Raw genomic sequence first — 288358 nt, 5'->3', positions numbered from 1 at the left:
ACCTTGTATAATCTAAACTAAAGCATTCAAAACAAACCTAGAAATAATCATCCTTAAGATTTTTTAAATGTGCATTTTAGGACCAGCCTGGTTGCCTAGTGGTTAAGTTCAGTGCCCTCTGCTTTGGTGGCCTGGGTTTGATTCCCACGCATGGACCTACACCACTGGTCTGTCAATGGCCATGCTGTGGTAGTGGCTCACATACAAAAAGGGGAATATTGGCAGCAGATGTTAGTTCCAAGTGAATCTTCCTCACCAAAAAAAGAAAAGTGCATTTTAGTCTCAATAATGCAGTCGTTTTCTTTCCTGGAGATGGTTTCACTGCAGAATATGAAGAGAATCAATATAAACATCTTCCCTTATGCAGGGTATGTTGAAAAGGAGTGCATGACTACTACACAACTTACATCATTTCTTGGAAAGAAAAAAAATAAATCATGGAGAAGAAGAAATTGCAAAGAATGACATAAATCTTTGATCTTGGTAAAGAAAAGCAAATGGTTGCTAATGTCCAAGAAAATTATTTAATTTTACTGGTGAATCTTGTGTACTCATAAATGATTTTTCTATGGGATCCTGGAAAGGTACCAAATACTGAAGCATTTTTACATACCTCCCCTTAATGAAAGAACAAGGCAATTTTCCCAAGGGACAGAAATCACCCCACTAAAAAAGAAGCATCTCCAAATTTTGATGCAGTATAGGCTATTGGCCACCTGTTAATAATAGAACGATTTTGAACAAAGAGCAAAGAGTCTATGATACTCCAAAAAAGCAGTGAAATTGTTCAGACATGACATTTGCTCCCTTTTTCTGTTTAATTGCCTCACTTAGAAAGAAAGCCACAGCATTTGAGAATGGCAGTCTCTCCCTATTTGGACAGAGTGAATCTTTGTACTAGGGAGTGTATAAGAGAATGGACTGTGAAGCTATCTTTTCATGGCCCAGTTAGAATAGATGTCAGGTGCCATTGCTGTAAATTAATGACTAGCGTGCTCTTTACTGAAAGAGATCTTTTCTTTCCCTGATGAGACAGCTGGGGAAATACAGAATAAACAGAGAACAAGGCCAAACTCACAGTAGTTCTTAGAGGGTTGTGTTTCTAAAAGAAGGAAAATTCAGCTCAGAGTCCCTTAGACTTTATTAAGTATTTCTTTTAGTAATTGCAAAGGCAAATGGTCTTTAATGAAGAAATTGGAAATATAAGCAAGGTATCATTTTCCTCAATCCTAATTTGACTTTTTGAGTACCCTGTAATAATTGGCTCAGCATATTTAATAAAATAATTATTATAACATGAGTTCTGAGATAATACCTAAAGGGCAAAAATGATGTTTTTATATGAGTTCAATTTATTTTTACACAAGCAAAATAATCATAGTTTTCTCATTATAATGTAAAGCCTATTCAATAATGAATACTTTATTTAGGTCAAGAATGCTGACTAGAGATTTCAGTAACTGACTCTGGCAGTTCCTATACAATTTCCATTGGATACAGTGAGGCATTTCCCAGGTAAAGCTCTGCACTTACTTTCGCAACTTAAGCAATTTATAGGCAAAGCGACTTTTCTGTTTATATACTGATATACCATTTTTTCCCCCTTTAGGTCATGGTTTTCCACTTTTCTGTGACTAGTTAGCTAAGGACTCAGTCTTATAAGTCAGTGTTTCTCAAACTACAGACAAGCATCAGAATCACCTGGGTGCTTTTAAAGTGCAGACTTCTAAGCTCAAGACAGACAAGTCATTCAGATGCACAGACCACATTTAACAGCCACTACTATTTTTCTTTGGAAATATTTCCCCAGTATTTTGCAGCCATTTCACTTGGCTGCCTCATTTAAAAAGCAAAAATGAGAATTTGGAAGATGGCAGCATAGGAGGATCCTGAACTCACCTCCTCCCCAAAACTACAACCACATGTGGAGCACTTTCCTCTGAGAAAGATCTGGAAACGAGATGAAAAGAACCTCCACAACAGGGGACAATACAGACAAGGGTGGAAGAGGTAGAGATACAGCCCCTAGCCATGGCACTTCATAGTCAGGAGCAATCTCAAAGGTACAGAGCTTTTCCAGGAGGAGTGAGGGATTTGAGCTCCATGTTAGGCACCCCAGCCCTTAGACCCAGCACAAGAGAAATAAGATCCCATAACATTTGGTGGTTCTGGCTTTGAAAACCAAAGAGGCATATGCCCAGGAAAACTATAGAGCTTCAGGGAAAGAAAAACCTGCTCTTAAAAGTCCCACAAACAGACTCACTTAACCTGGAGACCAGCACAAAAACACCAGGTAGAAATGTGCATAGTCCCTTAGTAAAGGAGACTCACTAATCTCAGAATGCATCCCAGAGAGGCAGGAGAAGGCTGGACCCACTGACGAGAGACTGAGACATTGGTGGCAGCCATTATTGTGAACTAGTTTGGTCATGCTGACACAGAGGCAGGCTGGCACCATTGAAATTCTCCCTCTAGTCTGTTAGGGCAAGAGTCTCCCCTTCCCACTAGATCACCTGAGGCAATTGAGCACAGTCAGACAGCAGGCAGGCCACCCTAGGGGCCAGCACTGCTCACCAGCGAGCCTGTGGAGGACTTGGGGGCTCATGGTGGACTTAGGGGCCCCCAGTGTTACTTGTGTTACTGGCCATCACAAACAGCCATGCCAAGGAACTGCCCTGCCTTATAACACCTGAAACAATTGTGTGCTGCCACACCTAGGGTTTGCCTGCCCATCAGCACAGCATAGCCAGTTCTTGCCAGAGGCCTGCCCCAACCAAAATTGAGCTGACAACAACCATGTGCTGCACAGTTAGCCTCACCTGTAGCTTGCCACATCCACCAATGCATAGGCAGCAGAGCACTGAAGGGATCCATACTAGGGGCCTAGAGCAATTGTGTGTCCCTGGGCGTAGCAACCAGCTACACTGATGGCCTGACTCACTTACCAGCAAAACTACAGTAGTTGTATGCTACCAACCTCATAGCCAGCCATTCCAGGGGCTTGTCCTACCAAATAAAGTGCCCATAGAAACTGTACAAAGAAAAGGCTCACAACCAGCCTGCCCATGGCCAGCTTCACCTACGCGAGAACCTGCAGCAATAGCAACCATGACACAACAGAAGAGCATATGCAGCCCACACAAGGGACACGCCTGGAGCATTTGGCATGGGTGATTGACGCTGAACCTCTCAATCTCAAGTTCGTATGGTCAATGTGAAATAAGCCAATCACTGTAACACTGATGCTTGGAGATGGAGAAGGGTTTATTTGAACTGGCCAAACTGAGAAGGTGGGAGGATAGGTTATCTCAAATATACCTTCATGAAAGAAGAAAGCAGGTGTCTTTATAGAGTTGAGGGGCTTGAGAAGAGGGGTTTCAGGGAAACAAAGGGGAAATCCATGTTTCTTTCACTCCAAATAAACCACTGGGCAATCTGACCTCTGGGCAGCAACAGCAGTTGGGGGCCGGTTATCTGGTGATTGTAACTTCCTTAAAGGCATTCTTTTTCTTCTGCTAAACAAGCTCATAAATCTTTGTGACCCTTGAGTCACTCTTCAGTTAAACAAGGAAACAGAAAATTAACAAGATTAACTTCTTTTCATCTATGTTAGGAACAAGGTCAAAGGGTAATCATGTTCTCATGGAATATTTACAGTAACCTGCTGGTACTCAGCTTCATGATGTGAGGGGTGCATGCTACTGGGCACCATAAGGCATCTCTTACATAAGGCCACATTTGCAGATTTAAGAGATGTAGCTGATCTACCTAGTACATAGAAATAAGTACAGAGAGGTAGGCAAAATGAAGAAACAAAACAATATGTTCCAAATAAAGGAACAGGACAAATACTCAGAAAAAGAACTAAGTGAAACATAGATAAATAATCGACCAAAGAAAGAGTACAATCTAATAGTCATAAGGATGCTCACTGATCTGTGGAGAAGACTAGGTGAACACAATGAGGATTTCAAAAGAATTAGAAAATATAAAAAAGAACAAATCAGAGTTGAAGAATACAATAATAGAAATGAAAAATTCACTAAAGAAAATCAACAGCATAGTAGATGATGCAAAAGAATGACCAGTGATCCGGATGAAGAGTAGAAGAATTCACCTACATTGAACAGAGAAAAGGAAAACAAATTAGAAAGAATGAGGACTGTGTAAGGGACCTCGGGGCAACATCAAGCATACTAATGTCCACATTATAGGTGTTCCAGAAGGTGAAGAGAGAGACAAACAGGTAAATAACTTATTTGAAGGAATAATAGCCAAAAATTTCCTAACCTGAGAAAGTAAAGAGACATCCAGGTACAGGAAGCAGAGAAAATACCAAACATGATGAACCCAAAGAGGCCCACACCAAGACACATCATAATTAAAATGTCAAGAATTAAAGATAAGAGAGAATCCTCAAAACTGCAGGAAAAAAGCAACAAGTTACATACAAGGAAACTCCCATAAGGCTATCAGCTGACTTCTCAGCAGAAACCTGACAGGCTAAAAGGGAGTGTCACAATATATTCAAAGTGCTGAAAGTGAAAAACTTCCAATCAAGAATGCTCTCCCTGGAAAGGTTATCTTTCAGAATGCAAGAAGAGATAAAGGGCTTTCCAAACAAGAAAAAATTGAAGGAGTTCATCACCACTAAACTGACCTTATAAGAAAAGTTAAAGGAATTTATTTAAGTTGAAAATAAAGGCCACAAATAGGAATAAGAAAATGATGAAAGAAAAAATATCACTGGTAAAGGCAAATATATAGGACAGGTAGTGGATCAACTACCTATAAAGCTAGTATGAATGTCAAAAGACAAAAGAACTAAAATTATCTATATCTATGGTAAGAGGTTATGGGATACATAAAAATGAAAGACGTAAAATATGATACCCAAAACATATACCATGGAGGGGCACGTAAAAGTGTAGAGATTCTAGTAAGAGGTCAAGCTTAAGAGACCAGCAACTTAGTATAGATTGCTATTTTCATAAGTTATTATATAAGAACTTCATGGTAACCATAAACCAACAACCTATAATAAATACACAATAAACAAAGAAAAAGGAAACCAAACATAACATTAAAGAAAGCCATCAAACCTCAAGGGAAGAGAGAAAGAGAAGAAGAAAGCAATAGAGAAGAAGTACAAAAACATCCAGAAAAAAAGTAGCCAAATGACAATGAATACATACTTATCAATAGTTACTTTAAATGTAAATAGACTAAATACTCCAATCAAAAGATATAAAATGGCTAAATAGATAAAAAAAAAAAGACCTATATATATGCTTCATACAACACACAATTCAGACCTAAAGACACTCACAAAACTGAAAGTGAAGGGATGGAAAAAGATATTCCATGAAAATGGAAATGAAAAGAAAGCTGAGGTTGCAATACTTATATCAGAAAAATAGACTTTAAAATAACAACTAGCAAGAGAAAAAGGACATTACATAAAGATAAATGCAACACTCCAAAAGAGGAATTAATATTTATAAATATCTATGTGCCCAACATAGAAACACTCAAATACATAGAGCAAAAATTAACAAACATAAAAGGATAAACTGAAAGTAATACAACAAAATAGTATAGGAGTTAACATACCATTTACATCAATGGAGAGATCATCCAAACAGAAGATAAATACAGAAACATTGGCCTTAAATGACACATTAGACCAGGTGGATTTTGTAGTTTTATACAGAAAATTCCATGCAAAAACTGAAGAATACACATTCTTTTCAAATGCACATGGAACATTCTCCAAGATAGATCACATATTAGGCCACAGAAGAAGTCTCAATAAATTTGAAAAGATTGAAATATTATCAATCATCTTTTTCAACCACAGCAATACAAAAGTAGAAATCAGGTACCAGAACAAAACTAGAGAAGTCACAAATATGTGGAGATTAAACAAAATGCTACTAAATGACTATTGGGTGAAGGGAGAAATGGAAGGAGAAATCAAGAAATACCTGGAGACAAATGAAAATGAAAATATGAAATACCAAAATCTATGTGATACAGCAAAAGTTGTACTAAGAATGGATTAAAGACTTTAACATAAGACCTGATACCATAAATCTTCTAGAAGAAAACATGGGCAGTATACTCTTTGACATCTACCTTAGCAGTATCCTTTTGAATATTATGTCTCCTCAAACAAGGAAAACAAAAGAAAAAATAAACAAATGGGACTACATCAAACTAAAAAGCTTCTTCACAGCAAAGGAAACCACTTAGAAAATCAAATGACAACTTTACAATTGGGAGAAGATATTGGAAAATCATATATCCACCAATGGGTTAATCTCCAAAATATATAAAAACTCATACAACTCAACAACTAAAAACAAACATTCCAATTAAACAATGGGCAGAGGATATGGACAGTTTTCTAAAGAAGAACTAAAGATGGCCAATAAGCACAAGAAAATTATGTCATCTGTTGCCAATCTTGTTTTTTTCATTCTCCCCAAAACCCCCCACTACATAGTTGTGTATTCTAGTTGTATGTCCTTCTAGTTCTACTATGTGGGATGCTGCCTCAGCATGGCTTGATGATCAGTGCTAGGATCCTCACCTAGTATCCGAACAAGCAAAACCCTGGACCACCAAAGTGGAGCATGCAAACTTAACCACTCAGCCACAGGGCTGGCCCCAATTATTATTTTTTTGAAGATGTACTTTTTGTTGAGGAAGACTGGCCCTGAGCTAACATCTGTTGCCAATCTTCCTCTTTTTCTTTTTCTCCCCAAGGCCCCAGTATGTAGTTTTATATCCTAGTTGTAAGTCTTAGTTCTTCTATGTGGGATGCCACCACAGCATGGCTTGATGAGAGGTCTGTACGTCCTAGCCCAGGATCCAAACTTATGAACCCTGGACTGCCAAAGCAGAGCATGTGAACTTAACCACTCCACACAGGGCTGGCCCCAAGAGAATGGCCATTATTAAAAAGACAAGAAATAATGAGCTGTTGGAGAGGATGTGGAGAAAAGGGAATTCTCATACACTGCTGACAGGAATGTAAACTGATGCAGCCACTATGGAAAACAGTATGGAGATTCCTTAAAAATTAGAAATAGGGCCGACCCTATGGCACAGTGGTTAAGTGCACACATTCTGCTTCATCGGCCCTGGGTTCACCAGTTCAGATCCCGGGTGCAGGCACCAAGTGGCAAGCCATGCTGTGGGAAGCATACCACATATAAAGTAGGGGAAGATGGGTACAAATGTTAGCTCAGGGCCAGTCTTCCTCAGGAAAAAGAGGAGAATTGGCAGATGTTAGCTCAGGGCAATTCTTCCTTGGGAAAAAAAAACTAGAAATAGAGCTACAATATGATCCAGCTATTCCACTTCTGTTTATTTATCTAAAGAACACGAAAACAGGAATGTGAAAAGATACATGCACTCCTGTGTTCATCACAGCATTATTCACAATAACCAAGACTTGGAAACAATTGAAGTGCCCATCAACAGATGAAGGGATATAGAAGATGTCACGTACACGGAGGCACACACACACACACACACACATATATATACACAATGGAATACTCAGCCATAAAAAAGATAAAATACTGCCATTTGCTACAACATGGATGGACCTTGATGACGTTAGGCTAAGCAAAATAAGTCAGATGGAGAAAGCCGAATACTGTATGACTTTACTGATATGTGGAAGATAAAACAACAATGAAAACAACAGACACATAGACACAGAGAATAGATTGGTGGTTATCAAAGGGGAAGGGGGAGTGGGAGGGCAAAAGGATTAAAAGGGCACATGTGTATGGTGATGTATGGCAATTAGACACTGGGTGGTGAACATGATGTAGTCTACACAGAAATCAAAATATAATGATGTACCCCTGAAACTTATATAATGTTATAAACCAATGTTACCTCAATAAAAAATAAAATAAAAATAAAAAAATGAGCTGTCTCTTAGTGTAGTAGTTAAGTGGACAGCTCATGGGTGTTGATAAAGTGGATACATTCATGCTCTTGATCAAAAAACCCTTGATTTATATCCCATTTGAGTGTCTTGCACATAGAAATATTTTCAAATAAAAGAAAGAAATAGAAAAACAAATAACACCTTTGGACCTTGTCTACACTGGTAAAACTGAAATGAAGACCCATTGTTAAGTGCTAAGGGAAAGGAAAGAAATTTGTAGGGTAGGGTGCATAGATCACAGTGAAAACAGATAGCAAGCCATGAAGGAAGAAGAAGACTTTTTAATCTGAGTGTGAAAGTTAGACTCCTGAAAGTCTACAGAGCATTCCCAGGGACAAAAATTGAGAAGAGAATGCAGCAGAGCTCCCTGGCATAGGTGATCTTAGCAGTTACATTTCAGAAAATAAAGCTCAGGCCCATCTACTTAATCTGACCCTATGCTGCCATTCATGAGACCTTGGGTTTAGAAGTTCGTGAGCTGAGGTCTAAATACTCCTAAGGGGCCCACGAATGGCTTTTGAGTGAGTTAGAAATGTCCTGAAACTATGCAAAGATTTGTGTGCATGTGTGTTTTTTCTGTCTTGGGGATGGAGGGGAAGGTTGTCTATAATTTTAATCAGTTTCTCAGAGATGTCTGTGACCTCACAACAGGTAAAAAACCACAAGCAGTCTTCTTTGGCATGCCTAAGTCCCCTTAATTCTATACACTTATTGAAGTGAAGCTAGAGATTTAGGCAAGGTGACCATCTGAAAAGCTGGGGAGGAAGGGAAGACTGCTTCCACTCAGAGTTAAATGACTTGGGACGGCCAAACCATTACTTCATTACTTGGGCCCTGGCACAATATGCCATTTTATCCACCCCCTCTGTTCCTCCCCCAACATACACACATAGCACAAACACTAACCTGCGGAGAGTGCAGAGTTTGTCCTTGGCAAAGCAATGTCAAGATAAAGCAAAACAAGAAGTATAAGCGGAGCAAGCAGTTCTTAATTCTAATTTTGAGCCTCATCTCTTCTCCAGTCCAACTTCCTTCTGTTTCTTTCATACACCGAGATTGTTCTCACATTCTGAACTCTCGCTTTTCACTCTAGCTGGAACAACTTGCCCCTAGATCCTGAAAGTTTGGTGCTAAAACAACAGGAGAATGCCCTTCATTCCTTTTCATTAAAGCAAGCATTCTCTATCTCTAAGTTCATCAGGTACTTGAATCATCCTCATATATCCAAGGTCACTGTAACCAAGGTGACTTCATCCAGATCCTATACCAGGAAGGCTTATGGTCAATGGGACATGATTTTGATTGTGGAGAGATAAAGGCTAGGCAGTGAAAGATAGAATGGATTCTATGTGAGGAAGCTGAAATTGTGCTGAAGCTGTTACAAGACACAGTTTATAATCTGGATAATTAGAAAACATTCTACGCAATAGTCATCTACTTACGGAGAAGTAGATCAAGTGCAGGTAATGGTATATAGGTACAACTAGTCCTCCTATGAAGCAATACTCCCAGGAAGAACTCTTTGCCTGCCACTTATAGGTCTCTTTGACTCAGGTTAACTTAAAATCCAACTTGATCTTGAAGTTGAATCATCTAACTCTTGAAGGGAATCATCTCAATTAGCGCCGTTCAAGGTAAAGGTCAGTAATTAGCTGGTGTAAAATTCATAGTTGGTAAGAAAACATGCTTATAATTATTCACTAGTTCATTTAATAATCATTTACTGTTATCTGGTATAAATTACCAGTGAAGTGTTGTTTCAGTTCAAGTCAGTTAAACAATTATGAAAATGCCATTTACAGATGGTCATTGCCTATTATGAGGTACCAAAAGCAATATTTCTATTCAATTTCTGTATTATCAATAGTTGTAACACGTGTCCACTCTCTATGTTTGAGTTTAACTTTGGGAGCATGTTTAAAACAAACCCCATTACAAATGAGAGTCAAGAGTATGATACCACGCTAGACTGATAAGGTTGTACTTTCAGAAACTAGTAAAGAAGGTCCACCAAATTGGAATAATCAGGAGTGAGAAAGAGGATATTTAAATAAATTAAGAGATTAAAGAGATTCGAGAAAAAGATTTTCTACTTTATCTCAGATTTCCAGATTTGAGCCCTTGATATACTATTTCCTTTACCTTCTTAAAGCTATATTTTCTTTTTTTCTTCTTTCTTTTTTTTATTGCAGTAACATTGGATTATAACATTATATAGCTTTCAGATGTACATTGTAATATATTTCTAACTCTGTCTAGATTACATCATGTTTACCACCCAAAAACTAATTGTAGTCCATCACCACATATGTGAGCCTAATCCCCCCTTTTGCCCTCCCCCTCCCCACTTCCCCTGTGGTAATCACCAATCCAATCTCTGTTGCTATGTGTTTGTTTGTCATTGTTTTTATCTCCTACTTATGAATGAGATCGTACGGTATTTGACTTTCTCCCTCTGACTTATTTCACTTAGCATAATACCCTCAAGGTCCATCCATGTTGTCACAAGTGGCTGGATTTCACCATTTCCTATGGCTGAGTAGTATTCTATTATGTATATCTTAAAGCTATATTTTCAAAAACATATCTTTGTGCAATCAGATCTAGGAAAGCCTCATCAATCTAACTAAAATATGAAATTAGGAACATTAAACACATTGGAAACCTGCCCTCAGAGAATTTAAATGACCCTCTTCACATAGCATCCTAGTTAGCTTCCTGCCTGGGATTACTGATATTTAAAAAAAAAAAAATCCTTTGATTATTTCTGGTGGTTAGCAAGAAAATCAAATGCTAACCTTAGACTACAAGGATTCTCCTTTTCTGCCTCTTCTTCCACTCCACTACCCCACACCCATGGCTTACTTGAATTTTCTATATGACACATTCTAATCATATACTCTGAAACTCGGTAATGTGTAAGAATGTTGTGCATTAAAATTTAATTTGAAGTCCTGGTTTAGAAATCATATATATATAGAAAGATGAATTTTGGTATAACATACCTTCCAATTGTACTATCTCACTCTAAATGTCACTTTAATAATATTGATACAATTTTATCACATTAGTGTAAAATATATATAATATTTTGCTCAAATCACAGAGCTATTTTTGTTTTTTGGAAGAAGAGAAAGGCTTTTGAAAGTTCCCTTTCACCTACTAAAGAAGTTTTGTTCAGCATCATCTGGTTACCCTTCTTGCTCTTGCTCACAGCTGCTATCAGCCTTCCTTCTGTTTCTCTGACACACCAAGCTTGCTCTCACCTTCTGAACTCTTGCTTTTCACTCTGCTTGGAACAATTTTTCCCTAGATCTGAAAGCTTGGTTTTAAACCAACAGGGAAATGCCTTCTAATTCCTTTCTATTAAAGCAGGAAATCTCCAGCCCTGAGCAACTTTGACAACACCCACTGCTAGTGACCAGATGACCCTGTGTCCACTTTCTGGTTATTCTTCTTGTCCTCCCCAGCTCTATTGGGAAGCAAGATGGTGGAAGCTATTGGATTGCTTTTCTCCTGGGAGCTGCCATTTTTAAAAGTACCTCTAGTCAGTACACTGGAGAAGCAGTTTCTAAGCAAGCTACAGGATTGAGCCATTCTGAAGGGATATTAAAAAGCAGGTTGGGCACAGAGTGGGGAGGAGTCAGGACATTATCTGGAGTCTAAATAACAATCTGATGGTACTCTCACCTCCTCACATACCTTTCTTATCTGCTTATATCTAAAATACTTACCCAAAAGGGCTTTCTAAAGGAGATATTAGAGCTGGATGTTGAAAGATGAGTAAGAGTGCACAATGTAAAGACAGTGATTTCACACAGGAAAGATCTGATCTTCTTTATTTCTTCCCTTCGCTATCACCAAGGGAATGACTGCCCCACTCTGAGCCACCAAGGGTTTTAGACCAAACTCCAGCACACAAGGCTCTTTCCTTTCTCTCACTTTTCTACTACCTGTGCTCCATCCCCAACATAAGACTCCTGTATCTGCTGTGGCAATGAGAATGTATGCACTAGTGTGCTGGGCTTGTACCCGTTTGTTCACCAGTATATCCTCAGTGCCCAGATCAGTTTCCTAATAAATATTGTACAAAAAGTTCTTGAATGAATGAATGAATACACACAGCCTTTTAATTACAGCTTTTACCTTGTACACAAAAACATTCTTTTAGTCCTCTCACTTGAAATTAATGATTTATTCTGTTTACAATACGACTATGATTCAAGAATGTGTCTACTGCCTTTGTTTCATGAAGAAAGAAAGATGACAGAAGGGTAATCAACCGTATTATTGGCAAGCTCAGCCTGTGCTTTAAAAAAATAAATAAATAATGACTTTGAACGATTGGAATGAATGTCCAAAAGCTGGAACTTGATATCCAAACTTCTCAGGGGCACAGTGAAGGTCAGCATGACTGAGGATGAGACCTATAGTATCACAAATAATGTGCTGGATGAATCAGCAGCACTCTGTGGGCTGCCATTCATCATTGTTATAACATTTGAGAGGCATAAATGTGATTAATTTTTTTCTACTATTTTAGCTATTTCAAGTCATATATCATATTTTGTTGATCAGACAACTCGTTTTTGAGGAATGTTTATAGCAAAAGAAGAAAAAACAAAAACAAAACCACACAACAAAAACCTCTCTGATATGCTCTAGGTCCTTATTTGCTTTCTTAAAAGATAACTCAATGTTAAGTACTATTTTTTCTGATAGCCAATGTTCCTATGATCTTAAATTTATGTCACCAATGCTTTCACATAGCTGATTATTTAAATATTAATTTTATTCAGACATACAGTTAAGGTACACATTAGGTATCCTTTTAATGACTGATATTTTAGCTTTCATTTAATAAGAATTGAGAAATCAGGGGCTGGCCCTGTGGCCGAGTGGTTAAGTTCGTGCGCTCCACTGCAGGCGTCCCAGTGTTTAGTCAGTTCGAATCCTGGGCGTGGACATGGCACTGCTCGTCAGGCCATGCTGAGGCAGCGTCCCACATGCCACAACTAGAAGGACCCACAACTAAGAATATGCAACTATGTACTAGGGGACTTTGGGGAGAAAAAGGAAAAAAATTAAATCTTTAAAAAAAAAGAATTGAGAAATCACATTTCTTTATTTATCACACAATAATTCTGTTTTGGGAATCAAATCTTCCAGCTATCATGTGATGGGTCAAAGATAGTGAACGTGGAAATGAAGCTTTGATTCTATAGTGTATTTTGCTTTCTCAGTATCCTATGACATCGCTAGTGTCATAAATGTCTTCATCTGCAAAATGAGAGATTTGGGTTAGATAATTTCTAAATTCCATTATAACATTGATATTCTATAGCCTAAGGTTTACTCTGAAACATCTTTTGCTTCTTTTAACTCCACTTCTCATTAGTTCCATTCTGAAAATTTCACTTTAACTTACATCATTTTGCCCATTCAAAGTTCAAATTATATACTTTTGGATTAGAAAGCATGGTGACTTTTATCTGGAAAAGAGCGTAAAAATCACTTTCAAAAATTACATACCCATTAGAGGAAAAAAGATGCACTAGTGAAAACATGTTCAATATCACTCTTCCCAAAACAAAACAAAACGGGGAAGAATTTTCTGTCTGGAAAGTCCAATATTGAATATCATGCATTTAGAAATAGGATTGTATTAGGTAACTAAATATCACTTTATATGATGCTCAGCTACCACCTCTTGAAGTTAAAAGAGACTTTTGTGTAATAGTGAAAGGGAATTCTTGCTCCTTTCCCTACAAGATCCGATAATAAAGCCAGATTTATGATATTTACTGCTAAACAATTACTCAACTACCCCAGAAGCAACACACTCAGCCCCACTCCCACTGTTGCTACTGTTGAACAGCTTTTCCCTCAGCTTTTCTACATATAAAAGCCAATAGATACTCCTGCCTAAAGCCAGGTCTATTGTTTATCAAACATTATATTTAAATTCACAAAGAGAAGATAAAAAGAGCCTCTTGATGTTGTGCCACGTGCAGGTATCGAGAAAGAGGGAGTGAGAGAGAAAGGGAGAGAAGGAGGAATAGAGGGAGAAATTTGTACGTGGATTTTTCTATTTCCTTTGTGAGGTAATAGGAGCAACCATTTGGCAAATATAACAGGGGAGATGGAAGACTTACTGGATTTAGGGAAAGTGGTAAAGGATTAAAGTGACTTCATAGAGGATTAGGTGAGGAGTTGACTAGGAACTTGATGGTCCAGTCCTTAGGCCCACTTGCAATATACAGAATTAAAATTCAGAGTCCTTGCCCCAAAAAAGTGTAGATTTTAAAAGAGGGAGTCAAGGTAGAAAGATATGAAAGAATCAAATAAATACAGGCAGTATGGCATTGAGCTCTGCAAGTTCTGGTCCATGATTAAATTTTTCCAATAGTCCAAATAAATTATCTAATTCTGGTTTGAAAATCTACTTTGAAATATGGATTAGTTTAAATCAACTTTGTGCCCTTTCATTCACCCACAGACTTAATAATATATCTGTTTTTTCCTCCATATTGAATAGCTGCTAGCAATAGAATCTCTTCCGTGACACTTTGTGTCATCACTTCAAAATAAACAACAAAAAAGGGAAGCAGTCCTTAATAGCACAGCAAGGGTTGTTATGGAGTTTTCTGTTCTGAGACTAAGATTCTGATTTTCATGTTATTTTATACCCCATGTTCCTGAACCAAGCCTACAGTTCCCATTAACTTCAAAAAGAGCCCATATTCAAATCAACTCATCAGGAGTGTAGACCAAGAAAAGAAAAGAGATCTTACACAAAGAGGGATTCATTTTGTTTTACGGATTCTCTGTTCCTGTTGTTGGTCTCAGAGAACACTGAAGTTACTATTTAGTGCTGCACTTGTACATTTTGATCTATGTGACAGAAACAGTAAAGAGTAGATAGGGGATAGGATAGGAACACATTAGCATAGGTGTCAGTACAGATGTCTGATAAAATTATGGAAACTTAATGGCCCCTGTCGGCAAATAGGTTTATGACAGTGGCAATGGATCAATTGTAATCAGGTTCTTCTGGGAGGCTAAGCACCTTTGAACAACAAATTTGTCATCTTCTTTCACATTTGAAAAAGTTGAGCTCTGCTCATAGATAGCTTCATACTGGAATGGAAACCACATATTGAAATAATCCAGGGAAAACAAAGGACTACTTATATCATTGAAAAAGTTTTGGCCTCAAAGCTAGTCTACATTAACACTGAGCACAGAATCAGGTAACATGTTTGCTATCTCTCACCCTACCTTTTCGATCCACCTTACGTGAATCGCCTTCCACCAAACACAGGTGGAAGAAATAACTAGAATATAGGAATCATTCTGTAAGAATCAACTGTAGAGGAATAAGGCTACCCCTGTAGTTAAGTGATAGATAATGATGGCTACAATTAGGGTGGTACAGGGAGATGTAGAGAATTGGATGGGTAAGGAAAAGATTTGGGAATTTGAACTGACGTAATTTGATGAAGAATGAAATGTGAGTTAAGGGGGAATAAAAGGAAAGGATGACTCCTATAGTCTCATAAGGTTATTTAAGCATTAAATAAAATAACTTATGTAAAGTGCCTGGTAGAAAGAAAATACTTAATAAAATTAGCTATTATTGTTAAAACATCAGAGGGGAGCTTTCCACAGTTACTGTGGCATTGGTCATGAAGAAAATAGATTTTTTTTCCTGTTCTCATGAGGATGTTACTATCCTATTGGCAGTTTCTCTTCGAATGTGTAACAATATCCAGGGAGTAGCACTATAAATTGTACAATTACGTTACCACTTCCTTGCAGTGATGTATTTACAGGCAAACTAGCCAAGACAAGTAGACTTCAAAAACAGAGTACGTGGAATAAATTCATCCCATATAAAGGTGACCTAACATTTTCCAATGTACATAAGTTTTCAAAACGTTTCTGCTAAAATCTCTCATGGGAGATAATTAAGGAAATTTGTAAATGGAATTGGTTAAGCAAAGAAGCTAAATGCACAGTCTACACTGTGGTAGGATTACTACTGTCTTTATATTGTTTTTTATTACCCTAGCGACTTAATGATAAGTAGCTATATTCCCATTGTGCAGTAGACTCTTTTTTACTGCCATATAATACTATAGGAAATATAACTTTCCCATGAACATTAGCAGTCTATCTTGAATATTTCATTGACAAGATATTGTCAATTTGAGTATATAGAGGAATTACAAAAATGCACACAGCCAGGAGAAACTGTACCACCCTCCCCTAATAGTCTTCAAGGATGATCCTTTAGAGCTGACATACTTATCCCAGTCTTTACAAGTCAGTGAGAACTTGAAAGTAAACATGATAAAAAATAGTTTTGGAGGCCAAGGTCAAACAAGCTTTTGGGCTGGAATTTATTATTCATCACAAAACAAAATTTCATAATGGAAGATTTTGATCACCTTTCTTAGTCGCTTATTTTGTTTATTTAAAAACACACACACTGAAACAATAGTAGCAATAATAACATCATTAAATCATTAACAGTGACAATAGTTAACTCTCACTGATGGATATTTATATACTAGACATTGTTCTAAGATATTTTCCTGTATTATATCATGTAATCCTTTCAATAACACTGACCTAGTTTCTATTGTCATCTCCATTTTACACATGAGAAAATTGAAGCATAGGAGGCTTTAATAACTTGACCAAAGTCACACTATATATAACTAGTGGAGCCAGGATTTGCAATCATAAAATATGCTTCGAGAGGCCATACTTTTAATTAGTATGTTATACTTCCTTCCTGGAGTGGGGTGGTACAGTGTCAAACACTAGTGTCACCATCATTTTCCAGGAGCATATAAACCTAAAGAACAATCACATCTTTGCATAGCAATCACAGTGTCACTTGTTTCTCAGTCCCCAGTCAGTTGCATTCCTGGGATGGCAAAACTCTCAGAATTCTGTCTTTTATAGTCTGGTAGTTTTGGATGTTTCCACTATCACTTCTATTGCCATCACTACCCACGCTTATAGTCAGTCCTTCGTGCCTCCTCATTACTCTAATTGCTGCTACAGGAGAAGATAACTATATATTGCCTATGTCTTATTCTCCTATTCTCTTGCCATTACCTGAGTCCATCTTCAAATTGTCAGTTGAGATTTTCCCTAACTGTGTGGTACCCATGTTACCAATTATTCCTTAAAAAGGGTGTCAGTATCAAATATAATTTGTAAACACTGAGTTAAATAGAATTTTTTTATTATGGTAATTATTGGGTCATTTAACAAAATTATTATGTATTCTGAATCTGTAAGATTGGGAGGGCCATATTCACTTTTTGTCTAATTGCTTTTTAATAATGGGGTCATTTGTTTTTCTCAGAAAAACTATTAACCTGTCATGAGAAACAAGTTCTACAGAACACAGTTTTGGAAATATTCCTGTTTCTTTATAGCTCTTAGCCTTACATTTAGCTGATATTTTTAACCATTTATGTGGGCTGAAAAGGGCACATTTGAAAGCCAGATGTGCTCCACGGGCCATCTGTCAGCAACTCCTGCTTTAGATTATTAGATTATAGACTCTCATAATCACTCCACTTCTCATTGTTCCCTGAATGATGATTTGGCCACCAGGAATGCAGCTTTTTTAGGTCTTCTCCCACCTGTGGTTATCAAGCAAAGGAATTTGGGACCAGTTTCCTAAGGGCTAGGCCAGAGGACATTTGGGAAACATCCAGTGATGTTCTGAAATGTTTTACTCGCTGGAATCTATGCTTTAAATCTGGGAATGTGAATTTTTGTTTCCTCCTGCTTAAGAGTGAGTTCCCTGCTTCCCTGGGGACCCAGGATATAGAGCTCCATGTATTTCTTTATATACTAGATTTCCCAAGGTGGATATGGAGGTTAAGTACCTATAGTAACCTATGCTCAGTTAGTCTCTGAAAGGATATAATAATATAATTGTCTTTTATTCCACCTATCTCACACCTTGATTGAATGATGGAAGTAAATGACATGAAAGGAAAACAATAACATTTATTGAACACCTGCCATGACCTACGCCCTTTCACAGGCATTATCACATTTAATACAAAACCATTTGTGAAGTGATCAAATTGTACAGATAAGAAAACTGAAGCTTAAAGAATTTAGGTTTATTGTCCAGTGTTGCATAGCTACTATGTGGCACAAGTAATTTGTGCTTATTCTATAATTACATTGTGTTTAATCAGCATATTCACAATTGCCCTAATACAGAGTGCTTATTTTTTCTTATTTCTATTGTCTTAGAATTTACATTAGAACAAAATCTTTCCTGGATTTAATTGCATAGTGTTGGAATCAAAAGAAAACTTGAAAGGCTGAAATTGTGGAAGAAACTCTGTTAATGAAAAGCAAGTGAAGTGCAAATAATTTAAAGAAAATTTCTATTTGATTTTAGCATGTAGTTTCTGTCCTTGCATTATAATAGACTAAATTTCTAATAATTAATTTCAAATCTGCTGCTGAAATAACATTGTGAAAGCTTGTTTTAGAGTTCTGAGAAACAGTTTATCCAATTTCCCTATCCAAATTCTCCGTATGATATTACCTACAAGATATTTCAAGATGGAAATAGAGTGCTTTTATTTCAGATTCATGTTAAGTACAATTCGAAACATAGAGGTACATTCTCTGAAATCATCCCTGACATCAGGGAAGTGTTAATGTGTACACTGCAAAAGATTTCCCTTTTAGGCTCCATGAAAGCTTTCAAATTTTGAGGATGTTAACAAAACAGGCAATTCCAAAGGGCGGATGCTGACCTCAAACAATCTGAGAAGATTTATCACAGGCACAGCTCAATACATATAATGGAGACTTATCTGGAATACTGCCCCTAAAATACAGCTTGACCTAATTCTCAAGTCCAAAACGTCTTTTGACTAGTATTGTTTCTACATCTAAATGGATAGTATGAGACTATTGAGTTCCGTATTAAGGAACCTCTCTGGTTTTCTGTCGGGTAAGGCCCAAGGAGTTTCTATGTCTCATTTCTTTGTTTCTATAGGCTTAAAGCAACCAATTTACCTCAACAACAAAAAAGTCTGGTAAAAGGTTTTGAATTCAAGCCTCTTGAATCCTGTCTCTGCCTTTATCAACTATGTGTTTTTAGGCAAGTCCCATAACCTCTGCCGACTTAGTTTCCCTGAATGTAAAACAAATATAACGTTTCCTATGCTGTTACAATAACTAAATAAAATAATGTTTGTAAATACTTAGCACAGTACCTGATACATGGATGATATACAATCAATATTAGGTCGACACTTCTTAAAGCTGCAACTATCTACTCTTTTTCTTAAGTTTCTTCACTTTCTCCTAGACTCCCCTCTGACTTCTGACATGGAAAGTTCTATTACCAAACTTGTTTTACAAAACTTCTGTGTGCTACCAGAGACTCCTCTCCTGTGATTCAAATATCCTATCCTAAATAGTTTTTGTCACCTTTATATTTTCTAGAAACCTTTTATATCTTGGCTCTGAAAGGTCTGCCCTCTCCTCCAGTCCACTTATTCATGTACTCAGTTGATGGCTGGCAGCTTATTTAGCAGGTTATTTCTACCCATGAGTGAATCTCAACTTTGTATTGTTATAAATTTAAGTCTGAGCTTAAGCTCTTTGGAAGTCACATGGCTCTAACAGCTAGCACATCTTTCATCTTTCCTTGAAGCCAGTTGGCCAAATCACATTTCCTTTACATGGCCTATTCAAATGTCCTTTTCTGGTTCAAATAACCACAGCGTTATTTCTAAAGTGAAGACCAATGCTGGTTTATAGCCCATTTGCAAAGACTAAATGGTTGACATACTTTGAGACAAATGAGTGAGCTAACCTCTATGAATTTGTGTTATTATTACCCAATCTGTCAGGGCCCCTTGAATAACTCATTGAAATATTCTATATCCCTCAGGCAAATGGACTTTTAAAGTTATAATTTTGCAACCAAAAATAGCTTGAGCATAATGAAACATCAATGCACATGATATCCATCAAGGTAAAAAAAGATTATTTTGTCACTACCTGTAGATAAGAGTAACAATGCACAAACATATTAGTTTAAACTAAAGTAGACATCTCCATCTCTCCTATTTTTTGAAGAAAAATAAATAGATTACCTTAAATTATTGACAGTAGCTGCTTTTAGAATTGAATATTTACATTTAAATAATTTTAGAGAATTAAGGAATTGAGTTCTACAAAGTTATGATATTGTGTGCTACCACATGCTGAAATTTTCTCACTTGCAAATAAATGCTCAAAGATATTAAGTAGATAAATATTTGAACTACAGAATGTGTTAGTTAGTAATGCTCTTAACAATCACCCTGCTGTGCTAGGTGATCAATAATTTTTAATCAAACTGAATTTAATGAAAATTGATTGATTTTTCAAGATGATTCACACAAGTTACATAGCCACTAATAAAGTTATGACTCAAACCCATAGGTCTTTATTTTAGTCCAGAACTTTTTCTAATATACCACACTGCAGGTCTGTAGAACTTTAATAAATGAAGGCAACAGTTAGTTACAGATAGGGCTACTCACTTTGACATCAGTACCAAATGTGATCTGTTGACAAGCCCAAAAATAATAATAATATACTAAACAACTCTTGAAGAAACTGTTGTACAAATCTCTATCTCAATAGATACGTTAAATATGGTTGCAATACATATGTGAGACTTTGAAAGATAGTAGTCAGTGGACTGATGCACTTTAAATGTACATGCTCTTTATTGAAAGCATAGCTTAAATAAATAACATATTGGGGAATTTTCTCTTGTAGTCTATCTGTTCTTCTCCATATATTTAAAATTTTATCCTTGGAGTAAACTAATGCATAAGAAGACTATAAAGCAAGGTTATATAGTCTGACTCCCCTCCCAGTCACCACCATTTACTTTTATTGAGTTGTAATGTTATATTAAGCTCCTGAAATTTCTCAAAGTTTTCTAAAAGAAATAGGTATATGAAATATTTTAATGCATTTTTTTAAAGATTTTTTTCCTTTTTCTCCCCAAAGCCCCCCAGTACATAGATGTACATTCTTCGTTATGGGTCCTTCTGGTTGTGGCATGTGGGATGCCGCCTCAGAGTGGTTTGATGAGCAGTGCAATGTCCGCACTCAGGATTTGAACCAACCAAACACTGGGCCGCCTGCAGTGGAGCGCGTGAACTTAACCACTAGCCACAGGGCTGGCCCCTTAATGCATTTTTTATAATAGACAAGTTCTCTTTATAATGTCTATAATGTCTATTATAATCAACACTCCTGTAACAAATTAATTAAGGGGTTTTGCCTCTTGTATTAGGGAAAGCTGTGCTTCTCCAGAGGTGCAGATCGAATAGCCCTATAAAGAGACTTGCAACCAATCTATTTTCAGCATGTACCCACTCCCACTTTCCATGATATCTGTTGCTACCAAGGATTGGGACTCTGAAGTGTTCTACTGAGCAAATTGTCATGTTCCTTGCCAGTGTCCCTTTCTGCAGGAACTTGAGTCTTTTCCTCTGATAAACCAGTTGCCACTGTTTCAATCACGTCTTCTATAAGTTTGATGAAATCTCTTGCCCATTGTTCTCTGTCTTCCATACTCATTTTCCTTGTAGACAAATAAATTTTTATCCATTTTTCTATGTTTAGCTAGGTTTTGCAAAGAAAAAAAGAAAGATGTGTGATCTTTCTATGTTCAACAGAAAGTCTAATCTAGACTTTCCATCTCATTCTTCACATTTAAATGATCATGGTTCTTTACTTTTATTGATAAAATAATGTAATTGTATTATACATGTTCTTAATTTAAGTCATTTGCAATCATTTTTGGAATAAAGTCAGTAATAAATACATGCTTTTGAAATAAATTGTTCCACCGTCTTCATACTCTTACTTTAGCAGTAGGTAAATGATAAAAGTTTTCCTCAGCTGTCAATGATAAAACCCTGCATTCTGGTCTTAAATTTTGGACTAATGTCCAAAAGCCCAAAAATCTGTAAGTCCAAAAGACTAATGTCATATCTCATTAGTCAGGAAAGTCATTAGTATTTGTATGACCTTGAGTTCTTGTTTAATCTCTCTGATCCTAAGTTTCCTCCATCTGTACAATTAGGATCACAATTATAGCATTGCTGACCTGACAGTGTTGCTATAATGATGTGTACATTTACGTAAAGTACTTAAAACATGGCCTTTCATAAAAATTGGTTAATGTTGACCATTATTAACATAAAACTAAGTTGCAAAATATGATGTATAGTATGATCTTTGAATGCTATGGAAGTCTCCAGTTCAGATCTCCCTTCAAGAGAACTTGCTGTTGTAAGGACAGTTGACCTATAGTTTTCAGTTGTCAAACTTTTGGATTCACTGTGGTGCTCATGCTGAGGCTTCACTTTCCGTAGGATGCTCCCAGGCGATGACTGACTGTGTTGGGAGGCTGCTGGATTTGGGCCATTAATAACCTGGGGCTCCTTTAAAAGGTAAATTTTTCTAGATAAATTCCCATCAGTCTAACCAAGAAATTTTCAGAATTGCGTTCTGTGGTTTGAGACTCTTCCTTCTCAATCTTTCTCCCTTCTTTCTCATATTTTACAAGTGTCAGTGCCACATTTCAAGCTATAGGCTCTCCTTGCCTACTCTTCCTTCCTCTCCCTTCATACTTCATAGGTGTTTCCTCCAATAAATCTCTTTCACATGTAGTACTATCTTTGCATCTGTTTCTCACAAGACCCAAACTGATACAGATCTGCTATGTATCAGGAAAATGAAAGGATATATGTTTGGAAAAACGCTGGGAAGATAAACAAGAAACTGATCAATTGCCTCTAGGGAGCAGTGTGTGTTGGAGGATTTGGGATTTTCTAATTTTGGGTTTATATCCTATTTGAAGTTTGTTTGAATTTTTAATCATAAGCATGTATTATTTTACACTTAAAATAAATAGGTAAAGAACTAAATGCAATCAAAAGCAGCATGATAATGAAAAGAATACTGAATGTGGATTTGAAAACTCTGTATTTGGATATTTGCTCTTAAACGTTTCAACTGAACAAAGTATTTTAATTATAAGCCTTACTGTCTTGATATGGAAAAATAGAGATAATGATCACTACTTGACACTGTGTCTAACATAAAACGCAATAGTTATTCACATCAATTACATCCATTGTCAAAATGTCCACTTCTCATTATTTTGCCCCAAGATCAACCTTGTAGAGAGACAGAATAAATGAATGCCTATATATCTAAATGTGTTGAAGGGCCTTATCTACCCAATAATATTGCCTCCATCTGTTTTCTGTGATTTGAAGTGCTGGGGAGTTGAGGGAATCTTGAATCCCGCTATTATAGCCACATTATATGGTGTTCAATGCTGTGTTAAGTGCTTTCCCATTTTAAATTAGCCAGAAAATTAGCACTTGAATGACCAAAGTTCACCATGAGCTTGGTTGATGGTAGTCAGAAGTAGAAAAGCTCATTCCCAAAGATTGATAGTAGCTGCATTCACAGAAGCCTATGATTTCCTTATACCAGAAAGCTTTCGTAACTTTGTAATTTCTCTTATTAACTCTTAGCTAATAGTAAACTAATTATCTCAAATTATCCAGGCATCACAGGTGCATACTCAACTAGAGGCTTCATTTGTATGGGTTTTACTAAGTATCTCATGGAATAAAGTAAAAAAAGAAGTTGGACAAATAAATGCTAATTCTTAAGGTTGAATCATTACTTTTAAATTCAACAATTAGACTACTTAACTTACATTCTGGAGGGAAACTGTTTCTAAAACACATTCCAACTTTAATCACATATGCAGTTAAAGGTAGACTTCGACTTATGAACTATCTATATATACCAACCGTTGACCCTCAGATCCTCATCTCTAACAACCCTACTGCTATGGAAAATGAAGCTATTCCCAAAATCCCTTCATAAAATATGTAAGTTCAAAAATTATGTAGTAAAGAAAAGGGATAAATCCTTTGCCTCCACATATGATCATCTTTTCTTTCATATTAAGAATACAACATAAAAATTAAAAGTTTAAAAAACAATAAAGTTAGGTTGGCCTGGTGGCGCAGTGGTTCAGTTCAGACATTCCACTTTGGTGGCCCGGGATTCGCTGGCTTGGATCCCAGGTGTGGACATGGCACAACTTGGGAAGCCATGCTGTGGCAGGCACCCCACATATAAAGTAGAGGAAGATGGGCATGGATGTTAGCTCAGGGACAGTCTTCCTCAGCAAAAAAAGGAGAATTGGCAGCAGATGCTGGCTCAGGGCCAATCTTCCTCAAAAAAAAAAAAAAAGGAAAAAAACAATGAAAACAATAAAGCATTCTTTGATATCACAGCCAAAATTCTAAGATATAATTAAGTTTTCTCTTCTTCCTACTTCCCATTTATTTCTCAATCCACTGCAATCTTGCTTCATCCCTCTGGGTTTCACATTTCAGTGAATGATACTATCATCCACCCAATTATGAAAACCAAAAATGTTGATCTGTTATTTTACCCTTTTACTCCAATATCCATCCAGCCACTAGAATTTCTAGCAGACATGTCAAACTTTGAATATATCAAAAGTGAATCTTCTATCACCAACCTCATATCCTGATTTACTCACTATTTTCTCCATCTCAGTTAATGGCAACTCCATTCTTGAAGCTACTCGGGCCAAAAGAGTCAGGCTTATTGTTGACTCCTCTTTTTATCTTTCTGATGTTATGCATCAGGAAATCCTGTGTATCTATCTTCATAATAGATTCAGAATCTGATGACTTGCATAGCCATTCCTTACCTGAATTATTGCTATAGCTTCATAACTGGCCTCTCTGCTCCCACCTTTGCTTCTCTACAGTTTATTTTCAACTAATGGCCAGAGTGATCCTTTTGAAACATAAAGCAGATATTTCTCTGCTCCTCAACTCAACCAGAATAAAAACTAAAAATTATTATTATGATCTACCAAGGCCCTACAGAATTTGACCCCAACTACCTCTCTACCCTGATCTCCGGCTTCTCCATTCTTCTCTCAGTTCATTCCAGCCAAATTTGCCTTCTTGTTCCTTGAACATGCCAGGCAGGCTTTACCTCAGGATGTTTACACTGTCACCTGTGCCTGCAAAGTTCTTCCCGCAGATATTTACTTTCTTCACTCTTTCTCTTGCATCTCTCAGTGAGGCCTATCCCGGACCAGCTCCTCTACTACCCTTGTCACTCTCATTCCTTTAGTTTTCTCTGTTTTTTCTTTTATAGAACATATCATCTTCTAGTATACTATAAAATCTCTGACACTGTAATAGAATGTTTACTTCTTGCAAGGATTAAACTGATAATGGCACCTAAGAGACACCAACAACTAAGATATGAGATTAACTGTGTCATTCTGAGGCAGTTTTATGACATGTTGGTTTGCTCTCAGTAAGATCTTAAGAATGGGGCCCTCCAACAGAAACTTGGATCTCAGGAGGAAGACAGATGTTTATTTCAGAAGAAGCTAAGAACCAAACATCAAGGGGCCCTTAAGGAATGGAACACAAGCTTCAATTAAGCAGAATGTTTTGGAATTAATGCTACTTTCCAGACAATGCTAGTTCCCATGGACAGACTCAAATTTAGACAGTGGGAGGATAAAAGATAGAAGAGTATTCATTAGTCCGATAAGTAATGAGACCAAAACAGAATTCCAACCACTAGATTTGGTAACAAAATCAAGAGAGGAATTAAACCAAAGTATGCTTCTGAACGGCAACCTAGAACATTGGTTCTCTTGTCTTCCTAAGTATCATTATCACCTGAGGAGCATTATTTAAAAACACAGAATCCTGGGATGATTGAGAATAAAATGTTCAATGTGCACGGCCCTCAGAATCCATATTTTAAAAGGCTCCATGAGATGATTCTAAGGAGTCAGTCCTCTGAACTGTTACTCACTTAATTTTGGCTGACCACTACAAAATTTGTCTAAAATTTTGGGGGAATTTCTGAGCCTGAAAACAAGAGTCAAATAGTTTCTTTAATAGAGAGACATGGAATTTGAACAGTAGATCAACACATTGTTAAAAAAGGAAAGGGCTCAACATTTTCATCCCCCTTACATTGTAAGCACCGGGAGGGAAAGTTTTAGCTGTTTCTCTGCCATCCTCTATCCAGTGTCAATCACAGTGTCTGCCATATGGTAGGGGCTCCATAAATATTTATGGAATTAATTACATAAGATTAAAGCCCAGGCGATAATTGGGTTCTTGTTTGTTTGTTTATTTTTAGCCCTCTAAGTATTTCGAAACTCATTTATTTTTCACTTGCTCTGTAATAGAAGCAGTCTAAGACAACATCTATTCTTTATTAACTCTTTAAACATAGTCATTAACATCCACTGATAAAATTCAAAGAAGTTTATCCTACCTATGAACAAGGCCCAGTACTGGCAATCAGAACTGTGTATCTTACCGATTTCCATAGAGAACAATTTGTTGTCCTTTATCTTGATGATGAAAAGATCACTGTCTGTTTAGATGATGTCAGTGTTCAGCTCTTCCATTAGTAAAGAAATTTATACTCTTGCATCTCTTGTAGTTACTGCAGGATGCTTCTATTCTCCATTCTTTGTTCTTTTTGAATGGGAAATGTTTAAACCATCTAATTTTCAAGTAGGTCTCTAAACTGGAAAAGTAATGATGCATACAAATACATTATATGTTAATAACAAAATGCATTTAGCTGATGATTAGGCCATTGATATTCTTATCTGGCAGCTAGATGCTTCTGTGAGCTCTGTAATTGCTGCCTCTCCAACAGTCTTAACTATATCACCTTAAGGGCAATGTAGTTCACACCAAGGGAAAGTTATACAGACCACTGCAACCTGTAACTTTTGCAGATTTCCTTCTATTGTTGGAATAGGATGAAGTGCCTTAATACAGTGTATCCTATGCTTTCTGGACCCCACAAGCATTGGAGTGAATGAGTGTGACAATCATCACCACAAATTTCTGTTCATCTAAATTTACCTTTATGTATTTTTTGAAAACTTCAGCCTCCCTCAAATTCCTCCCTGAGTTCTGACAGTCCCCTAGATGTGTCACCCGTGTGCTAACTCAAATAGTCCTTCTGGTTAATATGTAGTGGCTGTAGATTTCCTTCTCTCTAGCATTGCTACGATGTTTCAGTGACTCTTGTTGCTACTAGTGTCAAAAGTGGAATCTATTTTACTAATGCCAATTTCCACTAAAGGTGCAATTGCTGCTGCAGCTGCTATTGCCTGCTATGATGTCTATACAAAGGGTTCAGATACTTAACCTCATGACAGTGATATTACTGTTATGGGCACCAACTTCCATCATAGCTAAAGCTACTTCCAGAATCAAGTCTTCTCATTTTTCCTGCATTCTTTCCACCCAGGGAGATCCTCATGGGACACCAAACAGCCATAACAGGAGCCATATTAGTCCCAGGGAATCCAATGATGAATGAACCCAAACCCAATGAGAATTCAAGCAAGCATACCTAATAAGCACATTGTTGTGCCTATTCACATTAGATAATATGAGGGACACTAATTGTAGTGGCAACATAGGTTATTAAAATCTATATATAGTACATTGTTTCTAAAGATGGCCCAAGAATACTTCCCATCCCACATGCCTTTTTGCAATATCACTTTTCCAGCTCTTCCATAAAGAGGTAGAGTCTGTTTGTCCTCCCCTGGAATCTCACTGGTTCCGTGATTTGCTTAGCTCAATAGAATATGGCAGAAGTGATGCTTTGTGACTTCCAAGCCTAGGCCTTACTATGTCTAGCAGCTTTTGTTTTTACCCTTTTGGAAGCCAGCTGCCAAGTAAAAATGGTTGGGCTAGTCCACTAAATGATTAGAGGCCACATAGAGAAAAAGAGGTTGCAGGGAGAACTGAAGTGCCCCAGATGACAGCCAGCACCAAGATTCTAGACATGTGAGACTAGCTTAGGTCTTTCAGTTCTCAGTTAAGCATGTTGCCCCTCAGCTGATACCATGTAGTATAACAAGACAAGTGTCCGTTCAAAATCCTGCCAAAATTTCTCACTCACAGAATTGTGACCAAAAAATGATTGTCATTTTAAGCCACTAAGTTGGGGGTAACTTGTTATGCAGCATGGGTAACTGAGACATCCCCTTTCTCTGGAAAGTCTTCAATATTCAGAGAAGTCTTCAGGGGCCATGTGCATGTGACATTTCTTTGACCATGCTCTATAATTGACTGATTCCATGGTAGAACTCTGACTCAGGGTAGGCCAGTCAGAGTATCAGTCCCAAAAAATCCAAGGAATGAAGAGACACAGAGATTGGAAGCCTTTGGAGCCTCATAACATTAGCAAGTTCCCCAGACAGAAAATTCTATTGCTCATTTCCAAAGAACTATTCTGGTTCTTGCTCTTCCCGAGCCTTGGTTATTTGGCAATTTCTTTAATTTTGTGAGTTAGCTGAATATTATCCCAATGCATTCTCATACCTCTTTTTTTCTTGCATAAGCCAATGGAGTGTAGGAAAAATTTACATATAGCAATTCAAATGTACCAAAAGAGTACCTTTTTATTCTCTCTAAATTTGATTTCAACTTTGCTCTGAAGTCCCATTTGAACTAAAGGACTCAACACATTCTTATTTCAGCTAAATTCAAGTTCATTCTAATTAGTGCCCAATTCATTTAAGTTATTTGGAGACAAAACAAGTTTTGGGGGCTTCTACTCCTCCAACTTCCCCTTCTCTTCACGTTACCTCTCCCTAGGTGACAAGCTATATGCAGAGGGATTTGTATGTTATATTATGGTAACAGAGAGAGGGCCTCTAGTCTGAGTCTGTCCTTCAGATTTTCACCTACCTCCACTAGCTCACCCATACTTGTATACATTGGTTTCATTTCTGGCACCAGAAGAACTTTATAATTTTTATTAGGTTGGCATCTTTCTTACATAAGGTCTTCCTCCTCTCTTACTCTATGATTCACAGGAAAAATTCTATGACCTGAGTCAGGCAAGCACGGCTCTTGATATGTAAAAGCCAAGCTGTGGATGAAATAGAATTTCTTTTATTCTTTCAACAAATCCTGGCTCCTAGAAAAATCAAAAATGCTTTTATTTAATCTTTCTTGCTAAATACTTTTTTAAAAAACTCTATTTTGAGACTCAAAGGCAAAAAAACACTCCTTTGTTGTCAAATACATTCTGATATTGATTCATTGGGTATGGGTTCCACAGAACAACCAGGGAATAGGAGTTACTGAAGATAAAAAATGCTTTCATTAAATATCTTAAACATACTATACTCATCTGTTGTTTGATGTCCAAAAAACCTTGATTATTACTGATGGCATAAACTAGTCAAAATGCATGAGCCTCACTCTGCGTATTCCATTTCTAATTAACTGGAAACAGCAAGTCTCCATTGGCTCCAAAGAATTCCAAATATGAATTTAACTTCAGACTGAATTAGACATGAGTCAAAATGAGCCTTCAGAAAAACAAGGCTGTCAGGTTATAAGTAGAATTTTAGTTTTTGAAGTGAATATGAGTGGGAAGGATTCTGATTTAGGCAAAGAGTCTAGTTAGATGTTCCAGGAACAGCACCTGAAAGAGTGTGACAATTCTAATTTCAGAAGACTGGTACCAAAATATCTAATCAAAAGAATGAGAAAAAAAGGGAAACTTCAGTCAGACAATCTGGAACAAGGCAGGAAGGTTATCACTAGGGAGCAGTTTACCATATGTATCCAAATCCTGACTAATGTACTAGGCATAAGAGGACGGAATCAGGAAAAAATCTAAATGAGATACAGTAGCCAGTCCTAAAATTTTTAGAAAGCCTTAATATTAGGAAGAATTGCCGACTGATTGGACCTAAGGTGGGAGAGTCAGACAGCTCAGTATTAAAACTCTGACCAACATGAGCCTTGGATAGGAAGGAAGAAGATAGACAATAAAGAATACTCAACCTCGTGGCTAAGTGAGTGCCTAGGGTTCACCTATAGCATGCTGAATATCCTAGTGAGGGAAGCAGAAGATGATGTATGAAATGTACAAAGAAGAGAAGGGAGATAATCAGAACAGTGGTTTAAGAATGTTCATCTGGTATATACTATAATAATCAGAATAGATTAGATATATTAGAGAATGGAGGTTTAGGGACCAGTTGAAAGATCTTTATCCTAAACATTCTGCAATACTTACATTGTAAGATATTGTTATATTTGTATTTATGCCTTTGTTACAATTCCTTTATCAAGCCAAGTTTGAAGTACAATTGCAAGCACTTCTTAAATAGGAATCCCATATAATTATTATACATCTTTATAACATCATTTACCCATTATTTATTCTTTTTGGTGAAATGCACAGCAGCCAAGGTGGCAGTGTTCATTTGTGTTCATCCTTTGCTCTAGTTGTGGACACAAATTTCCAGTCAGATTTCCTGGTAGATATGCAGTAATTATTACTTAAGATCACCTTATCTGGAGTAATCATAACAAGCTATTTATTTCTGTGTTGGTTTGCTAGGGCTGTCATAACAAAGTACCACAGACAGGTGACTTAAACAGCAGAAATTTACTTTTTCACAGTTCAGGAGACTAGAATTCCAAAATCAAGGTGTTGGCAGGTTTGGTTCCTTTTGAAATCTGTGATTGAAGAATCTATTCCAGGCCTCTCTCCTTGATTTATGGATGGCCATTTCCCTGTGTCTTCACATCCTCTTCCCTCTCTACCTGTCCATGCCAAAATTTCCTCTTCTTAAAAGAGCTCCAGTCTTATTGGATTATAGCCCAACCTATTGACCCCATTTTAACTTACTTCTTTAAATACAGTCACATTCTGAGGTACTGGGAGTCAGGACTTCAATATATGAATTTTGGGTGAGACACCATTCAGTCCATAAAAATTCCCACCAAACAACTTTCTTTACTTCAGGCAGAAAGTAAATGGAGTTTTATAATCTACGTTAAGGCGAAATTGGTAGCTACCGTGTGTTTCTTTGTCTTTCTATCTTTAAATTTTGTTTTGGTTTCTTTACCTGTTTCTGATGACTTATGGTAGCTTTTTCTAAGATCTTGTGGGGTAAACCCATGATTATTTTATTCCTCATATACGTTGTAATATGATGCAAAGCATGAACACAAATGAATATGACAATACTTCCTGGTTCTTTCCAAGCTTATAAGGAAGCCCTAAATGGATAGTGTGTATTAATTCCAATTTTTTTCTAATTATTATACATTAATTTAATTTAAAACCCTCTTTAAATAGCCATTTAACTGGTCCGCTCATCTCTAGTTGTTTCTTCTACCAATATATCTTCCACACTGCCGCCAAAGAAGACATCAACTTGCTACTCTCCTTAGCAAATATCTGCAATGATATACCTCATTATACGCAAAATGAAATCCAAATTTTCCAGCTAGACATTCATCTTCTGGCATCAGCTTGTCTATCTAAGTCATGTCTTCTCACTACACATCAATACTTCAACCACGCTCTATCACATACACGTTCTCTGCTTCTGCATCTATGCTTTTATTCATGTTAGTTTCTTTTCCTTCCTTCCAATTTCCACATGATAAAATTTTATGTATACTCCAAAGAGCTGTTCAAACACCATCTTCTCCATGAGGCCTTTCTACATCCTTATTGTACATCTCCCTCCAAGTTCACTTGCTGCATTTTGCTTAAAACTACATTATAACGTTTAGCAGACTCTGCCTTGTATTAGCTACTTATGTACTCATCTGCCTATTCCATTTATATGGAAGATCCACGGATGAGGGGAGGGCAAGCTGACATCTTATTCATCTTTAAATCCCCCTTTGAGAAAAACTGGCATATTATAGGCATTTTATAAATATTAGTTAAATTCAATTGAAGAATATGAATTACAAAATTTCACATGACTAGATTAAAATTAATTATGTCAGTTTGTGAGAGTCTTGGATTAGCTGGGTTTGATGATAAATTCGATATTGAGTTTAATTATATCTTTAGAACTTTTATAAATGGAGTCATATTTTCTGTTTTTCATGTAAACTAGGAATCTCACGTAATTACTCTTATTTCTTATGACAACTGCCCAATTTCATCCTCAAATATAAAACAAACAGATTTCCAATAGGAGTTGCATTGTGAGGAGATATTCACAGCTACAGAAGCTGGGTAAGACAAAAAGAAAGGCACTTTGGTAAATGGGGCCCTCAAAGGCCTATCAGAGCAATTAGTATCTGTATTAACATTAGCCCTGGCAGAGAGAGTTTCAAAATGATTTCTCATCTACTTTAATGAGCTTTCATTATAGAAACCTTGAGGTATTTTATATCTCACATGAAAGAGTATAATTAGACACAAATTGATGGGCCTGTGCCTGTTGTGAAACTAGAATTTGTAATAGATGATTCTGAACCTGTTCTCTGCCTGGTATTATACCTCAAAAGCATCTGCAAATGCTGTAACTAATCTTCTAAAATAATCAGTAACCAATCTGCACACCATTTCCCATTTCCTGATATATAAACCATTATGAGACCAGCCAGGTGCAATTCTTTTACTGCTCTTCCCAAACACTATTGAGCATCTAATGACCTTGACAAAATTATCTTCATTAGAGTCTTGAACGCTAATTCACTTTGTCTTGGTAAGGGTATTATTTAGTAAAATGAATTTTTGGTGATCTGCAGCCTGAAAAAATCTTTGTTTTAGGTACATTGCCCTCTAAATATTTTCTCTTATAACTCTTCAATTTCTCTGTGGTTCAGTAATTTTATTGATACAATATATGATTAGTCATCTTGGTATAATATTTTATTTCAATTTATCTTGGAGAATTAAAACTATTATAAAAATTACAGATTGATGTCTGTTTCTAAAGGCTGTGTCAAGGTGTGGAAATAATAACATGAAGTATGTTCTTCAGTATAAAAACATCTTTTATCTACTCCAGCCAAACATCCTTACTTACCCTCCTAATGGCCTAATTTGAAGATAACTTGAAAATTCAGTGCATTCCCAATATGAAGCATGTCATTAATAAGCAGAAAAACAAAATTTTGAAAGAGCTAAATAAACAAAAACGCAAAACATAGTTTCTTAAAAACCAGATATGCTTCTTAATCAGAAGCTACTGGAATCCCTGGAAGAAATGTCCACATCCAGGTTTGGATAATTGGGAGAATATTAGATGGTATGATTCCACTGACCATTGACAATATTTTCTTTAAGGATGCATAACTATTAGTGACATCTAACTTTTAATTGTAACAGCGAGCAGAGGCATGGAACTGCACATTCCATGATTCACCACTACATACGCTGGCTATTTGAAGAGTATCACATGATGAAAGAAAATCAGAGACTTGGGGCTTGTAGCTGAGAATGCTCCCCAGAGAACCTTATGACTGACTCCTAGAACACACAAATTCTTCCAACCTAGCATAGTACCCTTCACGAAATATGCTGAGGTAAATGGGAACTCAGTTGCCTCCGTTGCTTCAGCTCTGGGGATTTTTGCCTCATTCCTTACTATCTTGGTGATTGAACTTACAACTTTGCCTGCATATTAAAATCCTTTCATGCTCTTTACTTGTTTTTTTCACTTGCCTCCTCAATTTTTTTAAATTTCTGGAAAGTTCTACAATCAAAATATCGACTTGTTTAATGTGACTTCTGTGAGAGTTTGTCCCAGAAGGCCAAAATTTTCAGAAAGCACTACCTAAAGAATTCAGCTATGCATGTTTTATGATTAAAATGTTCAAGTAACTTATTTTTGAAGAATAATACGGCATTAACTTTAATATTACTCACAAGGCAGATTTATTCTTATCAAATAGTACTATGTGAAATGACATTCTTCAGAAATCATTTGGTCCAAATCCAACCATTTTTAAATCAGAAAATTGAGACCCTAGAAGGAAAAACAAAACAAAACAGGACAAAAAACAAAAACAAATAACATGCTAGAGCTAGAGCTGGAACTAAACAAAAAAGCTCCACACTCTAAATCTAGTGCTCACCTTAGTGTGCCATGCTCTACCCTTTATCACAAAACCTCTATGCAATTTCGGTAGGTCTTCTGCCTACAAATCAAACTATTTGCACTCAAATTTTATTGCATGCAGATATACAACATAGCAAAGTAAATAACACATGAAGTTGATGCACCGAGAGGTTTCTTAATTTGGCCTCACAATTTAAGAGTCATTATTTCAGTCAGGTAGCTGCAGAAAAAAATGTATGTCATACAATGATAATTCTTGTATTGCTGATAATGCATATTCCATAATAAAACTAAGAATGTTATTTGGAACAATATACTTCAGTGTTCTGAACTTTAGTTTTGTCATCTGTAAAATGGTAATATGAAAATAGATAAGAACAGCTAATAATTCTCATCGTACATAAACATGTATCACTATCCCAATGTGCACTATCTTTGTGAGGGAGTTTCATATTTAAGACACCTTTTCATTACAAATATGAATAGCCCTAAGTTGTACAAATAAATGGGAAGTAATTTTAAAGTTTATTCCTATCTCAGTAAAATACAATTCTTCTTCTTTATGAACTTATAATGATACATTAAGATAGGATGAATAGTTAAAAAGACATGACTTACACATCAATTTCTACCTTGTCTATAACTTGACTTTTAACCAATCAGAGTTAGCTTTATTGACAGTCTTCCTCTACCATATCACCTGAAGGAATAGTCATATCTACAGATGGGATAAGGGAAACACGGGAAAAGAATGAGATATCACCAATAATTTGTAAAGCCTGCATAATAATCCCACAGTGAAAGGATTTTTGATGTCATCAATAGCCGTGTGGATTAACTGTTCAGGTATTCCAGATACTGGATCCTGATATTGTTCTGACTTCTTTCAGCCAAAATTCATCAAAATAGACATGAACAAACTGAAGCTCCAAGAAGTTTTAAGCAGTGATTTACTCAAAATGCAAGAGATAAATTCCTATTATTTGCACATGTTTGTGATGCATGTGTATTGAAGAGTGTTGGAAAGAAAAAGAGAATCTGCTTTTCCTTCCCTAGTCTAATTACCCTGTCTCCCTGAATCTGCAGGACATACAAAAGCAGTGCCTAACTTCCCTGAATGTTGTGTCCTTCAAGATGACATTTTCCTCTTTCCCTAATGTTCCACTTCTGTTCTTCTGTTGGTACTTCTCTCTGAAAAATTTTCTCCCTCCTTAAATCTTCAGAACACACTATCTTCCTAAAGTATCATCTGTACCAAGATTCCTCTGTTTTCTAGTAATCCTCAAAGCCCTAGTCATCCACAAAATGTAAAGAGCATTTCTCATCTCAGATTTTCACCTGGCCAATAAAAAAGTGGCCTAACTGCTGGGCTTAAGGCCTAGTAATTTGGGGTGAAGCCAGATTTAGACTAGGGGTGGCACAGATAAGTTTTGATTGTAGTCTGAATGATCCACTTTGTGTGAGACTTGAAGCTTATACGGCATGAGGAGCCCGCTAAAAAATAAACCCAAAATTATAAATACAAAATTAGGTATGAAAGTGAATACTTATGTAGAACGAGAAAATAGTGAACAAACTTTTGAAAAGCTAACAAATACCTCAAACATCAAAAAAATCCAGAAACAGAGTCATGTCAGCAAGATGACGGAATAGGAAGTCCCAGCCCTCATCATCCCCCAGCAACACTGACTTAACAGTGATATGTAGATCACAGTACATTTATGAGAGGTCCAGATTGCAGTTAAGAAGTTGCAGTATCCGAGATGAGCAAAAAACCAAGAACATCCATATAGAAACGGGTAAGAATAAAAATAAAGAAAAAAATCAATGAAACTACAAGTTGGTTTTTTGAAAAGACAAGTGAAATTTACAAACCTTTAGCTAGACTAAGAAAAAAACAGAGAAAGCTCAAGTAAATAAAATAAAAAATAAAAGAGTAGACATTACAGCTCATGCCACAGAAATAAAAAGAACCATACGGAAGTACTAAGAATAATTATACAGCAACCAATAGGACAACCTAAAAGAACTGGATAAATTTCTAGCAACATACAAGCTACCAAGACTGAATCACAAAGAAATGGAAACTCTGAACGGATAGATAATATCTAAGGAAGTAGAATCCGTAATCAAAAACCTCCCAACTAACAAAAGCCCAGGACCAAACAGCTTCATCATGATTGAATTTTACCAAACTTTTAAAGAAGAATTTAGACCAATGCTTCTCAAACTTTTCCAAACAATTGAAGAGGAAGGACTATTTCCAAACTTTTTCTATAAGACCAACATTGCCTTGACACCAATACCAGACAAAGACATCACAAGAAAAGAAAACTACGGGCTAATATCCCTGATGAACATGGATACAAAAATTGTCAACAAAAAACTAGCAAACAGAACTTGAAAGCAAATTAAAAGGTCAGACACTATGATCAAGTGTGATTTACCTCTGGGATGTTAGGATGGTTCAACATACACAAATCAATTAACATGATATACCACATTAACCAAATGAAGGATGAAAATCACACGATCATCTCAATAGATGCAAAAAGGATTTGAAAAATTCAATATGATTTTATGATAAAAGCTGTCAACAAACTAAGTATAAAATGAATGTGACTCAACATAATAAAAACCATATAAGTCAAGCCCATAGTCAACACCATACTCAATGGTGAAAAACTGAAAGCATTCCCTCTAAGATCATGAACAAGACAAGGAGGCCTATTGTTTCTACTTCTATTAAACAGAATACTGGAAGTCCTAACGAGAGCGTCTTGGAAGAAAAAATTAAATGTGTGCACTGTAACAAATACCTCAACATCTCTCCCTTCTCCCAGCCCCTGGCAAATGCAATTCTACTCTCTGATTCTCTGAGTTTGGCTATTTTAGATTCAACACATACGTGGTACCATGCAGTATTTTTCCTCCTATGATTGGCTTATTTTACTTAGTATAGTATCTTCCATGTTCATCCATGTTGTCACTGATGGTAAGATTTCCTTCTTTTTTATGAATGAATAATATTCCATTGTATACATATAAAATACGTTTTCTTTGTCCATTCATCCATTCATGGACATTTAGATTGCTTTAATATCTTGGCTATTGTGAAGAATACTGCAATGAACATGGGAGTGTGGATGTCATTTCAAGATCCTGATTTCAATTATTTTGGATATATACACAGAAGTAGGACTGCTGGATCATATGGTAGGTCTAATTTTAATTTTTTAAGAACTTCCATACTGTTTTCCATAGAGACTACACCAAATAACATACCAACTAACAGTGTACAAGGGTTCTGATTTCTCTACATAGTTTCCAACTTTTAATACATTTTCTTTTTTTGATAATATCCATCCTAAGAGTATGAAGTGATATCTCATTGTGGTTTCAAATTTCATTTCCCTGATGATGATTAATTTTGAGCACCTCTGCAAATAACTGTTGGCCATTTGTATCCCTGCTTTGGAGAAATGTCTATCCAGCTTCTTTGTCTAATAGGAATATTTGTTTCTGTGCTATTGAGATGGATCAGTTCTTTATATATTTTGAATATTATCCCTTTATCAGATATATGATTTGCAAATATTTTCTCCCATTCTGTAGGTTATCTTTTCATTTTGTTGATTGTTTCCTTTGATGTGAAGAATATTTTTATTTTGATGTAATCCCTCTGGTCTATTTTACTTTTATTGCCTGTGCTTTTGCTGTCATATCCAAGAAATCATTGGTAAGGCTAACGTCAGGAAGATTTTCCCCTATATTTTCTTCTAGAAGTTTTATAGTTTCAGGTCTTACTTCAAGTTTTTAATCTATTTTGAGTTGATTTTTGTGTATGGTATAAGATAAAGGTTGAATTCCAGTCTTTTGCAAGTGGACATCCCGTTTTCCCAGCACTATTTATCAAGGTGACTATCCTTTCCCTATTGTGCATTATTGGAACATTTATCAAAGATCAGTTGACTATACGTGAAACTTTATTTCTGGGCCTTCTATTCTGTTCCATTGGTCTATTAATGTTTTTATTCCAGTATTATATTATATCAATTACTGAAGATTTATAATATGGTTTGAAATCAGAAAGTGTGACACCTCCAACTTTGTTCTTCGTGCTCGAAATTTCTTTGGCTGTTTGGGATCTTTTCTGTTTCCATGTAAATTTTAGGATTTTTAAAAATATTTCTATAACAATGACATTGGAATTTAGATAAAATTGCATTGAATCTATAGATAGCTTTGAGTAGTATGAATATTTTCAAAATAGTAGTTTTCCCAATTTATGAACATAAGATCTTTCCATTTATTTGTGTTTAATTTCTTTCATCAAGATTTTGTAGTTTTCAGTGCACAAATATTTCACCTCCTTAGGTAAGCATTTTATTCTTTTTGATGCTTTTGTAGATGAGATTGTTTTCCTAATTTCCTTTCCAAAATTTTCAATGCTAATGTATAGATATATAACTGATTTTTGCATGTTGATTTTGTGTCCTGTAATTTTACTGTTTGTTTGTTATTTCCAACAATTTTTTGTGGAATCTTTAGGGTTTTATACATATAAGATCAAGTCATCTACAAGTAGAAATGATTTTACTTTTTTCTTTGTAATTGTGATGCCTTTTATTTATTTTGCTTGCCTTGTTGCTCTGGCTAGGATTTCAAATACCATGTTAAATAGAAGTGATGAGAGAGGGCATTTTTGCCTTGTTCCAGATCTTTGAAGTTAAACTTTGAATTTTTCACCATTGAGTATGATGGTAGCTGTGGGCTTGATTTATATAACCTTTGTTATGTAGAGACACAATCCTTTTTTACCTAGTGTGTTGAGAGTTTTATTCATGAAAATATGTTGAATATTGTCAAATGATTTTTCTACATCTATTGAGACGATCATGTGATTTTCATACTTCATTCTGTTAACGTGGTGTATCACACTGATAGATTGGCTTATGTTGAACAATCCTTGCATCCCATGGTCATGACAGTTGGCCATGATGTATGATCCTTATAATGTCCTGTTGAATTCAGGTTGCTAATATTTTGTTGAGGATTTTTGCATCCATGTTCATTATTGTTATTGGCCTGTAGTTTTGATTTCTTGTGATTTCTTTCTCAGACTTTAGTACCAGGGAAATGCTGGCCCCCCAAAAAGAGTTTGTAAGTGTTTCCCTCTCCTTATTATTTTGGAAGTTCTTAAGAAAATTTGGTATTAATTCTTCTTTAAATGTTCAGTAGAATTTACCTGCGAAGCCATCTGGTCCTGGGCTTTTCTTTGTTGGGAGATTTTTGATTACTAATTCAATCTCATTATTTATTTTTTGACTTTTTGGGCTTTCTATTTCATTATGATTCAGTCTTACTATGTTGTACGTATCTAGGAACTTATTCAGTTCTTCTAGGTTGTTCTATTTGTTAGCACATAATTATTCATAATAGTTATAGTATCACAGTATCATCCTCTTTATTTTTGTGACATCAGTTGTATTGTCTCCTCTTCCATTTCTGATTTACTAATTTGAACTTTCCCTCTTTTTTTCTTAGTTATTCTAGTTAAGGGTTTTTCAATTGTGTTTATTTTTTCAAAAAATCATCTCTTTGTTTTGACAATTTTTTTCTGTTATTTTTCTATTCTTTATTCTTGCTCTTATCTTTACTAGTTTTTCCTCCTGTCAATTTAGGTTATAGTTTTATCTACTTTGTTTCTTGAGGTATTAAGCTTGGTTGTTTGTTCAAGATCTTTCATCTTCTTAATGTAAGCATTTATCACTATAAACTTCTCTCTTTATACAACTTTTGTTTTTTATGATAAGTTTTGGTATGTTGTGCTTTTACTTTCATTTGTTTTGATATTTCCTAATTTCCTTATTGTTTTCTTCTTTAACCCAATGGTTGCTCAAGGGTATGTTGTTTAATTTGCACATATTTGTGAATTTTTCAGTTTGCCTTCTGCTATTGATTTCTAATTTTGTTTCATTGTTCTCAGAAAAGATTCCTGGTATGATTGCTATTTTCTTAAACTTCAAATTTGTTTTCTGAATAATGTGATATATCTTGGAGCATATTTCATGCTTGCTTGAGAATAGTATGTATTCTGCTTCTTGAGTGGAATATTCTGTGTATATGAGTTGATCCGTTTGTTCTATATTGCTGTACAAGTCATATCATATTACCTTATTGCATATTAACATTGCTTTTTTAAAAATTTCAGCTATGTTGAGGCATAATTAACAAAAAAATTATAAGATATGAAAATGTATGTTGTGGGGATTTCATACATTTATACATTGTGAGAGGATTCCCGCCATCAAGTTACCTAACACATCCATCACCTCTTATATTTATTTGTTGGGTTTTTTTGGTGAAAACATTTGGTAAAACATCTACTCTTTTACCATATTTCAATTATACAACACAATGTTATCAACTATACTCACCATGTTTTACATTAGATCCTCAGACCTTATTCATCTTATAGCTGAAAGCTTGTACTCTTTTACCAACCTCTCTCTATTTTCCCCACCCCTCAGTCCCTTGCAACTACTTTTCTACTGTTTGCTTCTATGAGTTCGAGGGGTTTTTTTCAATTGAGGTAAACTTGGTTTATAACATATAAATTTCAGGTGTACATTATTATATTTTGACTTCTGTACAGATTACCTCATGTTCACCACCCAATGTCTAATTGCCATCCATCACTATACACATGTACCCTATCACCCCTTTCTCTTTTCTCCCTCCTTCCCCTCTGATAACCACCAATCTGATCTCTGTATCTTTGTGTTTGTTTGTCGCTGCTGTTGTTTTTATCTTCTAATTCTGAGTGAAATCACATGGTATTTGACTTTCCCTGTCAGACTTATTTTGCTTAGTATAACACTCTCAAGATCCATTCATGCTGTCACAAATGGCAAGGTTTCATCTTTCTCATGACTGAGTAGTAATCCATTGTGTACATATTCTACAACTGTATCCATTAATCCATTGACGGGCTTTTAGGTTGTTTCCAAGTCTTCGCTACTGTGAATAATGCTGCAATGAATATAGAGGTGCATATACCTCTATGCATTTGTGTTTTCATGTTCTTTGGATAAATACCCAGTAGTGGAATAGCCGGATCATATGGTAGTTCTATTCTTAATTTTGGGAGGAATCTCCATATTGTTTTTAATAGTGGCCACATCAGTTTGCATTCCCACCAGCAGTGTATGAGTGTCCCTTTTCTCCACATCCTTTCCAACACTTGTTATTTCCTGCCTTGTTACTTATAGCCCATTCACTGGCATGAGGTGATATCTCATTGTTGTTTTGATTTGCACTTCCCTCATAATTAGTGATGTTGAACATGTTTTCATGTGCCTGTTGGAAAAATTTTCAGATTTTCTGTCTATTTTTTAATAGGGTTGTTAGTTTTTTTGTTGTTGAGACGTATGTGTTCTTTATATATTTTGGATATTAACCCCTTTTCAGATATATGGTTTGCAAATATCTTCTCCCAATTGTTAGGTTGTCTTTTTGTTTTGTTAATGGTTTCCTTTGCTATACAGAAGATTTTTAGTTTGATGTAGACCCATTTGTTTATTTTTTCTTTTGTTTCCTTTGCCTGGGAGACATAGTATTTAAAAAGATACTGCTAAGACTGATGTCAAAGAGCATACTGCCTATAATTTTTTCTAGGAATTTTATGGTTTCAGGTCTTCTGTTCAAATCTTTAACCCATTTTGGGTTAATATTTCTGTACAGTGTAAGATAATGGTCTACATTCATTCTTTTACTTGTGGCTATCCAGTTTTCCCATCAGAATTTATTGAAGAGACTTTCCTTTCTCTATTGTTCTTGGCTCCCTTGTCGAAAATTAGCTGCCCATAGATATCTGGGTTTATTTCTGGGATCTCAATTCTGTTCCATTGATCTGTGAGTGTTTTTGTGCCAGTACCATGCTGTTTTGATTACTATAGCTTTGTAGTATATTTTGAAATGAGGGAGTGTGATCTCTCCAGCTTTGTTCCTTTTATCAGGGTTCTTTTGGTTATTCACGGTCTTTTGTTGTTCCATATAAATTTTAGGATTCTTTGTTGTATTTCTGTGAAAAATGTCATTGAAATTTTGATAGGGAATACATGGACTCTGTAGACTGCTTTAGGTAATACGGACATTTTAACTATGTTAATTCTTCCATTCCGTGTGCACAGAGTACATTTCTGTTACTTTGTGTCTTTTTCAATTTTTTTCAACCATGTTTTATGGTTTTCCTTGTACACATCTTTCATCTCTTTGGTTAAACTTTTTACTAGGTATTTTATTCTTTTTGTTCTGATTTTAAATGAGATTATATTCTTGATTTCTCTTCCTGCTATTTCATTGTTAGTGCACGGAAACAACTGATTTTCCTATGTTGATTTTGTGTTTTGCAACTTTACTGTATTTGTTTATTATTTCTAAGATTTTTGGTGGATTCTTTAGGGTTTTATATACATGAAATCATGTTGTCTACTAATAGAGACAGTTTTACTTCTTCCTTTCCAGTTTGGATCCCTTTTTATTTCTTCTTCTTGACTAATTGCTCTGGCTATGACTTCCAATACTATGTTAAACAAGAGAGGTGAAAGTGGGCATCCTTTTTTCCTCCAGTTCTTAAAGCAGTAGCTTTCAGTTTTTCACCATTGAGTTGAATGTTAGCTGTGGGTTGGTCATATATCACCTCTATTATTTTGAGGTACTTCTATACCCGTTTTATTCAGAGTTTTTATCATAAGTGGATGCTATATCTTGTCAAGTGCTTTCTCTGCTTCTATTGAGAAGATCACGTGATTTTTATTCTTAATTTTATTAATGTGGTGTATCACAATGATTGACTTTTAGATGTTGAACTATCTCTGCATTTCTGGAATAAATCTCACTTGCCCATGGTGAATGATCTTTTTAATGTATTGTTTTATTCAATTTACTAGTATTTTGTTGAGGATGTTTACATCTATTTTTCATCAGTCATATTGACCTCTAGTTTTCTTTCTACATGTTGTCCTTTTCTGGTTTTGGCATCAGGGTAATGTCCTCATAGAATGAGTTAGGAAGGATCCCATCCTCTTCAATGTTTTTTTTTGAGGAAGATTAGCCCTGAGCTAACTGCTGCCAATCCTTTTTGTTGAGGAAGACTGGCCCTGAGCTAACATCCATACCCATCTTCCTCCACTTTATACGTGGGATGCCTACCACAGCATGGATTTTTTGCCAAGCCGTGCCCTGTCCACACCCAGGATCCAAACCAGCAAACTCTGGGCTGCTGAGAAGCGGAACGTGTGAACTTAACCACTGCAGCACCGGGCCAGCCCCATCCTCTTCAATTTTTTGGAAGCATTTGAGAAGGATAGGTATTGTCTTTTTTGAATGTTTGGTAAAATTCACCATGGAAGATTGGTCCCAGACTTTTGTGTTTTGGGAGGTTTTTGATAGGTCTATTCATATTCTCTATTTCTTCTTGATTCAGTTTTGGAAAGTTTTATAATTCTGAGAATTTATCTATTTCTTCTAGATTATCCAATTTGGTGGCATATAGCTTTTTTTGGTAGTCTCTTGTAACCCTTTGTATTTCTGTGGTGTTCACTGTAATTTCTCCTCTTTCGTTTCTGATTTTATTTATTTGAGCCTACTCTCTTTTCTTCTTGCTGAGTCTAGCTAAAGTATTGTCAGTTTTGTTTATCTTTTCAAGGAAACTACTTTTAGTTTCACTGATCCTTTCTACTGTTTTTATTTTTTTTTTAGTCTCTATTTCATTTATTTCTGCACTGAGTTTTATTATTTCCTCCCTGCTACTGATTTGGGGCTTTGTTTGTTCTTTTTCTGGTTTCTTTAGGTGTACTGTTAGATGGTTTATTTGAGCTATTTCTTGTTTCTTGAGGTGGGCCTGTGTTGCCATAAGCTTCCCTCTTAGTATCACTTTTGCTGTCTCTCATAGATTTTGGCATGTTGCATTTTCATTTTCATTTGTCTCCAGGTATTTTTTATATTTTTCTTTGAGCTCTTCTTTGACTAAATAGTTGTTCAGTAGCATTTGTTTAATATCCACATATTTGTGGCTTTTCCAGTTTTCTTCTTGTAGTTGTTTCTAGTTTCATACTATGTGGTCAGAAAAGAGGCTTGATGTTATTTCCATCTTCTTAAACTTATTGAGACTTGTTCTGTGGTCTAATATGTGATATCTTGGTGAATGTTCCATGTGCATTTGAAAAGAATGAGTATTCTCTGGTTCATGGATAGAGTGTTCTGTATAAATCTATTAAGGCCACCTGGTCCAACATGTTATTTAAGGCTAATGTTTCCTTATTGACCTTCTTTTTAGATGATCTCTCTACTGATGTAAGTGGAGTATTAAAATCCCCTTAAATTATTGTATTACTGTCAAATTATCCTTTTATTTATTTTAATAATTGCTTTATATATTTAGGTGCTCCTATGTTGGGTGCATAGATAATTTACAAGTGTTATGTTCTCTTGTTGGATTGTTCCTTTTATTATTATGTAGTGCCCTTCTTATTACAATTTTTATTGGCTCTTATTTTAGTGGCTCAATTTTAGTGGCTCAATTTTAGGGGCTCTTATTACAATTTTTATTTTAAAGTCTATTTTGTCTGATATAAGAATTGTTACCACGGCTTTGTTTTCATCGCCATTTTCATGGAGTGTCTTTTTCTATCTCTTCACTTTCAGTTTGTGAGTGTCTTTAGGTATGAAGTGTGTCCTGTGTGTCTTTTGTATGCTGCATATATATGGGTCTTGATTTTTTGTCCATTCAGCCACACTATGTCTTTTGATAGGAGCATTTAATCCATTGGTATTTAAAGTAGCTAGTGATAAGTATGTACTTATTGTCATTTTGTTACTTTTTTCTGGGTGTTTGAGTAATTCTTTTCTGTTCCTTTCTTCTTCTCTTGCTATCTTCCCTTGTGATTTGATTTCTTTCTGTAGTAATATGTTTGATTTCCTTTCTCTTTATTTTTTGTGTTTTTATTAGAGGTTTCTGGTTTGTGATTACCATGAGGTTCATATATAATAACCAATGTAAATAGCAATCTATATTAAGTTGAGGATGCTTAAGTTTGACCTACTTCTAAAAGCCCTACACTTTTACTCCCCTCCTCCCATATTTTATGATTTTAGTATCATATTTAACCTCTTTTTAGTGTGTGTATTCCTTAATCTCATATCATGGAAATGTATATTTTTAGTACTTTTGTATTTTGACATTCATACTAGCTTTATAGTTGGTTAATTTGCTACGTTTACTGTACTTTTGCCTTTACCAGTGATTTTTTTCTCTGATAATATTCATGTTTCCATTTGTGTCCTTTTCTTTTCCACTTAAATAAGTCCCTTTAACATTTCTTGTAAAGCCAGTTTAGTGGTGATGACCTCCTATAGTTTTTGCTTATCTAAGAAACTATCTCTCCTTCCATTCAGAATGGTAACATTTTCAGGTAGAGTATTCTTGGCTGTAGGTTTTTTCCTTTCAGCTCTTTGAATATATCATACCACTCCCTTCTAGCCTGAAAGGCATCTGCTGAGAAATCAGCTGATAGCCTTATGGGGTTTCCTTTGTATGTAACTTGTTCCCTTTCTCTTGCAGATTTTAGGATTTTCCCTTTATCTTTAATTCTTCACATTTTTATTATAACGTGTCTTAGTGTAGGCCTCTTTGGGTTCATCTTGTTTGGTGCTCTCTGTGCTTCCTTTACCTGGATATCTGTTTCTTTACTTAGGTTAGGAAAGTTTTCATCTATTATACCTATAATATGGATGTAGCATGCTTGATGTTGTCCCAGAGGTCCCTCAGACTCTCCTCATACTTTTAAGCCTTTTTTCTTTTTCATGTTCTGCATGGGTGATTTCCTCTAGTTTTTTGTCCAGCTTACTGATCCATTCTTCTGTATCATCTTCTTCACTATTCATTCCACCTAGTGAATTTTTCATTTCCGTTATTATATTCTTCATTTCTGATCAGCTCTTCTTTATATTTTCTAATTCTTTGTTGAGGTTCAAACTGCATTCATCTATTCTCACAAGATCAGTGAGCATCCTTATGGCTATCAATTTGTACACTTTATCAGGTAGATTGTTTATTTCTGTTTTGTTTCATTTTTGTCCTGAGGATTAGTCCCATTCTCTCATTTGAAACATATTCCTTTGTCTCCCTTTTTTGCTTCTTTCTCTGTGCTTATGTCTATGTATTAGGTAGACTAGCTACATCATCCTAACTTGGAGAAGTGGCTTTATGTAAGAGATTCCTTGTAAGGTTCAGCAATATACTTCCCCCTTATCAGTAATTCCAAATCTCCCAGGAGTGTCCCCTGTGTGGGCTACATGTGACCTTCTGCTGTGGTGGGATTCCTCTTGTTGCAGGTGTACAGGTAGGCTAGGCCAGCCCCTGGGTCAACTGGTTGTAAGACTCAGGCATGTGGGGCTGCTACAGTCACTTTTGTCACTTTATTGAGCAGAAAAAGCACCTGCATGTCTGCCAGCAAGTTCTAATAGCACACACCTGCTACTATTTTGCTCTTAAGTGGGTCAGATCCTCAGCATGGCTGGTTGCTAGGCTCAGGGGCTCACAATTGCTGTAGTGCTCCAGTGAGGCTCTCCACCATGCAAGGCTGTTATCAGGTCTCTCAGGAGCATAGATGGGTGGGGTGAGCCCCAGTACACAGCAGCAAACAATCTTTTAGGTGTTGGAAGGTGGGTCCAATCCCTGTGTGGCTGTTTGAGATGGCAAGTGGCACAAGTCTGCTGCAGCCATCACACCCCACCACCATTGGGCCCTCACACTCTGCCAATGCAGGCCAGCTCCATGTACACATCCAACCCCACCCTACCTCACCAAGGTGGACCCACTCACCTTCCTTCAGAAGTCCCACACACCCTACCTCTGTGAGTCCACCAGTTTTCCATGGGCTTGCTGGTGGGTGGGGCAAGTCCCTAAGGTGGGCTCCCTGCCTAGTTCAGCTGGATTAAAGTGGTGCTGTAGTGAGCAGGGCACACCCCTGTGCTAACAGGCCAGAGGAAGAAGTCCAATAGCATCTGCCAGCATCCATGTCACCATGACCACACTAGGTCACAACAATGGCTACCACCAATGTCTCAGTCCCTGGAGAGTTGGGCCCAGCCACCTCTTGCCTCCTTGAGATGCTCTCAGACCTTAACAAGTGAGTGTTTTTTTACCAAAGGCCTATACTCCTTTCTTTCTGGTGCTTTTGTGTTAGTTTCTGGAGTGGGTGAATCTGTTCATTGGCCCTTTAAGAGCAGGCATTTCTTTCTATGAAGTCAATAGTTTTACTGAGGTTATTCCCCATTGGTTTTGAAAGCCAGCAAAGTGTTGTATTAATGGGAACTTCTCTAGATTGTGCTGAATTAAAAGGCTGGGATGCTTGTTGTATCATAAATCTCCTGCTCACGTACCCCTACTCCTCCAGGGAAAGATTTGTACCTTAAGATTGCTCCTGGTTGTGAAACGCCATCACTAGAATGTGTTATTTTCTTCAGCAGAGATGTATTTCTGCTTCTTCCACACCTGTCCATGTTGTCCCTTGTTGTGGGAGTTCTTTTGATCCAGTTTCCAGTTGTCTCTCAGAGGTAGTTGTTCCAACAGGTAGTTGTAGATTTATTGTGTCCATGGGAAGAGGTGAATTCAGAGTCCTCCCATGCCACTGTCTTCCCAATCTTCCTCCACTCTTTCCTTATTGATTTTCTGTCTGTACATTCTAACAATTGTTGAAAATTTGGTGTTGAAGAATCTTACTATTATTGTATTCTTGCCTATTTCTTCCTTCAGTGCTCTCAATGTTTGCTTTACGTATTTAGTACTCTGCTATTTGGTGCATATGTATTTATAATTTTATACTTTCCTGTTATATTGATATTTTCAATATTATGTAATGACCTTGTCTGTCTCTTTGACAGTTTTTTACTCAAAGTTTAGTTTTTCTGATATAAGTATAACTACCCTTGCTTTCTTTTGGTTACTGTTTGCATGGAATGTCTTTTCCATCCCTTTACCTTCAGCCTAAATGTGTCCTTAAATCAAAAGTAGCCTCTTATAGACAGCATATACTTGGATCTTTTTTTTCCATTATGCTACACTACGTCTTTGTATGGGAAGTTTAATACATTCAGATTTAAAGTAATTATCAATAAGGAAAAATTTACTATCGCCATTTTTTAATTGTTTTCTGTTCTGTATTTCTTTTCTCTCTCTCTTCCTGTTTTTCTTCATGATTTGATGATTTTTGTAGTGATATAATTTGATTATTTTCCTGTATCTTCTATAGTTCTTTTTTTTGTGGTTATCACGAGGCTTGCATAGAATTTCTTATAGTTATTACAGTCTATTTAAGCTGACAACTTCAGTTGCATACAAAAACGCTACTCTTTAACACTCATACCCACTTAATAATATTGTTGATGTCAGAATTTACTTTTTATGTTATGTTTCAATTATCATACTTTTGTGTTTATAGTTATCTTTAATACTTTTTTCATTCAAATTTTATATTAGAGTTAAAAACGATTTACCTAATACCATTACAGCATTACATTATTCTGTATTTGTCAATTTATTTACCTTTACCAGTGAAATTTGTATGTATGCACTCATGTTACAATTGAATGTTCTTTTGTTTCCACTTGAACTGCCTTTAGAACTTCTTGTAAGGTAAGTTTGGTTTTGATGAGCTCCCTCAAGTGTTGTTTGTCTGAAAAAGGCTTTGTCTCTCCTTAATTTTTAAGGCAAAGTTTTCCTGGGTATAGTATTCTTACTTGGCTGGGGTTTTTTCCCTGCACTTTAAATATATCTTCCCATTCTTTCTGGTTCTGGAAGGTTTCTGCTGAGAAATATGCAGATATTCTTACAGGGGCTCTTCTGTATGTGATGAGTTGCTTTTATCTTGCTGTTTTCAAAACCTCTTTTTGTCTTTGACTTCTGACAATTTGATTATAATCAGTCTTGGCATCAACTTCTTTGGATTTCCTAATTGGGGTCTTTTGGGCTTCATGAATCTGGATATCCATTTCCCTCCTCAGATTTATGAACTTTTCTGCCATTATTTCTTTAAATAAAGTTTGTGTCCCTTTCTCTTTCTTTTATCTTTCTTTGTCTTTCATAATGTATATATTGGTTCACTTGGTGTTATATAAGTCCCTTAAGCTTTCTTTACTCATTTTCATTCCTTTTTCTTTTTGTTCTTCTTACTATAATTTCAAATGATCTGTGTTTTATTTCATTGATTCTTTCGTCTGCTTGACCAAATGTGTTGTTGAAACTTTCTGTTGAATTTTTCAGTTCAGTCATTGTATAATTCAGCTCCAGAATTCCTGTTTGGATCTTTTTATGGTTTCTGTTTCTTTGTTGTTACATTCATTTTGTTCATGTATTGTTTTCTTAATTTTGTTTAACTGTCTATCTGCATCCCCTTGTAGCTCACTGATATTTAACACAATTAGTTTGAATTTTTCTTCAGGCAGCTAATAGATCTCCACTTCTTTATGGTCAGTTGCTGGAGCTTTATTTTGTTCCTGTTTGGGTTACATGTTTCTCTATTTGTGGTCCATCTAGCCTTGCATTTGTCTCTGCACATTTGAAGAAGTCACTTCTTTTCTTTACAGACTGGCTTCAGCAAGGAAAGACCTTCACCAGTCAGCCCAGCCATAGATCCTGAGCAGGCCACTTGGCAGGTTCATAGATGGGCCTGCTACTGTGGTCAGACCCATTACCAAGGCCTGCTTCTGTAGTCAGACGAATTACCATGGCCCGTGGACAAGTTGTTTAGATCATTGCACTGATTGTTGAGAGCCCCTGCTCCTCTTTTGTTCTTAGCTACCCCTAAGTAATCTAGCCATGCTTATTTCCTCAGTGTTCTGTGTGAAGTGTGACAAAAGCAGACTGTCAGGTAGCACCCTGAAAAGTGGTGAAGTCAAATACTCACTTTGCTCTCTCTTTTCCCCATGAGAGAATGTGCAGACCACAAGGATGTCTCTTGGTGCACTGCTGTGCTGGCTTAGGGGAAGTGTGATGCAGATAAAGCAAAACTTTTCTCCTTACCCTTTTTAATGCATCTTTACTCATTTCTGTGTTTCACTGGGGTTCTGTAACCTCTCATCTGGATTCTCATTAAGTGATTTTTGTCCCTGAATGGTTATTAAATTGGTGTTTCTCTGGGAGAACAAGGGCATGGAATCTCCCAATCCATCATCTTCTTGATGTCACTCCTTACGTAACCGTTAGTACTATGCTTAACCAAGGAGGTGAAAGACTTGTACATTGAAAGCTACAAAGCATTGCTGAAATAAATTAAAGGAGATGCAAACAAATAGAAAGACATCCTATGTTCATGGACTGCCATACTTAGTTTTGTTAAAATGTTCATGCTACACAAAGAATCAATGCTATCTCCACCAAAATACCAATGGCATTTTTAGAGACATAGAAAAACAATGCTAAAATTCATATGTAGCCACAAAAAAAAGCACAAAAAGTCTAAACAATCTTGAGAAATAAAATAAGTTTGGAGTATCACACTTTACACTTTTTTTAATTTTAAAATATGTTACAAAGCTATAGCAATCAGAACAGTATAGTACTGCCATAATGATAGATGTATAGACAAGTGGTACAGAATAGAAATCCCAGAAATAAAGTCAAGTATGTGCAGTCAATTAATCTTCAACAAAGGAGCCAAAAAAATGCAGTAGGGAAAAGAAAGTTTCTCAACAAATGGCACTGGGAAAACTGGATATCCACATGAAAAAGAATGAGATTGGACCTTTATCTTATACCATAAACAATCAACTCAAATGGATTGAAGACTTAAATGTAAGATCTGAAACTATAAAAAGAATGACTGTAGAAAAAAATAGGAGAAACACTTCTCAACATGGGCCTTGGCAAACATTTCTTGGATATAACATCAAAAGCACAGGCAATAAAAGCAAAAGTATACAATTGGGACTACATCAAACTAAAAATTTTCTGCACAGCAAAAGCAACAATCGAGAAAATAAAAAGACAACCTATGGAATGGGAGAAAATATTTAAAACCATATATCTGATAAGGAATTAATATTTAAAATATATAAGGAACTCTTAAAAGTCAGTGTCAAGATAAATAAATAACCCTATTAAAAAAAGGAGAGAAACCGAATAGATATTTCTCCAAAGAAGACATACAAATGGCCAACAGGTATATTCAAAGGTGTTCAATATCAATAATCATCAGGAAAGTACAAATAAAAACCACAATGAGATATCCTCTCACACCTCTTAGGATGGCTATTATTAAAAAAAAAAAAACACAAAAGATATCAAGTGTAGATTAGTATGTGGAGAAATTACAACCCTTGTACACTGTTGGCAGGGATATAAAATGTTGAAGCTGCTGTAGACAACAGCATAGAAATTCTTCAAAAAATAGAACTGTCATATGACCCAGCAATCCCACTTCTGTGTATGTATCCAAAACAATTGAAATTTCAATCTTAAAGAGATATCTTTACTCTCATCTTTAATGTAGCATTATTCACAGCAGTCAAGATATAGAAACAACCTAAATGTTTATCCTTGGATGAATGGATAAAGAAAATGTGGTATATACATAGAATGGAATGTTATTCAGCGTTTAAACAGAGGAAAATTCTGCCATTCGCTATAACATGGATGAACATAGGCATTGTGCTAAGTAAGATAAGCCAATCATAGAAGGGTAAATGCTGCAAGATTCCACTTATATGAGACATTTATAATATTCAAAGAGTGTTCTATGTCTACAATAGTCAAAAGCATAAGCAAAAAGTTGAATCGTGGTTTCCAGGTGCGGAGGGGAGTGGGAAATACAGTTATCATTCAATAGGTATAAAGTTTCAATTATGCAAGATAAACAAGTTCTAGAGGTCTGCTTCTCAACATAGTACCTATAGTTAATAATACTGTATTGTACACTTAAAATTTCGTTAATAGGGTGGATCTTACATTAAATGTTCTTACCATAATAACAACAACAACAAGGAAATGCAAAGATAAACAACAGACTGGTAGAAAATATTTACAAAACATACATCTGATAAAGCACTTGTGTACAGAATTATAAGAAGAAAACAATTCAATAAAAATTAAGCAAATAAACTAAATAGATTTTTCGCCAAAGATGATATATAAATAAAAAGATGCTCAACATCATTAGTCATTAAGGAAATGTGAATGAAAATGATGAGATACCATTTCACCTCACTTGAATGGTTATAAAAAATAATGTAGACTATAACAATCTTGGTAAGGATGTGGAGAAATGGAGACCCTTATACATTGCTGGTGAAAATGTAAAATGGTGCAGACACATGGAAAAACATCTTGTCAGTTTCTTAAAAGATTAAAAGTAAAATTACCATATGACCCAGAAGTTCTTCTCCTACATATCTACCCAAGAGCAAGGAAAACATGCACAAGGGCTTGCATGTGACTGTTCATTATAGCATTATTTATAATTTTTAAAAATTAAAGACAACCTAAGTTTCCATCAACTGGTGAATAGATGTACTAAATGTGGAATATCCATACAATGAAATACTATTCAGCAGTAAAAAGGAATGAACTATTGATGCATGTTATGACGTGTGAACATCAATAACAGTATGCCAAATGAAAGAAGCCAGACACAAGAGACTATATATTGTATGATTCCTTTTATAGTAAATGTCCATAAAGGGAAAATTTATGGAGACAGAAAGTAGGCTAGTGATTGTGTGGGGCTAGGAATAGGAAAGAAAATTAACTATAAATGGACATAAGGGATGAAAATGTTCTAAAACTAAGTTAGGCTGATCGTTGCACTACTTTATAAATTTACTAACCATCATTGTATTATTTTTAAAAACCTAGAAACATAACATAGTTTTTATAACTATCTTCCTGATATCTTTATAATTATTTTTTCTCTTCATTTTTCACTACATAATCTTTTATTGCTTCTTTGTATGACAGTCATTTTTTTAATGTCATTTTCTATACAGATATTAGAAAGGTAAGAGTCTTTTCTTTCAGGTAAGATATTCCTAATATATATTCACGTCTAGGGACAGTCTCTCTCCTTTATTAACTGTCAATTTTGAATAATTGGATTCACAAGAATTTGCAAAGATAGTACAGAGAGTTCACATGTAAACTTCATCTAATTTCCCCCAATGATAACACCTTACATAGCCATAGTACTATATCAAAACAAGGAAATCAGCATTGGTACAATGTGTGTGTACCATTCTATGCTAATTTATTACATGTGTAAATTCATGTAGCATCCACCAAAATCAAGATACAGAACTATTCGCTTTTATAGCTGCATCCACATCTCTCTCCAACCTAACCCTGGCAACCTCTAATCCCTTCTCCATATCTATAATTTTGTCATTTTGAGAATGTTATTTAAAGGGAGTCCTAGAGTATGCTACACTTAGAGAATGACTTTTTTCACCATACATAGTGCCCTTAAGATCTATCCAAATTTTTGCATGTATCAACAGTTTCTTTTTATTGCTGAGTAATATTTTGTGATATCAATGTGTGGATGCATATGGATTTGTTTCACCATTCACACATCATAGGACACTTTAGTTGCTTCTGGTTTGGTCCAATACAAATAAAGCTATGATGAACAATAGTATACAGGTTTCTGTGTGAACATACGTTTTCATTTATCTACAATAAATTCCCAGAAAAGCAATTTTGGGGTCATATGGTAAGTGCATATTTAGGTTTTTTAAGAAATTGGCAAGCCATTTTCAAGAGTAGTTGTACCATTTTACATTCCCATCAATAATTTGTGAGAGATCCAGATGCTGCTTCCTCATCAGTATTTGGTATTGCCATTATTTTTCTTTTAGCTGTTCTAATTGGTGTGTAGTGGTATTTCATTGTGGCTTTAATCTGCATTTCTCTGGTGGCTAGTGAAATTAAACGTTTCATTTGCTTATTTTCTATGTGCATATCCTCTCCAGTGAAATGTCTCATTCCTTTGGCTCACTTTCTAACTGGATTATTTTTCTTTTACTGTTGAGTTTTCAGAGTTCTTTATAAATTTTAGATATGAGTCCATTATCAGAAATACAGTTTGCAAACATTTTTTCCCAGTCTGTAGCTTTTCTTTTCATCCTCTTAACAGGGTCTTTCTGAGAGCAAAAGTTTTAAATTTTGATGAAGTCCAATTTATCAATTTTTTTCTTTTACGGATCATTCTCTTTTTTTGGTGAGGAAGACTCGCCCTGAGCTAACATCCATTGCCAATCTTCCTCTTTTATTCTGTTTTTTTTTTTTTCTTTTGGCTTGAGGAAGATTAGCCCTGAGCTAACATCTGTGCCATTCTTCCTCTACTTTGCATGTGGGATGCCTCCACAGCATGGTTGATGTGTGTAGCATGTCTGTGCCTGGGATCTGAATCCACAAACTTGAGCCACCTAAGTGGAGTGCACAGAACTTTAACCACTCGGCCACGAACTGGCCCCTATGGATCATTTTTTTGATGTCGTATGTAAATACTTTTTGCCTAGCCCTAGGTCCCGAAGATTTTCTCCTGTGTTTACTTTTAATAGTTATATAGTTTTAAATTTTATATTTAAGTCCATGATCCATTTTGAGTTAATTTTTTTATAAGATGAGAGATTTAGCTCAAGGTTCTTTTTAGCCTACCTGTATCCAAATGCTTCATCACCATTTGCTAAAAGGTTTATTCTTCCTCCATTGAATCACTTATCTACATAAAAAATTAAATGACCATATATATTTAGTTCTATTTCTGTTCTATTTGGTGTCATTAATATATGTGTGTATCTATCCAACAATAACACACGGTCTTGATTATTGTAGCTATAAAAATCTTGTAATTAGGTAGAGTGATTCCTTCCACTTTATTCTTCTTTTTCATGACAGTTTCAGCTATTCTGGTTCCTTTTCCTTTCTGTATGACCCTTAGAATAATCTTGTCTATACCTATAAAGTATCTTACTGTGGTATCAATAGTATTATGTTAAACTTGTTTATCAATTTAGTGATAATTTACATCTTTACTATGTTGTTTTCCAATATACAAATATGGTATATATTTGCATTTATTTATACTTTCTTTGATTTATTTCATCAGTGCTTTGTAGTTTTTGACATACAATTCCTTTACATATTTTGTTAGATTTATACCTAATCTGCCCCCCTTTTTTTAAGTTGTAAATAGTATTGTATTTTTAGCTTTGATTTCCTCATGTTCATTGCTAGTGTATAAAAATATAATTCATTTTCCATATTAATCCTATATCTTGTGGAACTTCTTCCTTTGAATCATATTTGACTCTGCATTCTCAAAGTCCATACTTTATCACATAGCATTATTCTCTGTGACATCAAGAATGTGGTTAATGCAGCATTTTAATGTTACCTAATTATCTCCAGGATTTCATCTAAGACTTTGACAACTATTCTGCAAATTTTAATGCTGGTGCTATCTTGATCTAACCAGAGAGTTTAAACAGAAGTTTTTCACTTAACAATCAATTCACATATTCCTACCTGAAATATTCCCTACATGTTTTGGTGACTGAAATGTTGAGGAGTTCAAGTTGTTCAATCAGCCAATGAGAATACGAACGAAGTCATTACACTTCAGCAAGCTTACTCTTTACTGTTAAGATCATGTCTACAAATGCATTAAGAAGTAACATTCTTGGTGACTTAGCAAGTGATTCTTGACTTCTATTCCAGGTGATTTCTTGCTTGTTTCCTCTGTCTCTCTCTTTCTCTAAGTCCACAGGAATCTTTTTCTCATCTGAATCAAAACTGTCTCCCTTTCTATTTCTTTGAAAAGCTCTACTCTGCTTGTGAATTACCTTACTTTTATGGATGAGGCCTTTGTCAAACGATATACATAATTCAGTTTAATTTAGTGCAACACAAAGAACTATGACCCCGTTCACACATATAGACAATAAGGCAATGGGGCAATAACCAATCACATCACAACTGCCTCCTGATCCTTCAATTATAAGATGACTTCTGATTTCAGAGATGTTAAAATGTGACTGATGTGTATCTTACAATCTGTGAAATGTCTTGGAAGAAGCAGCTTTTTCCAAAAATTTCCCCATTAGAATTTAAGCTCGAAGAAGTGAATGTTTCATGATCATTTTTATCACTATATCCCCAGTACCTAAAACAATGCCTGGCATATAGTAAATACCCAATAAATATGTTGATGCATTAATTGGAATCAGGATTTCAAATATTCAGGTTATTCAACTTCTTCCAAGTCAACAACTATCAATCTTTTTCCTACTGAGAAATAATTTTCAACTCATATTTTAGTGTTCACTCACAAATCAAGGCAGCACTTACATCTCCTTCTATTTTGAGTAAAATATCACTTATAATTACTCATTTTAATCTTTGATTTCAATTCTGATGCTCTATAGTAAATTAATGTTATCATCAGAATGGAAGTGCAGTTAAGACTGGTCTGATAATTTGGCCCTAATACGTCATGCAAAATAATTTAACATAAGGACATAAAGAAGAAAAAAACAGCAAATTTTATATTTCTTCCAGATCATGTTTTTGACACTTTTTGCTTTTGCTTTGCAACTTAGATCATTGCCAATACACAAACACTAAATCATTCAATTGCTTTAATTTCTTTAATTAAAATTATTTAATTGCTTTAATATGATGACTACATAATCAATCATCTCACATGTGTAGTTGATCTGGTACTGTCATGAATTCAGTCAACATTCAGAAATGATCCTGATTTTGATGATCCATCTTTTTAATCATTCTTGTGATTTTTATTCTTCATTTTTTTAATGTGTTGCATAACATTGATTGATTTGTGAATATTGAACCATCTTTACATCCCAGGAATAAAACTCACTTGATCGTGATGTATGATCCTTTTAATGTATTGTTCTATTTCATTTGCTAATTTTTTTTTTTAAAGATTTTATTTTTTTCCTTTTTCTCCCCAAAGCCCCCCAGTACACAGTTGTATATTCTTCGTTGTGGGTCCCTCTAGCTGTGGCATGTGGGACGCCGCCTCAGCGTGGTTTGATGAGCAGTGCCATGTCCGCGCCCAGGATTCAAACCAACGAAACACTGGGCCGCCTGCAGCGGAGCGCGCGAACCCAACCACTCGGCCACGGGGCCAGCCCCACTTTTGCTAATATTTTGTTGAGGATTTTTGCATCTCTGTTCATCAGTGATAATCACCTGTAATTTTCTTTTTTGTGTGTATTGTCCTTGTCTGGTTTTAGTATCAGGGTAATGTTGGCCTCATAGAATGAGTTCGGAAATGTCCCCTCCTCTTCAACTTTTTGGAAGAGTTTGTGAGGAGCGGGATTTAAGTCTTCTTTGAATGTTTGGTAGAATTCACCAGAGAAGCCATCTGGTACTAGTCGTCTGTTTTTTGTGAGGATTTTGATTACTGTTTCAATCTTTTTACTAGTGATAGCTCTATTCAGATTCTCTATTTCTTCTTGATTCTGGTGTGGAAAATTGTATAATTCTAAGAATTTATCCATTTCTTCTAGATTATCCAATTCGATGATGTATAACTTTGCACAGTATTCTCTTTTAATCCTTTGTATTTCTTTGTTGTCTCTTGCAATTTCTCCTCTTTCATTTCAGGTTTTATTGATTTGAGTCTTCTCTTTTTTTTCTTGGTGAGTCTAGCCAAAGGTTTTTCAATTTTGTTCATCTTTTCAATGAATCAGCTTTTAGTTTCATTGATCTTTTCTATTTTCTTTTCAGTCTATAATTCATTTATTTATGCTCTGAATTTTATTGTTTCCTTCTTTTCCACTTAAATAACTCCCTTTTACATTGCCTGTAAGGCTGGTTTATTGGTGTTAAACTCCTTTAGTTTTTGCTTGTCTGGAAAACTCTTTCTCTCTCCTACCATTCTGAATGATATCCTTGCTGGTAGAGTATTCTTGACTATAGGTCTTTTCCTTGCAGAACTTTGAATATATTGTGCCACTCCCTTCTAGCCTGTAAGGTTTCTGTTGACAAGTCAGTTGAAAAGCCCTTCTGGGGCTTCCTTTATACACAACTTGTTGCTTTTCTCTTGCAGCTGTAGGACTCTCTAATTCTTGACATTTTAATTATTATTAGTCTTGATGTGTGCCTCTTTGGGTTCATCTTGTTTGGTATTTTCTGTGTTTCCTGTACCTGGATGGCTGTTTCCTTCCTCAGGTTAGGAAAGTTTTCAGCTATTATTTCTTCAGACAATTTCTCTGCCTCTTTGTCTCTCTCTTCTCTTTCTTTAATGCAAATGTTGGTCTACCTGATGTTGTCTCAGTGGTCCCTTAGACCGTCCTCTTAATTCTTAATTCCTCTTAATTCTTTTTTTTTTTTCTATTCGGCTTGGGTAATTTCCTCTACTCTGTCATCCAGGTCACTTTATCCATGTGTCACTTATCCACTTATGTGTCCTCTACTCTGCTCTTGACCTCCTTTACTGAATTTTTCATTTCCATTATTGTATTCTTCAGTTCTGATTGGGTGTTCTTTTACATTTTCTAATTTTTTGTTGAAATTCTCACCATGTTCATCTGTTCTTCTTCCCAGTTTGGTAAGCATCTTTGTGACTATTAGTTTGTACTCTTCATCAGGTAGATTGTTTATCTGTTTCATTTTTTTCTAAGCGTTTGTCTTTTTCTTTTCTTTGGAATATATTTCTTTGTCTTCTCATTTTGCCTACTTCTCTGTGCTTATTTCTATGTATTAGGTGGATCAGCTATGTCTCCTGATCTTGAAAATGTGGTCTTATGTAGGACATGTCTTATGGGGCCTAGCAGTGTACTCCACTCTCATCACCCATGGCAAATGCTCCAGAGGTGTCCTCTGCGTGGGTTCCATGTGCCATTCTGTTGTGTCAGCATTTCTATTGTTGTGGGCATGCAGCTACCTGGCTCAGCTGGCCCCCAGACCAGCTGGTTGTGAGGCCCGGCCATGGGTGTCTGCGATGGGCATGTTTTTGGCTAGGACAAGCTCTCAGCCTGCCTGTCTGTGTGATTTGGTAGCACAAAGCTACTGTGGTTTTGCTAGTCAGTGAGTCAGGCCCCCAGTGTGGCTGATTGTTAGGCCCAGGGGCACATGACTGCTACAGGCCCCCACTGTGGCTTACTGCATGGCCCTGCAGCACTTGGCTGCCTCAGATGTACTAGTGGGTGGGACAGGCTTCTGGTAAGGCTAGCTGTGTGCCATGAGGCTGTTGCCAACTTGCTCTTGGGTGGAGCAGGCCCCTGGCAGAAACTGGTTACATGACCCCGGAGTGCACAGGTGCCTCAGGTGCTGATTGGTAGAGTAAGCCCCAGGTGTGGCAGCACACAACACTTTCAGGCGTTGGTAGGCAGGGCAGATCCCCTGTGTGTATGTTTGTGAAGGCCAGTGGAACAAGTATGCTGCAGGCTCGCTGGTGGGTGAGGCAAGTCTCTTGGGCTGGCTGCCTCTGCTTCTGACTGTTCACCATTATCTCAGGTTCTGTAATAGGCAGGGCAAACCCCTGTGCTAAAAGGCTAAAGGATGGATTCCAATGGTTCCTGCTAGTGCCTGTGTCAGCATGGCTGAACTAGATCACAGTAAAGGCTGCCACCAGTGTCTAAGTCCCTGGCGATTGGGCTCAGCCAACTCCAGCCTCTCCAGGATACTCTCTGAGCTTAGTAAGTGAGTCTCTTTTACCAGTGGACTATGAACTTTGCTATCTGGTGATTTTGTGTTGATTTATGCATCAAGTGTGTCTGTATCTGGGCCCTTTAAGAGCAGGATTTCCTTTCCCCAAAGTTCTATAGTTTTCCTGAGTATATTCCTCATTGGTTTTCAAACTCAGGCATTTGAGGATCTTGTCTCTCTTGTGCTGGATCTAAGGTTGAGGTGCCTAATGTGGAGCTCAAATTCCCTGCTCCTCTGGGAAAAGCTCCACACCTTTAAGATCACTCCTAACTGTGAAGCACCATGGCTAGAATGTGGTTTTTCCCTCAGCAGGACTTTATCTCTGCCTCTTCCAGCCCTCTCTGTTGTCCCTTGTTGTGCAGGTTCTTTTTATCTAGTTTTCTGATCTCTCTCAGAGGAAATTGTTCCATGGGTAGTTATAGGTTTGTTGTACCTGTGGGAGGAGGCAAGTTTAGGATCGTCTTAAGCTGCCATCTTCTGAACTTCCCTCTGACTTTTATATTTTTTTTAAAAACATAAATGAGAAGTTTCATTTGATGGTGCATATTATTGGTGTTTAACTGACTATGGCTATCTGCTTTTATGATTTATGAAAATTAATGCAAAAATAAGCATATGACAAATATCTTTGACAAATGGCAAAGCTTATAAATATGATAATCAGAGTTCGTCATGAGCAAAATTATGAAGTTTGTTGATCATCTCTCTACCCTTTTACCCCCAGATGCTCAGTGCCTGAACAACCCTCTATATACCTGACTATATTGTCGTCATGATATATCACCTTTCTTCTGCCCTCGTTCCATCAGGGCCTTAGTCTCTGTCTTGAGGCAGTTTAGGTATAATGGGCAGGAACTTTGAAGCCAACCATCCAGGTTTGAATTGAAGCTCCTCTACTCACTAGCTAGGTGACTTTGAAAAAGAATTGTTTAACATTTCTATGCCTGGGTTTTGACAACTCTAAAATAACCATAATTGTGCTCACCTTAGAAGCTTGCTATAAGGATTAAGTGTGGTAAATTTAGTAAAGCACTTAGAAAGTGGCTGGTACAAAATAAGCAATCTGTAAATGTCATCACCAGTAAGTGGAAATGAGTTATTGAGGATAATGACTCATGCTACACTGGCAGCTGACTAAAAAGCAATGTCTTTCAGATAACCTAAGTGATTGATATCTGCTCTGTTCTGCATGTTGGTGTCCCCCATGAATTCATATGTTAAATTTCCAACACCCAATGTGATGATATTATTATGTGGGGCCTCTGGGAGGTACATAGGTCATGAGGGTGGAGCCCTTATGAATGGGAGTAGTATTCTTACAAAAGAGATCCCCCAAAGATCCTTTGTCCCCTTCTGCCATGTGATAATACAGTGCGAAGTCTGCAGTTCTGAAAAGGGTCCTCATACAACCTTGCTGGCACCCTTGGTCTCAGACTTTCAGCCTCCAGAACAGTGAGAAATAAATTTCTGCCATTTATAAGCCACTCGGTCTATGGTATTTTCTTATAGCAACCTGAACAGACTAAGATACCATCTTTACCAAGATGTTAAACCCCCCATCCTACTTTCTCCTGCATTTCTACTTTCTCGCATCTCCCATGTCAATGCAGCATAATTTGTAATTCAACCAATACTAAGAAGTTCAAGTGCAAAGAGAAGACAAAGGAACAGATAGTTTGGGTCACAACAATTTTTTGGCAGACAGGACACTACATGCTATTCTATCTCCATATAGATACCACTTTAAATTCTTTCATCCAGGAAGCAACAAGGCAAGTGATTTTCTATGCACAGACTTGATGCATATAGCTTTTACCAGGAATAACCCATTCTGATAGGGACTATTTTATTGACATACTTTTGGTGAAAGGAAACAGACCTTATTAAAGAGGGTTCTAAACAGCAGATATTTAGTTCTACTTGTTTTAAGTTATCAATAGACAACTCTAGTAACTCCTCAATAATTTGAATTTCTAGCATGGAATTTGTGATAATTTAAACAGTTTGTGTGAATATTCACTTATGAATTGTGTAAGTGGGAAAACTTTAATTAATTAATTATGAATTGTTTATGGAGCATATTAATTATTTAAGCAATTAATAATTAATCACTTGCAGAGCAAACATATTTTCAAATGTTTAAGCCTTTATAATTCTAAAATTAACAATGATTCACCATAAGTTCATTATATATTAATTAAAGTATGTCTACTTGATGCCCATTCTTAGTAATTTTTTATTCATGTGATTTTGTTATAGAATACCTATTATATGTTAGACACTATGCACAATGGTAGGTATACAATATTGAGCAAAAATAGCATAGTACCTGCCCTCAGAGATATTGCAAGTATGTTAAAAAGTATTCTTATTTTAAAATTTTCTACACATTTTATTTTTCAGTAATTTGACTGATTTGTCTTTCTTTCCTCTCCCATTATCTAAATTAATGAGATTAGAGTATTTTGATCCAGACTCCCTCTCTCTCTGTGTCCCACCTCTACTGAAGGGGATTTTGAAAAATATTAAAAAAAAAAAAAGGCTATAAACCATGCATTAATAAAATCATTTAACTATAGAATCTTCAGGTAAAATTAACAAAAATTGGTTCCCTCAGTCAGGCTTCCCTCACTTGAAGTATTATAGGTTTTCATATAGCATCTGAGAGAGCAGCACATTCACTGCCTTAACAGAAAGCCAAAGCATCATCACAAAACTGTTTAGTGATCATGGAATCGGAGCAAGAGTTTGAATGTGATCACTGAAGATGTTTGGTGGTATCAAATTCAGATAGCCTGAAGGAACCATTCTCTAGAGTGAAATAAAAACACTTGGTGAAGAGATTGTGAAGACTGTATATGTTAAGACCTTGGACCAGGACAGTCTTGGTTCCTTGGTAGTGCTTGAGGACATGGACAAATTTTGCCACTGAAGGTCTTCTTCTGTCCAACGTGAGATAAGTGTCATCTTGTTTGAGAGTGATTCGCTGCAGGTCGGCCATTCAGAAAAGAAGTTGGCTTCATGTCAAGTCTTGGATAATTGCAAGGCTTGGAACCTACCTAGCATGACATCAAAGGCAGAGCTCATGCTGTCTTCTATCAGAATAGGGGAGAAGCCACGCTCTGCCGCTTTGCATGGTTATTGAATATCAACCCCTGATTGCACTAGAGGCTGGTGTTTCTTTCATTGCTCAGCTTAAGAGTCCCATAGTCTAGGAGTCAGAGTCACTCTCCCGGAATCTGACATCCAACTCAGCTAGATTTCTATGTATTATTCCTTCTGGAATGCAAGCTGACTGGCCATCTGCCTTTGTTTCACCATATTTTATGACTGACTATTTTCTTCATGCTCCCTACCGTAATGTCTGCCTTCAGATATGTTAATAACACCAATTTGACTGTTCTGAAAGTCATTCTATTCCTGAAAAGTTATTTTGCACAGCTTTGTTTTCATCCATTATAGGTTCAGTTGGACACTATGAGGCAGTTTTTTTCCCTTATTTTCAAGTTTTTGAGGAATATCACGCTGTCTTTCACTTGCATAAAACTACATGTACCATTAAATGAACAATATGCTCATATAAGAGGTTAGGTTGGGTAAGGTATTAGAAGATTCATTTTGTACTAAAGCATTTAGTTCAATCTGTCCAGATACCTGTAGGTTTTATGGCCATTTGTAGGTAATTTTAATGTAATTTTTCTATTACTTCTTAAGATATCTGTTAACTTCTGACTTCAAAAAAATGGATCTTTGCTAGGTTTCTTGACTCTGGACTATTAAGTTTTTCTGGAAAATTAAGAAACTTAAGGTGTTTATAACTTCATTACTTTATAATAAGATAAAAACTGATTTTAATAATATAGCTAAAGTCACTACACTGATTTGTTTATTCATTTTTATAAAATTAATATTTTTCAAGGAATTTATTAATATATGTTGGGACCTAAGGATATAATAATTAATAATAAATACTGACCATTTATTGAGTATATACTATACATCAGACACTATATTTAGCATCTTATACATATTTTCTCATTTAATCTTCACAACTACTGTATAAATAGGTATCATTAATGCTATTTTTTTCAGATAAAGCAAATAGAAGCTTGATAAAATTGTTTATGGTCATGTAATAAGATTGAAAGCCAAGAATAAAATCTAGATCTATATGCCTTGATAAAATAAGTGGGAAAAAGGATCAAAAGATCTTGCTTCTCAAAGGAATGTTTTTTGGGTAAAAAACTTTATCACTTATGACCAGATATGTAGGCCAAGAATATTATTGTGGGGGGAACAGACAAAATATGAAATGAAGAAGGACAACACCCAGATGATTAACAAAAAACAACATTGTAGAAAAAATGACAGTACTGAATGCCTATGACTTATAACAAACTATACCCTTATCCCAATGTCTAAAGGGATATTGGCATCATTCAGGATCCAGTATACTCTGTAGTTAGTTTTTGAGACTGTAGACCTCTCTTATGGTGACTTTGCAGTACTCCAGCCTCTCTTGTAGCTAGGGGTGGTCACAAGACCAGATTGCATCCATTGTGCTCTAAAGTGAAGTCAGTTTGTGAGATTGATTCTGCCAGTATGTGTCTTTTTTTCTCTCTGTTCTTATTTTTTGGAACATGGCCATATGCTGGAGGTAGTTCAGCCCTCTAGTGAGCACACAAAGAAAAGAATCTTTAAGGGTGGGCAAACAGCAAGACAGAAGGTACCAGGATCCCTGATGAAATTGTGGAGTTACTATGGAGTTACTGGAGGTAAGCCAGGGTTGCTTATCTCCAGACATCACGTTATAAAGAGCAGTGTATCATAATGGTTTTGAGCACAGACCCTGAAGTCAGGCTGCCTGGCTTTGAAGGCTGGCTCTGCTGTTTATTAGCTACAGGACCTTTGGCAATTTACTAAAACTCTCTGTTCCTTAGTTTCCCGTATAAAATTGGAGAGAAACAACACACCTACCTCAGCATTATTGAGGCTATTTGCTAAGTTAATTAACATAAAGAACATATAACAGTTTCTGGCACATAGGAAGTACTTTCCATTAGCTGCTTTTCTCATTACATGGCAGACATAAAGCCGCTAATTTCTTTAACTCCTTATTTTCATTATATCTGTTATTTGTAAGCAAATGCCATTTTTAAACGATATACTCACCATCAAGTCTTTCTTCATCTGCTCTAAACCTAGAAAAATCTGCATTAGTGTAATTAATATCTTTAAATTGCTGATTTCTTTCTACCCTTCCTCTAAGGTAGTATGTTGTACAATACTTCCCAAAGTGTGCTGTGCAAAATGCTGGGCCTTGAATAAAGATGATAATGATAATAACAAGAACTAACATTTCTTTAACTCTCACTATGAGCCACTGAGCTTTGTATATATCAACTCAACTGTTCCTCCAAACAACCTCATGTGGTAGATATTTTTTATTATGCCCATTTAGAATGATGAGTGTTTAAGGAACAGAAATTGCACTTGTCTGCTTGAGCTGCTATAAAAGAAATACCACAGACTGGGTGGCTTAAACAACAGAAATTTATTTTCTCACAGTTCTGGAGGCTAAAAAGTCCAAGATTAAAGTTCTGGCAAATTTGATTTCTGCTGAGAGCTCTCTTCCTAGCTTGCAGAAGTCTGCCTTCTCACTGTGTCCTCACATGTACTTTTTTTGTTGCATGCACATGGAGAAAGTGAGAGCAAGAATGCTCTCTGCTCTCTCTTCTTATAAGGACACTAATCCTATGGGATCACAGCCCCACCCTATGACCTCATTTAATCTCAATTGCTTACTTAAAGTTCCCATCTCCAATTACAGCCATACTTGGTGTTAGGACTTCAACATAAGAATTTGGGAGGGGACACAAACATTTAGTCTATAGAAGAAACATTAAATATCTTGTTCAAGGTTACTCTAATAGTAAATGGTGGAGCCAAGACTCAAAGACATGTCTGTCCACTCCTAAAAACATGTACTTACACAATAAATACTATAGCCCTCTCCTTAAAGTTCACAATGTCTATGAATATATTAAAGGCTCTGAAAGTCTTTCTAAAAAGTCTCTAGAAAATGTCTAAAATAGTGTTGTACACACTTACATAATCATAGGGGAAGGGAGCTTCATTCATTCAAAAGATATGGAGTAGCCATGCTGTGACACGCAGTATTCTAGGCATTGGTGATATTGTGGTGACAAAGACAAACACTATCTCTGCATCTCTACGTTTATAGAGTTGCTTTCACCCGACTAGAGGGAAACAGGAAAAAAACAAGTAAATGTACAAAGAGTTTGAAAAAATTAAAACAGGGTAAAGGAATAGTGAGTACTTAGAGAAAGGTGATCTACTTTATATTAAAAGATCAGACAAAGCCTCTGCAAAGGCAGTATTTGAGGCAAGAACTGAGTGATGTGAAGGAGCCAGACATCAGCCACAAGAAGATCTGGGGGAAGACTGTTCCAAAAAGAGAGAAGATTAAAGCTAAAATAACACCTGAAGCTATACTGAAGCTGACTCACTAGAGGAAAAGAAAGAAGGTCAGTATAGCTGGAAAACAAATGAGGATGAGCCAATTTATGCATTCTATAAATATTTAATGGACCTCAATTATGTGCAAGATCCTGTTTTAAGAACTGGTAAATGTCAGGGATCAAAAGAGACGAGCATAGGTCTACTCCAGTGGCCTAGTTGTTAAGTTCATCATTCTCTGCTTTAGCGGCCTGGGTTTGGTTTCCAGGCACAGACCTACACCACTCACCAGGCGCCATGCTGTGGTGGCAGCTCATACACACACAGAAAAGGAAGATTGGCAACAGATGTTAGCTCAGGGTGACTCTGCCTCAGCAAAAAAAAAAAAAAAAAAAAAAAGAGCGAGAGAGACAAACGTTGTTTGAAGAGATAGTCTATGAGAATTTTTCACAATTGAATAAATATTTTATTTCTTTTTTATTGAGGTAGCATTGGTTTATAACATTATATAAATTTCAAGTGTACACCATTATATTTTGGTTTCTGTGTAGACTACATCATGTTCACGATCCAAAGTCTAATTATCTTACCTAATTACCATCTATCACCATATTGAATAAAGATTTGATTCTCAGATAAGAATAAAAGACATGGGTTTTCAGCTCCAGAATTCGGAGTAAAATAAATAAATAAAATAAAATAAATAAAACCAAATATTACACCAGAGAAAACAATATATTGGCAGTTAAAAAATAGAAACCCCAAAAATATAACTAATGGATTAAAGAGAAAAATCACAATGGAAGTTGAAGTATATTTAGAATTAAGCAATAACACATGTACTGGTATCAAAATTTGTCAGATGCATTAAAGTGATACTTAAAGGAAAATTTTATATGAATCCTTTTGAAAAATAGGAAGAACTATTCTTACCTCAAATAGTTGTTTTAATAATTAAATAAGATAGTTATTGAGTTTTCCAGAATGATAACTCCCAAATATAATCTAAGCTTCAGATTTCCCTACGTAACAATGTATATAACCTTGTTGATCTATTTTTTCCACATCTAAATTGGTATTTTATGCTTCTGTATGCCATTATTCACATCTCAATGGAAGTACATATCAGGGAATCCCGCAATTTATATGGCATTCTTATCCATATGACTCACAGCTGATTTTCCCAAATATAATATGTGATCCTTTAAGTCAAAGATGATCTTGTCAATTTTGCATCCCTATACAGTCTGGCACTGTGTAGATTAAATCAAATTGTGTGTGTGTGCGTGCATGTGTGTGATTAATGCCTTCATTAAGAGCAATGTTCTAGTTCAAGTTCTTTTATTAACTATCTGTATAATGCAAGACAAGACAGTTCATTTCTCAAAACTTAGTTTCTTGATATGTTTTTAAAAAGAATAGTTCCTTTGATTTTTAAAATCTTGATGTTTATGTTTGCACATCTAAATTATTCTCCTAGATTTTCAATAATTAAGAGCTGTTGTTTGGAACATCAGTGAAAACGAAGTAGGAAATTCTGAAAGTATGATCCTCCATAAAAGCAATTTCAAAACTACCAAAACCATCAGAATCAACTGTTTCAAAACTCGAAACTAACCAAAAGCTTGGAGCAGCTCAGGGAGTAGTCATTCAAGAAAAACAGCTGCATCTCATTAAGAATATCTAATTTTCTGGTGTTATAAAGTGTGCTAGTCCCACCCACTGTTCCTCAGCTCAATGGTTGCCTTAAAAATAACAGCCCAGGGGCCGGCCCAGTGGTGCAGTGGTTAAGTTCAGGTGCTCCACTTTGGTGGCACAGGGTGTGGCAGTTCTGATCCCGGAAGTGGACTTACTCACTGCTTATCAAGCCACGATGTGGCAGGCGTCCCACATATAAAGTAGAGGAAGATGGGCACGGATGTCAGCTCAAGGTCAATCTCCCTCAGCAAAAAAAGGAGGATTGGCAGCAGATGGTAGCTCAGGGCTAATCTTCCTCAAAAATTAAATAAATAAATAAAATAACAGCCCACTTTTCTGGTACTAGTATCTAGAGGGATCAGAAAGAACGTCATTTACCAAGACTTATCCTTTGTTATTCTGTCTAGAGAGTTCACAGAAGTCCTGTTCTAAAGGTTTGTTTTATCTCACCTGACTCAGAACTTGACCATGCCTACAGCTGTTACCAAAAGAGTGTTTGTTGAAAGTCTTTACAGGAAAATAGTTTGATCTTTGCTGCCTGAGACAATAGACAATAGTTGTTGCAGACAATAGACTAACCAAGTTAGCTTATAAGTAAAGATTGAATGCTATTCTACTGAGATCAGGAAGAAGATAAAAATGTCCACTCTCCACACCTCTATTCAACATTGTACTGGAGGTCCTGTCCAGGATAATTAGATAAGAAAAAAGAAAAATGTATCCAGATTGAAAACAAAGAAGTAAAACTAACTCAATTTTCAGATGACATAATCTTATATGTAGAAAATCCTAAGGAATCCAGTAAAAAACTATTCAAACTCTTAAATGAGTTCATTAAGGTTGGAGGATACAATATTTATATAAAAATTCAATTGTATTCTATATAATAGCAATGAACAATCTGAAAATTAAATTAAGAAAAATATTTTTATTTTTAACAGCATTAAAAATGTAAAATACTTAGGAATAAATATAGCCAAGGAAAAACAAGATTGTACATCAAAAACTACAAAACAACAATGAAAGAACTTAAGGATCTAAATAAATGAAAAGAGATCCATGTTTGTAGATTAAAAATATTTAATATTATTAAGATGTTAATACTCCTTAAATTGATCAAGCTATTCAATGCAATCTCTATCAAAATGCCAATTGTCTTGTTTTTTTTTGTTTTTTTTTTGCAGGGATGGACAAGCTGATCCTAAAATTCCTATGGAAATAGGCCACAAGAAGAGCCAAGAAATCACAAAAAAGAAAGATAAGCTTCAAAGACTTACACTTCCCCATTTCAAAATTTACCACAAAGAATAATCAGAGTAATGTGGTACTACCATAAGGATATTTATTTATTTATGTATTTGTTTGTTTGTTTAATGGAATAGAATTGAGAGACCAGAATAAACCCATACATCTATGGCCAATTTATTTCAACAGGGTCTCAAGACCATTCAATGAGGAAAGAATAGTGTCTGCAACAAATGATCCTAGGAGAATTGGATACTCACATACAAAGAATGACTTTGGACCACAACCTCACAACATATATAAAAATTAACCCAAATGGATAAAAGACCTAAATGTAAGATCTAAAACTATAAAACTCTTGAAAGGAAATATAGGCATAAATCTTCGTTACCTTGGATTATGTAACTGAAATATGATGTCAAAAGCATAAGCAAAAGAGAAAAGGTACAAAAGTTGCACTTTATCAAAATTAAGAACTTTTGTGCAGTTAAGAGCACTATTCAAAAAGTGAAAAGACAACCCACAGAATTGGAAGAAATATTTTTCAAATCATGTATCTAAAATGAGTTTAACATACAAAATATGCAAAGAACTCCTACAGCTCAACAATATAAAGGCAAATGACCCAACTAAAAAATGGGAAAGAATTTGAATATACACTTTTCAAAGGAGACACACAAGTGGTCAACAAGCATATGCAAAGTTGATCAATATTGTTAGTCATTTGTGAAATACAATCAAACCAAAATTAGATAACATTTCGCACACAGTAGGGTGACTATAATTAAAAAATTGGAAAATAATTGTTTGAAATGATGTAGAGAAGTTGGAACTCTCATGCATTGCTGATGGAAACGTAAAATTATATATCCACTATGGAAAAGTTTGTCAGTTCTTCAAAAGTTAAAGATAGACTTACCATATGATCCAGTATTTCCACTTCTAAGTATATAAGTGAGATAAATGAAAGCATATGTTCACACAAACACTTGTACACGAATGTTCATAGCAACATTACTCATTACAACCAAAAAGTGGTAACAACCCAAATGTCTAGTAATTGATGAATGGATACATAAAATGTGGTATATACATACAATGGAATATTATTCAGAGTATTAGGGTTTTGCAGAGAAAAAGAACAAATTATTTTATATATTTATATATATATAAAATGATGAATTAGCTCACATGATTAGGGAGGGTGAGAAGTCCCATGTTCGGCTGTCTGCAAGCTGGAGACCTACGAAAGCCCCTGGTATAATTCAGTCTAAGTTGGAAGGCCTGAGAACCAGGAGAGCTAATGGTTTAAATCCAAGTCTGAGGGCCAGAGAAGATAAGATGAGATGTCCCAGCATGAGGAATGAGCCAGGAAAAAGGAGATGAATTCCAGCTTCCTCTATCTTTTGTTCTTTTCACACCTTCCATGTATTGGATGATGTTGACCCATGTTGACGATGGTAATTCACTTTACTGAGTCCACTGATTCAAACGCTAATCTCCTCTTGGAACCTTCTTACAGACACATCACCCCATGGCCAGTCAATTTGACCCATGAAATTAGCCATGGCATTCAACTTCATTAGTTATCAGATCAGAAAAATGCAAAAGAAAAAGCTACCATGAGATACCACTAAACACCAAAAAGAGTGGCTGTTTTTTAATGATAATAGCAAGTGTTGGTGAGGTAATGAAACAACTGGAACTCAAATCCTCATATACACTGGTAGTAGAAGTATAAATAAATGCAATCTCTTTGGGAAACTATTTTATATGCCAATTGAGCTAGGCCATAGTACCCAGATATTTGGTCAAATGTTATTCTAGATGTTTCTATGAAGATTTTTTGTTGTTGCTCAGATGAGTTTAACATTTAATTTAGCAGACTTTGAGTAAAACAAATTACCCTCCATAATATGGGTGGTCTTCACCCAATCAGTTGGAGGCCTTAACAGAAAAAGACCAAACTTCCCCAAAGAAGAGAGAATCTGCAGCAGATTTCCTTTGGACTAGAACTGCAACGTCAACTCTTCCCTGGTCACCAGACAGATTTTAGAGCTGACAGTGTACACAATTCTGTTTTTATGGAGAACCCTGACTAATACAATCAGATTGTCCATTTCTTAAAAAAATGTCACTGGGACTTTAATAGAAATTATATTGAATCTATATATAACTTTGGGAATTATTGTCATCTTAATATAAAGTCTTCAAATCCATGAGCATTGGATTACATTCCAATTATTTAGTCTTTAATTTCTTTTAGCAATGCTTTATTGCTTTCACTGTAGAGGACTTGTATCTCCTTTATTAAATTTGCTCCTAACTATATTCTTCTTTTGATACTATTGTGAATGGAATTGTTCCTTAATTTCCTTATTTGAATCATTCATTGCTAGTGTGTAGAAATACAACTGTTTTTTGAGTGTTGATTTTGTATCCTGAAACTTAGTCGATATTGTTTATTAGCACTAACAGTACTTTTGCAAAGTCTTTTGGGTTTTCTATATATAAACTTATATTATCTGTGAATAGAGATAGTTTTACTTCTTTTCCAATCTGAATAGCTTTTATTTACTTTTCTCACCTAAATTATCTGGCTGAGACTCCTGGTACTATTTTGAATAGAAGTGATGAAAGCAGGCATCCTTGTCTTGTTTCTGATCTTCAAGGAAAATATTTCAGTTTTTTACTATTGAGTATAATTTAGCTTTGTGGTTTTCATATATTACCTTTATTATATTAGAGAAATTCCCTTTTACAACTAGTATATTGAATGTTATTATTAAAGGGTGTTGGATTTTGTCAGATGCTTTTTTTGCATCCAGATGATCATTCACTTGCTTTTTGCTTCATTTTATTAATGTGATCCATTTCATTGATTGATTTTCATATGTTGAAATAACCTTGCATTCCTGGAATTAATCTCAATTGGTCATGTTGTATAATTATTTTACTATGCTGTTGAATTCAGTTTTCTATTGAGGATTTTTGCATCAATATTCATAATAGATAGTACTTTATAGCTTTATTTTCTTGTAGTATCTTTTGCTTTGAAATCAGGGTAAGTCTGGCTTCATAGAATGAGTTAGGAAGTGTTCCCTTCTCTTCTATTTTTGGAAAAGTTTGAGGGGTATTGGTATCAATTCTTCTTTAAACATTTGGTAGAATTCACTAGTAAAGCTATCTGGTCCTGACATTTCCATATTGGGAGGTTCTTAATTACTGGTTCAATCTCTTTACCTGTTATAAATCTAATTATATTTCTATCTCACCTTAAATCAGTTTACTTGATTTGTATATTTGGAGGATTTTTTTCTATTTCATCTAGGTTATCCAATTGGTTGACATAGTTGTTCATAGTATTCTCTTATAATCCTTTTTTATTACTCTAAGTTGGTGGTAATGTTCCCTCTTTTGCTTCTGGTTTTAGTACTTTGATTCTCTTTTTCTTACTCTTGTTAATTTTGATCTTTTCAAAAAACCAACTTTTGATTTTGTTGATTTGCTGTATTATTTTTGTGATCTCTATTTTATCTCCTAATTCTTATTATTCCCTCTTTCCGCTAGCTTTTCATTTAGTTTGTTCTTTTTTCCTAGTATCCTAAGGTGTATAGATAGGTTATTATTTTGAGAACTGTTCCTTTTTTTAAACTGTAGGCATTTACAACTATACATTTCCCTCAGACCTTTTCTTTACTGCATCAATAAATCATGTATATTATATTTTCATTTTCATTCACCTCTAGGTATTTTTTAATTTCCCCTGTCTTCTTTTTTGACTCATTGGTTGTTTAAAAGTGTACTATTTGATTTCTACTAATTTGTGAGTATTACAGTTTTTCTTCGTTTGTGATTTCAATCTCATTCCGTTGTGATAAAAAATAATATTTGTATGATTTTAATCTTTTTAAATTCATTAAGGCTTGCTTTCTGGGCTGCCCTGTGGCCGAGTGATTAAGTTCGCATGCTCCACTTTGGTGGCCCACGGTTTCATGGGTTCAGATCCTGGGCATGGACCAGCACCATTCAGGCCATGCTGAGGCAGCATCCCACATGGCAGGGCTGGAAGGACCTACAACTAGAATATACAAGTATGTACTGGGGGCCTTTTGGGAGAAGAAGAAAGAAAGAAAAATAGATTGGCAATAGATGTTAGCTCAGGGCAAATTTCTTTTTAAAAAGAGACATTTTCTGGTGTAATACATAGTATACCCTAGAGAAAGTTCCATGTGTACTAGAGAAGAATGTGCATTCTGCTGTTGTTGGGTAGAATGTTCTAAAGATGTCTGCTAGGTCTAGCTGGGTTATAGCGTTGTTCAAGTTCAAATTTTCTTCTTTTCTTTTTTTCTTTCTATTTCTTCTGTCTGGTTGTCTATCCATTATAAAAAGTGGAGTATTGATATCTCTGACTACTATTGTAGAACTGTCTATTTCTCCCTTTAATTCTGTCAATTAGTGTTTCCTATATTTTGGAGATCTATTGTTAGGTACACATATATTTACAATGTCAATATCTTCTTGATGGATTAATACTTTTGTAAATATGTAATTTCATCCTTTGCTCCTGTAATATTTTCTACTTAAAATCCATTTTTATGATAATAACATAGCCACCCTAGGTCTCTTCTGTTTACTATCTGCATGGAATATCTTTTTTCATCCTTTTACTTTCAATCTCTTTTTGTCTTTGTAATTAAAATGAAAAATGCTCTTGTAGACAGCATATAAATGGATCACGTTTCTTATCTATTATGACAATTCTTTTTGTAATTGGAAAGTTTAATCCATTTACAATTAAATAATTACAGATAAGTAATGGCTTACTTTGCCACTTTGTTATTTCTTATATGAATTTTGTTCCTCACTTCCTCCATTAGTGCTTCTTTTAGTATTTAATTGATTTTTAGTGTACCACTTTAATTCCTTTCTTCTTTTCTTTACTGTATATTTTCAGTTATTTTCTTAAAGATTGCCTTGAGGATTATATTTAACATATTAAATTTATAACAGTCTAGTTTGAGTAATACCAATTTAGTTTCAATAATATGCACTCTGCTCCTAAACACTCACGCCACCATTTATATTGTCACAGATTATTTCTTTATATATTGTTTACTCATTAACATAGATTTATAGTTATTGTTTTATGCATTTGTCATTTCAATCATAAGGGAAAAAAGAGGACTTACAAACCAAAAGTACAATAATACTGGCTTTATACTTAGCTATGTCTTACATTTGCTTGCGTTCTTTATTTCATCATGTGGCTTCAAGTTACTCTACTGTCCTTGCTTTAAAGCCTGAAGAATTTCTGTTACTATTTCTTGTAGGGCAAATCTACTAGTTACAAACTCCCTTAGCTTTTGTTTATCTGGAAATGTCTTTATTTCTCCTTCATTCTTGAAGAATAGTTTTTTCAGATACAGAATTCTTGGAAGATATTTTTTTTCTTTCAGCCCTTTAAATATGTCATATTACTCCCTACTGGACTCTGGTTTCTGATGAGAAGTCAACTGTTCATCTGATTGACAATTAATTGTACTTGATGAGTCACTTTTCTCTTGCTGCTTTGAAGAATCTCTTTTTATTGTCTTTTGACAATATGTCTATACTGTGTCTTGATGTGAATCTCTTTGAATTTATGCTGTTTGGAATTAGGTGAGTTTCTTGGATGTGTAGATTCATTTGTTTCATTAAATTTGCAGCATTTTTACCCATTGTTACTTCAAATATTCCTTATATGAAAAGAAAATTTTTCTTTCTAGTTTTTAATTTTGATAAACTTAACGTATCTAGTTTTCCTCTGTTGCATGTGCTTTTGGTGTCATATTTAATAAACCATGGCCACTTTAAAGATCAAGAATAGTCACCCCTAAAGATTTATAGTTTTCAATCTTAAATTTGGGTTTTTGATGCATTTAGAGTTAATTTTTGTATATCATTTAGAAAAAATATTGATGACCTTAAAGACATAGTCAATAGAAACTATCCAAGATGAAACATAGAAAGAACAAAGATCAATAGCAACAAAAAATGAACCAAGTTTCAGTGACTTGTTGAATGGCATGATTGTTTATTTAGGAAAGCCAAAAGAATGTCCAAAGAAACTACCAAAATTACTGAGTGAATTTAGCAAGGAAAAAGAATGAAAAGTCAATATACAAAAATCTATTGCATTTCTAATACTATCAACAAACAATTGAAAAGTGAAATAAGCTATCATTTACAAAAGCATCAAAAATACAAAATACTAATTTTAACAAAATACATAACAGGACTTGTATATTAAAACTAAATAAACTTGCTGCAAGTAATAAGTCAGACAAAAAGAAATAAGTATATATTCCATGTTCATGGAGTGGAAGACTCAATATTGTAAAAAATGTCCCTTATCCCTAAGTTGATGCAGATATTCAACTCAACCCCAATCAAAATCCCATTAGGAATTTTTACGCAAATAGACAATCTGATTTTTAAATTTGTATGGAAATACAAATGACTTAGAATGACCAAAATAATTTTTTAAAAGAGGAAAAAAGTCATATAATTCATGCTACTTATTTTCAAGACTTCTTATAAAGCTACAATAAACAAGACAGGACCATTGGCATAAAGATAGAGATATAGATCAAAAGAACAGGATAGGCATACATGAGTAATTGATTTTTGACAAAAGTCTCAAGTATATTCAATGGGCACAGAAATTTTTTAATACATCATTCTGGAGAATTGGATATCCATTTAAAAAACAATCTCAATAATTATCCTATATCATATACAAACATTATCTCAAAATGGGTCTAAATTTCAGAACTAAAATTTTTAAACTTGAGAAAACATAATAGGTATTTTTTTTTGACCTTGGGCTAGGCAAATGTCTTTTAGATAGGGCGCCAAAAGCATAATCTGTTAGACAATATAATGATAAACTGTATTTCATTATAATTAATAACGTTTGCTCTATAAAGTGATGATAAAGAAATGAAAAGGCAAACTCAAGACCAGAGAAAATATTTGCAATGACTTATATCCAGAATGTGTAAAAAATCTTTTAACTATTATAATTTGTACTTAGTTTTATCTTTTGTTTTCATGTATGTAAACAAAGGAAACTTTTATTTTTCATGCCATGACATTTTTTAAGATAAAAATGTCCACATTTATATTTAGCTTCAGTCACCTTGAAATTAAATACCTATATGGTCCCTACAATATATCTACAAACCTTATTCACAATTTTTTGTGACTTGTAATATATTACTCTTTTATTTCATTATTGTTTTTACTACAAAAATAACACATTGATATGTTCTTTGCAAAATTATTTTAAAAGTACATATTTGTCAAAAGCAAAGTATAGCAATCCCCCTCATCACCATCCTCTAATCTCATTCCCACTTCCAAAGGGAACCACTATCAATATTTTGTTGAGCATTCTTCCAATTTCTTTTTTATGCATTTTTATGTTATTTCAGTTAGGATTAAGTTTGGTTGTATATAAGAGAAAACCTCAAATAATAGTGGTTAAACATGATTGAAGTTTATTTTTCTACCCTGTAAAATAAATCTAGAGGTATAATTTTCAGAGTATTTATGACAGCTGTACAATCCCAAGGAACTCAAGATCCTTCTGCCCCACTATCCAACCATTGTTTCCAATATCAAGGTCTTCTCATGTTCTATCATGGCTCTTGGTGCCCCAATTATTACATGTACAGTACAAGTTAAAAGAAAAATGGTGGGAGAAGAAAAAAAATAAAGAGGCTTCCACAAATATCTCTTTTTCTTTTAAGAAGGATCCCAACCATCTCCTTTAAAAATTCTGCTCACATTATTTTTTATGAAAATGTCATTTCATGGCGAATTCTTGACTGCAAACAAAACCAGAAAATGTATTTTGGCTGGATAGATCTCTGCTCATTATTATAGAGGTTCTGTTAGAGAAAAGGAAGAACTACATATGATATAGGCAAAGAGAAGTATCTGCTCACACACATAAAGGGAAATATATACAGGTATATCTTTCTTAAAGAGGATTATACTCTATTTGTTGAGAGTTTTTATCATGAATGGATGTGGAATTTTGTTAAATGCTTTTTCCACATCTATTGAAATGGTCATATAATTTTTATCATTCATTCTATTAAAGTGATGTATCACATTTATTGATTTCCATATTGCTTCATAACTTACATTTTTTTATTTGGTGAAATGTTTTAGAAATCTTTTCATGTCTATACATAAAAGTCTATGTCTTTTACCTATTCATAAATACTTGTGAGCCAATGCTTATGTGACAGACACTGACCAATTTATTTATGGTATTTTTTCCTGTTACAAACAATTGTGCATATATTTAAATATATTTTAAGTGTCAAAAATATCACCAGGGCCGGCCCCATGGCCAAGTGGTTGGGTTCACATGCTCCACTTCAGCTGCCTGGGGTTTCACTGGTTTGGATCTTGGGTGCAGATCCTGGAGACGGACATGGCATCACTCATCAGGCCACATTGGGGTGGCATCCCACATGCCACAAATAGAAGGATTTGCAACTAAGATATACAACTATGTACCAGGGGGATTTGAGGAGATAAAGCAAGGAAAAAAATATTGCCAAATTGGGGCCAGCCTGCTGGCATGGTGGTTAAATTTGCACACTCCAGCAGCCTGGGGTTTACAAGTTCAGATCCAAGGTGTGGATCTAACACAGCTCATAAAGCCATGCTGTGGCATCATCCCACATAATATAGAGGAAGATTGGCACAGATGTTAGCTGAGTGACAATCTTCTTCACAAAAAAAAATATATTGCCCAATTGCTTTCCAAAGGAACATTTTACTTCAACCAATGGTGAAGCTCATTACTTTAGAAAAGCAATCATTTTTGAGGTGACATCAACATCATGGCAGAGTGAGCTCTCCCCTTAAACTCTCCCCTCTAAGATATAATGAAAAGAACAATCATATGCCAATAGAGGACATCCATACAATGCATAAGATGTCTGAGAGATGCACACAGCCATAAGCTTGAATGTGGACGTGCTAAAGCCCCCACTGAGGAAGTGGAATGGGGTAACAGAAATCTTCTCTTCTTCCTGAAGGGCGTGACCCAGGGACTGCACGTGGCTCTGAGAGGAATGAGGGGGCAGCCCTCTGTGAGAACATCATTGCTCTCTGAGGTCCCTCACAGGCCAGGGAAAACCCCACACAGAGGTGACTAGTTACCTTGGGGAAGTCTTCATCAAGCCAACACCTCAGTAGAGCAGATAGAAAGGACAGACTGAGAAGCCCCCGAGATCAGGCACAAGAAAGAAAGCATGCCTCACCCCAACCTGGTGCCCCAGTTCAGCAGGTACAGAAAAGAAGTGGCTGGGTGCTGAGCCATGGATAATGGTGGGATCAGAATATGCAGCTCTTGACTCTCACCCAGTGGTGGCAGGTGGAAGCAGCAATCAAATACTACCACTATGCAGAAGCACAAATCCACGTCATGTAGCAGGATGAAAAAATATATTGAATCTCCAGAAGGAAAATGACAAGTACCCAGAAATAAATCCTGAAGGCATAGAAATCTATAATTTAGATGACAAATAATGCAAAGTAGCTATCATAAAAAAACCTCAATGAGTTACAAGAAAATGCAATAGACAGTTCAATGAATTCAGGAACTTCTTCACAAAAGACATGGAAACTATAAAGAAGTACCCATCAGAAATATTGGAGATGAAAAACAAAATAGATTAGACAAAGAGGAATATGAATTCCCTGAACAATAGAGCTGATATTATTGAGGAATGAATCAGCAATATTGAGGACAGAAATATAGAAATGCTTCAGATAGAAGAGAAGGGAGAACTAACACTAAAAAGAAATGAAGAAGTTCTCCAAGAACTATCCGACTCCATTAGGAAATGCAACATAAGGATTATAGGTAATCCAGAGGGAGAAGAAAAGGAGAATGGCACAGAAAACTTGCTCAAAGAAACAATAGTGGAGAACATCCCAAACGTGGAGTAGGAGTTGGAAATGCAAGTGAAAGAATCCAATAGATCTCCAAACTATATCAATGTAAAATGACCTGCTGCAAGGCATATAGTAGTGAAGCTGGCAAAAATAAATGACAAAGAAAAAATATTAAGGGCAGTAAGGCTGAAGAAAATAACTTACAAAAGAATCTCTATGAGGCTTTCAGCAGATTACTCATAAGAATCCTTACAGGTTAGAAGAGAGTGGAATGATATATTCAAAACTCTGAAAGACAAAAACTTTCAGCCAGGAATACTCTATCCAGATATCCTTCAGATATCGTGGAGAAATAAAAACTGTCTTAAATAAACAAAAGCTAAGGGAGTCCATTGCCACAAGACTCTCCCTACAAGAAACCTTCAAGAAGGCCCTCATACTTGAAAAAAAAAGAAAGGGGTTACAGAGTCCTGAGTAAGAAGAGAAATAGGTAGAGAAAGTCAGAAAGTTGTAGCTATCCATCAGAACAGGTTAGCAAACACTCAAGTATAACACTAAAGATAAAAGGAAGGAAAACACCAAAAATAAATACAATCTTATCATTTTAACCATAAACTCACAACGCGAGATAGAATAAGATATGACAAAAAGAACATAGGAGATGAAGAGGAAAGGGATGCAATTGGTGTAGTCTAAGGAAATAAGAAGTTATCAGAAAATGGACTATCTCATCTATGAAATTTTTTATACAAACCTCATGATAACCACTAAACAAATAAGTAGAACAGAGACACAAATAATAAATAAGGAGAAAACTAAGAAAAAAGAATAGAAAACTACTTGACTGAATTGGTAGTCCAAAATACATGGGATGAGAAACAAAGGAAATGCAGAAGAACTGGAAAATTGGAGATAAAATGGCAGCATTAAGCCCTCATCTATCAATAATCACTCTAAAAGTAAATTTATTGAATTCTCCAATCAAAAGACACAAAGTGGTGGGATGGATTAAAAAACAGGACCCAAAAATATGCTGCCTCTGGGAAACACTTCCCAGACAAACACAGGCTAGAGTGAAGGGATTGAAGACAATACTCCAAGCTAGTGACAAACAAAAGAAAGCAGGGGTTGCCAGACTTATATCAGACAAAGTAGACTTAAAGATAAAACAGATAAAAAGAAACAAAGAGGGGCAGTATATAATGATAAAAGGGGACACTCCACTAAGAAGACATAATACATATAAATATCTATGCATCCAACACAGGAGCATCAAAGTAAGTAAAGTAACTATTGACAAACCTAAAAGGAGATGTTAACAATAACACAATAATAACAGGGGATCACAACACTCGAGTTACATCAATGGATAGATCATGCAGACATAAAGTCAACAAGGAAACAGTGGAATAAAATGAAAAACTAGACCAGCTGGACTTAATACACATGTATAAAACACTCCATCCCAAAACAGCAAAATGCACATTCTTCTCAAGTGTCCATGGAACATTCTCAAGGATAGACCATATGTCAATAAACAAAGCAAGCCACAATAAATTTAAGAATATTTAAATAATATCAAGCATCCTTTCTGGACATGATGCTATGAAACAGGAAGTTACCTACAAGAAAAAAGCTGAGAGAGGACAAAGATGTGGAGGCTAAACAATATGCTACTGAACAACAAATGGATCACTGAAGAAATTAGAGGAGAAATCAAAAAATATTGGGAGGCAAATTAAAATGAAAATATACCATATAAACTCATGGGATGCAGCAAAAGCAGTCCTAAGAGGGAAATTCATCACAATACTGGTTCACCTTAACAAACAAGAAAAATCTCAAATAAGCAATCTCAAACTACACCTAACAGAATTAGAAAAAGAAGAACAAACACAAAGCCCAAAGTCAGCAGGAGGAAGGAAATAATAAAAATCAGAACAGAAATAAATGAAAATGAATGAAAAGAAAGACAGTAGAAAGGATCAATGAAACAAAGAGCTGGTTCTTTGAGAAGATTAACAGAATTGACAAACCCTTAGCCAGACTCACTAAGAAAAAAAAATAGAAAGCTCAAGTAAATAAAATTAGAAATGAAAGAAGAGAAATTACAATGGATACCACAGAAATATAAAAGATTTTAAGAGAATACTGTGGAAAACTATAGTCCAACAAATTGGACAATCTAGAAAAAATGGATAAATTCTTAGACTTTTACAACCTCCCAAAGCTGAATCAAGGAGAAAGAGATAATCTGTAGACCAATCACACGTAAAGAGATTGAAACAGTAATCAAAAACCTCCCTAAAAATACAAGTCTAGGACCAGACTGCTTCTCTGGAGAATTCTATCAAACATTCAAAGAAGATTTAATATCTGTCCTTCTCAAACTATTCCAAAAAACTGGGGAAGACAGAACACTTCGTAACACATTCTCTGAGGCCAACATCACCCTGTTACCAAAACTAGACAAGGACCACACAGAGAAGGAAATTTTCAGGCCAATATCACTGATAAACATAGATGCAAAAATCCTCAACAAGATATTGACAACCTGAATACAGCAATACATCAAAAAGATCATACACCACGATCAAGTGTGATTTATACCAGGGACACAGGTATGGTTCAACATCTGCGAATCAATGTGGTACACAACATTAACAAAATGAGGAATAAAAAACACACGACCATCTCAATAGACACAGAGAAAGCATTTGACAAGAGCCAACGTGAATTTATGATAAAAACTCTTAATAAACTGAGAATAGAAGGAAAATACCTCAACATAATACAGGCCATATATGACAAACCCACAGTCAACATCATACTTAATGGTGAAAAACTGAAAGCCATCCTTCGGAGAACAGGAACAAGACAAGGGTGCCCACACTCACCACCCTTGTTCAACATCATACTGGAGGTTTTAGCCAGAGCAATCAGGCAAGAGAAAGGAATAAAAGGAATCCAAATAGGAAAGCAAGAATTGAAACTCTCGTTGTTTGCAGATGACATGTGTTTTATATATAGAAAACCCTAAAGAATCCTTTGGAAATCTATTAGAAAGTCAACAACTACAGTAAAGTTGCAGGATACAAGGTCAGCTTACAAAAATCAGTTGTATTTCTATACTCTAATAATGAACTAACAGAAAGAGAACTCAAAAATACTATCCTATTTACAATTGCAACAAAAAGATCAAAATATCTAGGAATAAATTTAACTAAGGAGGTGAAAGATCTATACAAGGAAAACTATAAGACATTACTGAAAGAAATTGATGATGACATAAATAAATGGAAACATATCCCATGCACATGGATTGGAAGAGTGAATATATTTAAAATGTCCATACTACTAAAGCAGTCTACAGATTCAATGCAATCCCAATTAGAATCCCAATGACATTCTTTACAGAAATAGAAGAATACTAAAATTAATATGGGGCAACAAAAGACCCTGAATAGCTAAAGCAATGCTGAGAAAAAAGAACAAAGGTGGAGGCATCATAATCTCTGATTTCAAAATATACTACAAAGCTATAGTAATCAAAACAGCATGGTACTTGGACAAAAACAGACACACAGATCAATGGAACAGGATTGAAACCCCAGAAATAAAGCCACACATCTTCAACAAAGGTGCTAAGAAGATACAATGGAGAAGGGAAAGTCTCTTCAATAAATGGAGTGGGGAAAACTGGACAAGACCATTCTCTTTCACCATACACAAAAATAAATATAGTTAGTACCCTCTTTGAAACTGGTCTTAAAAGGATCTTTTCAAGTACTATGTCTACTTAGACAAGGGAAACAAAAGAAAAAATAAACATTTGGCATTTCATTAAAATAAAGAGATTCTGCAAGGCAAAGGAAACCAGGATCAAAACGAAAAGACAATCCACCAATTGGGAGAAAATATTTGAAGATTATTTATCTAACAAGGGGATAATCTCCATAATATATAAAGAACTCACACAATTGAACAACAAAAAACAAACAACTTGATAAAAAAATGAGCAGAGGATATGAAAAGACATTTCTCCATAAAAGATATACAGATAGCCAATAGGAACATGAAAAGATATTCAACATCACTAATAATCATGGAAATGCAAATCAAAACTACACTAAGATATCCCTTTACACCCATTAGAATGGCTATAATCACCAAGACAGAAAATAACAAATGTTGGAGAAGTTGTGGAGAAAAGGGAACACTCATACACTGCTGGTGAGAATGCAAACTGGTTCAGCCACTATGGAAAACAGTATGAAGAGTTCTCAAAACATTAAAAATAGAAATATCATATGATCCAGCTATTCCATTACTGGATATTTATCCAAAGAGCTTGAAATCAATAATTCAAAGAGACCTATGCACCCCTATGTTCATTGCAGCATTATTCACAGTAGCCAAGATGTGGAAGCAAACCAAGTGTCCATTGACTGATGAGTGGATAAAGAAGATGTGGTGTATATATACAATGGAATACTATTCAGCCATAAAAAAGACAGGATTGTCCCATTTGCAACAATATGGATGGACTTGAGAGTATTATGTTAAGTGAAATAAGCCAGACAGATAAAGACAAACACTGTATGTTTTCACTCATATGTGTAAGATAAACAAAGACGCAGACAAAGAGAACAGTTCAGTGGTTACCAGGGGAAAGGGGCACACTTATATGATGATTGATAAATAATAATCTACAACTGAAATTTCACAATGTTGTAAACTATTATGAACTCAATAAAAAACGGGAAAAAAGCAACCATTTTCATTTAAAAAGCAATTTATATAAATGGCCAAATCTCAAACAGAACAAAAGGATTTACCACGATAAGTTAAATCTTCATCCTTCCCAAGATACCTAGGTCCCCAGTCCTCCTCTCCAGAGGTAACCACAGTTACTAGTTTCTCTTATATCATTCCAGATCTCTTTGTGCATTAAAAAATATGTGGGTGAATTTTATATTCGAATCTTTAACTCAAGTAAACACATACAACACTGTTTTCCTTTTGTTTTTCTCCTCTTTGGCACTGTCATTTACTAATGTATCTTAAAAATAATCCATTAAAACCACATACTTATTTATATCATTCTTTTTATTTTTGCAGTTGTATAATGTACCAATGCATGGATGAAACACAATTTATTTAAAGAGTCCTTTCTGGTGTATATTTAGATTGTTTTGATATGTTTACAATGTTTCAATGAACATCTTGTGTGTTTGTGTACGTATCTATGTGTATATGTGTGTGTGTGTCGTGTGTGTATTTATGTGCCTGTGAACATTTTGTATAAGTAGAGTTGCTGAGTTAAGTAAGATGTTCATTTTAAATTTTTATATATATTGCAAAATTGCCTTATAAAGAGGTTGTGCAATTTAAATTCCCATTAACATTGCCTAAGAGTGTCTGTTCTTTCACTCCCTCACCAAAAAAGTGATTGTATTCAAATCTTTTGCGTTCTACCAATATGATATGTGAAAAATGCTTATTGCTAGTGTTTTAATACGCATTAGGAGTCATGTTGAACATAATTTTTTGTATCTATAAATCCTTTCTATTACTTTTTCTGTGATCTACCTGTACATATAGCTGTTTTCTACCATGTTAAGTATATTTCTAAAGACATTTCAAAGAGAGTGATACATTTAGAGTAGTAAGTTACCTCTTTTTGCGAATTCAGTTGTGAACAAACCAAATCCAGGGAGACGTAAGTTTTATTGGATATCTTAGACATGGCGGTAGACTCCAATTTTCCCTTCCTACCTCCCCAACACCTTCTTCCATTCACTTTGTTTAGGAGTACCTTCCAGACAGTTTGACCTGTACACTGTTATGTTTTGAGACTCAAGTAGCTAGAACTATACAAGTACTGAAGATTCCCTCTGGTGACAAAAGGGAGAATAGAGCATGGATTTTGTTCCCATTGATCTAAACCAAGTATCAAAAATTCAAATATCTATAGGGGCCAAAATACAGCAAACTGTCATGAAGTAAGAGGAAGGGTGAAGAATATGGCAAATTAGAGACTACAGCTAGAGCACTACTTAACTTTAATTCTTACCATGAAAGAATATGGACCCATATTACCAAATCTTCCTGTTTTTTCATGAGAATCCAGAAATCAGGATTTTTATGTAACATTTCTTATTTTTTTAATGTTGTCTCAATTTTTGCAAAATATTACATTAACTAAATAAACACATGCATAGGCAAGATCTAATCCAGAGGTTGTGACATTCCACCCTCTAAACTATCCTTAGCACTTACTTTAACCCATTTTAATCTATATAGAAATTGAATGATTACGTAGTTATGACAATAATAATAATAACTCATTGCCAAAATAGAGGACTCACAATTTGCCAGGCACTGTACCAAGCATTTTACATACTTTATCTCATTTAATGCTTCCAACAAAATCTTTGATGTGTTGTTATTATTATTCCCATTTTACAGGTGAATGAAGTAAGGATTAAGAAGATCAAATGACTTGTTAGTAAGAGCAAAATTACTATTTATACCCATAGCTGTCTAAAATCAAGGTTTTGGTTCTTAACCATTTATCATGTATGAAGTTTGACAGTGTGCTTTCATTTATGTACTGTGTGATGACCCTGACTGCTGAACTTGTGATCAGTATCATAATGTCTAAGGACATGGAAGAAATTAAATATAGGAGGAAAAATGTAGAGATAAATTACTATATTTTTAAACATAATTTTGACATAATTTGTATGTCTTTTATCTTCTTGGAGTAAGTGTGAAAAATTCATAAGATTGATTTGAGAACTTAAAAAATAATGAACGTAAAGCTCTATGCATCATGACTGACTGAGTAACTGCTCAATAAATTATTATGTATCTTTTTGTGAAATAGGTTCTTTTTTGCTGTATTTGTCTATTTTTGAAAGAGGAGTTTTACAATTTCCTCTATAGGGGAAATTATTTTGTTTATTAAACATAAAACAAATTGTCTAAGAATGAAATAAATGTTAACAATAGTCATTCATGTTATTTGCCATGTCAACTATTTTGGCAATTTTCTTCTACTTATAAAAAAATTTATGACAACCAGTATAAAGGAAAAGCAAGAAACAAAAACCAAAACTATATATACTGTCAAGAGCTTGTACTATATAAAAAATGAGGATTGTACAATGTAACACCAAACAATTTTTCTTCCTCCTTTCTGTTGTCTAAATTTAGCAAGTTCCCTGACAGTGGTTATTGGATTCATTGGGATTTACTGAAAGACAATGAAAGACTTGATTGTGCCTTGCATGTAAAACTTCCTAATCTAAAGACAGCACATATCATTGGCTCATATAGATAAGATTTCTTTTCTTTTCTTTTCTTTTTTTGAGGAAGATTAGCCCTGAGGTAACTGATGCCAATCCTCCCCTTTTTGCTAAGAAAGACTGGCCCTGAGTTAACATCCGTGCCCATGTTCCTCTACTTTATATGTGGGACGCCTACCACAGCATGGCTTTTGCCAAGCGCTGCAGTGTCTACACCCGGAATCCCAACTGGCAAATGCCAGGCCACCGGGAAGTGGAGTGTGCAAACTTAACCGCTGCACCACGGGGCCGGCCCCAAGATTTATTCTCTGATGAAAAAATTTTGCTTTGCCAAAACTAACTCAAAAATCCTCCAGAGCCACGTATTTACTACGATTGACATTGGTAAGAAAAAAATCTTTCTCGTTCATCTTACTAACTTCGGGATTCATCCGAAGTAAGTGCAGAGGCATAAGTTAGTCACAACATCCAGGGTTTTGGCCTTCTGTTGTAGGTTACCTTAACTATCAGTTGAGTGGCTTTTTCCATCTTCTTAAAATCCGCATTGCAAAGGTAAGATTTACATTTACCTCAGCTCTCAGAGATTCAAACCATTCATTGTATCATTTTTTTCTGAAAAATATTATCATCAAAATAACTCATATTTCATAACATACAATCATAGACTTACAGAGTATTTTGCAACCAGTATAAAGCTAAAGCATTTTTTATATTTGGAGAGAAGCATCAAATGCTAAACATTGATAGCAAGCTTCTCTGAAGGTGGATTATATACGATTTCATGTGCTCAAAATTCAAATGATAGTTTCCTTGTTCACAAAGAAATATCATAAAATATTTTAAAACAACAATCTACCAAGATCTTTGCTTTACTCTCCTTCCACTTTTTTATTTTACTAATAATAGAAATGTGCTTAATTTACGAGCAAGTAAAGGAAGTAATTATAGACTTGCAGTCTTTAGAAAATCAGGTATAATTTTTTTTAATTCAAGAAGGTTAAATTTGTAACATTATAATATGTACTTAAAACTACCTTAAATATGATTCTTGACCAGAAAATATAACTCCTATGGAGCTATAATTAAGATTCCATTCCTGTTAATGGCCATCCATCTATTGAGCCATTCATTAAATGCCTGTTTCATCCTAAGCACTGTGTTAGACATTGAGAGACACTTAAAGAGACTAGTATAACATAGTTTTGCTTCCCAAAAGGTCACAGTCTACTATGGAAACAGACATATAAAGATGCATAATAAAACTCATAGTCACTCAGGTAGAAGAAAGCAAAAAGTATAGTTTTGAGGTGGAGAAGGGATCAAAAAGTCTTCAAAGTGATTAAACTTCAGCAGAGTCTTGAAAGTTGAAAATTTTCCCATTGCATTCAGGGGATTCATCCGAAGTAAACGCAGAGGCATAAGGAGATGAACCTGACTTGCTCAAAAACTGAGTTCTGAATGTCTAGAACTTTAGATACACTGGGAGAATCAAGGCCAGATCTTGGAAAACACCACACATCATAGAAAGGAGTTTGATATTTATGCTATGTGTAATTTGTTTTAAGGAGAGGACAGATTTGTGTTCTATAAAAAAACATTCTGGTAAAGTTTGAATTCAAGACAGTCAGCTTTGTTATCTGGGAAACATTATTTGATCTTTCTATTCTCAGTTTCCTCAGGAGTAAAATGAAAATTGTAATAATAAAAGCTAACCATCATTAGCTGATTACTATGTTCCAGGTACTATGGGCCTTCATTTGAATGATGCCTACCTCATAGATTGAGACTATTAAAAACAAATATGCAAATACAGTATTGTAACACACTGATTGGCACCAAGTAAGAACCTCATAATAGTGCTACCATTCCACTCATTTAAAAGATTACATTTTTAATGGCAACACAATAAAAGAGATGCAACCTTAAATTATTTTAAACTTTTTCTTCAACTTAGTTGAATAAATTTGGCAACTAGGATGCTCAATTTAATAAAAAATGCAGCTGGAAATTTGAATGTTTCTCAGAAAAATCTCCTAACACCCTGAGCCAATTGCATGATAATGAGAACAGCAGAAAAATTGAGGCTTGACAATAAGCATGAGTCAAGTGTCACATCTTTGGAAATAGCCACTAGCCTGGAGTCAATCAAAATTTCTCTGCATGAAAGGAAAAGAACGCTGATTTTATTCATTTTATTGCCTATCCACTTCTCACTATACCCAGGGGGTCGCTGATCATTTTTTGCCACTCTGCCAAGGGGGTTCTAACACTAATAATGAGCTTTGGTATTGAATACAGCTTCTGAGTTCCTGAAAGCACATAAATTTAACACTTTAGTAAAATAATCCCTGACAATTACTAGATTTCATTTTCCTACTATTGCTTCTAAAGGATCATGAAAACTGGTTCCATCAGGAAAGATATCCTGCTTCCCCTTAAAAGAGAAGCAATTAAGGTAGTCTAGAGCCACCTAATCTTCCTCTAGAAATAAGTACCTGGGTGGGCTGAGGGAGAGTTACATTGTATTGAACATGAAGAAAATAGGTAAAAGTTCAATATCTGTAAAACTCAACTATGTGATCCAAAATTATCTTTTCCCTTTGAATAATAAATGCAAAAATCTATCACCTAAATATTCAACTCAAATGGCTAACAATATGCCTCCTATGTTCTCTTGAACCTGAAAATTAAAATATGAGTGTATTTCAAGTTTCTTAATCCAAGCCATTTTTTATACTAACAAATTAACACATAGCCTCTTGTCTTTACTTTTTTTATAGAATTTTTTTATTTGAGGAATTTAAAATTAGTATCTGAGGGCGGATCCCATGGCCAAGTGGTAAAGTTTGCCCACTCCAGTTCAGTGGCCCAGGGTTTCACTAGTTCAGATCCTGGGCATGGACATGGCACCACTCACCAGGCCACGCTGAGGTGGCATCCCACATAGCGCAACCTGAGGGACGTACAACTAGAATATACAACTATGTACTGGGAGGCTTTGGGGAGAAGAAGAAAAAAAAGAAGAAGATTGGCAATAGATGTTGGCTCAGGTGCCAATCTTCAAAAAATAAAATTAGCGCCAGGAGCTGATATGTCTGTGTTTTTCTCTTCATCGCTTCCACTAAGCCGGTGGAAGGTAGAAGCCAATTGATTTTGTCAATTTTTAGGATATTAGATTATTATATAATAGGTAATATGAGGGTGTGAGCTACAGTGAGGAAGGGCAAATGCTGTAATAGGACCTCCTAAGATCAAGGTATAGCGCATATACCTTTATTGAAAAATACCCCTAGAAGTTGCTGAGGGAACTTAGGAAGTACAAGTATAGTTGCCAAAAGACAGTGGTATGATTGATATAAAGAGACCAACAGATACAGCAAAAGAACAAATTGTGTGTGCATGCTTGAGCTAAAGTCAATACTTTATTTAGATTCCCTAAGTTTCACCTTAATGTACTTATTTTATTCCAGCATCCAATCAAGGATACTACATTACATTTAGTCGCCATGTATTTTTAGGCTCATTGTGGCTGTTGTGACTTCTCAGACTTTCCATCTTGTTGATGACCTTGGCAATTTTTATGAGTACTCTCAAGTATTTTGTAGACTTTCCCACAACTAGGCTGTATTTAATGTTTGTTGTAGCTGAAGGTAACAGATGTTTTAAAGTCTTCTAATGTACTTATGGTTTTTTTCTCCCTTGTTGCTTTTGTCCTTCCTTAAAAACTACTTTTTAATTAGAGCCTTTGTTTTGTAGGCTTTTCAGCTGTAATCCACTGTTATTATATTGGAGGTTTGTTAGTGTGATTGTACGATGTGGGAGAGGGAAGCATTCTACCTTATACTTGACTATCGTACTTCCTTATATCAAAAATTTAAGGTTAGCTTTTTTAGCAGGTAGAGAGGGCAGAGAAATAGTGACATGTTAATTTAAAGACGTATCTTGAGAAGAATGCTGGGAAGATGGTGGCATAAGAGGACTCTGAACTCCCTTCTCCCACGGACACAACAAATGTACAACTACTCTTAGAACAATTATCCACACAAAAAGGGACAGTGCTGACTGATGTGGAAGAGGCATAAATCCTTTTCTTAAGAAGAAAAAGCCACATTTTAGCCATGGCACTTTGGTCAGGAGCAATCTTAAGGTACAAAGCTTTTCATGAAGGAGTGGGGGATCTGAGCAGGAGAATTTTGCCACAATAAGCAGGTTTTGGACTCAGCACAACCAAGACAAGTGTCATAATATCTGGCTTTGTAGCCTATTAACAACAATGAGGAATAACCCCAGAAAAGCTATCAGACATAAGGCAAAAGAAAAGCCTGCTCTTAAAAGGCCCAGACACAAATTCACCCACTTCAGAAAGCAACCTAAAATCACCAGAAAGAGATCTGTACAGTCCTTTAGTGAAATAAAAGACTCACTTGATAGGCTCTAGGCATATCTCAGTGAGAGGTAAGACCAACTCAGGCTGGGACCACATCCCCAGGAACTGAGACATTGGTGGCAGCTGTTGTTATGACCTACTAAAGGTGTTCAGACACAGGTGTTGGCAGACACCATTGGAGTTCTTCCCCCGACATGTTAGTGCAAGGGTCTGCCCCACTCATCAGACCAGTGATTTAATCCACCTTAGCTAGGACAAGCAGCACCCTTAGGGACTGACCCTAACCAGTAACAAGCCCTCAGGCAACTTGCAGCCCTTCATAGGCAGGTTGTGTGAGACCTCTGCATCTGAATGAATGGATCTGACTCTGTGGGGTAAGATGTACATGAAGAGCCAGCCTGTGTTGACAGAGTGTATGGGGCCTCTGCAGCAGGGTGAGTGGATCCACTTCACTGGGTTGGGGTGGGCACACCAGGCAAGACAGTGTTGACAGGGTGTGGGTCCTATTGGCGGAAGGCTTGTCAGCTGCAGCAGATTTGGGCTTCTCAAACAGCCACATAGGGGATCAGTCCCACCTTCCAATGCCAGAAACAATTGTGTGCTACCATACCTGGGGCCAGACCCACTCTGCTGCACTCCTGAAAGAGCTGACAACAGCAACTGTAGGTCCCTGAGCCTAGCAAATAGCCACACTGGAAGCCTATTCACTTAACAGAAAAGCTACATCAGGAATGTGCTATTAGTCCTTGTGCTGGGGCTCCACACACAAGATAAAGTGATTTAAGAGACAATTGCAGCTGCATGAAGCTGAAAATAATGACCAGCAAGCCAGGGGGTACAGCCTAGTCTCCACAGGCACCTACAGCAAGAGCAACTCTACAACAACAGAAGGACACATGTAGCCCACTCCTGGAACATTTGGAACTGGTGATGAGAGGGAGGCACACTGTTGGGCCTCATAACCCATCTCTTACATAAGGCCACCTCTCCAAAACAGAGAGTCATAGTTGATCTACCCAATACATAGATACAAGCACAGAGAAAGAGGCAAAATGAGGAGACAAATGAAAATATTTCAAGTAAGGGAAGAGGACAGAACCCCAGAAAAGGAACTAAGTGAAAGAAAGAAACAATCTACCTGACAAAGAGTTCAAACAAAAAGTCATAAGGAAGACCATTGATCATGGGAGAAAAATGGATGAACTCAGTGAGAACTTCAGCAAAGAATTTGAAAATATAAAAAAGAAACAGTCAGAACTAAAGAATACAATAATGGAACTGAAAAATTCACTAGAGGGACTCAATAGCAGAGTAGATGATGCAGAAGAACAGATCAGTGAGCTGGATGAAAGACTAGAGGAAATCACCCAAGCTGAACAGATGAGAGAAAAAAGAACCAAAAAGTATGAGGACAGTCTAAGGGACCTCTGGGAAAACACAAAGTGCCCAAAATCTGTATTATAGGTGTCCCAGAAGGAGAAAAAGAGAGACAAAGAGGCAGAGAATCTATTTGAAGAAATAATAGCTGAAAACTTTCCTAACATAAGGAAGGAAACGGACATCCAGGTCCAGCCAGCACAGAGAGCACCAAACAAGAACCCAAAAAGGCCCATCCAAGACACATTATAATTGAAATGTCAAGAGTTAAGGATAAAGAGGGAATCCGAAAAGTTGCAAGAGAAAGGCACCAAGGTACATACAAATTAAACCCCATAAGGCTATCAACTGACTTCTTAGTTGAAGCCTTGCAGGTTACAAGGGAATGGCATGAAATATTTAAAGTGCTGGCAAAATCTACATCCAAGAATACTCTACCCAGTAGGGTTATCATTCAGAAGAGAAGGAGAGATAAAGAGACTTTCAGATGAGGAAAAAATAAGGGAGTTTATCACCAATAAACAAGACTTACAAGAAACGCTACAAGGCCTTAATTAAGTGGAAAAGAAAAGACCACAAATGGGAATAAAGAAATTATCAAAAATAAAACAAAACAGTACAATACAATCACTGGTAAAGGCAAAAAGACAGTAAAGGTAGCAGATCAACAGCGTATGAAGCTAATATGAAGGTCAAAAGACAAAAGTGCTAAAATTATCTACTTCCATGATAAGAGGGTAATGGATACACATGGCTAAGACATAGGTTAAATTTGATAACAAAAACAAAATGTGGGAGGAAAGGAATAAAAGAATAAAGTTTTTACCAAGAGGTCAAACTTAAAAGACAATCAACTTAATATAGAATACTATATACATAGGCTATTATATATGAACCTTGTGGTAATCAGAAACCTATAATAAATAAAAAAAGAGAAAGAGACCTAAATGAAATATTAAAGAAAGCCTTCAAAACACAAGGTAAGAGAGCAAGAGAAGAAGAAAGGAACAGAGAAGAACTGCTAAAACACCCAGAAGAAAAGTAGCAAAATGGTGATAAGTACATACTTATCAATAGGTACTTTATATGTCAACAGACTAAACGCTCCAACCAAAAGACATAGGGTGGCTGATTGGATAAAAAAAAACAAGACCCATATATATGCTACATACAAGAGACACGCTTCAGAACTAAAGAAACTCATGAACTGAAAGTGAAGGGATGGAAAAACATACTCCATGCAAATTGAAATGAAAAGAAAGCTGGGGAGGCAATATTTATATCAGACAAAATAAACTTTAAAACAAAAACTATAACAAGAGACAAAGAAGGGCACTACATCATGATAAAAACAACAACTCAAGAAGAGGACACAACACTTGTAAATATCTATGCATCCAACATAGCAGCACCTAAAGATATAAAGCAATTATTAACAGACATAGAAGGTGAAATAGACAGTAACACAATAACATTAGGGGACTTTAACACTCCACTTACACCAAGGGATAGATCATCCAAATGGAAAATCAACAAGGAAACATTGGCCTCAAATGACACGTTTGACCAGAGGTACTTAGCAGATATATACAGAACATTCCTTCAAAAAACTGCAGAATACACATTCTTTTTAAATGTACATGGAACATTCTCTAGGATAGATCACATATTAGGCTACAAAACAAGTCTCAATAAACTTAAGAAGACTGAAATATTACCAAGCATCTTTTCTAACCACAATGCTATGAAGCGAGAAATCAACAACAGAAAGAAAACAGGAAAAGCCCAAATATGTGGAGGTTAAACAAAATGATACTGAACAATGATTGCATCAAAGGAGAAATAAATGATGCCTGGAGACAAATGAAAATGAAAATAAGACATACCAAAATTTATGGGATACAGCGAAAGTGGTTGTAAGACAGAAGTTTAGTTCAATACAGGCCTACCTCAACAAACAAGAAAAATCTCAAATAAACAATCTAACAGTGTACCAAAGGAGCTAGAAAAAGAAGAATGAACAAAGCCCAAAATCAGTAGAAGGAAAGAAATAATAAAAATCAGAGCAGGAATACATGAAATAGAAACTAAAAAAACAATAGAAAAATCAAGGAAACAAAGAAATGGCTCTTTGACAAGATAAACAAAGTTGACAAACCTTTAGCTAGACTCAACAAGAAAAGAAGAGAGAAGCTTCAAATAAATAAAATAAAAATGAAAGAGGAGAAATTACAAGACAGCTCAGAAATGCAAAGGATTATAAGAGAATACTATAGAAAGCTATACACCAACAAACTGGACAATCTAAAAAAGATGGATAAATTCTTAGAATCATACAACCTTCCAAAACTAAATAAAGAAGAAATAGAGAATTTGAATACTTTAATCACCAGTAAGGAGATCAAAACAGTAATCAAAACTCTCCCAAAGAATAAAAGTCCAGGCCCAGATGACTTCCCTGGTGAATTCTACCAAATATTCAAATATGACTTAACCTATCCTTCTCAAATTCTTCCAGAAAATTGAAGAGGAGGGGGAGCTACCTAACTCATTCTACAAGGCCAGCATTACTTTTTTTTTTTTTTAAAGATTTTATTTTTTCCTTTTTCTCCCCAAAGCCCCCCGGTACATAGCTGTGTATTCTTCGTTGTGGGTTCTTCCAGTTGTGGCACGTGGGACGCCGCCCCAGCGTGGTCCGACGAGCAGTGCCATGTCCGCGCCCAGGATCCGAACCAATGAAACACTGGGCCGCCTGCAGCGGAGCGCGCGAACCCAACCACTCGGCCACGGGGCCAGCCCCAAGGCCAGCATTACTTTGATACCAAAATCAGACAAGGAAAACAACAACAAAAATTACAGGCCAATATCACTGGTAAACATTGATGCAAAAATCCTCAATGTAATTCTAGCAAATAGAATACAACAACACATTAAAAAGATCATACACCATGATCAAGTGGGATTTATTCCAGGGATGCAGGGATGGTTCAACATCTGCAAATCAATCAACGTGAAACACCACATGAACAAAATGAAGAATAAAATATCATCATCTCAACACATGCAGAGAAAGCACTTGACAAGATCCATCACCTGCTTGAGATAAAAGACCTGAACAAAATGGGTAGAGAAGGAAACTACCTCAACATAATAAAGGCCGTATATGACAAACCCACAGCTAATAGCATACTCAACAGAGAAAAACTGGAAGCTATCTCTCTAAGAACAGGAACCAGACAAGGATGCCCACTTTCACCACTCTTATTTAACACAGTATTGGAAGTTCAAGCCAGAACAATCAAGCAAGAAAAAGAAATAAAAGGGATCCAAATTGGAAAGGAAGAGCTGAAACTGTCACTATTTGTAGATGACATGGTTTTATATACAGAAAATCCTATGGAATCCATCAAAAAACTTTCACAAATAATAAGTGAATATGGTAAAGTTACAGGGTACAACATCAACATACAAAAATCAGTTGCACTTCTGTACACTAACAAAGAAGTAGCAGAAAAAGAATCTAAGAATACTATCCCATTTACAATTGCAAACAAAATAATAAAATACCCAGGAATATATTTAACCAAAGAGGTGAAAGTTCTGTACCGTGAAAACTATAAAACATTGTTGAAAGAAATTGCAAAGGACACAAAAAAAATGGAAAGATATTCTGTGCTCTTGGAATAGAAGAATTAACATAGTTAAAATCTCTATAATTCCTAAAGCAACCTACAGATTCAATGCAAGCCCTATTAAATTTCCAACGACACTTTTTCACAGAAATAGAAGAAAGAATCTTAAAATTTATATGGAACAACAAAAGACATTGAATAGCCAAAGGAATCTTGAGAAAAAAGAGCAAAGCTGGAGGTATTACACTCCCTGAAATAAAAGATACGACAAGGCTAAAGTAATCAAAACATCATGGTAAAGGCACAAAAACAGACACACAGATCAAGGGAACAAAATCAAGAGCCCAGAAATAAAACCACACATCTACAAACAGATGCTTCTCAACACGGGAGCCAGGAACATACAATGGAGAAAGGAAAGTGTCTTCAATAAATGGTGTTGGGTAAACTGGACAGCCACATGCAAAAGAATGAAATTAGACCATTATCTTTCACGATACACAAGAATTAACTCAAAATGGATTAATGATTTTAATGTAAGACCTGAAACCATATAACTTCTAGAAGAACCCACGGGCAGTATACTCTTTGAAATTGGTTTTAGCAGCATATTTTCAAATTCATATCTGACAAGACAAGGGAAACAATAGAAAAACAATGGGACTACATCAAACTAAAAAGCTGCTGCACAGCAAAGGAAAGCATCAACAAAACAAGAAGACAACTTAAAAATTAGGAGAAGAGGGGCTGGCCTGGTGGTGCATTGGTTAAGTGTGCACGTTTCACTTCAGAGGCCCAGGGTTTGCCGGTTTGGATCCTGGGTGCGGACATGGCACCGCTTGGCAAGCCATGCTGTGGTAGGCATCCTACATATAAAGTGGAGGAAGATGGGCATGGATGTTTAGCTCAGCTCAGTCTTCTGCAGCATAAAGGTGGGGATTGGCAGCAGTTAGCTCAGGGCTAATCTTTTTCAAAAAAAAATTGGGGGACGATATTTGCAAACCATATATCTGACAATGCATTAATATCCAAAAATATATAAAGAAATCATACAACTCAACAGCAAAAAACAAACAACCCAATTAAAAACTGGAGAAAGCATCTGAATAGATATTTTTCCCAAGAAGATATACAGATAGCCAAAAGGCACACTATAAGATGTTCAACATCACTAAGTATTAGGGAAATGCAAATCAAAACTACAGTGAGACATCACCTCACACCCATCAGAATAGCTATAATTAAAAAGACAAGAAATAACAGGTGTTGAAGAGGATGTTGAGAAAAGAGAACTCTCATACGCTGCTGGTGGGAATGTAAACTGGTGCAGCCATTATGGAAAACAGTACGGAGATTCCTCAAAAAATTAAGAATAGAACTACCATATGATCCAGCTATTCCACTTCCGGGTATTTATCCAAATAACATGAAAACATGAATGCATAAAGATACATGCACCCCTATGTTTGTTGCAGCATTATTCACAATAGCCAAGACTTGGAAGCAACCTAGAGACAAATGGATATTGAAGATGTGGTATATATACACAACAGAATACTACTCAGCCATAAAAAAGATGAAATCTTGCCATTTGTGACAACATGGATGGACCTTGAGGGTATTATGCTAAGTGAAATAAGTCAGAGGGAGAAACTCAAATACCATATGATCTCATTCGTAAGTGGAAGATAAAAACAACAAACAGACACATAAAGACAGAGATTGGATCGGTGGTTACCAGAGGGGAAGGAGGGAAGGATGAGGGCGAAAGGAGTGATTCACAAATGTGAAGGGTGATGAATGGTAATTAGTCTTTGGGTGGCGAACATGATGTAATCTACACAGAAATAAAAATATAGTGATATACACCTGAAATTTATGTAATGTTATAAGTCAGAGGGAGAAACTCAAATACCATATGATCTCATTCGTAAGTGGAAGAAAATAAAAACATAAATCAAATATAAAATAAAATAAAGACGTGTCTTGATTTGCGAAACTTTAAAATGGCAAAATAGCACATTTTATTACTTAAGGAACTACGGTAATTAATAGATGTGTTAAAATACCCAGCAGGTTAGAAAAAAATTTTGTTTCAGAGACTCACCTCACCAAACTCCGTGCTCGCAAAATTTCATGTTCTCATCTGGGAATTTTTATTGTCGTTTTGGTGTCCCTACTCTGTCATTGTATATTGGGTGGATATTGGGTCAGATAATCTAACTTTTTAATCCACAGGCACTAGACCACGAGAACAACAGGGAGCACTGCTTACTTCCAAAACTGGATTAGAGCTAGATGAAGTAACTGAATGGAACTTTGAATTGACTCCATTGGGGAAGGAAGGAAGTAGATGACATCAGTCTTCTGAGTGGTTCACAGTTGAAAATCTTAACCACATAGTAACTATTTTTGAGCATAATTCTACAGCCAAAGTTAGGAGAAAAACAGAAGATTGGATAAAAAGTGATGTGTATAGTCAGTAATAGGTAGAGGAAAGATGTTACCAGTGAGGGGAATACGTAAGTCCTCAGGATGTAAGAATTGGCTAAAATCTTAAGGAATATGCATTTTTGTAACATCTATTTCTTTAGCTCAAAATAATCCATTTTTTTCTAACACAAGAGATTACAAGAAGAGATGATCCAGTTAAGAGGGAAGGATGAAAATCGACATAGACATTGAGGGTTTGTAGTGATCTTGCCGGCTCCAGTGGGTTACTGGGTGGTATTGTGTGAATTGGGAAGGAAGAACTGTGTTGTCATAGAGGTCTTCCTTGAGATTTTGTATGTACTTTGATACAGACCATGTCTCGGAAGACACACAACAAAGTAGCTGAAAGCATTATGTGACTGATTCAGTGTAGTTAATTCCAACGACATAACAACAAGGTTGAGAAGCTTGATTGACAGCCAAAATACAGTTAGGGACAAGGAATTTATGCAAAAGTGACAAAAAGGGGAAACTCTGGTAATGATATATGTATATATACATTAACTATATAAAGGAGGATAGCTACACCCACTGAGGAAGATATTCATGTTCCTATGGTAAAGGAATTAGCAAAAACTTTATTGAGCATGTACAAATGTGAGACCTACTAAGCTCCCCATATTTAATGCATGCATTTCCATCAGAGGGAGTGAATATTTAGGTAAAGAGGAGGAGTTAGTTGTGAGATGGCAATGGGATAGGCTCAGAACTTCCTGCCTCAGTATGGGGTTGAGTAAATTTTCATAGGATAATTGCCTGCTGATTGGGCTTTATTGCTTAATTTACATTGAAATATTTATAGATATGGAAAAAACAACAAAGTCAACATCTCTTGAGAGTCTGTTAAGTTGGCTTCATATATTCCTAACTAATCTGTAAGTCAGGATATGATAGGTGATGTTACAGTTTCAAATGACCCCAACATTTTAGTGGTTTATAACAATAATTATGTATTGCCAAAGATTAACTGAGCACTCTGTTTCACATTTTAGAGGCTGACAAACCAATCACTTTCTTGACTTCTTGAATATTGATGGTTGCCATACCACAGGGAAAGAGAACTTGGAAGGGTCTCAACCTTCTATGAAATGCTCTGGTCTGAAAATGACACATGTTACACTTCCACAGCAACTCGTTGGCCAAGACCAGTCACAAGGTCCCACTCAATCATAAGAATAGCAGGAATTACAATTCTACCATATGTCTCTAGTCAGAGAACTGGAAATATTTAGTGAACAACAATAACGAGTTGTATAATTTTACTGGATTTTTTAATGAAAATCCTTTAAAACACATTTATGTTAAAGTCAATTATTTTGGATTTTAAAGTCATGGGAGAAGAAAAATTGTCTGTAAATACTTAAGAAAATTTCTAACAGAGAAGCATATACTTTTACAGATTCTCTTCTCCCTTTTCCATCAGAGAATAGCCTCTCTCTGCCCTCCTCCTCATACTCAGCCTTCCAAGCTAATTGGATGGCCTCCTTCTGGCTACCTTCTGTAGGACTACTCCCACTCACTGTAGGACAATTTATTCTTACCTCCAGGACTCAAGAAAATGCACATTTTTAGTTTTGTAAGAACTTGAAAAGGAGCCCTCCAGAGTGTTTCATTATCACCTGTCAGTAGAAAGGGATTATAAGTGCTTCCACACAGAGGATGTTTGCCTTTGTAGCTTGGCAGTATCTCCTACCATCATGGGAAGCTTGGAAATTGAATGAGGTCCCTGTTTTGCTGGTAACTGAAGCTATCAGGTCAGCTTTAAATTAAACTGAATCTCTAGCACTGATATTCTCCTCAAATTTAAGAAACCAAAGTGACATTAAAGATTATTGATTCTGAACTTATTTCAGAAGAAGCCTCCTACCACTCACAACGATATTATAATTAAAGAACCATGTGCTTCTTAAGCTGAAAGCTTCTTTAAAGGTTATCTATACCAATCCACTCATTTTATAAACAAGAAAACTGAGACCCAATTTCAGAAAGTTAGAGAAAATGCTGACTATAGAATCCCAAACAGCTACATATTCCGTTTTTGGAATGCTAGGAGAGAGTTGACTTTTATTTCATGAAGACTTTCATATCTGAGGAGATTGCATATTTATCTAAAATATGTTATAAGGTTGGGACACTGGATACCAATATTCCTGTGTGTGGGTCTTTTGAATTCTAACAGTTGTAAACTGCCTTGATTTAGGATAACATTAGCCCAGAATAGTTTGCAATCAATAAAACACTGTAAAGGTGTATGGTAATCATCTCTGTATCATTCTAATTTTAGAGAATATGTTCCTAGAGAGGGCTGTTTATCTATTTTCAAGGCTCTACAACACAACATTTGGCTGACTTAGAATTTGGACCATTATTAACTGTAAAATTTTGTGTGCCACGGATATTTTTTCCAGTATCGTGAAGACTATGGATCCATGTTAAGAATGATATTTTTAAATGCATAAAACAAAACACATAAGATTACAAAATGAGCCAATTATATTGAAATATGGTTATAAAATATTTCAAAGTGCACAACAAAGTAATACATGTGCTTACTTAGTAAAATTTAGTATCAACTGCTATTTCTACAATAGTTTTAAGGTAGTGACTAATATAAATGTATTGTGAAATAAATGCAGCAACTGAACTATGATTTAAAAATATCTGTCATTTCAAATGATGACACAGATGCTAATACTACTGTATCTTGTTGCCTACATTTGTAGTTTAAAGAAATGTTAAATTTTCTGTTAGCGCTTAATGAAAATAAAGAGTAATTATTTCCCAATCCAAGTGCATGAACAGACTAAATTATATCCATAGACATGTGCACTCCAGGTTAAGAATTATTATTTAAACTGATGTAATAGCAAGGGCAAAGAAAGTTTAAGGAATCTGTATTTCAAAAGTAATTTAGCATACAATGCTTAGATTGTTTTATTCCATTTTATTTGTATAAAGTAAGTACATTCATTCTACTTATTATTAATATTATTTCAAAATGTATACATATATTTACTTTATCATACCATAAAACCTTCTATTCAAATCTGTAATCTCCTTTCTATAATCTCTGAACTTAAATATAACTAGATGTTTAAATATAACTGATGTTTTAAATAATGGAGAAAACAATACACTCATTTTAGAGGATTAAAACACATTACATCAATGTGATATTAAAGGCTTTTTTCTCCAAGCAAATATCTATGAATTAGGTGTCATAGACCCGCTCACCAGTATCATTAATATACTGATTTATGAACAACTAATGCTGAAATGACAGTTCAAAAAAATCTCACATCCTTGCTTAGAAGATTAAAGTATGCTAATCTGTACTATATACATGCTTAAATAAATACACTTTAACAATTTACGACATGTACAATAATTATTGTTGTGTTCCAAATAATTCATTTTTTCCTTCTCCATGTAATACTTAGCAAAAGCATTATCTCAAGTTTCAGATTTCAAGTAATGAGCTGTTCATGTTCAGTATAAAGCCTTCACTAAATTCTATTTGGAAAACTGTTCTCCTGGGTACAGCAGTATCCTGAACTCCAGGAAATGATGGAGATCAGTTCTAGGAAATATCAAGGTGTCAAGTGATTTCCTTGTTTCACTTCTTCCCAGAAATAGCAGGTAAAGTCATCACTATTTTCTACAATTCAACTAATGTGGCCTAAAATGAAACAAAAGAGAGGAAGGAAGGAAGGTAGGAAGAAAGGGGACGAGAGGGAGGGAGGGAGGAAGAGAAAAATCATAAAAGGAAAGAGCACTTTAAAATAAAGGAAATGAAGGCTCATGGATGGAAAAAGGGCACAATGATCATGAATCTTAAATTATATTTTCACATTTAAAATAATTTTTAGCTTTCTGATACTGACAACTACGATCTATAGCAGGAGTCAGCACACCACAGCCCACAGGCCAAATCCAGCCGGCTACAAATTTTTGTACAATCTGTGAGCTAAGGATGGTTTTCATATTTTTAAATGACTGAAAAAAATCAAAAGAGGATTTTACTATATATGAAATTAAATTCCAATTTCAGACCACATAAAGAAAATTTTATTTATGCACATTCATTTGTTTCTGTATTGTCTATAGTCGCTATTACATTACAGAGGCAGAGATGAGTAGATGTGATGAAGACCCTATAGCAGGCAAAGCTGAAAATATTTACTAACTCTTTATAGAAAAAAATGCCAACCTCTGCTCTATATGATGCAAAATCCATTTCTTAAAAATATTTTCTATTAAATATTTATCATTTAAATCTAAAAAGTGTTTCTATTAAGAAGTAATCTTTTTAATACTGAATTCATTCAGCCTGACTTGTAGATATCCATACCAGCTTTAGCTGAAATGCCTCATCTACATGTGAAAATGCAACTGTTTATCAATTCATATTGTTTGGAAAATTAGGAGGTCATAAAAAGTCGTTACAAGTAATATTATCTCAGGTTCAGCCCATATGCATAGGTTGTAGGACTGCAGCCCCAATATTTTCATTCTGATAAGAATGTCTCAAATGAGCTGGTGATTATGGTTGTTTTTTTCATAGGGCAGCAACTTCCTCTGTTACTCTCAATGTTGACCACATAGGTCTCAGAGAATCTATTCCACAAATAATTATTGAGTGGTGCCTACCAAATGCCAACTATTGTGCTAGATGATGGGGATAGAGCGGACAGGAAAATAACATGTATATGCCTCAAGTTCACTGTGGTCCTAGAATGCTCCTGATTTGTTTTACTCTTGCTCAGGTTTCTTTGGTTTACCCATTACATATGCTATTGATCGCTTGGATTCCTTTTAGATTACTAAGCTAAAATATAATATTTCCCTACAGATTTAATATGCATCTCTTCTTGCATTCTTTTCTTCCCACGGCTCTTTCACATTGTCTGTGGAAGGATGGAAACAAAGACAAAAGACAAACTGATAAACGCAATTCTTCTGCTTTGACTAAAACTCACTTTACTTGGATAAAGTTTATCTGTCCAGAGTCTCTCTAACCTTTGGGTAAGTATCTTTAGACAAGGCACCTGCCTTTGATGCAAATAGACATGTATTACTTCCACCCTTTAAATATTGATATGCATTTCTGAATTCAAGGAGTGCCCAGAGTTAAGCCTATGAAGTACTGTTACATTAAAACATTATGTCTGTTGAAAATTTCAGAATGCTATTTACACAAAGGTTTGTTGCTGTAATGAATAGTTTACTAATAAACAACACTTCCTTGTTACATTAACATGAAAATTATATCTAATAGGGTATATTAAAGTCATATACAAATGCTAATGTCTAATAATCACACACTGTCACATTTCGTCACTCATTCATTTAACAAATATCTGTTGAACAGTACCATAAATGAAGCTATGCCCTCCCATTCTATACCAAACCTCACTAAGATATCAAGCTTAATCTAGACTTTGCTAGACAGTCTATCACCTGACTATGCCCTGCCTTGTACTATACCCTATTTAGGTCTATGAATTTTTCTTGTCCCCCTAAATGTATTTTAAACCCCATGCACTTAGAAATCATATCTTTTATTTTTCTATATCTACTGAAATATATAATATCATTGCTAGGTATTCTGAAGGTATTCAATAAATATATATTATTTGATATTCTCAATTAGAATTAAATATATTTTATTTTACAAGTCTGTGCCATAATATATATATTTTTTAATGTGAAAGGATGGCTGGTTAAAAGTGTCCATACAAATATGTTTATCTTAAAATATCGTCTGGTACCTATTAGATTATCTATAAACATTTAATGGACACTTGCTGAATACTTGAATTTTTACTCAAACAAGTTTAAATTTCTGTTAGGTGATGATGCATTTATATTTCTCTTAGGGTTATAAAGACAATTCATGATTTTAGAAAAGACTTCTCTGTATCAAAATTATATAAACACTAGCAAGCTAAGTAACTCATTTTGTGTGACTATTAATTGGCAGGTGTTTATCAACGTGTGTTTGATAAATGGGGTTTATTTGTATCATGATTAAACACATTAAGACTGCCAATTCATATGAAGCCAACCAATGAGGAACCAGGTTAATCTAGATTTTTTAAATATTGTTTTGCTTTTCTATAGTTCTTTTTTTTTATTGAGGTAACATTGGTTTATAACATTATATAAATTTCAGGTGTATGGCATTGTATTTCAATTTCTGTCTAGATTACATGATGTTCACCACTCAAAGACTAATTACCACCCATCACCATACACACGTGCCCAGTCACCCCTTCCACCCCAATCTCTGTCTCTATGTGTTTGTTTGTTATTTTTGTTGTTTTTACCTTCTATTTATGACTGGGGTCATGGGTATTTGACTTTCTCCCTCTGACTGAGTTCACTTAGCATAATACCCTCAAAAGCCATCCATGTTGTCACAAATGGCAAGATTTCATCTTTCTTGTGGCTGAGTAGTAATCCATTTTGTATATATACCAAATCTTCTTTATCCATTCGTCCCTTGATGGGCATCCGTGTTGTTTCCAAGTCTTAGCTATTGTGAATAATGCTGCAATGAACATAGAGGTGCGTGTGTCTTTATGCATTTGTGTTTTCTTGTTCTTTGGATGAATACCCAGCAGTGGAATAAATAGTTGGATCATATGGTAGATCTATTCTGAACTTTTTGAGGAATCTCCATACTGTTTTCTATACTGGCTACAGCAGTTTGCATTCCCACTAGCAGTGTATGAGAGTTCCCTTTTCTCCACATCCTCTCCAACACTTGTTATTTCTTGTCTTTTTAATTATAGCCATTCTGATGGGCATGAGGTGATATCTCATTGTAGTTTTGATTTGTATGTCCCTAATAATTAGTGATGTTGAACATCTTTTCATGTGCCTGATAGCAATCTATACATGTTCTTTGGAAAAATGTCTATTCGGGTCCTTTGAACAGTTTTTAATTGCATTGTTTGGTATTTTTTTGTTGTTGTGGAGATGTATGAGTTCTTTATATATTTTGGATATTAACCCCTTACCAGATATATGGTTTGCAAATATCTTCTCCCAATTGTTAGGTTGTCTTTTCCTTTTGTTGATGGCTTCCTTTGCTGTACAGAAGCATTTTAGTTTGATGTAGCTTCATTCATTAATTTTTTCTATTGTTTCCCTTGCCCAGTCAGACATGGTACTTGAAAATATCCTGCTAAGATCAATGTTGAAGAATGTACTGCCTATGTTTTCTTCTAGAAATTTTATGGTTTCAAGTCTTACATTCAAGTCTTTAATTCACTTTGAGTTAATTTTTGTGTATGCTGAAAGATAATGGTCTACTTTCATTCTTTTGCATGTGGATGTCCAGTTTTCCCAACACCATCTATTGAAGAGACTTTCCTTTCTCCATTGTATGTTCTTGGCTCTTTTGTTGAAAACTAGCTGTCCATAGATGTGTAGGTTTATTTCTGGGATCTCGATTCCATTGATCCCTCTGTCTGTTTTTGTGCCAGTACCATGATGTTTTGATTACTTTAACTTTGTAGTATCTTTGGAAATCGGGGAGTGTGATCCCTCCAGCTTTGTTCATTTTTCTCAGGATTCCTTTGGCTATTCGTGGTCTTCTGTTCTTTCATATAAATTTAAGAATTCTTTGTTCTATTTCTGTGAAAAATATCATTGGAACTTTGATAGGGATTTCAATGAATCTGTGGATTGTTTTAGGAAGTAATAAGATTTTAGCTATGTTAATTCTTCTAATCTAAGAGCATGGAATATCTTTCTATTTCTTTGTGTCTTTTTTGATTTCTTTATACTTTATAGTTTTCAGTGTACAGGGCTTTCACCTTTTTGGTTAAATTTACTCCTAAGAATTTTATTATTTTGCTTGAAATTGTAAATAGGATTCTATCCTTAGTTTCTCCTTCTGCTACTTTTTTGTTAGTGTATAAAAATGCAACTGATTTTTGTATGTTGATGTTGTATCCCGCAACTTTACTGTATTCATTTGTTATTTCTAAAGGTTTTTGGTGGATTCTTTAGAGTTTTCTATATAAAATAATGTAATCTGTGAATAGCGACAATTTCACTTCTTCTTTTAAAATTTGGATCCCTTTTATTTCTTTTTCTTGCCTGATTGATCTTTCTAGAACTTCAAATACTATGTTAAATAAGAGCAGTGAAAGTGGGCATCCTTGTCTATTCCTGTACTTAGAGGGAAAACTTTCAGTTTTTCTCTGTTGAGTATCATATTAGTTGTAGGTTTGTCATATACGACCTTTATTACGTTGAGATAGTTTCCTTCTGTACCCATTTTATTCAGGGTTTTTAAAATCATAAATGGATGCTGTATCTTGTCAAATGCTTTCTCTGCATCTCTTGAGATGATATGTGGTCCTTATTCTTCATTTTGTTAATGTGGTGTATCATGTTGATTGATTTGTGGATGTTGAGCCGTCCTTGCATCCTTGGCATAAATCCCATTTGATCATGGTGATTGATCTTTTTAATGTATTGTATTCGATTTGGTAGCATTTTGTTGAGATTTTTGGATCACTGTTCACCAGTGATATTGGCTTGTAATTTTTTTTTCTGTTGTGCTTGTCTGGTTTTGGTATCAGGATAATATCAGCCTTGTAGAATGAGTTAGGAAGCTTCCCCTCCTCTTCAGTTTTTGAAAGAGTTTGAGGAGGACAGGTATTATGTCTGTTTTGAATGTTTGGTAGAATTCATCAGGGAAGCCATCTGGTCCTGGAGTTTTACATTTTGAGGGGTTTTTGATTACTGTTTTGATCTCCTTACTAGTGATTGGTCTATTCAAATTCTCTATTTCTTCTTGATTCAGTTTTAGAAGGTTGTATGATTCTAAGAATTTATACATTTCTTTTAGAAGATCCAATTTGTTTGCGTATAGCATTTCATAGTATTCTCTTATAATCTCTTGTATCTCCCAGGTGTCCATTGTAATTTCTCCTCTTTCATTTGTGATTTGATTTACTTGAGCCTTCCACTTTTTTTCTTGGTGCGTCTGGCTAAAGGTTTGTCAATTTTGTTTACCTTTCAAAGGACCAGTTTTCAGTTTTATTGTTTTTTTTATGTTGCTTTTTTAGTCTCTAATTCATTTATTTCTGCTGTAATTTTTATTATCTCCTTCCTTTTACTGATTTGCAGCTTTGTTTATTCTTCTTCCTACAGTTCCTTTAGGTGCACTCATACAACATTTATTTGAGATTTTTCTTATTTGTTGAGGTACACCTGTATTGCTATAATCTTCCCTCTTAGAACTGCTTTTGCTGTATCACATAAATTTGGGCATGTTTTATTTTCATTTTTATTTGTCTCCAGGTACTTTTTGATTTCTCCCTTGATTTCGCCATTGACCCAATAGTTGTTAAGTTGCATTTTGTTTAATCTCCACATGTTCGTGGCTTTTCCAATATTCTTCCTGTATTTGATTTCTAGTATCATACTGTTCTGGTCAGAAAAGACGCCTGGTATTATTTCCATCTTCTTAAATTTGTTGAGATTTGTTTTGTGGCCTAATATGTGATCAATCCTAGGGAATGTTCCATGTGCATTTTAAAAGAACTTGTATTCTGCAGTTTTTGGATGGAATGTTCTATATATATCTACTAGGTTCATCTGGTCTAATGCGTCATTTCAAGCCAATGTTTCCTTGTTGATCTTCTGTTTGGATGATCTATTGGTGTAAATAGGTTGTTAAAATCCCCTAGTATTATTGTGTTACCGTCTATGTCTTCTTGTATGTCTATTAATAATTGCCTTATATATTTAGGTGCTCCTGTGTTGGGTGCATAGGTATTCACAAGTGTTATGTCCTCTTGTTGGATTGTCCCCTTTGTCATTATGTGGTGCCCTTCTTTGTCTCTTGTTACAGTTTCAAAGCCTGTTTCATCTGGTCTAAGTATTGCTACCCCAGCTTTCTTTTCATTGTCATTTTCATGGAGTACCTTCTTCTCTCTCTTCATTTTCAGTTTGTGAGCATCTTCAGATCTGAAGTGTGTCTCTTGTATTCAGCATATATGGGTCTTGTTTTTTTAATCCAATCTGAGAGCCTATGTCTCTTGATTGGAGCATTTAGTCTAGTGACATTTAAAGTAGCTATTAATAAGTGTGTACTTATTGCTACTTTTTTCCTGGGTGCTTTAGTAGTTTTCTGTTCCTTTCTCCTTCTGTTTTTCTCTTCTCTTGTGTTATGATGGCTTTCTTTAGTGTTATATTTTGGTTCCTTTCTCTTAACATTTTGTGTATTTCTTACAGGTTTCTGGGTTGTGATTACATGAGGCTCACACATGGTAACCAGTGCTCATAGCAATCTATATTAAGTTGGTGATCTCTTATGTTTGACCTCTTGCTAAAAGCTCTACTCTTTTACTCCACTCCTCCCACATTTTCTCTTTTTGTCTTCATATTTAACCTCATTTTTGTGCATGTGCTTCCATTACCCTCTTATTCTGGAAATAGATAACCTTAGTCCTTTGTCTTTCAATCTTCATATTAGTTTCTTAGGTGGTTGATCTGCTACCTTTACTGCATATTTACCTTTTCCAGTGATTTTATGGTTTTGGGTTTTTTAAAATAATTTGCTTATTCCTATTTGTGGTCTTTTCTTTTCCACTTAAATAAGCCTTTTATCATTTTTTGTAAGGCTTGTTTATTAGTGATAAAGTCCTCTAGTATTTTCTTGTCAGGAAAAATCTTTACCTCTCCTTCCATTCTGAAGGATAACCCTGCCAGGTAGAGTATTCTTGGCTGTATGTTTTTTCCTTTAAGCACTTTAAATATATCATGCCACTCCCTTCAAGCCTGTAAAGCTTAAACTGAGAAGTCAACTGATAGCCTTATGGCGTTTCCTTTTTATGTAACTTGTTGCCTTTCTCTTGCATCTTTTAGGATTCTCTCTTTATCTTTAACTCTTGATGTTTTAATTATAATGTGTCTTGAGTGGGCCTCTTTGGGTTTTTCTTGTTTGGTGCTCTCTTGTACTTCTTGTGCCTGAGTGTCTGTTTCCTTCCTTAGGTTAGGAAAGTTTTCAGCTATTATTTCTTCAAATAAATTCTCTGCCTCTTTGTCTCTCTTGTCTCTTTCTGGGACACCTATAATACAGATGTTAGTGCCCTTGATGTTGTCCCAGACGTCCTGTAGACTATCCTCACTCTTTTTAATTGTTTTTCTTTCTTCTGTTCAGCTTGGGTGATTTCCTCTAGTCTTTCATCCAGCTCACTGATCTGTTCTTCTGCATCATCTACTCTGCTATTGAGTCTCTGTAGTGAATTTTTCAGTTCCATTATTGTATTCTTCAGTTCTGATTCATTCTTTTTTATATTTTCCAATTCTTTATTGAAATTCTCACTGTGTTCATCTATTCTTCTCCCAAGATCAGTGACCATCCTTATGACTAATAGTTTTTACTCTTTATTGGGTAGATTGTGTATCTGTTTCATTTAGTTCTTTTTCTAAGATTTTGTCCTGCTCTCTTATTTAGAACATATTCATTTGTCTCCTCATTTTGCCTCTTTCTCTGTGCTTGTATCTATGTATTAGGTAGATCAGCTGTGTCTCCTGATCTTGGAGAGGTGACCTTAAGCGAGAGAGGCCTCATGAGGCCCAGCAGTGTGCTTCCCTCTCATCACCAGTTCCAAGCGTTCCAGGAGGTCCCCTGTGTGGGCAACGTCTATCCTTCTGTTGTGACAGTGTTGCTCTTGTTGCAGATCCCCACGCAGGCTAGGCTGTCCATCTGGCTGGCTGGTTGTAATTCTCAGCTGTGTGTGGCTGCTATGGACACTTCAGTCACTTTATCAGGCAAAGGAAGCCCCAGCACAGTAGGCTGCAAAGTCTAATAGCACATTCCTGTTGCAGTTTTTCTGTTAAGTGAGTAGGCCCCCAGCATGGCTTTTTGCTATGCTCAGGGGATTACAATTGCTGTAGGCCTCCAGTCTGCAAGGCTGTTCTTAGCTATCTCAGTAGTGCAGCTGGGTGGTGTCAGCCCTAGGCATGGTAGCTCACCATTGTTACAGGCTTTGGAAAGTGGGGCCAATCCCCTATGTGGCTGTTTGAGAAGCACAAGTCTACTGCAGCTGACAAACCCCACTGCTCACAGGCCCCCACACCTTGTCAACACATTCCTGCCCCATGCACACATCCCGCCCACTGAAGTGGACTCACTCACCTCACTGCAGAGGTCCCACACACCCCAACTGGGCAGTCCTACAAATTACCTAAAGCCTTGCTAGTGTGTGACGCTATTCCCTAGTGTGGGCTGCCTGCCCTGGCTCTTCTAGATTAAATCATTTCTCTAGTGGGTGGGGCAGACCCTGCACTAACAGGCCAGGAGAAAAACTCCAAAGGCATCTGCCAGCATCTGTGTCAGCCCGTCTGCATTAGGTCATGTTAATGGCTGCTGCTAGTGCCTCAGTCCCTGGGGGCAGGGGTGATCCCAGCTGCCCTTTGCCTCACTGTGGTGCACCCAGAGCCTACCAAGGGAGTCTTTCTTCACTGAAGGACTATTCACCTTTCTTTCTGGTGATTTTTGATTAATTTCCCAAATGGGTGAATTTGTGCTTGGGCCCTTTAAGAGCAGGCTTTTCTTTTTCTTATGTTCAGTAGATTTCTTGGGGTATTTCCTGTTGTGTTTAATAGCCAGCAAAGCCAGATATTATGACACTTGTCTTGATTGTACTGAGTTCAAAAGCTGCTTATTATAACAAAGCTCTCCCTCCCAGATCCTCTGCTTTTCCAGGGAGAGCTTCATACCCTAAGCTTGCTCCTGGCCTTGAAGCACCACAGCTAGAATGTGGTTTTTTCCTCTCTAGACAGGAATTTCTGCCTCTTCCACGTCAGTCAGCACTGTCCCTTGTTGTGGGGGTTCCTTTTATCCAGTTTCTTATTCTCTCTCAGGAATAATTTTTTCAAGGGTAGTTGTAAGTTTGTTGTGTCCATGGGAGGAGGTGAGTTCAGAGTCCTCTTATGTTGCCATCTTCCCAGCAGTCTTAGATATTTTTATTTTGCTTATTCCTGTATATTTTACTCTAGTTATTTTCAGTGATAAAATGCCTTTCAGCCTTAATTTCTTAGCTACTTACCTAACAAAAAATGTATATGTTTTTATCTAATCAGTGTTTATGTGGTTATAAGAATTGGTTTCCATGTGTTGACATTTAATGTATTCTAAATTATTCTAAACATTGACACTGAACTTTACAACTTTACCAGAAATAAAATTAGGCATTTGCATTTTTTATTAGAATAATTTAACTTGACATGTATAGACAAAGTAATCTGCATTAGTACATATGAAAAGAGAAGAAAGCAAGATCAGGGAAGCCACAGCCAAAACAAGATGACCTGAAATGAGAAGCATCCTAATTTTTTTCCATTCTCTACCTTACTAATGTGGAATCAATTCCAAAAACAAATTAACAGAAAGAATAAAAGTTCCAAGGAATTCCCAAATCTTTGCTAACAACAAGCTACTTTTAGAAAAAGATATTTTAGAACTCTCCTAAAAGCAATTGGATAACAACAGCCTCAGTGACAAACACTGATATTCATAATAACTATGAAAAGTTGGAATTGCTCTGAAAAGCAATGGATGTAATTGAATAAAAGTCTCAGTAGCTTTTACTTCATTTCCTATGTTAAAATTCCTAGAGTTTTCTCTCCTGGGACTAAAGGTAAGTTTCTTAAGAAGGTTGTGGGTTCAGGCAAAAATACCTAAGTGTAGGTATAAATGCAAGTACTTCTTTGTCTGGAGCACACTTGAATGTTATAAAGAAGTAATGGAAGAAGAAATTGTATTAAATTTGCATTTGTTAATTAGGACCCCAGGGTTTCCTATGGTGAGCCAAGATTCAACAAAAGACTATAAGGGAATTGAAATAGGGAAGATTATTCTTCCCGCGTCCTGAAGAAAGTACACAGCATGTCTCCAGTGTCAACCTTGGAGGGGAAGTCAAGTCAGGGTGTAGGCAGAAAGAGTGACAGGACCTGGAGCACATGACTTTGTTAGGGTCAATGGTGGAGTGCTTTGGAGTTTCCAGGCTGGGGCTGGATTCGTCAATTCCAACCAAAAAGAGTGGGATTTTAGTAAGCTCGATGGGGGTCTCATCTAAAGGGCACACAAGAGGAAAGCAAAGGAGACTGTTTATCACTGGGATATTGGGTAAGTCAGATCAGGAACTTACATTTACTTGTGACTCTGTGGGCTGTTATCTAAGGCATGTGCTTGAATGAGGGGCTAGTGTCAGTTTAAGGTCCCCAGAGGTCACTTAGCCAAACAAAATGGATGTTCAGGAAGTAGTACCATGGAGTAGCTTAGTTAAACTTCCCATCCATCCTGTGATGCCTCAACATGAGGAATAACAGTCACTTGTGTAGCAGATATGTTAAAGGACATAGGTATTGTTTTCTGAAGCCATTGTAAAGTACATTTAACTGAGGAAATAATGATGAAGTCTATGATGAATAGACTTGCTACTGTTGAAATCCAGTTCTTAGTCATTACCCCCAGATAGATGGCAAGAACCATGAGAGCAAATCAGAGACCTCAGGGAGTGTGGGAATTTGTTGAAATATTTTAACTATATTATGCATAACCCATATATCTTGAGATAGCTTTTGGATGTTGGCATGTACTTGTCCTGAGCTGCTAATGCGCATGCAGCAAAAAGTGCTTTGTAAAAAGCAGATTCCACCTTATTCAGCCAATAGGGAATCTAATGCCAGTCAATTATCCATCATCATATGTGCTAGTGAGTCATGCTTTTACTGCATCAGACTCATAGTGTAGTATCTTCTTGTGGTTGGTTAGATTGGCTGACAGTTGTTGGGTGGCTTTTAATATTTGATCTTGTTGGGCAAAGGTGGTAGCACCTGTCCCTGTGCCTGCCAGTCCAGTGGTCATAGCTAGTCACAACAGGATAGGGATAAGAATGGCTCTCTTCCTATGCAAGTAAGATATCTCTAGCAGAGAGGTGCCAGGAGGGTAGAGGGTGACTGGAATATTAAAAGTAACAATGATACAACAATAAAGGTCACATCCATGGATTATTTGTGAATGGGTCAGGGTCAAGTGAACTTGTTCCTGGCCCCTTGAGATAAGTCCACAGTAGAATTTGAATGAAACATTATTTGTCATTAAAAAGTAGTGAATATACAGGTTGAGGTCCAGCCTTTGTGTTCAAGTGTAGTCGGTAGCCTTTAGAAAGTACTGTCTTGGGGTGTTAATTATTTTGATGGTTACCCACAGAGTGCCCTGTTTAGGGTCTAGACTATGAGTATGATTTAGCTTAAATGAAATGCATGGTGTTTTGGAGGGAATTAGCACAAGGGGCTGATCACCAGGAAGAGCTGTGGGATAGTGACATGGGGCTGTAGGTCTGGCTCTGCAAGTTGACAGATAAATATTGTTTTACTTGCAATACATGCTGTTATCTGGGAGGTTTGTATAAATATATTCATCACATCAGATCTGGTCCATTTGGTTGTGGTGTGTGGCAGAGTCCAACGTACAGTAGGGAGAGGCTTATGGATAAGATATGGGAAGGAGTGGAGGTGGCAACTTCAGGTATGGAGGAGGTGCCAGCAGCAGCGGTGGGAATAATAATGGGAGTAGAGTCTGTCATGCATGTGTTAGGTGGAAAGCAAAAGTTTTAATCTAGTACATTGAACAGTGAACACAGCAGCAAAAGATCCGTAGCCATGGAGTATAAGCAGGTCAAACCAGAGGTGTTGTGAAAAAGTGCCTTACTGTGGCTAGTGTGGTTTAGAATACATTGTTTGGCTTGCTGTAAAGGTTAACATGAAGTCTAGTGTTGCAAAGCATTCAGCAAGGGTTATGCAAGCTTTTTTATTGAGGCAAGATTTGTGAGGTAAACAGTAATTTCAGAAAAATAGTATTCTATAGGGCCCTCAGGGTCAATCAATTAGAGACGTTTTTACAACTTGTCCTCCAGGTTGATAGTCACCACAGTCAATTCCCTCCTGGTGCTGAGGCCATCTCAGGCAGAGGGTGGGGAATGAATCTCAATGTCCACCAAGGTTGGAGTGCATTATCTGCTTTCTTGTTATCTTAGGTTATGTATCACATTCTGAGGCACAGTCATCTCCAATAGTGAGCTCTTGGACTCATCATTGGTGTACTTGAGGGTGGCAGAGGCCAGTCCTAGGGAGGGCGACCTTCCCAGGTAGGAGTGGCTGGCTGGTGCTAAATTCTAAATATATATGCTAGAGATGTGGCTTGGGATGAAACTACAAGTATGGGCTCTACTGCTAGTCAGGTAGATCTCAGTGGGCTCCACTGGATCTTCAGGGGTGCACCTTGCAAAGGAGAGTACAATGTCCAGGATCAAGCTTTGTGGAGGCTCCATTCACAATGCATATAGATTCTAGGCACATTGGTTGGCTAATGTATGGAAATTTTATGAATGGCACCTTTATGATCCAGAGATTGCCCCATTAAAGCTATAGTAAGATCATTAGAGTACAAACCTCTCAGTCAAATGGGTCTTATTTGGTTAAATTGGAAAGACTATTCTGCCTGGGATATAATTTGAGATGAGGTATAAGAAGGGAGCAACTCATTACTCATCACTTCCATTGGTACCATTTAATGTACACTGAGGTGAGCTTTCAGTCAGAGTCCATGGCTGGTGGCACGCTGGCCAAAGACCTCCTAACAGAGCCTGCCAGCATCTGGCACTCAGCCCTGCTGTGGTGCATTTGTCCAACTGGCTGGTTTTGTTCTAGCACTTCTGAGGATCGGTCTGAGGGATCCGCTAGCAATCTTATTACCCAGACTGTATGTAATAAGAATAATATGGCTACAACAGAGATCATTTGCATTTGACTAGCTTGCAAGGTCCTCCTTCAGGGACAGCAATGGGTATAATGACCAAATGTGGAATGTAGTTGCTTTGGAGCAAGAGGTCTAAGGTGGGGTAGGGACCTGGCCTGTATCTTGCTGATAGTGAGTGCTGGATTCCAGTTTCTTTCGGTATTTCATTTCCTAAAGTGACTGGCATCTGCTAGGCAGAGGGCTTCTTTTCCTCTCTCTGAGATCCACACAATTCCACTAGTTAGTCCTGGAGATATAATTTCAGTCTCCTGCAAATTTTTTGATGAGTTTGGTTTAATTAACCAGTGTTTATAACACAAATAGTGAGGCATAGATGGTGGCTCTAGCTTCGCAGCTGGTACTGGGCCATTGTCTGGGCCAATGAAATCTGTATAATCATGATCTCTAAGCAACTTGGTAGATGTTTGTCCCCTTGGGCTCTCTATTATAAGAGGGTGATATTGCCTAATCTGTCCTTAATTGGGTCGCCAGCATGTGGAAGATGGTGAGTAATTGAAAAATCAGAATGGTAAGGGGACGGGCCAGCCCAGTGGTGTAGTGGTTAAGTTCACACATTCCACTTCAGTGGCCCAGGGTTCACAGGTTTGGATCCTGGGCATGTACCTACACAAAGCTCATCAAGCCATGTTGTGGTAGCGTCCCACATATAAAATAGAGAAAGATTAGCACAGATGTGCGCTCAGGGGAAATCTTCCTCAAGGAAAAAGAAGAAGATTGGCAACAGATGTTAGCTCAGGGCCAATATTCCTCACCAAAAAAAAAAAAAAAAGTAAGTGGAACATTCATCTGGTGAGTGAATGTGAATATGGTCTCGCTAATATCAAAGGAGTAGGGGTTCCCTGTAAGTATTAGCAGGCGAGTCTTTGGAAAACACAGCTAGTTGATAGGGGGAGGTTTGAGATCTGAGGGCCAGGAATTAAGCAGTATTAGAGCTTGGGAGTAAAATTTCTATCCATTTGGAGGACCACCTATTATTTAAAAGCTTGGGGAACATGTCTTTGAGTAGGCCATTGTGCCTCTCTATAAGACTGGCCACTTGGGGCCAGTAAGCTAGGTGAAATTCCACAAGATTCCATGTCCTGGAGCCCATGACTAAACAATGTGGAAGGTGAAATGGGTACCTTTATCTGAATCTAGAGTGTCTGGTGGGCCAAAGGGGATGGGTACATACTTGGTTAAGGAGGAGATTACATAAGAGGAAGTAGCATTTCTGGAAGGTGTGGCCAGCAGTCCAGTAAAAATATCGATGGTAGTAGTTGCTTATGAATTCCAGCAAAAGGTGGCAGAGGTCCAATAAAATCAATTTTCCATCATAAGAAGGGTCTGTCACCCTAGGGCACATGTCGCCACCTGGAAGCATTACAGAGGTTTTTTGGGGAACAAAGAGGACAATTATCTACCATCGTTTCAGCTAGAGCCAAGGTGAGGGGGAAGCCACACCTCTATGCCCAATCAGTGAGTGTTGTCACTCCCCTATGGCCTGTTGCAGTATGAGCCCACTCTTCTAGTGGATATGGCATCTCTGAAAGAATAATTGTGTCCAGGGCTGTGTGTGGTAATCTGGGAGGTGGCTCATGCAGGGCCTTGGAGCAGATATATAATTCAGATTAGGAGTCTCCAATGTTATAATTTGCTTCTGGTGTTTGTTGGTGCATGTGTACACAGACATGAGTGACCATAATTGGCATATATGAGTTAGCTATCTCTTTCCAAATAGAGTCACCCCAGACAGGTTTTCCCTGAATCATGAAATTAGCCTTTTACCATTGTCCAGACGAGACTGTGAGCCCATTGGCCACCACCTAGGAGTTACGAAAAATAGGTGCCCTTGGCAGTCTCATTTTTATGGTCTGTTGTAGATCCAGGAGCACTGCCACCGGTTCTGTCAGTTGGGCTGAGCCAAGGGCAGTCTTCCTTGGCTAGGGATATGCCACTAGCAGAATGATATGTTGCAAACTTCCAGCAGGCTGTATTGCACACAGTGGTGAGGCTGCCATTGGTAAAGAACATCAACTCCATTTCCATGTCAGACAGTCCCTAAAACTCCCCGAACTACTAGAGGGGCCAGCAGTGTGATTGCCACTAGTTGTACCTCAATGTCATTTGGCAAGGGGCTGAACATTGGGGAAGCCACATCCTCCTGAAATTTAGAAAGACCCTTGACATCAGGTTTAGCCCTTTCCTGAAGATATCATTTCCATTTTAACCATGAGACTTCAGTGGCTGTGCCAAACCTCTGCTGTGTTGAGTCCCTAAACCAAGGCATGGTAGGGACTTGTGTGTGAAACAGTACAGGCTGCAAGCCCATTAATGCTTCTGTCTCTAAAATGGCCCAGTAGGCTGCCAAGATTTGGTGCTCGAGTGGCATGTGCAGGCTGCCACTCAGAACCTCATGGACAGCCAGGTACAGACGTTCTTAGTCTAGAGACTCCACAAGGCATAATTAGGCGTTGTCAGTGATTCAACTCAGAAATTTGAACATGAAAGGACTAAGAGCAGGGCTGTTGTATGGCTTGTTAGGCCACCCATAAGGCAGTTTGTTGAGGTTCTCTCAAATGGAAAGAAGCCAATTTGCATGTAACAGCATAAGTAGGCTTAAATAGAATGGATAAGCGTGAAATATGTTGCCTCCAAAAGGTAAAGAGACCTAATATGTGTTGTGGCTGCTGTCATTGCAGTGGAAGCCCTGATGATGAGAAGTTGATGTTTTACAGTGAGAGGAATTTTGCAGCCCTCTGCTGACCATATTATGCCAAGAAACTTGACAGAAGTGGCCTATCTTTGAATCTTAGGCAGGACAATAGCCCATCCTCTCTACTGTAAATGTTGCATTACTAGGTATAAATCTTCCCTGATGTCATTCTCAGAGGGCCCCCACAGAAGAATGTTATCTACATAATGCCAAAGGTGGTGGTAGGTTAGTTTTAGTGAATTTAGATCTTATTTGCATAGGTTATGTGTGATGGCAGGGATATTGAGACAACCCATTGTCAGCTGAGTAAAAGTATACTGGGTGCCTGTGAAACTGAAAACAAATTGGAGTTGCCAGCCTTTAGCTATTGTGGCAAAGCAAAACATGTCAGCTAGATATAGGAAAGCAAAGTGGGGGCCCTGAGCTAGTTGTATATCATCATCTCTATAATATTGGGAATGGGAAACTTTATGGAGGGAACCTGTACATTTAAGTTTTGATAGTCAATTGTTAATCTTCATTCCTTGATGGCCAGTTTTAACACTGGCCAGATAGGGCCAGTAAAGGGTAAAATGGTTGGCCTATCGACCCTAGTGTCAAGCATACCTCATGATGGGCTGAAAGCCCTCTGTACCTTGCTTCAGTGGGTACTGTGGTGCATTTACTATTTCACTGGAGAAGGCAGTTATATGGGTTCTCATTTGGCAACTCTCATGAGAAAGACCAGGAATTGAGGTTTATTCCACCTGATGTGTTTCTGAGTGAAGGTGTCCCTACCCACAACAGGAAAAGAGAGAACCATGGGTGCTATGACCACTGTCAACTGTTTTGGTACCAAAAGACACATCAGCTTAATTTATACACCCTTTATAGTTTTATCTGCTATGACTTATGGGCTGTGTGAAGTTCCCTTAGAGAATTTAGAAGAGTTACTAGGAATTACTGTGGCTTGGACTCTTGTGCCAATAATGTGTGGTTATTGTCTTGTCTCAGTGGACCACCAGGATTTTAGGTGGGTGATTGTCCTTGGGAGGTGGAATAAGCTCTAGGGAGCCACAGAGTCCCTAGGGTAATGCTCTGGAGGGTTACCAAACTCACATGTCAGAGAAGTTTTTTGGGGGTAGAGGGAGCCTCAGGATCCTTTGAAGGCCTCTGACAGTTAGGTAATAGCTGTTTTAAAGAAAGGAGCTTGCACCAAGGCTGTCCAGATATAAGATCACTGGGAACCCTCAATTGGAAGAGCTGTCAAGATAAGGCACTCCGCTGTTTAGAATCTTTCCAGTCATTGCTTGGGATTGTCATGTGGGCACCAGCACTAAGAGGTAGAAAGGGTGCTCTGTGAGGTGGGTCGTGGGGCCCCAGAACTTAGTCCTTTTTTCTAGATCTTTGTGACGCATATTTTCTATCCCTATCTTCTCTAGAACCTCAGAGCCATTCTTTAAAATGCAAATATTTCTCATCAGAAGGAAAGAAAAAAAAGAGAGGTGGTATTTAGAAATTGAGCAAATAAAAAATCTTGTGTCTTCTCCAGAAATATAATAACTATAAATTCTCTGGGTCTGTCTGTGTGTCTGTCTGTATGTCTCTATCTCTACATATATTGTAAATGTGAGATATTTTTCTACCTCTGGATGGTATTATCAAACTTACTTTGTAAAAGAGCTCTATTTAATTGGGTTAAGAGTCAAGTGCTTATAAGGATTGGGCATTTTAAAGTTCTCAGAACTGTAACAGAAACTAAGCCAAATACTTTTCAAGTTTACATGATCTGAGATAATCTTTGGTAAATAAAAGCTAGCTTAAGTTTGTTGGTTTAATTAAAACAGACATATCTTCAAAGCTAACAACATTGAATATAATGCAAATAAACAACGTTTATTCTACCCAAGTTTACTAATCAAATTCATGTTGTCTCTGTTGTAAAATTTGTCAGCAAAAAATAACTTAGAAGTGGAGCATGCTGAACTTAACGACTAGGACGCCACGGTTGGCCCAACCATTTTATTCTTTTGATTCACATTTATTTAAGTATTTATTTATTTATTTTTTAATTTTTATTTTTTTCGGATGTACATCATATTTCAAATTCTGGATACATTACATCATGTTCACCACCCGAGCACTAATTATAGTGCATCCCCTCACATGTGACCCTAATCACCCCTTTTGCCCTCCCCACTCCTCCCTTCCCCAATGGTAACCACTAGTCCAATCTCCAATGCTATGTGGGGTTTTTTTGTCGTTTTTATCTTCTACTTATGAGTGAGATCATATGGTATTTGACTTTCTCCCTCTGACTTATTTGACTCAGCATAATACCCTCAAGGTCCATCCACGTTGTCACAAATGGCTGGATTTCGTCATTTCTTATGGCTGAGTAGTAGTCCGTGTATAAATACCACATCTTCTTTATCCATTCGTCCCTTGATGGGCACCTAGGTTGCTTCCAAGTCTTGGCTATTGTGTATAATGCCACAATGAACATAGGGGTGCAAGTATCTTTATGCCTTTGTATTTTCAAGTTCTTTGGATAAATACCCAGCAGTGGAATAGCTGGATCATATGGTAGATCTATCCCTAATTTTCTGAGGATACTCCAAACTGCTTTCCATAGTGGCTGCACCAGTTTGCACTGCCACCGGCAGTGAACAAGGGTTCCCTTCTCTCCACACCCTCTCCAACATTTGTTGTTTCCTGTCTTGTTAATTATAGCCATTCTGACTGGAGTGAGGTGATACCTCATTGTAGTTTTGATTTGCATTTCCCTGATAGCTAATGATGTTGAGCACCTTTTCATATGCCTGTTGGCCATCTGTATATCTTCTTTGGAGAAATCTCTGTTCAGATCTTTTGCCCATTTTCTAATTGGATTGTTGGTTTTTTTGTTGTTGAGCTATATGAGTTCTTTGTATATTTTGGATATTAACCCCTTATCTGATATGTGGTTTGCAAATATCTTCTCCCAATTGTTAGGTTGTCTTTTCATTTAAAGTAATTACTGATGTCGAAGGACTTATTATTGCCATTTTGTTAATTGTTTTCTGTATGTCCTGGAGCTTTTTGTCTTTCCTTTCCTCTCTTATTGCCTTCCTTTGTGTTTCATTTGTCTTTTTATAGTGCTATGCTTTGATTCCCTTCTCATTTACTTTTGTGCATATTACATGGATATTTTCTTTGTGTTACCATTGCAATGTCTAAAACACCTTGAAGATATAACACTCTATGTTAAACTGATAATTTCAATCACATACAAACTCTACACTTAGACAGCTCCATCCCCCAGACTTTATGTTATTAATATCACAAACTACATCTTCATATATTGTATATCAATTAAAATAGATTTATAGTAATTTTTTGTTCTTTAGATTTTATGAAAGAATTAAAAGTGAATTTATACACCATAGTTACATAAGTTACCATATTTGTCCATATATTTGCATTTACCAGAGAACTTTATATTTTCATGTGGTTGCATGCTACAGTCTAGTGACATTTTCTTTTACCTTGAAAGACTCCCTTTATCATTTCTTGCAGAGTAATTCTAGTGGTAATTAGCTCATTTAACTTTTGTTTATTTGGGAAATTCTTAATTTCTCCTTAAATCATTTAAAGGCAGTTTTGATGAATGCAGTATTCTTGGTTGATAGTTTTTTTTAACACTTTGAATAGATCACCACACTCCCTTCCAGCCTGTGAGGTTTCTGTTGAGAAATCTACTGATAATCTTACATAAGATCCCTTGTAGGTGATGAGTTGCTTTTCTTCTCCTGCTTTCAGGATTCTTTCTTTGTCTTTGACTTTTGGCAGTTTGATTATGATGTATCTCAGTGTAGGTCTCTTTGAATTTATTCTGGTGACCCAGGTTTGGTTCCCAGGTGTGGACCTACACTGGTCTGTTAGCAGCCATGCTGTGCTGGTGGCCCACATACTGAAAAGTAGAGGAAGATTGGCACAGATGTTAGCTCAGGGTGAATCTTGCTCAGCAAAAAAAAAAAAAAAGAATAAAATGGTTAATTCACCAAAAAGATATAACAATATTAAATATATATGCACCAAACATCAGAGTTCCCAATACATGAGGGAAATTTTGACAGAATTGAAGTAGGAAATAGATAACAACACAATAATATTTGGATACTCAAAATCCCACTTGTCAATAATGGATAAAATGACCAGACAGAAGACTGATAAGGAAATAGAGGACTTGAACAACATTATAGAGCAATTGGACTTAACAGACATATACAGAATACTTCATCTAACAGCACCAAAATATACATTCTTCTCAAGTGCACATGGAACTTTCTCCAGGATAAACCATATGCTAGTCCAAAAAACAAATCTCAAACAAATTGAAAAAGACTGAAATTATACAAAGTCTTCTTTCCAATCACAATGGATGCAACTAGAAATCAATAGCAGAAAAATACTGGAACATCCACAATTACATGGAATTAAATGACACACACCCATGGATGAGAGAAGTCACAAGGGAAATTTGAAAATACATCGAGACAAATGAAAACAAAAATATAACATACCAAATTTATGGGATGCAGTGGAAGCAGTGCTAAGAGGAAAGTTTCCTTTGTTTGTGCAGACTGCTATAACACAATATCATAGACTTTGTGGCTTAAACAACAGAAATTTATTTCTTACACTCATGGAGGCTGGGAAGTCTGAGATCACAGTGCAAGCTTGGCCAGATTCTGGTGAGTGCCCTCTTTCTATTTTGTACATGGCTGTCTCCTTGCTGTGCCCTCACATAAAGGAGAAAGAGAGATTTATCATTTCTCTCATGTTTCATCTTATAAGGAAACTAAGCTTATTCATGACAGCTCCACATTCACGACCTAATTACTTACCAGAAGCCTCACCTCTAAATACCATCACATTGAGGTTTAGAGATTTAACATATGAATGTAAAGGAGCACAAACATTCAGTTAATAGCAGAAGTTTACCTATAAATGTGCATGTTAAGAAATAAGCACAGCTTCAAATTCACAGTATACATTTAGACCTCAAGGAACAAGAAAAATAAGAACAAATTAAACCTAAAGCAGAAGGAAGGAAATAATAAAGATTAGAACAGAGATTAATGAAATAGAGAAAGAAAAAATCAACAAAACTGAGAGGTGTTTTTTTCTTGAAAAGATGAACAAACTTTACAAAACCTTAGCTAGATTAACCAAGAAAAAAGAAATAAAACTCAAACAACTATAATCAGAAATGAAAGAGGGGACGTTATAACCAATGCCACCAAAATTTAAAAAATTATAAAAGAATATTATGACTATTGTATGCCAACAATTTGGATGACCTAGAAGAAATGGATAAATTCTTAGAAACACATAACCTACCAAAACTGAATTATGAAGAAATAGAAAATTTCAATAGAGCAACAACTAGTAAGGAGATTGAATCAGTAATCAAAAACCTCCTAACAAAAGCTGAAAAATATATGGCTTTATTGGAGATTTATAACAAACGTTTAAAGAATAAACATAACAAACCTTCTCAAATTTTTCCAAAACTTTAAATAAGAGTGAATACTTAAAGTCTCATTCTACAAAGCCAACACTACCTGATACCAAAGCCAGAAAAACATACTACAAAAAAATAAAACTATACACCAGTAGCTCTTATGAATATTGATGCAAAAGTCCTCAAGAAGATACTAGCAAACCAAATTTACATTAAAAGATTAAATTAAAGGTATCACATTAAAAACACCACATTAAGAAGATCATACACTGTGACCAAGTGGAATTTATCTCTGGGCTGCAAGGACGGTTCAACATATGAAAATTGATCAGTGTAATATATCACATTAACAGAATGAAAGACAAAACCACATGATCATCCCAATTAATGCAGAAAAAGCATTCGAAAACATTCACCAAACTTTCACGATAAAACAAAGTAAGAGTAGGAGAAAACTACCTCAAAATAATAAAGGTCACATATGAAAATTGCATAGCTAATAAAAGACTCAGTGATGGACTGAAAGGTCTTCCTCCAAGATCAGGAACAAGACAAGAATGCCTGCTCTCATTGCTTCTATTCAACATAGTATTGGCAGCCCTAGCTAAAGCAGTTTGGAGAAGAAATAAAATACAAATAAATAAAAGGCAAAGAAACAAGAAAAAGAGAAGTAAATGTATCTCTGTTTGCAGATGATACGATCTTATATAGAGAAAACTCTCAAGATTCCAAAAACCCCATGATAAATAATGTCAATTCAACAAAATATCAGGATATAAATCAAAGGAAAAAATAATATACACTATACAATAATAAACAATCAGAAAAGGAAACTAAGAAAATAATATCATATATAATAATATCAAAAAGAATAGAATACTTGGAAATAAATCTAACCAAAGAGGTGAAAGACTTGCACACTGAAGACACTGTTGAAAAAAATTAAAGACACAAATAATTGGAAAGACATTCCATGTTCATGGATTGGAAGACTTATATTGTTAAACAATCAATACCAACCAAAGCAATCTACAGATTCAAAACAATCCCTATCAAAATTCCAGTTTTGCTTTTTGAAAAAATAGAAAAGTCATCCTAAAATTCATGTGGAATCTCAAGGATACTGAATACTGTAAATAATTTTTAAAATGAAGAACAAAATTGGAGGACTCATACAACTAATTTTAAGACATATTACAAAACTAAAGTAATCAAAACAGTGTGGTACTGGCATAAACACAAGCATATAGGCCAATGGAACAGGATAGAAAGCCCAGAAATAAACGCTTTCATATATAGTCAAATGATCTTTGACAAGGGTGCAAAGACCACTTAATAGGGAAAGGATAGTTTCCTCAACAAATAGTGTTAGGAAATCTCAGTATCCACATGCAAAAGAAGGAAGTTGCACATTTACCTTACACTATACAAAAAATTACCTCAAAATAGAATAAAGGTCTAAATGTAAGACCCCTAACTATAAAAATCCTAAAAGAAATCATAGGAGAGAAGCTTTATGACGTTGAATTTGGCAATGATTTCTTGGATATAATCAAAATAGCACAGGTGACAAAAGCAAAAAAAACCAAAAAAGAAAAATGGGATGAAACCAAATTTAAAAACTTCTGTTCATCAAAAGACACAACAGAGTGAAAATGCAAACTAAGGAATGGAGAATGTATTGCAAACTATAAATCTAATAGGTGTTTAATATTCAGAATACAAAAAGAACCCTACTACTCAACAACAACAAACCTGGCTTAAAAAATGAGCAAAGAATCAAATAGACATTTCTCCAAAGGTGATATACAAACGGCAAAAAAAAAAAAAAAAAAAAAAATATTAAAAGACACTCAATATCACTCCTCATCAAAGAAATGCAAATTAAAGCCACAATGAGATATCACCTCACACTCATTAATATGGCTACTATCAAGAAAAAATGAAACAAATGAAATGTTGGCTGGGATGTGGAAAAGTTGGAACCCTTGTGCACTGCTGCTGGGATTGTAAAATGGTGTAATCACTATAGAAACAGCAGGGTAGTGCTTCAGAAAATTTAGAAGAGAACTACCATATGATCCAGCAATTCTACCTCTGGGTATATATCCAAAAGAATTGAAAGCTGAGTATCAAAGATATATTTGCCCACCCATGTTCATAGCAGCACTATTCACAATTCTCAAGAAGTGGAAGTAGCCCAAATGCCTATCAAAGAATATATGGATAAACAAAATGTGTTAGATACATATAATGGTATACCTTGCAGCCTTATAAAGAAAATAGCCTATCACATGCTACAACATGGATGAACATTGAAGATATTTTGCTAAATGAAATAAACCAGTCACAAAAAGACAAATACTGCATAATTCCACTTTTAGGACAGATTTAAATAGTCAAATTCATAGACATAGAAATTAGAATGGTGGTTACTGAGGGGTTGGGGGAGAAAGCAAAGGGAAGTTGTTGTTAAATAGGTATAAATGTCCAGTTCTGCAAGATAAAAAGTTTCCGGAGATGTGTTTCACAGCAATGTATAAACGCTTAATACTACTGAACTGTTCACCGAAAAATGGCTAAGATGGTAAATTTTACGCTATGTGTTTTTTACCACAACAATAAACCCTCAGACACTGCTTGTTGGAATGCAAACTGGTGTAGCCGCTATGGAAGACAGCATGGAGATTTCCCAAAAAATTAAAAATAGAAATACCATATGATCCAGCTATCTCACTACTGGGTATTTAGCCAAAGAACATGAAATCAATCATTCAAAAACATGCATGCACCTATATTCATAGCAGCATCATTCACAATAGCCAAGACATGGAATCAACCCAAGTGCCCATCAACAGATGAAGGGATACAGAAGATGTGGTATACATATATATATACACACACACACAAAGGAATACTACTCAGCCATAAAAAAGACAAATTGTGCAATTTATGAAGGCTTGAATGGACCTTCAGGGTACTATGCTAAGCAAAATAAGTCAGACAGAGAAAGAAAAATACCAAGTGATTTCACTCATATGCAGAAGATAAACAAACACATGGATAAGAGGAACAGATTGGTGGTTACCAGAGAAGAAGGGAGCAGAGGGAGGGTGAAATGAGTAAAGGGGCACATATATATGGTAACAGATATAAACTAGACTACTGGTGGTGAACTCAATGTAGTCTACACAGAAACTGAAATATAATATACACCTGAAATTTACACAATGTTATAAGCCAATATGCCCTCAATAAAATAACTTTTTAAAAAAGAAAGAAATTGACTCGTGATTGTGAGGACTGGCAAGTATGAAATCTGAGCAGCAGGCCAGCAGGCTGGAAATACTGGTAAGAATAAATGCTGTAGTCAAGTACTAAGGCTGGAAACTTGGACAGAATTTCTATACTGCAGTCTGAAGGCAGAAATCCTTTCTCTTTGGGAGACCTCAGTATTTTCTGTTGAGGCCTTCACCTAATTGGATGGGTATAATCTGATTTACTCAAAATCTACTGACTTAAATGATAACCCCATCTAAATAACATCTTCACTGCAATATCTAGAGTGGTGTTTCACCAAACTACTGAACATCACAGCCTAGCTAAACTGAAAAATAAAATTAATCATCCCAGTCTAACTCTTGTTAACTCAGCACCCACACACATTTATTTAAATGATACTGAACCTCCAAATACAGACAGTAACAAGAACATATTTCCACTTAACATGATGCAACTATCCCGTGTACAATGAAAAACACACTAACCCTTTTCCAGAATTGGAGCAAGAGAAGAAGTGGTATAAAGCTAAAACCCTACACATAGATGCACCTATATTCATAGCAGCATCATTCACAATAGCCAAGTGCCCATCAACAGATGAAGGGAGGTCCAAATACCATACTGTCTTCCATAGCGGCTACACCAGTTTGCATTCCAACAAGCAATGTCTGAGGGTTTATTGTGGCCTTTTCCACTAAAAATTTGAACATTTCTTGTGAGGCCAGTTTCGTGGTGATGAACTCCTTTAGTTTTTGCTTCTCTGGAAAACTTTTTCTCTCTCCTTCCATTCTGATAGCTTTACCAGGTAGAATATTCTTGGGTGTAGCTTTTTCCATTTCAACACTTTGAGTATACCATGCCACTCCCTTTTAGCCTGTAATATTTCTACTGAAAAGTCAGCTGATAGCCTTATCGACTTTCTTGTGTATGTAACTTGTTTTTTTCTTGCAGCTTTTAGAATTGCTCTTTAACTCTAATTCTTGACATTTTAATTATGCTGTGTCTTGTTGTGGGTCTCTCTGAGTTCACCTTGTTTGGCGCTCTCTGTGCTTCCTGTGGCTGGATTTCTATTTTCTGCCCCAGGTTAGGGAAGTTTTCAGCTATTATTTCTTCATATAAGTTTTCTGCCCCTTTGTATCTCTCTTCACCTTCTGGGAAACCTATAATGTGAATGTTAGTAAGCTTGATATAGTCCCAGAGGTCCCTTAGACTGTACTCATTCTCTTTAATTCTTCTTTCCTTTTCCTGTTCAGCTTTAGTGATTTCCTCCATTCTGTCATCCAGATCACTGATCTGTTCTTCTATGTCATCTACTTTGCTGTTGATTCCCTTTAGTGAACTTTTAATTTCCATTCTTCAGCTATGATTGGGTTTTTAAAAAATATTTTCTAATTCTTTGTTGATGTTCTCACTGTGTTCATCTATTTTTCTCCTGAGTTCAATGAGCATCCTTATGACCATTAGATTGTACTCTTTATCAGGTAGATTGTTTTTCTCTGTTTTGTTTAGTTGTTTTTCTGAGAATTTGTTCTATTCTTTTATTGAAATATATTTCTTTGTCTGCTCATTTTGCCTACTTCTCCATATTTATTTCTATATATTAGGTAGATCATTTATGTTTCCCAGTATTGGAAATGTGGCCTTATGTAGGAGATGTCTTATGGGGCCCTCCACCATGTTACCCTCTTTTCACTCATGCCAAATGCTCCAGTGGAGTCCACTGTATGGGGTGCTTGTGCCCTTCTGTTGTGGCAGAGTTGTTATTGCTGTAGGAATGTGAATATACTGTGCCTGTCCCTGGGTTGGTTGGTTGTGAGGCCAAGCCATGTCTGGCTGCTACAGATACATTATTGGTCAGGACAAGCCCCCACGTGGCTAGCTGCAAGGTCTAGTAGTGCACAACTACAGCCAGTTTGCTGTTGAGCAAATCAGGACCCCAGTGTGTCTGTTTTCTAGGCCTGAGGGTACACAATTGCTGAAGGTTGCTGGTGTGGCTGGCTTCGCAGTCCAGCAGAACTCAGCTGCCTTGGGTGCACTGGTGGGTGGGACAGTTCCCTGGTATGGCAGCATTTAATCATTTCATGTCCATTGGTGGGCAGGGAAGATCCCTTGTGTGACTATTTGTGAATCCCAATAGCATAAGTTTGCTTCCAGCTCACTTGTGAATTGGGCTGGTCTCTGGGGCAGACTGCCCATGCAGATTGGCTGGGCTCAATTTTCTTGGGTCAAGCCCTTGTGCTAACAGGCTACAGAAAGGATTCCAATGGTGCCTGCCAGTGTCTGTGACTGTACTGCTGAAATAGGTCACCATAATGGCTGCCACCACTGTCTCAGTCATTGGAGCAGCAGAGCCCAGCCACCTCCTGCCTCTCTGGGATGTGTTCTGAGCTTAGTAAGTGAGGTTTTTTACCAATGGACTATGCAATTTTCTATCTGGTCTTTTTGTGTTGTTTTCCAGGTCAAGTGAGTCTGTGGATGGACCCTTTTAGGACAGGTTTTCTTTTCCTTGAAGTTCTATAGTTTTCCTGGGCGTATTCCTCATTGGTTTTCAAAGTCAGGTGTTTTGGGGTCTCATTTCTCTAGTGCTAGATCTAAGGGCTGGAGTGTCTAATGTGGAGCTCAAATGCTCCACTCCTCCAGAAAAACCTCTGTACCTTTGAGATCACTACCAATAGTAAAGTGCCATGGATAGAGTGTGGTTCTTCCCTCAGCAAGACTATATCTCTGCCTCTTCCACCCCTCTCTGTGTTATCCCTTGTTATGGAGATTCTTTACATCCAGTTTTGAGATCTCTCTCAGAGGAAATTTTTCCACAGGTAGTTGTAGCTTTGCGAGAGGTGTCTGTGAGAGGAAGTGAGCTCAGGATCCTTATATGCTGCCATCTTTCAAACTTTCCATTGACTTTAATCACAGAGCATAGTAGTACTAAGAGATACCCTAAGGTTTCTTTTGTATTTCAGACATACTCTTCTTTACCTCCCTTATGTAGTAGCATCCAGTTTCCACTTAGTAATCAGATCCAATCATCCCAGCTAGTATAGTAACTTCCTTCTTTGAGTGTTGATTCAGAGATATTAGAAGCCCAAAGTAGCTTCAGGACAATCTTAATTTCCCATTTGGTGGAATCATTGTTGTGTCTCCTCATGGAAGTATTTCTTCCCTTAGAATTAAGACCTCTAGGCAAGCAGAGCATGTTATTCTTATTTTGGAAATAAGAACCAAAAATTTTGCTAGTGAGTCTCTAGGGGTAATAGTGAGTGATAACACTCCCATTTCCTCCCTTTGACTCCTGGACCCATGAATTCTAGCTATGGGAGAAACAGTACCATGTATTTGACTCTGATTCAGAGCATATATAGCCTTCTGGAGAACCTTTCACAAACCCTGCAAGATATTGCCACCTAGCTGATGCTGTAACTGAGTCTTCAAAAAGCCATTCAACTGTTCTAGTGTTTCTTCAAGATGGTGGGGAACATGGTAAGGTTAGTGAATTCCATCAGTGCAGGCCCACTGCTGCATCTCTTTTGCTCTGAAGTGAGTTGCTTGATCAGAGGAAATGCTGCGTGGCGTGCTGTGATGGTGAATAAAGGATTATGTATGTCCATGGATGGTACTTTCAGCAGAAGAATGACATGCCTGGAAGGCAAATTTATATCTAAAGTAATTGTCCATTCCAGTGTAAACAACATATTACCTGTTCCATGATGGAAAATGTCCAATGTAATCAGCGCAGTTACCTGGTCTGACCACCCCAGGGAATAGTGCCATATCACAGACATAGTGTTGGTCTCTGCTGCTGGAAGATTGAGCACTCAGCAGTGGCTGTGGCTATGTAGGCTGTGAGTAGAAGTTCATATTGCTGAGCCCATGCATAACCTTCATCCAAGCCACTATGACCACTTTATTCATGAGCCCACTGGGCGATGACAGGGGTGGCTGGGAAATGAGACTGACAGATATCTACAAAATGGGTCACTCTAGACACTTGAGTATTAAGGTATTCCTCTTCTGAGGTCAACAGTTGATAAGCTTTCATATGGGACACAAATATTTTAGTATTCACCCATTCAGAAAGAGCTATCCACATACTTCTTCCCCAGACCTGTTGTCAGCAATTTTCCAATATGTTCCTTTTAAGTCCCTGATGATCCAGTGACACTATTGACTTTAGACTATGAATCAGCATATAATCACATCTTACCATTTCTCCTTCCAAGAAAAATAAACAGCCAAGTTCACTGCTGGAAGTTCTGCCCACCAGGTAGATTTTCATTTACCACTGTCCTTCAAGGGTACCCCAGGAAGGGATTGTATTGCTGTAGTTGTCCACTTTCAGGTGGTACCTTCATGTTGTGTAGAACCATCTGTAAACCAGAACTAAGACTTGTTTTCCTCTGTAAACTGATCATAGGGAACTCCCCATGAGGCCATAGATGCTGGCAGGGAGAAAGAAGGTAATGTAGCAAGACGGAGGACCATAGGCATTTGGTCTTCATGTAACTTGCTTGTGCCTTCAGGGCCAACTCCATCCCAATTTCATATATATCACTTCCATTTTAAGACAGAGTTTTGCTGTACCTGCCCAACTTTATGGTTCGGTGGGTCAGACAACACTCAGCTCATGATGGGCAGCTAGGTCACTTGGTTACTTGTTGGCCCATGGTTAAACATTTAGTCTCTACTAAGACCCAGTAGCAAGCCAAAAGCTGTTTCTCTAAAGGAGAGTAGATATACACAGAGGATGGCAGGGATTTGGCCCAAATTTCCAAGGTTCTGAGCTTTGATTCACCTATAGGAGCTTGTCAAATGTCCAAAAATTATCCCTATTTGCCACTGACATTTCAAGCACCATTGGATCTGCTGAATAAGTAGCCCAAGTGGCACAGCAGCTTGTATAACAGCCTGGAGCTGTTACAGAGCCTTCTCTTACTCTGGGTCCCACTCAAAACTAGCAACTTTTGGCATCACATGGTTAATGGACCAATACAATATACTCAAATGAGAACCATTGGCCTCCTAAATACAAGTAGGCCCACTAGACATTATGCCCTTTTTTTGTTGTAGGAAGGGCTAAATGCAACAACTTATCCTACACTTTAGAAGAAATATCTTGATATGTCCCACATCATTGAACTCTTGGATATTTCACTGAGGTATAAGGCCCCTGAATTTTTGTTATATTTATTTATCACCCTCTGACACATATGTGTCTTACCTGTAAGTCTAGTGTAGCTATTTCCTGCCCACTTGGTTCAGTCAATACAGCGCCGTCAATGTAATAGACCACTGAGATATCTTGTGGAAGGAAAAAGCAATCAAGGTCTCTGAAAACTAAATTATTACATAAGTTTGGACAGTTGATATGCCCCTGAAGTAGGACAAAAGTGGCATATTGCTGGTCTGTCAAACTGCTTCTGGTGGTCTTTACTAAAACATATAGAGACAAAAGCATTTGCCAGATCGATAGCTGCATACCATGTACCAGGAGATGTGTTAATTTGCTCAAGCAAGGAAACCACATCTAGTATAGCAGCTGCCATTGAAGTCACAACCTGGTTAAGCTTATGATAATCTACTGTCATTCTCCAAGATCCATCTGTTTCCTGCACAGGCCACATAAATGAGTTGAATGGAGATGTGTTGGGAATCACCATCCCTGCATCCTTCAAGTCCTTGATGGTGCCAACATTCTCTGCAATTCCTCTAGGAATGCTGTATTGCTTTTGGTTTAAAATTTTCCTAGGTAGAGGCAGGTCTAGAAGCTTCCACTTGGCTTTTTCCTTTATAAAAGCCTTCATTCCACATTTCAGGGAACAAGGGTAGGAATCTGCCAGCTCCCCTGTATAGAACTAGGGAAAAACCACAGAATGAGTTCAGGGACCCATTGGACCCACTGTGTGATGGACTTGAGCTAAAACACCATTGATCATCTGACCTCCATAAGGCACTACTCTGGTTGGTGGACCAGTGACATTTTGTGTCTTTTGTAATTATAGTGTAATTTCAGAGCCAGAGTCTAATAATCCCCCAAATCTGATTATTTCTTTTTCAGCAATGCACAGTCAACTTGATAAGAGGCCATAGATCCTATTGAGGAAGTCTGGGAGATTAACAGCATAAATTTTTGGCAGTCTACAGGGGTCCTTCCTCAAAGGGACCCTGATTGCCCTTCATTTGAGAGATTTAGGGTATGTAAACTGGCTCAAATCTGGGAATTTATTGAGGGGTTGTGACTCCCTTTGTTTTTTTTTTTTCTTTGAGGGAGATTGACCCTGAGATAACTACTGCCAATCCTCTTTTTGCTGAGGAAGACTGGCCCTGAGTTAACATCCATGCCCATCTTCTTCTACTTTATACGTGGGATGCCTCCCATGGCATGGCTTTTGCCAACTGGTGCCACGTCCATACCCAGGATCTGAACCAGTGAACCCCGGCCCACCGAGAAGCAGAACGTGTAAACTTAACCACTGTGCCACCTGGCTGGTCCCATGACTCTCTGTTTTTGATGTTAGACTTTTGTTCACTTAATTTGGAACACTTCTGCTTATACAATCAAGTAAGAATTTAGTAGGCTGCCCATCTACTTCACTTCTAGGGACACAATGATCAACTAGTCAACGTCATGTCTCTGTGAGTCAGACTAATCTGATTACTCCTTTGACTCTGCTGTCCATTATGGTAAACATGTACACCTTTCCTTTGACATTTAAGTGCCAGAACTTGGCCTCTGCCACCTCAGGATCCAATTATCCTCGTTGCATTTATGTTTTCCAATTCAGCGGCAACAGTTCCCGCTATAATTTGTGACTTGGGGAGGAGAGCAACCACAGAGTCCATCCATTAGAATGCTAGAGCTTCCCTCACAAATTTATTTCTCACAGTTGCAGTAAAAGGTGTGTACTCTGAATACACATGGGGTAAATCAACAGCTCTTAAATGATAAATCTACTCTAACATTCCCAAATTCCCTGAACTTTGGATACCTTCCTATACAGTATACCAAGGCAGTTCTGCGCATTCAACTTCACCTAGTGTAGGCTATCTTTTGGTCCATCTTTTAGCCAACCAACCAAAGAAACTCTTTCAACTTTTTCTAACCCTCAAAACTGCAAAATTAAATCCAGAATCTCTGCTTAGTGGGCCCATGTCAATGAATTCAGCCTGATCCAACTTGATGTTCCTTCCACCAATATATCACACCCTTAATATCCATACTCAAATGTATTCATATGATTTCTGTTGAAATTGTGTATTAGAATTTTATATAATTCTGTATAAATTGGAAACAATCATTTGGTTCTTTTCGAGCTTAGCACACTTACTAATGGGTCACACTTTGTACTTTACCTTTAGGAGTCTGATGAGACTTAAGTCTAATTATAGGTCCAGAAGCAAAGAAGGATGGTGTGGGTAGGTGGGTCCTGAAGATAATCATGAGTGTCTTGATGGGCAAATACCTAAAGGGAGGCCATTATAGTTTCCTCAAGTAAGGCAGAGTCCATTTCCTCCAAGGGGGAGGAACATATGCTTCCACTGACAAAGAAGACTCAGCAGAATTTAGGAGTTCAATGGCCCCAGTTTAATCAGCATCATCCTAGATGCCCTTAAATTAACAGCAGACATCCTTCAAGGTTGAAAATTCAATTTGTGTTGTAATTCAGAATGAAACTCTGGGCTTGGGTTTTAGTAACTGCAGCTCTATGACTACAGGAAATAGGTATTTTTTCTGAGCAGATATAGAAAATTTCAGGTCATTTATGTGGCACCTGAGATGGGAATTTGAGTCCCTGAATTTATCCTTTTCTTTTCTCAGTTTGTCCATCTCAATTAGGAGTGAGCAGTCAATCTCATTATATTGTTAGTATACAGTATTGTTATACAGTATCAAATACATAATCGCCCAGAACCTTGCCTCTTGTATTTCATTAGGAGTGTCCAATGGTGACATTTTGTGTTATCTCTATTGCCATATCACAGCATGGACTGTCAGTGCTTTCTTTACTATTGGAAATAGAGTTATCTGTGCCTGTAAACTGAATCAGATTAGAGAATCAATTCCAGAAACTCCAGAACAAATTCATAAAATTCACCCTTAAGATTCTGTTACTCCATAACCACTCTGTATCAAAATACATATTAATCATGTTTCTCCAGAGAAACAGAACCAATAGGATGTATATAAGAGAGAGAGAGAGAGAGAGAGTTATTTTAAGGAATTTGCTCTTGTGATTGTGGAGACTGGCAAGTCCAAAATCTGAATGGCAGGCCAGCAGGCTGGAAATTTTGACAATAGTTGATGGTGTATTCTTGAGTTACATGCTGGAACCTTGGGAAGAATTCCTATATTGCAATCTGGGGGAAGAACTACTCCTTCAGTCTTTTATTGAGTGAGGCTCACCAACATTATCAAAGTAATTTGCTTTAGTCAAACTCTACTGATTTAAATGTTAATAACATCCAAAATAATACCTTCACAGAAACATCTAGACTTATGTTTGTCCAAACAATTGGGTACCATAACCTAGCCAAGTTGACACACAAAATTCATCATCACAGTGGTATTCACCTTATTATCTTGTGTGGCAATTCTGAGGATCTATGGAGTTATTTGACAAGAGAACTATTCTGTGGGAAACTGGATTAGCATTTTGGAACATGCTTGTGCTCTGGAGTCAGACAAACTGGAATGATAATCTACTTCCTAGATGTGCAGGCTTTAGCAAGTTCCTTATCCTTACTCAATCTCATTTTTCTCATTTGAAAAATAAGATATAGTAATAGTATCAACCACATAGGATTGTTATAAGGATATAATGAAATAGTGCATGGCACATAGCAAGTGCTTTATGAGTTCAAATATTATTCCTTTTGTGGCAGATAATGGTAGCTTATCACCAATATCCATTCTTCTCTAGGAAGCCAGTTTTCCTCTCAAAAGAACTGCATGTGCAGGCATCTTCTAGCCCCTTTTCTGTCACCCTATAGAATTTGGGACTAAGGAAACCAGTGAAAAAATGTTAGTACTTTGCCTACTACTATTGTGAGTAACAATCTCTCTTTCTTCTCTGACCCAGGAGTCTAGTGTCTTCTACCAGTATCCATAAACTGTAGCAGGCTAATTTATTAGCTTCCAAGTCCAGTAAAATCTCAGACCCTTCACAGTTCTTTATATTTAGGAAATGACCACAGACAGAAGATGGAAGGAACATTGCTCTCTGAATCAACATATATAGGAGATATCTCTGACAACCGGGAAAACCCATATTAGAATCTTCTGTGAGAAATACATTTATACTGTTTTGAGCCATGATGAATTTGGTATCTATTTGGTACAGTACTTAGCCTCTCCTAACTAATATATCATTTAATTTTTTTTAAATTCCAGACATTCCCTCCTATCCTGTGCCCTTTCAAGCATACTAGTCCTTAGTTTCATTATTTGAAGCCCACACATAACTTATTTTATCACCCTTATCTGATAATAAGGCTATCGAGGAAAACTTCCAACAATGTGTATGAGTGAGGAGAAAAAATGCTATAAAAATATTGAGGCTTTGTTTTCTCTTTTGGAAGAAAATAATTAATCATCTCTTGGCGTTGAAAAGCAGAATCACTTGCGTAGATTGAGTTAGGTTTTAAAAAAAATTATAGCTAAAAAAGGCCTTAGAGACTAACTGGTGGGAATTACTAGTTTTACAAAGGTAGAGGCAGTGTTTTTAACAAAAAAAGATACTAGTAGTTTGTATATTTAAGATTATAATTCATAACTACTAAGTCTTATTTCAGTGTCCTTTCTAGCATACTCTTCAGCACTAGTGAACCATGGGATGAGATTTTGGAATTACTAACCAAGTGGAGTCATTTGTAAAGTTTTCTCTCTCACTAATCTAAAATTCCCATGCCTGAAATATGACAGTAAAATATTATTCATAATTTAATAAATATCTGCTTTGATATTTATGATACTCAGACTTAGGTGTTGAAAACTCTTCAGCTTATGAATAGGCACAGAAATATAACACGGACTCTGACCTTAAGGATCTTATTTTCTGGCTGGGTAGACAAGATACATACATCAAACAAAGTCGAATGATACTAGAGAGTATATGGTAAAGTACTAAATTATATATAAATGATTTATAGATGATTGGAATGGTCAAGTTAGTCTTCATTGAAGGGTGGAAACTGGACTTGCCTTTAAAGGATAGGAATTCTTTCATATGAGGATAGTAATGGTAAAGTATTTTCAACGAGAAATAATATGAATAATGATAGCAAAATCATGGAGGAAAAAGCACAGAATGTCCTTGGGGCAATGGAAAAAATGGGTCTATGTTAGAAAGATTTTGCTTTGCTGAAGTAGTGGAATATGTGGTTCACTATCTACAATGAGACAAGAAGGTACAGTTATTCTATATAATATTGATACTGTCTATCCCTCATTATTTCTCTCTCTTTTTCTCCCTCTCTCTAGTTCAGCATTCCTATATCTATTTCACATTGATTTTGTAATTTCTCCAATCTTAAAATAAATAAAAAATAGGGGCTAGCTCAGTGGCGCAGCAGTTAAGTTTGCACATTCCACTTCGGTGGTCCGGGGTTTGCTGGTTCAGATCCCGGGTGTGGACATATGCACCATTTGGCAAGCCATGCTGTGTCAGGCATCCCACATATAAAGTCGAGGAAGATGGGCACTGATGTTAGCTCAGGGCCAGTCTTCCTCAGCAGAAAGAGGAAGATTGGTGGCAGATGTTAGCTCAGGGTTAATCTTCCTTAAAAAAAAAAAATAAATAATCCTCTCTTGATTTCACTTCCTCCTGTAGCTACTGCTTCATATCTGTTTTCCCCTTTACAATATAACATTTCCAAAGAGGAATCTGATCTTCCCTTCAAATCCTGTCCTTCCATTATCTCTTGAACACACTTCATAGATTTTATCCTCACAAGTCTGCTGAAAAATCTTTTGTCAAACTCACTAATAACCTCCAAATTGCAAAATTCAGTGGTCAATTCTCAGTCTTCCTCTTGATGAATCAAGCAGCATATGACCAAACATAAGACTTTCTGCACATTGAAACACTTTATTTGACTTCAAGGACATTATTCTCTTGGTTTCTCTCCTACCTCACTGGTAGCTTTTCAGTTAGCTATTGCTAGTATTTCTTCACCTTCCCTACCTCTGGATACTGAAGGCCTGGAAAGTCCAATGCTTCAATTTACTTTTTTTCTATCTCTTCTCACTCCCTTGAAGATTTCATCAAGCTTAATGGCTTTATGCACCATCAACATTTTGATAAATCCAAAATGTGTATTTCTTGCCCATATTTGTCTCCCAAACTTCAGACTAATATACCCAGTTGCCTACTCCACTTGGACGTCCATTAGGCATCTCCAACTTAACATGTCTGAAACTGATCACCTGATTTTTTCCTTAAACCTGTCCAAAGTTGTTCCCATTTAATTAAACAGGAATTCTGTTGTTCCAGTTGCTCATCTCTAACTCTTCTCTTTCTCTCATGTCCTACATCCAATCAATTAGAAAAATGATTTGTAATTAAAAATTCATCCAGAAACTCACAACTTTTCTGCAATTCCACTACTAAAACCCTAGTCCAAGTCACCATTCTTTCTCACCTAGATTATCTCAACAGTCCCTTAACTGGTCTCTCTGTGTCTGTGCTTGCCTTATTAGTCTATATGCAAATCAGTAGCCAATGATTCTGTTAAAATTCACATCAGGTCATGTTACTTTTCTTCTCAAAATTCTCTCTTGGTTTCACATCTCACTCAGTGGCCTACAAAGCCCTACATGATCTGTTCACCATCACCTTTCTAATTTAGTTTCCTAATTCTTCCCCCAACCAAGTTGCTCTCTCAGCTCCAGCCACACTGACCACTTGCTGCTTTTTCAAACATAGAAATAATATTTATGCCTCAAGGCCTTTGAAGTTGTTGTTCCTCTGCCTTGAATGTTCTTCCTTTACATGTCCATATGGGTTGTGACCTCTTTGCCTTCAGTTCTTTGGTCAAATGCTGCTTTCTTAGTGAAGCATTCCTTGACAATGACCCTATTTAAAACAGCAAATCCCTTTCAATTTTTCCTGTTAAGTCGCAATATTAAAAGAGATTGAAGAAGCAATCCTAGGAAATAATTTAGTTTTAAACATTTTTTTATTGAGATAACATTGGGTTGTAACATTATATAAATTTCAGGTATGCATCATTACATTTTGATTTCTGTTAGACTACATCATGTTTACCACCCAAAGACTATTATCCACCATCATACACATGTGCCTTATTACCCTTTTCACCCTCACCCTCCCCCCTTCGCCAACAGTAATCACCAATCTAATCTCTGTATTTAAGTGTTTGTTTGTTTTTGTTGTTATCGTCCACTTATGAGTGAAATCATACAGTGCTTGACTTTCTCCACCTGACATTTCACTTAGCATAATACCCTCAAGGTCCCTCTATGTTGTCACAAATGGCAAGATTTCATCTTTTTTATGGCTGAGTGGTATTACATTGTGTATATATACCACATCTTCTTTATCCATTCATCCATTGATGGGCACTTAGGTTGTTTTCCAAGTCTTGAATAATTCTGGAATGAACATAGGGGTGCATATATCTTTTTGGATTAGTGTTTTTGTTTTCTTTGGATAAATACCCAGAAGTGGAGTAGCTGGGTCATATGGTAGTTCAATTCTTTATTTTTTTAGGAATATCCATACTGTTTTCCACAGTGGATGCAGCAGTTTACATTCCCACCAGCAGTGTATGAGAGTTCTCTTTTTCTCCACATCCTCTACAACCCTTTTTATTTCTTGTCTTTTTAATTATAGCCATTCTGATGGGCATGAAGTGATATCTCATTGATTTGCATTTCCCTGATAATTAGTGATTTTAGGTATCATTTCATGTGTCTGAGGGCCATCTGTACATCTTCCTCGGAAAAAAGTCTGTTCATATCTTCTGCCCATTTTTTGATTGAGTTGTTTGGTTTTTTGTTGTTGAGTTGTATGAGCTCTTTATATACTTTGGCTATCAACCCTCTATCAGATATATGATTTGAAAATATTCTTTCCCAATTGTTAAGTTGTCTTTTCATCTCATTGATGGTTTCCTTTGCTGTGCAAAAGCTTTTCAGTTTGATGTAGCCCCCCAGTACATAGTTGTATATTCTAGCTGTAGGTCCTTCTGTCTCTGCTATGTGCGATGCCACCTCAGCATGGCTTGATGAGCAGTGCCATGTCCCTGGACCACTGAAGTGGAGCACATGAACTTAAGCAGCCACAGGGCTGGCCCATTAAACCTATTTTGGGTTAATTTTTGTATATGGTATAAGATAATGGTCTACTTTCATTCTTTTGTATCTGGCTGTCCTGTATTCCCAACACCATTTACTGAAGAGACTTGCTTTTTCCATTGTATATTCTTGGCTCTTTTGTTGAAAATTAGCTGTCCATGAATGTGCAGGTTTAGTTCTGGGCTCTCAGTTCTGTTCCATGGATCTGTATGTCTATTTTTGTGCCAATACCATGGTGTTTTGGTTACTATAGCTTTGTAGTATATTTTGAAATCCAGGAATGTGATAACTCTAACTTTGTTTTTTTTTCTCAAGATTCCTTTGGCTATTCGGGATCTTTTGTCATTCCATATAAATTTTAGGATTCTTTGTTCTATTTCCGTGATAAACATTGTTGGGATTTTGATAGATTGCATTGAGTCTGTAGATTTCTTTGGGAATTATGGCTATTTTAACTATGTTAATTCTTTCAATCCATGAGCATGGAATATCTTTCCATTTCTTTGTGTCTTCTTCAATTTCTTTCAACAACATTTTATAGTTTTCAGTGTACAAATCTTTCACCTCTTTGGTTAAATTTATTCCCAAATTTTTTGTTGTTGTTGTTGTCATTGTAAATTGATTGAATTCTTATTTTCTCTTTCTGCTATTCCTTTGTTAGTGTATAGAAATGCAACTTTTCATCTTGTTCCTCTTTAGGGCCTCTTTAGGTATTCCCTATTGGCTTTTGAAGCCAGCAAAGCTAAGTATTATGGGATCTCACCTCAATTGTGCTGAGTCTAAAGGCTGGGATGCCTATTGTGGCATAGATCCCCCACTCAGATCCCTCTGCTCCTCTGGGAAAAGCTTCATACCCTTAAGATTGCTCACAGCCATGAAGCACCATGGCTAGGATGTGTGTTTTTTCCTCAGCAGAGATATATTTTTGCCTCTTCCACCCCTGTTAGTGTTGTCCTTGTTGTGAGGGTTCTTTTTACCCAGGATCCAGATCTCTTTCAGAGGAAATTGTTCCACAGGTTGTTGTAGATTTGTTGTTTCCATGAGAGGAGGTGAGTTCAGAGTCCTCTTATGCCATCATTTTCCTACCCTTGTAAACCTAAGATTGCCTTTCTTAATACATGGAGGTAACATAGATATCCAGTCATTGCGATTATTATATCAAAAATAATCATTACAAAAATATTAATTGAGCTTTTACTACTTTGCAAGCACTGTGATTTACAAAGTATACTTTACAAATACTATTACAATTAATACTACATTTTACAAGTGTAAGAACTGAAGGTGAAGAGGTTAAATTTCCCAAGTTCATCGCCAGCCAAGTCTGATTCCAAAGATTAAATGAGTAGCAATTGCACTGTATCTGCTTAATAACGATAAGAAGAAAAGTGTCCTCTTTTTCACCCTTTTTGGAAAAGTATTATAATAAATTTGAATATTATTTAGTTGACGAAATCTATAATTTTGCTGGTGTCATATTCCTTTGTTTTGATACTTTGCCCCTAATTAATAGACTTTACTTATAGAGGGTAATTACTTTTCCGTGTATCCCGGAGTTATTTTCTCTGAGCTGTTTGTTTTAATGGACCTTGTGTTGCTTTTTATTGAATATTTATTCATTTTCCACATTAAAGTGAAAATCATTATTATGTGCATATTCAAAAGCCCACTAATGAGTAAATCAGACAGTCTTATTAATGATATTCAACTACAGATAATCCCTGTTATAAGGCAGCATAATTGCATCACAAAACTGACTTCAAAACATTACTAGAGCATATATTGGAATGAGTCTTTTGTTCTTTTTGTCTGTTGTTTAAACATGATGCCTATATGATTTAATCACCCAAATGGCCAGACTTACAGTTGTAAATAAACTAGAAATTGTCTTAGTAAATTGTTTTACAAATAAGGATAGTCTAATATTCCTGTACCTCTCACAAATAATTTTAAGCATAGGTGTTGGAAAATTGTAATTCACCCTAAAATCTTGATTTCAAAAATTCTGTGCTTGTATGACATGAACAAGCATGCCAAGACATGGCATAAATTGTAGATGAAATATTTCTTTTAACTTTGAGTATTTAATGTTTAGAGGGTCAGAAGTAATTTTGCTGAAATTTCTTCATGTTCACTAGAAATATTTGAAAAGATGGCAACAGGAATGTAAGCACATATTAATTTTGATATTTTAGTTAAGTATCTGTTAGTGAATGACAAAAAAATTAATTGCTCACTCCAACAAACATATGAAAGCTACACATTTTAGAGACTAATATGTTATTAATTGCATTATTTGGAAGAGAGATGTTTCATAGGATATAAACAACAAAGATTTTCATCTATAAAGAATGCAATAGGCTGTCTCTAAACTGATTTACTTAATTGATAAAAAAAAAAAGCTTTGTTCATGACAAGCAAGAGGACAAATAAATCTTCATTTAAAGCTCTGAGCATACATAAACTCAATATATTGTCAAGGAAGCAATTCCTAAATGAAGAACAAACAAAGAAAAACTCTTTTATGACTTAGATATCTTTAGCACAGAGTAACAACAGAATTTAAATTAGGTTGTGGGTTATTTTGTAATTGTGATCAGAAAAAGTACAGGCTTGTGAGAAAAGAAGCAAACAAGAAAGCCATCCTCAGTGTTGAATTACTTTCCTTTAAAATGCAAGTACATATCACCAATTAGCAGCTTGGTTGCAGAACTGACTACACAGGCTACATAATAAGAAAATAGGATTTACCTGGTGATAATTTTCTTCCTTTTAATCCCTGTTAATTTCTAGTTGAGGTATTTTCAAGATCTTCTTCCAACAGAGACAGCCTCTTAGGTGACACTTTTGACTGAGACAAACTTAGGTCAAACTCACAGTTGCAACACTTACTAGCAACTTTGATGAGTGATTCAAATTTTCCGAGTCTACATCTTCATCTGTGAAGTACCGATAATAATGGTAACTACTTTACTAAGCTATTATAGGGATTGACTGAGATAATTTATGCACTGTACTTGACTTCATAATAGGTGCACAGTAAATGTTGGTGTCCTTCTTTTAGTCCACGTAGAGGGATGGCAGAGCTGAGCGGATCCAGAAGACTTTGAATGTGAATGGAAAGTTGTGTTAATTACCCGCTGTGTTGTAGTTATTACCTCCTAGTACATTATGTATTGATCAAGAATAGTCAGCTGGTTAACAAGATTTAGTAGACCAATTCAAGAAATGCTTCTCTGAAACAAATTAGTGGAAGGTTCTGTTTCAGGGAATAATGCTAAATCCCTCCACACTGGCATGTGGCTCCCTGCTGTTGAGGGATGTCTTCCTGAAACCAAGCCATAGATCCTCATTTCTAGGAGCAGGTTTCAAGTAGAGGAGAGTGGATAGAACTTCTTTAGTCAGGAAAATTTCCCTTCTCTTCCCTCTTCAGATATAATGCTCTCCCATATGCATTATCTTGGCTTATAGTAACAATAATGTGTCATCATGAAGAATGATTTTCTGTCTTGATCCAAATACACACAAAAAAGAAATGACAGTGTGTCTGGCCCTGTGGCACAGTGGTTAGGTTCACAAGCTCCACTTTGGCAGCCCAAGTTTCACCAGTTTGGATCCTGGGTATGGACCTACACACTGCTTATCAAGCCACACTGTGGTAGGCATCCCACATATAAAGTAGAGGAAGATGTGCACAAATGTTACCTCAGGGCCAATCTTCCTCAGCAAAAACAGGAGGATTGGTGGCAGATGTTAGCTCAGGGCTAATCTTCCTCAAAAAAAATAAAAATAAAAATAAATTACAAAAAGAAATGACAGTGTTTTCCTAACCTTAGCAGAATTATTGATTAAACAGATGGGACAATTTTCTTCTTATTTAATTCACTCACTTGTCAGTTCTAGACCTGAATTTCCTTTGCGGCAAAATGTGGGGCTTGAATAGACCGTTTCTATGGTTCTGACTGACTCTATTTTTCTACTAAGCTTTCCACTAAGAAATAAAAAATGATGTTTTACATTTAGGATCACTGGGTGCTTGACCTCTTCAAGAGAAGGCACATTGTGTGGCTGTCAGGTTAGTGAGGTGATTAAGAACTCAGGCACTAGAGGTAGACCTCGGTTTGAACCCCAGTTTTGCCACTTGCTAGCCACATAATCTTGGGTTAGTCTTTTAATTTTTCTGATTCTGTTTCATCATCTGTGAAATATGGTTAATAATAACATCCAACTCTTAAAAGTCTTGAGGGAATTAAATGGGATATATTTAAAGCATTTTACATGGTGCTTGATGAATAACAAGCAGTAAAATTGTTCGCTATGATGTAAGTACTATTAGAGAAGAAGAGAGTCAGGCACATAAATTTCATCAATATCATAGTCCTGGCAATAAAGACAGGGGGAAAGTTTGAATAGAGCAGGTGTATGTCATTTATATAATTTCTTATCCAGCTCCCCCAAGCACATAGAGATGGGACAAAGTAAAAATTGAAAGAAGTATTTACACATATATATCCACAAGCAAAAGGTAGTGTCACATTGGGACTAGAATGTGATAAAGAAAGGACAGAAAAGAAGAATTCTCTCCTTTTTATCATAGAACATAGCATGGCATCAGTGACCTGAGGGGTCTTGGGTGTCTGTAGCATCGGCAGCATCAGTGGCTTAGGGACCTCCTCTGGTGGTAAAAACAACAACACACTTTCTTGGTGGCTTCATGAATTTAAGCAGTCCTGGCAACAGACATTAACTTTATTCCAGGTCCTGAAAAAAAAACACCATTAAATCTTCATTTTTTAAAATGCTATTTGCATAAAAGGCTCAGTTAAGTTATGTCTGACTCTCGAACTCAACCTTGATGTAGATGTGCCAAGTGTCCTCATCATCAACTAATCAAATCAAAGCATCTGCTGCCTCAAGGCGGGAAAATGGTAAAATCCAGATGGCAGCTGAGAGGGCTGCTCATTTACTAATGTGGACTCTCCTTGGGGAGTCCCAAAAATTGTTGTGGGGAGGATACTTGAAGGGACACTGGAAGTTCTGAGTTGACATAACAGCACAGTCAGAAGCGGGGAAGGGTTTCACTGTTACTGTGACTTTAGCTCATTAGTTAGGTAGTTTGTTGTTTTTTAACCTTCAGGCAGGAATGGCCTATCAAAGGTTGATTATTTGTTGTAAGCATGGTAGTGCATTAGAAACTATCAGCACTTTGTATATCTGTAGCTTTAACTAGAGTTCAATATCCCCTGTAAATCTCAGCAGAGACCTTCTATTTCACAGACAGTTCACATTATTCAGGACTAGTAAAGGTGGTTGTTCATTTGAAAGTTATATCAAACTCTATCCCCACTGAACTCCTATAGTCTCCTCCATCTTGTGGAAACTCATTGATAATCAGTATATTGCTGAATGTTGACAATAGAAAATTAAAAATATCCTTAAATGTAGCAATTAAATAAACTCTTATCTGTTTAGTCATCTTGAGAACACATATATAACACCTAGGGGGAAAAAGTTATCACGCAAACGAAAGCTCTAAATGGTTGATATAATTACAAGTACTGAACTTGGTGTGTGGATGCATATCATTAATTTTATTGGCATGGGACCCTTCCTTCAAAGGGTATATATTGCACAGTGTTTAAAATGTGTGATGTGGACATTTTTCATATCTATGCAATATAAATCATAAATAAAAAGAGAGCGCATTTCTATTTGCAATGCAAAAACCCAGCAATTTGCCAGATTGATTTACTGCTCTCTGGTTTTCTCCTCTTTTTGTTTAAGGATATTTTGAAATAGCAATAATGCCATCTGCTGGTCAGTTCAGTGAAATCTGGAAATAAGCATAGAAAATCTGTCTACGGAGAAGTGCCAGAAACAAAAAACTAGTAGTTGGAAATGTTTTATATTTGTTAGATTTTGTGAAATCTAAAATTCACAGTCACTAAGATTTTAGGCTTAAACAACATATTCGGCATGCAGTACAATTCTTAGGTAAATTAACTTTCTACAATCCTAGTGTTTTTAATACAATGAACAGTTTTGGATTTGTTTGCAGTCTGTGAACTATTGACAAGCAATGTCTTTCTGTGACTAATTCCTTTTGTGCCTGAAAAGGTTCGTGCTACTCCAGTGGCTTAATGCATAGACATATCACACGGAGGAAATGTGCTAGCTTAAACTCCTTTTATTTTTTTTTAAATAGTATCAATTCAAAGGATGCTAATACATTTAAAAATGGAGCCATCCTAAGGGAATTCCTCTGATTACTGGTAAGGACATTTCTATCTGTGAATCACAATCCATATAAGTAGAGATTACATCCCACAATTACTTTATGCATTGATTTGGTTATGCTTTTCTTTCACAATGTTTTTTTTTGTTTGTTTTAAGTGACCATTAAGGTGAATAAAATAAAAGCAAGTCAGAATGCTGATGATGTTTGAATTTTTCAAATGCTAAAATTTCTTCTGTTTTCCAAGATATACTTTCTTATGTGTCTTGGGTATTAAATATGCAAGACCGTCATGATGCTATAATATTTGTAGAGTAGTAGAAAGTATCTCTGAAATGAATGTAATCTGGACTCAGTTCGATTTTAAGACTTTCTCATTTCCAGTACTCAAAAATATATCCCCCAATAGAATATTCTTGGGGGGGGGGCGTATAGCTCTAGTTCAAATAGATTTCCTGATCTGATGTAAAAATAAGGTAATTTTCTAAAAAAAGAAATCCTCACAGAGGGAGTAAGTCAGGACACAAAGACTCCATTGCCACTCTAATAGAAGGACAAAGAATATTAGAACTCCTCATGGGATTTTCTATTCTCTGGATCTTTAAAAATAAACAAGAGCACAAGATCCTTGGAAGTCATTCCTGCACACTCTGCACATTAAATAAAGCTTAGTATAATACGCCTCAAAGTGTGTTCCACAGTCCACAAGGATCAGAATCATCTGCAAGACATGTAAAAAAAATGTAGATTCACGGACCTCCCCCCACCACCCTACCCCATAACACTGCTACACTGTATGCTGAGACTACAGAGTGAAGAAAAAAGACAAATGTCCCTGCCCTCATGAAACTTACAGTCCAGTACTTCTTAATCAGGTAACTAGAAACTGCATTGGTACAGAAGAGGCAGATGACAAAGCCATAGCTGAGACGACTCAGGCAAAGAAGAGATTGAAAGCGATGTTTTACCAGAGGAAAAATGGTCAGATAGTCTAGAATTGACTAGGAAGGAGAAACTGATGACAAGTCTCTTTACTTAGGATTTCTGTCAAGAAAAAGAGATAACAGGGAAAATTAAAAAGAGAACAAAGAACTGTAAAAAATGAAAAAAGAGAAAGAAGAATCGGAAGAAAGGGAGGAAATAAATGAAAACGAATGGATCAAGTGTGTGTGTGAGAGAGAGAAAGGATGTTGAAGAAGAAACAAAATAGGCGATGCTGATTAGAAACTCAAATTTGGGTAGACATAATCAAAAGTGAAAAGGAGAATTAGAGGAAGTCGCAATAGAAACAAAGAAAAGAGAATTAGGAAGCATACATAGGGAGAATTACTCTCCATACCTGAGAAGGAAGGAATACAGGAGGAAATGTGAATCTTACGACGGGAAGGAGAGAGTAGAAGGCACAGAAAATAGGCTGCTGAGTGAGACAGACACTAGTCCAAAAAGTGAGAGTGCAAATAGATGAAAAAAGAAATAGTCACAATTGATAAGTGGAAAAATTTTTCCCATTTCATATTTTTCTAAGAAGTATCCTCTTTACCTTTTCATCATACTGTTATTTTTCTTGTATTATGTCCAACAATAATAAATAGAAGTTGTAAACATTCTTCAGAAGAGGAAAAGTATACTTGAAACCAAGCCAGCTGAGTTACCATTGTGTCTTTATTTCTGTTCTCTACTGTGAACACTTCTTCAAAATGTGAATGAGCTTTATGTGGACAGCAGATCCTATAATGCTCCAAAGTTGTCAAGGGGTTAGTGTTTACACAGAGAATGTTAGCTTGTTTAGTACTCCATCTCCACCCTTTCTATCAACAATTCTGTTTTATTATGGTGATACATTTCCCTTGAATAAGCTTCCTAGAAACTCTCTAAAGTCCCTTTCAACTCCAAGAGTCTAGAATTTTAATAAACCTTTTGGCAAAATATTTTTGTACTTTAGAAGATCCATACCATTAATTCTTAAAAGAAAAATCTTTCCAAATTTTAAAGTCAGTTCAGAAATACAGAAAAATTCAGAGAATAATATAAGAAACACAAGTACCTATGATCCAGAATTAACATAAGTTAACATTTGATTATTTTGCTTCCAATGTTTATGCTCACATGTATGTATTAAAAAAACCCAGAACAATCAAAATTAACCTGGAATCCTCTTTTTCCTTTCCTTGGCCCTATTCCCAATTATCCCACCCCCATCACCCCTACCTTACAGCAATCAATGAAATGAATTTTTCCTGTCTTTGTAGTCCATTTTAGTCTTTTTAAGAATTTACTTTGTGTGTACACCCACACACATCAATGAACATTATACAGCATTACTTTGTGTGTTTTTAAAATCTACATAAATGCTGTCACATCATTTGCACTTTTCTGCAGCTTGCTTTTTCCAGTTATCATTATGTTTTCCAGGTCTATTCATATTGATATAACATATCCAGTTCATCAATTCTGCTATTTAGTAACACAATATATTTTGTTTTTATTTTCTGGTGGACATCTATTGCTTTTCATTTCTGCTAATATAAACAAGGATGAACATATGGCTACATATGTCCTGGGATGTATGTGTGAGATGTTCTCTAGAGTGTACACCTTGAAGCTGGGTTGGTGGATAAGAGAGTATGTGCACCTTATGCTTTTCTAGATATTTCCAAATTAATTCAAATAAATTGCGCTGTTTTTCACTCTCACCAGGATTTCTTGTTGCTAATCCTCGCTAATACTTAGCATTGTAAGATCTTTTAAAAAAGTGCTTGCCAGTTCGATTGTATCATATTACTATTTTAGGTTACATTTCTCTGATTACTACTATAACTCACACTCTTACTCCTTATGCTACATCACTGGCTAACGGTTTTTAATCTTTACTCTGCACTAAGCACTATTCTAAGAACTTTTATGCATTAACTAATTTAAATCTTGCAATTATTTTGAGTTATTTTTGATTTTTATCCTCATTGAATAGACAAGGAAAGCAAGACACAGAAAAGTTAAATAACTTGTCCAAAGTCCTACATCTTGCAAGTGAGATTAAGCATCATCATGTGTCTTTACCCGTTGTCATATTTTCTTTTGTGAATTTAACATTACTATAATTTGTCACTTTTTCTGTCAAGTTGCTTGGCTTATTCTTATGGATTTGTAGGAGTTCTTTACATATTCTGGGGCTACCATTCTCTATGTGCACTAGTTATGTTGCTCAATAAACTTCTGAGAAAATTTATTAAAATCTGTCATAATTGATGATTTGTCCAATTTTTATAATTCTGACAACTTTGTCTCCTGTATTTCTAAGCTAGATGTTAAGAGTTTCAAGGTCCTTATTGTTATACAATCTATGCTCCTTCTTCCATTCATCATTATGTAGCATCTTCACATATTTTCACTACTTTTTCTCCTTTTTTTAAACTAGTTGTTGCCTGATAAATTATTGTCATCTTGAATTTTGCTTTTATATCACTATCCCTCCTATTAGGCAATATACATCCCTGCCTTGTTGATGTCAGGCTTGGCCATCTGACTGACGTTGGCCAAACAATGTAAAGATAAGTGATATGTGCCACTTTCAAGCAGGGGCTTTAAGAGCCTTCATGTTGTTCTTCTATTTTCTTTTTCCTTTTGATGTGAGACTATGAATAACACAGATAGAGGCTATGCCATTGCCTGATTCCTGGATGGGAAACAAAAGTAGTAATGCAGGAGCAAATTCCCAATAGACTCGTAACATGAGTGAGAAATAAATCTTTGTCACTGGAAGCTGCTAAGATTTTTGTAGTCATGTTTTTTAAAATTCCAGATTAATGCAGCTTAATCTGATTTATAGAAGGCCTATATCTGAACCAAATTCCTTCACAAGCCCCTCAATTCCAGGTCCTATTAACCACTATGACTTTTATTTCTGTCTTTATTTATGGCACAAGGGGATTTCTCTTTCCTGATTTCAAGTTCAGGGACACATTCAAATGTGTTGGGGGTAATATTTTACTAGTATTTCTATGTACTTAAAGTAGAAGAGTTCCCTCATTAGCTCAGATTACCATATCTATCCAGGAATCCTTGACAGTATTTACAACTGTTGACCTTTGAAGTAAAAGACTACTACTTGATTGCTTAAGATTATTTTTGGAGGTTTTGATTCTATGAGACGTTATCAATAACATCATAGGAGTATCAGTGCTTAAATAGTGAATTTCAATCTGCATTACATATCTTTTCTCTCCAGGTTCTCATTTGTTTCATGAAACAGTATAGAACTAGCAGTTGATCCTAAGTACAAAGAGGTTATTTGAATATTTCTCAGTTTGTAAGATTAAATATAATATCATCTTTCGAAAGATTATGTTTCTAACTTTAACCAGAAACTATGATAATCGTCCTAATTTTAAGTAGGTTCGCTTTTCTCCAGTAAAATATGGCAACATTTGCAGAAAATTTCACCAACTAAGCGGAAGTTGTTCTTAGTTCCTTTCTTACGTTCATGGGCTTAAGGAGGTTTTCTTGAAACGTGAACAGAGTGCAGCAGAGGACAAAGTGAGCAGAAATAATTTGCTACTTGAGGCAGACAGCAGGAGGTTGAACTCTTACGGCATATGAGAGAGGCAATTTCAGGGTAAAGCTATGCATTTATCAAAAAAAAATGTGTGTGTGTGTGTGTATACACACACACCTAGGAGAGTCCGTATGCAGGTATTTGGGTAGGGTGTGAGTAAACATATATAATAAAAGATTTCTAAGGCTTCAGTTTAAAAACTGCAAATTAATTTTACCATTAGAAATCGTAATAAATCAAGTCAAACCCAAACACACTTATTTGTCATGAGAATGAGAATCAAAGTTTTAATATTATCTTTAATTTGTCCTAATGGATTAATCCAAATTATAAATAAAAGTGATAGACTGACTTTTAATTCAGAAACTACGAAAATGAAAACACTACTATTATTCCTTATTAAATAATACACTTCAACTTCTTCACTGGGTGTAGACTCATATATTTAACATGGGAATGTCTGGACAAACTAAACTTGTTTAAATGCAACGATTTCTGGTTATACCACAAAAGAATTCCAAATAGTCGTTAAAAGAAGAAAAATGACCATCCTTATTTTTAGAGTACATATAAAACTTCACATACTACTTGGTCCTGTACATAGAGATGTAAACACTTCAGAAATGAATTTAATATTTCCTTGCTCTTTGGAGAAACTGTGGGTCCAAAGATAACACACCTCTCCAATATAATATTATTAAGATTTTGGTTTGAAGTTAATACCCTTTAAAAAGGAAGGAATACGCAACTAACATAATTAATACATTTTATCTTTGTAAAATACCAAGGAAACATCTAAATGTCTTACCTTGCTATTCTCAGTTAGTCTGAAAAATTGGTTGTCAGAGCAATTTTATTTTAATTGAGCATACATAAAATCAATTGGGTGAAAAATTGCAAATATTGTTGAAGCAACTAGAAAGATTGGCTTATTACATTCTGAGAGAATAAAAGCACACCAATTTCAAGGTTTCACACATAGTTCAAAGACCATGAAGTTCAGAATTCGTGTCTGAATGTGCCTGCCTTGAAGGGGAAAGGACATGGAGAGGTGAGGACAATATACTGCTGCGGTCATTTTTATTTGTACCCCCTTGGCACTTACAGCTGTAAGAAAACCTAATAATTGAGAATGTCTTATGAAACAAGAAATGGGATAAGTATTTAGGAAGGATGTCATAGAAATGGTTTGTTTGTTTTTATCAAGATAGACTACTTTTTGTCATGCAAAGCATCACTTAAATGTTTGTCTAAAATAAGCAAATAGCAGACAGGTTTCTATTATTTATGATTATTGGTTGTGAATCAATAGTATCCCCCAAGTTAGCAATGATTGTGAGAATCAACACACATCCTACTGTACAACAGTCTCCCAATAATATCATGGCCATGTCTCACAAACATTTGATTCTACTATTTGGGGTAGCAATTACTCCCATACTGTGGGATTAAGCAGTTTTTGTTTAAACCACATATATGAGGAGTTAGAATGTGAGAGAGGATGCAATTCCTTTCTAATATCTAAGGTTTACTCATCCTATATTTGTGTAAATAAAAGAAATACTCAAGCAACTCTTCTCAAGATAAAGAAAATCGGCCTCATTTGATTTGATTTCCAAAACCACAACCACTCTTTACCACTCAGAAAACATATAATATCATGCCTCTAGAACCAGTCTATTCTTTAAAAATCATCACTTGGCTTTGCCTCTAAGTTTAGTATTTCTGATTCCATCTAAAATTATTCTAAAGACTATAAGATCAAAAGCTTGGAGTAAATGTGAGGTGGGGAGGGCATAAAAGTTCATAGGTAATGTCTAGATATGCTAATAGGAGAAAAGATAACTGTTGGGTACTTGAGAAAATTATCAAAAATATATACGAGTATGTGACAGATAGTCTTAACTGTAGCCTTCATCATTCCTACTTCCTGATATTTACACCTGTTATAATTCCCTCCACTGCAGTGTGGGACTAGTCTGTGACTGTTTTTAAATAATAGATATGACAAAGGTGATAGAATGTATTCAATTACATGTTCATTATTGTTTTATATAAGATATTAGTGCCCATCTTGCTGAAATCTCTCATTACCTTGTTAACTTTGAAGAAGAAAGCCACCATGTTGTGAGTTGCCCTGTGCAGTGGATCACATGGCAAGGAGCTATAGGTGATCTATGGCTGGCAGCCAACGAGAAACTGAGTCTATCATTCTGGCAGCCTTCAAGGAACTGAATGCAACCAAAACTGTGTGAGCTTGGAAACAGATCCTTTCCCTGTCTAGCCTCTGATCAGAACCCAGTCCTGGCAAACACCTTGATTTTAGCCTTGCTGAGGACGGAATTATGTCATGCTGAGAATCCTGACTCATAGAAACTATAAAATAATGAATGTGTGTTGTTTATACTACTAAATTTGTGGTAATATTGTTACATAGCAATGGGAAACTAATACAGGAGCAACATTGGCAGAAGCATAACATCCTAAAGCAGGGTTTTTTTCTCTGTCCAAAACCAGGAAAGAACTAGGAGACCTTTAAAATGTATACCATCTTTCTAGTTGTAGAAAGAATGGTGGTATGTTCTCATAATAAATATAATGATAACTTTAAAATACCTATAATGCCTGATACATAATGACTACTTAGTAAATGTTACTTACTGACAGTGATAGTTAATAGTAGGAAGAGGTTTGGTTGCTACTTAATAACAATGACCCTTTGAAAACTACCATTTTTCATGCCATCCAGCAATACCAAAACTCATTTTCCCATCAATGACTCTGCATTTATATGTTCTAAATACCTTTGTGAGCCTACTCAATTATAAGAAAAATAGATTGTTGAAAAATGACTTATAGATTAATGAAATTCTAAAATATAGCCCAGATCTAGGAAAGCTTTTCTTTTGTGACTGAACATTCTGACAGTGACAGCTAGCTCCAGAGTTTCCATGTTGTGTGTGGATGTCCCTCTGGAGACAAACTGTTTGCTTTTAGATTCCTGTTTTATAACTTCCTCAGTATGAGCCATGCAGAAGTTTCTTATCTCTGATACTCAGTTTCCTTATCTATAAAATGAGGACAATAGTATTATATACTTCATAGAGTTGGTAATGAGGAATGAGTTCACTCATTTAAAGAAAAGTGAACAATGTCTAATACATATATATTGTTCAAAAAATGTTAGCTATTATTATAAAAACTAAAATTCTTCTTTTAAAATGAAGTGTAAAAAACAAAGTCTGTGTATAAGAATCACAATTGAAAAAGGACCAGATTAAGCAGTGAAAAATACATCCCCTTGTCCTAGTCACCCTATTCATTCCTCAGAGAGAATTGCTTTTAGCATCTTCATGTGTTCTGCCAGGATAATCTGGGCACATCCGTACACATTTCTAGATAGCAGAAAACCTCACTTGTTGTTTTATCCATTGTCCTGGACAATCAATGCACTCCTTCCATTTGGAAACTCGTTCTTCAGTTCTGGAAAATTTCTTAAATTATTTTATTAATTTTTCCAAAACCCCAGTTTTCTCTTTCCAGAACTCTTTTACAAATGGTGAAGCCCCTGGACTGTACTTGAATTAAAAAAAAATCCAGAGGAGGGGGACAGAGCAAAATGGCAGGGTGAGCCAACCTGGGATTCTCTCCCCTCTAAAATACAACAAAGGATTGGAAAAACGGAATTTCAGAGAAGAAATCTGATGCCAACACGTTAGAGACCTACAATACCAAGAAGGCAGAGATCATAAACCTTGCTGACGGCCTCAGAGGTGCTGGAACGGGTAGGAGAGAATGTCGCTCCCTCCGCTAGAGTCTGTGATTGCTGCTGCGTGGGTCTGGGAAAGAGCGGGGGAGGGGCCACGCCACCAGGGGATCATCCAGGCCTCCTGCCGCTGGTTCAGTGGAAACCCGCTGACGGGGGAAAGCTTCCGTGCTCGGGGACCCCATAAACCCAGGGCCTCGGGAGACCAGAGAACAGAACGGATCTGAATCCAGATTGGCACGTGAGAATAGCAGCCCCTCCCTCCCGGCAAAGCCACTGGGCGCCACCATCTTTCCCGAAGGCGGAGAGCTCAGAACACGCAGCTCTCAACCCCCATCGAGTGGCAACAGGCTGTAAATGCAACCAAATTCTACCACCATATGAAAAAACCGCTCCTCTACCATCCAGCAATTCATAAAAGCCCCAGACCAGAAGGAAAACAATAAAAGCACAGAATTAAGTCCTGAGGACTTGGAATTAGGTAAACTAAGTGATAATGAGTTCAGATCAGCTATAATCAAAAAACTCAATGAGGTAGAGAGAAAGATAGAGAAACAAGCCAATGAGTTCTGGAGTTACTTCACAAAAGAGATTGAAATCATAAAGAAGAATCAAACAGAATTACTTGAGATGAAAAACACAATGGACCAGATAAAACAGAATACGGATTCCCTGAATGCCCATGTGGACACCATAGAAGAGCAAATTAACATAATTGAAGATAGACAGGCTGAATGACTCCAGATAGAGGAAGAAAGACAACTAAGAATTTAAAAAAATGAGGAAAATCTCCAAGAGATAGTGGATTCAATGAGGAGTAAGAACTTAAGGATCATAGGAATTCCCGAGAACGTGGAAAAGGAAAATGGAGCAGAAAGTGTGCTTAATGAAATTATTGAAGAGAACTTCCCAAATCTAGGGATTGACAGAGAAATGTGTGTAGAGGAAGCTTTCAGATCTCCTAGATTTGTCAATGTAAAAAGACCTACTGCAAGGCACATAGTAGTACAATTGGCAAGAAGGAAAGATAAAGAAAGAATACTCAGGCAAGTAAGAAAAAAGAAGAGAATAACCTATAAAGGAGCCCCTTTCAGACTTTCAGTGGATTTCTCTACAGAAACTTTACAAGCTAGGAGAGAATGGAGTGACATATTCAAAGCTTTAAAAGATAAAAATCTTCAGCCAAGAATACTCTATCCAGCAAGAATTTCCTTCAGATATGAGGGAGAAATTAAATCTTTTCCAGACAAACAAAAGTTAAGGGAATTTGTAACTAAAAGCCCTCCACTACAAGAAATCCTCAAGACGGCTCTCATAGCTGAAAAAAGAAAAAAGGGAGAAAGGGGTCACAATCCACAGACTACGGAGACCAATGGATAGAACCAGAACAGGATAGCAAATATTCCACTATAGCATTAGGGTAAAGGTACGGAAACTACCAAAGCAAGGACGATCTTATCACTATAACTACAAATTCATAACAGAAGTTGAAATAAGAAATGAAAATAATTATTTAAGAGGGGAAGAACAAAGGGTCTAAATCAGCATTGGCCAAGTGAGTAAGAGACCACCAGAGAATCGACTATATTATACATGAGATTCTAAATACAAACTTCAGGGTAGACACTAAAATAAAACACAGAACAGAGTCACAAATCATAAATAAGGAAAAATCTACGAAACCCAGCATAAGAAATTGCAGTATTAAATGGGTAGGCTAAAGCACACAGGAAAAGAAATGCAGGAAAACAAGATAATGAGCAACAGATTAAGAGCATTAAGTCCACATGCATCAATAATCACTCTCAATGTAAACTGATTGAACTCTCCAATAAAAAGACACAGAGTGGCAAAATGGATTAAAGAACAAGATCCAACAATTTGTTGCCTCCAAGAAACACACCTCAGCTCCAAGGACAAACAGAGGCTCAGGGTGAAGGGGTGAAGGACAATACTTCAAGTTAATAGCAAGAAATAAAGGCAGGTGTTGCAATTCTTATATCAGACCAAGTGGATTTCAAAATAAGACAGGTAAAGAGAGACACAGAGGGACAATATATAATGATCAAAGGGACACTTCATCAAGAAGAAATAACGCTTATAAATATCTATGCACCCAACACAGGAACACCAAGATTCATAAAGCAACTATTAACAGACCTAAAGGAAGATGTTAAAAACAACACAATAATAGTAGAGGACCTCAATACCCCACTCACATCAATGGACAGATCATCCAGACAGAAAATCAACAAGGAAATAGTGGAGCTAAATTAAAAGCTAAAACAATTGAACTTAATAGATATATATGGATCACTTCACCCTAAAAGAGCTGAATACACATTCTTCTCAAGTGCACATGGAACATTCTCAAGGATGGACCATATGTTGGGAAACAAGGCAAGCCTCTACAAATTAAAAGAAATTGAAATAATAACAAGCATCTTCTCCGATCATAATGCTATAAGGCTAGAAATTAATTACAAGAAAAAAGATGAGAAAGGCACAAAGATGTGGAGACTAAACAACACACTACTGAACAAGCAATGGATCATTGAAGAAATTAAAGAAGAAATCAAAAAATACCTGGAAACAAATGAAAATGATAGCATGCCATACCAACTCATATGGGATACAGCAAAAGCTGTATTAAGAGGAAAATTCATCGCAATACAGGCACATCTTAACAAACAAGAAAAATCCCAAAGAAGCAATCTTAAACTACACCTAACTGAACTAGAGAAAAAAGAACAAATAAAGCCCAAAGTCAGCAGGAGAGAAATAATAAAAATCAGAGCAGAAATAAATACTATTGAAACGATAAAGGCAGTAGAAAGGATCAATGAAACAAAGAGCTGGTTTTTTGAGAAGATAAAATTGACAAACCTCTGGCCAGACTTACAAAGAAAAAAAGGGAGAAAGCTCAAATAAACAAAATCAGAAATGAAAGAGGAGAAATAACAACAGACTCTGCAGAAATACAACGGATTAAAACAGAATACTACGAAAAACTATATGCCAACAGAATGGATACCCTAGAGGAAGTGGATAAATTCTTGGAGTCCTACAATCTCCCAAAGCTCACTCAAGAAGAGGCAGACAATTTGAACAGGCCAATCACAAGGAAAGAGATTGAAACAACAATCAAAAACATCCCAAGGAATAAAACCCCAGGACCAGATGGCTTTCCTGGGGAATTCTACCAAACTTTCAGAGAGGATTTAATACCTATCCTTTTCAAGCTATTCCAAAAAATTAGGGAAGATGGAACACTTCCTAACACATTCTATGAGGCCAACATCACGCTGATACCAAAACCTGACAAGGACACCACGAAAAAAGAGAACTACAGGCCAATATCACTGATGAACATAAATGCAAAAATTCTAAACAAAATTTTGGCAACCAGAATTCAGCAATTCATCAAAAGAATCATACATCAGGATCAGGTGGGATTCATACCCGGGACACAGGGATGGTTCAACATCCGCAAATCAATCAACGTGATACACCACATCAACAAACTGAGGAATAAAAACCACATGATCATCTCAATAGATGCAGAGAAGGCATTTGACAAGATCCAACAGCCATTTATGATAAAAACTCTGAAGAAAATGGGCATAGAAGGAAACTACCTCAACATAATAAAGGCCATATATGACAAACCCATAGCCAACATCATACTCAATGGGCAAAAACTGAACCCCATCCCCCTGAAAACAGGAACAAGACAAGGATGCCCTCTATCACCACTCTTATTTGACATAGTACTAGAGGTCCTGGCCAGAGCAATCAGGCAAGAAAAAGGAATAAAAAGAATCCAAATAGGGAAGGAAGAAGTGAAACTCTCGCTGTTTGCAGACGACATGATCTTATATATAGAAAACCCCAAAGAATCCATTGGAAAACTCTTAGAAGTAATCAACAACTACAGCAAAGTTGCAGGGTATAAAATCAATTTGCATAAATCAGTAGCATTTCTATACTCCAGTAATGAACCAACAGAAAAAGAACTCAAGAACACAGTACCATTCACAATCGCAACAAAAAGAATAAAATACCTTGGGGTAAATTTAACTAAGGAAGTGAAGGACTTATATAATGAAAATTACAAGGCCTTTCTGAGAGAATTGGATGACGACATAAGGAGATGGAAAGACATTCCATGTACATGGATTGGAAGAATAAACATAGGTAAAATGTCTATTCTACCTAAAGCAATCTACAGATTCAACGCCATCCCAATCAGAATCCCAATGACATTCTTTACAGAATTAGAACAAAGAATCCTAAAATTCATATGGGGCAACAAAAGACCCCGAATTGCTAAAGCAATCCTGAAAAAAAGAACAAAACGGGAGGCATCACAATCCCTGACTTCAAAACATACTACAAAGCTACAGTAATCAAAACAGCAAGGTACTGGTACAAAAACAGGTGCACAGATCAATGGAACAAAATTGAAAGCCCAGAAATAAACACACATCTGTGGAAGGCTTATCTTCGACAAAGGAGCTGAGGGCATACAATGGAGAAAAGAAAGTCTTTTCAACAATTGGTGCTGGGAAAACTGGAAAGCCACATGTAAAAGAATGAAAATTGACCATTCTTTTTCACCATTCACCAAAATAAACTCAAAATGGATTAAAGACCTAAAGGTGAGACCTGAAACCATAAGGCTTCTGGAAGAAAACGTAGGCAGTACATTCTTTGACATCAGTATTAAAAGGATCTTTTTGGACACCATGCCTTCTCAGAGAAGGGAAACAATAGAAAGAATAAACAAATGGGACTTCATCAGATTAAAGAGCTTCTTCAAGGCAAATGAAAACAGGATTGAAACAAAAAAACAACCCACTAACTGGGAAAAAATATTTGCAAGTCATATATCTGACAAAGGCTTAATATCCTTAATATATAAAGAACTCTCACAATTCAACCACAAAACATCAAAGAACCCAATCAAAAAATGGGCTGGAGACATGAACAGACATTTCTCCAAAGAAGATATACTGATGGCCAATAGGCACATGAAAAGATGCTCATCATCACTGATCATCAGGGAAATGCAAATCAAAACTACACTAAGATATCACCTTACACCCGTTAGAATGACAAAAATATCTAAAACTAATAGCAACAAATGTTGGAGAGGTTGCAGAGGAAAAGGAACCCTCATACACTGCTGGTGGGAATGCAACCTGGTGCAGCCACTATGGAAAACAGTATGGAGCTTCCTCAAAAAACTAAAAATAGAACTACCATAGGATCCAGCCATCCCACTACTGGGTATTTATCCAAAGAGCCTGAAGTCAGCAATCCCAAAAGTCCTGTGCACCCCAATGTTTATTGCAGCACTGTTTACAATAGCCAAGACGTGGAAGCAACCTAAGTGCCCATCAACAGACGAATGGATAAAGAAGATGTGGTACATATATACAATGGAATACTACTCAGCTGCAAAACAGAACAAAACCATTCCATTTTCAATAACATGGATGGACCTTGAGAGAATTATGTTAAGTGAAATAAGCCAGCAAGAGAAAGATAATCTGTGTATGACTCCACTCATATGAGGAATTTAAAACTATGGACCAAGAACAGTTTAGTGGATACCAGGGGAAAGGTGGGCACAAAGGGTGAAGTGGTGCACCTACAACATGACTGACAAACATTAATGTACAATTGAAATTTCACAAGATTGTAACCTATCAATAACTCAATAAAAAAAATTATTGACTAAGAAAAAAAAAATGGGCATAGAAGGAAACTACCTCAACATAATAAAGGCCATATATGACAAACCCATAGCCAACATCATACTCAATGGGCAAAAACTGAACGCCATCCCCCTGAAAACAAGAACGAGACAAGGATGCCCTCTATCACGACTCTTATTCAACATAGTACTGGAGGTGTTGGCCAGAGCAATCAGGCAAGAAAAAGGAATAAAAGGAATCCAAATAGGGAGGGAAGAAGTGAAACTCTCGCTGTTTGCAGACAACATGATCTTATACATAGAAAACCCCACAGAATCCATTGGAAAACTCTTAGAAGTAATCAACAACTACAGCAAAGTTGCAGGGTACAAAATCAATTTGCATAAATCAGTAGCATTTCTATACTCCAATAATGAACTAACAGAAAAAGAACTCAAGAACACAGTACCATTCACAATCGCAACAAAAAGAATAAAATACCTTTGGGTAAATTTAACTAAGGAAGTGAAGGACCTATATAATGAAAATTGCAAGGCCTTTCTGAGAGAATTGGATGACGACATAAGGAGATGGAGAGACATTCCATGTACATGGATTGGAAGAATAAAAATAGTTAAAATGTCCATTCTACCTAAAGCAATCTACAGATTCAATGCCATCCCAATCAGAATCCCAATGACATTCTTTACAGAATTAGAGCAAAGAATCCTAAAATTCATATGGAGAAACCAAAGACCCCAAATTTCTAAAGCAATCCTGAGAAAAAAGAACAAAATGGGAGGCATCACAATCCCTGACTTCAAAACATACTACAAAGCTACAGTAATCAAACCAGCATGGTACTGGTACAAAAATAGGTGCACAGATCAATGGAACAAAATTGAAAGCCCAGAAATAATACCACACATCTGTGGAAGGCTTATCTTCGACAAAGGAGCTGAGGGCATGCAATGGAGAAAAGAAAGTCTTTTCAACAAATGGTGCTGGGAAAACTGGAAAGCCACATGTAAAAGAATCAAAATTGACCATTCTTTTTCACCATTCACCAAAATAAACTCACAATGGATCAAAGACCTAAAGGTGAGACCTGAAACCATAAGGCTTCTAGAAGAAAACGTAGGCAGTACATTCTTTGACATCAGTATTAAAAGGATCTTTTCGGACACCATGCCTTCTCAGAGAAGGGAAACAATAGAAAGAATAAACAAATGGGACTTCATCAGATTAAAGAGCTTCTTCAAGGCAAATGAAAACAGGATTGAAACAAAAAACAACCCACTAACTGGGAAAAAATATTTGCAAGTCATATATCTGACAAAGGCTTAATATCCATAATATATAAAGAACTCTCACAATTCAACAACAAAAAATCAAACAACCCAATCAAAAAATGGGCTGGAGACATGAACAGACATTTCTCCAAAGAAGATATACGGATGGCCAATAGGCACATGAAAAGATGCTCATCATCACTGATCATCAGGGAAATGCAAATCAAAACTACACTAAGATATCACCTTACACCCATAAGAATGACAAAAATATCTAAAACTAATAGTAACAAATTTTGGAGAGGTTGTGGAGAAAAAGGAACCCTCATACACTACTGATGGGAATACAAACTTGTTCCACCACTATGGAAAACAGTATGGAGATTCCTCAAAAAATTAAAAATAGAACTACCATACGATCCAGCCATCCCACTACTTGGTATTTATCCAAAGAGCTTGAAGTCAGCAATCCCAAAAGTCCTATGTACCCCAATGTTCATTGCAGCATTGTTTACAATAGCCAAGACGTGGAAGCAACCTAAGTGCCCATCAACAGACGAATGGATAAAGAAGATGTGGTACATATATACAATGGAATACTACTCAGCTGCAAAACAGAACAAAATCATTCCATTTGCAATAACATGGATGGACCTTGAGGGAATTATGTGAAGTGAAATAAGCCAGCTAGAGAAGGATAATCTGTGTATGACTCCACTCATATGAGGAATTTAAAAATGTGGACTAAGAACAGTTTAGTGGATACCAAGGGAAAGGTGGAGTGGGGGGCGGGCACAAAGGGTGAAGTGGTGCACCTGCAACACGAACGACAAACATTAATGTACAACTGAAATTTCACAAGATTGTAACCTATCATTAACTCAATAAAAAAAAAAATCCAGAGCCGGTCCAGTGGTGTAGTGGTTAAGTTCGCGTGCTCCACTTAGGTGGCCTGGTGTTTGTGGGTTCGGATCCCAGGTTCAGACCTACACAACACTCATCAAGCCATGCTGAGAAGGCATCCCACAGACAAAATAGAGGAAACAAAAAACCTTTCCTCTAGTGTTTTCTCTTTATCTCTTTCTCTGTTTGATCAAATTTCTGGAAGATTTTACTTGGAATATTTTGATATTCCAAGTAGTCTATTGATTTTTTCAAATTTTTGTTATAAAGATTTTAATTTCCATTAACACGTTTTCATTTTCAAAATGTTCCTTTATGATATCCTCCTATTTTTTGTTTACAGTTTTCAACTAGATTAATACTTGATCTCTATGAAGCATTTGACTTTGCTGATCACATTCTACTTCTTGAGGAAAAAGTCTCTTTACTCTGATTTCAAACTTTCCTTCTTTTATACCTCTGTCACTGTTCTTCCTTGCTCTCCTCTGACATATTTTCATTATCTGACCTCTAAATAATGGAGCTTCTCAGGAATGAATCCTAGGCATTTTTTTTTCCTCATCTGTAATCCCTTTCCTGAAATGAGAAGTTTCTGAAAATGAGGTCCTCTGACTATCTGCAGTAGAAGTAAAAGTGATAAAATGCATATCACGTAGACCTAATAAATAAGTCTCTCCAAGTGTCATATGGGAATATGCATTTGTAATGATCTGCCCCCACAGTTCTTTCATATAATAAAATTTAAGACAAACTTCCAGAGAAAATCTCATCCGTTACTGTAATAGTTATAATTTTTTGCATACCAGACTAGCCCAAAATTTAGGGCTTAAAAGAACATTAAATATTTAGTGTCTCTCAGAACCTAAGAGCAGTTTGGTTAGGTGGGTCTGTCTTGGTTATTCTCATGAAATTGTGTTGGGAAACAACCTTCTATATGTCTTTCATATTTCCACAAATCTTGCAAATAAAGCATTAACTGTTTCTTATATTTCCAACCATCCTTCCAACAATGTTAGTATAGTGAACAGGCTTGGAAAGTCAAGATAGTGACTATCTCCAGAACTAAGGGCAAATGTGCTTACAGTCCAGCATAATAAAGACAATATGTCTCTCCAGAGCAAAGGGAATATTTGTTTACAGGTCATTATAAAATATTTGGGTTTCCTCAAGCTTGGGTTTCTTTAGCTGTGATGCCTATAACATCAGTCTTGTGGGATTTAGGGAGTAAGATACAACTATGAGTCTCATGCTGCCTGGTATGATATGAGTAATAAAGTTCTTTGTCTCTCATCCTAGAGTCATGTATGGTCTAACAGCATCTGTGAAACTGTGGCAGACTGACTTGATATGTGATGAGTAGGGTAAAATCTCAGACACCTCATAGTTCTTGAAAGGATACAGTCAGATACAAGGAGGGCTATACTAATCTGCAGGCTTGACTGGGGCTGGAACATTAACTTCCAGGAGGGCTCGCCTGCATGTCTGGCATGTTAGCAATGTCTGTTGATGTCTAAGTTCTCCGTGATGGCCTTTCCAAAGGCTAATGGAGTGTCCTCATGATATGGTGGCTAATTTCTCCCATGGAGCAAGATGGAAGCAACAATTCCCTTTATGACCTACCCTAGGAAGTCACACATGACCATCTCCTTTGTATTCTATCAGGCACCCAAATAAGACCTGATTTGGTGTGGAAGGAGACTACACAAGGGAGTGAAATTTAGGAGATGGGAATCATTGGAGGCCATATTGGAGGCTGGATACCACAATGACAATGTCTTTAATTACCATTTATACAAGGTTGCCTTACAAAGTTACAGCTCCATCCCAGAGTTTTCTGAAGTCCAGCTCCACATAATCAATGATTTGCTTAACCTCTCCATTTGGATATTTCCTTTTTTTATATTTATTCATTTTATTTTATTTTATTTTATTTTTTACTGTGGCAACATTGGTTTATAACAATATATAAATTTCAGGTGTACATGACTATATTTTTATTTCTGTGCAGATTGCATCATGTTGACCATCCAGGGACTAATTACAATACATCACCATACACATGTGGCTAATAACCCCTTTCATCCTCCTCGCTCCCACCTTCCCCTCTGGTAACCACCAATCCCATCTCTGTCTCTATGTGATTGTTTGTTGTTCTTTTTACCTTCTATTTATGAGTGAGATCATCAGTATTTGACTTTCTCCCTCTGACTTATTTTGCTTTGCATAATACCTTCAAGGTCCATACATTGCCAGATTTCATAATTTTTTATGGCTGAGTAGTATCCATTGTGTATATATACCACATCTTCTTTATCCATTTGTCCCATGACGGGCATCTAGGTTGTTTCCAAGTCTTGGCTATTGTGAATAATGCTGCAGTGAACATAGGGGTGCATGTGTCTTTATGTGTTTGTGTTTTCATGTTCTTTGGATGAATACACAGCAGTGGAATAAACAGTTGGATCATATGGTAGATCTATTCTGAACTTTTTGAGGAATCACCACACTGTTTTCCATAGTGGTTACAGGACTTTGCACTCCCACCAGCAGTATATGAAGGTTCCCTTCTCTCCACATCCTCTCCAACACTTGTTATTTCCTGTCTTGTTAATTATAGCCATTCTGACGGGAGTGAGGTGATATCTCATTGCAGTTTTGATTTTCATGTGCCTGATAGTTAGTGATGTGAACATCTTTTCATGCGTCTGTTGGCTGTCTGTATGTCATCTTTGGAGAAATGTCTGTTCAGATCTTTTGCCCATTTTTTTAATTGGGTTGTTAGTTTTTATGTTGTTGAGATGTATGAGTTCTTTGTATATTTTGGATATTAACTCCTTACCAGGTACATGGTTTGCAAATATCTTCTCCCAATTGTTAGGTTGTCTTTTCATTTTGCTGATGGTTTCCGTTATTGTGCAGAAGCTTTTGAGTTTTATCTAGTCCTATTTGTTTGTTTTTTCTATTGTTTCTCTTGCCTGGTCAGACATGGTACTTGAAAATACGCTTCTAAGACTGATATAGAAGAGTGTACTGCCTGTTTTCTTCTAGAAGTTTCATGGTTTCAGGTCTTACATTCAAGTCTTTTATCCATTTTGAGTTAATTTTTGTAAATTATGAAAGATTGTCGTCTACTTTCATTCTTTTGCATGTGGCTATCCAGTTTTTCCAACACCATTTATTGTGAAGAGACTTCCCGCTCTCCATTGTATGTTCTTGACTCCTTTGCTGAAAATTAGCTGTCCATGGGTGTGTGGGTGTATTTATGGACATTGATTCTGTTCCCTTCATCTGTGTCCGTTTTTGTGCCAGTACCATGCTGTTTTGGTTACTATAGCTTTGTGGTATATTTTGAAGTCAAGGAGTGTGATAACTCTAGCTTTGTTCTTTTTTCTCAGGGCTGATTTCACTATTCAGGATTTTTTGTTGTTACATATAAATTTTAGTATTCTTTCTTCTATTTCTACGAAAAATGTTGTTGGAAATTTGATAGGGGTTGCATTGAATCTGGAGATTGCATTAGGAAGTATGGACATTTTAACTGTGTTAATTCTTCCTATCCAAGAGCATGGAATATCTTTCCATTTCTTTGTGTCTTCTTCAAATTCTTTCAACAATGTTTTATAGTTTTCAGTGTACAGATCATTCACCTCTTTGGTAAAGTTTGTGCCTAACTATGTTATTCTTTTGGTTGTGATTGTAAATGGGATTGTATTCTTGATTTCTTTTTCTGCTACTTCCTTGTTAGTGTATAGAAAGACAACTTATTTTTCTATATTGATTTTGTATCCTGATACTTTACTACTCAATAATTTTTTATAAAACTTTTTTGGTGGATTGTTTAGGGTTTTCTACATATAAAATCATGTCATCTGCGAAGAGCAACAGTTTCACATCTTCCTTTCCAATTTGGATACATTTTATTTCATTTTCTTGCCTGATTGCTCTTTCTAGGACTTCCAATATTGTGTTATATAAGAGTGGTGAAAGTGGGCATCCTTGTCTGGTTCCTGTTCTTAGAGAGATAGATTTCAGTTTTTCTGCACTGACAATGATATTATCTGTGGGTGTGTTATATATGGCCCTTATTATGTTGAGATACTTTCCTTCTATACCCATTTTATTCAGAGTTTTTATCTTAAATGATTGTTGTATCTTGTCAAGTGCTTTCTCTGCATCTGTTGAGATGATCATGTGATTTTTATTCTTTGTTTGTTCATGTGGTGTATCATATTGATTGATTTGCTGATGTTGAACCATCCCTGTATCCCTGGAATAAATTCCACTTGATCATGGTGTATGATCTTTTTAATATATTGTTGTATTTCATTTGCTAGTATTTTATTGAGGATTTTTGCATCGATGTTCATCAGTGATATTGGCCTGTGATTGTTTTTTGTGTTGTCCTTGTCTAGTTGGGTATCAGGGTAATGTTGGCTTCATAGAATGATTTTGGAAGCTTCCCCTCTTCTTCAATTTTTTGGAAGAGTTTGAGAAGGATAGGTATTAAGTCCTCTTTGAACGTTTGGTACAATTCACCAGGTAAGCCTTCTGGTGCTGGACTTTTATTTTTTGGGAGGTTTTCGATTACTGTTTCAACCTCCTTACTGGTGATTGGTCTGTTCAAATTCTCTATTTATTCTTGATTCAGTTTTGGAAGGTTGTATGATTCTAAGAATTTATCCATATCTTTTAGATTATCCAACTTGTCAGCATACAGCTTTTCATAGTATTCTCTTATAAAATTTTGTATCTCTGAGTTGTCCATCATAATTTCTCGTCTTTCATTTCTGATTTTATTTATTTGAGCCTCTCTCTTTTTTTCTTCATGAGGCTAGCTAAAGGTTTGTCAATTTTGCTTTTCTTTTTAAAGAACCAGCTCTTAGTTTCATTGATTTTTTTCTATTGTGTTTTTAGACTCTATTTCATTTATTTCTGCTTTGATTTTTGTTATTTCCTTACTTCTACTGATTTGGGGCTGTGGTTATTCTTCTTTTTCCAGTTCTATTAGATGCACTGTTAGAAGGTTTACTCAAGATGTTTTCTTGTTCGTTGATGTAGGCCTGGATTGCTTAAAACTTTCATCTTAGAACTGCTTTCGCTGTATCCCATAAATTTTGGCATGTCATATTTTCATTTTCATTTGTCTTCAGGTATTTTTTTATTTCTCCTTTGATTTCTTCATTGACCCAATCATTGTTCAACAGCATTTTGTTTAATGTCCACATATTTGTGTCTTTTCTGATTTTCTTCCTGTAGTTTATTTCTGGCTTCATAATATTGAGTTCAGAAAAGATGCTGAGTATTAATTCAGTCTTCTTAACTTTATTGAGACTTCTTTCATGGCCTAATATGTGATCAATCCTGGAGAATGTTCCATGTGAATTCGAAAAGAATGTGTATTCTGAGGTTTTGGTATGCAATGTTCTGTATATATCTACTAACTCCATCTCATCTAATGTGTCATTTCAGGCCAATATTTCCTTGTTCATCTTCTGTTTGGATGATCTGTCCATTGCTGTAAGTGAAGTGTTAAAGTCCCCTCCTATTATTGTGTTACTGTCTATTTCTCCTTTTATGTCTGTTAATAATTGCTTTATATAGTTAGGTGCTCCAATGTTGGGTGCATAGATATTTACAAGTGTATATCCTCCTGTTGGACTGTTCCTTTTATCATTATGTAGTGCCCTTCTTTATCTTTGGTTATAGTTTTGGCTTTAAAGTCTATTTTGTCTGATACAAATATTGCTACCTCTACCTTCTTTTCTTTGCCATTTCCATGGAGTATCTTTTTCTATCCTTTCACTTTCAGTTTGTGCGTGTCTATAGGTCTGAAGTGTGTCTCTTGTATTCAGCATATATATGGTTTTTGGTTTGTTATCCAATCAGATATTCTATGCCTTTTGGTTGGAGCATTTAGTCCATTGACATTTAAAGTAGCTTTTGATAAGTATGTACTTATTGTCATTTTGTCACTTATTGTCTGGGTCTTTTAGTAGTTTTTCTTTGTTCCTTTCTTCTTCCCTTGTTCTCTTCCCTTGTTGTTGGCTGGCTTTCTTTAGTATTATATTTGGGTTCCATTCTCTTAATTTTTTGTGTATTTATTATAGCTTTCTGTTTTCTGATTACCATGAGGTTCATGTATAATAACCTATGTATATATCAATCTATATTAAGTTGGTGGTCTCTTTAATTTGACCTCTTGCTAAAAGCTGTACTCCTTTACTCCCGTCCTCACAAATTTTATGATTTTGATATCATATCAAACCTCGTTTTTTGTGTTTGTTTATCCATTAACTTCTTTTCATGGAAATAGGTAATTTTAGTACTTTTGTCCTGTGACCTTCATATTTTCTTCATAGGTGGTTGATCAGCTACCTTTACTGTATGTTTGCCTTTACCAGTGATTTTATTGCTTTCTTTTTTGATAATTTTCTTATTCTTGTTTGTAGTCTTCTCTTTCTAACTTAAATATGTCCCTTTAGTATTTCTTGTAAGGCTGGTTTCTTGGTGATAAACTCCTTTAGTTTTTGCTTCTCTTGGAAACTATTTATCTCTTCTTCAATTCTGAATGATAACCTTGATAGGTACAGTGTTCTGGGCTGTAGTTTTTTTTTTTCCTTTTCAGTACTTTAAATATACTGTGCCACTCTCTTCTAGCCTGTAAGGTTTCTGCTGAAAAGTCAGCTGATAGCCTTATGGGATTTCCTTTGTATGTAACTTGTTGCCTTTCTCTTGTGGTTTTCAGGATTCTCTCTTTATCTTTAATTTTTGACATTTTAATTATAATGTGTCTTGGTGTGGGCCTCTTTGGGTCTATCTTCTTTGGTGCTCTTGGTGCTTCCTGTACCTAGATGTCTATTTCCATCTTTAGGTTAGGAAATTTTTCAGCTAGTATTTCTCCAAATAGATTCTCTGCCCCTTTGCTTCTCTCTTTCTCCTTCTGGGACACCTATAATATGGATATATTGAGCTTGATGTTGTCCCAGAGGTCCCTTAGAGTATCCCCATTCTTTTAAATTCCTTTTTCTCTCATCTGTTCAGCTTGAGTGATTTCCTCTAGTCTTTTGTCCAGGTCACTGATTCATTCTTCTGTATCATCTTCTCTGCTATTGAGTCCCTCTAGTGAATTTTTTATTTCCATTATTGCTTTCTGCATTTCTGATTGGTTCTTTTTTCATATTTCCCAGTTCTTTGTTGAAGTTCTCACTGAATTCACCCATTCTTTTTGTTTGAAGTCTTTGTCAGGTAGATTTCTTATTTGTTTCATTTAGTCCTTTTTCTGGGGTTCTGTTCTGTTTTGTTCCCTTACTTGAAATGTATTCCTTTGTCTCCTCATTTTGCCTCTTTCTATGTGCTTGTATCTATGTATTAGGTAGATTATCTATGTCTCCTGATCTTGGAGATGTGGTCTTATGTAACAGATGCCTTATGAATCCTAGCAGTGTGCTTCTCTCTCCTTGCCAGTTCCAAATGTTCCAGGAGTGTCCCTGTGTGGGCTATACGTGTCCTTCTGTTGTGGCTCTGTTGCTCTTACTGCAGGAGCCCAAGGAGGCTAGGCTGTCCCCCTGGTCAGCTAGTTGGAATGCTCAGCTATGTGTGGCTTTTGTGGGTCCTTCAGTCACTTTATCAGGTGTGGAGAACACCAGCACAGCTGGCTACAAGGTCTAATAGCACATTCCTGTTGTAGTTTTTCTCTTTGGTGTGTAGGCCCCAGAGTAGCTAGTTGCCAGGCTCAGGGTCTTACAATTGCTGGAGGCCTCCAGCCTGCAAGGCTGTTGTCAGCTCTCTCAGGATTGCAATTGATTGGGGCTGACCCCAGGCTTGGAAGTACCCAATTGTTTCATGCTTTGGAAAGTGGAGCCAATTCCCTATGTGGCTATTTGAGAAGTAGAAGTCTGCTGCAGCTGACAAGCCCCACAATCCACAAGGCCACACATCCCATCAACACAGTCCTGCCCCATGCGTCTGCCCTGACCCACTGAAGTGGACCCAGTCACCCCACTGCAGAAGCCCCACACACTCCACCAATGCCCCCACACACTCCCCCCACTCCTCATGTATGCCCTGCCCTGCATAGTTGTACCCACTCACTCAGCTGCAGAGATTCCAGGCACCCTGCCTATGTGGGCCCACAAGGTACCTGAGGGCTTGTTGTTGGGTAAGACCAGTCCCTAGGGCCAGATGCCCCTCCCCCCCGGCTGAGCTGGGTTAAATTGGTGCTCTAGTGGGTGGGTCAGACCCCTGGTCTAACAGGCCAGGGGAAGTACTCCAATGGCATCTGCCAGTGTCTGTGTCAGTATGCCTATACTAGGTCACAATAATGGCTGAAATCAATGTCTCAGTCCCTGGAGAAGTCTCACATCTCACCAAGATGCACCCAGAGCCTATCAAGTGAGTCTCTTTTTCCCAAAGGACTGCACATTTCTCTCTGTTGATTTTAGCTTACTTTCCAAAATGGGTGAATTTGTACATGAGCCCTTGAAGACCAGGCTTTTTTCCCCTTATGTTTTACAGCTTTTCTGAGAATGTTCATTCTTGTGGTTAATAGCCAACAAAGCCAGATGTTATGACACTTGTCTGAGCTGTACTGAGTCCAAAAGCTGCTTATAGCAGTAATGCTCCCCCATTCCTCCAAGGAAGGCTTTGTACCTCAACATTACTCCTTGCTGGCCATGAAGCTCTACAGCTCATGAAGGTGGCTTTTTCTTTCCAGAAAGGAATTTCTGCCTCTTCCATCCCAGTCAGGACTGTTGCTTGTTGCGGGGGTTCTTTTTATCCAGTTTTCAGTTCTCTCTCAGGGGTAATTGTTCCAGGAGTAGTTGCAAATTTGTTATGTCCAGAGGAGGCTGTGAGTTCAGAGTCTGCTTACACCACCATCTTGACACCATCTTCTCTGGATGTTTCAAAAGTTACTCAAATCCAACATGAATAAGCTGAACTCTTGATTCCCTTATCTCTCACAAACCTGCTTGATTCTTTTCCTGGATTAAATATTAGTGAATATTAACACCACCAATTTAGTTGCAGAAACCTCAAAGCCAGGAATCATCACTGACATATTCCTCTACCTCATATACAATCTTCCACCAATCCTTCACTTCCTAAATATTTCCCGAATGTTCATCTGCTTCTTTCTATCTCCACCACTACTACAGTAGCCCAAGCTACTAGCATCTCTCATATGGACTGCTACAATAGCTTCCTAACTGGTTCCTCACCCCAGCATCAAATTCTTACTCCACACCATAAGAGGATTATCTCTTTTACAATGTAAATCAGATCATCTCACTCTCCTGCTCAAACCCCTTCAAAATCTTGAAAGTCATTGGAGGCCATCCTGAAGGCCTTGAGAATAAAATATGAGCTGATTATTATGGAAGGTCTTGACATCGACTAGTTCCTGCCTCTCTAGCTCCTTTCTGCTTTTCACTAACTACGCTAATACCACATGAGTCTTCTATTCAGCCTCTCAAAGGTACAGTACTTCTTTATAGTTTATGAGTATCTAACATACCATAGGATGCTTGCTTTTTTCCTGTCTCTTACTTATTTCTACTAATCTTTCATATGTTAACTCAAATACTACTTCCACAGGATAGTAGGACCAATCCTAGACTATACCGAGTTTTTGTCTAAATTGAAGGCACCCTGTGTGCAATAACACAGCCCCACTAACACAACATTTGGAAAGGAAGGCACCTTTGGGAAAAGAAAACAGCTCCCTTTCCTCTGGGCACATGCGGCCAACATGTTGTTTAGTGCAATAAATGCATAACCCTATGAGTAACACCACAGAGAAGCCTTCCCTAACCTGCACCTTCCAGATTACATCAGGACCTTTTATTTGTAGCTCTCATCACTCACTAGACTTGTCTTTCATAGCACTCAACACAATTTATATTGATATATGGAACTGTGTGATCATATCCTTAATGTCTAGCTCTTCCACTAGAGTGTAAGCACTAAAAGCAAATAAACTTTGTCTCTTTGGGTCAGTAATGCATCCATAGTGCCTAACAAAATGCTGACACATGGAAGGTGCTTAATAAATACACATTTACTAAATGTGAATGTACACACATACACACATATGAATGTATGTATGCCTTAATGGACATTGATAATTTCATAAATATTGCTGTTTCAAAGTTCCCTGGTTTAAAAAAAATTGCCACCAGATAAACTAGTTCCAGAAAATAGTAGGTCTGACAGAATAGACTGGAGACCTGACTAATTGGAATAGAATAGATTCCTTGAATGAATTCAAATCAATGATAGCTTATTGTTAGTTTCTGAATGAAAGTATAACAGTTTCTGACACCTAAACTGTATTTAAAGATAAGACTAATAGAATACATAAACTGATAACTGAACTTGGATAAGGAGAAACATGCAGAGACCATTTTAATGTAGATTGAAATTTTACTAGGATGATAGTAAAAAATTTATCTAAAATACTCTTCCTTCCATGTTTCAGTTTTATCAAATTATTTAAGAATTACTCTGAAACTTACCAATCCACACTTATCAGGGATTGTACAGGAATCTAAGGGCCATTTGTACTTTTAAAATTTTCTCTAGTGTTAGCTATTCTCTAACATTCTTGTCATTGCCTTCTCAGCCCCTTTCACTTTTCATATATTTCTTGACTCCTCATCCTCTATGATGACCTTATTTCTTTAACTATGCAGAAACAGCTCTCAGTGTTAAATTTAATAGCAATTAGCTATATAGCATTGAGTAAGTCATTTCATATTTCTTCTCAGCTTATCTGGTAAATTACAAAATTGAATTCAAAGATGTCTAAGACTCATTCAAGTTCTATAATTCTATAACTGATCATGATTTCATTACAAGGACACAACACAAAACATAAAATATTTATTACCACTAAAAGTATTATGAACATTTTTAAAAAGGGTGCTATGCTGAGATCATGAAGCTGGAAATGATAGACATAAGAATCTCCAGGAGCTAGAGAGCACTATGGACCAAAGTAGTGAGAAATGTTTTCCTGGAAGAGGAGTGATATGGTCTGAATGTTTGTGTCCTCCCTAAATCCATATTTTGAATTCTTAATGCCCAATGTGATGGTATTAGGAGGCAGTACCTTTGGGAGGTGATTAGGTGATGAGGTTGGAGCCCTCGTGAATGATATTAGCACCCTTATAAAAGAGGCCCAAGAGAGCATCCTTCCCCATCATGCCATGTGAGGATACAAGGAGAAGTATGTCACCCAAAAAAGGGTCCTCATCCAACCATTCTGTCACAGTGATCTTGGATTTCTAGCCTTCAGAACTGTGAGAAATAAATTTATTCTGTATATAAGGTACCCAGTCTGTGATATTTTGTTATAGCAGCCCAGATGGTCTAAGGAGAGGAGGGCCTTAAGTTGTGCTGGATGCTGAAGGAGTATTATAACTTAAATAAGTTTACCTTAAAACTTTGGATGGCATTTTGAGGTTGGAAAACAAAGGTGAAAGCAAATCCCACAATGAAGAATTTTTGCATTCAAAGTAGTGAGATTAAGAATGGGAAAATGAGGAATCATCTTGAAGTGGAGTCAGGTTAGAGAAGGCCTTGCTAACTTGCCAAATTTTGGACATTGCCAAGTATAAACTAGGAAACTGTTGAGTTTCTATTTAAGTGCATAATTGGTGGTAATATGATGATGTTTTAGAAAAATAAATCTAGAAATGGTACATAGGACAGACCAAAGTAGAGGGACATTGCAAGCTATGGAAACATAACTCATATGTGTTATAAAAATGTACTGACAAATAGGGCAGTCGTTTTTTTGTAAAAATCAATCTAGTCCAAATATAAAAATTAAATACCATTTAAGGCATTTTGGAAATGTTTTATAAGAGAACATAGATGTGAAGTTTCTTGTAATTATGAAATCACAGTAAAGAGAAAAAAAGGAAGCCATTATGAGGTACATGCAGAACATTCCGATTTCAAGAACTTGGCTTTATGGATTGCAAAGATAGCACAATGTGCTTCTAATTTGGTAAGAATTTCTTTATCTTGGTGTATGGCCAGAATCAATAGTACTAATGGTTTTAAGTGGCCTGGAGTTAGCCTGAAGACCTGAACATTTCAATTCTAAGTCCAAATAATCAGAATTTGTCTATGTATTTACTCTTTATTTTAACACTTATATGGTCAGTGTCTGCTTATGTGCTTTAATGAAAGTCAAAATGTTGAATAATCAAAATGTGTTCATGTTTATTTATGACCATGGCTACAAAACCCAAAATCTGGACATATAATCTTACAAAAAACTTTTTTATGAATTACAAAGCACAAAGTGAAGAAATTGATTTTAGTTCTACATATAATAAACTTCTTTGTCGGAAATGATAAAATTTTGTGAAACTATGACTGTCTCAGAAACCTTAAAATATGTGTCTAGTGATCTGGTGATTTTTAAAATAAGGAATCTGCTCTACGAAAACAGATAATCATTGGGAGAAAGAAAAATAATAAGAGAGACAAATAAACCTAAGAAGACCACATTTATTTGAGCTGAACCTTAAAGAATCCATTCATTAGTTCAAAAAACAGTTATTGAAGGGCTTCTGTGGACCAGGCACCATGCTGGAGTTATAACAGTAGGCAGACATACGTGGGTTTTACCCTCATAGAGCTTACAGTTTTGTGGGAAAATATGTTTTAAAGTCAATAAAATAATAAAGGTAAAATTAGGGATTATGATAAATTCTATGTATAAAAGCATGTATTGTTATATATGACAATGAAGATAAGGAACTGTATTAGTCACTTTTGCTTTGGCAATAAACAACCCAAAAATCTCAATGGCTTATAATAACTTTCATTTTTTTGTCATGTTAAATGGCAGTTACAGATAACCTGTTGGGCTCAACATGGCTCAGTTCCATATGTCTTCTCATTTGAGGAACTACTTTGAAGGAGTAACCACTACCTGGGCATGCTGGGGGTTTTGTCACAGGAAACAGGCTTAAAGAGGGCAGAGCCAAACCATGAAAACTTATTTAAAGTTTCTGGTTGGTTATAATGTGTTGCATTCCCTTGGCCAAATTAAATCACGTGGTCAAGCCCAAAGACAATAGAGTGGAGAAGTATACGCCACCAAAATGAAATCATGGTAAGGGTAGAGAGGTAAGTAATTAAGACCAAGTAATACAATTTGCCACATTAGCCTACTTGAGATAGAGTGGTCAGGAAAGTCATCTCTTAGGAGATAGCTTTTGATTTGAGACCTGAAAAGTAAGAAGAATTTAGCCATGTTGAGGTAGGAGGAATCATTTCAGACTGAAGGAATTGCAAGTGTATAGTTTATATGGTGAGAAATTGCTTGGAGTATTCCAAGAAATATTAGAAGCCAGTGGGGTTGTAGTATAGAGAGCAAGGTTTAGAGTAGAAAGAGATGAAGATTGAAATGGAGAAAGATTCCATTCACAAAGACATTGTAAGATGTGATAAGAAGATTGATGTCTACAATTGATGTCTAGTAAATGAATAGAACTTCAAAAAGAAGTAAAAACGTGAAAAGATACAAAAGTCTAATAATTGTGTGGTATATTCTGAGATACGACAAAAAGTGTGGTGTCACTACAAGATAGCATTCAGGTGCATGAAGAGACTTAGAGTGAAGGACAGTAGGAATAGAAAATCAGTTTAAAGATAAAATATGATTCTGCAGTAAATGCAAGATTTTGCAAATTGATTGAAGGTTCCTGTTGGGAGTAATAAATAGTGACCACAAAAGTTTCAAGTTTGGAGATTGTATCAGTTAGCTTTTCCTCCAGAACAAAGGAAATATACCAGCATGTATGATAACCATTTATTTACCTCACAATTTTGTGTGTTAAGTTGAACTTGGTTCAGTGGCAGGCTTTTCTGGTCTCATTTAGGCTCTCTCATGTGCCTGCAATCAGTTGCTAATCATCCAAGTGGCTCTGACTTTGAAGACTAGAAATTTTGGCTACAGCAACAGGCACAATTTGGCCCATGTCTCTTATCATCCAACATGCTAATTGGGATTTGTTCACATGGTGCCTCACGAGAGTTCAAAGAGAAGGAGTGAAAATATGTGCATGACTTCCTGAGACTTGGGCTCAGAACCAACATAACGTTTAAACCGCCATACTGTTTTTCATAGTGGCTGCACCATTTTACATTCACACTAGCAGTGTATAAGAGCTTGAATTTCTTCACATCCTCACCAACACTTGTTATATAATTTTTATAATAGCCATTCTAACATGTGTGAGGTGGTGGTTTTGATTTGCATTTCCCTGATGATTATTGAAGTTGAGCACCTTTTCATATACCTGTTAGCCATTTAGGTGTCTTCATTGTAGAAGTGTTTATTCAAGTACTTTGCCAATTTCTAACGGGGTTATTTGATTTTTTACTAGTAAAAATTATCATATGTTCCCACAAGCCCACTTCTGGGTACATATCCAAAAGAATTGAAATCAGGATCTTGAAGAGAAGTATGCACTCCTCTGTTCATTGCAGCATTATTCACAGTAGCCAAGATATGGAGACAACCTATATGTCTATCAACAGATGACTGGATAAAGAAAAGGTGGTGTGTATATATATATATATATATATATATATATTGGAGTATTATTCAGCCTTAAAACAGAAGGAAATCCTGCCGTATGCATCAACATGAATGAACTTGGAGTACATTAGGCTAAGTGAAATAAGCCAGTCATAGAAGGTCAGATACTACATGATTTAACTTATATGAGTATCAAAATAGTCAAATTCATAGAAAGAGAGAGTAGAATGAATGTTGATAGGGGCTAGGGAGAGGAGAATACAGGGAGTTGCTGTTGAAAGGGTATAACGTTTTAGTTACACAAAATGAATAAGTTCTAGAGATCTGCTGTACAACAATACTGTATTGTGTGCTTAAAGATCTGTTAAGAGGGGAGATGTCGTGTTATGTGTTCTTACCACACACACACAAAAGAACCAACACCATGTCCTCTTTGCCACATTCTATTGGACAAAACAAATCATGAAACAAGCACGTTTTCAAGCAATGGAGAAACAGATGTCACCTCTTGATGAGAGGATCTACAAACAAATTGGAAAGAGGCATATATACAGAGAATGATAAAGAATTATGAAAATTTATTTTTACAATCTATAACAGATTCCTTACCAAAATAGGTAAGGCAGATCAGAAACAATGTTTAAGACATAAGACGATGCATTTAGTTTGAGATGTTTGTACAATTCCTGGGTAGCTGGAAATGTTTCTTACAGAGTTGGGCATAATGTTTTAAAGCTCAGAGAGTCACAAGCTAGAGATATAGATTTTAGAGCCATTAGTTTACAAATGAAAGTTCAGATCATAAGAGTGGAAGTTATCCTCCAGAAAAATGATGTGATATGAAAATATAAGAGAACTGAACAAAACTTGGAAAACAGAAAATTTAAAGTATAGCCATAATAATAAAAATGAATGAGTGATTAGTTAAGGAGATAGGAGAAGAGAAGAAAGAAAAGAGACAAAGTCCAAGAAAATGAAGAGTTTTAAAAAGGATGGATCAGAGAGACTGGTGATTTCCTCTTCCAGTCATGGTAGACTAGCTTATTGTAGACTAATCTCCCCATCAATAGCAGCCATAAAATCTGAATAAGATAGTTTTAAAAATTTAGTTTGAAAGCATCATAGGCTCTAAGGCAGCAAAGATTTCATTAGGAGCTAAGATCCTAGAGAGAAGGGAACCACAGAGAGATAGACTTGATGGGCTTGAAAAAAGTGAGTGTCAAGGAGTGGTGAAGCTGAGCAGAGCTTATTATGGCAGGCCTACAGAATTTGGAAGACAAAAAAAAATGGTGTTCAGGGACTAACAAGGAGGAAGGATCCTGTTAAACATCCAAGAGCTTTCACTGAATTCCTTGAGACCTCATTCCACAGGAGTAGGATTGAATCATTAATGAGCTAAATCTTGTAAAGACTTCCAGTCAATTCAATGCATGTTTGAATTAAAGTGATATGTCCATACTGTAAACTCCTGCCAGTAGCAAAAGCATATCCTCTTTGGAGAAACATAACATTAATAAGTCAAATTATCCCCTCAATATTTCATACACACTGTCTCACATCAGTCAAAAATTGACAGACATGGGCCAGCCCTGGTGGCCTAGTGGTTAAGCTTGACACACTATGCTTTGGCAGCCTGGGTTTGGATCCTGAGTGCAGACCTACACCACTCATCTGTTAGGGGCCATGCTATGACAGTGGCTTACATAAAAAGAAAAAAAAGAGGAATGTTAGCTTAGGGAAAATCCTCCTCAGCAACAAAAAAAAACAAGACTGACATTAGAGACTGGACCAAAAGTCTAAAAACCAAGTAAAAAGAGTGGAAACATAACTATAGGAGATTCAGATTTTGGAGTTATTAGACATCAACTCTAAAATTACTGTGATTAATGGGTTTAAGGAATTAGATTATGAAATCCAAAATTTAACAGCAAACTGGAAAGTATAAAAAGTATACAGAAGTCAAAATATAATGATGTATACTTGAAATTTATATAACATTATAAACCAATGTTACCTCAATAAAAAAAGAATCAACTCTGATTCATTGCTTATGGAAAAGCAAAGTGGTATAGCCACTTTAGAAGACAGTTTACAGGTTTCTTACAAAACCAAACCTACTCTTACCATACAATCCAGCAATCACACTCCTTGGTATTTACCCACCAGAGTTGAAAACTTATGTATACATAAAAACCTACACATAGATGTTTATAGCAGCTTTATTCATAATTTCTAAAACTCAGAAGCAAACAAGAAGTCCTTCAGGAAGTGAATGGATAAACTATGGTACATCCAGACATTGTGATATTATTCAGAACTAAAAAAAAAAAAACGAGTTATCAATCAGGAAAAGACATGGAGGAACATTAAATGCATATTATTAAGTGATGGAAGAAAATCTGAAAAGGCTACATACTATATGATTCCAACCATATAACATTCTGGAAGATGCAAAACTATGGAGACAGTAAAAATATCGGTGATGGCCAGGGGTTAGGGGAGAGTGACAGAGTAGGCCTAGAACAGAGGATTTTTAGGGCAGTGAAACTATTCTCTATGATATTATAAAGGTGGATACATGTCATTATACATTAGTCTGAACCTATAGAATGTACAACACCAAGAGTGAACTCCTGTAAACTATGGACTTTGGGTCATAACGATGTGTTAATGTAGGTTTATCAATTTTAACAAACGTAGCAATCTGGTGGAGGATGTTGATAGTGGGAGAGGTTGCGCATGTGTGAGGGCAGAGGATATATGGGAACTCTCTGCACTTTTCATTCAATTTTGCTGTGGACCCAAAACTACTATAAAACTAAAAAATGCTATAAAAAATAAAGTCTATTAGAAACTTTTAAAATAATAAATAAAAAAGAATCAAATGGAAATTTCACAAAAGAAATGCAAAAAGAGTCAAAACTAGCCAAAATAATCTTGAAAAATAAAAACATAGTTGGATAATTTATACTCTCAATTATCAAATTCATTTTAAAGCTACAATGTTTAAAAGTTTGGTACTGACACAAGGATAGACAAATAGACATATGGAATAATATCAAGAGTCAAGAGACAGAGTAAGACCTATATGAGCACTTGATTATGACAAAAGTACCACAAGAGATCAGTGGTAAAAGAATGTTATTTTTAATAAATGATGCTGGCTCAATAGGATACCCATATGTGAAAAAAGGAACCTTCACCCATATCTCACATGATCCACAAAAATTAATTCCAGATGATTTAGATATGATTTAGATATAAATGTATAAGGTAAAAAAAATAAAGTTTCTAGATAACAGAGGAGAATATTTTCATGACCCTAGGGTAGGCAAATATTTTTTAACAGGAACTCACCTTGAAGTATATGTTGGACTTCATCACAATGAAGACTTCTGTTCATCAGAAGACACCTTTAAGAGAATGAAAGGACAAGCCCTATAACTGGGAAAGATATTTGCTATAAATATAATCAGTCAAAGACTCACATCCAGAACATATAAAGAACTTCTACAAGTCAGTTTAGAAAATTAGACAGCCTAATAGAAAACTGAACAAATGACATAGATACTTTTAAAAAAGCATATCTTAATGCCCTATCAAAGCATATGAAAAGGTGCTCAGTCTAATTACAAATTATGGAAATTTAATTTAAAACCATATGAGATAATACTCAATTACCTCACCCAAGTGTATTTTCTGTTGGTGGGATGCACAATTTGTGTAACTGTTCTGGAAAACTGTTTCATACTAGCTATTAAAGCTTAACATACTCATATCACTCCTAGTAATTCTACTCTTTGGTATATACTCAAATGGAAATGCATCCACATGTTCACCAAAAGACAAGTACATAAATATTTTTGGCAGAAGTATTCATATTAGCCTAAAACTGGAAACAATCCAAATGAATAGATACATAGATCTCAATAGAATAAATACATTGCAGTATATGCGTAAAGTAAACAAATACAGATAAATATACTGTTGTCACTGAAAAAACATAGATCAATCTCAAAATCATAATATAAGCAAAGGAACGCAGACACAAAATAGTTCATATTGTAGGCTTCCATCTATATAAAGTTTAACAGCAGATAAAATTAATCTACTGTCATTGAACTCAGAATAGTAATTTTAGGGTAGAGAATGAGAAGGACATAGTGGTGGTTACATGAGTGTGTAATTCTTCAAGACTTTTACTTAGAATTTGTAAAATTTTCTGTATGTAATTTATACTTTAGTGAAAAAGTTTCTTTAAAAAATAATAATATGGTTTCTAATGGATTAAGGAGTGAATTGAAGGCAAAAAAAAGGAGGCAAGATAAAGTAACCTTCATTTAAGAGATCTGACTGTAAAAGTAAAGATAGAATGGGAGGTGAGTTCTAGGGAAATGAGGATAGTGTATATTAGTGCACAGTATTTGCAAACTAAGCACTAGATTGGGAGAACTTAAAAATGTGTTTCATAGTAAGAAGTCCTGTGGTTGAGAATATAGCTTGAATTAATTTTTCATAGGTTTTATTTTGGGGTAAAATTATCAGAAGATAGTTGTGGAATTCATCAGATCAAGACTGATCTGCCCTTGATTGTCTAATTCTTCAAAATTTCGTTTGCATAATCCCTAAAAAATGTTTGAAAAATGTTTGCCTTGTGGCATATTTAAAGTTGGCACCCAAAAATTGTTTTATCTTAAGATTAAATAGATACAAAAGTACTTTCCTGTTATCTTATATTATATACATGCTTGAAGTATATTTTCTTGTAAAACCTTGAAGCTGCAGTTCAAACTTCAGTATTTTGTACATGTTTGTCATACAAGTTAATTGACGGATCTAGTTCTTAAGAGTCAAAATAATCAGCTAATTCAGATTTACTTTGTCAGAAAAAGTCTGAAATATTTTTTAATTCAAATAAATGTACTCATGCATGTTCATGTGACAGCCTTCTAATTTATGAATTACAGTTCTTGGCTTGAGTTTGTCCCTTGAATCAGTGTGTTGCTCAGCCTCTGCACTATTGTCATTTTCAGCCAAATAATTCTTTTTTGTGGTGCACTGGCCTGTGTATTGTATAATTTTTAGCAACATGCCTGGCCTCTATCCACTAAATGCCAGCAGCAACTTTCCTCCCACTTGCAGCAACCCAAAAGGTCTCCAGACATTTCCGACTGTCTTCTGGGGGGCAAAATCACCCCTAGATGAGAACGACTGCCTTGGATGAATCAAGACATAATTCCCTTCAACATTTCCCCCTCTAAGTTTAGCTTGGATCTTAGGAGATTCTTCCTTTAGAGCTAGCTCTTTTTGTGTTGTCTAGATTTTTTACACCCTGGGGAAACCACCTTAGTAAGATTTGAATGGGTAAGAGGTATTCTTTTCTTTTATAGAACTATAGTGAAATGAGAGCTTAAGAAGAAAGAACCAGTTCTTAGGTACCTTCTCAGGCAGATCCATCTTAGAAAAAGAGTGCATATGGAAGTTGAGGATCTGGAACTTCTTTCACCCCATAATTTATTTCCCAGTATATCACTACCCCATTGTTTCACTTCCTTCCATATGCAGTACAGACTCCATGGTACATCATGACAACTCCTGTTTTGCCAGCACCCTCAATGCCCTCAGCCCTTCATCCTACTAACAACATGCCCCAAACATTGAAGCAATTTAAACAATCATTTCTTCCATTGGTACACTAGGGCTGCTAAACACTGCAAAAAAAATAAAAAGTGTGCTTTTATGTAACCAGACACTTGTAGTCTCACCTCATCTGAGATTTCAGCATTACTCAGGAATTCTCACATGATAAGCTTTTTTGAATCTGCAATGTCTGTTCCAAATTTTTACTTTTCACTTCAAACCCACAATCCCATATCATATCTCTCTCAATAAATTAAGCTTCCCTCTAATTTACAGAGAAAACTGAGTCCATACAGTATGAACAACCTCAGTCTCCTGCATCTGCACCAACAATTTATGTATATCTCTTGCCTACCTGCACTTCTTCTCCAGTTTGAGAAGAGATCTTTTATTTTCCACAGTAAAGCATTTCACCTGTGTTCCTAATATCATCCCTTCCAGTCTCATTTAACTCTAGATTACACTATCAGTTATCTCCTTTTCTGGCATAATCAACTTTTCCCTCTTAACTCGTTTATTCCTCAGAGAGGTAAATATGTTCCCATAAAAATAAATCTTTCTCTAAAATGTAGTCATCAATAGTCTCTTCATCTGCCAGCCACTCTTCAAAATATCTAAGTCAAGCTTCCACCACTACTTTTCTGAAGATCCACTGGTAAAAGCCAACAGTGACCTCATAAGGAACTCTTAGTCCTCTTCTTATTTGGTATAACTATTCATGTCTTTAAAGTCCCTCCTCCATGGACTACTCTAACATAGTTCTATTGGTCTTCCTCACACTTCTCTGACCATTTTTCTTTTCCATTGCCTCTCCCTTTCAAAATCAGAAAACATTAGTGTCATCCAGGGTGATATTATCAGTTTTCTTTCCATTCATGTGGTCTCCCTAGACAATTTAATCTCTTCCCATGGCTACAACTCCCACGGATAACCAACTAACTCTCAAATATTTGTCTCTGCGTAAGCCGTCTATCCTAAGTCCCTAACTCTTATTTACAACTTCTTGTTGGATGTTTCCATCTGGATGTCATACTGATACCCACAAATTCTACCTCCTCTGTGCCACAACCAGTCAAGAAACCTTTTACATTTTACATCCTAAAGATCTCTCAAAATTTTACCTCTCAAATTCTTCTGTGATGGCCTTAGTTTAGAGACTTATTATATTTTACTTGAACTTTCAAAAAAGCTTCCTAACTGGTCTCCCTGAAGCAAGTCTTGGTCAATTGAATCTATTCTTCATTATCATCAGATTTGACCTTTCCAAAATGCGAATCCGGCCATTATTCCTTTCCTTAAAGAGCTTTCACTGGTTCCTATTTTCCATAGGACAAAATCCAAATTCCTTAACAGGACATGCAAGAATATTCATTGATGTTTTGTCTCCTTCCTATCCCTCCAGACATAACTTTAGGACTTGTGTTCTCCAAAATTTTGCTCATTGAATCACTTACATTCAGGTTACATTAGATTACAATGCAGTAACAACCAACCTCAAAATCTTAGTGTCTCATAATAACAAAGTTTACCTTTTGCTTATGCAATATGTCAATGGCAGGTTAGTTAGGAACTCTGCTTCATGTCCCCTCACTGTGAAACCACAATGCAGAGGATTTCTGATCACCATGGCAGAGGTAAAAACAACATTGAAAATCACAAACTGACTCTTAAGATTTCACCTGGAAGTCACACCTATCACTTCATTTTATGAGATATTTTCCAAAGTAAGTTACATTGCCATATTGAATATCAATAAAAGTGAGGAAGTGAATCCCTGCCATGGGTCCTTATGGAGGAATCTGGAATATATGAGAGCAGTCTCAATGAAAATTGTACTCACACACCGATTTCTCAACCTGTAATGTTCTTCTGCACCTTCTGTAAGGTGCAGACACACAGTCGGCTTTGAAGAATCATCTCATGGGCCACCTACTCCACCGTTTTTTCTCACCAGTTCGTTCTTATGTTGCCCACTTATACAGCGGCATTCAGAGTAATTCAATGCATTTCATAGATTGCATTTGTGTCTCCTCCCTCAGAACCATGAGCTTCTTGAGGAGAAGTTCCAGGCATTCTTCAATTTGATGTCTCTAACATTAAGTGCTGTGCCTGATACATAGTAGATGACAACTAAATTGTTTGATAAATAATGTATCCTAAGACACTATTTTGAAATATTAATCAGTTTGTTCCCACCTCATTCATTAAATGCAGATATTTGATCATGTAGTTCAAATACCACTTGTTAGTGGGTCAAAGAAAAAAAATTTGAATACATATTTGTCATATGTATATTATATATGCACCTTGCATACAATGCAAGTTTTCTCATATTCAGACCAGATGAAAGATGCCAGAAGCTATAAAAAGGGAAAGTGGAGAAAGCACTACATAGAAAATAGAGGGAAAACTTCAGACACCATTAGTTTTCATAGACTAAAGCATCTCCCACTCATGTCGGGGAGTGATGTGAAAGCCAATGCCCAGTTGACCTTCTGTTTGCCATCTGGTGAAGACCATCATTCTATGCTAGCCAGAATGTCATCTATCAATCAACAAACTGAGATGACACTTACTCATGACTTTACTCAAATCCCATCTAACTCACTTCTGTATGTACAAGAACTCCTTCAAAAGCCCACAACTATAGGGATGATGGGAGTATGAAAGGAAAATCCCTTGTACCTCTTCAAGCTTAAACTAAAATTATCTAAAGATCCTGCAATGGCTAGGACACTTGCCTAATCCACCACCCCTGTGTCCTTGAGTTCCATAACAATAATTAATGAATAGATATTAATATCCATTCATTGTACATAGATATCCTGAACAACTCTTTTTTTAAGTTGCCTGCTCCTTAAAGAAGATATTACGCATGAAACTGACTGTCATTATTATCGCCCCCTTCTAAAGCACATTTCTACTAGAAGGAGCAAATGGAAAGGGAATCAGTGGATGATATATAATAAACGCAGTATCTTCAAACATGATGTTTGGCTCTTCCTAGCAGGTGGCCCCTGCTTCGGTCTACTTATCCTCATTCTGCTGTGCTGCAAAGTCATTAACTAGTGGTTCTTTACTGCTCAGGGCTATTCAGGTATATACAGAATTGAAGCCTTTTTTGTGATGTCTTTGCTCTTTTGGAGAGAGAAAAGAATCTTTTGAGTAGTGCTGTCACTGGATCTTTTATTAATAGTCCCACAATTCCCACAAGTACATTTCCTTTGTGATTCTGTTTGCTACAGGCTCAGACAAGATTGAGAACTCTAGTGTTTGTTATTTTCTTCTTTGGTTGCTTCTTCTTTATTCAAGAGAGGGAAAAGTAAAACTTTTAACAGGGCATGTGAAATGAATATGAGTTTTCTTGTCTCTAAAATACATTGGCATTCTGCCCATGCTGACGATTACATTTCCTCCATTTCTTTCTTTCTTTCTTTCTTTTTTTTTTTTTTTGCTAATTCTGGCCTCTTTTATGTTCTTGCAAAGGAGATATGTAGGGACCATGCAGTCTTTAAACTCTAAATAAACTTTTAGAAATGAGGAATTTAATTGGTGTTCATTTAAATAATTACTTAAGTTTTATCCAAAGCTTCATTATACGAAGATATTAGTGAATTACAGTTGAACATATGGTTATCTTTCTATATGGAAACATTTCAGGTGCATCACTTTAACATATAACTGTATGTATATGTGTGTATGCACTGCAAGTTTCTAATTCTCAGAGAAAATAGGGTACTTTTCCTGAGAATTTTAAATATAAACTTTCTGCAAGCTTGTGTTTAAAATGAAAATAGAATCAACATTTTTCAATTATGATTTGTGAAAACATAAACTGTCATGGAAAAATTGTTGGATACATACTCATATACTCATGTGAGTATATGATCTTCACCAATATGTATAAATATATATAACTGCTCTTTATTGAGGGGATGATAGCTTGATCCTTTAAGTGTGAAGACAGTGACCCATATTTTCAACAGTAAGTCATTTGAATCAAAATCTAAGAGAAAAATCTTAGAACAAGAAGGATTCAGAACTAGCCTTCAACTGTAGTCATGGGGACTCTACTTCATAAGCCATTTGATATTCTGGAAACCATAAGGGAATATCCTCTGCATAAAGAATTTTATTCCAGAACCCTATGAGGGCTTCCAGGAATCTGTGAACCTCTGTACATTGTTTTCATTTCCTTCCAGGGGAAGACAGTAATGTTTTTCCAAGGAAGGTTCAATCGATATTTATCAGATTCTCAAAGGCATATGTGACCTAAAAAGGTAAAGAACCATTGCCTTAGGAGAAGCAAGAGAGACTGTAAAACTACCAAGTTAAAATGATGATGGCCAAGGAAATAAATGACGCGTGTGTTTGTGTGTATGAGTATAATTTGAAAAGGAGGGAACCCTAGAGAGATAAACCTGCAGGAAGTTTGAGGAAGTTTCTGGTATCTAAGGAAAAGCTCAGAGCTTCTTACTTTTGAGACATTCAGCTAGACCTACGTGATGTTATGTGTGTTCCAAACTGTATGATTTGTATAAAATATTCTTGACTCAAACCCCATTTTCATTCCCTTGCTCATAACAGATTGTCAGCTGGGCTCACCTTGAGGACCAGTTTCTCCTAAAATTCATTTACACTATTAATACAGTTTGGAAAGCTTTGATCGTTCAATTTAGCAGAGAAGTCTGTTGGTGATGTACATAATAAAGATGGACAAAATGGCAAATGTGATGTATTTAAATTTAATTCATCTTATTTAGAAACATATTTAGCTTTTTACAAGAACCTCACGGGGAAATGTGGTAACAACTATTAGCATGTAATTGTATCCATCAGTTACTTTAGTTCCAAGTATTTTGCAATGCAAAAGGCCCATTAATTAAAATCTTAACTATATATTGCAACCTATTTTGGTCACATGTTTGAAGAGCTATTTCTTCCAAATGTTAACATTTTGATGAAACTGGATATAAAAAAATAACTGAGCCATAACCAATCTACATTTCAATTACTTATACATCAAAAATAAATGGCTTTAAATGGTATTAAACATCAATTTACAGAAAAATCAATCTAGTTTTAAAGCTTTTGATCAAGGTTCACAGGAGTCAAAGAAATGGTTATTTTGGACAATGGTTGCCAAATTTTGAAAATGAGTATGATTTGTAATGATTCTTATGTGGTATATTGATATAAAATTAATCAAGTTTATGTCTCTTGTCACAATAAATGACAGGTTTTTATGATGCAAAATCATCCAAGAAATCATTTTCTATAAGCCTTGCCAGACATTTGTTGACATTAGATGTGTTCTTGACTGTAGGTCACATATTGAACTCTAGCTTTGTGTAGTGTATGCACGAACTCTTCTTTTAGGCTATTTTGGCTCTCCAGAGCTTTTAAAAGGTCAGAAGTAATTAGATCATCTGGCAGGTTGCTATCTGTCATCATAATTGACTTGAGTCCTCATATATAGGAAATCATGCTCAATATCAATATAAATACTGACATTTGAATAAAGGGGGTTGGTGGCCCCAAGTAGGGCAGCTTTATCATTTAAGGAAGCTACATTAAATCTTGAAATGCCTCTGGGTAGCACTTTTTGTCTGCTTATTTTAGGGAAATCGTTTATTTATGTGTTTCCCCATTGGAGATGTGTGCGTTTTACCCTATGACTTGAACATTTTTTTAATGTGCAACTGGAGTCCCAAACTGCTCCTGTAATTTTAACAAAAAGCAAAGTTTCAAGTGATATCCCCTAGGAGAAAAGCTAAGGGAGCTAGATAAAACCAACTTAGAGAAGAATGAGTTATCTTTTTTTGGTTTCTAACGAAAACTGTGTGAAATTATAGTGGGAAGAATTTAGGTTAGACACAGAGCTCCAGACACTGGGATGCACTGCTTAATTAATAGAGTACTTGCATATATATATTTTTAAGTCTACCCAGAATAGATTGGGTGGAACACGACTTTATTTCTAATGTACAGAATGTATTCTAAAGATGCACCTCTCTATTGTGCATCTTTAGAATACCTTCTGTACATTAGAAATAAAAAGTGCCTAAGTCCATGTCCCAGTAGCTTATCTGAGATAGGACAGGACTTACGCACAGCACAGCCATCTGATCTTATAAACATTAAATACAATTGTGCTAAAAAAATAGAATTTCATGTTTTGCACAATTTAATATGGATACTAACATATACTTCATTTATCTGTTTTTCACTTATATTAATTATAAGGGCAATAATGAACTTTTTACTCTTCTACTTTCAGTGATTTTTCATTTGATATTCTATATTTTCCTCCATATTTTATTATCCAATAACCAGGAATATCAATTGTCACATGTAGGATTACTGCAATCTTGAGATTATTTGTATTGTTATACTTGTTACTTCAATATGAATGTTGCCGTAGCTGAAATTATTATATGACATGTAAGTTTTGCATACATTTTAAAATGATATCTTTAGGGGCCCACCAGGTGGCACAGCGGTTAAGTGCACACATTCTGCTTCAGCAGCCAGGGTTCGCCAGTTCGGATCTCAGGTGCGGACATGGCACCGCTTGGCACGCCATGCTGTGGTAGGCGTCCCACATACAAAGTAGAGGAAGATGGGCACAGAGTTAGCTCACGGCCAGCCTTCCTCAGCAAAAAGAGGAGGATTGGCAGCCGATGTTAGCTCAGGGCTAATCTTCCTCAAAAAAAAAAAAAAAAAGAGTCGCAGGGTATTTTAAGGGCTTCCTTGGTAACTTTGCCTTTTCTCATTCTTCAAGTTGAAGCTATATTTAAATTTGCTGTAGTTTAAGTTTACTAGAATTCAACAATGACTTAAACAAATTCAATACAAACACAAAATCGCACATATAAATAAAATAAATACTATAATGAAGGTTAAGCCTCAATTGAAAAAAGCAATTAGCATAATTAAGATTCTGTTTAGAAGTCTACACGACTTTGCATGAATTCTTGCTTTGAACTCTGATCTAAACATCAACTGAATACCTCCTAGAAATGTAAACGTGGAAACAATTTCACTTATTTGATGATGCTAAGAACCTCAATGGAAGCAAACTCTCCCACTTAATATAATCAATTACAATGAATTTGTAACTGAGACTCATTCTTTTATTGCTGGTTTGATCAGCAATGAACAGAAGGTACTTTTTCACTCTTTACACTTTAGCTTTTATATATATATAACCAGAATTATGATTCAACAAATTAATAGCTAGGAAACAAGTATGATCTTTATTCATAGACAAGAAACAATATCAAGAAAAGCCACCAATTTCTGCTGAAGGTGATGAAAGCAGAGTTTGTTAAAAATACATAAATTCAAATTAGATATCAACTAGATGTTATATCATGTAGGATTAATAAACTCTTTAAAATAAATCCCTCTTTTCTGTCACTAACATGAAACAGATATTCATAATACCATTCTACTTGATGTTGACCTCCAAGAAGACACATTTATATTGTGCTACCATATAAACAACCCCTTCATTACTTGGGGATATGTGAAAAGAAAGAACAAGTCATTTTATAAAATGATGGTATGTTAGGGGTTGGGTGAGCTAGAGAGGAGCCCTATAGATAAATCTGATGGGGGAAGCCGTGTGAAAGTTCTGAAGAGTGGCAACTGTGAAATCAGACTGCCAGGTTCACACCCTACTCACCCACTTAATTATGCTACCCTTGGAAATTGACTTAACCTTTCTGTACCTTAGTTTCCACACTGGTAAAATGGGATAATAATAAGATGTACTCCGTGGAATTGTTGTAAGGATTAAGTTAGATAATTCATGTTAAGCATTAGCATAGTGCCAGGTATTTAGCACACAAGTATTAAATATTAGATATTATTATTATTATTATTAATCTGGTTAAACTCATTCCATTGGAGCTCATTTACATACCAATTATTGTAGTCATTATTGATGAATCAGAATGTGAACTGCTGAAGGAGATTTGACACATTTTTCTTGCTATGAAAGAGATATTGCAAATATTAAAAATTGACTGCTTTAAAATAGCATTTAAAAGTAAATAGAACAAAGGAAACTATTTGAATGCAGTATGTCCAAAGCTGAGTTACCTAGCCTACTTTGGGTCTACCACTAATAATAATAATAATAATAATAATAATAGGGCATGGCAATATTCTACTCTTAGATGTTAATAGTACTTATTTATATAATAAAGGCTTTAAAGACCTACGTACTTAAAACAAAATTTAACCTAGCTTTTCACAACTTCTTAGACTATTGAATCTACTCATCATTAAACATCTATTAATAGCTACCAAAAGTAGCTACCAAAAGCTACAATAGAACATTGGGAGATATAGTATTCTAAACTTAACTTTTAATCTAACTTAGCTAGCATTACCAAACAAATCTTTAAAAAAAATCAGACTTGTGTCCTCTTTCAATTTTTGTTAGTGTACTTTTATATCAAAAGGGGATAATGAGGAGAACAGATTTTTATAAGTTAAATAACATTATCATTACCAAAAGATGTTATACATTATGCTTTGCTATTTGCCAAAGACAAGCCTGAATCTGCCTCAAACACAGTTCTTTGCTCTGTAATAATGTATAACATCTGAACGATTAAAACGACCTGAAGCCTGAGGAAATGGTTTGTGGTGCCAGGTGAAGAATATAAAATTGAACTTCGAGTTCAACAAGGAAATGAAAAGTGGTATTTTTTCTTTTCTGTGCTTACGGCTCTGCCTGCCAGATGTCTTTTCAGCATTAAGAAGACATATTATCTTCTTGTAACTTTACTCATACATGCTCTAGTTCAAAGTTCACTACTGTTTGTATTTTTGATGCCACAGATTTGTTATCTTTCTTACAATAGTTTTACTTTACTTCTTCCTCTAGAAACACACTCAACGTTGAACATAAATTTATATTTTCTCAAGTTCACCACAAGCCACTGAAAAGTGGAAATTGTTTTTATAAGTAACACAAAGATTGCTGCTAAAACACTGTGGCTCTAAGGCACAGTGTATAAATAACCTTATTTTCAGAATTTTTCTCTCTGAAGAGGGGACTAGAAACCTCAGATTACTCAGAACCCTGAAAATGGTTTTGGAATCATTTTTGTACCTCAAGTAGCCTATGGAACATGAACAGATGTGGTGAAGATCTTTAGACTTTTGCTCTGGAGAGTTATGAGGTCTAAATCATCATTGAGGCACAGGGGAATTGCATATAACTGACCAAGCCAAAAGGAGTAAGTTCTGAAATTTGGGACTATTAATGAGCAAGAGAGGAGTTTCAAAAATGAGAATGCTTTTATATTTGATATCTAAATTCAATGCCAGCAAGGGCCAAGCTGAGACATGCAATGTGTGCACAAGTCAGGTGGAGAGTACACACTCTGCTTCAAGTGAGCAGCTACTAATCCATCCAGCTGTTTGTTACCTTCAAAGAATGTAAACCCGCTATTGTTGGTTTACCAAATTTTTAAAGAAGGCAGAAAACCATACCTTCTCTCTGTGTTTGTGTCTGAGTACATAATCTATATTTTGCCATCCATTGTACTGTTGGTGCCCGAAATGCTGATAAGAAAAATAAAAGATCTGAGTTTATGTAGAACATTCAACATAGCAAAGAGTTCTCTGCCCTGCTCAAGTTATTCCCAAGTCCAATGAGATAAGATCCTTAGTAAGAAAATGGCCTAAGAGCTGATTGAGCCTAGGCCCAAGCTCAAAATTACCCAGTAGGGTCTCCTCTATTGTTTCCAAAATGAATGTGTCCTATATCACAGCCAGGAGAACTCAGACGCTAGCTAAGTAGAATAATTAAAGATGAGAATGTGTGATTATTTTCTATGATTCTGCTTATTTCTATTTCATTTATCTTGGGAAGTTTTTGTGAAAATTTGTAAACCAAAATTGTTTCATATAGCCAATTAATCTTTGATTGCAATACTCCTATATGTCCCTTAATATTTAGCTCAGAAGTTGTCACCTTTCCAGAAACCTTTGCTATTCCCAGTACTGTTCACCACACTTTCCCCTGTTCTACCTCTCTCATTTTATACTTGCTCTTATGATTGCATTTTTTATGCTATATCATAACTTATTTGTTTGAATATCTGCCCATCTTACTGTGAGCATTTTAAGGGTAGAAGCTATGTCTTATCCACCTAATTTTTCCCAGTTCCTTACACAATGCCTGATACATAGTAAGAAAAGAGTCAGTATTTCTCTTGTTTTACTCTGAAAGATTTTAGTTTTAAAAAATTTTTTATTATGGTAACATTGGTTTATAACATTATATAAATTTCAGGTGTTCAGTATTTCTTAAATTGTAAGATGCACCCTGTGAACAGGGCATTTATTTAGCCTGATGTTATTTCTTAACTAAATTATGTGTTACCAGGACATAATATTTAAGATATCTGGTTATCTTTAATTCTATATTAATATTTACTATATCAATTGAACACTCAGTGACTTAACTCTCTACTTAGTAAAATTTAAAACTACTATAAAATACTCATTTACTGAAGGTAACAAGGTTTAATTCTAAAAATCTTGTAGTAAGAGTCAAAAGACATTGGTTTGAATGCTAACTTTTTCTTAACTTGTTCTATAACCTTAGGCAAATCACTTATTTGGGGTCTGTTTCCTCATGGGTTAAACAGTAAAAATAATATTTCCCTTATCTACTATGTGAAGTTATGTGAGAACCAAATGCTACCTAATGCAAATGGTGGGCAGTTTGCTTATAAAGTTCTAGTAAAACTAAATCTTAAAGTAATATTTATTACCATATTTAAATAATTTTTATATATTGCAAATTATAGGAGTCATCAGAAATCAAGCTTCAGGGTCCGGCCCAGTGGTGTAGTGGTTAAGTCCGGCATGCTCCACTTTGGTGGCCCAGGTTCACAGGTTCAGATCCCGGGCACAGACCTATACCACTTGTCAAGCCATGTGGTAGTGGTGACCCAAATACAAAATAGAAGACTGGCACAATGTTATCTCAGGGCTAATCTTCCTTACACAAAAAAAGAGGAAGATTGGCAACAGATGTTAGCTCAGAATGAATCTTCCTCACCAAGAAAAAAAAATCAAGCTTCATGTCTAATATGCAAAAATTCCCTTTCTCTTCCAATAGAAGAGTTGGTCAATCAAGTTTTAATTTTTGTAGAGTTAACTGATTATAATATAATGCAATGTAATACAATATAATTTTAAAGAAAAAGACCGTTAGCAATCAAATTATTATGATTCACTTCAGAAAACTAATATTATGGTACTTGAAAGTAATTTAACAGATAGCAGATTTGAAAAGCACACTTTCTATATCACATATTAATGCATACAATTATAAAATTGCAATGTCATTATTCACTAATTTGGGTACCTTTGGTTTTGTATTTCGTTCACTGTTTAGCACAGCTCCAACTGTTCTCTGAGTGATTATTGATAATCATCAAAGTTATCTTCCAAAAGCCTTGGAACTGATAATATTAGAAATCCCAAAATAGAAGGATTTGCTGTCCTATCAGGATTACCTGAGGCACTTGTTAAAAACTTGATTCCTGGATCTCACTGAAGAGATTCGGAATCAGTAGACTTGGGCACCCTGGATCTGCATATTAGCAAGCAAATGGGTGCTCTGATTCAGGTGATCCAGGGACGTACATAATGGAAACTTGCTCAAGAAATGTTTCAAATATGCCTTCTAGTCTTCCTGACTCTAGTTTCTACCTATTTCAATCAGGCATGCAGAGTATTTTCCAGAAAAAGAAAATCCTATTTCTATCATGGTAACTACCTGCACAATGACAAGAACTCTTACTTTACTTATTGTCCAATCCCCAAAGCTATCAAGACCCTTAAAAACGTAAGCTCTTGAGCATGACATCAGCATCATGACAGCATGAGATGCTCCCTTTTTATCTCCCCTTCAATCTACAACAAATAAAATATCTGTAACTCAACAAAGGCTCTTTTTCCCAACACACCAGGCTACCATAAAGATCCACACATCATTACATATGAAGGTGGATGAATTGGAGCACATAGAGAAGGCATACTGGGGAAACAGCAGAGGCAGTACCCACAATCTTGGCTCCCAGCCACTACAGCTAAGCCAGCAGCCTGCAGCCCCAGAGAACAAGGTAGCAGCAGCAGGGGCATGCACATGACTCCAGCCTCCCAGCCGCAGCTGTGCCTGCAGCCACAGGGAACAGGACAACATTGGATGTGGAGCCCTGAGATCCCAACCCAGTGGCCATGGCTCAGAGCCTGGTAGCAGCAGCAGCGACGTGCACATGGCTCTGACTCCTTGCTCTCGACTGCAACAGCACTCACAGCCAAAGGGGAAAGGGCAACACTGGAGGTGAAGCTGCTCAATACCAACCCCACGGCCCCAGTTTACCCAGTAGCAGCAGTGGAGACATGCTATGACCCCCAAGCTCCTGACTGCAGTGTGCCTGAAATCACAAAGAACCAAACAATAGCAGAGGCAGTGCCCCATGATGCCAACACCTCACCTTTGGCTCAGAATTCAGTTCAGCAGCAGAAGCATACACACAACCCTGATCTACAGACCGCAGTGATGCCCGCAGGCACAGGGAACCGGGAAACAGCAAATGTAGTGCTCAACAATGTCTACTACTTGGCTGTGGGTCAGAACCCGGTAGGAGCAGCAGAGGCAGTGCACACGACTCTGGCCTCTTTATTATAGCAGCACCTGTGGCTACAAGAAAATCAGACAACAGCAAAGATGGTGCCCCATGAATCTGGTACCTCTCCACTCTCCCCCTGCCTCTGCCATGGTGGTGGTGCTTGCAACTCAGGTGACCCCAGATGTGGCAGAGGTGCCCCCATCCCTGTGTCCCTGGAGGTGAAGCCAGAGACTGCAAGGAAACCACCAACAGCAAGGCATCAGCAACCCCTGGAGGTGCAGGTGGCAATGAAAAGGGCACCAGCAACACCCCTATTAGAGGCAGTAGTGGGGGACTGCTGATCATCAAATATAGCCATAGGCAGCTCAAATAAGAGAAATCAAAAACTGTTGCTACAGCACCACGTACTGCAAAAAAGAAGAAAGTCCTCTAATCACCAACCAATTGAATAGTTAGAATCAAAGTAAACAAAGCTATACCTAAACAAGAAAAGTTTTTACTACAATAAATGTGTTGACAGAGGATTAACCCATGAAGCACCACAAAAACCCACAATAACATAGAATCACAAAAAGAAAATAATAATTTTCCAGAAACTTAAAGTCATGGATAACTATGATCTAACTGATAAAGAATTCAAAACAGCTATCATGGATAAAATTAACAAGCTACAAAAAATGCAGAACGGCAGTACGATAAGCTCAGGAATAAAATTAATGAACAGAAGGAATACTTTACTAATGAGATTGAAACTATAAAAAAGAATCAACCAGAACTTCTGGTGCTGAAGAATTCAATAAATGAGATGAAACATGCATTACAATGCAATGGAAATAGAGTAGACCATATGGAAAAGAGAATTAGCAGACTCAAAGATTGAAATCTAGAAATGACACAGGTAGAAGAGGAGAGAGAACTAAGATTTTTAAAAAACAAAGAAATTCTTTGAGAACAATCTGAATTCATTTGAAAGGGCATCATAAAGATAATGGGTATCTCAGAAGAAAAATAAGAGAGAGAAGGAGCAGAGAGCTTATTTAAAGTAATAATAGCTGAGAACTTCCCAAACCTGGGGAAGGAACTGAATATACAAATCCATGAGCTAATAGAACACCCAATTATCTTATGGAAAAAGAACTTCTCCAAAACACATGACAATATAATTGTCAAAAGTCAATGACAAACAAAAAATTTTAAAAGTAGCTAGGGGGAAAAAAAACTATAACTCACAAAAGAACCTCCATTAGGTTATCAGCAGATTTCTCAGCAAAAATTCCATAGACAAGGAGAGAAGGAAATGATATATTCAAAATATATTGAAAGATAAAAACTGTCAGCCAAGAATACTCTATCCAGCAAAGTTATCCTTCAGATATGAAGGAGAAATGAAGGCTTTCCCAGACAAACAAAAGCTGAAGGAGTTCACTGCCACAAGACCTGCCTTACAGGAAATGTTGAACAGAGTTATCCTACCCAAAACAAAAAGACAAAGGTATACAAATCTTTAAGCAAATAGACACACAGAATCAGAAAGATGGAACTCTGTCAGAATAGGTTAGTAAACATTTAATTATAACATAAAGGCTAAAGGGAAAGAAAGCATTAAAAATAAGTGAAACCACTTCAGTTTGGTAACAAATTCACAATACAAAAAGGAATAATTTGTGATAACAAAACATAGAAGGGGAAGAGGAAGGACAGAAAATGCATAGGCAAATGGAGATAAGATGTTATCAGCAGAAAAAGGACTATCTCATCTATGAGATCTTTTATACAAACCTCATGGTAGAGCAGAGTCACAAAAAAAAAGAAGAAATTGAGAAACACATCACAGACAGCCACCAAATTGCAATGACAGAAGAAAGATGAGGAAAAAGAAACAAAGAAAATATAAAGCAACCAGAAAACAAAAGATAATTGGCAGGTATATGTTTTCAATAATTATCTTAAATGTAAATAGATTGAATTCACCAATCAAAAGGCACAGAGTGGCTGGATGGATTAAAAAACAGGACCCAACTATACGCTGCCTCCAAGAGACTTGTCTCAGCTCTAAAATAAAACACAGGCTCAAAGTAAAGGGATGGAAGATAATACTCCAAGCAAATGGCAACCAAAAGAAAGTGGGGGTAGCCACTTTATCTCTAGATAAAGAGACAAACGAGATAAAGATGGACATTATATAATAATAAAAGAAATATTCCACAAAAAGACATAACATTTATTAATATATATGCACCTAAGATAGGAACACCAAAGTATATAAAGCAACTATTAACAGACCTAAAGGGAGAAATTGACAGTGACACAATAATAAAAGGGAAATTTAATAACCCACTTACATCAATGGATAGATCATCCAGACAGAAATTTAACAAGTAAACATCAAATGTTCCATCCAAAAGCAACAGAATATGGGGCCTGCCCAGTGGTACTGTGGTTAAATTTGTGTGCTCCACTTTGGCAACCCAGGGTTCACCAGTTCAGATCATGGGCGTGGACCTATGCACCACTTATCAAGCCATGCTGTGGCAGGCCTGCCACATGTAAAGTAGGGGAAGATGGGCACAGGTGTTAGCTCAGAGCTCGTCTTCCTCTGGGGAAAACAAAAAACAAAAGCAGCAGAATATGCATTTGTTTCAAGTGCGCATGAAAGTTTCTCAAAGATCTGCCATATGTTGGAACACAAAACAAGGCACAATAAATTTAAGAAGACTGAAATTATATCATGCATCTTTTCTGACCACAACAGTATGAACCTAGAAATCAACTACAAGAAAAAAAACTGGAAAACTCACAAATGTGTGGAGACTGAACAATTTGCTACTGAACAACTGTTGGATCAACGAAGAAATCAAAGGAGAAATCAAAAAATGCCTGGAGACAAATGAAAATGAAAACATGGCATACCAAAATCTATGGGATACAGCAAAAGCAGTACTAAGAAGGAAGGTTATAGCAAAACATACTTACCTAGAGCAACAAGAAAATCTCAATCTGACACTACACCTAAAGGAACTAGAAGGATAAAGGAAGCCCAAAGTCAACAGAAGGAAAGTAATAATAAAAATCAGAGCAGAAACAAATGAAATAAAGACTAAAAAGACAAAAGAAAAGATCAGTGAAACTAAGAGCTGGTTCTTTGAATTGATAAGCATTTATCTAGACTCACTAAGAAAGAAAGAAGACAAATAAATAAAATCATAAACGAAAGTGGAGAAATTACAATGGATAACACAGAAATACAAAAGATTATGAGATTGCTATGAAAAACAATACCCTAACAAATTGGAAACAGAAGAAATACAAAATCTCTTAGAATCATACAACCTTCCAAAACTGAATGAAAAGACAGAGAATCTGAACAGATCAAACACTAGGAAAGAGATTGAAAGACTAATCAAAACCTCTCAAAAAATAAAGTTCAAGAGCAAACAGCTTCACTGGTGAATTCTACCAAATTCTTAAAGAATATTTAATATCTATCCTATTCAAACTCTCCCAAAAATTGAAGAGAACAGGACACTAAGTCATTTTATGAGACCAACATTACCCCAATACTAAAACCAGTCAAGTACAACAACAACAAAAAAGAAAATGACTGGGAGCCAAGCTGGTGGCATTGTGGTTAAGTTCACATGCTCTACTTCAGCAGCCTGGGGTTCACAGGTTTGGATCTCAGGTGTGGACTTAGCACTGTTCATCAAGCCGTGCTGTGGTAGCATCCCACATAAAATAGAGGAAGACTGGCACAGAGGTTAGCTTGAGGCCAATCTTCCTCACACACACACATACAAAATTACAGGCCAATATCCCCAATAAACATAGATGCAAAAATACTCAACAAATTATTACCAAACCAAATACAACAATCCATTAAAAGGATCTTACACCATGAGCAAGTGGGTTTTATTCCAGGGATGCAAGGGTCGTTCAACACCCACAAATCAACAAACGCAATACACCACATTAACAAAATAAAGAATAAAAATCATATAATCATCTCAATAGGCATGGAGAAGCACTTAAAAATTTCAACATCCATTTATGATAAAAAAAAAAACCTCTCAATGAAATTGGTATAGAGGAAATGTACCTCAGCATAATAAAGGTCATACATGACACACCCACAGCTAATATCATTCTCAATGGTGAAAAGATGAAAGTTAGGTCTCTACGAATGTGAAGAAGACAAAGATGCCCACTCTCACCACTCTTATTCAACATAGTACTGAAAGTCCCAGTCAGAGAAATTAGATAAGAAAAAAAATAAAAGAAATCCAAAAAGCAAAGGAAGAAGTAAAACTGTGACTATTTGCAGATGAGTTGATTTATATATAGAAAATCCTAAAGAATCCACCAAAAAACTATTAGAAATAAAAAAACGAATAAAGTTGAAAGATATAAAATCAACATACAAAAATCAGTGGTATTTTCTATGTACTAACAAAAAAAAAATAGCAGAAAGAGAAATTAAGAATACTATCCCATTTACAATTGCAACAAAAAGAGTAAAATATCTAGGAATAAATTTAACTAAAGAAGTAAAAGTCTTATACACTGCAAACTATAAAACATTGTTGAAAGAAATTGAAGAAGATACAAAGAAATTGAAAGAAATTCTGTGCTCATGGTTTAGAAGAATTAACATAGTTAAAATGACAATACTTCCTAAAGCAATCTATGGATTCAATGCAATCCCTATCAAAGATCCAAGAACATTTCTCACAGAAATAAAACAAAGAATCCTAAAATGCATATGGAACAATAAAAGACCCTGAATACCTAAAGCAATCTTGAGAAAAAAAGAATAAAGCAGGAGGCATCACACTTCCTGATTTCAAAATATGCTACAAGACTATAGTAATCAGAAGAATATGATACTGGCAGTAAAATAGACACCCAGACCAATGGAACAGAATTGAAAGCTAAGAAATAAATTCACACATTTATGAACAGCTAATTTTTGGCAAAGGAGCCAAGAACATACAATGGAGAAAGGAAAATCTCTTCAATAAATGATGTTGGGAAACCTGACAAGAATCAAAGATAAATAGAGAATTCTAAGAGCTATAAAAAGAGAGCAACAAGTCATATACAAAGGAAACACAATATGGCCTTCAGCTGACTTTTCAGCACATGCAAAAGAAGGAAACTAGACCACTATCTTACACCAAACACAAAAATTAACTCAGAATGGGTTAAACACTTGAATGTAAGACCTTAAACCATAAACTAAAAGAAAACAAAGACGGCACACTCTTTGACAATGGTCTTAGCAATATTTTTTTGGAAATGTCTCTTCAGGCAAAGAAAACAAAAGCAAAAATTAAAAAGTCGGGCTACATCAAATTCAAAAGCTTCTACACAGCAAAGCAAACTATTGACAAAAGGAAAAGACAACCTATCAACTGGGAGAAAATATTTACAAATCATACATCTGATAAGGGATTAATATCCAAAATGTGTATAGAATTCATACAACTCAATAGCAAAAAAATAACAGAAAATGGACAGTAGATCTGAACAGACATTTTTCCAAAGAAGGTATACATATAGCCAACAACCAAATGAAAAGATATTCAACATCAGTAATGTCACACCCATCAGAATGGCTATTATTAAAAAGACAAGAACTAAGCATGGGGAGGTTGAAGAGAAAAGGGGATACTCGTACACCGCTGGTGGGAATGTAAATTGGAGCAGCCACTATGGAAAACAGTTCAGAGAGTCTTCAAAAAATTAAGACTAGAACTACCATATTATCCAGCTATTCCACTTCTGGGTATTTACCTGAAAAATACAGAAATACTAATATGAAAAGCTATATGCAGCCTTATGTTCATTGCAGCATTATTTACAATAAGCAAGACATGGAAACAAACTAAATGCCCATCGATGGATGAATGGATAAAGATATGGTATATGTATACAATGGAATACTACTCAGCCATAAAAAAACATGAAATCTTGCTGTTTGCAGCAACGTGGAAGGATCTTGATAGCATTAGGCTAAGTGAAATAAGTCAGACACTGAAAAACAAATACCATTTGATCTCTTATGTGGAGTATGTTTAAAAACTGAACAAACAAAACAAAAACAAACAAGTAGATACAAAGGACAGATTGATATTTAACAGAGAGGATGGGGGTGGAGAGATGGTAAAATGGGTAAGGGGTGTAAATTGTATGGTGGTGAATGGACACTAGACTTTTGGTAGTGAGCAAACTGTAGTATATACAGAAGTTGAATTATAATGTACATCTGAAAGTTGTATATTGTTATAAACCAATGTTACCTCAATAAAATAATCTAAGCTCTTTCTACTTAATGCTTAGTCTTCAACTTTCCTCCAGTACACACTTTCTATTCCTGAAGGCCAGGCTGCCCTTTCTCTCACATATGAAATCCTGGTGTCTGCTTTTGTGCTTTTTCTCTTTATAATGCCTTCTTTCACTTGCTCTCATGTCTATCCACAATCTTACCCATACACTAGAAAACACTGTGACTAACATATTACCCACTGATCTTCCCTTTCTTTTATCTCATAGTATAATCATTTATGGCCAGTTCAACATCTATTTTTTAAATTATTTCATGTGTCACCAACTAGGATATAGACCAACTTCTTGAGGACAGCGCCATTGCATAATATTTCTTTGCATGTTCCACAGAATGAGAAACACACTGACTGGGTATATATTGTCCCTTGCTCCAGTGAATTCACAGTCTAATGTGATTCTGCATAGTATATCATCATCAAACACTTACTGTTATATAATGAAAGACATGCTTTGCAAGTTACCTGAAAGGAGTACCAGTGAGTTGTGATCATCATAATTTCTATTTCTTTATCTGTCTCCATGTAACATTTGTACAGTGGAAGCATAGTTCAGGAGTTCACAGCATGACTCAAATGCAAACTGCTTGAGTTTATATCTCAGTCCTGCCATTTATCAGTTAAATGTCTTTGACCATGTTTCTTATATATGGATGTTTCAGTTTCTTCATTCATAAAATGTAATAAACTTTATAATCTGCCTAAAATAGTTATTTTTAGGGTTTAAAGAAATAATACAGGAGTTTCGGAAGATGGCAGCATAGGAGGATCCTGAACTTGCCTTCTCCGATGGACACAACAAAATTACAACTACCTGTGGAAAAATTCCCTCTGAGAGGGATCTGGAAACTGGATACAAACAGCCTCCACAACAAGGGACAACACAGACAGCAGTGGAAGAGGCAGAGATAAAGCCCCACTGAGGTAAAAACCATACTCCACCTGCAGCACTTCATGGCTGGGAGCAATTGTGAAGATATGGAGTTTTTCCTGGAAGAGACATTGGGTGCCTCAAGGAACTGTACCAGAGGCCTGAAATATTTGTGTGCCCCTAGGCCTAGCAATCAGCCACATTGGAGGCCTGATTCACTTACTGGCAAAACGGCAGTAGTTATGTCCTACTGAACTTGTAGCAAGCCATGATGGGGGCTTGCCTCATCTGATAAAGTGCCTGTAGCAACCACACATGGCTGAACCTTGAAACTAGCTGGCCTGGGGCCAGCCTCACCTACCCATGCACTCGCAGAAATAATAACCCCATCAGAATAGAAGGGCACATTGGGCCCACACATGGGACATCCCTGGAGCATTTGGCACAGGTACTGAGAGGGGAGCATGCTGTTGGGCCCCAAATGGCATTTCTTACTAAAGGCCACATTTTCAAGTTTGGGAGATGGAGCAAATATACCCAACACATAGAAATAAGCACAGATAAGTAGGCAAAATGAGGAGACAAAAGAATATGTTCTAAATAAGGGAACAGCATGAATCCTCAGAAAAGGAACTAAACAAAACAAAGATAAACAATCTATTCAATAAAGAGTACAAACTAATAGTCACAAGGATGTTAACTGATTTTGGAAGGAGAATAGATGAACACAGTAAAAACTTGAAGAAAGAATTGGAGAATATAAAAAAGGACCAATCAGAAATGAAGAATATAATAATGGAAATGTAAAATTCACTAGAAGGAATCAACAGCAGAGTAGATGACACAGAAGAACATATCAGTGATCTGGATGAAAGAGTAGAGGAAATCACCCAAGCTGAACAGAAAAAAGAATTAAAGAGAACAAGGACATTCTAAGAGAACTCTGGGACAACATCAGGTATACTAACATCCACATCACAGGCACCCTAGAAGGTGAAGAGAGACAAAAAGGGGAAATAAATTATTTGAAGGAATAATAATTGAAAACTTCCCTAACCTAGGGAAGAAAACAGACATCCAGGTACAGGAAGCACAGAGAGTACCAAACAAGATGAACCCAACGAGGCCTACATCAAGACACATCATAATTAAAATGGCAAGAATTAAAGATAAAGAGAGAATTCTAAGAGCTGTAAAAAGAGAGCAACAAGTCATATACAAAGGAAACACAATATGGCTTTCTTCTGAGTTTTCAGCAGAAAGCTTATAGGATAAAAGGGAGTGGCGCTATATATTCAAAGTGCTGAAATAAAAAAAAAAAAACCTACATCCAGGAACACTCTACCTGGCCAGGTTATTCATTCAGAATGGAAGGAGAGTTAAAATGCTTTCCAAACAAGCAAAAACTAAAGGAATTCATGACCACTAAACCGGCCTTACAAGAAAGGTTAAAGGGACTTGTTTCAGTGGAAAGGAAAAGGGCACAAATATGAATAAAAAAATTACCAAACAGAAAATATCATTAGTAAAGGCAATTATACGGAAAGGTAGTGGATCAACCACCTATAAAGCTACCATGAAAGTCAAAAGACAAAAGTACTAAAATCATCTATATCTATGATAAGGGGTTAGGAATACATAAAAATAAAGCAGGTAAAATATGATATCAAAAACATAAAATGTGGGGTGAGAGAGTAAAAGCACAGGGCTTTTATTAATTGCTCAAAATTAAGAGACCATCAACTTAATACAGATCGCTATTTGCATAGGTTATTATATATGAACCTTATGGTAGACACAAACCAAAAACCTATAATAAATGTGCAAAAAAAAATGAAGAGAAATAAATCCAAACATAATATGAAAATTAACCATGAAACTACATAGGCAGAGAGCAAAAGAGGAAAAAAGAAACAGAGAAGAACTACAAAACCATCCAGAAAAACGTAACAAAATGGAAATAAGTACATACTTATAAATAGCTATTTTAAATGTCAATGGACTAAATGATCTATTCAAAAAACATAGGTTGGCTGAATGGATAAAAAACAGGACCCATATATTTGCAGCATACAAGAGACACACTTCAGACCTAAAGACACTAACAAATTGAAAGTGAAGGGATGGAAAAAGATACTCCATGAAAATGGAAGTGAAAAGAAAGCTGAGGTAGCAATAATTATATCAAACAAAATAGACTTTAAAACAAAACCTGTAACAAGAGACAAGATCATTAGATAATGAAAAAAGAAACAACTCAACAAGAAGGTGTAACACTTGTAAATATCTATGCATCCAACATAGGAGCCCCTAAGTACACAAAGCAAATATTAATAGAAATAAAAGGAGAAATTGACATAAAGGGGACAATCTATCAAAATAGAACACCAAAGTATATGAAGTGACTATTAGTCGACCTAAACGGAGAAACTGACAGTAACGCAATAGTAGAGGACTTTAACACTCCACTTACATCAATGGATAGATTACCTAGACAGGACAATAAGGAAACAATGGCCTTAAATGACACATTAGATCCCATGGACTTAGTTTATATACACAGAACATTCTATCCCAAAACCACAGAATGCACATTCTGTTCAAAGGCACACAAGACATTCTCCAAGATAGATCACCTATTTGGCCACAAAAAAGCCTCAATAATATGAAGAAGACTGAAATAGGACCAGGGATATTTTCTGATCATAATGGTGTGAAACTATTTAATAATACACCTAAAGGAAGTAAAAAAAATGAAGAACAAGCAAAGACCAAAATCAGTAGAAGGAAGGAAATAATAAAAATCAGAGTGGAAATAAATGAAATAGAGACTAAAAAGACAATAGAGAAGACCAATGAGACTAAGAGCTGGTTCTTTGAAAAGAAAAACAAAATTGACAAACTTTTAGATAGACTTATCAAGAAAAAAAGAAAGAAGGCTCAAATAAATAAAATCAGGAGGGAAAGAGGAAAAATTACAACAGACACCACCAAAATACAAAGGATTATAAGAGAATACTATGAAAAGATATATGCCAGCAAATTGGATAATCTAGAAGAAATGGATAAATTCTTAGAATCATATAACCTTCCAAAATGGAATCAAGAATAAATAGAGGATCTGAATAGTTCAATCACTGGTCAGGGAATTGAAACGCTAATCAAAAACCTCCCCAAAAAACAAAACTACAGAACCAAAGAGCTTTCCCAGTTAATTCTACCAAACATTCTAAGAAGATTTAGTAGATATCCTTCTCAAATTCTTCCCAAAAAATGAAGAAGAGAGAATGCTTTCTATCTCATTCTGTGAGGCCAACATTCCTCTCATACCAAAATCAGACAAGAACAACAGAAAAAAGAAAATTACAGGTCAATATCACTGATGAACGTAGATGCAAAAATCCTGAGCAAAATAGTAGCAGATCAATACAACAATCCATTAAAAGGATCATACTCCATGATCAAGTGGGTTCATCCCAGGGATGCAAGGATGATTCAAAATTCACAAATCAGATAAGTTTGGGCACATCCAGAATGGTATGGCTATAGAAAGCATTCACAAATCAATCAGTGTGGTACACCACATTAACAAAATGAAGAATAAAAATCACATAATCATCTCAGTAGATGCAGAGAAAGCATTTGGCAAGATACAGCATCCACTATGATGAAAACTATGAATATAACAGATATAGAAGGAAAACATCTAAATATAATAAAGGCCATAAATGACAAACCCATAGCTAAATTCACCATTGATGGTGAAAAATTGAAAGCTATCCCTCTAAGAAGAGGAACAAGACAAGGATGACCATTTTTGCCACTCTTATTTAAGATAGTATTGGAAGTCCTAGCTAGAGAAATTAGGCAGGAAAAAAAGGTACCCAAATTGGAAAGGAAGAAGTAAACTGTTACTATTAGTAGATATGATTTTATATATAGAAACCCTAAAGAATCCATCAAAATAGTATTAGAAATAACAAATGAATAGAGTAAAGTTTCAGGGTAGAAAATCAACATACAAAATTCAGTTGCATTTCTATACACTAACAAAAAAAATAGCAAAAAAAGAAGTCAAGGGTACAATCCCATTTCCAATACAAAAAAGTATAAAATACCTAGGAATAAATTTAACCAAGGATATGAAGGACCTGTACACTGAAGATGATAAGACATTATTGAAAGAAATAAAAAAAAGACACGAATAAATGACATATTCTGTGCTCATGGATTGAAAAAATTAACATAGTTAAAAGGTCCATACTTCCTAGAACAATCTGCAGATTCAATGCAATCCTTATCAAAGTCTCAATGGCATTTTTCACGGAAATAGAGCAAGTTTATATGGAATATAAAGTTTATATGGAATCTTGAAGTTTATATGGAATAACAAAAGAGCCAGAATAGTCCAAGGAGTCTTGAGAAAAAAGAACAAAGCTGGAGGTATCACATTCTTTGATTTCAAAATATACTACAAAGCTATAGTAATCAAAACAGCATGGCAACAGCACAATAAAGACACACAGAACAACAAAACAGAATTGAGAGCCCAAAAATAAACCCACACATCTATGGGCAGCTAATTTTCAACAAAGGAGGCAAAAACATACAATGGAGAAAGGAAAGTCTCTTGAATAGACGGTGTTGGGAAAACTGGACAGCCACATGCAAAAGAATGCGAAAGTAGAACATTCTCTTATACCATACACAAAAATTAACTCAAAATGGTTTAAAGACTTGGATGTAAAACCTGAAACCATAAAACTTCAAAAAGAAAACTTGGACAGTATGTTCTTTGACATCAGTCTTAGCAGTATATTTTTGAATACATGTCTATTCATGCAAAGGTAAAAAGAGAAAAGAAAATGGGACTACACCAAACTAATAACCTTCTGCAAGGAAAAGGAAACCAGGAACAAAATGCAAAGACAATCTAAGAATTGAGAGAAGATATTTGCAAACCATATATCCAATAAGGGATTAATATCCAAAATGTATAAAAACTCACAACTCCACAACAAAAAATAAACAGTCCAATTAATAAATGGGTAAAGGATCTGAAGAGACACTTTTCCAAAAAAAATACAGATGTCCAACAGCCACATGAAAATATGTTCAACATCACTAATTATTAGGGAAATGCAAATCAAAACTACAATGAGATATCACCTCATGCCCGTCAGAATGGCTATTCCTAAAAAGAGAAGAAATAAGTGTTGGAGAGAATGTGGAGAAATGAGGGTTCTGCTGGTGGAAATGTAAACTTGTGCAGCCTTTATGGAAAACACTATGGAGGTTCCTCAAAAAATTAAGAATAGAAATACCATATGATCCAGCTATTCCACTGCTGGGTATTTATCCAAAGAACTTGGAAAAACTAAACCAAAAAGATATATGCACCCTTATTTTCATTGCAGCATTATTCACAATAACCAAGACTTGGAAACGACTTAAGTACCCATCAACAGATGAATGGATAAAGAAGATGTGGTATGTATGTATGTATGTATATGTATATATAGGCTCCTTTGTTGAAAATTAGGTGCCCATAGACGTGTGGGTTTAGTTCTGGGCTCTCAATTCTGTTCTGTTGATCTGCTGATCTATACTTATATATGTATATACATACACATACATATATATACATATACATGTATATATGTAAAATAGCATGCTGCTCAGCCATAAAAAAGACGAAATCTTAACATTTGCAGCAAAATGGATAGATCTTGAGGGCATTATGATAAGTAAAATAAGTCAGATGGAGAAAGCCAAATACCATGTGATTTCATTCATGTGTGGAAGGTTAAAAAAAAAGCAACAACAACAAACAAACACATAAAGAGAATAGACTGGTGATTACCATAGTAGAAGGGAGCAGGGGAGAGGGCACTAGGGATAAAAGGGCACATGTGTATGGTGACAGATGGCAATTATACTTGGCTGATGAACATGATGTAGCCCATACAGAAGTCAAAATATAATGATGTACACCTGAAATTTATATAATGTTGCAAACCATTGTTACCTCAACAAAACAATACATTTTAAAATGTAAGTACTGAAACAATAATATTCTTAGAAGAAAACATGGGCACAAATCTTCATGACCTTAGGTGATAGTGTTTTAAATATGACACCAAAAACACAAAAGAAAAAATGCATAAATTGGGCTACATAAAAATTAAAAGGTTTGTGCTTCAAAGGATACCATCAAGAAAGCAAAAAGGCAACCACAGAATGGAAGGAAATATTTGTAAACCATAAGGGACTTGTATCTGGAATATTTAAACGACTCTGATGACAATAGCCCTATTTTAAAAATAGACTGAAGATTTGACCACACGTTTCTCTAAAGAAGGCATGAACCAGCCAAAAATACATGAAAAGATGCTCAAAATCATTAGTCATTAAGGAAATGCAAAAAGAAAAAAATACAATGAGATACTACTTCACACTCACTAAGACGGCTATGATAGAAAAGAAAGACAATAACAAGTGTTGAGAAGGATATGGAGAAATTGGAACCCTCATACATTGCTGGTGGGAATGCAAAATGGTGCAACAGCTTAGGAAAACAGCTTGGTAGTTCCTCAAAAATTTAATTGTAGAGTTACCATATAACTCAGTAATACCACTTCTACGTATATACCCAAGAGAACTGAAAACATATATTCACACAAAAACTTGTACATGATGTTCAGAGTAACATTATTCATAATAGCGAAAAGGTAGAAACAACCTGAATGTCCCTCAACTAATGAGTGGATAAACAAAATGTGGTATAGTCATACAATGGAATATCATTCAGCCATAAAAAGAAACGAAGTACTAATGCATGCTGCAACATGGATGAACCCTGAAAACATTATTCTAAGTGAAAGAAGACAGTAAAAAAAAAGCCACATATTGTATGATTTTATTTATGTGAAATGTCTAGAATAGGCAAAACTATAGAGACTGAAAGTAGATTAATAGGTGCATAGGGCAGTGGAGCAGGGAGTGAGGAGTGACTGCTAATGGATATGGGGTTTCTTTTTGGGGTGATAAAAATGTTCTGAATTTAGATTGTGGTGATGGTTGCACAACTTTGTGAGGATACTAAAAACCATTGAATTATACGCTTTACATAAAAGAAGTTATGAGGATATAATGTACAGCATGGTGAGTATAGTTCATAATATGGTATTGTGTACCTGAAAATTGCTTAGAGTAGATCTTACACATTTTCACCAAAAAAAAAAAATGAACTATGTAATTTTTGTGGATGTGTTAATTATCTTGGCCTTGGTAATCATGGCATAATGCATATGTATATCAAATCATCATGTTGTATACTTTTGATATATGCAATTGTATTTGTCAATTATTTTCCAGTAAAGTAAAGAAAATTTTGACTATGATGTCTCTGGGTGTGTATCTGATTGAATTTACCCTACTTGGAAGTTTTTGAGCTTCTTGGATGTGTAAATTAATGTTTTTTCATGAAATTTGAGAAGTTTTCAGCCATTATTTCTCTGTATGTTTTTCTGTTCTTTTCCTCCCTCTCATTCTGGTATTCCCATTACATGTGTGTTTGTGTATTTCATGATGTCCCACATTTCACTGAGGCAATGTTCATTTGTCTCATTCTTTTTCTCTCTCTTCTACAGGTTGCGTACTCTGTAATGCTCTGTTTTAGAGTTCATTAATTCTTTCGTCTGCCAATTCAGATCTACTGTTGAGCCCCTCTGATGATTTTTTTTGTTTCAGTTTTAGTACATTTTGATTCTAGATTTTCCATTTGGTCCTTTTTTAATGATTTCTTTCTCTTTATCAGTATTCTCTATTAGATGAGACATTGTCTTCATACCTCCCTTTAATTCTTTGAATGATTTCCTTTAGTTCTTTGAACATATTTACAAAGGCTACTTTGAAATCTGTGTCATTAAATCATACATCTTATCCCTCTCACAGGCAATTTCTTTTGCCTGCTTTTTTTTCATGTGTATGGGTCACACCTTTCTCTTTTTACCTGTCTCATAACTTTTTGTTGAAAATGGACATTTTAGATAATATATTGCAACAACTCTGAAAACTGGTCATACCAAGAGTGAATGCTGCTTTTGTTGTTTGCTTGGTTTGTTCTTCATTTATTTATTTACTGACTTTGCTGAATTAATTATATGAATATTTTTGCTGCAGTGTGCAACCTCAGATCTCCCTACTCAGATTTTATTCTTCTTTTTATTTTTACTTTGACTACTTAGAGGTCACCAGTCAATTCTGAGTCAGTATAAGGAATTTATTGGCCACAAGTTTTTCTTGACCCCTTAGTCAGTTAGATGTTTATCCTTTACCATTGAATATGTGCATGTAGCTTGTAGGCTGCTATGCAGTTCAATGAGTTCATATTTTTGTCACAAGTTCATCCAGGCACCAGTAGCATTGATATCTCTTTGATCACTCCTAAGCTTCTTGGAATTGAAACATCTTGTAGACTTCCTGGGTTGACTGTGATATTATTTTTAAGCACAATTTCCTTGCTGTTACCCCTGAGTCAGAGTAGCTTATTGTTCATTCAGTGTTTGGTCAGAGGTTGTTTTGAAGCCCCTGTGCCAGTGAGGTCTCCACTTCTGTATTTATGGGCTTGTGAGTGATGGGTAATTTCAATCTTGTCCAAAATCTTCCTCTGATTGTCCCTGAGTTAGTGAAGCTTAGTGCATGTACACAGCCTTCAGGACCACCAGTATTGACTGAGATCCAAAAAGATACCTTCTCTTTTTTAATTGAGGTATAATTGACATGCAATTTATATGAGTTTCAAGTGTACAACAAAGCAATTCAAGATTTGTATACACTGCAAAATACTCACCACAATAAGTCTAGCTACCTTCTGTCACCATACAAAGTTGATACAATATTATTGACCATATTCTCCATGCTGTACATTACATCCTCATGATTTATTTATTTTATAACTGAAAGGTTGTACTTCTTGATCCACTTCACCCATTTCATGCCCTGTAAGCCCTCCTCCACTCTGGCAACAACCAATCTGTTCTCTGTATCTATGAGTCTGTATTTTGTTTTGTTTTGTTTATTTTTTAAGATTCTACATATAAGTGAAATCGTATTGTATTTTTCTTTCTTTGTCTGACATTTCACATAGCATAATATCTTCAAGGTCCATACATGTTGTCACAAACGGCAGGATTTCACTCATTTTTATGGCTGAGTAGTATTCCATTGTACACATATATCATATCTTCCTTATCCATTCATCCATAAATGGACTCTTAGGTTGTTTCCATATCTTGGCTAGTGTAAATAATGCTGCAATGAACATAGGGGTTCATATATCTTTTTGAATTCTGTTTTGGTTTTCTTTGGCTAGGTATCCAGTAGTTAAATTGCTGGATTTTATGGTAGGTCTCTTTTTAATTTTGGGGGGAACCTCCATACTGTTTTGCATAGTGGCTGCACCAATTTATACTTCCACCAACAGTGCATGAGAGTTCCTTTTTCTCCATGTCCTTGCCAACACTTTTTATTTCTTGTTTGTTTGATAATAACCATTCTGACAGGTGTAAGATGATATCGCATTGTGCTTTTGATTTTCATTTCCTTAATGATTAGTGATGTTGAGCACCCTTTCATGCGTCTTTTGGCCATCTGTATGTCTTTGGAAAAATGTCTATTCAGATCCTTTGCCCATTTTTTAATTGGAATGTTTGTTTTTTTCTCAGTGAGTTGTATGAGTTCTTTATGCATTTTAGATATTAACTCCTCACTGAGTATATGATTTTCAGATATCTTCTACCATTCAGTAGGTTGCATTTTTGTTATATTGATAGTTTCCTTTGCTGTGCAGAAGTATTTTAGTTTGATGGAGTGACATTCATTTATTTTTGCTTTTGTTTCCCTTGCCGTTGGAGTCAGATCAAAAACACACAATGCTAAGACCAATGTCAAATAGCTTACTGCTTATGTTTTCTTCTAGTTTTATGGTTTCAGGTCATACAATCAAATCTTTAAGCCATTTTGAGTTAATTTTTGTATATGGTGTAAGATAGTGGTCCAGTTTCATTCTTTTGCATGAGGCTGTCCAGTTTTCCCAACACCATTTATTGAAGAGACTGTCCTTTCCCCATTGTATATTCTTGCCTCCCTTGTCATAAATTAATTGACTATACATGCGTGGGCTTATTTCTAGGCTCTCTATTCTGTTCCATTGATCTATGTGTCTGTTTTTTATTATTATAGCTGTGTAGTATATTTGTGTAGTATATTTTAAGTGAGGGAGAATGATACCTCTGGCTTTGCTCTTCTTTCTCAAGATTGTTTTGGCTATTTAGGGTCTTTTGTGGTCTATATAAATTTTAGAATTGTTTGTTTTATTTCAGTGAAAAATGCCATTGGAATTTTGATAAGAATTGTATTGAATCTGTAGATTGCTGTGGGTAGTATGGACTTTTTAACAATATTAATTACTAAAATCTGTGAACACAGCATATCTTTCCATTTGTTTCTGTCTTCTTCAATTTCTTTCATCAATGTCTTATAGTTTTCAGTGTACAGGTCTTTCACCTCTTGGTTAATTTATTTCTAGGTAATTTTTTTAATGAGGTTGTAAATGGGATTGTTTTAATGATTCCTCTTTCTGATAGTTTATTATTAGTGTGTATAGAAATGCAACATATTTTTTCATATTAACTTTGTGCCCTGCAACTTGAATTAATTTATTGGTTCTAAGAGCTTTTTGGTGTAGTCCTTAAGGTTTTCTATATATAATATCATGTAATCTGCAGAAAGTGACACTTTTACTTCTGTCTTTCCAATTTGTATGCCTTTAATTTCTTTTTCTTATCTTATTGCTGTGGCCAGGACTTCCAATACTACGTTGAATAAAAGTTGGGAGAGTGGGCATCCTTGTCTTGTTCCTTTTCTTAGAGGAAAAACTTTCAGCTTTTCACCATTGAGTATGATACTAGCTGTAGGTTTGTCATATATGGCCTTTATTATGTTGAGGGTTGTTCCTCTATACTCACTTTGTTGATAGTTTTTATCATAAATGGATGTTGAATTCTGTCAAATGCCTTTTCTACATGTATGAAGATGATCATATTATTTTTATCTTTCAATCTTTTAATGTGGTGTATCATGTTGATTGATTTTTGGATGTTGAACCATAGTTGCATCCCTAGGATAAATCCCAGTTGATCATGATGTATGATCCTTTAAATGTATTGTTGAGTTCAGTTTGCTAATATTTTGTTGAGAACTTTTGCATTTATGTCCACAGGGGATATTGGTCTGTAATTTTCTTTTGTGTGTGTGATTTCCTTGTCTGGTTTTGGTATCAGGGTAATTCTGGCCTCATGAAATGAGTTTGGAAGCATTCCCTCCTCTTCAATTTTTAGAAGAGTTTGAGAAAGATAGGTGTTGAATCTTCTTTGAGTGTTTAGTAGAATTCACCAGTGAAGCCATCTAGTCCTCAACTTTTGTTTGTTAGGAGGCTTTTGATTACTGATTCAATCTCCTTACTAGCCATCAGTCTATTCAGATTTTCTATTTCTTCATGATTCAGTCTTGGAAGATTGTAAGTTTCTAGGAATTTATTCATTTCTTCAAAGTTGTCCAATTTATTGGTCTATAATTATTCACAGTAGTCTCTTATGATCCTTTGTATTTTGGTGGTTTCAGTTGTAACTTCTTCAATAGAAACCTTCTTGTGTGTCTTTTGTTGGTTCTCTTTGTTAAACTTCTGATTACTCTGCCACTTTGCTTTTTGCTACTTCTTTCATGGATCTATGAAATTCCTATTAATCCATCTACAGAAAGATCTCCATTGTTGTCAACAATACCGTTAAGAATGAATTTCTCCAAGCTCTGTTCCAAGTAATATCAATTCTCTCAGTAGAGTCACAGAGCTTTTCATCTTTAACACCTGTGTCTCTGGCCTACTTCTATGCATGGGCACTGCTCAATAGCTGGAGGCAGGCACTGTGGCCCCTTCTCCAAAAGTGAAACTTCTGCTCTAATGAACATTGGAGCAGGCAGATGTGGCAGCTCCTGGTTTTCTTCCTTACCCCTCCTTAAGTAGATCTTCCACTCAATGAGCAAACTTGGACAGGAAAATTGCAGCCCCAGGATTCTCAGAGTCCTGCACCTGCGGAGGTCTTTCCACCCTATGGGTAGTGCTGAGAGGAGGAAAAGAGACCAGGTTCTACATGTCACACTTGCCTGTAGCAGAGTTTCTGAAACCCAAGGCTGAGTTGGGGAGAAGACCAGGTAGCCTCCATACTCCCACCCCCAGTCTTCTGGGGTAGAGCTTTCATAACATGGAGTAGTGTGGGGAGGAGTAATAGTAATGAAGTGAGTTATGGCTCAAATGTTACAGGCTATCACTATTCTAACTAAAATTAGTAGATTTGCTTGAATGAGTGTTTCTCTACTTGTTGTATGCTCTTAGGACAATTTCCAGAGGTTTTAAATGATGGTTCTTTAAATAATATTCCCCAGCTAAATGATTTTTTGTTGGGAAGAGAGTTTACCCTAATCCTTATTCCTCCATTCTGAAAGTCAGTCTAAAAAGTTTTTAGTTTTCTACCTACTTGATCTCTGTTTTATGTAAGGATTCAGAGAGACTTATGAACTATGCCACCTTGCTGTCATCTTCCCAGATCCTTTCCACATCTTTCTTTTTAAGAGAGAAAATATTATGCTTAAAATTTAGATGAAAGAATTTTTGTCTTAATGAAGAGTCTCAAACTGTTAAAAAATCTTAAATGTATAAGAATAGTTCTATTTTTAAGCTTTATGATCATGAATACTTCTGAATCCCTTTAATTTTCCAAGCCAAATAAATATTCTATGAATGATATTTAGCTGGTGATGTTCCACAAGTATATATATGAAGGGAAAATATCGCAAAACTATATCTCTTGTGCATTAAAAAAACTGAGCAATAATATTAAGGAAGAATATATTATTTTTAAAAAAGGATTAGTCTTTTTCACCTGAGAATTTCTCTATAGAAAATTGAAATAATCCACACCAAGAAATCACACTGAGTTGCATTTTATGATGTTTAAAAATAGATATTACTGAGGCCGGCCCAGTGGCGCAGCAGTTAAGTGTGCACGTTCCGCTTCGGCGGCCTGGGGATCACAGGCTCTGATCCCGGGTGCGGACATGGCACCGCTTGGCAAGCCATGCTGTGGCAGGCGTCCCACATATAAAGTAGAGGAAGATGAGCATGGATGTTAGCTCAGGGCCAGTCTTCCTCAGCAAAAAGAGGAGGATTGGCAGATGTAAGCTCAGGGCTAATCTGCCTCGGAAAAAATAAAAACAGATATTACTTTTTTCCAACTTTATTTTCTGTTAGGATTTTAGCTAATTCAATATGAATTTTTTTTTCTCTTTGCCAAACTGGTGGCATTCTATCAGACAGTATAACAACAAAGTTTCAATTTGGATCACAATCCTTTTGTATTTATGGTTTTCATAACAATATTGTCTCACTTTGTATCTTTCAACAAAAAACATTTGGTTTTAATATTTACTAGCATTTTATCTTCTAGATTACTACAAGTAACAAGTCAGAACTGGAAACACAAAATAAAATTGATGCAGAACTATTAAAAAGTTAGCAGAATGATATGTGTAAAATTCTTTGGGCAGATTAATTCCCAAATTCACAATGTGAAATTATATGAGTCTCAGAATGCTTAATTGACCTGAGCAATAAATTATAAATCTAGTCTCAATTCCACTTGATTCACCTGTGTTTAATATGCAGCAAACATTATTGATATGTATTAAAAGCCCTTGTAGGTACAAAAAGGCTGTTATGTAGCTATAATAAATGGCTGATCTTAGTTTGGTAAAAGGTTTTAAAGTACTTAAAAATAACTCGCACTCTCTCAGATTATTATACCCTTCCTGATGATATACATATTTGCATTTTTAGCTTTTATCAAACTTATGGTAATTTGCATGTAAAACTCAGTTTTGAATCATGTCTCAGTTTGTTCTTCATTGCCTTATTATGCATTTTACTAGGAAATCAGGACTTTATAGAATAGAACATTCTGATTGCGCTTGACCACTTCGAAGCACCAGCCATTAGGAAGACAGATGGAGACGAAAGTAGGGCTATTTCTTCCTCACTCCTTCCCTGATTTAGTGCTGTAGTTGACAGCACTGGCTGCATCCCTCCAGGACTACAGCTCCTGAGAGGCAACTCCAATTCTCAAAGTGCTCCGGTATTGAAATGTTTTCCTTTGGCCTGTAATGCGTTCTGAAGATACAGCTGGCCAGGTAGAATGGTGAAGCGAGTTTTAGCAGTTCATCTCTAATTTCTCAGTAAGGCGTGACCCTATGAACAAAGTGAAAGAAACAAGATTAAAGACTTTAAAATTATGAGAAAAAGGGTAGTTACAGTAATTAATTTAATTAGGGATGCATAAAAGGACTTCTGAAAAGCAGCAATGTCACATTTGAGGTTGAAAATTCTAAGTATGAAATTGGAATCTTTTGGCTTTGATTGCCTATGTTTATTCCCAGCAATCCAAGGACAGAGATGAGAAAGCAGAGAATGCAAACCATACATCATTGAAGATAGGCAAGGCAGGACATTAGAAGGATAAGGAAGTCAGGAAAATAAAGTAAAAATAAAGGATTCAAATAAATATTTTGTTGAACTGGTCAGCTAGGAAGGTCATATTTTGTAGTATAATCAGAAGAAAGTTGAGGAGCTATGATTATAGGGTGAGGAGAAGGCACTAGAAAGCATGATACATATGAAGAGCAAATTTAATATCAGGAAGGAAATGGGGGAAGTAGCAAGATTGGGTATATTAATTAGCCGCTTTTGCTGAAATGATCATTTTACTCTCCAATGTCTAAATAATTTATCAAATAATTCAAAACTGTACATAATCTAGTCTCACCCTACTTTTCCACCATTCCCTACCCTACTCAATACTCTGGATGTTTTTCAATCCCCTACACACGCTTGAAATTTCGCAGCTTTGTTCCTTAGTTCCTACTCTTCCCCTTGCAGAGAACTCTTTCTTCCTTTCCCTCATTTTCCCTCACTACAGTCCTCACTTATTTCTGCATGTTTAAATTGTATCAGCACTTGAAGGTCCATTTTCCAACTTTTGATTATGAAAATGTTCAAAGAAGAAAAAAATTGTACTGTGAACACTCATATACCCACCTCCTAGATTCTACAATTAACTTTTGACTATATTTGCTTTACCTCTTAACTATCTCTCTAGTCATTCCTCTATCTATCCATCAATCCATCTTAATTTTTCAACATTAGTTGCACTTATCAGTACACAACCCAAAATAGATCAGTGTGCTTTTCATATTAGAGAATGAAAATTTTTTGACTGATCTTTCATCTGAACCTCCACACAAGTTTACCTGTACCTCTCAGAGTGTTTTGACCTCTCCTTATATTGTAACTATTATTGAACATTTCATACCTCCCCTGATAGAATGTTATGCTGTGTATATCACACATCTCTTAACACATGCTTTGCCTTCAGTAAAAGTTCAATTATTATGTTTTGGTGAACTGAGTTAATATATGTGACAGCCTGGAATATATCAACTGAAATAGTAAACACTTGTTTGTGCCCTACTCCTATAGTACTCTAAACTTCTAAGCTTGGGCAATCTTATGCCAATCTGTATTCATTCTCCTTGGAAAATCTGGGCTCAATCGTATAAAGCATAAGACAAATGTTTAACAAATCTGTATCAGCACTCTTGCTGTTGCACTGTCTCTGATACTGGCATCTAGTTTTTCAAGTTTACACCATGTTCTCCTAAAATGGTTATTATTCTGTCTGGATTTCTGCTCCTGATCCTTTGTACACTCATGATTGTGTGACCAATATTAGCTGCCAGATCTTACCAGGGCTTTCTTTTTTACTTTCTACCTGTACCTCCTATGATTATTTGCTGCTTGAATTGCTGTCAATTTACCACCTATGAAATAGTAATGTGGATTTTGGTCATTTAGTGATGGTACTTATGCCCCCTCTGTCATTTTCTTCCACAGGTGGCCCCTTATTTACTGTAATTTTCTATTAGAAACTTTGTTTTCCAGTCTCTTAATGAACTCATCCTTTGGCTTTATTCTACTCATACCTCTGACTTTTATTTGACCTCAAAGGTATACCTAGGTTCCTGATCACAGCCCAAATTTTAGTTCTGACAGATGACTCTTTGAAAAGTAGCTGGCTACTACAGAAATAGTTTTCTGACTACAGTGATATATAAGCATAGATTAAATGATATGCTTGATGTGGTGTAGGGGGTTGATATTGGCACCAAATGGCAAAGGACAAGGTCTAGAACAGACCACCTGCATTATAAGCTCAAGAGACAGTTGTTAAAATGCAAATTCTTTATGTTTCTCATTTAGGAAGAGAATATAGTAAGTTTTTCATTAAGTTAAATATATTTAAATTAAAGAAATTTTTAACTTAATTTCATCAGTGCTAAAATGTCCTTTCTTTTATGAACTGAAAATAATAGATGTTAGCTTCTGTTTTTTTGATATTACTATATCTAGAATAAAAAGTTGATAATTCTCTAATAGTACAGATTCCTAAGTATTGCCACAGATTTATTAAATCAAAATATCAGAGTAGAGTATGGCACAAGACTGCAATTTTAACGAGTTCCCAAGTCACTTTTATTCACACTAAAGTTTGAGAGCACAGTTGCCTAAACCAGGAATGAAATATTGTGGGGAAAAAAGATGATGGGGCTAAGGAGAAGTTGGCTTCCCTGAAGCAAAAAGAGAGAATTAAAATGCATAGGAATATAAGTAACATCTTGATTTAATATCTGCATAAAACCAAGCTCTCAAATAAGAATGAATGTAAAACGGTTTTTTAGAAAGTCACTCAAGGACATTAAAGAGAAATTTTCTCATCAAAATTTAACCATTAGTATGTAATTTGTTATAGTGTATTGTTTTACATCTCCATTTAAGTAGGTTTTATTGATTAATACAGATTATACACTATGTAATCGACTTCAATTCCAGATAAGCCATTGATTTAAGGTGTAATATAGTTTTTTTTTTCTTTAAATGCTATCTTGACTCAGCTTTGAGGCCCTGGCTAGAGGCGAGTCAGTTCCCCTTTTTGAGCAATTAAGTCCACACATCAACCACTTCCCTTAGAGGGCTCTCACATTCCTGACACTATGCACCGACCCTAATAATTCCATGGCCAGATAGATACGAGATAACCAGAGACAGCCCCAATGCCCTGGTGCCCATGAAAATATTCAGATAAGGCATTCCACAGGGAGCCTGCAAAACCTAGTTAACTTCACTCAATTTGCCGTACATAAGACCCCTCCTACAGCTCCAGCTTTCTGTAGCCCTATCACCAGGTGCAACCCTCTGTGTGGCCCTGCATGACTGACTTCTCTCATTTGAAGCTCTAAGAAACAAGGAATTCTGCCTTTCATCTGTCCAGGAGTCAATGTATTATGTTCCACCATCAAAAGAATCTTTAAATCCTATAAAACATGAAATCAGGTCTAAGCCTTAATATTTTGATATAATTAAACAGTGAGTTACCAGCGCTCACTTGCGCATTAGAAACACCTAGTGTTTTGGGTCCTATAATCATCAGTAAAGAGACTATTCTGTGAATAATTTATGGTGTTATCAGTAAACATGGTAACACAGCAGTGCTGTCAGTCAACATGGTGATTTAGCCAGAATAACAAGCACTCTGCTAATGGTGACGTGATATAAAAGTAATCAGAACTGGTGCCAAACACAGGCAGAGTAGGTGCCCACCCAAATAGTATGTTTTGAAGAGCACTAGAAGATGTTCCTGCTTATCTAGAAATATCTTTTCAATTTATCTGCTACCGTGTTTCAAACTCATATTATTTGTCAATCCAAAGATAGGAAGTGTTAACCTCTCAAATTGTATTGAGCACTTGCTATTTTTTGAGCTCAGAGCTGGACACAAGAGATTAAGGAAGAAATAAAAAAGAGAACTTATCTTCAATTAGGTCACATACAGGTAGAGGATATAGACACATAAATGGGTGATTATAGTAGAGTTGGCTAAATATAATGGTAGTAATAGGGAATGGGAAGTGTCCTAGAATAAAGACCTTTTTGAGGATGTAGCAATTGGGCTAAAACCTGAAGGATGAATTAAGAAAACAAAGATTTGAGGAAGTGCTTCAAGCAGAAAAAATAGCATATTAGCAGGCCCAAATTTGTCAGACCCCCTTCATGACTCACAACATACTTTTTTACTCATATGACAAGACACCTAAAAACATAGAACATCTTACCTTCTTCCTCATATGACATGACATCTGAATACACAAAATTTAAAAACATTGTTTATTGCTACGAAAAAGTATAGGAATTTACTAAATCCAGAGAGATTGATTGCTCAGAAGCCAATCAGAAGCTGGTTATTTTTCCTTGTGCAACTGCACTGAGTCCAAAAAAATAACATTTTTAAAAAAAGCAGAGCTATTTGTTAGAAACTGACACAATTTTAGTACACTCAGAGACATTGATGAGTATGAATTATGCTTTAATTTTCTATAGCTGACTATTGTAAACCTCAAGATGTATTGAAATTATCAAGAATCTGTCCATTGAACTTGCAGTTTATTGAGGAACTAATGGACCGAAATGCCAAAATTTCTGACAAAAAACAAAGTAATCTTGGAATAGTAGAAATTAATATGTGAGTCCTGTATCTATGCTGGTATTCCTGAGTCTATGTGCGAACACTGGGCAATGTTTTTGTCCACCTGGCACTATGAAAGAACATCTTTATGAATGTTAAGCATAGCATAGTTTCATAGCAGCCCTGTGAAACTGCTAATTTCAAATCTTAGATCAATCCACATCGGGGATGTTAATTTTGGATCCAAATTGAGATTTAGCCTGACTGAATACAACTCACTGCATTTGAAAATAGTTCATGCTATATATTCTAGTATCCTCACTGACTTGATCCAAGTTGATCAATGAATGTAATTTGAAATTTTACGCAAATAAAGTTGTCTATTTTATTTTTTGTCTGGTATTTCATTTCTGCTAAAATCTATATCAATTTTACAAGATAACAAGCAATTCCTCACTACTGTCATCAATAGAAACATTCATGTGCCTACACAAATACGGATTTCTGATCTTCTGGCTAATTGCTGAAAAAACTTGGATACCCCTGCCCTACATCTTCTTTCCTCATTTTTCAAAAATTGATTTGTTCTATGTTCTTCAAATGAGTGAGAATAAACACTACTAATTTTAACAGCAGAAAATTCAATTTATATAGCACCTTATCTTGGAAAAACATCACTACTAGTGCACTGATGTTTTCAGCATGTTGTCAAATACCATTTGAAAATTGTGTCTATTAGTTTTATGCTATTGGCAATCAAAAAGGAGTCTAGAATGGTGAGCTTATGTGGGTCTTCCAAATTATTTGAGGTTCAGGGGAAAGGAATCTTTTCTAACTTTTTATTATGGAAATTTTCTAATATCTACAAAAATATAAAAAATAATATAATGAGCCTCCAGATACCCATCACTCTGGTTCAAAATGTATCAAAAAATTTCCAGTGTTAAATAAACTCCCCACTTTCATACTAGACTGTTTTGAAACAAATCCCAGACACCCTATTTCATCTGTAAACACTTCGAAATGTATCACTAAGATGTAAAGATTCCCTTTTTAAAATATGACCACAATATCATTATCATACCTACCATAATTAACAATAATTTCCTAATATCTTTTAATAAGCTATCAATGTTCAAATTTCCCACTGTCTCAAATCTGATTTCTTTATTGTTCATTTGTTTGAATCTAGATTTAAACAAGGCCCACCTATTGCATTTGATTAATATATATCTTGAGTCTTTTCTTTTCCTTCTTCACATTTTATTTTGAAAAATTTCAACCCTACAGAAAAAGTCAGAGGCATAGTACAATAAACATCTATATTCCATTTATGTTGAACAATTGTTAACATGTTACACAATTTTGTTCCCTCTCTCTCTCTGCATATATGCCTTTTCATTTTTGCTAAATCATTAGAAAGTAGGTTTCAGACAGATGATGCTTTGCCCCTAAATTCTTCCGAATATATCTGCTAAGAACAAAGACATTTTCCTATATAATCATAACACCATTAGGGTAAAGGAATTTTGGAATTGTTCAGTTATTTTTCTTTAAAATACATACATAATTTGAAAATTTAAAAAGTAGGAAATAATGAATAGAATAAAAAGTTTGAGCATAAATTGAAAAGTGTTGCCTCTTGCAAATCTCAATTCCCTACCTGGGCTTGCCCTTTCTGGAAGATGCAACACATAGTTGGTTTCCATCTTTTATGTCACAAGGAGAATGTTTAGTTCCCATTCCCATCAATGTAAAGAGCCTAATTTTTAGTACTAAAATTATTTTTTAATCTTTAAGAAAAGATGATTGGCTGATATACTGTAGAAGCTGATCAATCTGTGCAAGATTTAGAAAAGCTAAAGATGCAAGTGAAGTGATATAGTCATACCAGATTATAAATGTGAAGCAATAATTTCTAAATTAATCAAATTCTGTGAAAAAGTTTATAATGGTACATTTTTATATAACAGTGAATGTTTCATAATAGTATATATTACTATCTAAATTTTTCTTTTCATTCAAAGCAAGCCTTGAATGCTAAAAATACCCTAACTCCACAGGCAAAGTTAATCTTTTAGATAGTTATATTGGGTTGAGATTTGTGGGCTCTCCCCGATGGGCCTAGAACACCAAATTACTAACTTGCTGGGTTAAAAGTACTAAAGACCCAGATCAAAATGCAAACATTTATTGTGGAAGGGGTAACACATTAATTCCTGAATACTTTAATAGTAATTGTTTATTCAGTTTGCTAACTGAGAGCAGAGCTTGACTGAGGAAAAGGGTTAGTTTTGAGAAAGAATAGAACGGACAAATTTTAAAATAGACATTACTCCCAAAAGAGAGATGTATAGATGGTAACATCATTAAGGCACTGAGTGCTTGAGAGGATAAAAGATGGAAATGAGGTGTATGGGACTCAAAGTACCTCTGCTTTACACTTTTGTCAGTAACAGCCTGAAGAATGTTACCTCTTCAATGTAATTGAAAATGCCGGAAAAATAGTAAAATGTGAGAGTCAGTGTGCTATTAGTTCAGATAATCAACTGAGACAGTTTGCCAAAAAGAAACTATACTTTATCAGTATGAACATGTCTTGATCCTATTCTGAGCTGCCATACCCCTAACATTTCTTTCTTCTCCAAATGACTCTTCTGAATTTGTTATTGAGTGCTAATGGGAAGCACACTTATATGGATACCCATGATAGAAGAATATTCCTCTTAATTCCAAGGAAGGTATCTTAAGTGTCCTAAAAAGTAGGAAAAGGAAATTCCCTTATCACATAGATGAAGCCCATCAATTCTGATTTTCACTGGCTCATGTGCACAGTCAGATCATTTCCCATCCAAGAAATTACATGCTGAACTAATGTTCAAGGACTTCAGACGTGGGTACCTGATATGCCTTTAGTTGCCCTTAAAATGAGAAGAGTCTTGAATAGTTCTAGTATCGAGGTAGCTTCAACCATAGTTCTACTTACATGTAACCACACAACCAGAGAATTCAGTGGAAGAAAAATGAGATCAAATGACTGGCAGTTTGTTTGCATATTAAAACCATATCAGCAATGTATAATATGGAAAGGTGGACTTGTAATGCTGACAGTATTTTTTGAAGAAGAACACTTAGAATCAATTTAATATTGATTCAGGAAGTCCTTTAAGAAAGAAAGATATCTGCTGTTTTTAGCAATCTGATGGAAAATTGGCTCTTGCTCTCCAGGGTTTGTTGGGCTCAGAAAGACAAAAAAGGAAGATGTTCTGGAAGAACATACGGTTTTGAAAGCCAGAAGTTTTACTCATTGGTCAATACACTTGGATTAGCAGACATTTGGTCCTGTCCGAAACATCCACAAGACACTGGATCCATACCAAAAGATCCTTGACATTTGATCCATGCCAAAATGTCCCTGAGTTTCTTTGGTCCATGCTAAATGGTTTTGGTCAGGACCAAATATCAAAGATCTTTTGGCGTGGACCCAATGTCTTATGGGCATTTTGGACAGGACCAAATAAGACCAGATATCAAGTACCTTTTGGCATATACCCAATGTCTTATGGATATTTTGGACAGGACCAAATGATCTTGCAAATATCAAGAACGTTTTGGCGTGGACCAAATATCTTATGGACATTTTTGAAAGGACCAAATGTCTTGCAAGGTACACTTGCCATTAAATGTTTGCATTATCATTTCTACAAACAGGTAGAAGATCGATAAAGGAATATGAAGACTGATTAAATAAACCACATTAAGTGCTGTGCTAATTAAAGTCAGTTTAAAGTTACTTTTGAAAACTTCTTATAAAGATAAATTTTTAACAGGGTTTTGACAGAAGTCAGAGGGTGGGGTTGATAGGAGGAAAAGGATATTTCAGGCAGAAATATTTGCATATGTAGAGTGGCAAGAAGAGCAGATATGAGTAATGTATGTATGAAGTAAGGCAGGCAGATAGTTTGCCTGAAATGCAGGAAAGAAGCCATGGGATTTGAGTTATATCTATGTTTAAACCCTGGATTTGATGCAAATCTTTTACCATCTCAGACTCAGTTTTCTCATCTGTAAAACTAGGGACAATAATGCATCTCTCAGAATGACTGTGGTGAAGACTGAATTATATCATGCATGTAAAAGCATCCAGCACATGGCCTGGCATTTGGAGGATTCTCACCGCATATGTCTTCCCTGTTTCTCTCCCTTGAAAGGAAGCATTGCCAGATGGGGAAAACTAATCCAAAAGAGGTGTAAAAGGCAGGCTAGAAAGTTTGCTTTTACAATGAAAAGTAATTGAAGAATATTATTGCTCTTTTAAGAAGAAAGTGGCCTAATTGTAAGTTCAGTACCAATAAAACTTACAATGCAGTGTGGGAAATAAACATTAAACAACCTCACAAGTAAATATGGAGCACAAATTGTGATAAGTGATATAAAAGAAAATAAGAGGGCCTTATAAAAGAAAATAACAGGGTTAACCTAATTTGGAATGGAGGATTCAGATAAAACCTTTCTAAGGATGTGACACTTAAGCTGTGATATAAAGATGAGGAGAAGTTAATAAGGCAGAGAAAGGAAACAGAGTGCAGTCCATGCAGAGGGAACATCATGTATAATGGCTCCAGGGTAGGACAGTGCTTGATATATTTGAGGAACTGAAAAAAGGACCGTGTGACTTAAAGGTAAAGAATGAGGGGGAGAGTAGAAGATGAGCCTGGAGAAGTGGGCACACTATTATAATGTGATTAAAGAGTTCTGAGCATTGTTGATATAATCCAATTTGCCTTAAAAATATCACGCTGCCTGCAATGTGATGATAGGCTTAAAGGCAATCAAGAGTGAAAATGAGGAGACCAACTTGGAGGTTATTGCAGTAGTCTAGGTATTTAATGATGGTAGATTGGAGTGTGTGGTGGAGAGTTTGAGGTGTATTTTGAAGAGGATATCTATAAGACTTGATAATAAATTGAATGTGGAAGGTAAAAGAAAAGGATGGCTCAAGGTTGATGTGCAGAATTTGGGCCTGAGCAACTAGATGGGATGTGGGAGACTAAGAAATAGGCTGGAGGTGTGGAATTAAGAATTCTGTCTATTAATTTGAGATATATGAGATATGCAAGTGGACATGCCAAGTAAGAAGTTGCACATATGAATCGGGAAGTCAATGAGAGATGATGATGATGATGATGGTAAAAATGTAATGAATTCTGAGATCTCATCATACCTCTCCTAAAAACTACCATGACTTTTGCAATTTACAAAAATATGCATTAGTAGCATTTTTTGGCTCTAATGAATTGCAAAATTTATCCGTCATTTAGAAATTGTATTTTTCTTTCTAGAAACATCCAAATGAGAATTTTACCTAGTTTTAAATCTCAGAGAATAGAAAAAGTAGTCTTTAAAAACTTATTTGAGACAGAAACTACATGGAAATTGACAGGTTTATATTTAAGCCATATTAGATTGATCATGATTTTATTTTGATATGCTTGTTTATGTCTTAATTATTTCCTCACCAGAGAATAATAGTTTTTCACAAGTTCAGATAAGACACACATCTACTCTTTAGCTGCTGCTATTATATAATGCCTATGCAAGACATAGGAACCTGAGCATAATCTTTAGCTCTCATAATCCTCATTAGGGAAGTGAAATAAGGGACCTTTATCTTTCCACTACACATGTAGTCGATACTCCTTAAGGACTATTGCTTTTTCTATAGGAGAATAAGGGCAGTCAAGGCCCACTGCTTCTCATGTGTCTAGGGAAAAGAAAGGAGAACTTCTCTTAGCACTTGAAAACAAGGCCTTTGTTAACCCTTACAGAAACTTCTAGTGAACTAAAAAAGATGGATGCAGCCCATGGGCACATGACTTGGCAAGTGGTGTGCAGATTGGATTTTGGCCCCTATTTGCCCCCTTAGCTTGGCATCTTTGTTCAATGAACAAACCTAAACAACTGTATGCAGTAACCCTGTTTATAAACTCCTTAGGGACAAGAAGGCAACATAGTGCAATGGAAAGTTCACTGATCTAAGAAGCAGGCGGAGGATGAGCTGTGTGAACACAAGAAAGTCATTCATGCTTTCTGTGTCTCAGTGCCCTTAACTGTAAAATAAGAAGATTTTAATAATGATCCAATAAGTGTGTCTCAAATTAATATTTTCTGATCCCCCCCATCAGTCTGCTATTTGCTATTGTTCATAAATGTGTCCTTATGATTGGTGAACATAACTGAAAGACACCCTACATTTCAAAGACATTTTTATGTCAGAAATTTTTCCATGCGTTTGCATATAATATTTTCTGAAGTGAACTATTTGCTTGTTCTAGACAATTGAGAACTTGATTTTATACTACACTAATTTTACAAAATTTCTTTTCTGAAAAGTATTCTGACCATTTTAATGACCTGATAGAGATGTTAGTCAAATGGCTTTTGATGATTCAGCAATACTTCTTAAATAAAGTGTTGATTGTTCCAGAGATAGTGACGCAGATCTAATTCAATGGCTGCTACTAGAGTAATAATAATGCCACTTGTTTGTGAAAATTAGACATTGATTCATTAAGGCTCACCTTAGTTTTAGTACAACTTCCCCAGGTCTACAATAATTATGTCCATCCAGAAGTTATTTACTCTATTAAGAGGCAACATTACAGTTAATGGAAGCTTAGGAGTTTTGTTTGCTTGGTTTTTTTATTCTTGACATTGTAAAACATTTAAAATATTCCTTGTTAAAATATTCCAAGAAAAATAGAAGCATATCACACTTTCCTAAAGGCAGCACCAAATTTTCTAAAAGAAAGGGAAAATAGTTAAGTATTTATAATAGTATAAAATATTCAACTTTTTAAAGTAAAATTTGGTCAACCATCATGTAAAACTTTAGCTTCTGTTTTCTATGTTTAAGTGTGAAATTTAAAAAATAAAAACAAAAGAAATGGGAAAACATTAACACTGATTAGAAACTGGACAAAATGAAATATGTAAAAGGCAAAATATTATGCCAAGTTATGTTATGCATAAATGATTATATTAGCTTTGGTTTAAAGGAAATAATAATAAGTGATATTTATGGTGTAATTGCTAAACATTTTGTGTGCCATATATTATTCAATTCAGAAAAATTCCATGAAGTATGGAAAGATTAGGAAAAGTATATTGTCAGGAGTCATTCATTCATTTAAATAATATTTATCGAACTCCTACCAAGTGTCAGGTACTATGCTAAGTGCTAGGTGCTAAGTGATAAGTAGTGATAAACAAAGCAAACAGTGCTCGCTCCCTTGGAACGTATAATCTAGTGGCATATATAGCCATTAAATAAGGAATCACTCAAAATACATAAGCATATGGGAATAATTGTTATGAAACTACCAAACTGGTTTCTATTGAAGTAAATAGCAGGTGGACTTTATCCACACAGGAATGTAAGAGGGGGGCCTCCCTAAGATAGCAAGGCTTACGCTGAAACCTAAAGAATAAGGATTGAGCAAGGCAGAGTTATGTCAAGAGTCTTAGAGACAGAGGACTTAGCATGCTCCAAAGTCTTAGGGATAAAGGAATACCAAAAACAGTGCTGCTGGAACATAGTGAGAAAAAGAAGGCAGAAAATAGTATTGGAAATGCCAATGACCAGATCATACAAGGGCTTGAGGGTTTTATTAAGGATTGGAAAATCAATGAAAATTTTTAAGCAGGGGATGTCTTATTCAGACTTATATTTCTTAAAAGATCATTCTGTGATCTAATGTGTGGGAAATGGAGTATTGTGAGACTAGAATAAAAAGAGGGAGAAATATCAGGAGGCTATTGGAGAAGTTTGGGTGGGAAAGGTTGATTGCTTGGACTAGGGTGGTAGTAATGGAAATGGAATTAAGTTGACATATTTAGACTATGTTATTGCAGTAAAGTAGAAAGTACCTAATGATGGATTGTATGTAAATATATAAGGGAATTCCAGGTGACAAGGATGACTTCCAGGTTTCTGATGTGAGCAAGTGGATGAATGGAAATGTCTTTTTCTAGAATGAGATGGAATGGGAGTAGAGGTCAAGAGTCTTGTTTTGAACATATAGTCTGAAACTTCCGTAAGATATTGAATTGGAGATGACAATTAGTAATAAGTCTGAAATTCATAGAAACAATGTGAATTGGAGATTGTATTTTGGGAGTTGTAACTAGATGCTATTTAAAGTCATGAAAGTAGATACAATCACCTGAGGAAAGTTTGGAACTTTAAAGCTATAAAGAAGAGGAAGAAGAGCAAGCAAAAGTAATTGAGAAGGAGTAGAAAGAAAATGTTAGTCAAGAGCTTGTATTATCATGGAAGCCAAGGGAAGAAAAAGTCTTAGTAAGGAAGAGTCCTCTGTTTTAAATGCTACTGAAGTAGTCAAAGAAGATGATGAAAACCAGTAGTGGCTCAGACTAGTTAGTTTAAATCAGTTTTTAAAGGGAGAAGAATTTTTTCTTGAACAGCATAATAATGTCATGCCACTAATAAAGTATCAGTTTGACTTTCATATAAAAAAAGAATATAAGATATAGTACAAGGAACTTGAACAGTGACAACGAAAAAACAAAGAAATAAAAATTGTAGGTATATTGGCTCTAGCAGCCCAAAACAAAAGTTTTTTATAGTAGATTCTGGTGAGATTAAAAAACCACATGCTTACAGAACATATTACATTTAACAGTCTCTGTGAGCATTATTTTCTCAGAAAAGGGGAATTATGATCATATAAAAGTGTTTATTTTTCATGTAAATGCAATGCAATATTGTCATGTAGTAAAGAGTCAGCAACTATGATCACGTAAAAGATCTTTAAAGAAGAAAAAACTACGATTTTGTCTTTCCCAGTAAAACATATGTAATATTTTGTATGATATCTTCATATGTGCTATCTCAAATCTTTAGTCTCCTATTTAAAAAAATTTCTAAAAATTATTTTACTTTAATGAGACGCCAAAAACTAATAAAAATTTAATGTAGCCATACATAAAATAACAATATAAAATAAAATATTAAAACAAAGGATTGATATTCATGTAAACACACATCTTGGAGTTCTAAATGTTTAATCATATGAACATTATAATAGTTCAAAGTATTCTAATGCGTATTAGCCATAGACGAAGAATTCAGACTGTTTTACTTATATTGACTAAATATTTAACATTAGCTTGCATCCTGTTTTATTAAAAAAAGAGTGAGCATGTATTTGTGAGTCTTTTACCCCATACACTTGCTTTTACAATTATTAATTAAAAAGGAAACAAGCAGAGTACCAAAAAACATCCCAAAGTTTGCCTGTATTTAGTATATATTGATAAATATCAATAGTGGATTAAAATGCATAAGAGAAGGAACACAAGCATAAAGGACAGGGATCCAGAAGATCACAGAGCTAGTCCCAAAGCTGCCCTTTAGTAGCCATGTGACCTTGAGCATAGTCCTTAATCTACCGAACTTCCAATTATGCTCATTATCCTGCCTAAAAACAAGAAAATTAAACTCCTTGTCCACTAGAAGTTCTAATTCAATAGGCCTGAACTGAGGCCTGAGCATTACTAGTTTGAAAATGCTCCCCAGGGGATTCTGGTACAAACTCAGAGTAGAGAATCCCTTGTTCAGAAATATCACCTGGGAGAGTTCTCGTCAAGATGGCGCTGTGAGCAGACATTGAACTCGCCTCCTCCCACGAACACAACTAGTTTACAACAATTTTGGGAAGAATCACCCTGGATTGAAAACTGAAAACTGGATAAAAAGAACTCCCATGACAAGGGACAGTCCTGATGAAAGCAGAAGAGGCAGTAACTCCGGCCAGAGAGGAAAAAAGCCACCTTTGGGAGCAGCGCAGCTTCTCAGCTGGCCAGGCGGGAGCCACCCTAAGGTACGCAGCCCTCCCTGGAGGAGTGAGGTCCGGAGCAGGGGCAATACTGCTATAACCATCCTTCGGACTCAGCCCAACTGAGATGAGGGTCTTACTATCTGGCTTTGGTGGCTATTAACTGCAGCAAGGACACCCCAGAAAACCTATCGGCCGAAAGCCGAAAAGATCCGCGTCTTAAAGGGCCCACGCATAAACTCACTCATTGCAGCAACCTAAAATCACCAGAGAGAAGGCTGAGTGTCCTTTGGTGAAACAAGACTCACCTGGTGGGCTCTGGGGGCAGCTTGGTGAGAGGAGGATCCCCTCCTGAGACTGAGACATTGGTGGGGGCCGTTGTTCTGAGCTGGTCCAGGTGTGCTGATATGGACACCAGTGGGGGCCTTTGAGGTGCGTCCCTTGGGCTGTTAGCCCAGGGGTCTGCCACACCCACTAGAGCACATATTTAATCCAGTTCAGCCAGGGTAGGCAACCCGCCCTAGGGACTGGCCCCACCTAACAGCAAGCCCTCAGGATACTTTTCAGCCTGCATTGACTTAGTGCTTTGATCCTAAACAGGCAGGCAAGGGTGTCTGCCTCTGTGGGGCAGGGCTTGTGTGAGGACCAGGTGAACTGTGGGGGGCATTGGGGCAGAGGTGGGGGCCTCTGCAGTCTGGAAGTGGGGTGCGCTCCAGGGGGTTGAGAAGTGTGCACGGACCAGGACTTTGTTGACAGTGTATGTGGTCCAGAGGGGGGTGAGGCTTATCAGCGGAAGAAGACTTGTGCTTCACAAATAGCCATAAAAAGTATCAGCCCCACCTTCCAAAGCCTGAAACGACTGAGTGCCTCCATGCCAAGGGCTAGCCCCACTCAGCTGCACTCCTAAGAGAACTGACATCAGCCTTGTTGGCCTCAGGCCTATCACAACTGTAAGCCCCTGAGCCTAGCAACCAGCTACACTGGGTACCAACCCAATTAAGAGGACACTTGCAATAAGAATGTGCTAATAGACTTTGTAGCCAACAGTGCTGAGACCCCTCCAAACCGGATTTACAAACAGCTGGCCAGGGAAGGAAAGATCAGACTCCTTGGGTACCTGCAGTGGGAGCAACCCTGCCACAGCAGAAGAACACAAGTAGCCCACAAAGGGGTCACTCCTGGTTTTTATGGTCTGGTGACGAGAGGGAAGCACACTGTGGGCCTCATAAGGCATCTCATACATAAGGCCACTTCTCCAAGATCAGGAGACATAGCCAACTCACCAAGTACAAAGAAAATAGCACAGAGAAAGAGGCATAATGAGGAGGCAAAGGAATACTTTCCAAGCAAGGGAACACTACAAAACACCAGAAAAAGAACTAAGTGAAACAAAAACTAGCGACCTCCTTGACAAGGAATTCGAACAGAATATAATGAGGATTCTCACAGATATGCAGAGAAGAATGGATGAACACAGTGAGCACATCAGCAAAGAATTGGAAGATATAAAAAAGAACAAATCAGAAATGAAGAATACAATACTCGAAATGAGAAATTCACTAGAGGGACTCAATAGCAGAGTAGAGGAAGCAGAAGAACGGATCAGCAAGCTAGATGAAAGATTAGAGGAAATCACCTAAGCAGAACAGAAAAGAGAAAAAAGAATTAGACAGAATGAGAACAGTGTAAGGGAACTCTGGGACAATATCAAGCATGCTAACATTCGGATTATAGGGGTCCCAGAAGAAGTAGAGACAAAGGGGCAGAAAATTTATTTGTTGAAATAATAGAGGGAAATTTTCCTCACCTGAGGAAGGAAACAGACATCCAAGTTCAGGAAGCACAGAAAGCTCCAAACAAGAGAAGCCCAAAGAGGCCCACACCAAGACATATTATAATCAAAATGTCTAAAATTAAAGACAAAGAGAGAATCCTAAAAGCAGCAAGAGAAAGGCCACAAGTGACATATAAAGGGAAGCCCATCAGGCTGTCAGCAGACTTCTCAGCCAAGACTCTACAGACAAAAAGAGAATGGCATGACATATTTGAAGTGCTAAAAGGAAAAAGCCTACAACCAAGAATACTCTATCCATCAAGGCTGTCATTCAGAATGGAAGGAGAGATAAAGAGCTTCCCAGACAAGCAAAATTTAAAGGAGTTTATCACTAGGAAACCAGTTCTACAAGAAATGCTGAAGGGACTTATTTAAGTGGGAAAGTAATGACCAAAAATAGAGATAAAAGAAAAAAAATTATCAAAAAACCCAAAACAACAACAAGAAAAAACAGGCAATAAAATCACTTGTAAGGTAAAAGTATAGTAAAGGCAGCAGATCAACTACCTGTAAAGGTAATATGAAGGTTAAAAGACAAATGTGCTAAAATTACCTATTTCAATGATAAGAGGGTAATGGATATATACACACACTAAACAAAAGACTATATATGATGTGAAAAACATATAATGTTGGAGGAGGGGAGTGAAAAATTAGAGCTTTTAGAAAGAGGTCAAGCTAAAGAGTCTATCTACTCAATATAGACTGTTATATGCATAGTATATTAAATAGGATTCTCATGGTAACCACAAACTAGAAACCTATAACAAGTAGGAAAAAAAGTAAGACAAAAGAAATCAAACATATTACTAAAGATAGCCATCAAATCACAAGGGAAGAGAGGAAGAGAAAAAGAAAGGAACTGAGAAGAACTACTAAAACACCCAAAAAAAGAAAAAGTGACTAAATGGCAATAGATACATATTTATCAATAGCTACTTTAAATGTCAATGGATTAAATGCTCCAATCAAATGCCATAGGGTGGACAACTGGATAAAAAAACAAGATCCATGTATATGCTGCATACAAGAGACACACTTCAGACCTACAGACACTCACAAACTGAAAGTGAAAGGATGGAAAAAGATATTCCATGCAAATGGCAAAGAAAAGAAAGCAGGGGTAGCAATACTTATATCAGACAAAATAGACTTTAAATCAAAAACTGTAATCAGAGACAAAGACGGGCACTACATAATGATAAAGGGAACAATCCAACAAGAAAATATAACACTTGTAAATATCTACGCACCCAACATAGGAGCACCTAAATATATAAAGCAATTATTAACAGAAATTAGAGGAGAAATAGACACTAACACAATAATAGTAGGGGACTTTAACACTCCACTTACACCAATGGGTAGATCATCCAAACAGAAGATCAATAAGGAAACACTCGCCTTAAAGGACACATTAGACCAAATGGACTTAGTAGATATATACAGAACATTCCATCCAAAAACCACAGAATACACATTCTTTTCAAATGCCCATGGAACATTCTCCAGGATTGATCACATATTAGGCCACAAAACAAGTCTCAATAAATGTAAAAAGATTGAAATAATACCATGCATCTTTTCTGACCACAAAGGTATGAAACTGGGAATCAACTACAGAAAGAAAACCAGAAAAGCCACAAAAATGTGGAGATTGAACAAAATGCTACTGAACAATGATTGGGTCAATGAAGAAATCAAAGAAGGAATCAAAAAATTCCTGGAGACAAATGAAAATGAAAACATGACATGCCAAAATCTGTGGGATACAGCAAAAGCGGTTCTACGAGGGAAGTTTATAGCAATTCAGGCCTACCTCAACAAAGAAGAAAAATCCCAAACAGACAATCTAAAAGTGCACCTAAAGGTATTGGAAAAAGAACAACAAACACAGCCCAAAATCAGCAGAAGGAAGAAAATAGTAAAAATCAGAGCAGAAATAAACGAAATAGAGACTAAAAAAACAGTAGAAAAAATTAATGAAACCAAGAGCTGGTTCTTCAAAAAGATAAACAAAATTGACAAACCCTTAGCTAGACTCACCAAGAAAAAAAGAGAGAAGGCTCAAATAAATAAAATCAGAAACAAAAGAGGAGAGATTACAACTGACACCTCAGAAATACAAAAGATAATAAGAGAATATTATGAAAAACTATACGCCAACAAATTGGATAATCTACAAGAAATGGATAAATTCTTAGAAACATGCAACCTTCCAAAACTGGACCAAGAAGATGTAGAAAATTTGAATAGACCGATCACCAGTAAGGAGATCAAAACAGCAATTAAAAACCTCCCAAAAAATAAAAGTCCAGGACCAGATGGCTTCCCGGGTGAATTCTACCAAACATTCAAAGAAGACATAATACCTATCCTTGTCAAACTCTTCCAAAAAATTGAAGAGGAGGGGAGGCTTCCTAACTCCTTCTATGAAGCAAACATTATCCTGATACCAAAACCAGACAAGGACAACACAAAAAAAGAAAATTACAGGCCAATATCACTGATGAACATCAATGCAAATATCCTCAACAAAATACTAGCAAATCGAATACAACCATACATTAAAAAGATCATACATCATGATCAAGTGGGTTTCATTCCAGGGATGCAGGGATGGTTCAACATCCACAAATCTATCAACGTGATACACCACATTAACAAAATGAAGAATAAAAATCACATGATCATCTCAATAGATGCAGAGAAAGCATTTGACAAGATACAGCATCTATTTATGATAAAAACTCTAAATAAATTGGGTATAGAAGGAAAATACCTCAACATAATAAAGGCCATATATGACAAACCCACAGCAAATATCATTCTCAATGGAGAAAAACTGAAAGCTATCCCACTAAGAACAGGAACCAGACAAGGATGCCCACTGTCACCACTCTTATTTAACATAGTATTGGAAGTCCCAGCCAGAGCAATCAGGCAAGAAAAAGAAATAAAAGGGATCCACATTGGAAAAGAAGAAGTGAAACTGTCACTCTTTGCAGATGACATGATTTTACATCTAGAAAACCCTAAAGAGTCCACTAAAAGACTTTTAGAAATAATAAAGGAATACAGTCAAGTTGCAGGATACAAAATCAATGTACAAAAATCCATTGTGTTTCTATACACTAACAACGAAGTAGCAGAAAAAGAAATTAAGAATGCAATCCCATTTACAATTGCAACAAAAAGAATAAAATACCTAGGAATAAACTTAACGAAAGAGGTGAAAGATTTGTACACTGAAAACTATAAAACATTGCTGAAAGAAATCGAAGAAGACACAAAGAAATGGAAAGATATTCCGTGCTCTTGGATTGGAAGAATTAACATTGTTAAAATGTCCATACTTCCTAAAGCAATCTATAGATTCAATGTAACCCCTATCAAAGTTCCAACAACATTTTTTACAGAAATAGAACAAAGAATCCTAAAATTTATATGGAACAACAAAAGACCCCGAATAGCCAAAGGATTACTGAGAAAAAAGAACAAAACCGGAGGTATCACACTCCCCGATTTCAAATTATACTTCAAAGCCATAGTAACCAAAACAGCATGGTACTGGCACAAAAACAGACACACAGATCAATGGAACAAAATTGAGAGCCCAGAAGTAAACCCACACATTTATGGACAGCTAATATTCGACAAGGGAGCCAAGAGCACACGATGGAGAAAGGAGAGTCTCTTCAATAAATGGTGTTGGGAAAACTGGACAGCCACATGCAAAAGAATGAAAGTAGACCATTCCCTTACACCATGCACAAAAATCAACTCAAAATGGATTAAAGACTTGAATGTAAGACCCGAAACCATGACACTTCCAGAAGAAAACATAGGCAGTACGCTCTATGACATTGGTCTGAGCAGCATATTTTCAAGTCCCATGTCTGACTGGGCAAGGGAAAGAAAAGAAAAAATGAACAAATGGGACTACATCAAACTAAAAAGTTTCTGCACAGCAGAGGAAACCATCAATAAAACGAAAAGACAACCTAACAATTGGGAGAAGATATTTGCAAACCACATAGCAGATAAGGGGTTAATATCCAAAATATACAAAGAACTCATACAGCTCAACAACAAAAAAACCAACAGTCCAATTAGAAAATGGGCAAAAGATCTGAACAGAGATTTCTCCAAAGAAGATATACAGATGGCCAACAGGCATATGAAAAGATGCTCAACATCATTAGCTATCAGGGAAATGCAAATCAAAACTACAATGAGGTATCACCTCACTCCAGTCAGAACGGCTATAATTAACAAGACAGGAAACAACAAATGTTGGAGAGGGTGTGGAGAGAAGGGAACCCTTGTTCACCGCTGGTGGCAGTGCAAACTGGTGCAGCCACTATGGAAAGCAGTTTGGAGTATCCTCAGAAAATTAAGGATAGATCTACCATATGATCCAGCTATTCCACTGCTGGGTATTTATCCAAAGAACTTGAAAACACGAAGGCATAAAGATACTTGCACCCCTATATTCATTGCGGCATTATACACAATAGCCAAGACTTGGAAGCAACCTAGTTGCCCATCAAGGGACAAATGAATAAAGAAGATGTGGTATTTATACACGATGGACTACTACTCAGCCATAAGAAATGGTGATATCCAGCCATTTGTGACAACATGGATGGACCTTGAGGGTATTATGCTGAGTGAAATAAGTCAGAGGGAGAAAGTCAAATACCATATGATCTCACTCATAAGTAGAAGATAAAAACGACAACAAAAACCCACATAGCATTGGAGATTGGACTGGTGGTTACCATTGGGGAAGGGAGGAGGGGGGAGGGCAAAAGGGGTGTTAGGGTCATATGTGAGGGGATGCACTATAATTAGTGTTCAGGTAGTGAACATGATGTATTGTATCCAGAATTTGAAATATGATGTACATCCGAAAAAAATAAAAATTAAAAAAAAAAAAGAAATATCACCTGGATTTCTGGCATTTGTCACACCAGTTACCTGGAGAAACTGTGCTATATTGCCTGAGCTAGAAGTCAAGGTGATTTTTTCTAAACCCATCCCACAAATCTAGATAGTAGAGATGCTTCCTTGTTTTAGTCACAGCTCTAGGTGAAAGAGAGAAATGGAAATCACCCCATAAAAATCCCTAACTATAAGCTAATGCTCACATGGATTTGGAACCAGAATTCAAATGATTACTTGTCCCTCCAAAGAAAATCCACACCACAAATTTAGTTTGAGTAGGGCCTGAATTGAATGTATTCCCAGATACATGAATGAAGTAAAGGCAACTTCTCTTTGGCAAAACATTCTTTAAGCTCAGGCCTCAAAGTGTCCCTACTCATAAATAATCAAGTAAAATGAGATACAGTAAAAAAAAAAATCACAAAACACATGATGAAATAAGACACTGTGAAGAAGAATCAGCAGAAATAACAAGCTGCAGACTAAGGCCACCAAAGACTGCAGATACAGGAACTATAAGATAGATAATTGGAAGATTTACTCCTGCATGGAACCCTTATATTACTATATCCACATTTGCATACAAAATATGTATATTAATATACATACATATAACACAAAATAACATAGACAGTATACTCATCAAAGACTTGTTAAATGTGCCTTTGTCATATCAGCAAAAATCAAGGTGCATCAATTTTGGCAGTTGACACCAAGTGAAGACTTTTGCTTTATTTTTTATAAAGAAAGAGGCAAACTTTTGTAGAGAATCACATTAAAAGAAAACTAAAACATTCAAACAAAACATTAAGAATAAGTGAAAAGCTTAATAAAGAAAAGGAAAAACCAGCTAGTTTATACAACAAAAAAATGTGTCCAATAAACAGATCATGAGCCTCATTCATAATTAAAGAAAAGGATATTAAAGCCTAAATGAAATGCATTTTCCATCTCTCAGACTGGCAAAAATTAAGATGCTTGAAATCATCCAATGTCAGCAAGATTGGGGAAAAGTGCTCTCGTTTGCTATGAATTGGTGCTACCAATCTGTAGAAGAACTCCTCAGTATCTATCAAAATTTTTGATCCATTGTACCATAACCAAGTCATTTCATTTTTCTGGAGAGTCATTGAATAGATGCACTATCACATGTGCACACATATTTGTACACAAATGATATTTACTGCACCTTTGTAATAGCAAAAATGTGAAAATAAGTGAAATTCTCAGCAATAAAGTACAGGTTTATAACTTTTGAAAGTTCCATATAATAGAATACTAGGCAAACATGACATAGATAGAAATATATAGGCTGATACTAAAATATCTCTCCACATTACATCAAGTGAAAAAGATAAAGAAGAGCTCTCTGCACAAATACACACACACATACACACACATACGTGCACTATATGTAGGTACACTGATATTTTTTATGGACTTGATATAATTTTATACCTATTGGTATATATTTATACCTATTTGCTATATCAATTTTTATAATGTATAGTTTTCATAATAAGAAAAATGATAGCATAATAAGAAGAAAAATAGTCTGATTGTTTTATAACATTAACAAGATCAATTGCACATTATATAACACTGATATGACACCTCTGCTTTTATTTAAGGCTTCTGGATTCTTTTTTAAAAAACCTCCTTACCTTATACATCACAAACCTGAAAGATATTTTCTTTCTACTTTGGTTTCTGAAAGATTAACTATTAGATAGAAGTTCTGAGTGTAAATCATTTCTACAAGGCTTAAAATACTTTCTATTATATAATCTATTTTTTAAAATCACAAGATTATAAACCACTTATGGTGTTTCTTCCTTCTAGCTGCAAAATTTTAATACTCACTTTTCAGTTATAACCTAACAAATGTATAAAAAACAAAAAAATCATTATGCAAAAAAAGAGAACAAAAAAAGAATAAAGTAACTGAAAATACTAAAGATTAAAATTACGGCAGTACATTATAATTGCCATATTTTGTCTAATGCACAGTATCTTACTTAAAAGGATATATAAAATTATCTGTTTTCCACTAAATAGCATTATATATTGGCAATAGTTTTCTCATGAATTAGAAAATACTAGAATTTGTTTAGGTAGCATGTTTATGTACAAACAGATTTTATCAGATGCTGATCTCAATTGCAGTAGATATTTCCCACTAAGAAAACTATTTATACAGTTAGCAAGCTGTCATTCAGTAAAACTCAATTTTTAAATTAAACAGATGGTGATAAAGAAATTAATGAACATATAGTTGTTTGCTATCTGTACTAATTTGCATTTCTAAATTACTCAGGTTATGCAGCAATTAAGCATTAATTGCTTTTAGACAAATGAATATCTCAAAATGAGTGACGAATTATGATGGAATTGTCTAAGAAACATCATGAATCCTACTGTCACTGCCCCAATGCAACATTCTATTGAGACATTTTCAAGTGTACAAATGGAGGGAATGAACGATGTGCTGATTTACCACATTTTACAATGTGGTTTTATTGTACCATATAAGGAAAAGTATGGTATCTTCACATATATGAATATTTAACTGAAAAGCGAAAATTTACAGCGCTATTGGGACCTGAATCTCTTACATATATATAGAACTCAATAGTCTCTTAACATGTCTTTTGACAAAAGCAATTTCAAGCAATATTGACTTATTATAATTTATTGTTAGCCAAGTGAACCTGCCATTTTATCCTATTAATTTGGTGAGATAAGGCACTTCGTAAGACAGCTGATTGGAATACGGCAATGGAAAGGTTTGCAGTGATCAAAGGAAATCAAATGAATAGAGATAAGGTGCGTGTTCAGAAGCCATTTGTCTGAATAGACATCCATGAATAAATCTGAAGGCAAAAACACAGTAGAAGGCATTCCGTTGAAAGAAGTTTTAGACTAGTGTTTACCAGAAGGGAAGCGGGGAGGGAGGAAAGGATAATAGGGCACTTGTGTACGGTGACGAATGGTAATTTGTCTTTGGATGCTGAACATGACATAGTCTACACAAAAATTGAAACGTAATGATGTACATTTGAAATTTATGTAATGTTATAAACAAATGTTACCTCAATTAAAAAAAAAACAAATTTAGTAGTCTGAGGAACAGGAGTGATATATATTGCTATAGGAATATATTTACTGCTGATTAACAAAATAGAAGACGTGGAGAATAGATGATGTTTCCTAACAGACATAGAAAAATTTACACAGAGGTAAGACATAGCAACAAATCTGGATTTCAACCATTCCAACACTTTGTAGGGCTCATATTTTTCTAAGAGCAGAGCATCCGGTGCATTTTTTAATGAATGTATAATTTACATAGAATGAAATTCACATGTAATAAGTACTGATGATGATTCTTGACAGACATATGCACACATGTATTCAACCCCTTAATCAAGACATAAAACCTTCCCATCACCCCAGAAAGTTCTCTCATACCCTCATTCAGTCAATTCCCAGCCCCCGTGGCAACCAGTATTCTGATCTTTATAACCGCATATTAGTTTAGCCTGTTCTAGAACACCATGTTGATGCAATTTTCTTTTGAGTCTGGCTTCTTTCATTCAGGACAAGTCTTTAAAGTTCATCCATGTTGTTGCATTTTTCAATAGTTCACTTTTCTATTACTGAGTAGTATTCCATTGCATGATTATCCTTTGATGCTTTTTTAACTTTTAAAATAATTCTAGGTTTATATAAATTATGAAGACAGTACCCAAAGTTCCTGTACCCTCTTTGCCCATCTTCCTCTAATGTTAACATCTTAGATAACCATGGTACATTTGTCAAAACTAAGAATTTCACATTGGTATGTTACTATGAACTAAACTACAGACTCTATTCAGATTTCACCAGTTTTTCTAGTAATGCCCTTTCTCCATTCCAAGATCCAATCCAGGACCCCACATTGCATTTACTTGTCATGTCTCCTGAGTCTCCTCCAATCTACGATAGTGCTTCAGTCTTTCCATGTCTTTCATGACCTTGACAATTTTCAAGAGTAGTAGTTAGGTATCTTATAGAATATTGTTCAATTTGGATTTGATGTTTTCTCATGATTAGACTGACATTATTGATTATTGGAAAGAAGAACATAGATGTAATAGTCCCTGTTCATTACATAATATCTGGGCTACGTGATCTCAACATTGCTTATCATTTATGATGTTAAACTTGATCGTTGGTTAAGATGATGTTTGCTAGTTTTCTCCAGTGTAAAATTACTGTTTTCTCTTTCCATGCTTTATTTCTTAGAAACAGGTCACTAAGTCCAGTCCACACTCAAGGTAGCGTGAATTAAGTTCCACCTCCTTTGAGAAGGAATATCAAAGATTTTTCAGACATATGTTAAAACCACCATGACAGTTAGCAAATATTTGTAGGAGTATGATATTTTAAGACTATGCAAACAAAATATTCCCCTTGAAAGTCCCACCCACTAATTTTAGAATTCATCTGTATATCTTGCCTGCAGCAATTATTCCTGTGGTATTCTAATGATGCTTTCCTATTTTTCTCATTCCTTCTACATTTATTCATCAGAATTATCCTGTAAGGCAGATCTGTCCATTCTCCCCCATATTTGTTTATTCAAACATTTACTTGGGTTATAATCAAATAGTATTGTTCATTATTATATTTCTCCAGTTGTTCCAGTCTTGGCCATTGGGAGCTCTTTCAGGTTGGTTCCTGTGTTCTTTGGACATCTTCAAGTCTTTTAATTTTTTACCTTATTCTTACTTTCTGGCACAATAAAATGCTTCAAATTCATCTTGTATTTTCCTCCTCTATTCCTACAATCAGTTACTTCTGCAAGGATCCCTGGTTCCTTTTATTGGAGAATGGTAGTTAGAAACCAAGATTTCAACAATGTGTATACTTGTGGTGACTAGGGTGTCACTGCTCCTAGGACCTTGAAATGTATGTATGTATACTCCATGTGTGCACATGTATATATGTTTATTTATCCATCTCTTTAGATAGATATATAGAGTATTTATGTGTGTGTGTATATATATGTATACATGTATACATATACACACACATATAAACAAGTATATTTGTGAGACCTAATCAAAGGTTTAAGACTGACTTAAGACTAGGGCATAATTTTAGTTGTTTTGATAGATTTCGATACTACCTATTTTATCAGTTTTCAATATTTTGTGATATCAGTTCTCTAGGGCCCTGTCATCACCTCTCAGACTATATATCAGCTAAGAGAGTGTTATCAATCACTGCTATTCAGCAGAATCATCTAGGGAGCTTGTGAAAATGCAAATTCCCTTAGTCCTACCCCTAGGAATTCTGGACCAGTAGATTTGAGGTTAGGTGCAGGAATATGCATTTTAAATAAGCACCACTGGTGATTCCAAGCAGCTGGTGCAAGGACCACACTTAGGGAAATAGTAAGACAATTTTCACAGTAATTCTAGTTCTTTATAGTCCCCAGGACAATCTTCATACCTTCACTCTTCGGGCAATGCCTGCCTGGTCCCTCCATCTCTGCCTGTGGAAATCATGCTTGCCCTTGAAGTCTAGGCTTAAATCAGCCTCCAGTGAAGGCATCCTTGACCCACATCATCTAACCCTAAAAAATGTGATCTCTCCTGCTACTATAGGACAGGAAGTGGCGAGACATTGGTACTTGGGATCAGGAGCACATGGTAGGGGAAATGGAATGGGATGGCTGTGTATGACACTGGAGAGAGGGCTATAACTTTGGCATTGAAGTCCTGCATTGACCTTCAGTGCCCATTTAGTTCAAGTTACAACAAGGGCTAGAAGCTAGGGAATTTACAAAATACCAAGCACGATGCCTCTGAAAGGTCAGAATAGTGGGTGCCAACCTGATGGCAACCATAAACGGGGAGAATGATGAGAAGTCATGTCAGTTTAGGAGGCTGAGGATGGGAGGTGTGAAGTGGGAGAAAGGATAAGGTGAATGCCAATTAGATAACTGCCCTCCACACATTCAGAAGACAGAGGGGGCGGGAGGATGGTGGCAATATCATCCACTGAGGGGCCTTTCCTTGCTAAGGAAAAGAGGAGAACAGGGAACTATCTAGTTGGCCTTGTCCAGGGAGGGGACAGTTACACGGAAGAGGAGCAAGAATGGGGAGATCAGAGCAAGGAGAAGCATGATACACAGGAGGGACGTGCACCATGGATACAACTAGGAAGTGAGAGAGCTGGGATTTTGCTCAGTTCTGTCTAACAGTAATGCCCATGCTCTTTGTCCCCATCCAGGCACCCTCAGATTGTAATGTACTTTGTACCTGCTTATTAAAATGCATGTTTCCAGGCCCAACCGACAGATGTTCCCTGTGATTCACTAGGTCTGGGGAGGGGCTCATTATTTTGCATTCTTAAGAGCACCCCGATTAATTTTCCCTTGTGCAGATAGCCTAAAGGCCACACTTTGAAAAACACTGCCTCAAACTCTTGTCAGGCTAGGTACGCATATCCTTCAATAACTCCTAATATGAGTTGATTATTTTAGCCAAAGCATTGTGTAATCTGAGTTAGAAAACTAAATCCATGCACTAACTAGAAATCTGGCCTCTCTAGAAAGTTTGACCAGTGTTTTCAAAGCAGACATTCACATAAGTGTTAATTATATTTTTGGCCTCCATGACCAGCTATTAAGTCTTATATCTGATGGTCTCTTATGACTGGGCTAGCATAGAAATAAAAAGCACGTTTTTAATGGATTTTTCTCAATTGTGTTTTAAAAGATTGTGTAGCAAAGGAATTAAAGAAATGCCAGCATCAGATGTCTTTTTAGGCAGTGTAGAAATCTCAATCATGTTTTGAGAAAAGGATTGAAGAATAAGTCCTGGAAGGAGACTTGTGGGAAAATGAGGCAAAATCCAACAACTTCATCCCGGTAGCATGGATGATGGTAGCGTACGGTAATACTCATTAAAGGGACATTTATTTTCCCGATCCAGTGGATAATGGACAACTGTCTACTTGAGCTTTTTAGTAAGTAGAGAGCCATATAACCAGGAAGGAAGTATATTAAAAGATCACTGTGAGCAGATAGTTTACAATGACATATAAGAGATGTAGTGGCCTTAAGAATTGATCAGTAATAAAATTGATCAATTCAAATACAGATTCATATGACTTTAAAATCTATACTCTTAACCGCATCAGTTTTTCTCAAACTTAACTGGGCATAAGAATCACTGTGGGTTTGTTCAACATGCAAATTTTCAGGTTCCTCTCTTTGCATTGCCTGATTTTGTAGGTCTGAGTTGAGGCCCAAGAGCCACTATTTTAAAATAGCACTCCAAGAGGTTTTGTGGTTGGAAACCTATGAACAGCAACTTGATAAACTATGGACTAGAGGACTGTGCAAAATATTATAAGAAAATGGGAGTATGGATTATCACCAGCTGGCTATGGTAATATTGTAGTTCTCTGTATTGGCTGTTTATCACACCAGGCTTTTTCCAAACACACATCATAGCGTCTCCAGAGCTACAAAATTAGTCTCTTGAGTAAGGTCCTTTGTCTCTATTATTTCTTTCTTTCTTTCTTTTTTTTTTTTACAAAGCTATCTAGATTATTTTGACTTGAAACCAAGACTGAGAAAACACATTTAAAAATATAAAGAAATTCAGAGTGACTTTGCCCATCTTAGAGAACATGGGATAATACATAATCAAAGCAGCTTTGTTGCACTAATTAGTGTCAAGTTTAATGGCAAACAGTCTATGGTATGTGTCTGTGGTCACTTTGATATTATGGAAATACAACCTTACCAAATCTATTTAGACAGAAGCATAATTTCTCCTTCACTCAAGACCCTTGGTAATTTTAGGCTTCCCAAGAAGATTTCATATGCAAAAGTCTAAGGGGGTTATTCTTGAAAAACAGAAAAGGCAATAAAATGTTACTAGGCATTATCTAAAAAGAAACAATATGCATTATAAACTAGTTCCTCTTCAGAAATGTATTTTTAATTTCTGGTTTTAAAGCATATTGTTTTTCAGCAAGAGATTTCATTAAACTCAAAGTCATACAATGAGTTTAGTTTTGTTTTTCTTTTATTCTCTGCATCTCTTCTGAACTGTCAGTATTTTCATCAGGGTTCTGAAGAAGCCTGCAATGAAATTCTAAACTGTCGAATGCCTGAGGTAAAATAGAATATAACAAGCAAGCAGAGCTGAGAAACTCTGAGAAATTGCAGCTTCTAGTTTTTGAATGTTTGCCGTGTTCTAGTTAAGGATAACTTACAAGTATCGATTTTTTTGAGGTGATATTGTTAGCTTAAGGGTAAACTAGAACAAGGAGAAGCTATGTCAAGTGGTGCAATAACAGAAAAATTTAGGAAAATAAAATGAGCTTTGCAACAAGTGACTTAATATCAAAATTTGTCCAAGTCTCAAAGCAAGACTTGCAGGACTTTCAGATTTTGGACAATAATCTATTAAAAGTTTCACTTTTAAATTCATTTGAGAATTAGAGCATAGCAATGAATCTATTAAAGGATCATCATCAGCACCCACCCCAGCCTCAAATAAATACCGCAGTAGACGCTTTCTTTATAACCTTCAGGAAGTTTTTTTGAGTCAAAAGTAGAAGGAAATGAACAATCATTTAGTTACAGCAGATGAGGATTGTATACTGTGGCTAATAATGCAAAAAACGCAATTTAAGTTAATTCAAGTTATTAGTGAATATATTCTTATACGGAAATGATTGAAAACCTTTTGAATCCTCTGAGGCTTATAAAATTAAAAATATAAACCTTTCCCCCAAAGAAAGAAATTATTTTTATATTGGAATTTCACAATTGCTTTTAAATAAATATGTTTCTGGCTTATTATTTCATGAGGGTATATTTCTATTTGATAATATTCTGTGACTAGAAAAAAAGCAGTAAATTTTTCTCATTTGCCTTCTGAACTTTTTTTCCAACTTTTCTTTTGGTAAGAATATTTAAGTTCTACTCTTTCAGCAAATTTCAGTTATACAATAGACTGTTAGCAACAATAGTCACCATGTTATATATTGGATCTTCAGACTTTATTCACCGTATAACTGAAAGTTTCTTCCCTTTTACTGACCTCTCATTCCTCTCACTCCCCCGCCCACTGCCAACCACCTTTCTACTCTGTTTCTATGAGTTCAATTTATTTTTTTTAGATTCCACATGTAAGTGATACTATGCAGTATTTGGCTTTCTCTGTCTAGCTTATTTCACTTATGATAACACCCTCCAATTTCATCCATGTTGTTGCAAATGGCAGGAATTTCTTCTTTTTTAAAGTTGAATAATATTCCTTTATTTTTGTATATAATATAATAGATCTATTATATCTATTTTCTTTATCCATTCATCCATTGACAAACAGGTTGTTTCCATAACTTGGCTATTGTGAATAATGCCACAATGAACATGGGAATGCAGATATCTCTTTCAGATAATGATTTTGTTTCCTTTGGACATATACGCATTCATGGAATTGCTGGATCATATGGTAGTTCTATTTTTAATTTCTTGAGGAACTTGCATACTGTTTTCCATAGTGTCTGTACCAGTTTACATTCCCACCAAACGTGAGCAAAGGGTTCCCTTTTCTCCACATCCTCGAACGTTTGTTACCTCTTGGTTTTTTTGATAATAGCTATCCTAACAGATGTGAGGTAATACCTCATTGTGGTTTTGATTTGCATTTCCCTTAAGATTAGTGATATTGAGCACCTTTTCATGTAGCTGTTTGTATATCTTCTTTGGAAAAATGTCTATCAGATCCCCTGTCATTTTTTAATTGGGTTATTTTATTTAGTTAGTTAGTTAGTTAGTTAGTTAGTTAGTTAGTTTACTTTTATTATTGAGTTGGATGAGTTCCTTGTATATTTTGGATACTAACCCCGTTTCAGATATGTGATTTGCAAATATTTTCTCTGACTTGCCTTTTCATCTTGTTGATGATTTCCTTTGCTGTGCAGAAGTTTTTAGTTTGATACAGTCCCATTTGATTATTTTTGCTTTTATTGCCTTTGCTTTTGGTGCAAAATCCAAAAAATCATCACGAAGACCAAAGTCAAGGAGCTTACCCCTATGTTTTCTTTTAGGAGTTTTACAGGTTCAGGTCTTATGTTCAAGTCATTAATCCATTTTTAGTTGATTTTTGTGTATAGTGAATGTTAAAGGTACAGTTTTATTCTTTTGCACATGGCTGTCCAGTTTTTCCAACACCATTTATTGAAGAAATTATCCTTTACCCATTGTATATTCCTGGCACCTTTGTTGAAAATTAATTTACTATCTATGCATGGCTTTATTTATAGGCTTTTTTTTCGGTTCCATTGATCTATATGGTTGTTTTTATGCCAATGCCATAGTGCTTTGATTACTATAGCTTTGTATTATAGTTTGAAATCAGGAAATTTGATGCCTCCTCCTTTGCTCTTTCTTAAGTTTGCTTTGGCTGTTAGGGATCTTTTGTGCTCTAAAAACAAATCTTAGGTTTGTTCTATTTCTGTGAAAAATGCCACTGGAATATTGATAGAGATTGCATTGAATCTGTACATGACTTTGGGCAGTATAAACATTTGAACACTATTAATTCTTCTAACTCATGAGCACGGAATATCTTTCCATTTATTTGTGTCTTCTTCAATTTCTTTCATCAGTCTTTTATAGTTTGCAGTGTACAGAACTTTCACTTCCCTGGTTAAATTTATTCCTAAGGATTTTATTTTTTTGATTCTATTGTGAATGGGATGTTTTTCTTTTATAGATTATTGTTAGTGTATAGAAACACAACTGATTTTTGTATGTTGATTTTGTATTCTCCAACTTTACTGAATTTGTTTATTATTTCTAAAAGTTTTTTGGTGTAATCTTTAGGGTTTTCTGTATATAGTTATGTGCTACATAACAACTCTTCGGTCAATGGCTGACTGCATATACAACAGTGGTTTCATAAGATTATAATGGAGATGAAAATTTCTACTGCTTAATGACGTCATAGCCATTGCAACATCATAGCACAATGCATTACTTACTACAATGTGGTGATGCTGGTGTAAACAAACATACTGCACTGTAAGTATGCACTGTAAGTCATATAAAAGGATACCATATACAATTGTCTACTATACATAATACTTGATAATAAATGACTATGTTCCTAGTTTATGTATTTACTATACTATGTCATTGTTTTAGAGTGTACTCATTCTACTCATAAAAAAAAATTGTACTGTAAAACAGTATGCTGTATTATGCCAGCAGCAGCCTCATACATCTCATGTTTACTGCCTCTCTTGATTGCATCATTTTCTCTTGTGCTTGATTTAATCTCATGATGTTTTGTTCACCTTGGCCCCTAGGGTACAAAATTCACTGCTAATGTTGCCAGTATGGGACATTGAGGGAATGACCTGGGAATGAAATTAAAAGTGATTAAGGACTACAAAGTTGGAAAACTAGTAATGGCTATTGCTTGATAGTTAAAGTTTTATGATGTTGAAAAAGAAGGCTGGAACTGACTACAGTATTGAATTTACTGTTAGCTCTGGATGGTTTAAATGATTCAAGAATAGTTATTGACTACATAATGTGAAAGTGAGTGGTGAGTCTGCATGTACTGATGTGAAAGCAGTGGAAGAATTTTTGGAAACTAGATAAGCTTATTGTGGAGGAAAATTACTTGTCACAGCAAATATTCAATACGGTGGAAATCTCCCTATTCTGGATGCAAATGCCTGAAATGACTTTCATCCATAAGGAGGCTAAGTCAATACCAGATTTCAAGGTTTTTAAGGACAAGATAACAGTCTTGCTTGGGAGAAATGTTGTAAGCTACAAATTGAGACCCTTTGTGATCTGACACAGTGAGAAGCCCACAGCCTTTAAGCATATCAGTAAGTACACACTACCAGTGTACTACAGGAGCAAGAAGAAGTCCTAGATGACCCACCTCCTTTTCTAAGATGCCCTCCTGAATTCCTATGACAGTGAAATGGAGAAGTACCATTTGGAGAATAACACACCTTTCAAGATTTTTCTCGTAGTTAATACTGTTCCTAGAATCCTTCTTTTATTGGTGATCTTCATCCCAATATCAAAGAAGTGTTTCTCCCTCAAAACACCACCTCTTTGATCCAACTAGTGGATCAAGGAGTTTTAGCAACTCTTAAGGCCTACCAGCTAAGGAGAATCTTTGCACAGGCTATTGCTACAACTGAGGAAGATACTGAGGAGACACTGATGCAAGTCTTGAAAGGTTACATCTACGACTGCATCAAGAATCTTGCTTGGGCTTGAAGTGACATCGCCAAGGAGTACAAAAATAACATCTGGAAGAAGATATTTAAGAGGTTCATCCATGACTTCTAAAGACTTGCCAAGGATGAGGAGGCTGCAAAAATCAACAAAGCTGTGATTGAGACAGCAGACAACTTTAAACTGGATGTGGATGAGAATGACATTGAGGAGCTCTTAGAGGTGGTTCCTGAGGAATTGACTAAAGCGGAGTTGTTGGAACTGGAACGAGAATGCTTAGCTGAAAAAGAGGCAAGAGAAAAGGAAACTGCAGGAGAAGAAAAAGAAGAAAAATCCCCATGAAAATTCAGTGAAAGGTTTAGTGGAAGCTTTTGCAGATCGTTAAAAAAAATAAAAGCATAGGCCTCAACACTAAAATGTTTTCATTAATAGAGAGGAATGTTCATGGTGTGTTATCTGCTTACAAGTAAATCGATGATGAACAAGAGAAACAAACCAAGCAAACCACTAAGGACATATTTATGAAGAGTGACACCTCCTCAAGAAGAGCCTCAGCCAGGTCCTTCAGCAGGTATTCCAGAAGAAGGCAGTTTTATCATAAGAGATGATAGTTGCATGCATGTTATTCCCCCTGAAGAACTTCCAGGGGGACTAGATGTGGAGGTGGAAGACAGTGATGCTGATGACCCTTAGCCTGTGTAGGCCTAGGCTAATGAGTGTATTTGTGTCTTAGTGGGTTTTTTTTTTTCCTAAGGGAGATTCACCCTGAGCTAACATCTATTGCCAATCTTCCTCTTTTTGCTGGGAAAGATTCACCCTGAGCTAACATCTGTCGTCAGTCTTCCTCATTTTTTTGTATATAAGCTGCCATCACAGCATGGCCACTGATGAGTGGTGTAGGCCTGCACTGAAGAACTGAACCTGGGCCACTGAAGCAGAACACACCAAACTTAACCACTAGGCCATGAGGGCTGGCCCTGTGTTTTAATTTTTTAACAAAAACTTTAAAAAGTAAAAAAAAGTAAAAATTTTAAAAAGAGAAAAAAGTTTATAGAATAAGAATATAAAGAAAGAAAATAATTTTGTACAACTGTACAGTGTGTTTGGGTTTTAAGCTGTGTTATTACAAAAGAGTCAAAAAGTTTAAAACAATAAAGTTTATAAAATAAAAAGTTACAACAAGCTAAGGTTAATTTATTATTGAAGAAAAATATTTTTAATAAATTTAGTGTAGCCTAAGTGTACAGTGTTTATAAAGTCTACAGTAGTGTACATTAATGTCCTAGGCCTTCACATTCACTCACCACTCACTCACTGACACTCACAGCAATTTCCAGTCCTGAAAACTCCATTCATGATAAGTGTCATATACTGGTGTACCATTTTTTATCTTTTATACTATATTTTTACTGTACCTTTTCTATGTTTAAATATGTTTAGATACACAAATATTTAACATGGTGTTACAATTGCCTATAGTATTCAGTACGTTAACATGCTGTACAGGTTTGTAGCCTAGAAGCAATAGGCTATACCATATGGCCTAGGTGTGTAGTAGGGTATCTCATCTAGGTTTGTGTAAGTACACTATGATGTTCACACAATAACCAAATTACCTAATGGCACATTTCTCAGAATGTATACCCATCTTTAAGTGATGCATGACTGCATAAGATCATATCATCTGCAAATAAAGATAATTTTACTTCTTCCTTTCTTACTTGGATGCCTTTCATTCCTTTTTCTGTCCTAACTATTCTGGCTAGACTTCCAGTACTATGTTGAATAAAAGTGATGAGAGTGGGGATCCTTGTCTTGTTCCTAATCTTAGAGGAAAAGCTTTCAGCTTTTCACCACTGAGTATGATATTAGCTGTGGGATTCTCATAAATGACCATCATTATATTGAGGTACATTCCTTCTATACATAATTTTATGAGTTTTTGGGACAAAAGGATGTTAAATTTTGTCAAATGCTTTCCCTGCATCTCTTGAGATGATCCTATGATTTTTATCCTTTATTTTGTTAATGTGGTGCATCACGTTGATTGATTCGCAGTTGTTGAAAAATACTTACAATCCCTGGAATAAATTCCACTTTATGATTTGTTAAAATTTGTTCTGTGGCCTAAGATGATCTATTCCACATAAGGTTCCATGTGTACTTGAGAAGAATGTGTATTCTTCTGCTTTTGGATGGAATGTTCTGTATATGACTATTAAGTCCATCTGATCTAATGTATAGTTTAAGTCCAATGCTTTCTTATTGATTGGCTGGGTGATCTATCTGTTGTTGAAAGTGGAGTACTAATGTCCCTTACTATTACTGTACTGCTGTCTATTTCTCCCTTAAGATCTGTTAATATTTACATTGTATATTTGAGTCCTCCTATACTGAGTGTATAAATATTTACAGTTGTTATATCCTGTTGATGAACTGACACTTTTATCATTATATAATGAAGTTTTTTGTCTCTTGTTACATTCTTTGGATTAATGTCTATTTTGACAGATATAATTACTCCTGCTTTCTTTCAGTTTCCATTTGCATGGAACATCTTTTTCCACCCATTTGTGTCCTTAAAGCTGAAGTGTGTCTTTTATAGGCAGCATAGAGTCAGGTCTTGTTTTTGTAATCCATCCAGCCACTCTATTTCTTTTGATTGGAGAATTTAGTCTATTTACAATTAAAGTAATTATTTGATAGGTATGGACTTACTATTGCCATTTTGTTATTCTCTGGTTCTTTTTTAATTCCTTTGTTCTTTTCTTCTTCTCTTTCTCACTTCCTTTGTGACTTCATGGTTTTCCATAGTGGTATGCATTGATTCATTTTTCTTTATCTGTTATGTATCTACTATATGTTTTCCCTTTGTGGTTACCATAAGGCTTACATAAAACATCTTATAGTTATAACAGTTTATTTTAAGCTGATAAGTTAACTTTGAATGCATACTAAAAACCTGTATTTTTATACTCACCTACACATTTTGTCTTAGATGTCATAATTTATACCTTTTTACATTGTATATCTATTAACAAATTATTGTAGTTATAGTTATTTTTAATACTTTGTCTTTGAGCCTTCAGACTAGAGTTATAAATGATTTACTCTCCACTATTACAGAATTTAGGAAGAGGAACATGGTCACCCACGTCCCAAAAAATTGACCATGAAAACCCTGTGAATAGCAGTGGAGCATTGTCTTATATAGCACCAGAAGGTGAGAGGATGGTGCAAAAAGACCAGGCAGTGTTCTGCTCTGCTGTACATAGGTTGCTAGGAGTTAGAATCTACTTGACAATACTAACAAATAAAAAATTAAAATATTAAGTATTCTGAATTTAACTATATTTTTACCTTTACCAGTGAGTTTTATGCTTTCATGTTTTCATCTTACTATTTACCATCCTTTCATTTCAGCTTGAAAAATTCCCTTTAACATTTCTTGTGAGGTTTGTCTAACGGTGATGAATGCCTTCAGCTTTTGTTTGTCTAGAAAACTCTTTACCTCTCCTTCAGTTCCGAAGAACAACTTTCCTGGGGACAGCTTGCCTGATTGGCAGGGTTTTTTTTTTTTATTTCATCACTTTGAAAATATCATCCCACTCTCTCCTGCAAATTTTCTGCTGAAAAATCTGCTTACAGTCTTATGGGAGTTACCTTGTGTGTAACACTATTGTTTTCTCTTCCTTCTTTTAAGATTCTCTCCTTGTCTTTAACTTTTGACAATTTAATTATGTCTTGGTATGGGTCTCTTTGATTGTATCTTATTTGGTGTTTTGGGGGCTCCCTGATCTGATGTCTGTTTCTTTCTTAGGTTAGGGATGTTTTCAGTCATTATTTGATTAAGCTTTCTGCCCCTTTCTCTGTCTTGCTTTTCTAGAACCCCTATAATGCATATTCTGGTACACACGCCTGTCTGTTAAGAACTGTTTTTTTGTGTGCTACAGTCCTGTGGGACTCATGAATGCAAGCTTTGTTGGCTGTCAGAACCAGGATATCAAGGGCTCATTCCTCAGATAGCAGCCACAAATGCTGGGGCACCAGATATGTGCACTAGCTCCTACAAGGGAGATACTGGTGACTTGGTGGGAGAGTGTAGGGGAAATGTTTGCTGGTTCACCCGGTTTCCAGGGAGAATTGAAGCCAGTCCCTCGATGCAGGATAAATTAGAACCTGGACTCTTAGGCAGCAGCTTATAAAGTATGCAATTAGATCTCTTTCAGGGAGACTGTGAGATGGGTATTTTTGCCTGCTCTTTCTGCACTGAACCCTGAGGGGATGGCTGTGGTGACTGTTCATGTGCCCATTAAGAACTGTTTCACTGTTTGCTATAGTCTTGTGAGTCTTGTGGGCATAAGCCCCATTGGGTTTGAGAGTTAGGCATTTTAGGAGTCCATCCTCTAGTAGAAATCTTAAAGTCTGGAGCACTAGATGTGTTATACAAAGAGTTTGCTCATCAAGGAGAAGCTGGGAGTTGGGGGTTTGTTGGTAGTACGGGGCTGTGCTGGAAGTGGGTTTACATGAGGGTGTGTCTTAGCCTTTCCTGCCCATTTCAATGTGGGTATTTTCTCATTTTCCCGATGTGTAGGAGTCTCTCAGCTAGTTTCTGGATTACTTTCAGAGGAAATGTCTCTGTGTTTAGCTGTACATTTGATGCATCTATGGGGAGAAAGATGTTCAGGAGCTTCCCATGTCACAATCTTAGTTGACTCCGCTCCCTTCTGAACTCTTATAGAAGGGGAAAAAAAGCTTTGATAAAATGGCTGTTTTCCCCTCAGAATTTCTACAAAAGACATAAATTATCTTTAATTAGTAGATTATTTTTAGATGATAAAATAGTAAGGACTACTTTCCCCTGATTTCAACATGACAAAGAGCACAATCTTGGAGAAAGGTTCAGCACAATGTGGCCTCTGGGAAATAGAAGACATAAACCTAATATCTTGTGTACAAAAGGAGAGAAATCCCCAAAGCATATGTGGCTTTCTAATAGCATTCCTTTTCACATCTCCACTAACCTTAAGGTCATGATTAGAAGTTCAAATCATCTTTTTATACCTTTATACACAAGTTATTCCTATCAGTGTCTAGCACCTAATTGGTCACAGCCCAACTTATTTAATGGAACTTTGCGTTTCAAGAGCTAAACTCATTCTCTTTAGAAACATCACAACTCTACACACATTTCTAGTCTACTGGGTATAGTGAGATACTGTGCAAATCCATAGGGTGAGCAACTGATTAAATCAAGATATAATTTCATAGGAAATATACTTTAATCTCCCATGTTTCGGTAACTCAATTTCTGTGTTCAGAGGATAATCATTAAAATTTCAACTGCTTTATCAAAAGTATTCTGGTGAATACTTACTTTTATATTTATTATGTAGTATGTTTCATCTTGAGTTGGTAGTGTTTCCTAGTTGTCAGCTGTATTGCAATTGCCGTGAGAATAATAGTAAGTGAGCTTTTGTGAACTGAGTAGACATATTCCCTATAACCAATTTGGAGTTGTAAAGATAACACAAGACAGGAATATTGATTTACTTTTTTTTTTTTTTAAAGATTTTATTTTTTTCTTTTTTCTCCCCAAAGCCCCCCGGTACATAGTTGTATATTCTTCGTTGTGGGTCCTTCTAGTTGTGGCATGTGGGACGCTGCCTCAGCATGGTTTGATGAGCAGTGCCATGTCCGCGCCCAGGATTCAAACCAATGAAACACTGGGCCGCCTGCAGCAGAGCGCGCGAACTTAACCACTCGGCCACTGGGCCAGCCCCAATATTGATTTACTTTTAACGTTGCACTATCATGCCAAATTCGAGACATATATTCATGTAGCTATTCATTGTATAGATCAATCCTAAGTATAATTAATCATAAGAAGTAGTGTTGGAAACAACACAGTAGGTTACCCAATTCACTGAAAGGCTTGTTGATGCTGCTTTTTCCAGTATATTTTTATGTCTTGTCTAAATTACCTGTCTTTTCTCAGTTCTTATTTTCTAAATTCCTCTTGAAAGCTTTCACAATCTAGCACCTACCTCATTGATTCAAGTTCTTAAGTGATCCTTACTTGTAACTTCACTGTTACTCTATAGTTTTTCCATAATGCAACAGAGGTCAGATAGAAAGGAATGTCATTATAACTAGTATTATTAATCTACCTATGCTGTTCACAGCAAAACAGAAGTGTTAGGTCCTAGGAACTTTAAATGTTAATCACAACACTAATCTTACTAGGGATATTCATGCTATGTATCTGGTCAAGATTTCACTATATATCTGCACCAAACAGATGGACTTCTATAGTACATCACTTTTCTGAAGCTGTTGGGCCTACTTCCATTCTGATTCCAAAAATATTTTATAAAATAAATGCAGCACATTCTACAAAAGGAAAATATTTGTATTAGTGTCAGTTTCATGACCATATACCAAGATAAGGACCTAAAAGGTGATTATTTGGTACTTAACTTAAAGGAGACATTAATATGTTTCCTTTCTTAGAGTCCCATAAATTTTCAAGGACTTATTTGAATATTAAATATGTGTCTTATTATGAAGGGAATTATAAGTAAGATTTACTCACAAGAGAATTATCATGTGTAAATTACAATGTCTGGTGATATTCTACAAGTAATTTTTTTACTTAGGAAAAAAAATGACAGTGAAACTGGCAAACTCTTTAACAATCTATATGTACAGTCATAAGAATTGAAACCTGAGAACATGACCTTGGATGCATATGATGCTATTATTAAAGCTGTATGGCATTTAAATAAACTTTTTCTTGTCCTACCAACATGGACTGAGCAAGGGAAAGAATCCATGACAAAACTCATAATTCAATTTAATCTAAAAAGTGTTAATATTACTTTTAAGTAATTTAAAAGTGAAACTTATCAGTCATATTTTGTTGTCAGCAACTTAGTACAAATTATTTTATCACAAGAGATGCACTGTAAGAAGATTATGAGCCTATGGTTATGTTATTAGCTGTGTGTAGGAGGCAAACTGTCGACTCATCAAAATGGCAATTGTCAAATGATCAGATATTCAGATTAACATACACTTATTTTCAAAGTACTGCCACGTAAAATACAAAGCATTGTGAAATATAACTTAGTAGCAATAGGAAGAGCTAAGAAAAAATATCCTAAATATCAAAGTTTGCTAAGCCACATAGTCAAGACTTAATTATAGATAGCCTGTATTGAAGCATGACTAATTGACAGACTTTTAAGCAATTCATAAATCAAGGGATAAATATAGACACCCCTTACCTCAAGCATTCATAGCACATGCTTTGTTTACTTTTTCCTATGGCACTATCTGCTTTTGTCTCTGTCTGACCTTCCAGGATGCATGACTAACCACATAGTTCTTTCAACTGAGAAACCATGAGAAAAGTAAGCTCCCCTTTCCTTTAAGATCCCACATGATATTGCATTTAGGATGCTATCTGAGAGATTTCACTTCCGTTTTTTAAGGCATGAAATTTTTAACTAAAGAGTTTTGTCTGTTTTAAACTGAAAGGTTTATTTTTCTCAATGAACAGAAATTTCCAAGTCAGGCAGAACAGGGCTGGTTGCAGTTGTTCAAGGAAATCATCAGGGCCCAGGTTCATTCTTTCATTTTTCTCAGCCAACATTGGCAAATGGCTTTCATTTACATAACTTCAAGATGCCTGCTGCACCACCAAGAAACAAAAAGGGAAGATCTTGCTAAGTTACATCTGTATATATTGGCCAAATAAATTTTTTTTAAAGATTTTATTTTTTTCCTTTTATCTCCCCAAAGCCCCCGAGTACATAGTTGTGTATTCTTCATTGTGGGTCCTTCTAGTTGTGGCATGTGGGACGCTGCCTCAGCGTGGTTTGATGAGCAATGCCATGTCCGCGCCCAGGATTCCAACCAACGAAACACTGGGCCGCCTGCAGCGGAGGGCACACACTTAACCACTCGGACACGGGGCCAGACCCCAAATAAATTTTTTTAAATACTTTCAGATAGTGATAAAGTTCTCTGAAGAAAAAGGAAACAATGTAATAAATAGGGATGGGCATGGATTTTGCTTTCCATAGCTTGGTGAGTTTTGGTGTATCTTATGTGGTGCCATAGAGGCAGATAATTATAGAATTACAAGGAGGCATCCATGCAGTTACGTAGAGGAAGAACATTCTTGACAAAAGGATGAAATAGAGCTGGAGTGGTATACATATACAGTGTGTGTGTACATGCTAGCTACATACACAATACATATATATGTATAAATATTTTAACTTTTTATTGCTAGGTATAATAAAAATACAAAAAACTACATAAATGTCCAGCTTAATTATTTTAAGTAGAGTTGACAAATATATTCATATTAGCCATAAATATATAAATGTATTCATATAGGACACATTTAAATTTGAATTCCAGATGAACAATGAATCACTTTTTTACTAAAACTGTGTACCAAATATTGCATTGGACAAACTTATACAAAAGTCGATTCATTTTTTATCTGAAATTCAAATTCAACTGGGCATGCTGTATATGTGTGTGCATGCACATGCATGTGTGTGAGTTTATTGCTATATCTTACAATCCAAATTATAAGACTTATTCTAACAACTACCAATCGGGTCAGGATATAAAATTTTATTAACCACTTGTGATGGGCTGAATAATGTCCTACACCTCCCAAAAAGGTCCATATTCTAATCCTCAGAACCTATCAATATGTTAAGTTACATGGCAAAAGGGACTTTCAGATGTGATGAAGTTAAGGCTCTTGAGATGAGGAGGGATATTATCCCCAATAATACAGGACTTAGCCTAAATGAACCTGGTATAATTACAATAATCCTTACAAGAGGGAGGCAGGAGGTCAGAAAGAAAAGAAGATGCTATACTGCTGGTTTTGAAGATGGAGCAAGGGGCCACAAGCCAAGGAATGCACGGGACCTTTAGAAGCTAGAATAGGAAAGAAACAGATTCTCCCTTAGAACCTCTGGAGGGAGCATGGCGTTGTCAATTCTTTGATTTTAGCCCCCCTAAGACCCACTTGGGAGATCTAACCTGCAGAACTGTAAGATAACAAACATCTTATTTTAAGCCACAAATTTGTGGTAATTTGTTACAGTAGCAATAGGAAACTAATGCACCACCATAAAAGTTCTCCATGATGCTTTGTCCCCTAAGGGTAACTATTATCCTGAAGAATTATAATAATCACTTCTTTACTTATCTTTATAGTCTTATCTCATAAGTGTTTATTCCTAAACACTGTAGTTTAGTTTTATCTATTTTTAATATTTCCTTTAAGTCTTTTTTAACCTATAGACTTCTATCTCCTCTTTTTCCTCCTTGCAATTGAAGATACTGGATTATTTTTCTGTAATGTCCTACAGCATAGAGTTTGCCCATTTCATTCCCATGGTATGGTTTAACATGTTTCTCTATCCTCTACGTTTTCTGTAAATTAACAGTATGATATGGTTTTTTCATGTATTTTCCTTGTTATAATGAGACATTTAATAAGTGATAAAATATTTTTATAAATTCTCTTCATAAATTTTCAAGTCAGTAGCACCATAGGGATATAAATATATTGCAGGAGGTGGAGAGATTGGCCTAGGTTCCAAAATTCTGGACTAAACGAAGCACAAGTTATATTGTATGTTATGAAGACATTTAATTTGTTTTCGTGAAAAGCCTCTTATGAAAGATTGACTGTAGCAGATATCAAATCCCCCCAAAATGTCAAAAAAGCAATAAGCGAGTGCTAATGACAGTAGCAGATGATCTTACTAATCAATGTTCTTCCTTCTGTATCTCAATTTTACAACGAAAATCAATTTGAAACGAAAAAAAATGCTTACAATAAATTAGACTTTTACCCTTATTGTGTTTATTTTGTTATTTGAGAAAACTTGAGTTCAATGTGAGTTTTTTTGCTTATTGTTTGTTCTGTTGGTTGTGTAATATAAGTTATAGGATAAATATTTGAGCACCTATAGTAGACCTACCACAGTAAATTCATTAAAAACACCAGCTTTGTAGTCAGCTGGACTTAGATTTCCACCCAGGTTCTGCCTTTGGTCAAGTCACTTAGCCTCTCCGTGCTTGTTTTCTGTTTGTAAAATGAGGATAAGTGTGCTTCCTTAATATATGAAAAATGTGCACAGCAGAATACCTCACTCATCATATGATTGCAGCAAACAATGGTTCGTTGCAATAGTCATAGTTGTGTGCAAGATATTATGAAAATAAAAAAAGAAGTCTTTACATACAGGGTATCTGGTAAGATAAGACAAGGATAAATTACGCAAACAAGACAGCTTGAAATGAAGTGGTAGTTGTTGAGAACAAACAGTTTTTATCATAGTACTAAAGATAAGGAAAAGATGTTACTAGCTAAGGAGAACAGTAGTGAAAACAGAAACATAGAGTCCCCCAAAAGCTGCAGAAATTGGGCCCTAACTTACTTTAGGAGACGCTAACATGATGGCCATGGCAAAAGAGAGAGCCATTAAAACAATAGAAGACAGATAAAGTGCAAAGACCATCAACTTTATCTTGCTGAGAGGTTTACATGTGATAAATTTGATACTGTGAAAAAATAGAAAAATTACAAATCAGTAAAGGAATAGAAGGTTCTGGCATAGCAAGTATACTAGATATACTCGTGATAATTCACCTCTCATTGTCAGACTGCAAGTTCATCTCAGTGGACTGGTAAGGAGATTATCTTAAAGAGTAAGAACCTCCAAAAATAAAGCAGCCATGATGTGAGGGAAAAAGACTTGAGAAAAAGATACCATGTCACTCAGCTGTATTGAAGTCCTGGCAGAAATGTAAAAATAATTACCAAGTGAAAAGATCTGAGATTCTGAGCATGTACTAACAATCAGAGAGAACCACAGGCCACGTTCAGAATTTAATAATCATCATGTTAAAGATTGATCTTTAATCTCTTTGTCTTTTGTATAATAGGTTTTACGAGCAATGCTTTTGTATCAACTTATGCAGAATAATTTAGGATTGCTATTGCCATGCTTCAGTGACTGTCATACAAGACACCACTTAAGTAAGCAATCTGAAAATGTGTCTTCAGACATCATCGATGTGTGTTACTTACTTGCCAAAGAATGTATTTTCCCATGCAGAACTCCAGTTTTCTCTGCCCCTGACACAGCGGCTGACAAAATGGAAGGGCTACATGTTCCAGATGATGCAGCTACAAAATAATGAAGCCTCTGTCATCCTGGTTTCCTGTGTCACTAGGAAGCAGAGGTTTCTGCTGATCCACATGGGATGTATGGCATGAGGGAGAACTAAAGCTTTCTTGTTGAGCCACTGAGACATTGTAGCGGTTGTTACTATAGCAAAACCCAGCCTATCTTGATCAATATACCACAGAAATAGATACAACCATTTTTTTCACTACAATGTTTAGAGAAGTTACAAAAGTGAGGTTTTTAGATTGTATTATGCAGCCATGATACAAGAGGAATAATGTCTAAAACTAAGAGAATATGTTATCCTTTGTATATTCATTCCACAAGTTTTAACTTGCACTCTATGTCAGTCACTCTACTAGTCACGAAGTAGATTCATTTGTGAATTAAATAGACACAGTTACTTTCCTTGTGGAGTTTATAATCTAGTGTTTAATAATGACTAGCATTTATAAGTGCTTATTCTATGTGAGGCTACATGCTCAGTGTTTTATACACACTCTCATTTCAACCCTGTGAAGTGGATACTATTACAATTCCTGTTTTATAAATGAGTAAATTAAGACAGAAGGTTTAAGTATCTTGTGCAAGACCACACACCTAATAAGGAGCAAGGTAAGTTTTAAAGCCAGATAGATACTGTAAGGCAAGAACTCAGGCTCTTAACCACTATATTATGCTCAATGCACACAAGCAGTCTTCAAACTCTAAAGTACAAAAGAGTAAATTGTAGATATGGCCTGGAATTGACATTTTCAGCAAACTCCCTGGTGATTTTAACATACTCTAAAATTAGAAGGCAAAGCAAAACAAAAAACTGATGCAGGTGGTCAAAATTTGAGAAACATTGCAGTATATTGCATAAAAATTGTATAAAAAGTATTCTACCAGTTCACATCAAAAAGAACATAGTCTCTAAATACTTGCTATCATAGTGGAAATAAATTTTTACTGACCCATTCACATTTTTTTTCCTGGTAACCCCTCCCCTTAGAATTGAGTAGTGATAAATAAGAGTTGGCAAAATTAGAGCTGTAGATAACCGATCTAACCCTCTGTAGAAAGTCTGATATGGGTATAAGCAAGTATCAAATGAGGATAAAAGGAAAGAATGGACTCTTAGCCAGATTTCAGTGAAAAATCTAAACAACTAATTGAACAATATTTCCCTAAATTTGGACTGTAGGAGTTATCTTCAAGCTACTCTAGATTTTAACAATTTAATCTTACTGGTAAACAATCTGTTTTGTTTCAAATTAAATAATAAAAAATGCAAATGAGTTAAATATTTGCATTTATTATGTTTTAAAGCAAGTCTTCAGGTGGATTCACTTTCTTCATTAAAATAAGACTGAATGGTCAGAGACATCATTGCATTCATAAGTGGTGAATAAATGTAAAAATAAATAATAAAGCTCAATTTTCTACTACCCTGAATTAATCTGGCTCATAAATCTTGTGAAGGATAAGTGATTCACCTAGACAAATTTAAAAATAGAACAATAATGACCTACTAAGATTAAAATATTCATTATACTTAAGCACATGCTGCCTTTAATATAAGTATGTGAACTTAAATATTACTAAAGCTTAAACAAATTTGAATGTGACAAGCACAAGATTAAATGTGGCACACAATGAGTTTAAACAACTGATTAGATTTTCTTGGTCCATTTTATATCTAACAATTATGGAATAGCAGTAATGCCAATTAGGTAAACCATATTACTAAACAAGAGAACTAATGTTCTTAAATCTATCTGCTTTTGTCTATAACTTTTCCCAATAGGTATTTCTGGAAAAAAAAGTAATGTATCTTCTTTATAGTACATTGTAAGGGCTTTAAAAAAATTTATAGTAAGGTCTACTTTTGTACACTTTCTGTTGTACTATACTATATAAATTATATACTATACATTATGTATGGTACATAAGGTATATAAGTATATACTATACTATATATAAAGTACATTTTCTACATCAACAATGTTTTATTTTGCCTTAATTTAAATGTGAGTTAGGTACTACATGCTAGGTGCTGAGGATGCAAATTTAAATAAGGCATGGTCCATATCTGCTAAAGGATACAGTACCAAAACATGAATTGTTTGAGAAAAATTCCTATGCATAATTATATTTTAACTCTTTTCCTAATCTCAAATAAAAATGACTAAGTCGTCTTATACCAAGAGGAGAATTTACAGAAAATTCTAGAAAGAAATACACATTTACTTTAACCATTTAGATACTGGGAACAAATAAATCCTTTATATATAGGAGGAAATCTTACTTACAGGAAATTGTAAGTAAAGCTTAAAATAATACTTGGGAAGGGTAAGTATAAGCAAAATGATAGATTTTAACTTTTATTTATAAATAGTTTGACCTTAAATTTTCGTTTTTGCTGAATGAAATTCAGCTAGCTATTGTATTCTTAAACCGTGTACTCATTGCTAAGCCCAAGAAGCTCCTGCTGACTTTGCTTAGTGAAATCGAGTGTCCGGTGTAGTCCTGTTAGCCAGAGCTCTGGCTATGTATCTTTTCTCACCACAGGACCCTCTCAAGATGGAAGTTATTCCCTTGACCTCTCGTTGTGATTTCAGGGATGTTGTGATGGTTTCAGGAAATGGGGTGCTGTTTTTGGTGAGAATACTTTACTGTGCTGCTTCTAAACAAGATTCATTTTTAACTATACTATAAAATAAAGTTTTAGATGCCACTTAAGTGGTATTTTGCTATTTTAAAGAGATAAACATGCCTTAAGGAAGCAAATGTAAAACGCTATTATATTGGGTCATTCACCATTGTTAAGTTTTTTCGAAGTGCTAAACTAGTTATAGTTACAACCAGTGATGCACGTTTTCAAAGGAACTACACGAGCATCTGGGGTACAGCCTCTAACTCTTAGGCAAAGATTTGCTTTGCAAAGTTACATTGCTAGGAAGAGGAATGCAAACATTCAAACTTGGCCTCATTAGTTCCATGTTCTAATGAACCTGGCATAATGTTCAACATGTTTGAGTTTTTCTATGCTGTTTCATTTAAATTGATCCATTCCTTTTTGCAGTCTTTGTCACTTGACTATAACATGTTCTCTTTCCTACATAGCCTCATTATTTTCCTTAAAGAATTAAAATATTTTAGAAATTCCTTCAAAGAGTAACACTATATTAGTGTTTGATGTTATTTGTGATGTCACATTTTAATGACAATATTAATTAGAGAAATCTTAATATATTAAATTTGACTTAAAAATATTTAAAAGAAAGAAGAAATATTTACATAGAGACAGCGATCACATGCACCTAAGTAGAGCATTTCAAGAATCTTGAGAACTTCTGTCTTCTAATGATGTCTCATTAATCTTCATTGAATTGAAGGTGATATTTCTGGCCACTTTTAGAAGTATACCTAACTTCTGCATTCATTGCTCAAAAATAATGGACACATTAGTGTGAACATTTTCTTTCCCTACATCACCTAACAGCAAACTCCCAGTGAAAATCTTTTACCCTTTTCCCAAATTACTGCAACGGTGACTGTTAAGTACATGTCTAACTGTAACAAAAGTTTCGATCCTTCTTGATGCTGCTTCTTGAAATCTATCTCTTTACTGATGATAGTATTTTGACAGGGATGAGGCATGAGATGGTGACAATCTCAGATAACAGTGGCTTAACAGATGAGAATGTTTACCTGTTTTTTCATATTAAATAATAACTGAAATATTTTAAATGTTCTGGCAAATGCCAGGAGTCTATTTCACCATTAAAGCCAATACAGAAAGTTTTTCCAATACAAATTTTGTCTAAAATACAAATAAAGAAAATGTTCAATATATGGTGTGATGCTGTTTTATGGGAATCTTTTATACATTTTTGACCTTCCCACATTAACACGAGTTTCTCCTTGTTAAAAGTTCAACATTTCTTAGATCATTATACTTACATATGTACTCACACTTTTTCCAAGAAAATAAGGAAAAGTGCACCATTTCAATTAAACTATTGCCTCTAAAGAGAACTGCAGAAGCCTGTATTCAGTATACTTATGATAAAGAATGAAATGTGACCCTATGCTCACAAATACACAGTTCTGATTGAATTCACTATAAAATGAATCTACTAGAAAATGACCAGAGTCAGCTAAGAATACTTGGTTTTTGTATGTGTCTTGAGTGAGATCACATTTAATCCACAGAACTCAAAGACACAGTCAGTGCATCAATATACAACTAATAAGTGGCCACAGGCCATTTCAAACTTAAGCCTGATGCCAAAGAGTGCACCCTTAACCAATAGTCTACACATAAAGTATCTTATCAAAATTCTTAATCTGTACTATATCTAAGAAACAGATGGAAACAGGTGCAACAAATCCAATAAGATTTATTATTTGACATTTATATTGGCAATGCGTTAACATAAAATGGGGTACATTTAATTAAACATCACTGAAATGAAGTGTATTCATAACTAGAATTCTAAACACCAGAGAGCCAGTCAAGAAGATGTTATGTTGTTGTTGTTGCTGTTGTTGTTTTTACTGAGCTATAATTGACATATAATATATTAGTTTCAGGTGTACAACGTAATGGTTCAATATTTGCATACACTGCGAAATGTTCACCACAGTAAGTCTGCTTACCATCCATCATCACACAAAGTTACAAATGTTTTTTCTTATGATGAGAACTTTTAGAATTTACTCTCTTGACAACTTTCAAGTATGCACTAAAATATTAGCAACCATAGCCACCGCGATGTACATTATAACCCGATGACCCCATGATCTTACATTTGGAAGTTTCTACCTCCTGAGCCCCTTCGTTTGTTTCACCCAACTCCCCAACTCTCCCTTCCCCCTGCCAGTAGCCACCATTCTGGTCTCTGTGTCTATGAGCTTACGTTTATTTTGTTTTGTTTCTTCATTTGTTTAGTTGTCAATATTCATTTAGTATAATTCTCTCAAAGTCCTTCCATATTGTCCAAATGGCAAGATTCCATTCTTTTTTATAGCTGAGTAGTATTCTGTTGTGTATATATACCATATATATAATACCCTATTTCTTTATCCATTCATCCATGAATGGACACGTATATTGTTTCTATATCTTGGTTATTGTAAACAGTGCTGCAATGAACATAGGGGTGCAAATACCTTTTCAAATTAATGTTTCTGTTTTCTTCAGACAAATACTTACTAGTGGAATTGCTGGATCATATTGAGCTCTATTTTTAATTTTTTGATGAACCTCCATACTGTTTCCATAGTAGCTGCACCAATTTACATTCTCACCAACAGTGCACGGAGGTCCCTCTTTCTCCAAATCCTCACCAACACTTATTATTTCTTATCTTTTCTATAATAGCCATTCTAACAGGTGTGAGGTGGTATTTCATTGTGGGTGTTTTTTTATTGAGGTTATAATAGTTCATAAGACTGTGAAGTTTAAGTTGTACATCATTATCTGTCTGTCAATATATATATGTGCCTCTTTCACTTTATGCCCAGCCCTCAACCCCCTTCCCTTCTGGTAACCACTAATCTGTTCTCTTTGTCCATACATTTGTTTATCTTCCACATCTGAGTGGAATCATACAGTGTCTGTCTTTCTCTATCTGGCTTATTTCGCTTAACATAATACCTTCAAGTTCCATCCATGTTGTTGCAAATGGGATAATTCTGTCTTTTTAATGGCTGAATTGTATTCCATTGTATATATATACCACATCTTCTTTATCCATTCATCAGTTCATGGGCACTTGGGTTGCTTCCACATCTTGGCTATTGTGACTAATGCTGCAATGAACATAAGGGTGCATGAGTCTCTTTGAATTGTTGATTTCAAGTTCTTTGGATAGATACCCAGTAGTGAGATAGCTGAGTCATATTGTATTTCTATTTTTAATTTTTTTTAGAAATATTGTTTAGAAACAATATAATACTGTTTTCCATAGGGACTGCACCAGTTTTCATTCCCACCAGCAGTGTATGAGAGCTCCCTTTTCCCCACATCCTCTTCAACATTTGTTGCTTTTTGTCTTGGTAATTGTAGTCATTTTGACAGGTGTAAGCTGATGTCTCATTGTAGTTTTGATTTGCATTTCCCTGATGATTAGTGATGTTGAACATCTTCTCATGTGCCTCTTGGCCATCTGTGTATCTTCTTTGGAAAAGTGTTCATATTCTCTGCCCGTTTTATGATCAGGTTGTTTGGTTTTTTGTTGAGTTGTATGAGTTCTTTATATATTTTGGCGATCGATCCCTTGCCAGGTATAAGAATTGTAAATATTTTCTCCTAGTTGGTGGGTTGTCTTTTCATTTTATTCCTGATTTTCTTTCCTTTGCATAAGCTCTTTAGTCTGATGAAGTCCCGTTTTTTAATTTTTACTTTTGTTTCCCTTGTCGAGTAGTCATGGTATTTGAAAAGATCCTTCTAAGACCGAAGTCAAAGAGTATACTGCCCATATTTTCTTTTAAAGTTTTATGATTTCACATCTTACCTTCAAGTCTGTAATCCATTTCAAGTTCATTTATGTGTATGGTGAAAGATAATGGTCTACTTTCATTCTTTTGCATGTAGCTGTCCAGTTTTTCCCATACCATTTATTGAAGAGACTTTCCTTTCTCCATTGTATGTTCTTAGCTCCTTTGTCAAAGATTAGCTGTCTGTAGATGTGTGGTTTTATTTCTGGGCTTTCAATTCTGTTCCATTGATCTGTCTGTCTGTCTTTTTTGTACCAGTACCATGCTGTTTTGATTACTATAGCTTTGTAGCATATTTTGAAGTCAGGAATTGTGATGCCTCTAGCTTTGTTCTTTTTTCTCAAGATTGCTTTTGCTATTCGGTGTCTTTTCTTGCCCCATGTGAATTTTAGGATTCATTATTCAATTTCCATGAAGAATGTCATTGGGATTCTGATGGGGATTGCATTGAATCTGCAGATTGCTTTAGGTAGTACGGACATTTTAACTATGTTTATTCTTCCAATCCATGTGCACAGACTACCTTTCCATTTCTTTATATCGTCACTGATTTCTTCCAATAATGTCTTATAATTTTCATTGTATAAGTCTTTCATTTTCTTGGTTAAATTTATCCTAGATATTCCTTTTGTTGCAATTGAAAATGAGATTGTATTCTTGAGTTCTCTTTCTGTTAGTTCATTATTAGAGTATAGAAAATGCAACTGATTTTTGTAAGGTGATTTTGTATCCTGCAACTTTGCTGTAGTTGTTGATTACTTCTAATAGTTTTCCCATGAATTCTTTGGGGTCTTCTATATATAAAATAATGTTATCTGCAAATAGCAAGAATTTTACTTCTTCCTTGACAATTTGGATATCTTTTATTTCTCCTTCTTGCCTAATTTTTCTGGCCAAAACCTCCAGTATGATGTTGAATAAGAGTGGCAAGTGTGGCCAGCCTTGTCTTGTTCCTGTTTACAGAGGGATGGCTTTCAGTTTTGCCCCATTGAGCATGATGCTGGCTGTGGGTTTGTCATATATGGCCTTTATTATATTAATGTACTTTCCTTCTATACCCATTTTATTGAGAGTTTTTATGATAAATGGATGTTGGATCTTGTCAAATGATTTCTCTGCATCTGTTGAAATGATCATGTGGGTTTTGCTCCTCATTTGGTTAATGTGGTGTATCACATTGACTGATTTGTGATTGGTGAACCATCTCTGTGTCCCTGGTATAAATCCTACTTGATCATGGTATAATATCCTTTTAATGTATTGCTGTATTCAGTTTGCCAATATTTTGTTGAAGATTTTTGCATCTATGTTCATCAGCGATATTGGCCTGTAATTTTCCTTCTTTGTGTTGTCCTTGCCTGGCTTTGGGATCAGGGTGATGTTGGCCTTGTAAAATGTGTTGTGAAGTGTTACATCTTCTTCAGTTTTTTGGAGTAGTTTGAGAAGGATAGGTACTAAATCTTTGAATCTTTGGTAGAATTCTCCAGAAAAGCCATCTGGACCTGGACTTTTATTTTGAGGGAGGTTTTTGATTACTGTTTCAATATCTTTACTTGTGATTGGTCTAGTCAGATTGTCTATTTCTTCTTGGTTCAGTTTTGGGAGGTTGTATGAGTCTAAAGAATTTATCCATTTCGTCTAGATTGTCCAATTTGTTGGCATACAGTTTTTCATAGTATTCTCTTATAATCTTTTATATTTCTCTATTATCCATTGTAATTTCTCTTCTTTCATTTCTAATTTTATTTATTTGAGCTTCTCTCTCTCTTTATTTTAGTGAATCTGGCTATGGGTTTGTCAATTTTATTTATCTCCTCAAAGACCTAGCTCTTAGTTTCATTCATCTTTTCTATTGTTTTTTTGGTTTCAATTTCATTCATTTCTGCTCTAATTTCTATTATTTCCCTCCTTCTGACTTTGGGCTTTGTTTGTTCTTTTTCTAGTTCTGTTAGGTGCAGTTTAAGATTGTTTATTTGAGATTTTCCTTGTTTGTTGACACGGGCCTGTTTTGCTATGAATTTCTCTCTTAGGATCTCTTTTGCTGAATCCCATATGAGTTGGTGTGGTGTAATTTTATTTTTCTTTGTCTCCAGATATTTTTTGATTTCTCATTTAATTTCTTCAATGATCCCTTGGTTGTTCAATAGCACGTTGTTTAGTCTCCGCATGTTTGTCATTTTCCCAGCTTTTTTGTTGTAATTAATTTCTAGTTTCATAGCATTATGGTTGGAAGAGATACTTTATATGATTTCACTCTTCTTAAATTTATTGAGCCTTGCCTTGTTTCCCAATGTACAGTCTATCTTTGAGAATGTTCCATGTACACCTGAGAAGAATGTGTATTCTGCTGATTTGGGATAGAGTATTCTATATATATCTATTAAGTTCACCTTGTCTAGTTTTTCATTCAGTTCTACTATTTCCTTGTTGACTTTCTGTCTGGATTATCTATCTACTGATGTAAGTGGGGTATTAAGGTCTCCTGCTATAATTGTGTTGCTGCTAATATCTCCTTTTAGGTCAATTAATAGTTGCTTTATGTACTTTGGTACTCCTGTGTTAGGTGCATATATATTTAGAAGTGTTGTGTCCTATTGGTGGATTGTCCCTTTTATCATTATATACTGTCCCTCTTTGTCTCTCAGTGTATTTTTTATTTTTAAGTCTACTTTGTCTGATATAAGTATGGCAATATCTGCTTTCTTTTATTTGGAATTAACTTGGAGTATCATTTTCATCCCTTCACTCTAAGCCTGTGTTTATCTTTAGAGTTGAGATGTGTTTCCTGGAGTCATCATATTGTTGGGTCTTGTTTTTAATCCATCCAGCCACTCTGTGTCTTTTGATTGGAGAATTCAATCCATTTACATTTAGAGTGATTATTGATATATGAGGGCTTAACACTGCCATATTATCACTTGTTTTCTGGTTCTTCTATATTGCCCCTGTTTCTCCTGCCATGTATTTTGGATTGCCAATTCAGTTTGGGGGCTCTCTATGATGGTTTTCTCAGTTTTATCTTTATTTACTATTTATATCTCTGCTGTGATTTTTTGTTTAGTGGTTACCAAGGGTTCGTACAAAAGATCTCATGGATGAGACAGTTCATTTTCTGATACCCTCTTATTTCCTTAGTCTAAGCAAGTTCCATCCCTCTCCTCTTCCCCATCTAAGTCATTGTTGTCACAACTTATTCCATTTTGTGCTGTTTGTGGTTAAAATGAAGTGATTATATTTATTCTTGATGTTTTCCTTCCCTTTAGTTTAAATATTGTAATTGTTTGCTAACCTGTTCTGATTGTTGAAACTTTCTGGTTTTCTCTGCCTATTTATCTCCTTGCTCAAGGCTTTGTAAACCCTTTCTTTTTTATAGGTATGAGAGCCTTCTTAATCATTTCTTGTAGGGGAGTGAGTCTTGTGGTGATGAATTCCTTCAGCTTTTGCTTATCTGGGACAGTTTTTATTTCTCCATCATATCTTAAGGATATTTTTGCTGGATAGAGTATTCTTGGCTGAAAGTTTTTGTCTTTCAGAATTTTGAATTTATCATTCCACTCTCTCCTAGCCTGTAAGGTTTCTGCTGAGAAGTCCACTGAAAGCCTGATAGGGGTTGCTTTGTAGGTTATTTTCTTCTGTCTTGCTGCCCCTAATGTTTTATCTTTGTCATTGCCTTTTGCCAGTATTATTAATATATGTAGTGGAGAATGTCTTTTTACAGTGATGCAATTAGGAGTTCTATTAGCTTCTTTTACTTGTAATTCCAGCTCTTTCCCCAGGTTTGGGAAGTTCTCAGCTATTATTTCTTTGAACAAGCTCTCTGCTCTTTACTCCCTCCCTTCTCCCTCTTGAATACCTATAATCCTTATGTTGCATTTCATAATTGACTCAGATATTTCTAGGAGAATTTCTTCATTTCTTTTTAGTCTTAGTTCTCTCTCTTCCTCCATCTGAAGCATTTCTATATTTCTATCCTATAAATTACTAATTCTGTCAGCCATAATATCAGCTCTGTTATTTCAGATTTTCAGATTTTTCTTTATCTCATTCATTGTGTTCTTCATCTCCAACTTTTCTGATTGGTCTTTCTTTAGAGTTTCAATCTCTTCTGTGAAGAATTCCCTCTATTTATTAGTTTGATTCCTGATTTCATTGATCTGTCTTCCTGAGTTCTCTTGTAACTCATTGAGGTTTTTTGTGATAGCTATTTTGAATTCTCTGTTAGATTGTAAATTTCTGTGCCTTCAGGATTGATTTCTAGGTGTTTGTCTTTTTCCTTCTGGTCTGGAGTATGAATATATTTCTTCATACTATTTGATGAGGTTGACTTGTTCCTTCACATATTGGTAGTATCTCATCATGGATTCCACCTGCCACCGCTGGGGGCTGAAGGGGCACTGTAGGCTCTCCCACTGGACAGTAAATTTATAACATGGGGCCTCAGGGCTGCCATCACCTGTTCCTGCATTCTTGTCAAGATGCTCCCACCCTTCGGGCCACAGTGGTGCTATGGGCATTCCAGCTGGGAAAGCAGTTGCACGCATGCACAGGGCTGCCTGGGGCTGGAAAGTGCTCAATTCTCTGACCCATCCCCAGGGATAGTCCATCCACCTTCAGATGTATAGCTACACTTGTCTCTCAGGCTTCCTGTTGTATTGTGTGGGTATCCTCCATTAATCAATGAATGTCCATTTCTTTGTAGTTAGAAGGTATAGAGATAAAGTGAACAGCTCACTCTGCCATGTTGATGACATCACTCCAAGACAGATTACCAGTTTGATATGGAAGGATATAATTTAGGAATAGCCAGATGGAAGAGACACATAGAGCTAGATATGGGGAAAGGATGGGAAGCTTTCATGCTCCCCAAGTGTGTCTCTTTCCCAGCACCCCCATGTGTTCACCAAACCTCATTATGGTTTTGATTTGTAGTTCCCTGATGATTAGTGATGTCATACATCTTTTCATGTCTTATTCACCATCTATATGTCTTCTTTGGAAAAGTGTCTATTCAGATCCTGAGCCCATTTTTTAGTCAGATTGTTTATTGTTTTTCTATTGAGTTTATAAGTTCTTCATATATTTTGGATACTAGCTCCTTATTGGATATATGATTTGCAAATATTTTCTCCCATTCAGTTGGTTTCTTTTTGATTTATTGATGGCTTCCTTTGCTGTGCAGAAACTTTCTAGTGTGATGTAGTCCCATTTGTTTATTTTTGTCTTTGTTGCTTTTGCTTTGGGAGTCAGATCCAAAAAATCATTGCCAAGATTTACATCAATGACCTTATCACCTATGTTTTCTTCTAAGAGTTTTATGATTTCAAGTTGTTGTTTTCAACCAAAGGCTCTTACTGGAGTTCTTGAACTTATGCCAGATAGTTAGCCACACAAGCCCTGGTCTACAAGTCCATGAAAGACACATTGAATTAATTTTTAATCTTGTTCTTCAATTATAGTTTCGGCAGGAGGCATATAACATTGACCCAGTAGGAAAATAATACATGTTAGAAATAATATCAATTTCAGAAACAATTACTGATCAGTAAGGGCAATAATTAATAGATCTAATGTTTCATGGGGGAAAAGGCTTACTCTGGAATTAGTATCCAAAGAATATATTTATGCAAAAAACATGTTTATTACTAAACTTTCATTTTTATTAAGCATGACTAGAGAAAAATTAATAATTGATCTTTCAGGTGGCACCAGAAGTGACATTAAAGGAATACTCTGTGGCTATAAAACTATGATTCCAGTACAATTGTCATTTGATCTTCATTTTGTTGTTTTGGGCAAACTAGTTGTCAAATACTGAGCAATATACTGATGGCCAAATGGATTGATTTCATTAGGATGGTTATTTCAGTCTTTTAGATGCAATCTAGAGATGAATCAACACAACTCACTCATTGTAATAATCATGTAAAACAAATAAACAAATTAAAACTATTTGCTGCAATATGTAGCTTTTGGTTGTTTGCAAATAAGTTTGGAAAAAAATGAGACATTGTGGAACATTTTGGAGGATGAGGTGATAGTAATTTAGTGGAAGAACCCTATTTGTGTCTTGATAACCTAGTTTCTCTCTCAAGTGCTGAAACAACTTGATGGGTTGTCAGAGATGATTATTATTCCTGAAAAGATTTCCCACTCAAGGCCTGTTAGTGTTCTAACTTTAAAGTTAGCAAGAGGAATTGGATCTGCCTAATATGTAGCACAAAGTTTTCTATTTAGTGTGCCCCATAAGAGCCCCATATCCCAAGTATGTTGTGATATCAATTCCCTTAACCCTTATAGAGTATGGGGCCCTGAGCCAGCTGCCTCGAGACACATAGAATTAGACTTTTGCCATAGTGTTCAGTAAGATATTATCATTGGGAACACTGGCCTGCCATCATCAGTAAGTCACAATACATCTGTTTTCTAGTTATATACACTCTGCATCATAAAAAGTAAGTCAGCGAGGCTGGCCCAGTGGCACAGTAGTTAAGTGTGCACATTCCACTTCGGCAGCCCAGGTTTCGCCAGTTCAGATCCCAGGTGTGGACACGGCACCGCTTGGCATGCCATGCTGTGGTAGGCATCCCACATATAAAGTAGAGGAAGATGGGCATGGATGTTAGCTCAGGGCCAGTCTTCCTCAAAAAAATAAAAAGTAAGTCAGCAAACAGTAGATTAAGGACAACTTCCAAGCCAGTTTATTTTTCATCACTGTGCATGAAGAATGGACCTTAAAAGAAATCCTGTCATGAGGATCTCCAATATCAGAATCCTAGAGTTATCCCTCAATAAATGTTGACGCTTCCAAAATTGCAATAAGGTCAGGAGGAAGAGTGAAAGTACTCACATTCTGTCTTTCCAAATATCTCCAAAAAGAGAAAAATGCTCCTACTTGAAACAACCGTATCAGCAACACAAATACCACGTGTACAGTGATTTTAGCTAAGCAGCATAATAAAAAAAAGTTACTCTATTGGAGAAGTCACATTTTGAGAAAGTTGTTTTTATGACTAGGAGGCAACCAAGATACTTCCATTTTCCCTAAGTTTTGGTTTGCTTAATGAAATCAAATTTAATTGTCATAAAGGTTTTTAGTGGTACCAAAATCTGAACTAGTTAAGGCCCATATGGACATTTGCACATAGGTTTGCCTACCTGGGAATTTACATTTTTCCAAATAGAAGACATTATACACAAATCATCAAAAACACTAGAGAAAAAATGTCTTTTTCTACATAACCCAGATATTCTGCAATCTCTCCACCATGCACCTTTACAATTCACTGTCATAATTTCATAAGTAAGATGTTGATATTCATATATATTACTTGAAATTTTGCTATCTTCCAGCACCATGGATACATTATCAGAGAAAAATAGCATTTTTAAAAAAGCCTTATTGATTGTTTTTGTCAGGGAATGACAGAGCACCTTTGATATATAATTGGGGAGCAATACATTTTAACAAGTTTTGATTTCTTGTGCAGCTGGAAGACAATAAAGGGGAAGCATGAGAACAAATTAAGCCGTATATAGGTCAATCATCCTATTAGGACTCTTCAGGGAACACACATCTAATTTGCATAATTGTATTTCTATGGCTGCCAGACTGGCTGCTGTGCTGATACATGTGCTTGATGAGTTCAAAAAACTTTAAAGATGGCCTTTCTCATTGTAACAATTGAGTGAGGAGAAAGTGGGTAACTGTGTGTGTGTATGTGTACATGAGTGTGTGTACAAGTGTGGGTGTGTAACTTGAAAAGTAACCAAATATATATGTATTTTTAAAATATCTATTATTATTTTATGATCAGTTCCTTTAAAAAATTATAATGTGATTTATGAAACTTAACCCTCTACTGAACTTATGTAATAATCTACCCTACTAGTATTTATATAAGCTTTTCCAAATATATTACTCTTTATAAAAGTATGACAAAACTTTCCACCAGTTTCAAGATAAAATCATTTTTTTTTGTTTTTTTTTTCTGCTGAGGAAGATTCACCCTGAGCTAACATCCATGCTAAAATTCCTCTATTTTTTAGTATGTGGGCTGCCAGCACAGCATGGCCACTAACAGAGTGATGTAGGTCCATGCCCAGGAACTGATCCTGGGCCACGAAAAGAGAGCTTGGTGAACTTTAACACTATGCCACCAGCATGACACATAAAATCATATTTTTAAACTAATATATTGAATTTACTTGCTATTGGTTCAAATTTTGTCAACTTATATCATATTATATCAACTCCAGCCCAATAATTATGCCATAGTAATCCAAAGTTAAAAATTGAGATTTTTATGTCTTTGATGAATTACCATGAGAATGTAAGTTATCACTTAATAAATACAAATTATTACTTATTAAATATTCATAGAATTCACAAGAAGAGGAAAATTAAAATGTTTCAAGTGTCTAATCAAAGATCACCAGAGATCTCTTAACTGCCCATTTTTGGTTCTATTATTATCACTATTCTAATATGTTTTTACTGTAGGACAAGGAAAGGTAAATAAGAACTATTCATAAATCAAAAATTCCTCAAGTTGATCCAAAAGTCCTAACCAATTCTCTACTTGGTACATTGCTTGCCAGAATTCAGTGATTTATAATTTACTTATTTAAGTGCAGTTATAATTTAATGATCTATGAGTGGAGATAGTCAAGTTGTGTAGACTTCCCAAAGAGTAAATAATATAAAAAGTGCATTTATTTAGAATGCATTACAGAATGAGCTTAATTTAAGCATTGAAAACATTTCTAAATTAAAAAAAATAATAAAGTGAGCACTTGTTCACCAAACCATAACTTTTGCTCTTACTTCTATTAAAATTTTGGAGCTAGTTTCCTTAGAATATAGAGCATAACAATAGGCCTGCCTCCCTCACAGGATTGTTCAAAAATGTAAAATGCTAAAGAGAAACAATCTATAAATGCTAATAATGATAAAACCAGGTGGCAGAAGACCTAGAAATAACTTAGGTGATAAACCTGAAACAAATATAGTATATTTTTTATTTACGTTTTATTTCCTTTTCATATTATTTTACTAAAAATTTGGGTTCATGGGAAATTTAAGTTCATTTTCCTCACTATGATTGGCAGTGATTCCCAATACTGCTATTTTGGAAATTCATGAGGGTGTTTTTGATTCAAAGAATGATGAAGAGGTCACTATAGGCATTTAGGTGGGGTTCAGGGGATGGTAGACTTCCCACAATGTATGCAGCAGTTCCATTCAATGGACAACTGTCCCACATCTTACGTCACTTACCCATATATCACAGGTCTTTTATGTAAATGTAAAATCTTATTATAATTATCTGAACCTAAAACATATAAATGCAAAGTATTTTTGCAAGATTTTAATATACACTGCGTTTTCCAGAGATGCAACTGCCTTTAAATAGAAGAAAAGCTGTTATTTTGTTTTGTTCAGAACTTTACCAAGAGTTGTTCACTATTTTAGAAAATAACACCACCGAAAGCAACATCATTTGTGATATTTGAGTTGTCAATACAATATACCTATATCAGTCTGCATTTCTAGGTATCACATTTATGATGATTCTATTTATAGATACAAGCACTTTATCATTTCATTACTTCTAGTGTAGTTGTGACTAATCATTTATATATTGAAATATTTATTATTTTCTTAAGAATTAATCCTTTTGTTTTTATTTTATATTAAGAAAAGAATTTAATTGAATTTTTAAAAGTCAGAGCTGGAGATACATTACAGTACCTACAAATTTTGTTTAGGACAATGAAGAGGGCCATATGATTTAATTATTAGTCAGTATAGGATACACTTTGCTGCTATAATGAACAAATCCTGGGATCTCAATAGTTTTATATAATAAAGGCTTAGTTGCTGCTTGTAAGAGTCATATGTGAATTGAGTGGCCCTCCTTTATCATGTAGCTATGACCTTTGGGTTTCCAAGATTGCTGTGGCAGTAGAAGACAGAAATGGAAAAGGCAAATAAACTCATTGCAGAAATGTCACATACCACATCTGTTCACATTTCACTGGCTAAACCTAGTAGATAGCTCCAATATGACTGAAAATGTGGCTGAGAAATGCAACAGAAACATGAATTTTAACCAGAGCTAACAGTCTTTACTACAGAGACACCACAAAGTATTTATTACACAAAGGAAACACTGGGTCTGTGAGGGTTGAAAGCTATATATATGTGTGTGTGTGTGTGTGTGTGTGTGTATATGAAATGGAGTAAAGAAAGGAACAGATATGCTCCTTCCTTTCCAAAAGTCTGCATGCTTTCCCTCCCTTCAACCAGGTACAGTTATTTTAATCTGAAAGTAATTTACTGGAAAATACATCACATAACTGCTCTCAGTTGGTGTGCCCAATATTGATTAGAATGTTTGTGAGGCTACCACATTTATTAGTTAATGAAACTATCACGATTATGCAAATAAGTCAATGAGAATAAGGAGGTAAGATTTTACTCTAAAATAACAACTTTTTAAAAATACCTAGATATGTATTTTTCTTTAAAGAATTGATTAAAGAAAAGGTAGTGATTTTACCTAGCCTAGCCATGTCTTCTATAGAATATGTTAATAATGTAACCAATTCCTTATTTTTAAGGCTGCATAAAGAACATTTGTTTCTTTGGAGTAGTATAAAAAATGTATCTGTGGTAGTACTGAATTATGTGCATGTCCATTTAGTAGAATAGTAGGACAAATTGAGAGAATTAAAAGAAAGCACACTACTCTGAGAGTCAACACCCTGATGTTAGATTTCTGGTTCTACCATGAGGAGAGGGTGTCATGTGTCCTTGTTTGTTTGGTACTGTCTCATCTTATATTTGTTGTCCTGGAGCCCTGTATAGTTTAACATTGGTCTAGAAAAAACATGTCTCCATTTGAATGATAAATGATACGGTCACCCTAATAGGGAACAGGGTGAGCTTAGGTATATCACCTATTTAGTAAGCACCACTTACAAAGTTTGACCCTGTACTAAACACTTCAAGTACTTTATTTTACAACAGCTCCTTAAAGTAAAAAGTATATGTCCCAACTGATAAATGAGAAAACCAAGTTTCAGGCAGATATGTCACTTGCCAAAATTCACACATCACATAATAATGTAACTAGGAGCCCACTTCAAGTCTGACTCAATCTTTTTCAACCACTCTGTATATCATCATTTATTCACCTTTACAAGAGAAATAAACATTTCTGCCTTAAATAACATCTGGAATAGTTGTGAGTTTAAAATAATATGGTAAACATGGGGAGGGCATTGAGAGAATTTTAAAGTGCTATCTAGATATGGAATACAATTTCAGTTTTTACACAGATGAATGTGATATAAATTCAGTATAATTGCCTGAATTCTGTTTGACAAGCGTGTTAAAAATAAGTCTCTTTGAGTTAAAAATTTGGTGACAATTCAAATGTCTAAAGTACTTTTTGTTTGGTTCCCAAAATATAATAATTCTATAGATAGGGTCTACTATGGTTGCTGAAATGATTTGATTTTACTTTGATCGATAGTGTGCTTTTACCACTGTATACTACTACTATTACTAATAATAGCAAACATGTTTAAAACATATATTACTTATATATAATGTATTATATATAGACATGTACTTATATATTACTGTTTGCAAGTTCTGTTCCAAGGACGTCATACTAGATTTTATCCTCACAACAATCCTATGAAGTAGGTCCATTTTTATCTTCCTGTTATACAAAACTGAGGTATAGAGCAGTTCAATAATTTTCCCAAAGACATACAGGTACTAGGTTGCGGAGCAGAGAGTTTAACTCACTGCACACAAGTACTTCTTGCCAGATTTTTGTGCTCTTTTTATCTTTTCTGTATATATTTTAAAAGCTTTATTATTTGGGGCAAACATATCAACAAGTAAGTTCCCCCGCTGTTAACTTTTATCAAAGAGATTATTTATTTTAATATCCAATATTTATTTATTTATTTTTATGACTTCTTCCCTGCATATATTGTAGCAAATATATTCTAAAATAATCTTGATGTTGTACTTGCAGAGGTACAAAATTTCTTATGAGGTGCCTGAGTAATCATGTATAACTTTTATAACAATGGAGTTTCATGTGACTTTGGTTCTGAAATTTTAGTGAACTTAAGAATCACTTAGGGGTTTGTGGCAAGATGGTGGCATAGGCAGACTCTGAACTCACTCACTCCCATGAAGTCAAAGTTAGAACTATTTTCTGAACAATTATCCTGAAAGAGAACTGAAACCTGGATAAAAAGAACCCCCACAACAAGGGACAGTCCTGAGTGAGGTGGAAGAGGCAGAAATTCCTTTCTGGAGAGAAAAAAAAGTAAACTTCATGAGCCACAGAGCTTCATGGGTGGCCAGAAGAAATCCAAAGGTACACAACCATCCCTGGAGGAATGAGGGACCTGAGCAGGGAAGCATTAGCACTAAAAGCATCCTTCAGACTCAGCACAACTGAAACAAGTCTCATAAAATTTGGCTTTGCTAGCTATTAACTACAATGAAGAATAACCCTAGAAAGCCTATCATGCATAAGCAGAAAAAAGCTCTTAAAAGGCCTATGCAGAAATTCACCCATTTTGGAAACCAACCTAAAATTACCAGAAAGAAAGGTGCTCAGCCCATTAGTGAAAAGAGACTCACTTGCTAGGCTCTGGGTGCATTTCAGTGAGGTGTGAGGCCTGTCCAGGAACTGAGACATCTGTGGCAGCCATTACTGTTGACCTAGTAAGAGGTGTACTGACACAGATGTTGGCAGATGCCAATGGAGTTCTTCACCTGACCTGTTAGCCCAGGGTCTGCCGCACCCACTGGAGCATGAATTTAAACCAGCTCAGCCAGGGCAGGCAGCCTGAACTGGCCCCTGGCCAGCCTGAACAGCCCCTGAACAGCCACTGGCCCCACCTAAGAGCAAGCCCTCAGGAAATTTCTCAGACTGCATAGACTGGGTGCCTGGATCCTCCACAGGAAAGTGAGTGGGTCTGCCTCTGTGGGGCAGGGCATGTGCGAGGAGTAGGTAGAGTATGTGGGGCCCTCTGCAGTGAGGCAACTGGGTCCACTGTGGTGGATTGGGACACACACACACACAGCAGGCATCTGTTGAAGATGGGTGTGACCCTGTGGGGAATGGAGTTTGTCAGCAGCAGGAGTCCTGTTCTTCTCAAACAGACACATAGGGGAATGCTCCACATTCTGAAGCCTGAAACAATTGGGTACTCCCATGCCTGGGGCCAGCCCCACTCAGCAGCAATCCTGAAAGAGCTGAAAATAGTCTTGTAGGTCAGAGGCCTACAGAAATTGTAAGTCCCTGAGCCTAGCAAACAGCCATGGTGGGGGCCTACTCACTTAACAGAAAAACTGCAACGGAAATGTGCTACTAGACCTTGCAGCCAACTGTGCTGGGGCTCATCAAACCCGATAAAGTAACTAAAAGATCCAAAACAGCCACACAAAGCTGAGTATTACAACCAGCTGGCCAGGGGGACAGCCTAGACTCCCTGGGCACCTGCAGCAAGAGTAACCCTGCCACAATAAAAGGACACATATAGCCCATACAGGGGTCACTCCTGGAACATTTGGAACTGGTTACAATAGGGAAGCACACAGCTGGGCCTCATAAGTCATCTGTTACATAAGACCACCTCTGCAAGATCAGGAGATGTAGCTGACCCACCTAATACATAGATGTAAGCACAGAGAAAGAGGAAAAACGAGGAGGCAAATGAATATATTTCAAGGGAACAGGACAAAAGCCCCAGAAAAAGAACTAAATGAAGCAGAAATAAACAATCTACCTGACAAAGAGTTCAAACAAAAAGTCATAAGGATGCTCACTGATCTTGGGAGAAGAATGGATAAACTCAGTGAGAACATCAACAAAGAATTGGAACATATAAAAAAAGAACCAATCAGAAATGAAGAATACAATACTGTAAATGAAAAATTCACTAGCGGGACTCAATAGCAGAGTAGATGATACAGAAGAACAGATCAGCGAGCTGGATAAAAGACTAGAGGAAATCAGCAAAACTGAACACGTAAAAGACAAAAGAATTAAAAAGAATGAGAACAGTCTAAGGGAACTCTGGGACCACATCAAGTGCACTAGCATTCATTTTATAGGTCTCCCAAAAGGAGAAGAGAGTGACAAAGGGGCAGAGAATCTATTTGAATAAATAATAGTTGAAAACTTTCCAAACATAAGGAAGGAACAGACAATCAAGTACAGGAAAAACAGAGAGCAGCAAACATGTTAAACCCAAAGAAGCTCACACCAAGACACATTGTAATTAAAATGTCCAAAATTAAAGATAAAGAGAGAACTCTAAAAGCCACAAGAGAAAGTCAAAAAGTGATGTACAACGGAAATCCCATAAAGCTATAAACTGACTTCTCAGCTTAACCCTTACAGGCTAGAAGGGAGTAGCACAATATATTTAAAGTGTTGAAAGGAAAAAACTTACAGTCCAGAATACTCTACCCAGCAACCTTATCATTCAGAATGGAAGGAGAGATAAAGAGTTTCCCAGACAAGCAAAAAACAAAAGAGTTTATCATCAACAAACCAGTTTTACAATACATGCTAAAGGGACGTATTTAAGTGGGAAAGAGGAGACCACATATAGGAATAAGAAAACTATCCCAAAAAAGGCAATAAAATCACTGGTAAAGGCAAAAATACATTGGAGGTGGCAGATCAATCACCTCTGAAGATAATACGAAGGTACTAAAATTGCCTATTTCAATGATAAGAGGGTAATAGATACACACACAAAAAATAAGAGCTTATCTATGATATCAAAACCATAAAATGTGGGAGGAGGGGATGAAAAGTGTATAGCTTTTAGAAAGAGGTCAAACTAAAGAGACCATCAGCTCAATATAGATCACTACATACGTAGATTACTATATATGAACCTCATGGTAATCACAAACTGGAAACCTATAATAAATACACAAATAAACAGAAAAGAACTCAAACATAATACTAAAGAAAGCCATCAAAACACAAGGGAAGAGAGCAAGATAAGAAGAAAGGAACAGGGAAGAACTACTAAAATATCCAGAAAAAAAGTAACAAAATGGCAATAAGTACATAGTTCTCAATAGCTACTTTAAATGTCAATGGACTAAATCCTGCAATCCAAAGACATAGGGTGAACCATTGGATAAAAAAAAAAAGACCCACATATATGCTGCATACAAGAGACACACTTCAGACCTAGACACTCACAAACTGAAAGTGAAGGGATATAAAAAGATACTTCATGCAAATGGCAAAGAAAAGAAAGCTGAGGTAGCAATACTTATATCAGACAAAATAGACTTTAAAACAAAAACTATAACAAGAGACAAAGAAGGGTACTAGGTAATGATAAAAGTAACAATCCCACAAAAGGATATAACACTTGTGAATACCTATGCACCCAACATAGAAGCACCTAAATATATAAAGCAATTATTAACAGACATAAAAGAAGAAATAGACAGTAACACAATAATAGTAGAGGACTTTAATACTCCACTTACACCAATGGATAGATCATCCAAATAGAAGATGAATATGGAAATATTAGCCTTAAATGACACATTACACGAAATGGACTTAATTGGTATATATAGAACATTCCATCCAAAAACCACAGAATATGCATTCTTTTCAAACACACAGAACATTCTCCAGGATTGACTACATATTAAGCCACAAAACAAGTCTCAATAAATTTAAGAAGATTAAAATAATACCAAGCATCTTTTCTGACCACAATAGTATAAAACTAGAAATCAACTACACGAACAAAAGCAGAATAGCCACAAATATGTGGAGATTAAACAAAATACTACTGAACAATGATTGCGTGAATGGAAAAATCAAAAAATACCTGGAGACAAAGGAAAATGAAAATCTATGGGATACAGCAAAAGCATTTCTAAACAGGAAGTTTATGGCAATACCAGCTTACCTCAACAAGTAAGAAAAATTTCAAATAAACAATTCTATAGTGCACCAAAAGGAACTGGAAAAATAACCCAAAATAAGCCCAAAATCAGTAGAAAGAAGGAAATAATAAAGATCAGAGCAGAAATAAATGAAACAGAGACTAAAAAAATAGAAAGAAATCAATGAAAGCAAAAGCTGGTTCTTTGACAAGATAAACAAAATTGACAAATCTTTAGCTAGACTCACCAAGAAAAAGAAAGGGAAGGCTCAAATAAATAGAATCAGAATTGAAAGAGGAGAAATAACAACAGACATCTCAGAAATACAAAATATTATAAGATAATACCACGAAAAGCTATATGCCAACAAATGGAATAGTCTGGAGGAAATGGATAAATTCTTAGAATCATACAATTTTCCAAAACTGAAACAAGAAAAAATAGAGAATTTGAATAGACCAATCACCAATAAGGAGATCGAAATACTAATCAAAAACCTCCCTAAAAATAAAAGTCCAAGACCAGATGGCTTCCCTGGTGAATTCTACAAAACATTCAAAGACGACTTAATCAGTATCCTTCTCAAACTCCTCCAAAACATTGTAAGATAAAGGGAAGCTTCCTAACTCATTCTATGAAGCCAACATTACCCTGATACCAAACCAGACAAGGACAACACACAAAAAAGAAAATTACAGACCAATATCACTGATGAACATTGAGGCAAAAATCCTCAACAAAGTACCAGCAAATCGAACACAACAATGCATTAAAAAGATCACCCATCATGATGAAGTGGGATTTATTCCAGGGATGCAGTGATGGTTCAACATCTGCAAATCAATGCTGTGAAACAGTACACTAACAAAATGAAGAATAAAAATAAACATGATCATCTCAATAGATTCAGGGAAAGCATTAGACAAAATACAACATCCATTTATGATAAAATCTCTGAATAAAATGGCTACAGAAGGAAAGTACTTCAACATAATAAAGGCCATATATAACAAACCCACAGCTAATATCATTCTCAATGGAAAAAAACTTAAAGTTATCCTTCTAAGAGCAGGAACCAGACAAGGATGCCCACTTTGACCACTCTTTAACAAGTCTTAGTCAGAGCAGTCAGGTGAGAAAAAGAAATAAAAGGGATTCAAATTGAAAAGGAAGACGTGAAACTGTCACGATTCACAGATGACATGGTTTTAAATAGAGAAAACCCTAAAGAATCAACTAGAAAACTTCTACAAATAATAAATGAATCCTGTCAAGTTTCAAGATACAAAATCAACATACAAAAATCAGTTGCATTTCTATACACAAACAATGAAGTAGCAGAAAGAGAAATTAAGAATACAATCCCATTTACAATTGCAACAAAAAGAATAAAATACCTGGGATAAACTTAACCAAAGAGGTGAATGACTTGTACCCTGAAAACTATAAAACATTGTTGAAAGAAATTGAAGAAGACACAAAGAAATGGAAAGATATTCCGTGCTCTTGGATTGGAATAATTAACATAGTTAAAATGTCCATACTGCCTAAAGCAATCTGCTGATTCAATGCAATCCTTATCAAAGTTCCAATAACATTTTTCACAGATACAGAACAAAGAATCCTAAAATTTATATGGAACTGCAAAAGACCATGAATAGCCAAGGCAATCCTGAGAAAAAAGAACAAAGCTGGAGGTATCACACTCCCTGATTTCAAAATATACTACAGAGCTGTAGTAACCAAAACAGCATGGTACTGGCACAAAAACAGACACATAGATTAATGGAACAGAATCGAGAGCCCAGAAATAAACCCACACTCTATGGATAGCTGATTTTGACAAGGGAGCCAAGAACATACAATGGAGAAAGGAAATTCTCTTCAATAAATGGTGTTAGGAAAACTGGACAGCCACATGCAAAAGAATGAAAGTAGACCATTATCTTACACCATACACAAAAATTAACTCAAAATGGATTAAAGACTTGAATGTAAGACTTGGAACCATTAAACTTCTAGAAGAAAACATACGCAGTACACTCTTCAACATCGGTCTTAGCGACATGTTTTCAAGTACCGTGTCTGACCGGGCATGGGAGACAAAAGAAAAAATAAACAAATGGGACTACATCAAACTAAAAAGCTCCTGCACAGTAAAGGAAACCATCAACAAAATGAAAAGTTAAGCTAACAATTGGGAGAAAATATTTGCAAACCATATATCTGATAAGGGGTTAATATCCAAAATATACAAAGAAGTCATGCAGCTAAACAGCAAGAAAACTAACAATTCAATTAAAAAATGGGCAAAAGATCTGAAGAGACATTTCTCCAAAGAAGATATGCAGATGACCAACAGGTGCATGAAAACATGTTCAACATGATTAACTATTGGGGAAATGTAAATCAAAACTACAATGAGTTATCACCTCACTCCCGTCAGAATGGTTATAATTAACAAGACAAGAAACAATAAGTGTTGGAGAGGATGTGGAGAGAAGGGAACCCTCACACACTGCTGGTGGGAGTGCAAACTGGTGCAGCCACTATGGAAAACAGTATCGAGATCCTTCAAAAAATTAATAATAGATCCTTAATGTGATCCAGCTATTCCACTGCTGGGTATTTATCCAAAGAACATGAGAACACGAATGCATAAAGATACATGCACCCCTGTGTTCATCGCGACATTATTCACAATAGCCAAGACTTGGAAGCAACCTAGGTGCCCATCAAGGGACGAATGGATAAAGAAGATGTGGTCTTTATACACAATGGAATACTACTCAGTGATAAGAAACAATGAAATCCGGCTATTTGTGACAACATGGATGGTCTTGAGGGTGTTATGATAAGTGAAATAAGTCAGAAGGAGAAACTCAAATACTGTATGATCTCACTCGTAAGTAGAAGATAAAAACAACGACATACAAACACGTAGAGACAGAGATTGGGTTGTTTGTTACCAGAGAGGAAGAGGGGAGGGAGGAGGGTGAAACAGGTGATTAGGCACATGTGTGTAGTGATGGATTGTAGTTAGTCTTTGGGTGGTGAACATGATGAAATCTACACAGAAATCAAAATATAAGGTACACCCGAAATTTACATAATGTTATAAACCAATGTTACCACAATGAAAAAGTAAATAAAATAGAAATAGATTTTTAAAAAAAAAGAAAGAGAAAAAAAAGGAATCACTTGGGGTATTGTTTAAGATGCAGACTCATAGGTTCTCATCAAAAGATTCTAATTCAATAAGCCTGAAATGGCATTTCCAGACTCTGAATTTTAAGCAAGCACTTCAGATGAGTTGGACAGATGAGAAATTCTAATCCATGTCACTTAAACAGGATTATATACTCCATTATGTGGCTACTTGCCATATACAATTTGTTCCTATCCCATAACTAAAGTTTAATTATATACTTGTAGTATACTTTAGTGACAATAATTATATTGAACCTCTGTAGCAAATCCTTCATCAAATTCTACCTTGGTTTCATGTGGCAGTTAGATGTAAGCTTTATCCACACAATATTAGCAAAATTGGTGCAAACGGGTACTGTAAGGCTTCAGCTGTGAAGCTTTCCATGTCTTAATCTGTTGTTAATTCATTTCTATTCCATTATAAAGAGCCTTTCTAAATGCTAATGATGCACAAATGGTCATTTTTATTTGTCACCTTATGTGCAATGCAATAATTTTTGCTACAGAAATCCCTCAGGTTTGCAATTTGTTACTAATATACACAATCTATGTTAGTTACTCCCTTACACCTTTTCATATGGTAGAGTAAGTCTTTCATATGCTGTTTTCAAGTGATATATATTAGGCTTGTCATTAACCTATCTTAGCATACTGTCACTTCTAATTCTATACGGACAGTTTTTATAGTAGTTACTGTATTTGACCTAAAATTGAAGGTAAATTTACAGCCTTAATTTTGTTGTCTTCATTGATTAAGTCACTCATGCATTTAATGTGTTCTTAAGATTTTTCACTTTTCTTAAAAACTCCATTTTAGCCCAAATAAGGATTTATTACAATATCTTGGTGAAATAGGTGCATCAAAAGATGAATTAATTAACAAATGGCTTATGTATCCCCTGTTCTCCTGGTGACAGCTGAAATTGTTTTCCAAATCTTTGGATTTTTTCAATATATATCTTGTCATGTGGAAACCTCAAAAATTGACTATATTTTCTCCTTATTAACTGGTTGTAAGGCAATAATAATCACAAAATTTTTACCTATTTAACCTAGAAACCAATCGTTCTTTTTTGCCTAAAATGCCGTGATGGTATGAGGATCAAGATGCTTGAAAACAATTAGAACTGTATGAATAAAAATACGAGTTAATAGCCACCATTCACTGAGTGCTAAGTTTCAACACTATGTTGGGCATCATCACTTCATTTAACCTTTATGATAACCATAAGACATAGGCATTATTATCACAATTTTACAAATGAGAAAAGTAACTAATGCTCAGGAAGGTTACATCTCTAATCCAATGTTACA

The 288358-nt window shown here is 35.9% G+C and overlaps 1 pseudogene; it reads right to left on the bottom strand.

Annotated features, from left to right (window-relative positions):
• Nucleotides 1-129432: 129432 nt before the first annotated feature.
• On the bottom strand, nt 129433-243453 carry LOC103565043 (uncharacterized; annotated as a pseudogene).
• Between the last annotated feature and the right edge of the window lie 44905 nt (nt 243454-288358).

Source organism: Equus przewalskii, chromosome X (assembly GCF_037783145.1).
Source record: "Equus przewalskii isolate Varuska chromosome X, EquPr2, whole genome shotgun sequence".
Classification (NCBI taxonomy): domain Eukaryota; kingdom Metazoa; phylum Chordata; class Mammalia; order Perissodactyla; family Equidae; genus Equus; species Equus przewalskii.
Note: the sequence above shows the minus strand (reverse complement) of the source record. Positions and strands in the feature narration are given on the sequence as shown.